The sequence below is a fragment of the Muntiacus reevesi genome, chromosome 17 (genome assembly GCF_963930625.1).
Source record: "Muntiacus reevesi chromosome 17, mMunRee1.1, whole genome shotgun sequence".
NCBI lineage: Eukaryota > Metazoa > Chordata > Mammalia > Artiodactyla > Cervidae > Muntiacus > Muntiacus reevesi.
In genome coordinates, this window is record NC_089265.1 from 45,979,306 (window position 1) to 46,267,663 (window position 288,358).

The 288,358-nt window shown below is 37.5% G+C and overlaps 1 protein-coding gene and 1 pseudogene across 2 annotated transcripts; both read left to right on the forward strand.

Annotated features, from left to right (window-relative positions):
* The first annotated feature begins 83,634 nt into the window (after positions 1-83,634).
* On the forward strand, positions 83,635-219,827 carry ANXA1 (annexin A1). Of its 2 annotated transcripts, none has more exons than XM_065907690.1 (13): positions 83,635-83,641; positions 207,418-207,496; positions 207,593-207,701; positions 208,412-208,506; positions 209,571-209,684; positions 210,130-210,220; positions 212,212-212,291; positions 212,484-212,540; positions 214,365-214,458; positions 215,771-215,866; positions 216,953-217,011; positions 218,362-218,484; positions 219,478-219,827. In XM_065907690.1, the coding sequence occupies exons 2-13, from the start codon at positions 207,431-207,433 to the stop codon at positions 219,532-219,534; spliced, it is 1,041 nt and encodes a 346-aa protein (XP_065763762.1). In that variant the 5' UTR covers positions 83,635-83,641; positions 207,418-207,430; the 3' UTR covers positions 219,535-219,827. The 2 variants fall into 2 exon arrangements, with proteins under 2 accessions (XP_065763762.1, XP_065763761.1); XM_065907689.1 differs by lacking the exon at positions 83,635-83,641 and adding an exon at positions 200,402-200,623 and having other exon boundaries at positions 207,420-207,496.
* LOC136148250 (cytochrome P450 1A1-like) lies at positions 86,349-101,599 on the forward strand (annotated as a pseudogene).
* Positions 219,828-288,358: the final 68,531 nt, after the last annotated feature.

Sequence of the window (288,358 nt, forward strand, 5' to 3'; positions counted from 1 at the left end):
GAGGAGATCACTTCCCTCCTTTACAAAGAGAAAATGGCTTTGGTGGGGACCGGGAAGCCCCACTTCAAGACTGGATCAAAGCTTGTGTATTTTTATATATAATATATATTGTGTATTTTAACAGTGTTATGCAGCAGAGGATGGGCTGGAAATTAAACTTGGGAGCCATAGATGAAGGATGTTTAATCATCCTTTCCTTCCTAGGGACAAGTTAAATTACACACACACCCACACACATACCCACACACACACCCGTGAAGGGGTGGGAAGAGAAGCATGTTTAATTTTCTTTTAAATCTGACTTTTTCTAGTCCTTGGGACTTCCCTGGTGGCTCAAATGATAAAGTGTCTGCCTACAATGTGGGAGACCTGGCTTTAATCCCTGGGTCGGGAAGATCTGGAGAAGGAAATGGCAACCCACTTCAGTATTCTTGCCTGGAAAATCCCATGGACGGAGGAGCCTGGTAGGCTGCGCTCTCCATGGGGTCTCAAAGAGTTGGACACAACTGAGCAACTTCACTTTCTTCTAGTCCTTGGTGAAAACTGTCACTATTCCAAGAACCATACAGACTAGGTCTTCAGCTATGGCTGAAACTGCTATCTCATGGTATAAGGAATCTCTCTAAAACTCTAAAACTCAAGCCTTAGTCACTGAAAAGCTATTGGAGCTTAAGCTTCTCCTACTCACGTGAGTAACTGAAATAAAAAACATGCACATTTAACACATATAACTGTATGGTGAAATAAAAAATTGCTGATCTTCACATTTTCTGATTTCAAAATCCAGGATCGATCTGTTGGAGTTGAATTTGCTTTGCTTAGTGACATTTCGGTCCCTGACTCTTCATTGTCGGCTTCAGCATCACAGGGTGAGTCTGCTGGGGGGTTAACCCAGTGATGGATATGTCTCTTTGCTTTTGATCACTGCGGTTTCAACAGACACCACATGGGTTCATGTGCCTGTTTGGCTTTTAATAATTTGGGAAAAATGGATCTTGTTATGTGATCGAATCTGTGCTCGATTGGCAAGTTGGCATTAAAATGGGAGGGGGAAGAAGCATTAGAGTGTGTGAACATATTTTTTTGTGGGCTAATTTCTGTTCATCTGACATCCTTTGCCCATTAGCAGTGTTTTTTTATTTTCTAACCTTTGATTTCCCCTGCTCCTCACATATCCTATCAATTGTTTTCTCTTTGTCTTGTGTTACTAAGATGGCAGATGTACCTTTTACCTTACAGTCAGGATACTAATTAGATGGATAACTAAAACAAACATATTAAAGCCTCTATAAGACTATTTTAAATAGATTTTTTGCTGAACTTCATGGGCCAAATCCATTTCTTAGAACTGGGTCTGCTGCTCGAGCTTGAAATAACCTTGCATAAATAGTGTTCACATTGTTTTTGTTTCCTCAAAATGCAGAAAGATGTTTAAAGCCATTAAAGACATCTTTGAGGCAATCTGAATGCAGACTACTTTGAGAGCTTTATACATTTTCTAGTTTTTTGTTAATAATTGTCTTATGTATAGATTGTTATTATGCCAGTGTGTTTCATATTTTGACAAGATTGAGTGTTTGCCTAACACTCAGTTTTGTTTTCATGGAAATCACTTGCCCTTTCCTCCTAATAAATCAGCAACTTAAATAGCATTTAATTCAACCCTGCTGTTGAAATACTAGGTTCACATGAATGAGAAGAATTTGGAGCAAAGAGATTTGACTCCTGGTACGCAGAGAAGATATATAAATAACCTCAGTTATGCAGATGACACCACCCTTATGGCAGAAAGTGAAGAGGAACTAAAAAAGGCTCTTGATGAAAGTGAAAGAGGAGAATGAAAAAGTTGGCTTAAAGCTCAACATTCAGAAAACTAAGATCATGGCATCTGGTCCCATCACTTCATGGGAAATAGATGGGGAAACAGTGGAAACAGTGTCAGACTTTATTTTGGGGGGCTCCAAAATCACTGCAGATGGTGATTTCCCCCATGAAATTAAAAGACGCTTACTCTTTGGAAGGAAAGTTATGACCAACCTGAATAGCATATTCAAAAGCAGAGATATTACTTTGTCAACAAAAGTCCGTCTAGTCAAGACTATGGTTTTTCTAGTGGTCATGTATGGATGTGAGAGTTGGACTGTGAAGAAAGCTGAGTGACAAAGAATTGATGCTTTTGAACTGTGGTGTTGGAGAAAACTCTTGAGAGTCCCTTGGACTGCAAGGATATCCAACCAGTCCATCCTAAAGGAGATCAGTCCTGGGTGTTCATTGGAACGACTGATGCTGAAGCTGAAACTCCAATACTTTGGCCACCTGATGCGAAAAATTGACTCATTGGAAAAGACCCTGATTTGGGGAGGGGTTGGGGGCAGGAGGAGAAGGGGACGACAGAAGATGAGATGGCTGGATAGCATCACTGACTCGATGGACATGAGTTTGAGTAAACTCCGGGAGTTGGTGATGGACATAGAGGCCTGGCGTGCTGCGATTCATGGGGTCACACAGAGTCAGACACAACTGAGTGACTGAACTGAAGCAGAGAAGATTGTATCCAAAACAGTGTATGCAGACATGAGTATCAGTACTATTTTTTTCTCTTTTAATTTATTTTTATTAAAAATTTTTTAGAGTCAAATATGCCATATATGTGTACATGCATGCTAACTCACTTCAGTTGTGTCCGACTCTTTGAGACCCTATGGACCGTAGCCCACCAGGCTCCTCTGTCCATTGGATTCTCCAGGCAAGAATCCTGGAGTGGGTTGCCGTGCCCTCCTCCACGTGATCTTCCTGACTCTGGAAGCAAACTCTTGCCGCTTACATCTCCAGCATTGGCATGTCAGTTCTTAAACACTAGTGCCACCTGGGAAGCCCACAACATGTATAGAAAGCTGCAAAAATCATGACTTTTTTGTAGTAACATCTCAACAAAAATGAAAGAAACAAAACGAAATAATCACCACTGGAGTCAAATAACAATATTAGAACCTCAGAGCCCACTTTGTACATCCTTTCTGTCTTCTTCCTCACCCCAGATGACCAGTAACTTAACTTCTAATGCCGCATGTTCTTTTCTCCCTGGTTTTGAATTTGTAATCAAATTATACAGTCAGAATGTTTTTATAATAGGTGCAAGCTAATCTGGGAAGTGAGTTAAATCATGGTTGTAGGTAAAGAGAGTTTCTCAGGGCATACTCTCCACTCAAATGTCCTCCAATAAATATAAATTATCAGTGCAAAATGCACAGCAACAAGTTAGCATTTTTAAGTCAAAGGTATTTTTTTTTACTTCCAATCCTGGCACATGGAAGGGTGCAGAGAAGTGACACTTTTCCTATAGAGTTCCTCAGAGCTTAATAATGGCAAACTGCACTAAAATTATAAAAATATTCAGCCCTTATTCTACATCTAGAAATTTATTTTAAGGAAACAATCAAATGAATAAGTATCTTTAAAATAATATAAAATTTAAAATACCAAATGGTTTAGATAAATCATGGCTTATTGAAAAAAGTAAACAAATACTTGGGGAATTTTTGTGTTATGCTATAAATTATTTTTTAAAAAACAGGTTAACAGGTTATAAACCTGTGTACTATCTGTGTGTATGCTGAGAAGTTGTGCTTTACTTTTAGTATTTGGCTGATATCTGCAATTTGCCTTTGACCTCTGCCTCAGTGTTTGGAAAGCTAAATAGCTCAATTTTGACTTCACTGTTATTTCTGCCATTCTGAATTTATGCATGATAAAAAGAATCATGTGATTTCTTTTTGTTATATTTTATATAATTTTCCCAGGCAGAATAATGACTCCTAAAGATATCCCTGGAAGCTGTGAAAGTCACTTTATACGGCAGAAGAAATGCCCCAGTTGTAATTTAATTAAGGATCTTGAGCAATTATTTATTTTGGATTGTCAGTGTGAGTCTTAGATGCAATCCCAAGTATCCTTAGAAGAAAGAGGCAAAAGTGATTTGACCACAGAAACAGGAGGTGGCGTGGTCACTGAAGCTGCTAGCTTTGACAAGTAAGGGGCCAGGAGCCAGGGAATGCAAGGAATGCAGTTTTTAGAAACTGGAAAATACAGGGAAGTAGATTCTTCCCCAGAATCTCAAGGGTGCTGGCTCAGCCCATCCCTCTGACCTTGACCAGTGAAACTGATTTCAGTACTCTGACCTCTAGAGTTTTAAGAGACTAAATGTGTGCTGTGTTAAACCACTAAGTTTATGGTAATTTGTTACATCAGTCATGGGAACCCGATATATAATCAATGTAAGCACGAGTTCAGGATTGCTAAATAGTACAAGCTGTTACTGATCACATGCTCTGCATGTTTTTCTTGTTTATTGTTAAAATCTAAATATTCATATTCAAATAAAGGAAAGCCTCCCTCCCATCTGACCTTGGAATAGAAACTTCTCCGGTGCTTGACATCTTGAAAAGTTTTTAGTTTCAGTTGTAGTATAAATGGATGTTCATTCGATTGCAAAAGTAAGATGCAATAGATAATGCTGTTTATGAAAGTCATTAATTGTTTTTAATGATTATTTTAGCTGGACGATATCAAACCTGATTTGCATTTGCTTGCTTGAATTTGTTTCCACATTTTAAAGTTCTACATATGTACCCAGATCTATAACCAAAATCCCAACTTAACTTTCAGGCTTTACATTCCAGCTGCTTGTTGGTTACCTGAGCTACATGTCACATCTAGTCAGGTAGCTCGGTTTGAAATTGAGAGCTTGCATATTTGTTTTATGTAGACCATGCAGTATGATTAAAAAAAAATTATGTAAAAACCCAAATTTTAACTTGCACATTGGAAGACTCGAAGAGTATTTTAGCCTGCCTGCCCATTGAAATCAACTAGGGAATTCAAAACAAAACAAATGAGATTCTGATTCAATAGCAGGGGTTTGAGCCCAGCTATTGGTATCCATTTAAAGTTCCTCAGGTAGTTGTAATGTGTGGTCAGCTGTCAGAACCACTGAAGCAGCTCTGACTCTATTTCCTCATGTTGTTCAGAGTTGGAGCAACCTGCACATCACCTGGATAACTTTTAGAAATGCAAATTCTCAGGTTCCATCTCAGACCAACTGAATCAGAATCTTTGGCGACAGGGCCCAATAATCTGTGCTTTAAGGAACCCATCAGGTGATTCAGAGTTAAAGTCAAGTTTGAGCACCACAGCACTTAACATAGACCCAACCTATCTCTAATATTTAGTTCAACCTATTTTCACTAAGTTAACTACCTAGTCTCATAGTTCATAATTTTAAGACCCCCTGATTGAATTCACTGGCTCAGTGGGTAAAGAATCTGCTTACCGGTGCAGGAGACACAGGACACTCAGTTCAATCCCTGGGTCAGGGAGATCTCCTGGAGGAGGAGATGACAACCCACTCCAGTATTCTTGCCTGGATCTGGATAATCCCATGGGCAGAGGAGCCTGGCAGAATACAGTGCAGGGGGTTGGAAAGAGGTGGGCCCAACTGAGTGGCAGAACATGCTCACGCACACAATTGAACTCACTCTCATTTCTCAAAATCAAACTTTTTTCTTGAATTTTCCCCTTCTGATTATGACAAAACAACACTGGCCAAATTTCAGGCATCTGTGTTTCCTTGCCTTTTTCCTGTAAAACTGTTAATTTTATTTATTGAAGTAAGTATCACCTTCAACTGTCTAGTGTCCTGACATTGTAGGTCTGGATTTTAAAGAGCAAATCACTGTCATCTTTTTAATCCAATCTAAGTTTCTGATTAGAAGAGTCTTTGTTAAACACATACATTTAGTCCATTTCTACTTCTATTGTGATTACTCATGTACTTTATGCTTTCTGTTTGTTTGTCCTTATATCAGTTAGGATTAGGTTTGGTGCCCAACATGAAAAATCCAGAATAAATACCCAAAATGGAAATGGATTTCTCTTTCACATAAACAGATAGTATAAATTGCTCATCCAGGGGAGGCGTGGTAGCAGAGTTGAGAGATACAGAGGCTCCTTTCAGCTCACTGCCCCAGCATCCCTGAACTATGACTCTTGGCCTCCTGATAAGAGAAGGCTGCCAGAATTCCAACCATTACATTCATAATACAGGATTCAAATGGAGAAAGGGGAGGAACAATGACAAAAGACTAGAGGACACTCAGTGATCAGAGTTTAGTCACATAAACACATTTAACTATAAGGAAAAATGGAGATTGTACACTTCTTTCTGGGTAACAAGGCTCATAGGTAAAAATCAGTTATTGTAATATTAAGAAGGGAGGACTATTGCAGAGGTAACTGCATACTCTTTTTTTCTTCTTCTCTTTCTTCTCCGGTATGGAGTACGATTTCTTTATTCCTCCATTTTCACTTCTTTTCTTGTTAAGAAGAAATATTTTTTTGTTTTTATTTGTCAATCTATAAATTTTAATGCACTTCATTTAAGGATATAAACTTCCCTCTAAGCATGTCTTTAGCAACATATACAAGTTTGGATAGGGCTTCCCTGGGTGCTTAGCAGTAAAGAATCCACCTGCCAAGGCAGGAGATGCAAGAGATGCCAGTTCAATCCCTGGGTCCGAAAAATCCCCTAGAGAAGGAAATGGTAACTCCATTTTTGCCTGGAAAATCCCATGGATAGAGGAGCCTGACAGTCTACTGTCCATTGGGCTGCAAAGAGTTGGACATGATTTAGTGACTGAACAAATTTGAATACAGTAGTTTCATTTTTTCAATTAAAAATAGTTTCTAATTTCCATTGTGATATCTTCCTTGACTTATAGTTTATTTGGTGTGCATTTTTAAATTTTTCTATTGGTTGGCAATAAACAATGCCCAGATTTTTGTATCTAACGTTACTAAGGCTGTTATGTACTTGCAAATTTAGCATTGCTTTGCTTACTTGTGAATTGAACTTGTTATCACTGTAAGACATCCCTATTCATGTCTATTCTTTTTGCCTTCATCTGATAAATTATAGCCACAGTAGCTTTTCTTTGTGTTGGAATTTGTATAATATATATTCTTCCATCTTCTTACTTACAATCTCTGTGTCTGTATGTATTACATGTCTCTTTGGCCTTTCCTGGTAGCTCAGATGATAAAGAATCCACCTACAATGCAGAAGACCTGGGTTTGATCCCTGAATTGGGAAGATCCCTTGGGGGAGGGTATGGCAACCCACTCCAATATTCTTGCTTGGAGAATCCTCATGGACAGAGGAGCCTGGCAGACTACAGTCCATGGTGTTGCAAAGAGTCGGACATGACTGAGCGACTAAGCACATTAAATGATCCACTATTGGGTTTTATTTACTTATGCAGCTTAACAGATTTTCTCTAATTAGGTCACTTATTTTATTGACATGTAATATAATGTATTTATAAATTTATATTTAAAATCTATCATCTTACTAAATACTTTTAGGTTACTTGCTCTATTTTTCTTTTCTCTTTTAAAAATTGATTTAAAATTTTTAGTTTTAAAATTAAAGTAAACTAAATGTTAATTTCACATTTAATATACATTCATGTAAATAAGCTCAAAATTAATTATTTATTCTCTAATTTGGGGAATTTTATACTATTTTTATTATTTTAATAGTTTTTCAAATATTATGTATATTTTTTCACTTATTAAAGTCTAAAATTAATTTGTACCTTTACTCTTTTCCTTGGCTAATCTTACTTAGAACATTTTAAACTCCTTTACACCTCTTCCCATAACATATCCTTGTTGGTGGATGTTTATTTGAATATTTCTGTGGGAACTTCCCTGGTGGTCCAGTGGCTAACAATCTGCCTTGTAATGCAGGGAACGTGGGTTCGATCCCTGGTCAAAAAACTAAGATCCCACATGCTGCAGAACAGCCAAGCCCTCTCACGATGGCACAGGAACTCCTGATCCCACATGTTCCAGGGCCTGAGTGCCACATGGAAGATCCAATACAGCCAAATAAATTAAAAAAAACAAAATACAACTTTTGTATGCATGTTAATGTTATTAGATAATCTATTTTCCACTCCAGGTTCATTTAATCTCTCTGTCTATGGCATGGCTCTTTTTGCCCTCTGGCTTCTGGTTTGGCTCAACCAGAAAGAAAGGGAGGGAGATGCGGCCGGAGAGTGGAGTGCAGCAAGAGGGGAAGGCCAGGCCGCCTCCTCCCTTGCTTCTCTCCTGACCGAGTGGCACTCTTGCAGGCTTCTCACAGGGCTGAGTCTTCCTGTGTAACTGCCGGCCTTGTTGAGTGTTCCTCACTGTAGAGTGCTGGCTTTCTTCACTGGGCTCTGAAAACACCGCTTCCTCTTCTGTCTCCTCAGTCTTTCAGGAGTGGTCACTGCTTTTCACCTGGGCAAGCTCTGGGTTATCCAGTACCTTTGTGGATTGTCCACCTTTCTGGAAGAAATTCCTTCGTTGCATCATTTTCAAAACTCCTGCCAGGGGTGCCTTCTGTTTTTCCTGTGACCCAGGTATTATCACTTTAGAATTTTAGATACATCCTTTTGTTTTGTTTAATTGTATAATTTGTTTGTATAATTGGTTGTGTATAATAACATAATAAGCGCTAGCAAACCTCTACACAAAACAAAATACTTTGAAGATAACCTACATGTATACTTGTAGGTCCTACAGTCCATTGGTCTGTCCCTTCTTTCCTACTTGGACGAGAAAATTAGGAAACCTGTGTTCATTATCCTCTTGATTGACTTCCATTGTATCTCTATGTATTTCAGAAAATGGTATGTATATGCTTGTGTGTGTGTAGTGTATACATGTTAATTATTTCTAACTTTATAAAAATGGACTGTTTTTCTTTTTCTTACTTGCATGTTATATTGATAGAATTCATCCATAGTAATGTACCTCACTGTAGTTTTTTATTTTGACTGCTGGGTATTAAACTTTTCTGATAATAGTTTATTCATCCAGAATTTATAATGTGTTTTGGGGGGCTTTGCTATTATGAATAGTGCTTGTATGAACATATTTGTATATATTTCTACTGGCTATATATTTAGAATCAAATCTGATATTTTTTAAGGAAAAGGAATGTTAAGCTTTGGTATATAATGCCACAGTGATTATATCAATTTGTACTGCTGTCTTCAATGGAAAAATGACCCTGTGGATCCATATTCTTCAGCATTTGAGTCTCAGGCTTTTTAATTTTTAATAAAGTGATACAAGATGGTTTCTCATTGGGATCTTTATTTGCTCTTCCTTGGTTACTAAGTATCTTGAATACCTCATCATATGTTTATTAGTCAGTTTCATTTTTGTAAAACTGTGTTTACATGATTTGCATTATTTTATTAGAATGCATATTTTAAATAATTTTGTAATATTTTAAAAAATACACTTCATTCTGATCATTAATCACATTATTAATGTCTTCTCTCAGTTATAAATCTCTAAACTTTATATACAGTATATTTTTAATGATCAAACTGTTCTTAATTTTAATACAATTAAATTTATCAATCTTTTATTTTTACAATCAATATTTTTTGTGATTTCTAAAAGAAAACTATCCAAATATCACAGACTAAAGATATGCTGATATCTTTTCCTACTAAGAACATTAAAATTCTATTTTTCCCTTTGAAGCTTATATGGTAATGATTTTTGTGAATGGTGTGAAGTGGGTTTCCCTGGTAGCTCGAATGGTAAAAAATTTGCCTGTAATGTGGGAGAGGAAGATCCACTGGAGAAGGGAATGTCAACCAACTCCAGTATTCTTGCCTGGACAACTCCATGGACAGAGGATCCTGGTGAGCTACAGTCCATGGGGTCGCAAAAATTTGAACACAACTGAGCGACTAGCACTTTCAGTTTTCATGGTATGAAGGAAAGTCAGTGGTGTGCTACAGCTGACTCATACTAGCTCAGGAAACCTGATTGTTAACCTTTCAGGAGTTTGATAGTCAAGATGTAAAGATGTAAAGATGACTTTACTTTGGTGGTTATTGTTCTTCAGTCACTCAGTCATGTCCGTCTTTGCAATGCAATGGACTGCAGCACGCCAGGCTTCCCTGTCCTTCACCATCTCCTAGAGCCTACTCAAACGCATGTCCATTGAGTTGGTGAGACCATCCACCTGTCTCATCCTCTGTCATCCCCCTCTCTTCCCACCTTCAATCTTTCCCAGCCTCAGGGTCTTTTCTAAGGAGTCAACTCTTTACATCAGGTGGCCAAGGTATTGGAGCTTCAGCTTCAGCATCAGTCCTTCCAATGAATATTCAGGGTTGATTTCCTTTAGGATTGACTGGTTTGATCTCCTTGCAGTCCAAGGGACTCTCAAGAGTCTTCTTCAACACCGCAGTTCAAAAGCATCAATTCTTTGGCACTCATCTTACTTTATGGCCCAACTCTGACATCCATCGATGACTACTGGAAAAAAACCATTAAACTCAATCATGGGTGGAGTATTTGCATGGTGGGAATTGTGAAATGCTACAAACCAGTGCAAATCAGGGCTTTTTCATTTTGTTTTGTTTTAGACAATTGATTTACCAGCACAGCATTGATAATCTTCTTTATGTGGATAAGCATTTTTTTCAAGTTCCTTTCATTGAACATCTTGCTTTCTTCAATAACTTGACATGTTACCTTGTCATAGAATAACATTTCATATAAATATGTGTCTTGGAGCAGGGTGTTTTTATTTTATATCTCTGGTCATTTTGTCCATCCAACTACCAACATCATATTGTCTTAATTAACATATATTAGTATATATAGTATAGTAATATTAGAATATGAAAATTACTAAATTTGGAATACTAAAATTAGTCTATATTAGTACATATAATATAATTTTATAGCTTTATAATAGCTATTATAATAAGTTATTATTAAATATTAAATACCCTGTAATGTTGTAGTGGAGTCAAATGGTAAGGAATGAATAACTTGCAATTCTATGGAGAATGTGGAATATGTGTATATAGGTATTTCTAAAAATCCAAAGAACTAAAGAACCTCTTGATGAAAGTGAAAGAGGAGAGTGAAAAAGTTGGCTTAAAGCTCAACATTCAGAAAACTAAGATCATGGCATCCAGTTCCATCACTTCATGGCAAATAGATGGGGAAACAGTAGAAACAGTGGCTGACTTTATTTTGGGGGGCTCCACAATCACTGCAGATGGTGATTGCAGCCATGAAATTAAAAGACGCTTACTCTTTGGAAGAAAGTTATGACCAACCTAGACAGCATATTACAAAGCCAGAGACATTACTTTGTCAACAAAGGTCCATCTAGTCAAGGCTATGGTTTTTCCTGTTGTCATGTATGGATGTGAGAGTTGGACTATAAAGAAAGCTGAGTGCTTTTGAACCTTGGTATTGGAGACGACTCTTTATAGAGTCCCTTGGACAGCAAGGAGATCCAACCAGTCCATCCTAAAGGAGATCAATCCTGGGTGTTCATTGGGAGGACTGATGCTGAAGCTGAAACTCCAATACTTTGACCACCTGATGCGAAGAGCTGACTCATTGGAAAAGACCCTGATGCTGGAAAAGATTGAGGGCAGGAGAAGGGGATCACAGAGAATGAGATGGTTGGATGGCATCACCAACTCAATGGACATGAGTTTGGGTAAACTCCAGGGATTGGTGATGGAAAGGGAGGCCTGGCGTGCTGTGGTTCATGGGGTTGCAAAGAGTCGGACACGACTGAGCAACTGAGCTTAACTAGGTTGGTCATAACTTTTCTTCCAAGGAGCAAGTGTCTTTTAATTTCGTAGCTGCAGTCACCATCTGCAGTGATTTTCGAGCCCAAAAAAGTAAAGCCTCTCACTGTTTCCATTGTTTCCTTATCTATCTGCCATGACGTGATGGGACCAGATGCCATGATCTTAGTTTTCTGAATGTTGAGTTTTAAGCCAACTTTTTCACTGATTAGTTTCATCTTTTAAATATAGATCTTTTAAAGTTTGTGTCTGATAATTCAAATATCCTGTCTCTGCCTTGAGAAAATGCAGTTCCTTCTGGCTTTTGTTCATGCTGTCTTTTCTTCTTCTGACTAGCTTAGACATGTATTAGGCATTGACTTAAAAATTTTGAAGGCTTATGATGATCTTATCTTCTTCTAAAGAATATGTATATTTGCTATTGCATTTATTTCTATTAGACATATATTGGACCTTCTCTTCTATCTGTGTTCTTGATCAATCTGTTTCATGATCCCCATACCTTGTCCCTGTGATACATCATAACATAATTTCCTCAAATCCATAGTCTGTTTTACTTATTCTCTATGCAATTATTTTTAACCTGTTGTTAGAGCATTAATTGAACTTTTCATTTTAATGACTATGTTTTTCCTTTCTAGAGTTTTATCTGATTCTTTAAAAATTGTTATTTTTTTGTACTATGTTGTGTTGATTTAAATAAGATGAATAGTCTCAAATCTCTATTTAACCAAAGAATTCAACAGAATCACAGATATATTGTGTCTTTACAAATAAATGGTAAAAAATGATTTAAAGTTCTTCTGAACTAACAATGAAACCTCAAATAATTTGTCAATTCAAATAGTATTACTTGGGAAAAAACACAGAAGTTCACTGAGGTTGCATTTCACAAACATAGCAGAGCAACCTCCAGGATCTGAATGTCTTAAAAGGCTCAGTTGTATAAATAACACTTCCAAGAATGTGTTATGAAATAGAGCAGGATTATTCATTTTTATTCAAATCTACATACTGGGAAAGAGAATCATTTTGAGATGTTTTAAAAAATGTTCTCAATTTACCACTTTATCAGAACTAAATTTAAGACATGAAATTGTATCTGTTCCTCTGTATTATACAGGAAGAAGAAACATTTTATTATTATCTTTCTGATATTCCTTTCATTAGCATTTGGGAGGGACTACAGTTTCAAGTCTAAGTGTTGTAACACGGAGGAAGAGATTATGAAATCTCAAGGAAGGAAGATTGATTTTATACCCACAGCCTAGACTAAGGAACTGCTGGTAATGCTGTTGCCTCCCCATCCAGTGATTCAAAGGGCATATTTTTATATTATTCTTTAGTGAATGTCAGCCATTCAGTGATGTGAGGTCTTAGTCCTATCTCCTTTTCATGCAACTTTGACTGCTCTCCTTACTGGGTTATTAAGCCCTTTGACTATCAGTGCAGCATATTATCAAGGGCAGGAATAGTTGTTTATTTCTCAATTATAAGTTTCCTCTTTGTTCTTTTGGCTCCTGGATTTTTTTTTTCCTGTTGAGCCAAGTGTGCATTTAACTCTTACTTATTATATTTTTATCTCACATTTTCAGTTGTATTTTAAGAAAATTTCCACATGATCTGGCCTGCTATAATGAGTGAAATGGAAATGATTTTTCTAAAAAGAACACAGTCATTTAAAAAAAATAGTTGTTTCATAAGACTATCATATTTTTATGTTTGTTCATTTTTTGTACATATTTTTGAGAAATTTTTTTAATAAATGGCAATCAGTATCAAAATAGTCACATTCTATCATAATATATGTCATATATTATATATTATCACTCACATGCATAATGGTGTATGTGTATAGAAACCTAGAAACCTCTTGACCTGGAGCTCTATTATTATATTTTTTGGAGGCCCCCCCCTTTTTAAAAATGTTTCCCTTTTATAGAAATTTATTGTCAATTTATATTAAAGTTATAAAATCATACATGTTTGTTATTGCTCCAGTACTAAGTTTAATACTTGTACTTAGAGTTCCAGGTTGAACCTCAACTCCAGGTTTAGAATTTACCAGAGTTCAGATATTCTAAATTTGTCCATAGTACTGATCATGTTGGTCCACTGGGAGCACTTTTTAAAGGAAGAACTAGGATCTTCCTGGGAATAACTCTAAGTGAAGACAGCACCAGAGAAAACAAACTGAGGGCTTCCCTGGTGGCTCAGACGGTAAAGAATCTGCCTGGAATGCAGGCGACCTGCGTTCAATCCCTGGGTTGGGAAGATCCCCTGGTGAAGGGCATAGCAACCCACTCCAGTATTCTTGTCCGGAGAATCCCCATGGACAGAGGAAACTGGTGGGCTACAGCCCATGGGGTCTCGAAGAGTTGGACGTGACTAAGCATACACACACACACAACTGAGGTCTATAGTAATGCTGCAGTTGTCAGAGATGGTTGAATCTAATCACAGTTTGCCATTTGCTACTGAGATTTACTCCTAAATCAGCACCCCTTTTCCCAAACATGGGTTTTCATCATAATGTAAGGTGAGAGTAGGCTGAAAACAATTAATAAAAAAACTCTTAATTGATGAAGAGTCATTCTCCCACTGACACAAAGAAATTCCAGTAGTATTTGGTTTCTATCCATTACTCACATGATATGAAATACAAGAGTGAAGAGTGATAGATTCTCTCCACAGTGGCTTTGGTACATTAAGGAACCCAGAAGATACATTATCACTGGTAACTTTGAAGACTCCATTGTGTCAGTCATGGCAGCAGAGATGTAGCACTCATGAAATGCTCAGGAGGTAGGGTAGCCAAGGAGAGAGGAGAGCATTCAGGCAGCAGTAGGTTGTTATTGGCAGTTAAAGACCAAGAGTGATTGTGTCCCTGGCTCTAGATCAGCTTTCTTTAGCTGTAAATGGCTGCAGCCAGGTGCTCTCAGATGACTCTATGGCCAGCAAAAGCCTGGTGAGAACCTTCACTAAAAGGAATGGATCACAAAAGGGGAAACAGATGAGACAGAATGTGAACTGGTGTTTGCCAGGGCCTGGGGAGAAATTGATCAATGGGGAAGGAGTTTTACTTTGGAGTGATGGAAATGTTTGGGAACTAGAAAAGGGTGGTGGCTGCACCATATGTGAATGGACTAAATTTCACTGAATTTTTCCCTTTAAAATGGTTAATTTCATGTTGCAAAAATTTCACCTCAATGAATTATTTTAAAAATATAAAAAGGATGCAGATAAAAGATTACTGACCACATGTGACCACCAAAGGACTACATCAGATAATGGATGATTCCTTGATGAGGCTGCAGACCTTGCAATATGATAAATATTAAAAGCCTGAGAAACTTTTTCTTACTTTCAAACTGACCCAGAAATGGCTGCCCTCAGGAAATATGAGGTTCATGCCATTTAAAATATTTTGCTCCCGTGTTCTATTGTTTTAGTCTCAATTCTTACGTATTGTGACAACATAAATAATGATTAGCATGTATTGGATAACACTTCAAGACTATGCTAAAAGGATAAATTTGTGTATTTTTTGTGTGTTTTCTGATGGATGAAGAATGATTTGTCCAAGTTCCCCCTCCTTCAAAGAATAAAACAAAAGTAAGTATTCATCCAAGATCTTTTCAAAGTTGCTGTGGTTAGTTTTGAAATGGGTTGTACAACAACCTGAGAGTCCAGAATTATTTTCTCTCTGAAGTCAGACTACTATGACTTTAAAGCACTGAATAACAATTTAGAACATGGAATTTAAACATTTAAAAACAAATGATATGTGAACATAAGAAATGGTTTCCCTCAGGCAATAGTATCATTTGTCCTGAGCCCATACTTCAAAGCCTCCCTCTAAATCATTGGGGAGTGTTTCTCCCAGAATACAACTTTCCTAAACAAACAAAAAAAAAGCAATGATACTTTTCTCTTCCTTATGTTTCTATATGAAGACTAGTTTTTTAAATGAGGGCCATGAACTCCACAATTATAATCTCGTAAATTATCTGTGGGTGATCCAAACTGTTTTTCAAAATTAAAAAGAAAAAATGAACTTCAAAAGTCCAAAGTCCTGGAAGAATGCTGTAAGTTTATTGTGCATTAACTAGTTGATTTTCTAAGAGATTTTGCCTCCCAAATATGAAATTAGGTTTCCAATGCAGTCTGCAAACTCCAAAATTTCAAGAAGCACACAGCTAATGCCAAAAATTGTTTCTTGGATTTTTCAGTTCAGTTCAGTTCAGTCGCTCAGTCATGTCCGACTCTTTGCGACCCCTTGGACTGCAGCACGCCAGGCCTCTCTGTCCATCACCTGAAGTTTACCTAAACTCATGTCCATTGAGTTAGTGATGCCATCCAACCATTTCATCCTCTGTCGTCCCCTCCTCCTCCCACCTTCAGTCTTTCCCAGCATCAGGGTCTAAATGAGTCAGCTCTTCGCATCGGGTAGGCAAAGTATTGGAGTTTCAGCATAATCAACAGTCCTTCCAATGAGCCCTCAGGACTGATCTCCATTAGGATGGACTGGTGTGATCTCCTTGTAGTCCAAGGGACTCTCTAAAGTCTTCTCCAACACCACACTTCAAAAGCATCAGTTCTTCAGCACTCAGCTTTCTTTATAGTTCATCTCTCACATCCATACAGGACTACTGGAAAAACCATAGCCTTGACTAGATGGACCTTTGTTGACAAAGTAATGCCTCTGGCTTTGTAATATGCTGTCTAGGTTGGTCATAACTTTCCTTCCAAGGGGTAAGTGACTTTTAATTTCATGGCTATAGTCACCATCTGCAGTGATTTTGGAGCCTCCAAAAATAAAGTCAACCACTGTTTCTGTTGTTTACCCGTCTATTTGCCATGAAGTGATGGAACTGGATGCCATGATCTTAGTTTGCTGAATGTTGAGTTTTAAGCCAACTTTTTCACTCTCCTCTTTCACTTTCATCAAGAGGCTCTTTAGTTCTTTGGATTTTTAGAAATACCTATATGCACATATTCCACACCGCTCCATAGAATTGCAAGTTACTCATTCCTTACCACTTGACTCCACTACAACATTACAGAGTATCAGAATCAACATTATGTCACTCTTCTTATTTCAACTACCATTTGAGTGTGGACTGACCTTAGAGATACTTTTTATGTGCGTCCGAATCTGGGCTGTCACTGATATGTGCATGGATAAGTTCTTTTACCCCAGTAAACATACAGAAAAAGACTAGTGGCATTCTCCTCCAAGAGTGTAAAATAAGAAATTCATAAAACTGCATAAATTAAGTCCTTCGTTATAAATATAGACTCAAGGACTCCAAAACCTTGGTGCTTCAAAGACTGCTTTAGGCATCTGGCTTAGAAAGGCATTTTGCTTAGTAAATCCATACTAAATCCTGTTACATTCTGGATTCATACCAATGAAGTATCCAGTAGCTGATTCCATTGCATCTGCTTGGGATTCTACATGCAAGCATTTTAAACTATTGGAGTTCTGTTCATGATTCAATTCAAACTTTCAAAAACCTACATTAGCCAATATATAAAGAGTAACAATGACAGCTGAAGTTATTATGAATCTAATGCTATTCTAAGTGCTTTATAAATCTAGATTGAAAATACAACTATTTCCCCCATTGTACAGATGGAACAACCATGGTTTGGTGAGGTCAGAAGTATCCCCAGAGTCCTGCTGTCTTCCTAATCCTTCCCAACCTACTATCCAAATCAATTTAGTCCCAACCTCCTATGACTTGCCACCTCCTATAGAAATGTGTTAACACCTTGATATACCTTTTGATGTTGCTCCTATATATACCCTTGCTCATTTTCCAGCAGCTTATACATTGAGAAAATGACCTATTTCACTCTGCTTCATACCAAATTGGGCTCCGAGGGGAGTATATTGCACATGTGCGTGCTAAGTTGCTTCAGTTGTGTCTGACTCTTTGAAACCCTATGGACTGTAGCCTGCCAGGCTCCCCCCGTCCATGGGATTATCCAGGCAAGAATACTGGAGTGTGTTGCCATGACCTCCTCCAGGGGATCTTCCCAACCCAGGGGTCGAACCCTTATCTCTTATGTCTCCTGCATTGGCAGGCAGGTTCTTTACCACTAGGACCACCTGGGAAGCTTGCCTTGAACATAATAGAATATTTCATAATCATTGTAAAGTTTTGTAAATTATTGATATTGATGTTAGAGAAGTACTTAGATTTGGGTATCCATCTTCTGAACAGCTAACGGTTTTTGCTTCCAGGTTACCCAAGCAATGGTTCAACTTGAGTTGCCACAGGTAAAATATACATATTATAGTTAAAAACCAGAGTCCCCAACCAGCACACTTGGACAGTAAGACAGTTTTTAATCTGAATTTTTGGAAATAATTTATGATTGTTTAGTCTTACCTTGACAAATACATCAATGAGTGGATACCTCCATTGTAAACTATTGTCATACCTGCAGGAGTCATAAAAAGCAATTGAATACCCAGGCAATCTAGAAGCAAAACTCAATCTCTCACCATTTATTTTTTGATCATTTTAATTGGGTCAGTTATACCCATAGCTGTATTTGACCTTCTATTCCAGATTTTCCGTTATGCTTGCATGCTCAGTCATGTCTGACTCTTTGCAACCCCATGAACTGTAGCCCTCCAGCCTCCTCTGTCCATGGGATTTTCCAGGCAAGAATACTGGAGTGGGTTGCCATTTCCTTCTCCAGGGGAGCTTCTCAACCCAGGGATCAAACCCACGTCTCCTGCAATGGCAGGCAGGTTCTTTACCACTGTCATGTGGGATTCCCTCCACTGTGCTTACTAGAGATCAAAACGTCTGCTAGATTTAGTTTCAGTTGGATATCAGATTGGCAACCACTGGCATGAACTTTGAACCTTGTTATCTTTCAGTTTAGCTTTGACTTTATATATGTAAATCTTGTAATTCTCTTCAATGATAGAAATCAAGAATATTTTCATTGTTTCACTAAAATATATTTTAAAAGTTTTACCAAGCACTCTAATTCTTTTTTTTTTTTTTTAACTTTCCCTAAATATCTTGGTCCAGGGTCAGCAAAATGTTTCTGTAAGGATGAGATAGTAAATATTTTAGGCTTAAGAGGTCATAGATTTCTGCACAGCTATTCATCTTCACTGTTGTAGAGCAAAGTAGCTGATAGAGTATACAGAAATGAAAGGATATGACTGTGTTGTAATACAATTTTATTTACAAAATAGGTCGTTGGGCTGGATTTGGTCCATAGGTCATAGTGCACTGGTGTACCCTTAGTCTGTATACTAACACGGATAGCCTGGATAATGATTTCAGCTTCACCTTTACCTGAGCTCTCCTGGGCTTTAACCCCATCTATCTTGATGGGGTTTTTTTATCCTGTCTTGATCGGCTTTCCTCACTTCTGTCTACAGATCTCGGGGGTGGGGAATGTATGCTTATTGGAGCCATTCCACAGTTTTATTTTTAATATCTGCTTACTTCTCTGTTTGTCACTAGTTAACACTCTTTCCCATTCCTCCTCTAAACCTGCCATTAATCATCCTGGATAATGACAAGCTGTTCTTCAAAGGGGTTGAACCAATTTACATGGCAGTAAGCTGTGACTGAGATTCTCATTGTTCCACATCCTTGCTGATGTGGCAGACTTTTGATTCTCTGCCAGTTTAGTGGTTGTGAAACAGAGCCAGTGCATTCCACAGGTTCAAGGGGTGACACTTGGGATTTAAGTGCGTAAGAATGATTCTTCCTGGAATTGAGCAGTGGGTGATCCCTGAAGGGCTTGTATATATATAACAACCCCAGAATGAAGCCTATCTCAGTGTGATTGTCATGTAAAATTGCTTAATTATTAATGAGTTTGTTTAATGGCTAGTCACACTTCTTTATTTGTGAAACATATATTCATGACTTTCACCCAATTTTTAAATCTTGTACTCTGTATACTTTGTGGATATATGTGTTTTGTGGGTTATATGTGTTACATATATCTCCTCTCAATTTGTAGCTTGTAGTTTTGAGGGTGTCTTTGGATGAACAGAAGTGTCTTATTTTCATGAGTTCAATTGTATCATTTTTATGGTAAATGCTTTTCCTGTATGCTTTAAGGAGTTATTCCTTGTCCTGAAGCCAGAAAAAATTCTCCTAGACTATCTTCTAAAAGTTTGACAATTTTATGTTTCACACTAACATTTCTAACTACCTGGAATTGATTTTGTCTGTGTCATTCAGCACTATTTATCGAGTAGTTCCTTTTTTGTCTTTCTTTTAATCTCAGTCATAAATTAAGTTTCAATATATGCATTACTTTCTGTTTTCTTTGAGTCAACTTAGTCTTTATCCAAATGTACACTTTTTGTTCATATAGTATATGTTCAGTTTTCTATACTGCTTTATTTGAAGTTATTTTCCATATTTCCACACTGTTTTATAACATTGTGCCTGTATACCTTTTGGCAGCATTTTTGGTTATCTACTCCCGATTATTGGTAAGTTAAACTTTTCCAATATATTTGATATTATAGAGAATGCTATAATGCACATTTTATGCACAATTCTTTTTCTTCTGCTGAATAATATCCTCAGGATATAATCTTAGAAGTAGGAATATTGAGAAAGAGTAATGATATTTTATGGCTTTTAAATACCATAAGTTAAATATTGACACCCTCAATTCCAAAAGGACAATTTCACTTTAACATTTTAATTTCCTGCCTCCTCATTATTAGCAATGCAATGGTACTTTGGCTTAGCTTCAGTAGTATGTATTTGATTGCCCATGAGGCTAAATAGGTTTCCTAGATTCTGTGTATTGTGCATGTCTCTTCATGAGCAGGCCTCCTGCTCATTCCCTTTATATTGAAATCTTGGGGCTTTACACAAAAATTTGAATGTGCTCTTTATAGGTTACAGATTTAGACATATAATTTGACTTCTTTTTTAAAGTACTAACATATATTTATTTTAAGCACCTGCTCAGTCTCTCTCTTTTTTTTTTTTTCATTCCATCATATTGGACAAATCACACAAGATCCTTTTCCAGCTGCATTCTGGCACAGATGTGGCATCGTCTCTCTGATACAACTATCGTGTGTACCTCTGGGACCTGGAGATTGAATTACGGCTCTACTCAAGAGTTACCCGCAAAGACGAGCTTCAAAGATGAGGGTTTAAGTTTCTATCCCATATAAAGCAGTGGCAAGCATAGAAGCAGAGCACAGTGAGTCATCCTCATCCTTTCCAGCACTCAGCTTAGCTGGCAGGTCACATCTGACAGTGCCTAGCTTTTAGATGAAGGAAAATCAACTGCGATGTTGTGTAATTACACTAAGCTTAGAACTTGACTACTGGAGTATCGAAGAGGAGATGCATCAAATAGCCTCTGTTTCTTCACGTTGGCTATTCACCAGGGTGCAATAAACTATATATGTTTCCTAAGGAAAACTAAAGCATATCCTGCTTCTTCAATCATTCAGTTTAGTGAAGAATGGGACCTTTCACTTGCCTAGAAGTTATGGTGTGGAGAGTGTTTCATGGATAACATCTGTCACTCTTCATTTTTCCTCTCCTCTTCCTCCCTCACACATCTAAGTCATTGAAGTGTACCCATTTAGGATTCATATATTTGGATATAGCCCCTCTTTAGCTCCATTGTCTTACTTCAGACCCTTATCATCACTCATGTAGATTACTTTAATTCCCATCTCTCTTCTTCCACTCTTATCTGACTTTTATTCTCTATGTTAGTGAGAACACTTTCAGCTACAAATCCAGAAACCAAATTCAAATTATGCTTATGAAATAAACAAAAAAGATTTTATTAAATAAAAAATACTAAAGAAGAGAGTTGGCTTCAAGTATGGTTAGAGACAGGTATCCAAATATGCTGTCAGAATTCTGTTTCTCTTTCTATCTCTCAGCTCTACTGTTTTCACTGATGGCCTCCATGGTCAGGTTCTATTCACACAGTGGTGACAAAGATAGCCGAGGAACAACAGGCTCACACGAATGAACCTTTTGGATAGAAAATGCAGAGAAAAAGCATTATGACCACTAGTATAATTGTGGTCATACCTACCCCCAAAGATTTATATTAAGCTGTCTTGGGCCAGGGTCCACTCCTAGGCCAGTCTGATTAGCAAGCTTGTGCCGTGTGCCCAGCCTCATGGTAGAGAGATAGAGACCCTTGTTTGGTGGCAAGGTGGAGACCTTTGTTTGCTATCCCACCAGAATCACAAGGAGTAAGAAAGTTACAGTATTTGAAACCAAGAGTGGTGGAGTCAACTGGAAATTGATAGATGTTCATTAAATATGGCCACCAGAATTATCTTGTTAAAATAAAGTTATAATTATGTCTCTAGTTCCCTGCTCAAAAAATTCTTCAAAGGCTTCCAGTTTCTCATGAGACGAAGTGCAGCCTTTTGGTCTGGCATCTAGATACACCAGACTAAAGATTCATCCTACCTTCTTTGGCATCTTCCATATGCTCCTAACATATTTCGAGTGTTAAATCATCCATGCCTTATAAATTGTCACTGCCTTAATATTCTTAACAGATTTTAATCTTTTAAGTTTCTGTCATTTATAATGTTGTACTCTCTACCATGAAAGTCTTAATTTCTCTTCTCTGAATGGCTTAAATGTTACCTATAATTTCCAGCTTCAGTTTCACCTGTTCAAGTCTTTCTAGGCTCCATCAGTCTGTTACTAACCCTGCTATTATTATAACACCTTGCACTGATCTTAACCATATTGCCTTATGGTTGTGACTATGTATCTGTTTTCTATCCTAGTCTTTGAGCAGCTGGAGGACAAGACCCGTTTCTTAATTGTCTTTACTCTCTTCATTACATCCAGTCCTGTGGCTCCTAGCAAATGTCCAAATAAACACAAGCAATGAGGTCCCAGATTTTTGTGTTAAAGATTATTGAAAGTTTGATGTTTCCAACCATGTGAATCTAGTCCCTCAAATAATAATTTGTGCTCAGGGAACTCATCTGACAATGTAGGTCAAAAGAGTGGCAGAAGCGTGTTGGCACAGTAACTTATTTGCAATTCTGAAGACTTTCTGTGGTTTGGAAACATTTCCAAAGAGTGGAGTGAAATGTTATATAACAATCCAAGAGATTATAGGCCTGAATAATTTCAGTATATTAAAGCTTTTTCCTTCTGCACTTGGATCTCCTGGTTACTAACCCAATACTCTATATTTTGAGCTGCTGATAAGGGGAATGTTGTTTTAAGACTCACACCTTTTAGACAGAGTAGGATATTATACGTTCATGAAATAGTATGCTTTAAATAACATTCTGATTTCTCAATTTTTTTTTTTTTTTTTGGCCATGCCACACATTATGTGGGATCTTAGGTCCTTGATTAGCAGATTGAACCCAGTCTCCTTGCAGGGTAAGTGTGGAGTCTTAACCTCTGGACCACCAGGGAAGTCCAACATTCTGATTTCTTTCAAGATGTTTTTCTATCATGAATAGTGACAAATTAATTGTTAGAGAACAGAAATCAACCGTTTTAGCAAGACTTGAGCTACTAACATCAAGCACATTCAGAAATTTTTTACAATGTGGCCTCTTTCTCAGAGCAAGCTCCCCAACTTCCTGTTTCCAAAGGGGTGAATACCTCCATTAAGAGTATAAAAGTCTTCAAATTCTAGGAGGTGCTGTTTACATACAAAATAATGTGCTGTTGTTCAGTCGCTAACATGTGTTACTCAGCACATGACCAGTTCTGCAACCCCACGGACTACAGCACACCAGGCCTCCCTGTCCCTCACCATCTCCTGGAGTTCACCCAAGTTCATGTCCATTGAATTGGTGGTGTTATCCAACCATCTCATCCTCTGCCACCCTCTTCTCCTTTTGCCAGGATCAGGGTCTTTTCCAATGAGTGACTGTTCGCATATGGTGTTTGCATACAAAGCAATGTAGTCCCATGGAATTCACTGTGTTTACCAGGTTCTGGAGTATAGAAGTTAAGTGTGAATTTGAGTTCTGATCCAAACAGCAACACCTACCACAAAAATGCCCTTGAGGTTACCACAACAGCAACCAAATATAAACAAGACGTTAGGTGTACACACAGGGTGTGTGCTTTTTCACAAAAGACTGTATACAAGATTATGAGAATGCCAAGAGGGAAGATAAAGCTACAGGTTACATAACAGCAAGTGTGGAAATTAGTTTACCCTCCTAAGCTGCACCGAATAATGCTGACTCATTGTGCAAGAAATTAAAGGTCAAACTTTAACACATAGATTAAATCCAGGGAAAATTGCATTTTCATCAGGTTAAAGACGTGGTCTTTGTCAACAGATGTTATATAAGTCATGTGTCCAGTTGGGGCTTTTATTTAGCATATTAACTTATCCATCAAGGTAAATAAATTTAGAAACCTAAAGACCCACTTCATGGTGCCATCTATCAGAAATGTCACTGTTAAGATGTGTTCTCTACGACAGAATCTTTCTTTTATTTTATGTATCTAATCAGAAATGGTATGGACCTAACAGAAGCAGAAGATATTAAGAAGAGGTGGAAAGAATACACGGAAGAACTGTACAAAAAAGATCTTCACGACCCAGATAATCACGATGGTGTGATCACTCACCTAGAGCCAGACATCCTGGAATGTGAAGTCAAGTGGGCCTTAGGAAGCATCATTACGAACCAAGCTAGTGGAGGTGATGGAATTCCAGTGGAGCTATTTCAAATCCTGAAAGATGATGCTGTCAAAGTGCTGCACTCAATATGCCAGCAAATTTGGAAAACTCAGCAGTGGCCACAGGACTGGGAAAGGTCAGTTTTCATTCCAATCCCAAAGAAAGGCAATGCCAAACAATGCTCAAACTAACCGCACAATTGCACTCATCTCACATGCTAGTAAAGTAACGCTCAAAATTCTCCAAGCCAGGCTTCAGCAATACGTGAACCATGAACTTCCAGATGTTCAAGCTGGTTTTAGAAAAGGCAGAGGAACCAGAGATCAAATTGCCTACATCCGCTGGATCATTGAAAAAGCAAGAGAGTTCCAGAAAAACATCTACTTCAGGTATATTGACTATGCCAAAGCCTTTGACTGTGTGTATCACAATAAACTGTGGAAAATTCTGAAAGAGATGGGAATACCAGACCACCTGACCTGCCTCTTGAGAAACCTATATGCAGGTCAGGAAGCAACAGTTAGAACTGGACATGGAACAACAGACAGGTTCCAAATGGAAAAGGAGTACGTCAAGGCTGATATTGTCACCCTGCTTGTTTAATTTATATGCAGCATAAGTCATGAGAAATGCTCAGCTGGAAGAAGCACAGTTGGAATCAAGATTGCTGGGAGAAATATCAATAACCTCAGATATGCAGATGACACCACCCTTATGGCAGAAAGTGAAGAGGAACTAAAAAGGCTCTTGATGAAAGTGAATGAAGAGAGTGAAAAAGTTGGCTTAAAGTTCAACATTCAGAAAACTAAGATCATGGCATCTGGTCCCATCACGTCATGGGAAATAGGTGGGGAAACCGTGGAAACAGTGTCAAACTTTATTTTTTTGGGTTCCAAAATCACTGCAGATAGTGATTGCAGTCATATAATTAAAAGATGCTTACTCCTTGGAAGGAAAGTTATGACCAACCTGGATAGCATATTAAAAAGCAGAGACATTACTTTGTCAACAAAGGTCCGTCTAGTCAAGGCTATGGTTTTTCCAGTGGTTATGTATGGATGTGAGAGTTGGACCGTGAAGAAAGCTGAGCGCAGAAGAATTGATGTATTTGAACTGCGGTGTTGGAGAAGACTCTTGAGAGTCCCTTGGACTGCAAGGATATCCAACCAGTCCATCCTAAAGGAGATCAATCATGGGTGTTCATTGGAAGGACTGATACTGAAGCTGAATCTCCAATACTTTGTCCACCTCATGCGAAGAGTTGACTCATTGGAAAAGAGCCTGATGCTGGGAGGGATTGGGGACAGGAGGAGAAGGGGACGACAGAGGATGAGATGGCTGGATGGCATCACCGACTCGATGGACATGAGCTTGGGTAAACTCTGGAAGCTGGTGATGGACAAGGAGGCCTGGCATGCTGTGTGCGATTCATGGGGTTGCAAAGAGTCAGACACGACTGAGCGACTGAACTGAATTGAACTGAATGAAGTGGGTGTATCCTTCCAAAAGCTTTGAATATATAAGGCCTTAAGGCAGGAAAGTGCCTTAGAAAGCATTTTATTTTGCCAGTTAGTGTAGTAAAGAACTGTTTAGTATGTACCATCAGCTACTTGTGAAAATACTGAGTATCAGTTATTTGGGCCAAGTGGGATCCCAAGAACGGTTTGCTGTTGAACCTAGTCCCCCTGCAGTGAGAACTACCAGGATTATTGAGCAGTTTTCAGAGTTTTCTTGTTTCTCAATTACAACTTTAAGTTTTCCACAGTGTTTTTATAATTTTCAGGAATGTGGGACAAATAACAACTTGGTGGGGGAGGAGATAGCCTGCAGGGACCCAAAATGGATACAGTATTTGATTTCCATACTTTAGGGGTCTACTCTGAACTATAGATTACTGCTTTCTTTTCTTTTACTTTTTCTTCCTCACTTCATTGGAAAGATATTTTGCCCATTTTCTTCTGCTTCATATCCTCAGTTAAGCTGAAAGAAGATTCTGATCTCCATTTTTGGCTGTTTAATGACTAGATTTCTTGATATTGTCTCAAATGATAGTTCTGTGATCTTCCACTGAAGCCTGCTACTCACAGAGGGAGTTATTGTGTGTGCTGGAGTTCGGGGGAAAGTGTGCTTTGAATAACTCTACCTCTGTTCTGTGTACTGCTCAGATCTTTATCTCATGTCGCTTAGCATTCTGTAAGCCTGTTTCAGCTGTTGCCAGCATTACTTGCTGAGAGCTTAAACACATTTAGAGAGATGTGTTGATGAATAATGGAGAGTGTCATTCATTCATCTTTCAGTTCTTTGTGATAAACAATTGATTTCCCTAATAGTTAACATGTTTTGAAAAGGCTTATACTAAGATTATAATGTAGGATTAAGGGAGTGTCATGTCTCTAAAACAGAATCCAGAGCCTCAAAAGATTTTTTTTTTTTTAACAGGAAGCAAAGCCTTCATAGAGACGTTCATTTTGAACCAAGTGACTCCAGATTTGTTCTCTCAAGTTTCCACTTTCCGGTCATGCTCGTTTTTCCTGATAATATAGGTTCCTTTGGGCACAACAAAGCCAGGCTAGATCTTCAGAGTTTTACTAAGCACATAGAAAGAGCAAAGTGAAAGTGACGTCTCTCAGTCGTGTCTGACTCCTTGCGACCCCACGGACTGTAGCCCACCAGGCTCCTCCGTCCATGGGATTTTCTAGGCAAGAGTACTGGAGTGAGTTGCCATTTCCTTCTCCAGGGGATCTTCCCGACCCAGGGATCAAACCCGGGTCTCCCACATTGCAGGCAGACGCTTTACCATCTGAGCCACCAGGGAATCCCAGAAAGAGCAAAAGAGAAATAAATACAGAAAGCCTAAGATTTGTTTTCTTCAGGGGAAAGATATGTGGATCTCTCTTAAGACCAGGAATTTGCCTTATTTCTTTAAATTCCTGACACTTAATCCAGGGTTGCTGCGTAGTAATTGTTTTATACATCTTAAATGAACGAGTACATGAGTGATTAAGATACTAGCTAATCTGGATAACAACGTACACAAGGCTATCATTCAAGCAGATTCTGTAGTTTGAAGTTTCTAAACCCAGCTCCAGCCGACTAGACTGATTTCATAATCCCCTTGCTTTAGTTCCTTATTTCTTTGGTCTGACCACTGCTCACGTGGAAATCAGCATCCTAAAACTCTAGCTTTCCAAATGTTCCTTGGTCAGCTGGGCCAAGTCATGCCCAGGAGAGGCCACAGATTCCCCTTCTGCTCCTCATTGAAGGTCCAGGCTCTGGAACAGATGGTTGGCACCTGGAATGCCTCCATTCCCTCCAAGTCACGTTCCATGGCACAGGCAGAATTTTCTTTCTTAAAGAACGTATTGTTTACTTATTTTTAGTTAATTGATCAACTAACTAATTTTTATTTGGGGCTGTGCTGGGTCTTTGTTGCTGTGACTGGCTTTCTCTAGTTGTGTCAAGTGGGGGCTCCTCTCTAGTTGGGGTACTTGGACTTCTCTTGTTGCGGAGCACCGGCTCTAGGGCACTTAGGCGTCAGTAGTTGTGGTGCATGGGTTTAGTTGCCTGAGGCATGTGGGGTTTTCCCAAACCAGGGATAGAACTGGTGTCCCCTGCATTGCAGTGGGGGATTCTTAATCACGGGACCACCAGGGAAGCCCAGAATTTTCTCCTAAAATACCAAAAAGAGAAAGAGAGACTAGAATGATTTACCAGGGGGTGGTGGGGTGGTGGTGGGAGATGTTTGTCAAAGAGTACAAACTTCTGTTATGTAGATGAATAATTTCTGGGAACCTAATGTACAGCATAATGACTACAGTTAAGAATATTGTATACTTTAAAGTTGCTAAAAGAGTTGATCTTAAATGCTCTCACCACAAAAAAGAAATGGCCATTATATGATGTGATGGAAGTGTTAGCCAACACTGCAGTAGTCATTTTGCAGTATATTCATGTATCAAACGAATGTCATATAACTTAAATTTGCACAATGTTATATGTTAATTATATTTTAATAAAGCTGGAAAAAATGGAGGGATGTTTCTATTCATAGGTACAGTAATTTGAGGTCACTGCTTTTGTGTGGAGAAATATTTAGATCAGATTTAACAACAATTTTCATCAGACTATTTATAGTGAGAAAATTAATTTAAATACCATCAAATTATTATTTGTTACCCTTAATTAAATGTTAATTGAGCACAAAGTAAAATAAGATAGAAAGGGATAACTCTATTTCTTTGCTAAAAACTTTTATAGGGTTTCAAAATCCCAAAATTATGTACAGGGCTTACAAATCATTTTTAAATGGCTTAAAAATTTTAATACAGTTTAAAACAGTATTTTTCAAATGACAAATCAAATGATAAGTCAAATTAATTGTCCAACTGAAATGTAAAGGACATCAATTTAGTGGGTTTAAAATGAACATTTTTATTACTGGGTCCAAGCTCATATAGCCTCGCAATAGGCTAGTAAATCACGAAATGAGGTGTTGGGGCAAGGAACAGAGACTTTATTCAGAAAGCCAGCAGACTGAAAAGATGATGGATTAGTGTCCCAAAGAACCATCAGAACTGAGTTAAAATTCGTGCTTCTTCTATGCTAAAAGTGGAGGGGATGTGGCTGGTTGTAGCAAACTACTCGGTGCTGGCCAGACCCCCTTGGGACTAATTGAATCCTTTGTTCTTATAGCTGTCCACTTAGGTCCAGTTATGATGTTCCTCTAAACTTGTAACAAGACAAATGTTATTCTCTGTTCTGCGATTTTTTAAATCTTTGTATGAATGAAAAGTGTCATACCTTTAAAGGTCAAGCTGCGGAGGCAGGGCCTTGAGACTGGACTATCATGTTTATTTCAGGCAATAGTCAACATTCTTTTATAAAGGTGCAGAGCCAGCATGACTAAGCACAGTCAATAGAGCCCAAAGGTTAGAACTAAAAGAATAGATCCAATATGGTGTCAGATTTGTTCTCTGTGACATTTTTAAAAATAGAATTCAGTAGGAAATAATATATTAGAGTGTACTTCATGTGATAAGGGTCAGTATTATTTCAAGAGTTTTTTTCACTTGTCCTTATATGATATAAAATATTGTATTCCATACTGTATTAAATATAATGTATAAAAATATCATATCACATCATAATTAGCTTAATAAGTATTTGCTGAGAAAAAAATGAAAGTTTCTAAAAGAAATCATCCCGGCGAATAACTGTCATGGGGATAGGTATCCTAATAGTAGACTCTTGAAGCAGAAAAACTAAGTCAAAGACCTACTTTAAAGGGAATTCCAGGGCTCTGTTGTCACTAGCAGGGTGCTCTTCTCAGATATCTTTCCGAAAGTGGCTGTCATGGCATGGCTGGATAATTAATGCTTTGAGTCCATCAGTCTCACAGAGTGTTTAATAGAGTCCTCATTAAAATTATGATTTCTTAGGAATAGTCTCAAGTTCAGACCCAAGTTCAGAATCACAAGTCCTTTTCAATATTTTACTCCTATGTGCTTCATAGTGATGCAATAGAGGAGATACTGTTATGCATCTTTTCCCCAGGCTCCTATATGATGTAAGAAGATTCATCAGCCTAATTTTTGCTCTATATTTTAGAAGACTGTGAACCATAAACTGTACTGCCTGAGCCTGTTCTGAACCGAGTCATTCTAGTAAGAGAAAAAGGTCTTGAGAGAAAAAATAATTCGGCACTAATTTAGATATCTTGTGCAGGAAAGGAAATGGCAGAATAGACTACCTGGTTAATATATCATAGGAGTTACCAAGTAATCAAACAATCTGTGAAAACTAGTCAATGATTACTTTAAGAATTACTCTCAAAATCTTTCCAGAAAAGGATTAATTTGAATATATGTACCTTCTGGAGTCCATAGGGTTGCAAAGAGTCAGACATGACTGAAGCAACTTAGCACACATGAGGCGCAGTGGTAAAGATCCCCCCCTTCCAATGCAGGAGTCACGGGTTAGATCCCTGGGTCAGAAAGATCCCCTGGAGTAGGAAATGGCAACCCACTCTAGTATTTTTGCTTGGAAAATTCCACGGACAGAGGAGTCTGGGGGCTTATAATCCATGGAGTCATAAAGAGTCAAACACAACCAAGTGACTGACCACACATGCACCTGCTGGGAAAAACAAAGTATATATCAAATTCCCATGCATTTGTGAAATTTTAGCTAATTATTGACAGTGGGAAGCAAAAAAAAAAAAAAGAAAGAAAGAAACAGGTTAATAAGCTAAAATATCCTCCACAGAAGTCAATGACTATCACAGGTAATCCAGTTAACTTTTAAATTTTTCTTCAGAAGCTCACAGTGTATTGAAATTGAAATATTAATTGCTCAGTCGTGTCTGACTCTTTGAGACCGCAGAGACTGTAGCCCACCAATCTCCTCTGTCTGTGGACTTCTCCAGGCAAGAATACTGGAGTGGGTTGCCATTTCCTCCTCCAGGGGATCTTCCCGACCCAGGGAGTGAACCTGGGTCTCCTGCACTGCAGGTGGATTCTTTACCATCTGAGCCACTAGGGAAGCCGACAATGTATTAATCACTCCAACTTGGAAAATCCTAAAGCAGAATTGAGATACAGTTCACAATCTAGTAATTGCTCCAATTGAGGAAATCTTTGCAAAAAAACTGAGATGCTGGATTAAGTGAAGAGAACCTTGATTTGTCTTGGGAGTCCAGGGTCCCTGTGCAGCCCTCCCAGAATCATCAGTGAGAGCCTGAACAGGAGCAGGCCTCTGGGCTCTCAAGTCCTCTGTGTCTCCAGCTGGGAAACAGTGCTTTGGACTAGATAGGCCTGCATTTCAGTCTTCATAATGCATAGTTCTCTGTGCACTTTATACTCCAAAGCTGCTCACGAAGGTACTTACTTGCTATGGATGATAATAATCTGACCCATATGACATGTCTAAAGAGAAGAAATTAAACATTAACTTGAGTTTTCCCTGCTGATAAAAAGTATTTTGTATGCAAGTGTTTAAGGAATGACTGACCTAAGTTTTCTCTATTAGATATAATGTGAATAGCTAAATAGATCCTCAGCCTCCTACCAGATTCCAGATTGCCGAAGTCCTTAATCTTCATCTTGTTTTACTGAAAACAATGGGTGTTAAGCAACTTTCATCTTTCCCTGAAGCAATCTTGGTTTCAGTCAAGATTCAGATAGCCTCTTGATTTTCACACAATTGATATGTACGTAGTAAATATGTAGATATATATTTTTGCAATTAAGTGTCACATTAAAGACATTGTGTTTTAAGGCAGGGAAGAGGAGGACCAATTCCATAAATGTGGTAAAATATGGTAATAAAGAATAATTGCTTAATGGTGAAACACTTTCTCTTGTATAACACTGGGAAAGGCCATGTCCAAAGTGCTTGGTCATTATATGATGATTGGGGTTAAACTAGTTTGAAGCTAAAGTTCATAGTTTAGATAAAAGTTACTCTTTAAAAGACTTCCTCCCCCACACCCCAACATCCTGGGGTTGAATGCTCAGAGATGGGATATCACTGGTGTGATTGAAAGAAAGCTTTCCACTCTTAAGAGAAAGCCAAAGATATGTGCAGACATTTTCTAGAAAAAAGATTTGATTGTTTTCCTCTATTTAGACTACATGATACAAGGGGACATTATTTTAAATAGCACTTCATCAGATAGTTATTGAGGATCTACAATATTCCAGAGACTATGCTTATTTATAAAGGCAAAAACTGCAGGAAAATGTCCACTCAGGGAACTGGCAAAATACTTGACAAATAATGGCTAGTAAATGTTCTTGACTTTTAAGGCACTGGTTTGTTTGGAAGGAAGCAATTAGACCTAATGAACTTAGTGATTTGTGGCATATAATTATGGAATTGTTCTCTAAGTTTTGTTTCCATAATAATCTCTCCTCCACTTCTCTATTTGATTAACTACTACTTCAGGTCTTGGTATTACTATGACTATATTCTGGGAAACCTTCCCCCATCCTTAAGACTAACTGGGCTCTTACACACACAATGCCTTTTAACCACAGAATTTACCACATTAGGGTGTCTATGACTCTCTCAGATCCACTTGGATGTGACATGGCTGTGTTTTGCTAGCACTATGCCCCAGACACTAGTGCAACACATGGCTTAAAGTTGGTACATTCAATGAATAATGATTAATTACATAAATAAATATTTATCTTGATCCTGGGAAGAGGGGCAGCGATGTAAGGAACCATTCCTTTTGTATACTAGGCACATAATAGATTTAAAAAAAATTATTATGAAGACAGAACACACTAAATTCAGAAGCCTAAAGTTTGCCAAGAGACCTGTGGGCAGCAAACTATCGAATGATTTAGAATTTCCCAGGTAGCATCAGAAGTGTGGGGAGATTGGTCCCCATGAGGAACAGGACTATTAAAAAGTAATTGCTTCCATTTTTAGATACCTCGCTTGAGACCAGCATATTGCCAGGTACATGCTGCCTCTTGCTTTACAGCCTGCGATAGAATTACACCCTCTGCATTGCATTTCATTCCCTTGATTATTTACATAATCCCTCTGGCTGTGCCTATCAATTTACAGACCAGAAGGAATTCCATCATAAGCACACTAAGTCATACACTTGGCTGCATCTTACAAATGTGTTTTACCTGGATTACGTTTGGCAGTGCAAGCCCCCGAGTGATGATAATTTCATTGTATATAACACAAACTCTCCCTTGAGAGGGTGGGTGGGAATATCTGAGGTGTAGGGGAACCAAACCTGTTAATAATCACCCCTGATAACTTGTCTTCTTTCCACAACTCCTAATTTTACCACACAGTGTATTTAAAGCTGTATTGCAATGAAAACAAAACAGAGCCCTGTTTGAAAACCTCAGGCTCAAAGGAAAAAAGGAAAAAAAAAAAAGAAAACCTCATGCTCATACCAATTGTGATCATTTGTGAAAGATTAACTTTGAGAGGAAAGGTGATTCATTTTTCTCCAAAATAATGGAGTTTGTTAGATTCCTAAGTATTTTGAAGGGTAAGATAGACCACAATGTTAACACTTTAAAATATGTAAAATGCAAATACATAGATATTATCAGAAGTAAATTGAAAAAAAAAGCTGTTTTGTGAGTGGAGGAATGCAGAGTAAATCTTAGCTGCAAACAGTAAAATAATTATGATGATGCCTATAGTTCATTTATGTGTTTACAAATAGTTCTAAGGCATAGAATGTCTGAAAGTGCCAAGAGAACTGAATACCATTTCCCTGGTGTGTTTTAGTGGATTTTCTGATACCAAGATGATGAAAAGAAAGGTGTTTGAGCACATCAATGTGGTTTAATATATCAGTGTCCTGCAAGAGATTCATTTCTCAAACAGATGCATTGAAGCAGACTTCACAAAGATTTTGTTAAGCACTTTCAAATATTCAGTTTTCCCATTATATGAGCATTTTTCTAGAAACAGTTGAATTTGATCAGAGAGCCATTATCTCCAGTAGGATTGTCAAAGTCGAGTAATATTTAATAAAAGTGGTCATTGTTCATTATATTTTCACTTATGTTTGCAGTATTAAAATATAAAAACCTGTGCTGTAATTAATTCCTACAATTAAAGTCCTGGAATACTTCTGTTTCAAAAATATCCAAATCATCCTTAAATACCAGTACAAGAAGAACCTGTTGTTTATACCTGCATAGAGTCTTGGGTAAGTGGATCTGAGCTTGGGTAGGAGCACAGGCTTTCTCGGCTCTTGGTTCTTCTACCACTAGCTATGTGACTTTGGACTATTGTGTATTGCCTTTCACTATTCCAATGGTCCTCAAAATTCAGAATCCCATGGAGGATTTGTCAAAACACAAGTTGGTGCATCTGACCCCCTGAGCTTCTAATTTAGTAGGTTGGGGTGAGGCCCAAGAATGTGCATTTCCTACCCGCCCAAGTATTTCTTACTCTCCTAGCAGGGGACAGGCTGTGAGGACCACTGCAGTATGCACATCTCCTAATCTGTTTCTCTTTACTTAGGAGGGAAGAATGGGTGAACAGTGAAATGCAGCGTGGCAGAACATGGGTTGCTCTTTAGATGACACTGCAAGAATGGTGTGCTTTAATGGGCATTGAGGCAGGAAAGGTAGGAGAAAGAAGCCCACATTTGTATCCAACTCCCAGTAGTTTCTGTCTCGGTTTCATCAACAAAGAGACAAGCCTAGCATTTGTAAGCAAAGAACCCAAAGTAGTTTAGCGGAAAAATAAAGAATGTTTCACAAAATTTCAAGTATTGCTATGTTCTCCAGCTTTCCATCTTTGCCCTTGCCGGTACTATACCCTAAGGCTCAAAAATCCAAAATGATACATAAATATAAATGGGTGAAACTGACCAGCAGCCATTCTGCTGGTAGAAATAGGCGGATCTTTCCTTACATACAAAGTGACAACCTTCAACAGCTTTATGTTCAGAAAAGAACAAGGTTGGATGTATTTCTTAAGACTATGAAGAAATATTATGCTTTAACTAGAGTATTCTTTTACACTTCAACAGGAGTGGACACATTCTTTGTGATGCATATGAATAAATATTGACATTTATATGGCTAAATATGGCATTATGCTTTGATGAAAAACATTTTCCAGTAGGAACACTAAAATACAAAAAAGATGTAGTTAATTCATAAATTTGCAAAGACTATCAAGATGTAGTTTCCTTTTATATGCTGGAACTCAAATTCCACTGTAACTATTTATATTAAAATGAAAATATGTAAAACAGTATGGTTTTCTATACCCTAACTGTTGTATTACTTATCACAACCTGCATTATACACAATACAGTGTCAGTGTAAAAACTGTCAGGTGTATTAACAGACTCTCTGCAATGAGATTTGTCTTGTAAAAGCTATTTTACTTTAAAGAGATGAGGCTGCATGCTTTTCTTATTTATGCATCATTCTCTGCATAGAACACTGGTTTATCACTGCAATTCATTGCCTCTTCATGGAGTTACTAGAAGATTCAGCATATTTATAGTAGCATGAATTACATTGCTGAAATAAATCTTACAATGCTTCCCTATTCAGAGGACTTCATGAAGAGGAACATAACAAGACAATTGCTTTCTCTGAGAGAAATTCCATGAGCACTCTTTTTAATTTTCAGTAGAAGGAAGAACAATTTGTGAACCTAGAACCAGTTTGTGTCATTTACCAGTAAAAGTCATCTGAGTTCATATCAAGTCCAGATACAAAGTTGTTTATACAACTGAATAGATGTTGCAAACTGAACAGATTCAGGAAAGGATAAAATTTTAATGATTAATTGCTCCCAATATTTTGGACACTTTCTCACTGACTGGTTTTGGGTGGTATATCCATATAAAACAAAGAAGGGTTGCTTTGTGATTTTTTTTCAGTATGTAATTATAAGACACTGTAACCATTTTTGAGGAAAATGATTTTATGCAATGGTCTATTATAAAATTTCCATCATTTTCATCATATCAAAATGTCATACACAAGAAAATTAATTCAAGATGTTTTTAGAAAACTGAGATATAGACATTTTCCATAAATAGAATTATGGAAAATGAAAATATTTAATTTCTGAAATGTTTATCAAGTGTTCACATATATTACACATATATACTTTACAATGTACATAATGAAAACTTCCAAGGTCAGTTAAGCAGAAACATATAAAAAGTCTGAATGATATTTAATCATTTACTTGGAGAGGGGAAGGTTATTACATTCAAATTTGCTTTCCTGTAGAGAACATCTATTCAGAATTTTCATCTCATTACTTGATGGTGACTAGTTCCAAAGAATAGCAAGGAGAAATAAGAAAGCCTTCCTCAGCTATCAGTGTAAAGAAATAGAGGAAAACAATAGAATGGGAAAGACTAGAGATCTCTTCAAGAAAATTAGAGATACCAAGGGAACATTTTATGCAAAGATGGGTTCAATAAAGGACAGATATGGTAGGGACCTAACAGAAGCAGAAGATATTAAGAAGAGGTGGAAAGAATACACAGAAGAACTGTACAAAAAAGATCTTCACAACCCAGATACTCACAATGGTGTGATCACTCACCTAGAGCCAGACATCATAGAGTGGGAAGTCAAGTGGGTCTTAAGAAGCATCACTATGAACAAAGCTAGTGGAGGTTATGGAATTCCAGTTGAGCTATTTCAAATCCTGAAAGATGATGCTGTCAAAGTGCTGCACTCAATATGCCAGCAAATTAGGAAAACTCAGCAGTGGCCACAGGACTGGAAAAGGTCGGTTTTCATTCCAATCCCAAAGAAAGGCAATGTCAAACATTGCTCAAACTACTGCACAATTGCTCTCATCTCACACGCAAGTAAAGTAATGCTTAAAATTCTCCAAGCCAGGCTTCAGCAATACGTGAACCGTGAGCTTTCAGAGGTTCAAGCTGGTTTTAGAAAAGGCAGAGGAACCAGAGATCAAATTGCCTACATCCGCTGGATCATCAAAAAAGCAAGAGAGTTCCAGAAAAACATCTATTTTTGCTTTATTGACTATGCCAAAGCCTTTGACTGTGTGTATCACAATAAACTGTGGAAAATTCTGAAAGAGATGGGAATACCAGACCACCTGACCTGCCTCCTGAGAAATCTATATGCAGGTCAGGAAGCAACAGTTAGAACTGGACATGGAACAACAGACTGGTTCCAAATAGCAAAAGGAGTACATCAAGGCTGTATAATGTCTCCCTACTTATTTAACTTATATGCAGAGTACATCATGAGAAACACTGGGCTGGAGGAAGCACAAGCTGGAATCAAGATTGCCGGGAGAAATATCAATAACCTCAGATATGCAGATGACACCACCCTTATGGCAGAAAGTGAAGAGGAACTAAAGACCCTCTTGATGAAAATGAAAGAAGAGAGTAAAAAAGTTGGCTTAAAGCTCAACATTCAGAAAACTAAGATCATGGCATCCAGTCCCATCACTTCATAGCAAATAGATGGGGAAACAGTGGAAACAGTGTCAGACTTTATTTTTCCGGACTCCAAAATCACTGCAGATGGTGATTGCAGCCATGAAATTAAAAGACGCTTACTCCTTGGAAAGAAAGTTAAGATCAACCTAGACAGCATATTAAAAAGTGGAGACATTACTTTGCCAACAAAGGTTCATCTAGTCAAGGCTATGGTTTCTCCAGTAGTCATGTATGGATGTGAGAGTTGGACTATAAAGAAAGCTGAGTGCAGAAGAATAGATGCTTTTGAACTGTGGTGTTGGAGAAGACTCTTGAGAGTCCCTTGGACTGCAAGGATATCCAAGTCCATCCTAAAGGAGATCAGTCCTGGGTGTTCATTGGAAGGACTGATGCTGAAGCTGATACTCCAATACTTTGGCTACCTGATGTGAAGAACTGACTCATTTGAAAAGACCCTGATGCTGGGAAAGATTGAAGGCAGCAGGAGAAGAGGACGATAGGGAGTGAGATGGTTGTATGGCATCACCGACTCAATGGACATTGGTTTGGGTGGATGCCGGGAGTTGGTGATGGAAAGGGAGGCCTGGTGTGCTGCGGTTCATGGGGTCTCAAAGAGTCTGACATGACTGAGCGACTGAACTGAACTGAAGTTGGTAGAGAATAATAGAATAGTATAAATCCTCAAGAATCTTTTCTCCATTAAATCAAAGTAATAAATAATATTATTTATTTATTATTCAAAATAATAAAGCTTACCTCAAAAAGTGGACATTCTCTAGTACATATAAGAAGTATATAAAAGTAGAAAAAATTGTGCAATAAAACTTTCAGTAAGCATTAGTTTTTTAATGTCTGGTAGATTTTTACAATTCTTGCATCATCCCAGGTACTAGGGTTGTGAGTAGTTGAGTGTGAGAACTGAGAATTTTGTTCATAATTTCATTTATCAAGTTGCAACTTAAAAAAATAGTAATATAAAGCATCAAACACTTTCTCCAACTCCTTCTGTATTGAGTGGTTATTCTTACTAACAAAGAAATAAATTGAGTTTTCCTCTTCCTTCCTTGAAAATAAATAATACAAAGTTCAATCAAGTTATAAGATCATAGGAGGAGATACTAGTTTTTATGAGGTATCATTTGAGTTAATTTTTAAACGAAATTATGAATAAGACTATTAAAAGTCATTTTATGAAGAGAGATGACAATCAACAGCATTAGTTAATAAACAAGTATAGGAAATTAATATTTCAATGAAGTAGACATTTATTACTCTGCAAAATCTTTTATATAAACCTATATATTTTGTTAAAATATTACTTTTTGGAATTTGGTTAATAGTTTATGTCTTTGAACATCATTTTAAAAAAAATTGTTACATTTGTTGGTGCCATATATTAAAAAAATTTCAAAGCATGTGTGATTATTAATCATACAATGTGAAAAATAAAGGAGAAAAACAAAGATAAATTTTCTATTTTTTACATATTAGATTAATAATATCTTGGATATATTGGGTTTATAAAATATAATACTGAAAATTTCTAGATTTACTTGTTTTAGTATTTTTAATGTGACTTCTAGGCAATTGTAAGTGACAAATACAGCTTGAATGTACTTTCAGTCTAACAGCAATAGAAGTTAAAGCTTAAGTTTTGCACTTCAGGAAATTTGTGGCCATTATTACTACACCTATTTTAGAGCATGTTCATCCCATATAGCCACAGTTAATCTAACCACATGGGACATAAGTCTTTCCTTGGTTGTGAGACCATGTCAGTTGTTAGCATATTCAATTGATATTTTAGTGAAAACCTGAGTTTTTAATTAAAGCGTATTTGCTGAGTCACAGTGAGTAGTTATAAAGGTTGTATACAACACAAGTGTGCCTGAGTTAACCCAACCTGTACTCCGGTTACCGGTCATTGCCCTGACAAGGGTGTTCTTTTGTCTGGAGGATGCGGTTCTTTTTTTCTAATTGGCACAAAAACTGCATACAGGCTAGCAAATTCTGCATATTTGTATCAAGGTATAATATTGCAATATTATAAAAAGCATGCTTGGAACATTATTTTCTGCTCAAATCATCCAGATACACTGCATTGATCTTTCTACATGATAGGTGGTAAAAATTCTGGTATCACTTTTCATTTTCCAAAGATTTTATTAGTCTTCCAACTTTCACATATATTTTATCAGTATTCTCACAATAATACTAGGAGATAAGTAAAGCAAGTATTGTCCTCATTTGATGATCAAAAAAATGGGATTGAATTTCCTCTTTGGACTGGAATAGAGCATAGAATTACCATATTTTTGCTTTGCAAGTAAAATTATAACTCATAATTTGTGAAGCAACCCAATAGACATAAACATTGCAACTGAAAGTTAATGTAACATGTACCAGCTAAAAAAACAGATTATAATAAAAGGAAATAATTTGACCATGTTTTCAGCTTCTAAAAACCAATCCAAATTTTGGTTTCTAATAAAAATATTTAATAGTATTTTGTTATTTAATTTATATGTTTTAAAAGGATATAAAAACTAGTGGTTATGTAGTGTTTCCAACATCTAATATAATTATTAGGATTTTGGTTCTGTACAATTTACCTAAATGGTCCTATGGAAAAAATTCTCCTTTGAAAATATTCCTGAAAATAACAGCTTCCTTTGAGAAACAACTTTACATTATAATCAATTAAAATCTATTTTTAGTTAATAATAAACATTGTTTTCACTCTATATATTTTGTTTAAACATAAGGAAAAAAACAACTTAGCTAGTGCTTTTATGAATCTAGAGGGCTCTGAGGAGAATATCTTTAAGATAATTCCTTAATATCCCTTTTGGAAGAGTATTAGTAGTTTCTTATTCAATGTAGATTTCTTAAGTAGCTGACATTTATTTTGTTTCCTACCACCTGATCTTGGTACCTTAAAATCTGTTTTTCATTTGTTTTACATTTATTCATGTTCTAATGGCTCTTGGTGATTTTCAACTAGAATTTTCTTAAGGAGTGAAATTTAAGATCTTTCTACATTTACAATGAATATTGTTTGTACCTATGTATTTTAAAAATAAAACCTTTATTTGTTAAACATTAATGAATCATTCATATTGATTATATTCTTCATACTAATTTTCCATCATTGGATTGGAGGCTTATAGGTTACTTGATTACAGTAACTGGCATGTATATTTAATTATATCAAATAGTATGCCTTTCTTTTGATGTTTTTGAAAATAGCATGTTTGTTCGTTGACATTCAGATCAGATTTAAGCCACATAGATTTTGAAGAACTGGGTGTCTAACCTTTATAATAAAAGTTGGCTTCATAAGCTATACTCAAAAGGTAAGTTTTATTTTGGGGTATCAAGCCACACCACAACTGTCAGATTATATAGGAATTGGAGGTAATGGATTCACAAAGTTTAATATTCATTTCAATCTCATATTTATCAACCATTATGGTCATCAAAAGAGTTTATTTAGACACATACTTCATCCATATTGATTTGAAAGGAAGATTTAACAAAACATGACAAAAATGGGAATTTATTTTAAAAGTCAAAACATGAATTCACCCCAGACTATCACACATATTACTCATTCTGTAAATCATGTAATGGACATTGTCATTTTGACATGTAGAACATTTCTCTTCTTCCATCACCTTTGAATTAATTGGATTGAAAAGGGTAGGGCGAGGGGAAAAAGGATGGAATTCGGAAAGTGCAATGGCTCCCATTGCTATTTGTATCATTGGAACATTTTGAAGTCAGGTAGATATTAACCTAATAAGAGAAGCCCCACTGGCTTTCTGTCTCCTCTAGACAATAAAACAACATAATTGTGTCTGTGCCTCTCTTTTCAATTGTTCTAGTATAACACAGATTGAGAAGTAGCTACAGATTCTAATTAACTCAAATTAGACTAATGAGAGAGATGATGAGTACCACAACATGAAAGTTAAGAAATTAATCCTAATTTTAAACCTCAAAGATGTTGGGTACAAAGGAAATAAATGCTCAAAGGAAAGACTGGGCACCAACTTCTTCACAGATATTGGAAGCTAGTGCTAATCAGTCAGTCGCTTTAGCCTGTTTGAATGCAAGTTCCTGGCTTCCTACAAAAAAGAATGTTAACACCTAAAGGAGAATAGCCCATTTCAAAGTGACATTAAGCCTTTTCTTGCACTTCCTCCACTTAATTCTGCGTTTGTCATTAGCTTGTGGCAATAGGAAAGTATTTTATCAATTTCAAAATAATTTATTGATTTAAAAACTTGCTTAGCAACTTTTCCCAGTTTAGAAAATTTATAAAGACTGAGTATTACACCATGCTATTAAAGACATTTAAAAAGATGTATAATGAGAATTTTATTCTAATTCTGTTTGAAAAAGCCATTTATTATAGGTGCACTTAATAAAATTTCTTATTGAAAATGTGCACAGCATTCTATTTTCCCATAATTTACAGCTCATTAAAAGTTTGATTTTTATACTGTTGCTTCTTGTGTTCACTAATTTCTCTATTCTCAATTATTTACTATGAAAATAAGCTTGTAGAGAACAGGTAGTCTTTTTACTGTTTCGAGATTTTCCTACAGTAGTCCATAATTACTTTCCTATAGTAGTCCATAATTGCATAATGAACTATGGATTTATAATATCATAAATTCATATTATATGATGCATTTATTTGTAAGTATGCTCATAGTTCTAATCCTTTTTACATATAGGACTTCAGATAACAAAAATAAAATAAAAATCCATTAGAATAATAAAATATAGAGCAATTTGACCAAAATTCAAAAAATCAAAACTACATAAAGGAACAAAACAAAAATAAAGGCTGTTTGGATCAGCCCAGAGGACACACAATCAAATATCAAACCTATCTTAGAGTTTTCTTCAAACTAAAGGAAACAAGGAGATAAAGTAGGCTGCATGATTCTCTTATTAAAATAGAAGGAATCACATTAATTCTTCAGAGGAAGCAATGTTTTCAAAAACTAAGTTCTTTTGAATCTTTCGAATAGGAACTCATAGTTCTTCAAGTAATCTCCTCAACAAGTTTGCAATCTGCCCAGTGGTACATTGCAACAAAATCAAGTCACAGACACAGGCAGCATAAATGGATGTATTAACAAAAAGGTACAAAGGCATTCAAACAACGTTTTCTTTAGGTAAAATTTTAGCTCTATCTTCTCCTGTCACTGGCTTCCCAGGTGGCTCAGTGATAAAGAATCTGCCTGCACTGCAGGAGCTGCAGGAGACTAGAGTTTGATCCCTGGGTCAGAAAGATCCCCTGGAGGAGGAAGTGGCAACCCACTCCACTATTCTTGCCTGGAAAATCCCATGGACAGAGGAGCCTGGAGGGCTCCAGTCCATGGGGTTGCAGAGTCAGACACGACTGAGTGACAGAGCACCTTCAGTCGCTGGCTTTGCATGAAAAGTTCTTTGGAGGCAATGTGACAGTAGTTTTGCGGATCAGTTAGTTATCTGGTTGAAATTGAGACCTTGATTTTGCTGTTGGGCCCTGGGAAAGAATAGAAGTCCTAGGACTAGGGCACTGCTTTGAAGGATAGATAGCAGGGGCTGGCTTACCAAGTTCTCAAATCACCTTTCCAATGGGGAAAAATATTGTAAATATCTCTTCTTTTCTATTGCAGCTGTGGATATTATCATTAGGTCATTGATATGGAAAGACATACAATACTGATTAGGGTCTTTCAAAAGCTACCTAATTATCCTAATTAGAAAACTTTAAATGTTAATAATCCATTCTAATGTGTAGATTATAGTTAAATTATAGCCTCTCTATCATACTATCTATGCTGAGATTTAAAATAAACTGTAAGCAACAACATGAGAGTTGTTAACAATCTACTCATGAGAGGACTTACGATTTTCCTGATGTCTATTTAACTTTTTCCCTTGAAGACCTGTTAATTCAAACCTTCTTCTTAATACACACAAAATATTTAACTTATAATAACAAATACAATCATTCTTCTTTTCAGTACTTTATGTATAGTGTTTTATGTTTCAAATTATTAAATGATATATGTATCATTTATAATGATACATATGATGTATAATGTATATATATATAATACATAGATACAAATGATATATGTATCATTTATAATGTATTATATAAATGAGATATGTACATATATAATGATATACATATTTGTGTATATCGCTTAATTTATGCACTGGAACCTTATAAATTGGAATAAAAATAGGAGCATTGTCTCCATTACACAAAAGAAAGCAAAAGGGTTAACCTTGGTAAAGTGATGTACTCAGAACCACACAGCGAACTTTGGTAGAGCTGGCATTTCTTGTCTAGTGGTTTTCCATTGTGTATTCTTAGTGAACTTTTGTAAAGTTCCTCCTGCTGTTTTGCCAGAAAAGTCTATAAGAGGAATGCACTTATATTCTTTTACCTGATCTCACTTCCTCTAATTATTCAGGAAAGTGATTTTAAACATTCTCTTTGACTGAGTAAGAGCATGCTTTTGAGTTCTCTGATGATTCTTAAAAAAAAAGAAAAAAGCTTCTTCAATGTGGAATTAAACTGTAACTCGAACTCTATTCTTATTTAGCAAAGTTTCAATGGTAATCTGTGCTTCATAAAAAATACGAAATACCACATAATAAGCCTAATTTAAAATATAAATGGAAATTTTTGTCCACTTATTTGGTACAGAGGAGTTAGAAAATTGGAGTATTTCAGACAAAATTCTTTAACTTATTTTGGCTCTCTGGCTTATAATTAGATTAAAGTGATCTCATAATTCACTTCTTATTCACTATCAATAGTTTCTTCAAAATAGAATTAGCTCCTCCAAGGAAATAACATTGCTTCATGAAAAGAGCACTAAATGGGAATCAGACAGAATGAGTTTGTTTTGTCCCATTTCTGCCAATTATTTGCTAAGTGACTTTGCCTAGTTCCCATAACTACATTAAGTCTGGATTAAAACATCTGAAGAGAGGCAAATAATATGAATATGAACCTCAGAGGAGTTCATGAAATTACAAAATAGGAGCAAAATATGTCAGGATTTTTTGTTTTCTTGGCAAACTCATACTTCTCTTCATGTTTCACCTTAGGCATCACTTCCTTGGTGCCTCCAGCCCTTGTATATAGCCTCTTAGCTCACCTCATTGGATATACTCTCCTTGTATATAGCCTCTTAGCTCACCTCATTGGATATACTCTCCTTGTATATAGCCTCTTACCTCACCTCATTGGATATACTCTCCTTGTATATAGCCTCTTAGCTCACCTCATTGGATATACTCTCCTTGTATATAGCCTCTTAGCTCACCTCATTGGAAATACTCTCCTTGTATATAGCCTCTTAGCTCACCTCATTGGATATACCGTCCTTTGCTTACCTCTGTCACTGCATTTACTCTATGTAGTGTGTGTCTATTTCTGTGTCTCTCCTGAAAGACGGGTAGTCTTTTTAGAGTAAGGACAATATTTCATCAGTCTTTTTAGAGCAGTACCAGATAAGAGTAGATTCTTAAAAAAAAAAAAAGAATTTGTTAAGTGAATGAATTGATGAATAAATGAATGGAATTCAATGCAATGGAAGAAATAGTTACCTACCTATCTTGCAAGGTTGTTGTAAAGATCTAAACTAGTATTGAGTGATAAGTTTTTAAACCTTAAGTACCATGTATAGTTTCCCTCAGCTTATATAATTTTAATAGATAATTGGGGAGTTGAATTAAACTAAACTAAGACTTTAGAAAAATTTACCATGAATTTGTGTCTAACCCTATGCAGTTTGTAAATGGTGACTTTGTGCAGATTAAATCTAAAAGCCCTCGAGTGGAGTCATCTATCCTATGTTCACCCTCCTTGGCATGGCCCCGGCTGAGTTTGAGAACTACATGTGTCTCAGATTGCCAAAACATAAGGAAATATGACAGGTAACCAAACGGGAGACTGCTGGCTGCCTTGGGCTCACTGAGATTTATGTCTAACAAGGCAGACTTGTCAGTGGGCCCTTTGGAAGGTAAATGAAGCGATGAACTAATGCTGGGCTTAGAAGGCGCCAGGTCCTGACAGGCTAAGGTGTGACCTGCTGAATCCTAACCATCCCAGACATCTTTAGAAGAACAAGTGAGCTGGGAGATGGCCAGGGGCAGGCAAGGTTGCAGGGGAAAGGAGGTATGTACAGAGCCCACAGAGAGCAGAAAAAGAAAGGGCAAGTGAGATTACTGGTCATCTGGTGTCTTTGATCCCACGTAAAGCAAACTTCAAGCACAGCAGCAAACACAACCTTTGAGCATTACTGTCTTCAAAGAGTATTTACCAAGTGCTGTCTGGCTTGATCTCCCAGACTTGGTTAAATATGCATTTTCTAAATGTTGTGTTTCTGACTTTCTTTTCTTTCTGTTTTGTTGTTGTTGTTATTATATCTATTTTTTTAAATTTAATACTTCACTTGCTTTAACACTATGACTCTTGACATTGAGGAGGGAAAGAAAGGAGTGAGGAAAAAGGAGAAAACTCCACAGACAGCATTTTTTAAAAAGTCTTTCCAATAGAAAACAATGTAATTTGACATTTATAATTATATTAAGTATAATATATTATTATATATGATATATACAATTCCTTGATCATATTATTAAATATAATATGTCCATATGATCCTATAGATGCTATTCTTCCTTTAAAAAACTACTTATTTTAAAATTAACAGGCAGTTCATTCAACTCATGCCATTTTTATAAGCTACCTTTCCTTTAAATGGGAAGCAGGATCAATAGAGATATTAAAATATATTGCATTTGATGGATAAAGGCATATTAACATATCAGAGCATTTAAATATATCATTATACTTTATTGTATTAAGGGGAAATGGGGAAAATTGGAAGTTATAAATAAAGTGAAAGTTTTATGCCTTTATTGTGGCCATTTCATTACATTTTATCACAGTTATTTGTTTATATGACAGAGTACCAACCACATCTAGGAAACAGGGAAATGGTAACTATATTTTGTTCATCATTGAATTTTCAGCACCTAGCAAAATGCTTGGGGCATAATTAATTAAAGATATTTAATAAGTAAAAAATGAAAGAACTAAGACCTCATATATATCACATTTGTTTTAAAAAATTAATTTTGAAATAATAGAAATTAATTTTTTAACACACAACATGCTCCTCATTTTCACACACTGAAACATGTCATGGAAGTGTAAAATATATGAAAAGATAAATTTTCTAATGAGTTCATCACTGGCAATGAATATTTAACTGATTACATTATATTTTCAACTCTATGAAAATTAGAAAGTAACCAAAGAAGACATTTATTATGTGAGCATCCTCCACTAATTGAAGAGCAGAGAGCACCCAATTTGAAATACATAATGAACTTATGTCTTATTTGGTATTTAGAATATATGGAGCAATAAGAAGACACATTTTTCCTTTTTGAAATGCACAGTGTTCTAGATCCTTTTGATTCTTAACACAAGTGGTTTAGTTTGACTTAAAATGTCCCAGAATGTAATTTATGTAACAAAATTTTTCACTCCTTCTGTTTTCTGCTTTTTATTCATACATTGAAAAATCTCAAAAATAGTTAGATCGACAAATACAACACATATCCAGAAAATCCAGTTCATCCCTTTGGAAGGAGAGACATAGTTTTCACCACAAAGATAAAGAAATGATGGCAAGTAAAGGATTCACTTATTTCCAGGTGGTACCTGCTCAGCCTCAACATCCTTACCTGCAAATAATATAGAAAGAAAAGCTATTTCCCCTCCCTTCCCCAGACTTTGTGAAACCACTGCAACCAGTGCATAGCAGGAGCAGCAAATCAGTCTTGGGCATCGGTCACCAAAGCAGCAATAGATCCTTGGAGATAAGTTGTTTTCCACAGTTTGAGGGTGTGGCAGCAAGGCCAAAGAAATGCAGCAGAGATTTAAAACAATCGTGGCTGAATATGACATGGTATTCCATGTGATTTTAATTCTTCCAGACTTGAGGGACTTTTAAAAATACAGACTTCTACCATGCTCTTTCTTTATGCACACAATCTCCCTGGTAAAGGATGGTGTTTTAGTGTGTGGATTAAAAATATATATGTGTGTATATGTGTGTGTGCGTTCAGTCTCTCAATCGTGTCTGACCCTGCAGCCTCATGGACTGTAGCCCACCAGGCTCCTCTATCCACGGAATTTTCAAGGCAAGAATATTGGAACAGGTTGCTATTTCCTCTTCCAGAGGATCTTCCCGAGCCAGGGATCGAACCAATGTCTCTTGTGTTTCCTGCATTGGCAAGTGGATTCTTTACCACTAGTGCTATCTAAACTTCTAACCTCCAGCATCAGAGATTCAGATTCATTATGCTTGGTACGGGCCTCATGATAGGGGAGTCTGTTGATCATCAGGTTGGATAACATTTAATCTAGTCTGGGCCACTTAACAGATTTGAAACTCCGGGCCCAGAAATGAGAAGGCTCTGAGACCACGTAAGACATGAATGTTAGAGCAAGGAACACATAGTGGATTTCAGCGGCCCCATTTTCATAATGCCTCACCCTCGACTTGGGGAGGGGAACTAGGGTTAGAGATTTTGAAAACCATTGTCTATTAATTACACACATCTCTTCCTCATGTAAGATTTATGATATTGATGAGCTGGATATTTTATTTCCAGTCTAGCAAAGGTGATCTTCAATTTCACCTTTTCTCCAAAGTATTTTAATTTCTGAATCTACAAATTAACAGAGATATTACAAGTTCAATGACTTTAAAAATAACAATAGCAAGATATTGCTTATGTTATCTATTTTCCCCATCAAAAACAGCCCTATAAAATTTTCCGATTGTGTAAATAGCTCTAACCTTTGTAAAACTTTAAAGAATACCATAAATTTATAGAGACGAATGAAAATATCCTCTGAAATCTTGCTACTTTCACATATCCATTTGTAGCATGTTGGTTAAATTCATTTATGCAGCTTCATGCACTCACATATATTTATACTGTATATAAAATGACATAAATGGGGCAATATAATACATGCTAGCTCAGTTGTTTTTATGAACTGACATCTCCTCTCCCTCTATTTCACATTCCCCTCCCCATCTCATCCCATAGCCATATAGTTAAAAATTACCTATCTGGTGTAGGTAATTTCTCCACCTTTCTATACCTTTCCCACATATATGGAACCACGGGCACATACATACAGAAACACAGGGCACATATAAGACACATTTTGCAACATTGTTTTACATAAATAGCATGGTGCAAAATTTCTCTGAATTTTGTTTTTGTTTAGCTATATATCAAGAACATATTTCCAGGGAAATATATATAGACCAGGGATATATAAATATATATATATAATTCATTTTTTGAGGGTAAGTAATATTATATGAAACTATTGCAACATATTAAATTAGTACCCAATTGTTTCTGAAGTTGTAAAATACATCTTTGTTACTATTTCTTATGTACTAGTACTTTCATTTCTATAGATTAGAATACAAGGCATGCTGAATAAAAGGATATGTGGATTATTCATTATAATATATGAATGCTAGATTGCTTTCCTGAATGGCCATCACCGTTTCTATTTCCACCAGTAATGTACAAGAGTTCTCCTCCTCACTTGTTACCACTCCAGTGTTTGCCAGTCTGATGGTGTGAGGTGATAGCTTCCTGTTAAATTCATTTGCATTTTCTAGGTGAAGTTGAGCATCTCTTTTTATAGTATTAGCCATCATACTTCCTTTTCTGTGAAAGCTCTCCTTATTTATCTATTTTTAACTTTTTATTTTATATGGAATATAGCTGATTAACAATGATGTGATCATTTCAGGTGTCCTGTTCCCTTTTTTTAGTCCAGGATCACAAATACTTTGCAAAGTCTCAGAAATCAACATGGCAACACCATGAACAATTAAAGACCTCTCTTTGTGAGAGCCTTTCATGGAAAATGCACCAACACCTCCCACCACCCCTGCATACACACACATGCAAAACAGCTGTTTACACACAAAATGCCATTCTCTGAAAACATTTTAGGTGGATTAGCAAAAATAAAGTAATTACTTTCCTGGAGTAAATACTAATGAAGCTATTCATCCCCTTGTTTTATTATTTGGTTTTAATTACAATTTTTGGAACAGTTTTCTTGAGATGAAATTTACATGCCATAAAATCTATGCATACTTTTCAAGTGTACAGTTCAGTGCTTTGGGGTACATTCATCACCACTATCTAATATTGGAAAATTTTCATCATTCCAAAAGAAATCCCATACTCACTAGCAATCACTCCTAATTCCATCTCTCCACAGTCCCCGGGCAAGCACTAGCCCATTTTCTGTCTCTACAGATTTGTCTATTGGAGACATTTTGTATAAATGGATTCATAAAACAGGTTGTCCTTTTGGCTTGACTTCTTTCACATAATGATTTTGAAAGTTCATTCATGTTGGTACTGTGTATAAATACTTCATTCCTTTTTATTGCTAAGTAATATTCCATTGTATGGTCATACAAAATTATATTTATTTGTTCATCAGTTGGTCAATATTTGGGTTAGTCTGATCTGGGTTCATATCCGAGTTTTGACAGTCGTTTCCTTTGGGACTATGGAAAGAGAAGCAAAGCTTAAATTAAGCTTATAGTTTTCCTTAGCCCCAATACACTGAATTCTAGTATAATCTGGACAGTTCATTGTTGTTCAGTCACTAGGTTCTGTCCAACTCTTTGTTACCCCATGGACTGTAGAACTTCAGGTTTCCCTGTATAATACCCGGTGACTATCTGCATTAGCATTTCTGAGATTGTTGATGCTTCTCACATCTATCTTGATTCCAGCTTGTAACTCATCCAGCCTGGCATGTCTCATGATGTGCTCAGTATACAGGTTAAACAAACAGGGTGACAGCAGACAGCCATGTCATATTCCTTTCTCAGTCTTGAACCAGTCAGCTGTTCCATGCAGGGTTCTAACTGTTACTTCTTGATCCGCTTACAGATTTCTCAGGAGAAAGGTAAGATGGTCTGGTATTCTCATCTAAGAACTTTCCACAGTTTGTCATGATCGACACAGTCAAAGGCTTTACTGTGGTTGGTGCAATAGTGATAGAGGCTTTTCTGAAATTCCCTCCCTTTTTCTATAATCCAGCGAATGTTGGCAATTTGATCCCTAGTTCCTCTTCCTTTTCTAAACCTAGCTTAGACATCTGGAAGTTCTTGGTTCCTATAATGCTGAAGCCTAGCATGCAAGATTTTAAGCATGACCTTACTAGCATGGGAGATGAATGCAATTGTCTGATGATTAGCACATTCTTTAGTACTACCCTTCTTGGGGATTGGAATAAGGATTGACCTTTTCCAGTCCTGTGGCCACTGCTGGGTCTTCTAGATTTGCTGACATAATAAATGCAAAACCTTGATGGCATCATCCTTTAAGGATTTGAATAGCTCTTTGGGAATTTCATTGCATCCACTATCTTTATTAATAACAGTGCTTCTTAAGGCCCACTTGACTTTGCACTCTAGAATGTCAGGCTCTGGGTGACTAACCACACCATCATAGTAATCTTGTTCATTAAGGTCTTTTTTATACGGTTCTTTCATGTATTCTTTCCATCTCTTCTTGAGCTCTTCAGCACCTGCCAGGTCTCTAACATTTTTATCCTTTATTGTGTCCATCTTTGGGTGGAGTGCTCCCTTGATGTTTCCAGCTTTCCTGAAAGATCTTTAGTCTTTCCCCCTTTGCTGTTTTCTTACATTATTAGGCACTGTTCATTGAAGAAGGCCTTCTTGTCTCTTCTGGCTATCTTTTGGAACTCTGTTTAACTGGGTGTACTTTTCCCTCTCTCCCTGGCTTTTCACTTCTCTTCATTCTTCTGTTTGTAAAGTCTCCTCAGATAACCATAGGGCAGGAGAAAACGGGAAGGAGTTGGGGTGAGTTATCCAAACTGTGGGAGCAGGATCTGCAGAGCTGAGACTCAGCCTGCTGGGGAAAGAATTCAGCTTGTCATGTGCTCTAAAGGGGCTGTTCCTGTTCTACCTGGGAAAAAACCTATTGGTAGGGAAATGTTAAAGGAAGAGTAAGGAAATAGCATGAGCTTGTTTTTCCTCCGTTATGCCTTTCCTTCTCCGTCTAGTGCTTCCTATTGCTGGTCTAGAAAGACACAATCAAGTCAAGGGGAATTGTGATTGCAGTCTCACCTCTGAGTACAGAGTAAAGAGTCTGGAGGTGAAAGGAAATAGCTTAATGAACTGGCATAATTCACTCCTTGATTCTGCATTACTCTGCATTATACCCAGATGTCTATTCATTTTTCTCCTGCCCCAAATCAAACACTGTTCTTTTGCCTAGAAAGACAATCCATTGCTCTCCTCTCTTTCTGGAAAGAGGGAGACAAAATCCTAACAGCAGTAATCATTTCTGGAGTCTTTGTATCCATCGCTGGGTGGTGTTACTACCTGCTCAAATTCTGTTACAGTCTCACCTGGAGACTCATCTGTACTCTAAATTGTAATAGATCTACCACCTAATAAATCTTATGTAAAATAACAAGAAAAAGTGAAAAGATAAAAATGGATGAATACATAATAATACAAATTAAATACATATAATAAGCAAGGGAGAAAGCATGACTACCCTCTCTAGTCCTTATACAAATCATGAGATGGTTAATATTTGTAGCTTTCTTTTGTGTCTGTCCCATTAGAACTCAGCTAACCGTGTTTCTTTGCTAGGGGACTCATCTCAATTTCTGTTTCTGAAGGATCTGAGTCCTCAATAACCTGCCTTTTATGGTTTCCATACTTTTTTATTAACTTTTATTATTGGATGTGAAAATATTAATAGGTGCTCAGAGGATCCAGTCAGTGTGCCCCCCACCCTCATGCCTGCCTAGAAGCAACTCAAGTCTTCTTTGATAACCAACACTAACTTCCCCAGCCTGGGCAACCACCTCCTTTTTTGAGTGTTAGTTCAATCCCATAAGGAGCCTGAAGTGGCCAGGCAAATAGTTTTAATTTTCAGTTTATTGAAACTTTTGGTGTCCATTGAAGTCTAAATTGTGTGAGAGACACCTTCCTTAGGATCTATCCATCTGTAAACAGCTCAAGCTGTTTTCCTCTTTCCTAAGAAAATTCCTTGGATCAGAGAAGAAGAGACACCGAAGTAGGATGGGTATCAAAGAAGGACATTGAAATACAAGGGAAGGCTGCAGCTACCCTGAGCGCTTAAAAACATATCCACTTGATGATTAATTACTCGCCCAAACTCTTGGTTTGCTGGACCATGTAATACCCCGTTCTTGAGGGGTACTACAGGTTGGATGGTCATTTTCATGTCTTGTGAGTGAAAAAATGTTGCCTGCCATATCAGTGAACAAAGAACGTTGCAGTCATCCAGCCATCAGCTGCTACAGCCAACCTCAATGGTGCACCCTAAGGATGCCACTTTAAGGACTCTCAGGACTGAAAAGCGAAGGATGCTGCCCTCAGATAGCTGAGGTTCATATCAAGGGGATGATTTCAGTGAACCCAGACTTTTGCACCTTCCCATACATAGAAAAGCACCAAACTCATTAACTTGAGATGTCTACTTTTCTGATTAATTACAGGTAGTCTTTGGAAGTTCTGACTACCTGGTCTTCGTTGGCAAAAACTCCTGTTTATCCTGGCTCTTCCCTTACCTCTTCAGAGCAATCTGAGAGGCTACATCCTGGGCTGAAGTCCTGAGTTTGTCTGCCAAATAAAGCTTAACTCTCAGTTTTAAGGTTGTGCTTTTTACTTTTTTTTCCTCAGTCAACAGTCCCATGGTCAGGAGTTCAGTCTCTTAAGGATCAAAAGCACTCCAGGAACTGTTTCTCAGAAGAAGAAAAGAATGTATCCAGGAGAGCATCCATTTGCTCCTGTATCCTGGAGGTCTGCATGGTGGTCCTCCTCTTGGGGTTTTCCAGAGGCTCCCTGCAGCGGCCTTGTTTACCCAGATGCTTAGGCTCTTAGAATCTGCCACTGTGAGGCTGCAAGTGGCCAGGCAGGACCACTGGACTTGCTGCAGAAACCTCTTCTTTTTTTTTAATTAATCATTTCTGTTTCTTTTCTTTTTTCTCTCTCTCTGTCTCTTTTTTCTTGGTCATAGCTCATTCTTATTTTATTTCTCAACTCTTAAAAACCTTCCCACATTACACAGGTAAATTTCACAGTTCATCAATGCAAAATTTTATTTCTCCTTTGTTTTCCCTTCCCCCTACTTTATAGTCAATCCAGTCAATCCTAAAGATCAAACCAGTCAATCCTAAAGGAAATCAGCTCTAAATATTCATTGGAAGGACTTGATGCTGAAGTGGAAGCTTCAATACCTGATGTGAAGAACTGACCCATTGGAAAAGACCCTAATGCTGGGAAAGATTGAGGGCAGGAAGAGAAGGGGGTGACAGTGTATGAGATGATTGGATAGCATCATCGATTCAATGGACATGAGTTTGAGCAAATTCTAGAAGACAGTAAAGGACAGGGAAGCCTGGTGTGCTGCAACCCATGGAATCACAGAGTTGGACACAACTGAGCTACTCAGCAAAAACTACTTTACAAGATCTGAAATTTTACTTAATCCGCAGCATTCTTTTTATCATCTGTAATCACTCATATAAAAATGTGAGAGGAAAAAAAAATTAGTTTAAAATCTCAACTTTTACCCCACTGTTATAGCAAATTTATAATAAGTCTATGCTGCTGTTAACTACTGCTGCTGCTAAGTCGCTTCAGTCGTGTCCGACTCTTTGCGACCCCACGGACTGCAGCCTACCAGGCTCCTCCATCCATGGGATTTTCCAGGCAAGAGTCCTGGAGTGGGCTGCCATTGCCTTCTCTGATAATAAGTCTATAGCATTCACTTATTTTAACTGGTTCATATCCCCATGCATACTTTTTTATTTGAGAATCAACGCATAAAGATTTCACTAATTGTACAACTTTGCATTATCACTGTAAGTGTCCCAGAAGATGTAAGAAGTCTAAAAGCGGCTGCCAGGTCTTGTACAACTTCCAGGACTGTGTATGGTCTTTATGGAAACAAACAGAATAGTTCAGGCTCACTGTGGCCAGAGGAATGTGAATGTCCTTATTGCTCCCTGACTTCAGTTCTGTTGCATGGGATAGTAGTGATTCCCTCTGGGACATCATGACCTTTTGTCTTGCCTGGCCAACACAAAAGGCCAGTGTACTCAGTTGTGGAACTCCTGGCCCCGGCCTGTGACTCCCCAGCTGGCAGATTCAGGTGACAAAATCAAGTGAATCTCTTCAATTCAGGTGACAGAATCGAGGCAGAGCTCAAATAGGATCTGTTCCAACAGGCCATGGGTGAGGTCCCGACCTTTGTCCTCAGTTACTATACGTTTCTACTCCTGGACTTGAACTCTGCTGTACCTTAACAGTTTTTAAAGAGAATTGCTGAATAAGATGATTTAGTGCCCTGCCCATCAGACGGGCCTGCCACCCACCCCGTGCTTCTGGCACCTGCCCCACCATTGGGGTACACACTGCCCACTCAGGGTGCAGCCGAGTGTGTGAGCTCAGCGTTGATATGTGGGAGGGAAGCCTTCTCTTGCTTTGCTTCCCCTCACACCTGATTAGTTTTAGGGGTGACTGAGTTCGGGGGTTAGTAGTTGGGAGAGGACACTGCCTGTTTCATGCTAGTCCTACCAAGGCGGGTACAGTGAGCCTGGGAGAGCTGACATAAGCTGCCGGGTGAAACAAATCATGATGTGAGAGGCCAGGGCTGGGATGACACCCGCAGAAATAAGCAAGTGGGAAGAGTGTTTCCCTTTTCTCTGCGTTTGCCTTTCAGTCTCTGTCGTGCCCCCATTGGTCGAATCTAACAGGAAACTTGCTGGAGAGGAGGCAGATTATTTGCAAAGTTGAAACCTAGGTCTCACAGAGCAGAGCATAGAAGGATGGATTTGGAGAGGATATACATTATGTTGATATTCAGCTCAGCACAAAACTGATCGTTACTTTAGTCTACCGCACAACATGTATAAAAGCAACTTGAATTGGCTTACTTTCCATATTATGAAAGCAGTACATACTTATTGAGTAAAACTTGGTAAAATAATATGTCTCTTATAATCCTACAATTTAAAAAATTGGTATATCTTGCCCTTATTACACACACACAAATACACACACATGTTTTTTAATGAAATATAGTTGATTTATAATATTGTGTTATTGGGAGTACAGCAAAGTTATTTAGTTATACATATATATTATTTTTTCGATTCTTCTCAAGATATTAAATATAGTTACCTGTGTTATATGTAAGTCCTTGTCGTTTATCTATTTTATACATCTGTTGATTCCATGCTCATAATTTATCTCTCCCTCACCCCTTCCCGTTTGGTAACCATGTTTGATTTCTATGTCCACATACACATCTTATTTTTGCAGAAACTAGAATCATATTCTGCATGAAAGTTTTGAAACCTACTCTTATATTCTATGACTTCCCTGGTGGCTCAGATGGTAAAGCGTCTGCCTGCAATGCAGGAGACCAGAGTTCGATTCCTGGTGGGGGAAGATCCCCTGGAGAAGGAAGTGGCAACCCACTCCAGTATTCTTGCCTGGAAAATCCCATAGACAGAGGAGGCTGGTAGGCTACATTCCATGGGGTCACAAAGAGTCGGACACAACTAAGCAACTTCAATTAAGGTTAATAATCTAATATACTGTTAGCATTTTTACTTATTGTTAAATAGTCCACAGTCACAATGTTGTTGTCCACATAGAGTATTACCATATCTCCATAGAAAGAATGTGAAGTTGCTCAGTTGTGTCTGACTCTTTGCAACCCCATGAACTATTGCCTACCAGGCTCCTCTGTCCGTGGGATTTTCCAGGCAAGAGTACTGGAGTGGGTTGCCATTTTCTTCTCCAGGGGATCTTCCCGACCCAAGGATCAAACCCAGGTCTCCCACATTGTAGGCAGACGTGTTTACCATCTGAGCCACCAGGGAAGTCCATAGTGCATAGATATGCTAATATATCATAAATCATCATTCCCTCATTTTTGGATGTGTTAAATAATTTGTATTAAATTATGCTGTGATGAGTATCTGTGTTTCAGAGTCATTACAAACATTTGTTGATATGCTAAATTTTGAAGAAATGTCCGTTCTGTTCTTATTACATTGTTTGAATCTTAATGATAATTACTGTGTATATAAGTCCCTTTGAAAATAGTTTGTCACATATAGAAAAGTAATTTTTTGAATGGCAATTCATATGTAAATTCCCTTTCTTTTCCTTCCATCCTCCTTCCTCTGTCCCTCTTTCTTTTTTTTCCTTCTCCTCCCCTCCCCCAACTCATCCTCCTCCCACTTCTTTCTCCTTCTGTTTCTTCCTCAACCTCTTCATGCTCTCTTTTGCCAATTATGTTTGATGATAGACTGAGGCATTATTTGAATTACTGCACATTCCTTTCTAGAGCAGACAGTATGACTAAAAATGTATAAGGATAGATTTTTTTTTTTTTTTTGACTGTGGATAGTGATGGGAACAGCTGGGATGGAAATTGAAGGGAATGGCAGGGACATTTAAATAGATATAAATGGAGTTGTTTAACACAAAACTTAGAATTTCTTCTGGTAGGCGAATACATTAGAAGAGTATATTTTTTCCTTATAAATATAAAATGCTAAATCTTAAAACCATCTGTGCTCTTTCTGAAAGTTTAAAATTTGAATTTAGGTAAGTCAAAGTGAAAATGTTCATGTGTTGCCAAGCAACATGGCTAAATCTAAGATCTCACAATCAAGTGCCATAAAAAATGTTGACTACAATAAGTGTGTCCCCAAAGCCAGTGAGTCAGCATGAGCTATTTCAGGAGGAGTTTGCAGGGAGCCCAGAAAAAGTCCCCAATGAGGGTAAAATTGTCTTCAAGTCATTTTGCCTTTCTTTTGCAATGCAAATCCTTGTACCTCAACTCACTGTTTCTTAAATCAGATACAGGCAAGGAGATAAAACGTACCCTGTTCCATTCCATGAAGTTGCTCTCAGTGAAGTGAGAGGATCACCTAAATATACAGACACTAGGAGCCCATACCCTTACTCAGAGGGCAGAAGCCCATGGCTAGAGTCAATGAACTGGTAAGTCGAAGTTCCATCTGGATCTCCACACCAGAATGAAGATTAAGAAGAGGATGAGAATGCATGCCTGTGTTCTTGTTCCTGGAAATGTTCCATCTAAATTCAGATAGCTCTTTTTTTTTGACCCACTCAAACATTTATTCTACCTGTAGTTTTTTTGTTTGTTGGTTTCTCCCAAAATCCTGCTTTGAAATGGAGTTTGTTGAAGACGAGTATTTGTCACTTTTTTTTAAAATGTGTCTGGCTACATGGAACTTCTGGGAATTTTAAGAAAATGGTTTAAAATTGTTAGCTGGACATCTTCCCCATCTCTGAAGATCTACATTTACTTAAAAGTTGAAGAAATTTAAGCCTTTATTTTGTATGGGGTAAAGAAGGAAGATTGGTGGAAATAAGTGACTCAGAAGAAAGTTTTCTTCTCTGACATAAGACTCAGGCAAGACTGAGAAGCTTAGTATGCATGGGTAATGACATAATGATATTCACATCTACATATTGAGTTATAATCTTTTTTTTTCCAGAATGTATGTACCTTTTCTAGCTGTTTTTGAATGAAGGTGACAGAATCTGTTGGCCTGAAAATTTGAGATATGATTTCGACCCAGCAGTGAAGTTCTGTTACCTCTGAAAATTTTTAGTGAAAGTGGAAAATACTTTGGGGTTTTAGTCTTGCAGAAGTTAGCTTCCTCTAATTTTAATTATTCTTGTTAAAGTGTCTGCAATTTTTTCTAAAGATATTTGTAATTGTTTATGTCAATAAGTTAAGTTATTTGGTCTGAATGTTATTATGAGCCTGTGCATTGTTTACATAGATTAGGTAAATTTTATTAACATGTTATTATTTGTCATTGTTACATCAAATATATAAATGGTACAATACTCCCGTGATTCATTAGTATATCATTTGAAACATCATTTGATACATTTTTTGAATTTGATAGAAATATTTCACTAAAGGCTCTGCAACTTTATTATTTATGATACTAAGATGCTAAAATGACTAATGTCATTTTAATGCTAAACTGATTACTAAACTTGAAATTACAAAGGTTATGATTTTTAGATCATACAAGAGTTATATTTCCTATTTTTACCTGTGACTCCTGTCAAATAATTACTTGCCTTTTTTTGTGGCAGAATTTTTTAAGATTTACAAGTAATACCCAGCTGAATCTAGAAAATATGGAAACACGGGAAACACTTAAGAGGAAAAATTCTTTCTGCATTTTTAGCATTCAAAAATGTAAATAGTTGATTTCCCTCCAAGTTTTAGCTCTTTCTGCCATGATGAAATATTCTTTGTTTCTGGTAACAATTTTTATATTCTATTTTATACTCTATGATTACTATATGTTTCCATGCAGGGTGTATATATGTATATATATATAGTATATTTCTATGCTATGCAGAAATTCAAATATACATATACATATATACACACACAATATGTCTTGTATATAAAAACTATAAATATTTATTTATATGTGACTGCCCAATCAATGGAATATTACAGAAGTGATGCTATGTGACATTTAAGGCTAGTTCACAAAAGGTTTCCACTTGGCCCTTTCTCTCTCAGATTGCTTGCCTTTAGTATCCTGACTAATCTTTTCTTAAATTTAAAGACACAGTGATTCAGGTCTTTGTGTGATTCCAGTGCCTTATTAATACTTCTGCTTGTGATGATTCAGTAAGTTTTAAACAATGAAGTATGTATTCTCATAGTTATTAAGTATTTTTGTCTCATGGATGGAAAAAAAGGATCTAAAATAGCTCTTAGTGCTGCATGTACTTATGTGAGGCAAGAAAAGTTTGCCATTGTGGTTATTACTTTTAAACTCTCATTTATTTTCCTTTGGAAAATATTATTTTTGTTTCATGATACAGTTGTAGTCAGGATTATAGCCAAAGTTTCAAGTTTTGCATTTGAAATTTGCAGTTAATCATCCCTTATTTTCTTTTATTCTGAAATATCAAATTAATACCCTGTAGGAAATAAAACCTATGAATTCTTTACCAGCTGAGCCATGAGGAAAGCCCAGGAAATAAAACAAAAGTATATGGTTTAAAAAATAACATGTCTGAGGAAGAATCATCATAATTTTTGATAAGTAGTCATTCCTGGTTTGGGAAGTTTATTTTTGCAACCATACTTTAAAAATATTAAGGCTTCTTAATTCACAATTGGTATGTCATGTTATCTAATTCACTTTAACAAGGGTCGGGAAACCAGAGCAACCAGGGTTGCCAGTGAGTGAGAGGAGATGCCAGAAAAGCATAGAAATAGCCCATGGTTGGAAATCAGAAATCCGAGTTTATCAGCTATGCTTGCCACAAAATATTCAGTGTAAATGTCATTACATTTTTAAACTCAATAATGCTTTGTTTTCTTAAATGATGTAAAGGTTTCCAAAGTAAAAACACAAAGCAAAACATACAAGTTTTGAACTAAAGATAAATTATGACTTGAATCTATCGAACAAATGAAATGCCTTACTTGAAATTAAAAGTGGTTAAAAAATATTAGAGCATGTTTTTTAGGTTTATCAATTCTTTGAGAATAAAATATACTGTACTGCTTAATTATAGAGACCTGCTTTGCTAACTAAGATTTTACTAGACAGTAAAGGATGTCACAACACAGTTGTTAACTTAGATTTTCTTTAAAGAAGTGAAACTCTAAAGGCAGAAGAACACAGCATGGCAGCTTAATAGATCATGTAAATAAAGCCAATGTTGGAGTTCTGGGTTTTTTTGGCAAAATACAGCTTTCTACCTCAAGGATAGAGTGTTGATGAAAGCTTAATCTTAGAAAAAAGATTTCCTTAAACATCAAATGTCTCTTACAAAGCAATTTGGATAGTAAATTGTACATTAATCTGATACCCTAAAATTGGATTTCCATTTTGAAAATTTATGTGACTTGAAAAATGAAGATCTTGAGCTCAATAGTTTAAAAGAAAAAAAGAGAACATTGCAGGTTTGTATTGTATTGTACTGTGTTATATTGTATTATGGTGTATTGTCTTATTCTATTTTATTTTACTCTGTTCTATTCTATCCTAACCCCCTGAGGAACATGGCATCTTATGGACTATCAGGATATTGATGACTCGCACTGAGAACTCCGCTTATGCTGGGAAGCAGCTCAGGTCTCACTTCTCCTGTCAGTCCCCTGCATATATGCAGAGTCCAGGGGTCACCCAGAGACTTGGGCAAAATTTATACGTAGAATTCAGGGTTCTGCTGCTCTGACTGCTTTTATGGCATTTCCCTCTCATGGTCCCCATGACACCTTATAACATCAAGTTAAGTTTCAATTCTAACTTTTTCAGAGGAGTCTTCCAATACTTCAGTGAGAAAAGAATACACTGGGTTTCCCAAAAGTTTGACTCACCAGTTTTCTTTGTGTCGTGATGTATAATGATACATACACAGAGCAGGCTGATGTCAGTCAGTCTGAGAGGGAACCTGTGACTGCCCAATCAATGGAATATTACAGAAGTGATGCTATGTGGCATTTAAGGCTAGATCACAAAAGGTTTCCACTTGGCTGTCTCTCTCTCAGGATGCTTGCCTTCAGAGCCCAGAAGCCCTATTGTGAAGAAGCCCAGACCACATGGAGAGGCCTCACATAAGTGCTCCAGTCCACAGCCTTGGCTTAAGTCCCAGTTTGCAGCATCATCGACCTGTGCATGAACAAGATCTCAGATGAGTCCAGTCCCCAGCCTTTGAGTTTTCCAGATTTTATGGATTATTTTTCCCTCAGGACCCACATTTCCAATATTCTCTTTTACAGATAATCACACATGTGCCAATCTACATTTGTAGATTATTAAATGATAAATAATGTGATACTAATATGAATTTATCATATGTGTGTGGTTTGTAAAATTTTCAAACTTATTTCAAATTCAACACCACCTCCCCCAGCCAAGAAGTTACATGTTTAACCAATAACTTAGTGTTTTGCTTCTGTTCAGCCTTGATAACTGCTTTTGCATAGCCTCAGATTTAATCAAAGCTCTTCTCCCAGAAATAAGTACAGAACAGAGACTTCCAGAAACTTTCATAATTTGTGTCTGACTGATCTCAAAAGGATTTGGGTGAATCAGGTGTTTTCTACTCTGATCAGCCAATGCAAACTTATGTAACTCTTATCTCACTGAACCATCTAATATTAATATGAAACCTCAAACTCTATATTCAGGATGCAGACTGTTCCTTATCACAGTCCCCAGGCTACACCTTATGCTTGGCTTCTTTTCATAAATCCTTTTCTCATGTCATACCGAGGTTCAATGGCTACGGCCAATAATTAATGCTAGTGAATTGGTTGTTTTCTAAAATTCAGTTGTCTTCTTAGTTGACATCATATGGAGAGTCTCTGCAAAATTACTCAAGAGATTTTTAGAAAATGATGTATTGGGGGGAGATTACTGAGAACTGTTGTGCTTTCAAATTCTTATCTGTGATTATAACAGTGAACACAGGCCAAAGGATTCCACACATTTTTCATTAACTGAGGAATTTTATTTATCTAACTTAATGTGACTCTTCAACTAGGACACAGTATAAAGTGATAAACAAAAGTATTTACTCTTGAACTTCTACTCCTTGCTAGCCAAGGTCAGCCTTCTGGGCAGATTACCAGGCGCAGAACAAGGCACAGAGAGCCTTGCTGTGTGTGGACACCCTTCGTGTATATTCACTCCTCTCTCAGAGGACTCACTCTGAGAGAAAGATCAGCAGTTTCCAAAAGCTGGGAGCTCCCTGGCACTCTAGAAGTCCTTGTGCTACTAGGAGCTGGCCTGCCACACTCATAGCTAGGCTATGTCATTCTCCTATTAAACAGAAATAATTTCAAAGGTGCCCAAACCAGGCAAGGCCACACTGACTTTGTTGGATCAAGACAGAGACAAGAACCTCCTGTAGTCATATGTTGTCAGACAAAAACAAGGACCTTACCCAAATGGCAGAAAAAACCAGATGTTGCTCTAATCTGGCTAATGAGAGTAACTACTGCCTTTTGATCAGTTACAGGCTTAGCTGTATGCATTCCTCTTTACCTCCTAGAAAATAATTATTAAGTTGCCCAAAGAATTCAAAAAATTATCCTCAATTCCTGATAGCAGCAGTTATTCCAGAGCAAAACTCTGCTTCCTTGAACTCTCCCTAAAATCACCAAATCTATTGTCCAAATCTTCTAAGTTCCTCCTCACACCCTTACACTGAGATGCCCCTAAGGGTTCTCATCATGCATGTTCTCTCTCATTATAACAAGTGAATAAAAGCAACTGTGTCATACTACAAATGTATTCTGGGAGATTTTTGGCTGCAGAGATTTAACAAGTCTGTGGCATGAATATTTGAGGGCCAAAGAAAAGCTAGAAGAACACTCACCAAAGAAGACAGATCTATGCAAAGGGCAGAAAGGTAAAAACAATAGCAATAAAAATTCTTTTAAGCATGAAGAAAAATGGGAGATATGTAAAGAGAGACAGAGGAACACTGCTAGACACAATTTATGAAGAAAGAACTTGAGAAAATAGACATGGGTCACTGTGGGATGTTGGAGGCTGATGAGGGTGAGCGTAGGAATAATTCATCCATGTCTTCATTTACTCGGTCAGCCAACAAGAATTTCCTGAGTGCCGGTTATGTGCTGAGCACCAGGGCCAGGAGATGCAGGGAGAGAAAGATACTATCCTTATCTTTCTGGATCTCACACTTGGGTGGTAAGGAGTAGAGGTTATCTGAGGTTTAGATAGCAGACATTACTCAGATAATTGCGGAGATAAGAACAGCCCACAACAAGTCTCTGGAGGAAGGATCTAGGTGGCTCTGAGAGACTGTAGAAAGATGGGGAGGGAGGTGGGAGGGGGATCGGGATGGGGAATACATGTAACTATATGGCTGATTCATGTCAATGTATGACAAAACCCACTGAAATGTTGTAAAGTGATTGGCCTCCAACTAATAAAATAATATTTAAAAAAAAAAAAAGAAAGATGGGGAGGCCACAGATGGCTTTGGGTCAAAATCGGAAGAACAAGAACTAACCAGGAGAAGAGATAACAGAAGAAAAAACCAGGCGGAGAGGACATTTGTGAGGGCCTTGTGGTGGACTAAGTATAAACGCATGAAGCAAGTACTGGAATAACAATGGCAGGAGGCTATTCTGTAAGAGAGCAGAGAGATGCATGGGGTGCCATACGCAGAGTATTTTAGGACAGGCGTTGGCAAAGTAGAGCGTGTGAGTCAAGTCCAGCCTGTTGTTTGCTTATAATGTGAAGTCCTACCGGACCACAGAGTTCTGTTTGTTTGCATATTGTTTGTGGCTGCTTTTTTATTTTAATAACAGTGTTGAAAAGTTCCAACAGAGACTGCCTGGCTTGGAAAACCTAAAATATTTATTATCTAGCCCCTTAGAGGAAAAAAATTTGCTGACCCCTATTATAGTTTATCCCTGGAGAAGGGAAAGGCTTCCCACTCCAGTATTCTGGCCTGGAGAATTCCATGGACTGTATAGTCCATGGGGTCACAAAGAGTCCAACAGGACTGAGTGACTTTCACTTTCACATTATACATTATGCTGAGAGTTTTTTTGTCTTTATTGAAAGCAAAATAGAATGCCATCAACGGCATGGAAAACAATGCCTCAGGCTCTAATTTGGTGAGCTCATGAACGGAGTCCAGGGGATAAGTGGGTAGACCAATTATAACGCAATGGCAGTAGTTCAGTTGTTCAGGTTAGAGATGAGGTTGTTTAAGAATAAGGAAGAAGAGGTAGAGATGGAGAGAAATGTGATGAATTGGATATGTGAAACATATGAAATGGAGAAGAGAAACCAGGGAAGACTTCTGACTTGTACAACTGGAGAGAAGATAATGGCATTTGCTGAGCTATAGGATACTCAAAAAAAAGACCAACAAAAATAAATTTTGTTAATTTATTTTTACGTAAGGAAGATTATGAGCTAAGTTTAGCTGTGTCAATTTTGAGGTCAGTTTGACATGCCCAAGAGAAGATACACTTGGATATATAGTTCTAGAACTCAGAGAAGAATACAGCTTGCCTGCAAATCTTCCCCTAGATTTATAAACAATTTGGAACTAACCCAAGGTGATAAGTGGGGGTCAAAGTACAGAGTCAGATTCTGAAAAAAGTGGATTTGAATATATTGTAGGACTTCCTCTGCTTGGGATTCGACCTCCTCAATCTAGAGAGTGCAGACATGCCCTACAGGAAGGTACCAAAGGGATACAAAAGAGGCAGAGGAGGAAAGTCTGTGCTACCTGAGAACAGAACACTCCAAGAGGAAAACAACAGTAGAGAAGAGGTGGGATCATTCATGGACAAGGCCTCAAATATCAACTATCTCAGCCAATAGAGAAACGTGGCACAGATGAAATTCAGATTTGCAGTGAACTCATCACTTTAATTAGCTGCTTCTTCATCCAAAAGAGAAATGGCCAGGTAGAGAGAAGAACTAGGAGTGTTTGTTCTAACATGAGTACCATTTCCTTTACGCAATGTTGAAGAGGGGGGAGGGCTGTGGATACATGTTTCCTTTTAATAAAAGATTCCAAAATCATATAAAGGCAAGAAACACATAAAAGACTCAAAATTTATGTTGTTCAATTTTAGGAAAGAGAAACCATGGAACTAAATTTAAATAGAAGAAACTCATGAACATAATTGTGTTTTAGTAAGCAAAGCTGATAGGGGATTAGTGAACCTAAGGAGACACTAGTCAGAAGTCTATAGAGGGCTACCTGGAAGTAGCTCTCCAGGGCTTGGCCATTCTCAAGGGCCAAGCATTAGCGGAGGGTGAAAAACATCTGACTGTGAACTTTGAGCAATAATAAAGCCTAGATGTCTTTGTTGCTTCAAGATATTCACTGTGGTGCATAGTAGACTTAATGTAGTTAATGTACTAGGAAGCATCCCGTAAGAATTTTTTAATCACTCCTGCAAAACAAGTCCATTCTTTGTTAGTTGTAACTCAGTATGGAGTCGCCATCAAGACTGAATTTTGAGCTCTTATTATTATGCTGGCTAATCACTGACTATGTTTCCAGTGAGAAAATAAAGGAAGTCTTTGTTTTTTTTTTAAATCAAATTCAATGGCCTTTCATAAAAGTGACATTTTCTTCTTATAATAATGTGTTTCCTTTTATACTTTTAATTTTTGCCTTTTAAGTGCTCATAAACTCAGAAGTTATGCATGTTTGTTGCAGAATCTCTTAATTTTATGGAAATAAATGCAGTGCAAAATGAAAGCCTCCCTGGAAGCCATTTACCTGCTCCCTTCTCTCTTTCTCCCTAGAGTAAGTGTCAAGGTTAACAATTTTGACTGTATATACTTACAGAACTTTATTGATGCATTTACATATATAGTTTTATCTATATAAATAGAAATCATACTATATAGTATTATTTTGCTATAATTCCTATTGTTGTTATTATTTATCATGCTTCTTTCACTCAAGCAGAGACTCAATCTGGTACAAATAGATCTACTTGAATAATTTTAACAACTGCAAGGTAACATTTGGACTATGCATGTATGTAAGGTATTGTGTAGTATTCAGAACCCAAAGCAAGATCTTTATAATGATCCTTAGCACAATATTGTCAAATTTGTAAAAGAACTATTTCTTTTCTGTGTTTAAACTATAGGCCAGATTTAATGTAAAATCATACTATATAATATTATTATAGATATAATTTCTTTGTTATTATTATTTATCATACTTCTTTCAGTCAATCTGAGCCTCAAGCCAGTACAAAAGAGAGACAATAGAGCTTCATGGAAAAAGCCTTGGACCTGAATGAGCCCTTGAACTAGTTCAGCCCATTATCTGATTTTCCTGTGATTCAAAGTCCTTATTTATAATGGGACTTGGGTCCAGAATTTCTAAGATTCCTGCTAACTCTAGAACTGTATATATGTAGAGTGCTGAAACATCCAGTTTTAAGATGCTTTAAGAGCTTTTCCTATTTGGCAGGTATTAAATACCTATTTACACTCCCTACTTCAGGTAAACTGAGGGACAAAAATATATGCTACTTGTTGTCCACATCAAATAGCAATTGAAAGATAATTTCTCATTTGCCCTTGAATTGTTCCCAACAATAATTATTTTCCAGAAGTGTTGAAGAGTTCTATAACAATAAGGAATTAAGAATCTGAATGGAAATTAAACTATAATGGCTAGAGAAATGGAAGCTTAAATAAAATTTTTAAGGTGAAGAAGTTTCCTTTCACTTGTGGAAAATACATGCAGGAGAAAAAGCAAAAGTAGAAAATTTTATGGGACCACGTATGGGGAAGAGCAGAATATTGGGGTGGAAACTGTAGAAGAATGAGAAGTGTGGAGTCATTCTGGTTCCTGAAAAAGAACTGCTGCTCCCCCTTGTGGCAAGTGTAGAAAGCTAACACCTGATGAAGCAAAGCATTTCACCCTGAAACAAAAGGAGGTAAGCTCTATATGGATTACAGAGACATACTGCTTTTAAGGGAAAAATAAAAGGCATATTCAAATGGAAAATTCACGTGATGATTCTGTCTCAGGTATAGGCGTAATGTCACCAAGAGAAGAGAGCAAATTATGCAAGGGTGTGTCCCCTTGGAGCCAAGAGGCTGCCTGTGGTCAATTCATGTAGCTGGTTGGTCAACACTTAACAAATATGTGTTTGTATGCCAACCACTTTATAAAGTACAAAGTAGAGGATAAAATCATATGAGACAATTATCTTTCAAAAATACACCATTCACCTGGGGATATAAAATGTAACCACAGAGAGTTCATTACGAGGTGGTGGATTCTATGTCACACCGGGTGACCTAGAGCAGGAAGAAGGGACAGGGTAGGCTGCTTCAGAAAGGCTTAAGATAGTAATAAGCCAATTAAATAACACAGTTTAAGGCCAAAAAATTAATCAAGTTTTGTGTTTATTCAGTAAAGGCAAGAAAGGATATCTGGGCCCAGACTAGGTAAGCCTGAGCTAACCACTTTGGACTCTATTCCACTTGTTTTATGGATGAGTATCTGTTAAATGTGTTTCAATAGAGAAGAGACATTATGTGACATGTTTCAGGAAAGTTAATCTGGGAAACTGTATGTAATGTGTTCTTGAATTGCATATGAATTTAAATGTTGAAAGAATTATTATTATTTATTCAAAATTCATAGCCCTCTAATCCATTATTGGTGGTGGTGTTTAGTAGCTAAGTCGTGTCCAACTCTTCGCAACCCCATAGATTATAGCCCTCCAGGCTCCCCTGTCCATGGGATTTCTGAGGCAAGGATACTGGAGTGGGTTGCCACTTCCTTCTCCAGGGAATTTTCCTAACTCAGAGATGGAACTTGAGTCTCCTGTACTGGCAGAAGGACTCTTTACCGCTGAGCCAACAGGGAAGCCCAACCCATTATAGCCTAGCCCCATATAATTTATTTTTTCATGTAATGTATTACTATGTGACAGTATATAATTATTCACTTGTGTGTTTGCTGTATCCCTCACTTGTTACAAATCCTTGAAAGCAAGGACTCTGTCACTTTTGGTCACTGCCATATCCCTAATTTCTAAGATGGCAGTGGACACTGGCTAAATATTTGTTGGTATTAGAGATAAACAAACCTAGGCAGAGTATTAAAAAGCAGAGACATTACTTTGCCAGCAAAGATCTGTATAGTATGATTTTTCCAGTAGTCATGTATGGATGTGAGAGTTGGACCATAAAGAAGGCTGAGCACTGTAGTGTTGGAGAAGACTCTCTTGAGAGTCCCTTGGACTTGCAAGGGAGATTAAACCAGTCAATCCTAAAAGAAATCAGTCCTGAATATTCATTGGAAGGACTAAGGCTGAAGTTCCAATACTTTGGCCACCTGATGCAAAGAGCCGACTCATTAGTAAAGACCCTGATGCTTGGGAAGATTGAAGGCAGGAGGAGAAGGGGACGACAGAGGACGAGATGGTTGGATGGCATCACTGACTCAATGGAAATGAGTTGCACAAGCTCCGGCAGATGGTGATGGACAGGGAAGCCTGGTGTGCTGCAGTCCATGGGATCACAAAGAGTCTGATACAGCTGAGTGACTAAACAACAACAAAACAGATACATTTATATTGAAAGACAAAAAGGCTAGAGGCAAGGAGAGCAATTAAGTGTTTATCAAAAAGTAAAAGCCAACCTTGAACAGAGGAAGGAAAAGACAGAAAAAGACATTCACTATTGTAAAGAATGAATAAACTAGACTTGATAACTCACTGAATGGGGCTGGGCAGAGCAGAAAAGGAATCTAAAATTGCTGAGGTTTCAAGGTTATGTGCATGGGAGGATAATGGTAACTGTAAAAGAAAATTAGGGTCATCCGTTAGAAAGTATGTGTTGGCTAGATAACAGAGTAAGCTTGTGACTAGTTGAAGCTGTTGAGGGGCAGTTCATGATTTCTGATTAGAACTCAGGAAGCAGGCTTGCAAATTTCGCCTTATGGCAGAGAGGATAGCTGAAACATGAGCTTAGATAAAATTTCTGTGGGATGAACACTAGAGGTAGTGAGGAAGAGAAGAGAGAACTGAACTTAAAGTTACATAAGTTGTCTTCAAATTTGACCTTCAGCACTGTGACCCATTCATAATTTACCCCTCATCCTACTTATGTCTGGTAGTGGTGGTGATGGTTTAGTTGGTAAGCTGTGTCTGACTTTTGTGACACCGTGGAAGCCTTTGTCCATGGGATTTCCCAGGCAAGAATACTGGAGTCAGTTGCCATTTCCTTCTCTAGGGAATCTTCCCGACCCAGACATTGAACCTGCGTCTTCTGCATTGCAGCAGATTCTTTACCCCTGAAACATCAGGGAAGCCCTATGTCTGTTGAGCTCAACTAAAAAACACATGATAGGAGGATTCTGGGGGAACTCACAGCCAAGTAAGGGAGACAAACCTGAAGAAAAGATTTATACGCATGGCTCATTGAAATGAATTAGCTACCCCAATTCCAGACAAACATAGACCTGGCGTTGCCAGATCTTACGATCTTTCAAGACAGGCTGAGTTTTTATGTGAGAATTTCTCATATCTAAATATAGGACATTAATTAAAATGTGTGGGCCAAACAAAACATTTTTAATGGATGTATTTAAAAAAAATTACTTTATTGAAGTATAGTTGTCTTATAATGTGTTAATTTTTGCTGTAGAACAAAGTAATTCAGTTATACATATATATATTCTTTTCCATTATAGTTTATCACAGCAAACTGAATCTAGTTCCCTGGGCTATACAGTAAGATCTTGTTAATCTATACTATATATATATAGTATATATATATACTATATATATATTTATATATATATATATATATATACACTTTTAATTAAAAACTTTTTATTTCATATTGGAGTATTAGTTTTTGTTGGACTCAGCCATACATATACATATATCCATTCTCCCCCAATCTCCCCTCCCATCCAGGTTGTCACATAACATTAAGCGGAGTTCCCTTGTTCTTTATCCATTCCGTATAAGTTTACATCTGCTAATTCCAAAATCCCAAACTGGTTGGATTTAATTTGCAGCCAGCCCTATTGTAATCTCAATCAAGAAGAGTCCTCTTTCTCCCTTACTCCCTAAATTGTACAATCTCAGGGAAAATGCTTTAGTCCCATAAGAATCAAATTAAACAGTTTAGTATGAAGGAGTGTTTTAGAAAGGTCATTGTGTACTGTAGACAGGATCTCTTTTGTACATAGGTCTGTACTCAGTCAATTATTTATTTAATAAACATGTCCATATGATGGGGCAGGAACTCAATATACAAGGGTAAGCAAATTAGACAAACTGACATTTTGTTTGGGTAAATTTCATCAGGAAGAAGAGACTAAAGATTATTACCAACAGGAAGAAGAGAACAACTACAATAAATATCTATCAGATGTGCTGGCTGAAACTGCTTTAATTTTTACAAGAAAGCTAGAGTGGAAGAGAAGTATTTCTAGATGACAAGTTTATCTCTGTGAATTTTTGAGGGAGGGTGGGGAGAGGCTGTGAAAAGTCCCTAGAAATATCTAGTGTAGGCAGGAGAAAAGAAAATTAATAAAGAGATGTCCCACTTGTTACCCATAGGAAAAAATGGCAAAGAATAAGTTTGAGTTGAATTCTGATTAAACCAGTGACTTTCAAGCCTTCTTTGATTGTGTCACAGTAAGTAAACTATTTCTCCTTTCCACACATTATACAAAAGACACACACATACATGCATACTAAAACAAGTGTTTCACATATTAATATTTACATTTACTGTATGACACCTTGAGATGTTTTCTATTGTTATTTCCAGAGTCAAATACACCATGTTTATTTTCAGAGACTTTTTAGTTTAACTAGAAATCAAGCTAATTATGATTTTGAAAGTCTACACACTGAAATTTTAAAATAAAGGGTATCCAGGAAATTTTTATTTGTAGAACTTAAGTTTGCTCTTAAAGACACTCATGATTAAAATATTAGTGATAATTGAGAATAATTGAGTATTGCTTAAAAGTACAACATAGTAATGACATTAGAAAAAATACCCCGAGATGCTAAAGTTTCAGAAATATGGAAGTTTATTTATTAATATTGACTCATGCTACTATTTTTTTCATTGACTTTGCTAATTTGATGGATATTGAAATTAAAAGAGCAGAATAGGACACACACAGAAATCACTATGTGTGTATAAAGTTTCTAGGAGTTGAATTTCTGGAATGGGGTATAATTTAATTATAATGTTATATTATGTTCTTTAGAAAATGATTAGTGTAAATGAAGTGCTATAGAATTACACTGAAACTTTTCTATCAGGTAACAATTTTTAGGGCAAGAAGAGAAGACAGATGCCAAAAAATAAAGAAAAGTACATGCAAGTGTGTGCTAAGTTGCTTCAATTGTGTCTGACTCTTTGAAACACTATGGACTGTAGCCCACTAGGCTCCTCTGTCCATGGGCTTTTCCAGGCAAGAATACTGGAGTGAGCTGCCATTTCCTCTTCCAGGCGATTTTATCAATGCAAGGATCAAACCCTAGTCTTCTGAGACTCCTGTATTGCAGGTGAATTCTTTACCATTGAGTCACTGGGGAAGCCCTAAGTAAGTAAAGTAAGGAAACAAAGAAGTGATAAACCAAGATACACCAATACAGTAAAGTTTTACATTAATCCAAATTTTTGGACTACATTTCCCAAGTAATAGATAATAAACATGTATAAATACAGGAATGGTATCAGGTCAATTCCATGATACCATTTGATTTTCCTGCCTTAATATTTTATAATGTGACAGATGCAAGAGGAAATCTTTGTGATATTTGCAGAAGTCATTATCCTTTGTTGAGAGATTATATGAGAAATACTATAATTATTCATGACATAATGAATGGAGGTTGATAATGTAGTGCATGGATTTTCAATCAAATTCAAATCTTGACCTCAAATTTTAGTTCTGCTACAACGACCATTGGACCCTTCAGGCAAAAATGCATAACTTGAACAAAACCATAAAGAAACATGAGACAAACTTACATTTAACAATATTCTAGCAAAGACCTAGACTGTACTCTTTTAAAGTGTTAAAGTTGTGAAAGAGAAAGGAAAACTGTGGAACGATTCTGTATTGAAGGAGCCTGTAACAACATGGCAACTACAGGCAATATGTTTTCTTCTGCTATGAAGAACATTATCAGGCAATTTGAATATGATAATATTAGTGTACCAATGCTAATTTCCTGGTTTGAGTCATATTGTAGTTATTATAAGCAGAGACAAAGAGAATGATAAAGGTAATGTGATAAATGTTATCATTTTGGGAGATTGTTTGAAGAGGATATGGGAATTTTTTGTACTATTCTTGAAAAAAATACCATTGAACCACAGTTAAATGCACACAATTATACCAAACTCAAAAAGCTCTTATTAAGGATTAAATAAGACAATTTGTATAAAACTCCCAATAATCCTCAAAAAATGATAGGAGTTAGATGTTTCTGCTACAACACCATGTATCTGTTCCAGAAATACCTCGATTTCTGCAAAAAGGTACCCCTAGAGGACTTATTGGAAAAACAGAGTTTAAAGTGGATCATCAAAAATTATTACTATTTGTAACCAGAGCACAAACATAAATAATTAAAATCCTAGTAAAATTTCGACAGTTGAATATCCATTGACAGTTCTACCCTTTGCAACCTTTAGTCTCAGGTGAAGACTTCTTCCCAGGCAAGTGGATTGAAGAGGGTCTTGATTTTTTAAAGAAATCAGTTTCATCAGAATTTTTTTAAAATGGTCTAGGATATAGATTTCTTAATCACTTTTTGGTTTTTAAACCACAAAGAGAATATTTTTGGAGATTCTTTATCTGTACTCTTAGTTTCACCAAATAGATAAATATGTAGAAATCATAGCCACAAAACCAGCCATTGAGAAGACTCTTTCAGGATCTAAGGCCCCCCCAGTTCAGCTTAAGTCTTCAAATATTGATAATGATTCTCTTTAACTGAGAGATAGTTTGCCACTGCTTAAGTGAAACATTAACATGCTGGGAGAAATCACAAATTAAATAACTGGACTTCCTTTTTGAGTCTCTGGTGGCTCTGACACTAAAGACTTTGTCAGCAATGTGGGAGACCTGGGTTCAATCCCTGGGTCAGGAAGATCCCCTGGAAATGGAAATGACTTCCCACTCCAGTACTCTTGCCTGGAGAATCCCATGGACAGAGGAGCCTAGAGGGCTACAGTCCATGGGGTCGCATAGAGTCAGACACAACTGAATGACTAACACTTTCACTTTTTATTCCTCTTTAAAACAACACTATTTTCCTAACAGATATGAGCACATTTCTTTACTAGAAACTTGCATTATAAGAATAGACTTATTATCTTATTATTTCCTAAATAGGAAGAATAAGAGGGAATGAATTTTATAAAGAGCATAAGTATTATTTGATTCAGAAATCGAATATGTTGCTAAGTTTTTTTGCCCAACTCTTTTTTTTTTTTTTTTTTTTTTCCTCCTGGAAACATGCAAATAGATGGGGAAAAAGTGGAAAGAGAGGCAGACCATGAAAATAAAATCTGCCTCTCTTTCCACTTTTTCCCCATCCATTTGCCATGAAATGATGGAACCAGATTCCAAGATCTTAGTTTTTTAAACGTTGGATTTTTTTTTTTTTTTTTTTTAAATTATTTTATTAGTTGGAGGCCAATCACTTTACAACATTTCAGTGGGTTTTGACATACATTGACATGAATCAGCCATATAGTTACACGTATTCCCCATCCCGATCCCCCCTCCCACCTCCCTCCCCACCCGACTCCTTAGGGTCCTCCCAGTGCACCAGGCCTGAGCACCTGACTCATGTATCCCACCTGGGCTGGTGGTCCATTTCACCATAGATAATATACATGCTGTTCTTTCAAAACATCCCACCCTCCCCTTCTCCCACAGAGTTCAAAAGTCTGTTCTGTACTTCTGTGTCTCTTTTTCTGTTTTGCATATAGGGTTATCGCCACCATCTATCTAAATTCCGTATATATGTGTTAGTATACTGTAATGTTCTTTATCTTTCTGGCTTACTTCACTCTGTATAATGGGCTCCAGTTTCATCCATCTCATTAGAACTGATTCAAATGAATTCTTTTTAACGGCTGAGTAATATTCCATGGTGTATAGGTACCACAGCTTCCTTATCCATTCATCTGCTGATGGGCATCTGGGTTGCTTCCATGTCCTGGCTATTATAAACAGTGCTGCGATGAACATTGGTAAGGTGAAAAGACAGCCCTCAGATTGGGAGAAAATAATAACAAATGAGGAAACAGACAAAGGATTAATCTCAAAAATATACAAGCAACTCCTGAAGCTCAATTCCAGAAAAATAAACGACCCAATCAAAAAATGGGCCAAAGAACTAAACAGACATTTCTCCAAAGAAGACATACAGATGGCTAACAAACACATGAAAAGATGCTCAACATCACTCATCATCAGAGAAATGCAAATCAAAACCACAATGAGGTACCATTACACGCCAGTCAGGATGGCTGCTATCCAAAAGTCTACAAGCAATAAATGCTGGAGAGGGTGTGGAGAAAAGGGAACCCTCTTACACTGTTGGTGGGAATGCAAACTAGTACAGCCACTATGGAAAACAGTGTGGAGATTTCTTAAAAAACTGGAAATAGAACTGCCATATGACCCAGCAATACCACTTCTGGGCATACACACTGAAGAATCCAAATCTGAAAGAGACACGTGCACCCCAATGTTCATTGCCCAACTCTTTTGCGACCCTATAGACTGTAGCCCGCCAGGCTCCTCTGTCCATGGGATTCTCTAGGCAAGAATACCAGACTAGTTTGCCATTTCCTTCTCAGTATCTTCTCGACCCAGGGATCGAACCATGGTCTCTTGCATCTCCTGCACTGGGAGGTGAATTCTTTACCACTGAGCCACCTGGGAAGCCCAAACAGACTCTTTCTAATGACAGTTATAGAAAAGTGAATAAAATAATAAAAGGCCATTTTCCTGGAGTGGCTGAGTCCTTAGAACTGATGAACTGGTTATCTTCTTGCATGTACTTCCAGCCCTCTAGATGGATTCTCTGTATTCTCAAGTCAAATCCAAACCTATTAATGCAATCATAATAATTATTCCTGGAAGTCAAGCCCTCTTTAGAATTATTTTTATCAAGAAGGAGTGGCTTTTACATTTAAGAAAATGTCAAATATTCAAACAGTACAATTTTAAAATAAAACTAAAAAAAAGTCCCAGCTTATTCAGCTCAGAAATTTTTAGTAGTGATAGATGAATGAAGGGTTAAACATTAATCACATTGATTAATTAAAATTAATTAATTAAAGTTATTTAAAAATTTAAAACTCAACAGGAGGAAATGTTTGGAAGAAAATTTTGATCACGTATTCTTTTTTTTTAAAGTTATACCATGACATTAGCTGAATGAGGAGCATATAATAAGTTGGAACCCCAGGAACTGCAGTTCGCCAGTCCTCTCTGTCCATCACCAACTCCCAGAGTCCACCCAAACCCATGTTCATTATGTTGGTGATGCCATCCAACCATCTCATCCTCTCTTGTCCCCTTCTCCTCCTGCTCTCAATCTTTCCCAGCATCAGGGTCTTTTCAATTGAGTCAGCTCTCTGCATGAGGTGGCCAAAGTACTGGGGTTTCAGCTTCAACAACGGTCCCTCCAATGAACACCCAGGACTGATCTCCTTTAGGATGGACTGGTTGGATCTCTTTGCAGTCTGAGGGATGATCAAGAGTCTCCTCCAACACCACAGTTCAAATGCAACAATTCTTCTGCGCTCAGCTTTCTTTATGGTCCAGCTCTCATATCCATTCATGACTGCTGGAAAAACCATAGCCTTGACTAGATGGACCTTTGTTGGCAAAGTACTGTCTCTACTTTTTGATATATGCTGTTTAAGTTAGTCATAATTTTCCTTCCAAGGAGTAAGCATCTTTTATTTCATGGCTGCAGTCACCATCTGCAGTGATTTTAGAGCCCCCCAAAATAAAGTCTGACACTGTTTCCACTGTTTCTGCATCTATTTTCCATGAAGTGATGGGACCAGATGCCATGATCTTAGTTTTCTGAATGTTGAGCTTTAAGCCAACGTTTTCACTCTCTTCTTTCACCTTCATCAAGAGGTTCTTTAGTTCTTCTTCACCTTCTGCCATAAGGGTGGTATCAACTGCATATCTAAGGTTATTGATATTCCTCCCAGCAGTCTTGATTCCAGCTTGTGCTTCTTCCAGCCCAGCATTTCGCATGATGTACTCTGCATGTAAGTTAAATAAGCAGGGTGACAGTATATAGCCTTGACGTATTCCTTTCCCAATTTGGAAGCAGTCTGTTTTTCCATGTCCAGTTCTAACTGTTCCTTCTTGACCTGCATACAGATTTCTGAGGAGGCAGATAAGGTGGTTTGGTATTCCCATCTCTTCAAGAATTTTCCATAGTTTGTTGTGATCCACACAGTCAAAGGCTTTGGCATAGTCAATAAAGCAGAAATAGATGTTTTTCTGGAACTCATACTTTTTCAATCCAATGGATGTAGGCAATTTGATCTCTGGTTCCTCTGTCTTTTCTAAATCCAGCTTGAACATTTGGAAGTTCATGGTTCATGTACTGTTGAAGTCTGACTTGGAGGATTTTGAGCATTACTTTGCTAGCGTGTGAGATGAGTACAATTGTGCAGTAGTTTGAACATTCTTTGGCATCGCCTTTCTTTGGGATTGGAATGTAAACTAACCTTTTCCAATCCTGTGGCCACTGCTGAGTTTTCCAAATTTGCTGGCATATTGAGTGCAGCACTTTCACAGCATCATCTTTTAGAATTTGAAATAGTTCTACTGGGATTCCATCATCTCCACTAGCCTCATTTGTAGTGATGCTTCCTAAGGCTCACTTGACTTTATATTCCTGTATATCTGGCTCTAGGTGAGTGGTTATAACCATCGTGGTTATTTGGGTCATGAGATCCTTTTTGTATAGTTCTTCTGTGTATATGTAATAAAACTTTATCCATTTATAAGCATACAGTTCAGTGGTATTAAGTACATTTACATGATTATCCAATTATCACCACCAGTCTTGTCCATAACTCTTTCATTTTCTACAGCCGGAACTCTGTACCCACTAAGCAATGCCTGCTGCATTCCTTCCTTACCCCAGCCCCTGTCAAATACCAATCTTACTTTTAGACTCTGTGAATTTGATTACTCTAGGTGCCTCATATGAGTGAAATCACACAGTACTTATCCTCTTGTGGCTGTTGTTGTTTTTTTTTTCCCACTTTGCATACTATCTTCAAAGTTCATCCATATTGTAACATGTGTTAGAATTTTTTTCTGTTTAAGGCTGAATAATGTTTCATTGTATGTACATACCATATTTTGTTTGTCCATTTTTCCATCAGGGGACAACTGAGTACTTCCAAATTTTAGTAATAGTGAATAATGCTGCATTAAACATGAGTGTACAGATATCTATTTGAATTCCCAGTTTTGGTTATTTTTAGTATATACCCAGATGTGAATTTCTGGATCATGATAAAGGAAAATTATTCTCATACATATTAAGCCAGTTAGGGAGACTTTATTCAGAACTATGGTGATAGTTGTCAAGACCATTACCACAGGGGAGAGAGATTGGCTCAACTCTGAATACAGTGAGGAAAGCTAGGGATTTGTAACCAATGAGCAGATTGAGAAGACCAGTGGCTGGAAAATAAATAGCAGAAAACATCACAAGTAAGGGCATTCATGCTAAACTGACTTAATAGTATTCTTGCTAAAGGCTGGCTGACCAGGAGAATCAGTTATTGTGGATGCAGAAGAGGAATTTGAACAAGGGTGAGAAATTTCCTCTAAACTGACTTAGGATTCTTGCTACAATTGGACTGCAGACCCCAGGATAATGCCTAGTCAAAAAGAGGACTCAGAGAAGCCTAGTTAAATTTTTGTCAAAGATAGAATCTTTTCTAATAATGTGATAATTAAATGTTAATTTTAGCAGAGGGGCACTGTACTGTTTTCCACTAGCACTATTTTGTTCCCATCAGAAATGCATAAAGGTTCCAATTTTCCATAACCTTGATCACACTTATTATTTCTTGAGGCTTAATGTTTCACTTCATTTTGTTTCTATAATAGCCATTCTAACGGGTGGGAAGTAGTATCTCATTGTGATCTGGCTTTCATTTCCCTATTATTAGTGTTGAGTATTTTCATGTGTGATTTTTTTTTTTTTTACCATTGCATAGCTTCTCTTAAGAAATGTCTATGCAAGTCCTTTGTCCATGTTTTTCTCTTGGGTTGTCATTGTTGAATTGTAAGAGTTCTTTATATTGTCTAGATGTTAATCCTTTTTCAGATATATGATTTGCAAATATTTTCTCTCATTTTATACACTGCCTTTTCACGATGTTAATGGTGACTTTTAATGCATAAAAGTTTTAATTTTGATTAAGTACAAATGATCTATTTTGTTGTTGTTTTCCTCATGATGTTTTAGTATTGTGTCCAAAAAATTATTGCAAAATCCAATGTCATGGACATTTTCCCCAAGTTTTCTTCTGATAGGTTCATAGTTTTATTATAAAACTAATTTTTACTGTGATATATTTAATATTTTGAGTTAATTTTGTATATGGTATAATGAAAGGGTCCAACTCCGTTCTTTTGCATGTGGAAATCCAGTTTTCACACCATTTGCTGAAAAGACTGTCCTTTCATCATTAATGATCTTGGGACTTGTAGAAAAACATTTGACCATATATGTAAATATTTTTCTGGGCTTCCCCAGTAGCACAGATGGTAAAGAATCCGCCTGCAATGCAGGAGACTCAGGTTCAATTCCTGGGTTGGGAAGATCCTCTGGAGAAGGGAATGGCAACCCACTCCAGTATTCTTGCCTAGAAAATTCTGTGGACAGAGGAGCCTGGTGGGCTACAGTCCATGGGGTCGCAAAGAGTCAACACGACTGAGCAACTAACAGATTTCATTTTCATATATGTAAGGGTTTATTTCTGGGTTCTTTACGCAGTTCCATTGATCAATGTGTCTGTGTTTATGGCAGTACCAAACTCTTTTGATTACTATTGCTTAATAGCAAGTTTTGAAATCAGAAAATATGAGACCTCCAACTTTGTTCTTATTTTTCAAGATTGTTTTTGGTGTTTAGAGTCTGTTGAGATTCCATGTGTGAAACTTATAAGAATGAAAAACATTAAACAGTATTTGAAAGAAAATACTTGTGATTTATAAAAATTGAGAATGTGTAAGACTTTAGCACAGTGCAGAATATGCCATAGACCAAGTGTTGTCTATTTCACCAACATGATAGCAGACCAATGAAATGATTCACTCCTGAGTTTCTGATCCCAGACTTAGACAGCTATGTTGGAATACCTTCCAGAGGTCATCTGCATGACTAATATCCAATCACATCTCTCTAAGAGGGCTCTTGATTGAGCCCTAAATTTAATGACAAGCGCCTTAATAAATGTCACACAGAAGAGAGACCGGGAGAGGACTGAGACAGAGATTGGAGTGATACATCTACAACCCAGGAACACCTGGAGCCCCCAGAAGCTGAAAGAGACCAGGCAAAATTACCCCGATAGTCCTTAGAAAGAGAAGGGGCCTAATAACACCCTGATTTCAGACTTCTGACCTCCAGATTGTAAGTTAATATATTTCTGTTGTTGCAACCCACCGAGTTTGTGATGATTTGTTACAACATTCCTTGGAAATTAGTATTCCATCCCCGACCATTTGGTACATGGGTGGAAGCCACACCTGACAACCTAATACACCTCCTGTATTGTGAGATTGCGCTTGTAAGCAGCAGCAGTTTCAAAGTTTAAACCCCTGATTTCTCCAGTAGAAGGCGGTATAATCGGAGGCTAAGAGCGCAGCTGTTGTTTAGTCAGTCAGTCGTGTCTGACTGTGACCCCACGAACAGCACGCCAGGTTTCCCTGTCCTTCACTGTCTCCCGGAGTTTGCTCAAATTCATGTCCGTTGTTAGCCTATTTTCCAATTTCTCTTTGGCTCAAAATTTATCTGCCAGAGAAAAAAATAGCAGCTGTTTTAGAAGTTGGGTATAAGAAATAATTGATATAATATGTAAAGTACTTTCAATGCTTATTCCTTGTAAGCGCACAATAAACATTAGCTGCCACAATTATTATTATGGAAAGGATTTTCCTCTTAATCAATGGGAATGCAGGGCAATTCTCATTATCTTCTACTAACAAAGCTTTCAAATGACACATTGCCAAGCAATTATTACCAGTTGTCTGTAACATGAGTACTCGAAGGAGGAATTTTATATAACTATGTAATGTCTATACATTAATCCAATGTGGGGTTAATTGTACTAAGAAGGTAATACTTAAAGGAAAACTTTAGTACTAAAAAAAAGTGGGGTTTTTTGGTAACTAAGTAGGACATGACTAAATGCTGGTTAGGAAAAGTTCTGCCTCTGCTTCAGAAAGTCCCTATGGTTTTAAGCCTTTGTCAGATTTCTTTTTGGATCATATTATTTTGAGAATTTCAATATTTAGAAATATATGATGTTTTGTGAATAGGATACCATAGCTCAGGGCCTGAAGGTTACTCTTTGAGTTTAGCACTCTCTTTGTGGGCTTGCTTTCTTCATCACGTGAGAAAGTACTTGCTATCAATCATCCTTCTTGGACAATGTCATTAAAAGCTGACTTGAAACCGCAAATAATTATGGGGTCAAAAATGCCAAAACTTTAAAGAGAAGTCTATTATGTAATAACTTATAGACATCTTGACAGGAAAATATCAACAAGCCACACACCATTTCCCTAATAACACGTAGAAAAACTAGACTCTACATGCTGGAGAGGTAGAAAAATTGATGTTTATCCTGGCCAAACAGAAACTTGATGGGGATAATTTTTTCTCAAATCAAAGCTATAAATGTCACACTCAGAAGTTAACTGTTCTAGTTGTGGAAAAACGAATCTGTCTACTTGATGAAGACTCTGGAGATGCTACCAAACATGCCAGCAAAAGGGAACCTGATTTCCCTAGTTTTTTCATTTCGTCCATCTTCCTGCTCCTGCTCTTGGTTGCCCAGAGCGCTGAGAGCATGCCGCAGGTTTCCTGAAATTCGCAGTAAAGCAGTACGTCTGCACTGTTGTCTTTTTCCTTCCTGCTCTTTGCTTCCTTGCTACATACCTTTCCACTGTAATTCTGCTTATCAGCAGCAGTTGAAAAACAGTTGTTTTTCCATCCTCCCTTCCAAGATCAGTTTCCATCCTACGCCCTTCTTGAGACGCCTTGCTCCAGGTGTAGTCCCTCTCCCTCCACTCACGCTGGAATTTCCCAATTTCCAGGATCTAATTCCGGTTGCAGAGACCTCTCCTCTCTTCTCTCTAGCTCTCAGATGCCCTAATCCAGCTCCAGACTCCTCCCCACACGGGTCCAAGGTCCACCCCTCACTTTCTAGAACCAGAATGTTCTCTCCCAGCCTTTCCCCAGGCCTGCTGCTTCTGTAAACACACTGTTCCTGTTTCCTAGGATAACCTCAGCTCTCTTCAAAACCTTGTCTATCGTTCAATCCTTCCGCCAGATTCCTCATGTTTGACTGCAAGATCTCTGGGCACAGGTGAGCCTTCCAAGCTTCCTTGTAACTTAACTGAATGGGTTTGTTGATCTCACAGCCAGTTGTTTTCTCCCCAGAAAGGACAGCAACTTGGAATGCCCCTTAGTCATATTGAGGAACTTTTTAACATGCCTCCGTCCCTAGAGATTTGGATTTAATTGATCCATTTGGGATGTGGACCCTGTAAAGTTTTCACAGCTTCCGGAGGAGGCCTGATGTGTGTGTGTGTTTAGTTTTGAGAATCTGTGCAAAAGCCTTCAACTTCCTCGTGCTCTTTTCACCTGGTTCTTCTCTTAAAGGGTTAGAGTTCACCTTAATTCCATGCAAATGGAAAGCGAAAGGGTTAGAATTCACCTTGAATTTTTGACGATGCAGCAGCCCACCCTTAGTGAGATGAACACCCTCTGTTCTCAGCCCCAGTTCACCCCAAAACGACAGGAACAGAATGTGCCTTCAGAGCTTTCCGAGAAAGTTGCTGGGAAAGTTGGCAGTGTGTCTGGGTCTGGTAAACTGCCAAGGAGGATTTCTTACAGACTAGAAGGGCCCAAGTTGAAAAAGAATCCAAGGCAGTCACACAGTTACTTACATTTGTTGATGAACCATTGACTGCTCTGGGAACTCTGGCAATTAACCCTGGACATCACACTCAGGCTTCTGTCCAGTGTTTCCTTCTAACTTTGATTACCAAAGGCTGGAGCTGGCCTTCAAAGTCTTCTAGACTGAAGGGACCATCTTACAGATGAGAAAACTGAGATCAAAAAGACCATAATTTAACGGAGTTCCCACAGCTAAATAGCAGGAGAGGTAGGTGGGGCAGCCCAGTCATCTTTGTGGGAGTCAAATCACACTTACTCCTAGCCATATCCATTCTCATCTACTTCGTTGTCTGCTTTGAAAACACCGATAATAGGACTACTGTCAATATACAAATTAGCAGTTTGGTGAATGCCTAATAGAAATGGACTTTTTTTGACTTTTGTGAAAAAGCAAGTGCTCCAAGTAATTGGTGATTTGATATTAAGCTTGAAAAACATGGGAAATAGGGACTTCCCTGGTGATCCAGTGGCCAAGACTCTACGTCCTCAGTTGGGGAACTAGATCCCACATGCCGCAACTGAGTTTGGACTCTTCAACTGAAAACAATAATGGAAAAGAAAGATCACCAGGCCACAATTAAAGGTTTCCCATCACCATTAAGACCTGGCACAGCCAAATAAATAAGTAAATATATCTTTTAATGGGAAATAAATGAGGAAAGTGATTTTTTAATCTTGTGAAGCCTTTCTGTAACAGGATGATACATTACCTCACAGAGGTAAGAGTTTTGAAAGACAGTATGGATTAGTGCTTAGTTCTGGTTCTGGCACCTTGTAAGGGGATAAATGGTCATAGAAGCAGGAGAGGTTTCACAAAATCAGCGTGCTGCAAAGCCGCAGCACAGTGACATTCTCACTGTTTTCTTCCTGAACTGAGAGAAAAAGAGAGTTTTGCAAATTGCCACTGTTGCATTGATTAGGGACTCAAGTTTTTCCTGTTAGTTTAACTGCTTTTATTCCCCCCATAAAAAGAAGTTGATCTTTAATTTTCAACTCCAAAGTTTATTCTTAGGAAACAATGCCAACCAAGTGAGTGTATAATTACATTTTATCTGTGAACTTGGAAAGGTGGAACAATCAAATAAGATAGGTAACAAGGTTTTTCTTGCATATTCAGGGTGGGAGAGTTAGGTTATACATTTCTTTGGTCCTTGGTGCTTCTTTTTAAGTAGAATATAAGTGTAGTGCTTTTTACCACTCTGTCATTTTCTTCTGAACTGGAAAACAAGTTCATTGTTGCTAGCAAGGATGCCTCTCAGTATGTATATGTATCTATGTATTTCATATATATATGAAATCAAGTGCTGGCCTACTCAAAAACCCAAAAAGAACTGGATATTTACACTGGCCAGTGAGTATATGGCCCACCAATGTTATTTGTCTCAAGAACTAATTTGCCAAGTGTGAAATTCAGTTATATTCTTTCAAGGGAGAGACAGTTTTGTATTCTCTCTGTAGTTACTGTAAAATACAATAGCTGGTCTTCCCTTGTGCCACAGTGGATAGAAATCTGCCTGCCAATGCAGAGGACATGGGTTCCGTTCGAACCTTACCTGGGAAGATTCTGTGTGCCGTGAAGCAACAAAGCCCATGTGCCGTAAATAGAGGCACGCACACCCCAGAGCCACTCACTGCAACGAGTGAGCCTGCGCGCGGCAGCGCCCAGAGCCCAGGGGCCTAGAGTCTGCGCTCTGCAGCAAGAGAAGCCGCCGCAGTGAGAAGCCTGCGCACAGAAGGGAAGAGCAGCCCCCACTTGCCGCAGCTAGAGAAAGCTGGGTCCTGCAATGCGGACCCAGTGCAGGCAGATAAACAGATAAAATCTTAAAAATGCAATAACGAACAAAAATATTCTTTATGTCTATTAAACTTTATTTTGCAGGGGAGAGAGGTACGACCCTCTTGGTAACAGAAACCAGTTTTAGCTAGTTTAAACAGAAAAGAATTCAGCCTGAGGACAAAATCTCATGCAGACACTAGAAACTGCATACAAGGTCATGAGACCACCCTCCCATCTTTTCTTTCTTTTCCTTTTTACTTCATTTATTTTTCAGGCCTTTTCTCACAGTTTCTCAGGTCCTCCTGGCAGGTGAAATGTCCCCACATTTTATGTTCAGATTTGTGTCTTATAGACCTAGTTGCCCAATGAGAAGATGAACCTTCATAGTCCCGGTTCCATATTCCTAAGGTTCATCTTGGACTGAAGGCTTATCCCTTGGATCAACCATCTGTGACTATACAGACAGGTTTCAAACCAGTAGAATTGCTTCAGAAAGTCACTTTTACAAGCAGGCTGAGAAGTTTAAGAACAGACTAGGCAGACAGCCAATTAGATTTATACTAAGTAGCTTATAATTCACCAAGTACTTTAAAAAGAAATAATTTTATTTGTTTATTTATTTTTGGCTATGCTGGGTCTTTGTTGCTGCATGGGCTTTTCTCTAGCTGCAGAGTGAGGGCTACTCTTCCTTGCAGTCCTCTGGCTGCTCACGGCGGGAGCTTCTTTCGTTGCGGAGCATGGACTCTAGGGCACCCAGGCTTCAGGAGTTTTGGCATGTGGGCTGAGTTGTGGCTCCCCGGCTCTAGAGTCCAGGCTCAATAGTTGTAGCATTTGGATTTAGCTGCTTTGCTGCATGTGGGATCTTCCCAGATCAGAGATCGAACCCATGTCTCCTGCAGTGGCCAAAAGACTCTTACACCTGAGCCAGTTGGGAAGCCCTAACCAAGTATTTTTTTTTTTTTTTAAATATTATTTTATTAGTTGGAGGCCAATCACTTCACAACATTTCAGTGGGTTTTGTCATACATTGACATGAATCAGCCATAGAGTTACACGTATTCCCCATCCCGATCCCCCCTCCCACCTCCCTCTCCACCCGACTCCTCAGGGTCCTCCCAATGCACCAGGCCCGAGCACTTGACTCATGCATTCCACCTGGGCTGGTGGTCTGTTTCACCATAGATAATATACATACTGTTCTTTCAAAACATCCCACCCTCACGTTCTCCCCCAGAGTTAAAAAGTCTGTTCTGTACTTCTGTGTCTCTTTTTCTGTTTTGCATATAGGGTTATTGCTACCATCTATCTAAATTCCATATATATGTGTTAGTATACTGTAATGTTCTTTATCTTTCTGGCTTACTTCACTCTGTATAATGGGCTCCAGTTTCATCCATCTCATTAGAACTGATTCAAACGAATTCTTTTTAACGGCTGAGTAATATTCCATGGTGTATATGTACCACAGCTTCCTTATCCATTCATCTGCTGATGGGCATCTAGGTTGCTTCCATGTCCTGGCTATTATAAACAGTGCTGCGATGAACATTGGGGTGCACGTGTCTCTTTCAGATCTGGATTCCTCAGTGTGTATGCCCAGAAGTGGTATTGCTGGGTCATATGACAGTTCTATTAATAACCAAGTACTTTTTAATGATGATTGCATTTCATCCTCACACAATGACAGATGACACTATACACAGTTTTTTTATAGCACTTATTACTTTGTAATCTTATTTTTGTTCTTCTAGTTTCCTCATTGATCTGTGAAATTTTGTTTTGTATTTTTCAGTGCCTGACATTGGGGTGTTCAATAAATATTTGTTGAGAAAATGTATGACTAAGTTTTGTTAAGTAGGACACAGATGAGACAACTTAGATTAAGTGACAGGATGAAGAGTCCCCCAGCTGAGTATGAAATCAGGTTCTATAGCTTCAATCCGTTTGCCACCCACCAGGCTGCTTCCTACATTAAGTTATCCTCTCCTTCTGTCTATGATGTCAACAACTGACATGAAAGGATTTGGTCTGATGATTAGAATCATGAAAATAATAGAATTGAGATAGACATACAGTGAATTTTGCAAGAATTTCATTTTACCTTCTTGGTGCACTCTTTAATAATAGTTTCCATCTAAATATAAAGAGTCTGTACTTTTCTCCTAAATGTTTACATGGAGAAAGACTACTTAGTCTATGCTTAGAATAGCAAAAATGGTGGTTAAATTTTTCTATTCTAGGTGTTTTATACCTGAAAATGATATTCGGCATGGCAGTCACTTCTGGAGAGGTGACCACTTCTCTCATAATTTTGGTGATGGTTTTGTTTTGTAAGAGCACTAGGAAACAAAGAGAGAAAGGAGGTGTTTCCTCCTGGCCCATGGTCCCTCCCCATCATGGGAAATCTTCTTCAGCTTGGAGACCATCCTTACCTTACATTCATGGAAATGAGGAGAAATATGGAGATGTCTTTCTCATCAAACTTGGTATGGTGCCTGTCCTGGTGGTGAATGGGATGGAGATGGTGAAAGAAGTGCTACTCAAAAATGGAGAGCATTTTGCAGCCTGACCTAACATGTATACGTTTTCTTTCCTGGCACAATGAAGGAGTCTTACGTTTTCAGTCAATTATGGGGAGAGTTGGAAACTTCATAAGAAAATTGCTTCCAAAGCTTTATGAACATTTTTTAAAGCAGAAACAAAATCCTCGACCTGCTCTTGTTTACTTGAGGAACATGTCATCGAGGAGGTCTCTGAGCTGGTAAAAGTCTTTACAGAATTGACTTCCAAGAGTGGCAGCTTTGAACCTAGAGGTGCTATCACCTGTGCTATGGCCAGTGTTGTCTGTGCCCTTTGCTCTGGCAAGAGATATGACCACAGTGATGAGGAGTTTCTTAGAATTGTTAAAACGGATGATGACTTGCTCAAGGCCTCCGGTGCTGCAAATCCTGCTGATTTCATACCATGTTTCTGATACCTTCCTTTGCAAATTATAAATGCTCCCTGGGAGTTTTATCATGCCCTGGATCAGGCATTTATTCTCTACTATTTATTACTATTCTATTTATTCTCTATCAGGCATGTTTACTGCTCTACGTGTACAAGATCATCTTACAACATGATAAGGTAAGGGTTTAAATGCATGACGGGACAAGGGATTCGGTGAGAAGGAAAAAAAAAAAAGTGGTAAAATTCATTGAGAACTCAGACAGTTGTATGCACTACCCTGGTTCTTTTACTGTAGTTTTTCCATAATGAACCTCATCCAAACCATTAATAAATGTGAAGTCCAGTCAGAGAGATTATATGGCAATATTACTTAGTTCTCATGTAGGGACCCAAAATAGAACTTTGAATTTTTTGAAATCTCAGAGTTTCCCTACTGTGTAGATAAGACGCATACTTGAAGTATGAATCTGTCCTTGGCTGATAAATGATGATCAACATATAAGTGGGTTTCCTGAAGAAATGACCCAATAATTTTGTTTCTCTAATTTTATCTCTGAAACTATGAGGTCTTAAAAGTATCAGAATAGTTTTTTCAGAAAGTTCTTTGAATAATTATAAGGAATGTTCTATAAGAAGCTTTCAGCTTAATCTCATATCCTTCTTAAGTTTCTTTCCTATGGAAAAATGAACTTTGAGATCATAACACATGTAGAAACGTTCTCCAGATGACAGAAGCAAACCTTTTTGTGAGGCCATTGAAATGTTTTTGGCCCAATTTGATGGTCCACAGAAAAGAAAATTTCTCTCTCAAATTATGTAAATACTAGAAAAAAATCCTAGTTGTTAGGGAACTATTTCCTGAGAGTAAAGCATTGGAAAAAACATGAAAAAGTGGATAATTGAATAAAGGAAGAGAGTGAGGACTTAAGTCCCATCTGATTAAAAGGAATGGGCAGAAAACAATCTGTATCAAGGTACCAGCCTGGAATTCTAGATCAGATACTGTAAATAAAACAGTTTGTGAAATTCATAAAATTTTTTTCCTACTCCCTAATCTGTCCCAATCCCATCTCCTTCTGCATGGTGATTATAGTAAAATTCTTACAGTAGGTTTGAAAACCTCTTATATTTATTGCTTAGCATATTCTCTATAAGTTAACCTCTAATTTTTCTAAGTGCACTTCCAGACATCGGCATACTCTTTATTGATTGAAAAAAAAACTTTTAAGAAGAAACCTGAATTTGGTAACTTGGTTTTCTTTACTACAGTCTTTTATGATTGAGCATTACCACTGATAAGCAAAATTATTTGCAAGATTTAAAACGATCTACTTATATTCTTTACATTCCTAAGTTAATTGGGTTCATTTCAAGTTACATGGTAATCTGGCTTTTCCTGCATGAGAGTCATATGTTCTGTAAAATGTAGGAAGGGATGAATAATCATGTTAAGGTTTATGTCCTCAGGACCACATCCAAGCTATCACTGATGCTCTGATTAATGCATGCCACAACAAATATGCTGTCACCAAAACGACCACATTAAATGATGATGAAATTATAAGCACTGTGAGTGACCTCTTTGGAGCTGGTATGTACAACTGTTTATCAGTATTTAAAGTGAATGGCGATTAATCACAATTTTCTGTTTTCTGCTATAAAGTATTTCCCTCTTTTGATATTGGCCATTTACTACTTTTAAGTCTACATCCCACTCTCAATCCTTTTCCCAACCTGTTGACATTTATTCTTAATCTGTTTGAGAATACATTTTGTCTCATGTATTCTTTTAAAATGGGCTTAATATTTTCATGTACTAGTGTGTATTCTTATATTTATCATGAGCTTTAATATATGTAAATTATCATTGCTATTTGCATCTCATTTATAAATTTTTTCATGAAACCCTATATATTTAAGATCCAATCATGGTTGTCAGGTGTATTTCTAATTTGCTGCTTCTAACAACTGCACAGTACTCCATGGTCTATACCCTCCCCACATTTTACTAGTCGGTGTCTCAGTAATGCAGATATTGAATATCTTGCCAATGCTAAGATGACCATCTTTGTGCATCAATTTTGTCTCCTTTTTCATTGTACTCTTATGTTATGAAGCAGAATTTCTGGGTCACATAATAAAAGGATTCTTGAGCTTTTCGTACAGATTATCAATATCCTTTTCAGGAAGATAATTTATATCTCCATCACAGATTATCAATATCCTTTTCAGGAAGATAATTTATATCTCCATCACACCACTATCATTCTTAACACTTCATAGTTTTTTTCTTCTTAAACCATTCTTACCTATTGATGAGAGCAATTTTCAGGTATTGAGGTCTGGGGAAGTTATCATGGTGGGCACATGATTTGGCTTCAGCTTTGCACTCAAGTTCACTCAGTGGTAAACAGTCCACCTGTGAATGCAGGAGACCTAAGAGATGCAGGTTCCATCCCTGGGTTGGGAAGAGCCCCTGGAGGAGGGCAGAGCGACCCATTCCATTATTTTCTCCTGGGGAATCCCATGACAAAGGAGCCTGGTGGGCTACATACAGTCCATAGAGTTGCAAAGATTTGGACATGATTGAAAGACTTATTCACTTTGAAGATAGGGATAATATTTCACCCCCCTTCCTATGATACCAACTCTAGGAATCCTTCAAAGATGAAATTTCCTTCTCAGACACCATGTCATGCTGACTCACTGAAAGCTCGAAGGATGGACCCCTGTCATGTTTGATGTTTGTTCTTTGTTCTGACAAAATATAAAACTGCGGTTCAGGAATCTGTAATGGAGCTGGATGGTCATTGTGGACATGGTTTCAGACATGTTCCTGCATCACTGAGAACTTGAATTTTCTGTGCTATGTCAAACTCAAGGACAACACCAGCCGTTTTCAAAACAATATCTGCTAGTAGCTGCCAGCTGCAAACTTATGGTTTGAAGTTTTCTCCTTGTAACTAAGCAACTATTTTGAACCCTAGGCAATCCTTGCTTAACAACCACACTTACTTCTTGCCAATTCCAACCGTAATTCTTGACAGACACCTTATGTAACTTTGCAGTTTTTTCCTATACAAACTTTCCCCATTTTAATTCTGGGGAAACACAATTCAAGTGCTTCTTGAATCTGTCTCCTGGGCTACAGTCCTCAGTTTAGCGCAAATGAAACTCTGTTCTAGGGACTTCCCTGGCAGTCCAGTTGTCTGGTTGGAGAGCTAAGATCCCACATGCCTTGTGATGTAACAATGTAACAAATTCAGTAAAGGCTTTAAAATGGTCCACATCAAAAAATCTTTTTTAAAAAAAGTTCTCTATTCCTATTATAGATTATTTATTATTTGTGCTGACACTATGAAATTTCTTACAGCTCTTGTAAGATATTAGACTGTAGAAAGCAAATTCCCTTAGTATAACAGCAACAACAGCAAAATTCTAAAGATGTTTTAACAGTTTCATCTTAGGTGGAATATTCTTCAGACTTGTCTTCTCCTTTCTTCTTTATGCCATCGTTATTGGCAATTGGGTTCACTTTTTCCTAGGGTCTACATATTTGTGTTCCTGAATTTCCTTTGCAAACAGAGGCATTTGTTTGTTTGTATTATTTTTCCTCATGCTGAAATAAATAATAGGTTGCTTAAACCTTGTTATAAAAAGAAAAGTTCATAATGATCAAAATATGAATCCTGATATTTATTCAAATAGTCCTAGGTCTTGGATATAAAGTTCATGGCTCTACAATATGCAAAATCAGTGTCTTTTATGCAGCATTCATGACTTGTTTTGTTTTCTTTTATTAGCAAATTGAGACAGTGTATTTTGAATAGAATTCCATATTCTTGTACCATGCTGTATGATACTATAGACACCATTGTTGGCAAATCCATTTGGGCAACTCATTTTCAGGATAATTCCTTGCACTGTGAAGTCATGTTAGAAATTTTATGTCAAAAGAACTGTTGAATCTACTGGCTCTCTAAAGAGATTGCCCTGTTCAAAAAATGTAAAACCAAGTCTTGAGAAGAGATATTTGGGAAGGGGTTCTGATTGCTCTGAAGCTAAATTTGGGTATATTTCTTGCACATGTTGTCCTGCAAGGTTGTTTAGAGAACAAACAAATTCTGAAGTCCCAGTGCAGTGAAACCACAGATTTGAATCAGAGACTCACCTTGTCTCTTGTGTGGTCCTGGTAGAATATTCAGCCACCTCTGTGCTGCATGTTTCTCGTCTCTAGAGTGAGGCTAATCACAGCCCCCATTTCAAATGACAGGGCAATCAAGTGATCAGTGTTTGGAATTATCACTGTTATTGTTGTCATCATCATCATGAAGACCTTAAATGTTATATTGATTTAACCATTCATTTTTGCTACTAGATTTTAGAAGATTTAGTAGAAAACACAAATAACATTTTTAATGTTGGCAATAGTGTTAGTCACTCAGTCATGTCTGACTCTGTGACCCCATGAACTGTAGCCTGCCAGGCCCCTCTGTCCATGGAATTTTCCAGGCAAGCATACTGGAGTAGATAGCCATTTCCTTCTCCAGGGGATCTTCCCAATCCAGGGATCGAACACTTGTCTTGTACACTGCAGGCAAAGTTTTTGCCATCTGAACAATTAGGTCATCACTGAATTGAATTTACAATTGGAACAGGCTAGAAAAACTGTTTAATGTGATATTTCTGACTGTAGGTTTTCAAGAAAACTGATTGCATTCTTTGATGTAGTGTAAAGTCATCCTTGAGAAAAGATGAAGTTTTATATAGACTTTTTAGCTTTAATTTTCATAATAAATGAAAAACATCTTACCAATGTATAGATGATACCAAAGGTGAAGACACCATGTTTAAAGAATGAATTTTTAAAATAAAATAACTATATTAAAAGTTAATATTTCAAAAAATTGAATGTATTCAACCTTCCATTATGCACTTATACAAACTTATGGCCTTGAAGCCAGGTAAGTCCAAGTTTACATCCCTCCTGTCTCTTCTGAGTTGAGTCCCCTTAAGCAAGGTCCATAAGGTCCTCAAGGCACAGCTCTTTCCTCAGTTAAATGGGCATAGAATAGAATAAGCATTCAATAACTATTTAGGATTTAAGATATTATTATTATATATAGATCATAGCCATTATAACAATGGTTTATTTTGTAGTGAGCTATTTCCAATGTTTTAATTTGCCTTATAGTAATATCTATACATTAAAAATTTTAAATTTTATTTTCTATTGTGGTTGCAAGCCCCTCATATTAAATTTACTATCCTAAATTTTTATGTGTACAATGCAGTAGTGTCATATATATTCATATTGTTGTGCAACAGATTTTTAGAACTTTTTCATCTTTTAAAACTATAATTCTATGCCCATTAAACCCCAATTTGTGCTCCCCTCTCCTGCCAACCCTAGGCAACTACCTTTCTGATCTGTTTTTACAATTTTGATGACAATACCTCATATTAGTGGAATCACACAGTGTTTTTCTTTTGTGACCAAATTGTTTCATTTAGCATAATGTCCTTGATGTTCATCCATATCATAGCAAGTGGCACCATCTCCTTTTTAAGGCTGCAAAATGTTCTATTGCATGTATATACCACATTTTATTTATCCATTCGTCTATCAATGAATGTGTGGATTGTTTCCATCTCTTGACTATTGTGAATAATGCTACCATGAACATAGTTTTACAGATATTTTCAAGTCTATATTTTCAACTGTGTTGAGTACATTTTGAGAAGGTAGGTTGATCAGTCACATGGTAATTCTTTTTTTAAATATTTTGAGAGCTCTTCATGTTTTTTTCCATAGTGACTTCATCATTTTACATTTCTACCATCAATACACTAGAGTTCCATTTTTTTCTACATTCTCACCAACATTTGCTGTTTTCTGTTTTATTGATAGTGGCTATTCTAATGGGCAAGATATTAAGCCTGTGTTTTGAAATAAACCTTAATGTATAATAATTGTATTTGCAAATACAACTTATAATTACATTTATAAATACAAATTACAAATACAATTGTATTTGTAAATAATAATTATAAAAATGTATAGTAATTGTTAATGAGGAATCATATGTAGATTATTTTCCTTGAATTCTTACTGTCCAAATAACAAAGTAAATTGAAGATCTGAGTTTGCTAATACCTTTTTCCAAGATACACTTTCTCTTTATTTTCAGGGTTTGAAATAATATCAGCATGTCTATATTGGAGCTTTCTTTATTTGATATACTATCCAGAAAATTCAAGTCAAAATTCAAGAAGAAATTGGTAACATGCTTTCAGTTGAAAAATATAATTATTATGAGTATATTTTCATTTTAAATTAAAATTTTAAAAATCTTTTTTTTTTTTTTTCCCTCAGATGGAAACATTGGGATGAAATCACCCAGGTTTGAAGACAGGAAACTTTTACTCTACACAGAAGCTTTTATAAATGAAATATTCAGGCATGCCTCCTTCCTTCCTTTAACTATTCCTCATTGGTAAGAATATGCTTCTCCTTTGGGACAACAACTGTTCCAAAAGTGGTGTGGGAGGAGTGTGGAATCTAAAGCATTAGAATGAATGAAGGAAGTTCTTTAAAATCTATATTATGTTAATATTATTTAATGTTTTATTTTATTTTTGAAACTCTTTAATGAAATTTAAGCTAGAGCAAGGGAAATTACGTGAATGTTTTCCATAACTAAATTATGATGCCATTAACTTTCATCTTATATTTACTAATTAAGGGGAGGGAAGAATATTGAAATTTGGAGCAATGGATAATCTAACCATAATTTATATTTGGTTATTAAGTGTCGTACAGACTCACTTAACTTACCCCCATGAGCAGCCTTGCTGCTGCTGCTGCTAAGTCACTTCAGCAACCTTAGCCACCTGCTAATGTGATGTGGCTTCATTTCCAATAGCTAAGAGTTTTGTCAGACAATAGATGGAGGGAGCTAGTGTTGCCACAAATAGACTGAACAGAGTATACATTTATCGGTATTTGAAAGTTTACTGAACTTTATGCCAGACTCTCCAGCTCCCAAAGGCATGCCAGTAGAGGTTAAGTAGACAGCCTTTATTAAATATGTACGTAAACAACTTAAGTTCTAGTAGTTCAAACTGTTTCCATTCCATATAGTTAAGATAAAAAAATTAAACTCTCAGTGCTTCTCTCTTCCCATCTTTAAATAGTGAAAGTGTGGGAATGTCTCTCTCCTCGTGGTAATCGGCACAGCAGAATGCAGTGGCCTCAGCCCAGGGATCTCAAAGGGGAAGACCACTAGCTGAGCAGTCAGACCCAGACAGTGAGCCACTCAGGCCCCTGGATTTTGCCTGTCTAGTTTGCTCTCCATATTTCACATGTGATGCTACCTATTCACAGTGATCTCTTTCCTTCAGATCCCCTCTCTGGTTGAAGCAGATTTCATCTTTAACTTAATAAAAAAGTGAAGTGTTAGCTGCTGAGCCATGTCTGACTCTTTGCGACCCTATGGACTATCGCCCTCCAGGCTCCTCTGTTCATGGAATTCTTCAGGCAAGAATACAGGTGTGGGTTGCCATTTCCTTCTCCAGGAAATCTTCCTGATCAAGGGATCAAACCCAAGTCTCCTGCATTACAGGCAGATTCTTCACCATCTGAGCCATCAGGAAAGCCCCCCCCAAAAAGGTCCTACATTTAAAGATGCAGCTCTTCTGTCCCAAAGGCTTCAGTAGGGTGACTTTGGGTGCTACAAAAAAGAATAAAATCTACAAGTTATACTAAGAAATAAGGAACAGAGAACAAATTTACTGGAGGCATTTGGGGTGAAATGAAAGTGATCATATACTTTGGGATCCTGAAAACACATCTGAGGACCTAATAGGTAGAAACATATTTTAGAAAATAGGTATTCATTATATTATTAAAAGTGAAGAAATGAAGTAATATATAAACTAAAAAAATCAGATGCATTGACCAATGAGAGTAGTGTGATATGACCCAATAATTTTAGCACAAACATATTAATAAAAGGCATCTTATATATATCATTAGGGACTAATCCATTCTATACTTGGATATTTACTATTTTCCATCTTAAAGGACAAGGGATCAAAAAGCAGAAAATAAGTTAAAATGAAATAGATTGAAGCAAGATAAATAGAACAATCTTAGGTAAAGGGGACAAAATTTTTGCTATTACTTGTACCATATGTACATACACATGAAGGTTAAACAGTACCCTAATAAGTATTTATTGGATATACACTCTTTAAAAGTTGTGTAGAAAGGCACTTTCATATGGGAAGTTTTGGAAACATATATGTATATAGAAAGAGAAATCCTACAATGAATGCATTAATGTATTGAATCCTTCTTTAGAATATATAATCACTCATATTTTCATATTAGTGAAGTCAAATTTTACATGCTAGGTTTCCAAAGAGTAGGAACATGTGCTTTTTTATACAGATTAGAATTTGAGCAGCTGAATCCACAGAGGGAGTGACAGGAATGTACTGAGAAAGGCAAGTGGCTACACATAGGAACAGGTAATCCTTCCAACAAATAGGTCCATCCCTTTTTTGGTCTTATCCTTTGTTGGGTTTTGAGGACACCCAATGAGTAATATCCATATTATTTGCCAAAGTTCAGTACCAACTGCAAGATGAAAGGTCAGAGAGAGTTTCAAATATTAACTTTCTAAATTAACAGAACTAGTTTGCACAGTTTGGCTGAGAGCTAGACTAAGGAGGCTGAGTCATAGTTTCCACCTGAATTAGACATACTTCTCCACTCATGCTCTGGTGAAGCTGGATGACTGCAGTCTCCCTGGGAAGTATGAAACTGGCTTCTCCGCTTAGTCCATTAATAACTATAGATGAGATTTGCCTTCTATACAGAGATTTACCTTCTCTCTTCTCGGAAGAGAGAACCCAGAAGTGGCTAAGACAATTGTGTCCAGTGACTATTCTCAAACTTATCACATTGAAATGTCACTGAGAGTGAGGGCCATTTTGGAAGTTAGGGAGTACCGTATGGAAACATAACATGCATAATCCATGCATAAGCCATGCATAATCACAGAAGTATAAAGGGGAAAGGTGTACAGTATGCATAAAGTAGTCTGAGTATGGGACTAGAAAAATAAAATACTTGTTCTAGAAGCAACTTCGATCCTCCAGGTACAACTAATATCATTTCACAGCTAGAAAATGAAATCGCAGAGTAGATATGAGATTTGCCCAACATCTCACTTAGAACACTATCTAGAATTCAGATCTCCTAGTTCCAATTCCATTCCAATTCCTAGATATGTCTATCAAGTACTAACTGATGTGTATTTTTTTAATCTATTAGTAAAAGACAAAAACATGCTGTATACAAAGAAAATTCTTTATAATTTCCTTAAAAGTTTCTGGTTGTAATTGCATATGTCTCCTTATGACCAACTCTGTCATAGAAATATTGTGATGATTTTCTGGAAATTTTAGCTCATAGCAATGCCCTCAATGTAGTAAATGCTCAATATGTCTAACAAATACAAAATAAAGAATAATTAGTAATTTGACAATAGGTAGAAGATACATCAATTAATGAATGGAGATTTATAGAGATGTCATTATCATTATTACAGTAAAAAATAACTTTAATGGCTCAGTGGTAAAGAATCCACCTGCAATGCTGGAGACACAGGAGACACGGGTTCAGTCCCTAGCTTGGGAAGATCCCCTGGGAAAGGAAATGGCAACCCACCCCAGTAATCCTGCCTGGGAAATACCACGGACAAGAGGAGCCTTGTGAGCTATAGTCCAAAGGGTCTCAAAGAGTCAGACACAATTGCGTGACTAAGCATGGAGCTCAGAAAAGATATATCAATTAATGAATGAATAGAGATTTACAAAGATGTCATCCCACTCCAGTACTCTTGCCTGGAAAATCCCATGGATGGAGGAGCCTGGTAGGCTGTGGTCCATGGGGTTGCTAAGAGTCAGACACGACTGAGCGACTTCACTTTCACTTTTCACTTTCATGCATTGGAGAAGGAATTGGCAACCCACTCCAGTGTTCTTGCCTGGAGAATCCCAGGGATGGGGGAGCCTGATGGGCTGCCGTCTATGGGGTCACACAGAGTTGGACACGACTGTAGCGACTTAGCAGCAGCAGTAGCAGCATATCATTATTACAGTAAAAAATAGCATTAATAAAAATAGTCCATGCATTGTGGGAAGCAGCTTAGCGATGGGTTATTTGAGTTTGCAGGATGCATTATAATGCTGTATTTCTCTTTCTTATAGTACTACAGCAGACACTACTCTGAATGGCTATTTCATTCCCAGGAAAACATGCAGCTTTATTAATATGTATCAAGTAAATCATGATGAGTAAGTCACCATTTGCTTTTGAACTGTGGTGTTGGAGAAGACTCTTGAGAGTCCCTTGGACTGCAAGGAGTTCCAGCCAGTCCATCCTAAAGGATCAGTCCTGGGTGTTCATTGGAAGGACTGATGTTGAAGCTGAAACTCCAATACTTTGGCCACCTGATGTGAAGAGCTGACTCATTGAAAAAGACCCTGATGCTGAGAAAGATTGAGGGCAGGAGGAGAAGGGGACAACAGAGGATGAAATGGTTGGATGGCATCACTGACTCAATGGACATGGGTTTGGGTGAACTCCAGGAGCTGGTGATGGACAGGGAGGCCTGGCGTGCTGCGGTTCATGGGGTCGCATAGAGTCAGACACGACTGAGCGACTGAACTGAACTGAACTGAAGTCACCATTTATTTCTTGAGATAAAATTTGCTTAGTTCTTTGTTTGCTCTTTATTAATTTGGGAAAAGTTTTCATTCTTCTTAACCAAAATTCTTCCCGTCTGTTTCTCTTTAAAGAAGTTGGAGAGAAATTCAGTTTTCTTGCCTCACAGGTAATGAGAAGGATGAAATCTTAATACAAATTCATTCAGAGTAAACTGAATTTCAAACATGGGCTCACAGGGAGAGATGTGCGCCAAGGGCTTCATGGGCTCACCCTCTACATGGGTAGGAGCAGCCCATATTTGAAAAGCAGCCTGAAATTCCCCACTGGAGTATAAGCCACTAAGCAGAGGGTTGTTTTTTCTCTCTCTCTGTCTCTCTCTCTGTTTATTTGCTTTTTCCTCAACCCAAGCACCTAGGTCAGTGCCTGGCACATAGTAGGCACTCTCTAACTATTTGTGAAGAAAACGCAGCTAGAGGCTTGTTCATATCAATCGCAGAAGGGCAGGCTGAGCTGAAAGTACCTCAGGAGTGAAAAGTGAGACTGATGGGTGGTGACGGCAGTGGTGGGAATAATGAAGAGTATAACTAATGTTTAGAGACCCTACTGTGTTCTGAGGGCTTCCCTGGTGGCTCAGTGGTAAAGAATCACCCTGCCAACCTGGGAGACAGGGGTTTTATCCCCGGGTCAGGAAGATCCCCTGGAGAAAGAAATGGCAGCCATCCCACTCCAGTGTTCTTGCCTGAGAACCTCATGGGCAGAGGAGCCTGGCGGGCTACAGTCCATCGGGTTGCAGGGAGTCAGACATGACTTAGCAGCTGAAACAACAACTGTGTGCTGGGTACAAAATGCTCAGATATATCCACTCTGACCTCAACAGTAATCCTATATCGTGGTGCTATCATAATCCCAGTTTTCCTGATGAAGAAACTTTCAGCCCAATTGAGCAAATTACTTATGACTACATTTTCAGCAGGTAACAGAAGCGGGATTCACATCCAGTGCAAATCCTATTTAATATGCAAATCTGGTTTGATGGAAATAATATGCCTCATGTAGTGAGGGCTTGATGTTTCCAGCAAACTGATAAAGACTGTATTCTTTTCTTTCTTTTCTTTTTTTTTTTGGTTTCCTTTGGCTACACCACATGGCTTGCCAGATCTTAGTTCCCCTACTGAGGGTCGAACCTGGGCCCCAGCAGCAAAAGCACCTAGTCCTAACCACTGGACCAACAGGGAATTCCCAAGATTGCTTTCTTATACACTCAGCTAGCCATATGTACAGTACTCTGTAGAGCTTCTCCCTCTTTACCCAAGACCTCATCTGACTGATGGCTTAGATGCTAGGCTAGTAGGGAGGGAAGTTATTATGCTATGCTGCTAACAGCACCTTCACGATCTCTGTAACCAGCAAAATGGTGGAATATACTGCATAGTCTGTCCCACTGGAAAGCTTATTGTCAGAGAGATTGATACATTTCTTCTCCACCTAGTGACTATGCTGGATAAACCTAAACATTTTTAAACCCACTATAAGAAGAAATACAGTCAGTGTAAATGGAATGGCATTTATTTTCTGTTAGTACAACCCCAAGTAACTCAAGTGTTCTAGCATCCTAAGAACTTGTGATTATAACGCCTATTGAGTAATGAGCAAATAAGCTCAGTTAACACAGGTGCTAATAAAGAAATACTCTTTGTAAGAAGGCACTTGTTTAAGTTAAATGAGTATGTAATTCAAGACTTGATACTATGGGGAAGTTATTCATGTTTAATCTAAAAGGTCACAAGTTCAAGCACACTGAGCAATGGAAAATATGAAAAGTGACTTGTACATTGAAGCAGTGGGGAGAGGTCACCTGCTGTGTCTATCCAACCCAGTAAACTATTGGTGAGCAGGACATTGTCGCAGTGTGGTCAGCTCTTTTAGTTATAAACAGGAACTTGGAAATGGAGATTTTCTTGTGGAATCTTCTGATTTTTAAATGTTAGCAACAATGAATTACTTTTAAAAGATTATGAGAGCAAAACGAAGTTTGTTGGAGGACTGAATATCATTTGTAAATCTCCAGGTCTGTGACCTCCGGTGCAGAGAAAACCAATTTTTCTCCTAGGAAGAGGGTGACATCTATAGACAAAGAGACCCAGTTCTTTATGAAGTCAGGTGAGTCTCTGATGTATGGCCTAGGGTGTAGATAACACACTCTCATTAGTTGTAGATGAGCCTGACGCAGTGCTTGTGACAAAAGGTGGAAGGAGAAGAGAGAACCAAATGTGGGCAACCCCCTCAATCAGAGTTGCTTTCAGGAGACCTGGCTCCTCTCTGTGATGATGTGTGAAGATTATTTCCAAAACAGTGAAAGAGCAACAGGGTGAAAGGTGTGGCCTCGATAGTCTAATCCTTCCTGTTCCTTTTGTTTAAAACCAAGGAGATTAAAATATTTATTACCTTTTATTTAACCACAATTTTGGAATATTCTAATGAGACTTTTGTGGAATTATTCATTTAAAATAATAAAAAATTAAAATACGTTTTTTGTATTTTATTCACTATTTAATGAACCAGAAACCATTTTTGTGAAAAATAGGTATAATTGTACTAAGTTTTATGATAACTAAATCTGTCAACATATTAAAGGGAATAATGACATATATATCCACAATAATTATCTAATTATATACCTCCATGACTATACACATATACGTTTGCATACTCAGTCATGTCTAACTCATTTCAACCCCTGGACTGTAGCTTGCCAGCTTCCTCTGTCCATGGAATTTTCCAGGCAAGAATATTGGAGTGGGTTGCCATTTTCTTTTCCAGGGGGATCTTCCAGCCCCAAGGGTTGAATCCACATCTCCTGCATCGGCAGGCAGATTCTTTACTGCTGCTCCACCTGGGAAGCACCACACACATGTACACACACACACACAGATATATGTGTATGTAACTTTATATACATTGTTCTGAACTTGTACGAAAGACTTTATCCAAAGCAAAATTATTATGGAGAAGTTGGCAACAAAAGTAAAAGTGATAAAACGAATTCTTTAAAAATTTTTATTTTTGTCTATTTTATACAGAACTATTTGGGATAATCCCAATTTACTTAGACCTGAGAGACTTCTGAATGAAATCAGGGAAATGAATAAGTCTTGTTGAGAAACTGTTCATTTTTGGAAGGGGAATCCGGAAGTGTCTCGGAGAAGAGGTTGCACGAAATGAAGTATTCGTTTTCATCACCACAGTTCTGCAACAGCTCACACTGAAGAAAAGCTCCGGGGTCGCGCTTGACCTGAAACTCATGTATGGATTAGTCATGAAGCCAAAACCAGACCAACTTCAAGCAGAGTCCCGTTCCATGGGTAGTTCCTGTTTTTAGATTCTCAGATCAGATGGAAGTTTTCTTGTTTAATTTAGAAAAATTTGGGGCTTCAAATTCACTTAGCAAGCAGTTTATTAATAAAATTCATCCCTCTAAGCTCAGTTCAGTTCGTTGTATGTCATCCTAGTGTAGTGGTTTTTAGGTGTATGGTATAGCCTGCCTCATATGAGAGCGCTTATCTTACGAGGATATTTTAAGATAACGAAGTGTAATGTGATTCAAGGGTTCTAAACACATGTCTCATGTGCTGGTGACCCAGGTGTCACTGTGAGCAATGGAGAAGGGAATGAATGAGCACTGGTAGATGGAGCAAGCAGGCAAGGGGCTTCTGTCTTCCTTCCCTCTGGGCCAGCTTCAATAGACAAATATACTGATACTAGTCTTCAACATTGGGGTCAGCACAAAAACAAAGTTCTGGTGTTGAATATATTCCTTTCCACTGGACTAGGAACTAGGTACTCAAGAGGTCCAGAGAAGGGAGTTAAAGTTGCCCAGAGCAGCAGAGAACATTTCATGGGATAATCGCTGAGCTGTGCTAGATTTGGAGAGACAGGGGAGAACATGTAAAGAGGGGATGTCTTCAAAATCCACTTTTATATTGGCTCTATGTTTTCTGGATTATGAATTTAACTTCAGGGCAAATTGGTATTTTCACAAGGTTATCAGTTCCTTTCGATAACCTATAAAAATACATGTGTGTTAGTTTGCAAGGGCTACTGGCAAAACAAAATATTAACATCACAGTCTGAATGGCTTTAACAACAAACATTTGTTTTCTCACGGTTCTGGAGGCTGGAGGTTTAAGAACAAGGCGCCGGCAGGGTTGGCTCCTCCTGAAGGCTGTTTCTTGAGTCTGTAGACGGGCTGTCCTCAACGTGGCCTTTGGTCTATACCCACACATCCCTGTGTCTCTCCTTTTTCTTGTTAAGGACAACAGTTATCTTCGATTAAAGCCTCATCCTAATAGCCTCATTTTAGCTTAACTATACCCTTAAAGACCTTAACTCCAAATGCAGTTACATTCTGAGGTACTGGGTGTTGAGACTTCAACATAAGAATTTAGGGAGATACAATTCAAACCTTAATAAAATGTTAGGAGGTAAAAAAGATAGCAACTAAAACTTTTTCAGTATAGTACCCAGCACTGTGTGCTTCTTTAATTGAACTTGTTAATGAGTTAAGGCATATGAGGGACATAAAATAGACAGTAAAAAGCTATTTTATTTATTTATTTATAAAGAAAGGCTATTTTAGATTGAAGGTTTAAGGGGAGCTGCATTATAAAGGGCTTGAAATACAAGCAGGAAATGAGAGCATTATCTGGGGTCTAATTCAAATGCAGAGAGCACTTAGGGATAACAACCTAAGGCCATCTAGATAATGACCATCTTGATCAGGATGTCACAATGGAAATAGAGAAAGTAAACAACTGACAGACATGGAGGGTTAAAATTAGGACTTCATCTTTCTTTTCCAAGTACACACAAATTCAGCCTTATTCTTCAGAATAAACAAATTGGATGGCCTGTCCTTTTTTGTAAAAGCTTTTGAAATTGTTTGTATTATCCACGTGACAGTATGTCAAATTGAAACTATTCTTACATTTTTTTTCTGTAAGAAACTATCAAATCTTCTGTGTATGCAATAACAGTGGGGGTGACAGGAACACAGTAAGAATCTTGCTGTTTATCTGGTATTTTCCTTAAGGAATTATGTTTATCGAACCTCTTGTTTTTGTTGTTTTTTCAACAGTTAGCAAATGATTTATTTATTTTAACACACTGTATTGTAAAATGCTAATTTCCACTTTGACTCTGCTCCTAAGGCATAATTAGTGTGCTATTGCACTTTTGGAAAATTTGTGTGTGCAGTTTATGCAATTTTAGAAACATGGATAAGACTAAAACAGGGAAAAGGAAGTTTAAAAGCAAAATGGAAATAGCTTTTCTTTGTCATTTAATATGTAACAATGAGCTATTTTTAATTATATGTATTTATCTGGAAACAGTCATTTATCTTATAAAAATATAATTAGAAGCAACACTGTACCACACTTTTATATTGAAATAAGTTAATTGAATAACTTAAATTTATACTTTCAAATTTTGGTGCTGGAGAAGACTCTTGAGAGTCTCTTGAACTTCAAGGAAATCAAACCAGACAATCCTAAAGAAAATCAACCCTGATATTCATTGGAAGGACTGACACTGAAGCTGAAGCTCCAATACTTTGGCTACTAGATGCAAAGAGCAGACTTATTGAAAGAGATCCTGAAGGGGATGGCAGAGGATGAGACGGTTAGATAGCATCACTGACTCAGTGGACATGAATTTGAGCAAACTCTGGGAGATAGTGAAGGACAGAGGAGCCTGGGGTGCTTCAGTCCATGGGGTTGTAAAGAATTGGACATGACATAGCGACTGAACAGCAACAAAATTAACATAAACCTCTTTAATCATCTGGAAACCTACATGCAGAATTCATTATGAGAGAGAGCAATTGATAACAAATGGATATCAGTAGCAATCCAAGATGAGTAAGGTCTTTAAAGCCATTATATATGAAGTAAAAAGAGTAATAGAAATTAGATATCCTGCTACATGCATGTGCATGCTCTCAGTCACTCATGTGTGCCCAATTCTTTGCAACCCCATGGACTATAGCCTGCCAGGCTCCTCTGTCCATGGAATTTTCCCAGGAAAGAATACTAGAGTGGGTTGCCATCTCCTGCTCCTGGGGACCTTCCCAACCCAGGGATTGAACCTGTGTCTCCTGCATTGGCAGGCAAATTCTTTGCCACTGCACAGAAGTACATATGAATACTTATAACTCTGTGCCCTCCTTGTATTAATAGCTACAGCCCCTTGGGACTTTTGGTAACACCATGAATATGAAGGTCAGACTAGAAACTATCCACTGCATGATGCAAGTGAAAGAGAATGTGCCTGGTCCCAAGTGTTTTTCAAGGAAGAAAACTTGCACCAAAATTTATAAAAACATTTATATATTCCTACATTGAAATTCTCTAATTTCTTCCCAGCTAAACCTATAATTCAGATATGATATCAACCTACATGACAGGGTAAGAAATCAGAACCATTTCTGAGAGGCAGCAGGGGTCTTTGAGGATTTTACTATCTAAATAATTATTAATTAGGCTCTCAAATCTACAGATACTTCCAGGTCTCTAGATAGGTGGATACATAATTTTATGTTTCAGAGTCACGCAGGACATCCCCATAAAATCCAAGTTTCATATGCTAAACAAACAAAAAGGCACCTTAAATCAGAAATAGCTAAAGAGTGTTGTTTTACAGCTTAACAGGCTATAAAAATAAATGCCCTGCGAGAGCATCATTGACTTCCACTTCAGATAAGGATAAAAAGCAGGGTGTAGACAACTGATTCTTTATGATACACATGTTTAATAGTGGGAAAGTCAAAACAAAAATCATGAGGTTTATAGGTCTTTTTGTATCCTTCAGGTTATTTACAGAGAATAGTTTGCCTTAATCCAACATTATATCAAGCCCCATCAACCATAAGCTGCACATTACACACAATACTGTTGCCTTTATCTCTGCCCCTGTGGATGGAAGCATGTCGCATGAATGAATTTTCCAGCTAGGTGTGATGACCAAGTTCTAAAATGCTCATTTTACTTAAAGTCTTTCTGATGTTTTAAAATGCATTTAAATAAATAAATATATTTTTATCTTTTCCAGACTTGATATTGACATTTCTAAGGGTCCTGCACTGGTCTATATTCATTTGATACACACTTGATCAGTCCTCCATCCCTGCCTCAGTACCAGTTTTATTCATTATCTTATCAGTGATCTTCCCAACTCTGTGCAAGCTCTACAAACGCAGGACCAAAAGTCTGCTTGGCTTCCATCATACCCCCAGTGTCCAGCACTGTTTGAGGCACATAGCAGACAATCGATAAATGGATTGTAGGAGTGAATTAATGATTAAATGAATGAATCTAGTAGAGGAGCCAGAAATGCTTTAGCAAAGGAAGTATCTGAAATTTTCTAGTATGGATAGTATTTCTCACATCTCTGCTCCTGTTGTAATTTCTATCTTGTTGCCTGCATCTCAGTCTGAAAATCTGTTCAGTTCTCTCACTCTTCTTTAAGCTATAATATTCAGATTTCATCAGATGCCATCAAATATACCCTTAGATCTTTTTATTTTAAACTCACATTTTTATGGCATCAGACCCCAGCTGGATATTATTAGCCACCCCTCCCATCTCTCTGCAGGACCACTGTCAAAGTGCATCCAAGCACTTAAGAAACTTTCAAAAGCAACATCTCAAATGTGATCCAAAATCTCAGCGTTTCTCCTGCTCTGACCTCTTCATCTTGCCAACACACATATACAAACATAGGCAGCTGACCATGTCTTTAACTTCACCATGAAACTGTGTACAAGGCCCTATGTCCTTGTCTTTTAAAGTAAAATGCTGATTCAAGAGTTAATGATTGGGAAATATGAAGGTGTAGAAACAAAGAATAGCTGTTGGGCCCGGGAACTTGTAACAATTTAGACTATGATTCTGCAACAAAGCAGAATCTCGAAACTCCTAGTTCCCTGAAAGATAGAGATAAAGACTTGACACACATTCCTTCAATGTTTTTACAGGAAGCAGACCCCTCCACCAGATGAAAACTGCTGACTATGAGAATATAGACCCTAGACTGGTTGAAGTCAGAAAGTTGATGATGTTTGAAACCTCACCTTGGTGCCAACAAATCCAAGAGCTGTCGGTGAGCTTTTCACACCCTGCTCCTTGAACACTATAAAAAATGATGTCCTATCCTCTACTGCTTCAACCTAAAACTAGATTGTCCCCAGGACCTCATGTTGAACCAATTCCTTGCTCTCTTTTCTTCCTGTGGACAAGAGCAATTTTCTGATTCTCTATCTACCCCCTACCCCCAACCACAATTCCTATAGGCTCTGTAACTTGTGCTTTCTCTCTTTCTTTTTTCAAGTTAACCTAGCTAGAGATTTATCATTTTTATTGATCTTTTCAATAAAAATGATTTTTGTGCCATTTATTTTCTCTCTAGTAAAGTCTTTTATTTGATCCCATTGGTTTCTGCTCTAATTTTTATTTCTTTTCTTTTGCTTACTTTGGATTTACCTTCAGTTCAGTTCATTCACCCAGTTGTGTCTGACTCTTTGCGACCCCAAGGACTGCAGCACACCAGGCTTCCCTGTCTATCATCAACTCTCAGAGCTTACTCAAACTTATGTCCATTGAGTCGGTGATGCCATGCAACCGTCTCATCTTCTGTCTTCTCCTTCTCCAGACTTCAATCTTTCCCAGCATCAGGGTCTTTTCAAATGAGTCAGTTCTTTGCATCAGGTGACCAAATTATTGGAGCTTCAGCTTCTGCCTCAGTACTTCCAATGAATATTCAGGACTGATTTCCTTTAGGGTGGACTGGTTTGATCTCCTTGCAGTCCAAGAGACTCTCAAGCATCCTCTCCAACACCACAGTTTGAAAGCATCAATTCTTTGGCTCTCAGCTTTCTTTATAGTCCAACTCTCACATCCATACATGACTACTGCAAAAACCATAGCTTTGACTAGACGGACCTTTGCTGGCAAAGTAATATCTCTGCTTTTTAATATGCTGTCTATATTGGTCATAGCTTTTCTTCCAAGGAGCATGAGTCTTTTAATTTCATGGCTGCAGTCACCATCTGTGGTGATTTTGGAGCCCCCCCAAAATAAAGTCTCACACTGTTTCCATTGTTTCCCCATCTATTTGCCATGAAGTGATGGGACTGGATGCCATGATCTTAGTTTTCTGAATGTTGAGCTTAAAGCCAGCTTTTTCACTCTCCTCTTTCACTTTCATCAATAGTCTAGTTCCTTGCTTTCTGCCATAAGGATGTTTTCTGCCATAAGGGTGGTGTCATCTACATATCTGAGGTTATTGATATTTCTCCCGGCAATCTTGATTCCAGCTCGTGCTTTATCCAGCCCGTCATTTCACAGGATGTACTCTGCATATAACTTAAATAAGCAGGGTGAAAATACACTGCCTTGACGCACTCCTTTCCCTATTTGGAACCAGTCCATTGTTCCATGTCCAGTTCTAACTGTTGCTTCCTGACCTGCATACAGATTTCTAAGGAAGCAGGTCAGGTGGTCTGGTATTCCCGTCTCTTTAAGAATTTTCCATAGTTTGTTGTGATCCACACAGTCAAAGCCTTTGGCATAGTCAATAAAGCAGAAGTAAATGTTTTTCTGGAACTCTTGTGCTTTTCAGTCATTCAGTGGGTTTTGGCAATTTGCTCTCCAATTTCTCTGCCTTTTCTAAATCCAGCTTTAACATCTGGAAGTTCATGGTTGATGTACTGTTGAAGCCTCGCTTGGAGGGTTTTGAGCATTATTTTGCTAGTGTGTGAGATGAGTGCAATTGTGTGGTAGTTTGAACATTCTTTGGCATTGCCTTTCTTTGGGATTGAAATGAAAACTGACCTTTTCCAGTCCTGTGGCCTCTGCTGAGTTTTCCAAATTTGCCAACTTATTGAGTGCAGCACTTTCACAGCTTTATTTTTTAGGATTTGAAATAGCTCAACTAGAATTCCATCACCTCCACTAGCTTTGTTCATAGTGATGCTTCCTAAGGCCCACTTGACTTCACATTCCAGAATGTCTGGCTCTAGGTGAGTGATCACAGCATCGTGGTTATCTGGGTCATGAAGATCTTTTTGATATAGTTCTTCTGCGTATTCTTGCCATCTCTTCTTAATATCTTCTGCTTCTGTTAGGTCCATATCATTTCTGTCCTTTATTGTGCCCCATCATTGTATGAAATGTTTTCTTGGTATCTCTAATTTTCTTGAAGAGATCTCTAGTCTTTCCTATTCTATTGTTTCCCTCTATTTCTTTGCATTGATCACTGAGAAAGGCTTTCTTATCTCTCTTTGGTATTCTTTGGAACTCTGCATTCAAATGGGTATATCTTTCCTTTTCTCTTTTGTCTTTCGCTTCTCTTCTTTTCTCAGCGATTCGTAAGGCCTCCTCAGACAACCATTCTGCCTTTTTGCATTTCTTTTTCTTGGGGATGGTCTTGATCACTGCTTCCTGTACAATGTCACAAACTTCCGTCCATGGTTCTTCAGGCACCCTGTTATCAGATCTAATCCCTTGAATCTTTTTGTCAGTTTCACTATATAGTTGTAAGGGATTTTATTTAGGTCATACCTGAATGGTCTAGTGGTTTTCCCTACTTTCTTCAATTTCAGTCTGAATTTGGCAATAAGGAGTTCATGATCTGAGCCACAGTCAGCTCCCGGTCTTGTTTTTGCTGACTGTATAGAGCTTTTCCAACTTTGGCTGAAAAGAATATAATCAGTCTGATTTCAGTACTGACCATGGTGATGTCCACATGTAGAGTCTTCTTTTGTGTTGATGGAAGAGGATGTTAGCTATGATCAGTGTGTTCTCTTGGCAAAACTCTGTTACTTTTTGACCTGCTTCATTTTTTACTCCAAGGCCAAATTTGCCTGTTACTCCAGGTAGCTCTTGACTTTCTATTTTTGTATTCCAGTCTCCTATAATGAAAGGACATCTTTTTTGGGTGTTAGTTCTAGAAGTTCTTGCAGGTCTTCATAGAACCATTCAACTTCAGCTTCTTCAGCATTACTAGTTGGGGCATAGACTTGGATTACTGTGATACTGAATGATTTGCCTTGGAAATGAACAGAGATCACCCTGTTGTTTTTGACACTGGACCCAAGTACTACATTTCAGAGTCTTTTGTTAACTATGAGGACTAATCCATTTCTTCTAAAGGATTCTTGCCCACAGTAGTAGATATAATGGTCATCTGAGTTAAATTCACCCATTCTAGTCCATTTGAGTTCACTGTTTCCTAAAATGTCTATGTTCACTCTTGCCATCACTGTTGACCACTTCCAATTTACCTTGATTCATGGACCTAATGTTCCAGGTTCCTAGGCAATATTGCTCTTTACAGCATCAGACATTTCTTCCATCACCAGTCACATCCACAACTGGGTGTTGTTTTTGCTTTGGCTCCATCTTGTCATTCTTTCTGGAGTTATTTCTCCACTGATCTCCAGGAGCATATTGGGCGCTTACTGACCTGGGGAGTTCATCTTTCAGTGTCCTATCTTTTTGCCTTTCCATACTGTTCATGGGGTTCTGAAGGCAAGAATACCGAAGTGGTATTTACCTTAGAAAACTAGAAAAATAGGAGCAAAGTAAAGACTGCACGGGAGGATGAAATGCTGAGGGGCTCTGGAATGCTGGTTGTGTGCAGTTTGTAAAAGTTCACCCAGTTCTAAAATCCAGCACCTTGGGAAGTGAGTGTAACACTACTGGAGGGCAAAACTTCACCTGTCCTCTTAGCAGTACTTGCTTAGCTTCGTGTCTGGAACGTTTTCAAAAGCCTTCAACACATACTCAGAGGAGTCACTCCCATCCAAGTATTTATTGGCAAGGCGCTTCATTGAGCCTCTGTGGGCCAGGGAATAGCATCATGTGAAAAGGCTTTCCAAAGTTAAAATTGCTGCAGGCAGTGAAGTGATTTACAAGATGATATCTCTTTGGTTAGCAATATTCTTACTCTACATATTTCTGAAAATCGGAAAATGAAGCCAAGTGACATGAAAACTGCTCTTTGCAGTAGAAGCAATAATTGCTTTGGGTTTTGAAATAAGAATCAAAGGGGGTATTTTCCCCAGACTAATGGACAAGATAGATATGAACCCAAATGAGTCTATGCATGGAAAGTTGTTGCTTGTTTTTTAGTTAAGATTTGAAAAACTATTTACTCTAACTTAAATAAAGTGAAGTTACTCACTTCTTTTCCCCATAGCTTCTTGATCTATACAACAAATGTGAATCTAATGAGGAGTTTTTATTAAGATGTAACATTCTTACAGAAAAGTGCATAAAATATGTAACACGGTGAATTTTTCCAAACTGAACACTGCCAGCATTCCAGAGTCCGTCAGCCTTTCATGCCCCCTTACAATCTCCAATCTCTATGTCCCAAGAGCAGCCTTTATCCTGACTTCCCGTGCCATCATTTGCTTTGTCTGTTTTGGGCTTGTACATAACGGAATCAAACAAGATGTGTCCTTTTGTGCTTGACTTCTTTTGTAGCATATCATGCTCTCAAGACTTATCCATGTTCTATTTGAAAGAATAATCAAGTTGTGTGTAGTTGTATTTCATTCATCCTCATTGTTCATTGCTATAGTGTCCCAATAGGTGACTCTACCAAATTTATGAATGTATTCTGTAGATAGAAGTTACTTGGGTAATTTCTAGCTTGGATCATTATGAAAAGTGCTGCTATGAACATTATTGGGCACATTTTTTGGTGAATATATGTACACTTTTTTTTGGCCCATGTAAATGTAGGACCGGAATTGCTGAGTCATAAACATTTGTTTGTTTAACTAAGAACTTCCCACTTAATTTTTCCACATGATTTTGTACCAATTCATCCTCCCACCAGCAAGGTAAAAGAGTTCTCTGGTTTTTCACATCTTTTTTAACTGTTGATAATTTCTGTCTTATTTTCTGTATTTTTGTTTTAGCCACAGTGATGGAAAACATATCCTTATTAAAGAGACAGATGGTCAGAAAAATCCCTGGGCCTGTTACCTTACATGAACTTCATTTTGGCACTGTTAACTAGTTCATTCTCTCTTAATGAAATGAATCTAGGGCAGATTGAGTGCATTCAGCCTCTGAAGTCCTTCAAAAGTGAATGATCACCCAACCCTCTGCCACCTTCCTCCATACACAAATGATCTTAGCTCACAGTTACCAGGGCTCTTGAGAAAGCAGTTTTTGCCAAGATTGTCTTTTTCTAGTTTTCTTAGGAAGAGATTCTACAGGATTTCACTCATTAATCAAAACAATCTCTGCCTTTAAAATGTATCTCAGTTATTCTAACATCTATGTTTTATTTATAATTTCAGAATAGTCTAGAAGTGGTTCTTTATATGTTTTTGTTGTGGCATATGCCTTTTATATTTTTCAGATTTCTACTTTTCGCTGAAACAGGTGGGAAAAAATATCATGCTCTCTCCCTCAACTCACATTTCTAGAATTCTATTTCGGTCAACAGTGTAAATCTGCTGACCTTTCCAAATTTTGTCCTTCTGACAAGAAAAGAAAATCTAGAATAGAATATTTTGAGATCTTATTCATTATTTTCCATTGCCTTTGTGCTTGTTTTGCTCTGTTTCACACTATTATCCAATTAATACTCTCCTGCCTATTATTTACTTTAAAATAAGGACTTGGAATAATTTTTCATATTTTTTGAGAAGACTCCCTTAATGAGGAAGGTATTTCTGGGCAATAAAAATTTTAACTGTGAAATTCTGTCAATAATCTGAGAAAATTTGAAATATCTTTCTGTTGTATATAGAGTTAGGTGATCCCATGAATTCTACATGAATTTTATACACAATGACCTTTCAGTAACTAGTCTCTAAGAAGAATAGAGCCTTTTCCATACTTAATTTACAAACCTATCTTTATATTTGCCTCTTCATTTTGTTTATGGTAACTTTTGCCATGAAAACATAAGTGATTTTAAAATAGCCAAATATATCTAATTTTTTCTTTTTGGTTTTTGAGATGTCTGTCATACTTAACAAAAGTTTCTCCATCTCAGATTTATACAAATAGCCTCCTACAGTTCCTTCCAATATTTTTCTTTTAAAAAGAAAAAGATCAATGTCCAGTTCTGTTTTCTTCTGAATATAATGTATCTTTCCTTCTGATACAGTGTTTCAGCACCATTTGTTAAATTAAACACTCTTTCTCACTAAGTTAGATAAAAACCACATATATACTTATCTCTCTGTGGATGCTCCACCATGTCTGACTAATATATTTATATATAAATATTATATACTTTTGATTACAGTGACTTTATAATTATCTTAGTATCTGAAATTCTGTCACTTTTTACTAATTGTTCTTATTCAGTATTCAGAAATTTCTTGGCTTCTTTTAGAGACTTATTCTTGCAGCACACATTCCAGGATTATTTTATATAGTTCCATAGAAAAGTTCATTGAGATGGTAATTTTAAATGGATAAACATTTATGTGTTAATTTTAGAAGTGTCAACATTTCTATATTAGTTATTATTCCAGTTGTTTTATGTCCTTCATTTGGACTTCAAATTTTGATTTTTCTGTCTTAAACCATTCTTACTAGATTTAGGACTAAGAATTCTATTGTTTTGTCCCTATTATAAATCTATATTTTTTATACTTTAATTTCAAACATTATTGTTAGGACAGAGAAAAAGTTATAGAGTCTCATAAAACATTCAATCAGAATTAATTTTGGGACTCTTTCAGGAGCTACTGGGAGGAGATACTCAAAATGAAAAACATCTTGTCATGAGGAACTTGGCAATCAACTCAACAGGAAGGAAAATAAGAGTCTAGAGATGGAGACATAGTAGGTTCTAAAGCTATCATTTGAATGTATGGAACAAATAATATCTGAAACCATTATCACTTGCCTTTTTCAATTTCTCAAGTCAGTTATCTTCCCCCATTTCCATTTGATTTTAACAAATTTCAGTCAGTTCAGTTCAGTCCCTCAGTTGTGTCCAACTCTTTGCAACCCCATGGACTGCAGCACGCCAAGCCCCTCTGTCCATCACCAACTCCCAGAGTTTACTCAAACTCATGTCCATTGAGTAGGTGATGCCATCCAACTATCTCATCCTCTGTCATTCCCTTCTCCTCCCACTTTCAATCTTTCCCAGCATCAGGGCCTTTTCCAATCAGTCAGTTCTTCACATCAGGTGACCAGAGGATTGGAGTTTCAGCTTCAACATCAGTCCTTCCAATGAATATTCCGGACTGGTTTCCTTTAGGATGGACTGGCTGGATCTCCTTGCAGCCCAAGGGACTCTCAAGAGTCTTCTACAACACCACAGTTCAAAAGCTGTTTAAGTGGGTCTTATTTTTCTTTCCTAACAAATAAGACAGGTATAGACATCATATTAAAAAGCAGAGACATTACTTTGCCAACAAAGGCCCGTCTAGTGAAAATTATGGTTTTTCCAGTAACATGTATGGATGTGAGAGTTGGACCATAAAGAAAGCTGAGCACTGAATAATTGATGCTTTTGAATTATGGCATTGGAGGAGACTCTTGAGAGACCCTTGGACTACAAGGAGATCCAACCAGTCCATCCTAAAGAAAATCAGTCCTGAATATTCATTGGAAGGACTGATGTTGAAGTTGAAACTCCAGTACTTTGGTCATCTGATGCAAAGAAATGACTCATTGGAAAAATCGCTGATGCTGGGAAAGATTGAAGGTTGGAGGAGAAGAGGACGACAGAGGATGAGATGGTTGGATGGCATCACCAACTCGATGGACATGAGTTTGAGCAAGGTCTGGGAGTTGGTGAAGGACAGAGAAGCCTGCATGCTGCAGAACATGGGGTCACAAAGAGTTGGACATGACTGAGTGACTGAACTGAACTGATAGACATTTGAACTGGACTCTCCCAGATGATTTTGATGCTGGGAATCTTCAGAAAAATGCCAACTTACACTGTACTACTATCATGGAAAAAATAATTTAATGGGAGTAGAGGTGAACTTGAGAGTTGTTGAAATGTTATCAAAAATGTGATAAAACCAAGATTGCTTCATTAAAGAGCCCAGTTTTAAGAGATACTGATACAACAAAAAGTAGGGGGGAGGGTTCCAAATGCAAAACTGTAAAAAAATAAAGCAAGTCAGTTGTGTGAAAGGATGATGAAGGGCACTTATGTTCTACTGCCTGTAAAATATAAATTGATATTTTAATATTTCTTTTCTAATAGAGAGTTTAGAAATTCATTTGACAATCATTATTTTATTCAAGGTGCTTTTATTAATTGAAAACAAACATTAATTATATGAGTGAGTTTGTTTCCTGGAATGTGTGGTTACAACAGTTTTAGAAGGTTGCTCTGTTTGTGTTTGAGAATAGAATATAGAAGAGAAACTATAAGCTATTAATATTATATACCTGTAAGATCATTACTAAGAAATGACATTAAATTCTTCAGTGTGGAGGTCGTTAATGACTTCAACAAGATCAGTGTAGAAAAAATAAATTTTGTGTCTCAAAAGGTAGTTATACATTTTCTATAGCACGCTCTTCTGGGCTTTCAGAAGGCAGTGGTTTCTGAGGCAAAATCACTACTATTGCAGTAATACGGAAGAGAGAGATGATGGTGCTTGGACACGGAAGTGTTTGTGAGACGTGGTCAAATGATACATTTTGAAAATTGAAAAGGAGAATTTGGTGGATGTGAAACAGAGGGCTTGCATCAGTGTTCTATCAGAAAAGATATGGTACATTAAAGTATGATAATCAGCAATGTGTTAACAAAGGAATTATTTAGAAAGATGCAAGGAGGGTATAGAGGAACCCAAGGCATAGTGCAACGCCCTGGAGAATGAATATAAAAGCTTGTGTTAAGTGGAATTTTAACAGAGCAGTCTTAAGGAGGGCACCCAGCTCAAAACTGCCCATGAGAATGTTGATGAAGGAATCAGTACTTTGACTTCCCTCACCATCCCCACTCCAAACTTCAGCAAAGGCTCCGCACTCACTGAAACCAATTACAAAACAAAGGTCAATCTTTATTTAGTTCCCATAAGTCCGTTTTCATTGTCACGAATTAGGGTGTGGAAGGATGGAGAATGAGTCTCCTGAGACAAATGGAAGATACCTAGGATAACTCTATACTTGAGTAACTTGAACTTGAGTAACTAGAAGTGCAAGAGGACCAGTGGGGTGTATACGTGTGTATGTGTTAAAAAAGGATTGATTGAAAGAAATCGAAGTAGAATTTTGTGTAACACAGTTTTAAGATGGCAATGTGACAGTAAATGTGAATTTTTAAAATACATGTCAGGAGTTCCCAGAAGAAATTAAAATTGAAGATATAATATTAGGAATTGTAAGCATATAGTTGGCATTTAAACCCCCAGAACTGGATTAAATCACCTGGGCAATGTGTATCCTTGGAGAAGAGCTTATGAAAACAACCAACAGGAACCAGCAAAGGAGACAGCAAAAACATTTTTTTTCAAAAAGGAGGAAGTTGTTAGTTATATCAAAAGCTGTTAATAGCTAGTGCGAGATAATTACTGAGAAACGATATCAGATTTTTCAATGTAAAGGTTATTGTTGACCTTGACAAGATTAGTGTAGATAAAAACTTTCTGTCTTAATAGAAACCCTTCTGGGTTACCAGATTCTCGCCCAGTTCATTGTCTGTGAGCCATTTTGCAACTCTTTGTAAATGAAGATAATTGTTAGGTAAATTCTGACTTGTCTGATAGTATTAATTAGCATTTTCTATCCAGTTTGGTAGTAACTTGAATGACTTGGAAAAACCACAGTTTTGTCTCCATTTGCAATTCACATCAACATTCCTTTACTCCGAATAAATTTGGGCTGTTTTGATTTTCCTCTGAACTGATTATAAGATTAGTCTGGTTCTATCATAAGAATAAAATAAATCCTTTAACATGTATTCATTTTTTTTATCTGTATGAAAATTGTGATTTTTACCTTTTTCTGAAAACTATCTTTTAAAATTAGTTTGGTGTAGTGATGTGGGCAAAAAATTGACTCAATTGTATTTAATGGAAAATGGGGTTAAGATAGTTGATTTTCTATCCAGAAAAACCTATTTTGGTAAAACACATTAAAAAATCCCAATGCTATGTAACAATCACTTTTTAAAAGCTTGGTGGGAAGCAGAGGGCTTTCTTATGAAGTGACGAAGATGCAGGGTGTGTCAGTACTAGATGTGCCCTTGGAACAGGAAATGAAGCTTGGGAGCAACGCTGAGTAAGGGGATGCCAGTAAGGACCCTGGCATAATGCTGGGATTCTTCAAAAGGCAAAATCTCAAGGGAAAAAGCTGCCAATTTCACGGACAGGAGAGCCTGGCAGGCTACATCCATGGGGTCCCCAAGAGTCAGACACGACTGAGCATGCATGCACATTCACCATTAAAGCGGAGATGGTGAAAGTACTTGCCTGCTTTGGCCGTAGCTTTAGTGGAGGTAGGATGAAAGAGGAAAAACTACCCCCTGAGAATTCTAACCACAAGCTAGCACACACCTTGTTTGTTTGAAGAACTGAAAGAAGGCAGATTCAAAGAGAATGGAATGAACTAAATGAACAGTAGTGTGACCCAAGGTGTGGCCTTGTGTGGTTTGATGTCCGTCACCTCCTTGTTCCCCTAATGTAGAATGTTGCCAAGCATAACTTCTCTATTTCAGTGGATAACTCAGCCATGAAGGTGTCTCTTGATTCACGTTAAGAAAACCCAAACATGATTGTTTTGTTGCAGTACACACATATAGGTAACAAGGTTATTAAAATCTACAGATTCCATCCCTCTGATCCCCATTTCACAAGAACTGATTTGTTATGAAATAATATTTACTGGAGTTTTTATTTTATTATTTGATCTTCCAACTAAAATGGTTATCCAAGCAAGAATATTAAAATAAAAGAAAAAGAACTGTTCTCATATAATTTCCTCTTCTCTCCTCACATTTTTTATTTTCTTTGAAACCAACACTATTTTCCTTGGCTGAGATGGACAGTTAGTTAATGTGATAATTCCTAGGGGAAAAAAAAAAATCTCAGAATGAGAACATAAGCTTGAACTAAATTATACATGTGGTCTTAGTCCAAAATCTCAGAAGGAGCATTTATTTGAAGAATAACCTTAGACCTTTCTCTGGGCTCCAACCTCATGATGATTCAATTTGAATCTTCTTAGGTGCTCTCTCGTTCATATCTATCTGATGAAACATGAAGCATGTGTTTCAGAGGCGGAAGTGTTTTGGTCTTTGTACCCATTTTGTTACCTCTAGATGCCTTGTCTTAGCTCGTATAGGTTACCAAAATCTTAAGAGTCTTGGGTTTCTCTGTTCTATCTGGAAGCCCAGCAAATTTAGGAGAACTTCAGTTTCCTAAATATACCATGAAGCCATCCATTCCTACCCAACCAAAAACTTTTCTCACCTCCTGGGATGCTGTGAGGAAGCCAGCTGCAGGCTTTAACTGGGAACTTCGGGCTCTCCCTTGGTATCCTCAACTTCAGGAGGACACCTCCCTTTCCCCCTCCTCTTTTCCAGGAGGTACTTTTCTCCCTTTGTTCTCTGGGCATAATCCCTTCAAGTATTGGGAAGACAATTATTCTTTGTGTTGTACAGAAAAACCTACTATGAGATAAGAGAGCATGAAGGGACTGATCACCTTCCCAAAGTGGATGGAAGTGGGATAGAGTGCGTCGAGAACAAAGCACAAATTAACATCTCAATCACTTACACTGCCTCACACTTTGTGGGAGTCCCCTCCCCTCATAACCCGAAGTACCTGGAAAAGAAGGTAAGGACTGTCACTAATCATGCCATCCAATTCTTGGGTGACCAAAGGTGTGCCCTAAACCTCCACCAGTGACCTAGCCTTTATAATCTGATTACAATCATCATTTTCTTTATTCCTCAAATTTGAAATCAAAAGAAAGAAGGAAACTTAAATTGCAAATGTCACCACCCATTTATTTAAAAGTCATGTCATTCTGCATATGCAAATGCATTGTATTCTCTTGCAATCTACCTAACCCCTTTTACACTAGCTACACCCTTCAGGACATCAAAGAGGTGGAATAATCTCTTGATCCCCATGGGCAGGTGAGGCTGAAGTGAGAAGATTTTGCCAGGAATAACAGATGAATGTTGACTTTAGTAGGATTTCTCAGGTGGTTCAGTGGGTAAAGAATCCTCTACCTGCAATGCAGGAGATGCGGGTTTGATCTCTGGGTTGGGAACATTCCCCTGGAGGAGGGCATGGCGACCCACTCCGTTACTCTTGCCTGGAGAATCCTATGGACACAGCAGCCTGGCGGGCTACAGTCAATCAGGTCACAAAGAGTCAGACAGGACTGAAGCAGCTTAGCCCGCAAGAGTTTAGTAAGAGACCAATGGAGATTATGTTTACTTTTTATAAATGGCTTGTCAAACATTCATTCATAATTAAATGAAAAGGAAAGATAAACCCATTTGAATGCAGAGTTCCAAAGAATAGCTAGGAGAGATAAGAAAGCCTTCCTCAGTGATCACTGCAAAGAAATAGAGGAAAACAATAGAATGGGAAAGAAACAATAGAATGGAAAAGACTAGAGATCTCTTCTGCAGAAGAAAATGGCAACCCTCTCCAGTATTCTTGTCTGGAGAATCCCAGGGATGGAGGAGCTAGTGGGCTGCCATCTATGGGGTTGCACAGAGTTGGACAAGACTGAAGCGATGCAGCAGCAGAAGCAGCAGCAGAAATCTCTTCAAGAAAACTAGAGACACCAAGGGAACATTCCATGCGAAGATGGGCTCAAAGGACAGAAATGGGAGGGACCCAACAGAAGCAGAAGACATTAAGAAGAGGTGGCAAGAATGCACAGAAGAACTGTACAAAAAAGATCTTCACAACCCAGATAATCACGATGGTGTGATCACTCATCTAGAGTCAGACATCCTGGAATGTGAAGTCAAGTGGGCCTTAGGAAGCATCACTACGAACAAAGCTAGTGGAGGTGATGGAATTCAAGTTGAACTATTTCAAATCCTGAAAGATGATGCTGTCAAAGTGCTGCACTCAATATGCCAGCAAACTAGGAAAACTCAGCAGTGGCCACAGGACTGGAAAAGGTCAGTTTTCATTGCAATCCCAAAGAAAGGCGATGCCAAAGAATGCTCAAACTACCCCACAATTGCACTCATCTCACACTGCAAGTAAAGTAATGCTCAAAATTCTCCAAGCCAGGCTTCAGCAATACATGAACCATGAACTTCCAGATGTTCAAGCTGGTTTTAGAAAAGGCAGAAGAACCAGAGATCAAATTGCTTACATCTGCTGGATCATCAAAAAATCAAGAGAGTTCCAGAAAAACGTCTATTTTTGCTTTATTGACTATGCCAAAGCCTTTTGTGTGGATCATCATGAACTGTGGAAAATTCTTAAGGAGATGGGAATACCAGATCACCTAACCTGCCTCTTGAGAAATCTGTATGCAGGTCAGGCAGCAATAGTTAGAACTGGACATGGAACAATGGACTGGTTCCAAAGAAGAAAAGGAGTATATCAAGGCTGTATATTATCACCCTGCTTATTTAACTGATATGCAGAGTATATCATGAGAAACACTGGGCTGGATGAAGCACAAGCTGGAATCAAGATTGCTGGGTGAAATATCAATAATCTCAGATATGCACACTACCCTTATGGCAGAAAGTGAACTAAAGAGCCTCTTGATGAAAGTGAAAGAGGAGAGTGAAAAAGCTGACTTTAAGCTCAACATTCAGAAAACTAAGTTCATGGCATCCGGTCCCATCACTTCTTGGCAAATAGACGGGGAAACAGTGGAAACACTGGCAGACTTAATTTTGGGGGGCTCCAAAATCACTGCAGATGGTGACTGCAGCCATGAAATTAACAGATGCTTGCTTCTTGGAAGGAAATGTATGACCAACCTAGATGGCATATTAAAAAGCAGAGACATTACTGACAAAGGTCCATCTAGTCAAGGCTATGATTTTTCCAGTAGTCATGTATGGATGTGAGAGTTGGACTGTAAAAAAAGCTGAGTGCAAAGAATTGATGCTTTTGAACTGTGGTGTTGGAGAAGAGTCTTGAGAGTCCCTTGGACTGCAAGGAGATCCAACCAGTCCATCCTAAGGGAGATCAGTCCTGAGTGTTCATTGGAAGACCTGATGTTGAAGCTGAAACTCCAATACTTTGCCCATTGATGTGAAGAACTGACTCATTTGAAAAGATCCTGATGCTTGGAAAGATTGAAGATGGGAGGAGAAGGGGATGACAGAGGATGAGATGGTTGGATGGCATCACTGACTCAATGGACATGAGTTTGGGTAAACTGTGGGAGTTGGTGATGGACAGGGAGGCCTGGCGTGCTGCAGTCCATGGGGTCACAGAGAGTCGGACACGACTGAGCTACTGAACTGAACTGGTTGTTGTATTAAAAATGATGAGTGACCATTTGTCAACATACTGGAAAGTCTATCTTGGAGCATCAGGGCTCAGTGAACATGTGTTTGTAGGAGGCTGACCTGGGTGAGGAATGAAATAGCTGTTAGCTCTGTCAGGTCTGTAGTTTCCTGAGAATGTATAACTGTGATAACTGATTGAGAAATATGACTTTTTTTTTTAACATGTTAGTGTGTTCTTAACTAAATTCATATTATGTGTGCATTTTATTTTTCTCTTTATTTCAGTGTGAGAAACAGGTCAGGGAAGCGAGCAACTGTAAGTGTCCTTTTACATTGCATTTACTGTGTGGAACTGGGAATCTCCAAAGATCCAGCGACTCTGTACTTATGAAGTGGCCACAGAAAACATCTGTGAAAAGTGAAAGAAAACTGCAGAGGGAAGGTGCTGAATAAAGGATTGTGATGTATGTTTTTAGCATTCCAGCACTTCCTCACAACAGCACCACATAAAACGATCTCTCTTTTCCTTATATGGCTGAAAACATAATTTAAAGCTGGCTTCACTAATAATCAAGTCTCAACTCCCAGTGTCTGATTGACTGTGGGTTTTTCCGTTTTATTTGTTTCCGTGTGTGGGAGGAAAGGGACCCGGCCGGCCTCTGTGAATGTTGGAATAGATGTACTGTACCCCCACCTACTGGCATTAGTTTGTAGTGCCCTAAATTACAAGGCAAAACAAAATCAGATTCTTTTCCCAAACTTCCACTTGTTATCTTGCTCTGTTTTCTCCTTCCTGCATCTTTTTGATTCCTGTTGTTCTCTATTCAGTGTTATTTATCTCCTTCTACCTATTCAGTTCAGTTCAATCGCTCAGTCGTATCCGACTCTTTGTGACCCGGTGGACTGCAGCACACCAGGCTTCCCTGTCCATCACCAATTCAAACTCTTGTCCATTGAGTCAGTGATGCCATCCAACCGTCTCATCCTCTGTCGTCCCCTTCTCCTCCTGCCTTCGATCTTTCTCAGTATCAGGGTCTTTTCCAGTGAGTCAGTTCTTTGCATCAGGTGGCCAAAGTATTGGAGTTTCAGCTTCAGCATCAGTCCTTCCAATGAACACTCAGGACTGATCTCCCTTAGGATGGACTGGTTGGATCTCCTTGCAGTCCAAGGGACTCTCAAGAGTCTTCTCCAACACCACAGTTCAAAAGTATCAATTCTTCAGTGCTCAGCTTTCTTTATAGTCCAATTCTCACATCCATACATGACTACTGGAAAAACCATAGCCTTGAATAGACAGACCTTTGTTGGTAAAGTAATGTCTCTGCTTTTTAATATGCCATCTAGGTTGGTCATAATTTTCCTTCCAGGTAGCAAGCGTCTTTTAATTTCATGGCTACAGTCACCATCTGCAGTGATTTTGGAGCCCCCCAAAATTAAGTCTGCCAGTGTTTCCACTGTTTCCCCGTCTATTTGCCAAGAAGTGATGGGACCGGATGCCATGAACTTAGTTTTCTGAATGTTGAGCTTTAAGCAACTTTTTCACTCTCCTCTTTCACTTTCATCAAGAGGCTCTTTAGTTCTTCTTCACTTTCTGCCATAAAGGTGGTGTAATCTGCATATCTGAGGTTATTGATATTTTTCTTGATTCCAGCTTGTGCTTCATCCAGCCCAGTATTTCTCATGATGTACTCTGCATATAAGTTAAATAAGCAAGGTGAAAATATACAGCTTTAACGTACTCCTTTTACTATTTGGAACCAGTCCATTGTTCCATGTCCAGTTTTAACTGTTGCTTCCTAACCTGCGTACATATTTCTCAAGGGGCAGGTCAAGTGATCTGGTATTCCCATCTCCTTAAGAATTTTCCACAGTTCGTGATGATCCACACAGTCAAAGGTTTTGGCATAGTCAATAAAGCAGAAGTAGATGTTTTTCTGGAACTCTCTTTATTTTTGATAATCCAATGGATGTAGGCAATTTGATCTCTGGTTCTTCTGCCTTTTCTAAAACCAGCTTGAACATCTGGAAGTTCATGGTTCATGTATTGCTGAAGCCTGGCTTGGAGAATTTTGAGCATTACCTTACTAGTGTGTGAGATGAGTGCAATTTGCTCTTTTTCAATATAATTCTCATATGCAATGTCTCAAACAAGTATTTTTACAATTTGCGCACAGGTTGAAGATGAGGAAAGAAGAGATCCACACCCGGTCTTCATCTTAAAATGGTGACTCACGGCTAATTAAATTCGGAAAGGCATTGTTATGTATAATAAATGTTAATATTAATACACATATTAATATTCTACACACAAATGTCTTTGAATCCCAACTTTTCCAATAATTAGCACCAAGTGCTCCAAATCTCTATCTTCTCACTTGGAAAAAAAGCAATGCTAATAGTACATAACTTGTAGCAATACTGTGAGAACTGAGTGATATATATGCACACAAACGCTTTGGCACAGAACCTTTTCATGTGGTAAATGTGCAAAAAATGTTTTCTATTCTTTCTGAAGATGAAATTTGGATTTTCAGTCATTTCATCACCTTAGAGTGCATGAGGGGGTTATACATGGTAAGAACTCAACAAATGCCTTTTTAATTAACTATTTGGAAAACATGAAATTATTTGCAAATAAATAGTGATATTATTCTCATCCTTGAAATGTTTTTCTTCTAATGTTTTTCTTAGAAAGCTATCGAAAACATTTACTATTTTCTGTCTGAATACATAGCAGAATATCTATTGTGTATGGTAAAGTAGAAAAAAAACATTATTACCATGGTTATGAGCTAGCCACTCTACTAATCCTTTTGTAAATATTATTAACTGGACAGAAGGTCCAGAATCTTGATTTTACTCTTGGTTTTATTGTTAACTTTCTAAGTAAAAACTGTGCACTGAAGCTTAGTTTCCTTGAGAGAAGTGTAGGCTATCCAATGTCTGAAGTGTTCTTCAGCCCTAATATCCTTACTATTATTCTGCCAGCCTTATAGATTATGGCTGAAATAAAATGTTATTGTTTAGTAGTAATTCAGCATCAATACTGGCTGTCATTCTGCTAGCCTCTATTCTAAAATGAAAGGAGCAAGTGAGATGGAATTATAGATAAGTAAAGCCAAGAGATTATTAATTGTCTATAATTAAAGTCAAGAGAAGGCCTTCCCTGATAGCTCAGCTGGTAAAACCTGCGATGCAAGAGACCTGGGTTCAGTACCTGCATTGGGAAGATCCCCTGGAGAAGGGAAAGGCTACCCACTCCAGTATTCTGGCCTGCAGAGTTCCATGGACCATATAGTCCATGAGGTCGCAAAGAGTTGGACACGACTGAGCGACTTTCACTCCACAAAGTCAAGAGATCAAAAGTCTTATAGCCAATGTGTGTGCTAAAATTGCTTCTGACTCTTTGTGACCCTATGGACTGTAGCCCACCAGGCTCCTCTGTTCATGGGATTTTCCAGGCAAGAATACTAGAGTGGGTTGCCATGCCCTCTTCCAGGGGGATTGACTCCTGCATTGCAGGCAGATTCTTTGCCACTGGGCCAGCCCATGTTAATTAAACACACAAACACACACAGAGAAAGAGAGAGAAGTGAAATATTCCGCCCAAGATCATAACAATAGATGAAACACTATGAAGAGTTTATTCCCAAAGATTTGGTAGAAACAGCAGAAGATTTTTGTATACTTTAGCTTCTCCATGATAGGAACCAAAGAAAATGTAGAGTGCGATCAAAGGTTTATAAGGTAGCCTGAAATGTAGTTGTGATATTTTTAGACGGCCACTTGTGAAATGTATACCTCAGCAAATCTAAAAACACGGAGACCACCTAATTTATGATATATATCTTCAGAAAGATTCTGAGATGCATTTGAAATAAGAAATCCTTTCTTTAAATTACATTGTAGAGAGTTTGAAAGGAATAAAGTCACTCATATTTACATGACTCCAAATAATCACTTACATAGTTTCAAATATTTTTTCCTCAGCATATATATTATATATTGTTATAATCAGAGTGTTCATGAAAAGGTTCTGTTATTTGATGGTAATTTTTGCCATAATGTTACTTAGTCTCTTAGGTATCAAATGCTTGCAGTTATGTAGCAAATGACACAATTTACGCTAACATTCCTCTGTATTTCTGATAATTTAACTATTTGCCTTTCTTTCTCTCTTTTCTTTTCTCTTCTTTTCCCTCTTTCCTCACTTCTGCCCTCTCCTCCTTTCTAGGACTTTAAATAATGTATTGCATCCATGGCTTTCTCTACATTTTCTGATTTTTCCATTAAAAACCTACCAGAGTGGTAGTCAAATTGCCAAATTTCCTTCTACCAAAGTGCACCACATTTAACAATGCCACCAGTAATATAAAAGTCACACAAGTTTTGCTCCACTTCATATACAATGGGAATGATTATAACCATTTCAGTCTATATGCATGGATTATCATTACTAATACATTTGGATTTATTATAATAATTTTATTCTGTATGTGTCCTGATTTCTCTGTTTTGTTTGCTCTTTCCCTTATCCTTTTTTCTTTTAAATAAATAATTACTGTAGTTCTCTACAGGTTTGGAAATTATGCACTGTTTGTTTGTTACTTGAGCTTAAAATTAATTTACCATACATAACTTTAAAAGTATAAACTAATTAATGCCTCAACAACCTTACAAAACAACATCAAAACCAAGACATATTAACTTTAATCAGTTGCCTCATGATTTATACTTTAATATCTCCCAGTATGACCCCTGACATACCTGGTCCTTAGTGTACATGTCTTGTATAATCTCCTACCCTTGAGTGTGGACGGGTCTGTGAGTATGATGAGGTATTATTCCCATGATTATGTTACATCTTTTTGACAAAAGGAATTTTTCAGGAATAATTAAGGTCCCTAATCAGTTGACTTTGAGTTAAGCAAAGAGGAGATTATCTTAGTTGGGTCTGGCTTAATCAGGGGATCCCTTTAAAGGAAGGATCAGGTCTCCCTGAAGTCAGAGAGGTTCTCAAACCGGCTTCCAGGAAGTGAGCTCTGTCTTGTGAGAGGTCTGAGAGAGGGCCGTGTGGCAGTGAACCGTGAGCAGCCTCAAGCAGTTGAGCTCAGCTGCTGGCGAACAACCAGCAAAAAGGATGGGGCCTTCAGTTCTGTCACCACAAGCAACTAATTCCTGCCAACAGCCACAGGAACTTGGAGGGGGACTCCAAGCTCTAAAAGAACCACAGCCTGACCAACATCTTAACTACAACTTTATGGGATCCTGAACAGATGACCAAGCTAAGTTGTACCTAGACTTGTGACTCATAGAAACTGACTATTATAGTATGTAGTTTTAATCAACTGAACTTGTGGTAACTTGTTATAAAGCACTAGAAAATTAATATAACTTGTATATCAATTCAGTTTTAAAACATCAAAACAGCATGATCTTTTATGTAAATCCAATTAAGTCTGCATGTAAGTCTGACGAGAGAAGAAATCTTGACTATTTTTTTTCACCACTACTGAATATTTGGAGTTTTTGGAAGTTAAACACAAGTTTTTGTCATATGACTCAGCAATTCTATTTGTATGTATTTACTCAAAAGAAATAAAAACATATGTCCACATAAAGATATAGTCATGAATATTCATAACACTTGGTTCATAATAACCTAAAACTGGAAACAGGCAAAATAGGCTAATGACAGGTAACTAGAGAAGCAAATTCTGGCCTATTCTTATAGTATTCCTACTATATGGATACTCAGCAACAGGAAGGAATCCACTACTGAAATACACAAATATGAGTGATTCTCAAAAACATTATGCTGAATAAAAATTAAAAATCCAGATATAAAATAGTACCTACTGAATAATTCTACTTATATAAAATTCTAAAATAGGCAAGACTAATGTACGGTAGAAAGATCAATGGCTGCCTAGATGAGGAAATGTGGGTAAGGAACATTTTAGAGTGATGAAGTATCTATATCATATCATGATCATGGTATAGATTACACAAGTATATTATTTGTTAAAACATCGAACTATAACACTTATTGGTTCATTTTAGTGAATTCATTTCAGCAAAATTATACCATAATAAAACTGACTAATGAAAATAGCATCTGGTTATAGTAAAACATTAATATATAGTTGTGAATGGATAAAATTTTACTGAAAGTCAATTTTATTCTTAAAATAATTTGCAAATTTAGGAAAAAAATATTTTCTATAATAGACTATATGAACCAGTGTGTAAGTAGACATATAACACACAGTATGGATTTTGAAAGTGTACAAGGCATGTCAGTAATGATTAATCTCATGTGTCTGTGATGGTGGGTTATCTGTAATAAATAATTTGAAGAGTTTGCCATTTCAATGCAATCCAATTTTGTTTTCTTTAGATCTTGAGGATTCACACGAGTTTTTAGTCATTCTAAAATTTCTGAAAATGTTTGTCACAAAGTGATCAATTACAGTTTAGAAAGTCACAAAGACATTGAGAATTCTAACAGTATATTTTGATATTAGAATGAGTGCAGTCTGAGTAACAACAGAAGGCATATTGTGTTAAGTAAAATAGCTTTACAAATGAGCGATCCCATTGTTTCTTAGGAAATAATACTTCTCATGTCTTTAGAGATATTAAGGTAGGGCCAGATTTTTTTTTTTTTTTTGGTGGCTCTGGGTCCTCATTGCAGTGCAGAAACTTCTATCTCTCTCTTTTTAAAAAAATTTAAGAAATCTGTGTAATCTCCTCTCCTTGGCTGTGTATAGAACTGTGAATATGATGAGGTATTATTCCTATGATTATGTTACATTTTATGCAGCATTTTTTGGTAACATAATAAATATGGTAAATAAGCATTTTTAAAATTTTATTTATTTTAGTTTTGGCTGCACAGGGTTTTCATTGCTGTGTGGGCTTTTCTCTAGTTATAGCAGCAGGGCCACTCTCCAGTTGCCGTGTGTGGGCTTCTCATTGCAGTGGCTTCACTTGCAGAGAACTGGCCCCAGAGTGAGCCAGTCCAGCAGGTGCCGGACTTGCACACTGGAACACAGGCTCAACAGTCATATCACATGGGGCTTAGTTTCTCCTCAGCATGTGGGATCTTCCTGGACCAGGGCTCAAAACCATTCCTCCTGCAGTGGCAAGTGGATTCCTCACCACTGCACCACCAGGGAAGCCGTAAATCGCCAGATTAAAAAAAAAAATCCCCTTTTGTTTATATTTGTTTTTATTTCCAATATTCTGGGAGGTGGGTCATAGAGGATCCTGCTGTGATTTATGTCAGAGAGTGTTTTGCCTATATTCTCCAGGAGTTTTATAGTTTCTGGTCTTACATTTAGATCTTTAATCCATTTTGAGTTTATTTTTGTGTATGGTGTTAGAAAGTCTTCTAGTTTCATTCTTTTACAAGCGGTTGACCAGTTTTCCCAGCACCACTTGTTAAAGAGGTTGTCTTTTTTCCATTGTATATCCTTGCCTCCTTTGTCGGAGATAAGGTGGCCATAGGTATGTGGATTTATCTCTGGACTTTGTATTCTGTTCCATTTATCTATATTTCTGTCTTTGTGCCAGTACCATACTGTCTTGATGACTGTGGCTTTGTAGTAGAGCCTGAAGTCAGGCAGGATGATTCCTCCAGTTCCATTTTTCTTTCTCAAGATCACTTTGGCTATTCGAGTTTTTTTGTATTTCCATACAAATTGTGAAATTATTTGTTCTAGTTCTGTGAAAATTACTGTTGGTAGCTTGATAGGGAGTGCATTGAATCTATAGATTGCTTTGGGTAGTATAGTCATTTTGACAATATTGATTCTTCCAATCCATGAACACGGTACATTTCTCCATCTATTTGTGTCCTCTTTGATTTCTTTCATCAGTGTTTTATAGTTTTCTCTATATAGATCTTTTGTTTCTTTAGGTAGATATGCTCCTAAGTATTTTATTCTTTTTGTTGCAATGGTGAATAGTATTGTTTCCTTAATTTCTCTTTCTGTTTTCTCATTGTTAGTATATCGGAATGCAAGGGATTTCTGTGTGTTAATTTTATACCCTACAACTTTACTATAGTCACTGATTAGCTCTAGTAATTTTCGGGTAGAGTCTTTAGGGTTTTCTATGTAGAGGATCATGTCATCTGCAAACAGTGAGAGTTTTACTTCTTTTCCTATCTGGATTCCTTTTATTTCTTTTTCTGCTCTGATTGCTGTGACCAACACTTCCAAAACTATGTTGAATAGTAGTGGTGAGAGTAGGCACCCTTGTTTTGTTCCTGACTTTAAGGGAAAAGCTTTTGCACAACAAAGGAAACTATACACAAGGTGAAAAAGCCTTCAGAATGGGAGAAAATAATAGCAAATGAAGAAACAAATGATTAATCTCAAAAATATACAAGCAACTCCTGCAGCTCAATTCCAGAAAAATAAATGACCGAATCAAAAAACGGACCCAAGAACTAAACAGACATTTCTCCAAAGAACATACAGATGGCTAACAAACACATGAAAAGATGCTCAACATCACTCATTATTAGAGAAATGCAAATCAAAACCACAAAGAGGTACCATTACATGCCAGTCAGGATGGCTGCTATCCAAATAATATTGCTGCTATCCAGCAATAAATGCTGGAGAGGGTGTGGAGAAAAGGGAACCCTCTTACACTGTTGGTGGGAATGCAAACTAGTACAGCCACAATGGAGAACAGTATGGAGATTCCTTAAAAAACTGGAAATAGAACTGCCATATGACCCAGCAATCCCACTTCTGGGCATACACACCGAGGAAACCAGATCTGAAAGAGACACGTGTACCCCAATGTTCATCACGGCACTGTTTATAATTGCCAGGACATGGAAACAACCTAGATGCCCATCAGCAGACGAATGGATAAGGAAGCTGTGGTACATATACACCATGGAATATTACTCAGCCATTAAAAAGAATTCATTTGTATCAGTTCTAATGAGATGGATGAAACTGGAGCCCATTATACAGAGTGAAGTAAGCCAGAAAGATAAAGACCAATACAGTATACTAACACATATATATGGAATTTAAAAAGATGGTAATAATAACCCTATATGCAAAACAGAAAAAGAGACACAGATGTACAGAACAGAATTTTGGACTCTGTGGGAGAAGGCGAGGGTGGGATGTTCTGAGAGAATAGCATTGAAACAAGTATACTATCAAGGGTGAAGCAGATCACCAGCCCAGGTTGGATGCATGAGACAAGTGCTCAGGGCTGGTGCACTGGGAAGACCCAGAGGGATGGGATGGGGAGGGAGGTGGGAGGGGGGATCGGGATGGGGAACACATGTAGATCCATGGCTGATTCATGTCAATGTATGGCAAAAACCACTACAATATTGTAAAGTAATTAGCCTTCAACTAATAAAAATAAATGGAAAAAAAAAGATCCCAACATTGAGAAAGTAAATATTCACATAGAATAAAAATAAATATATTAAGATATTTTGTAGGAAATTTGGTAATGCATATCAAAAGGCAGAGGAATGTAACTGAGGACTCAAACTAGTTTTCCTTTCCCTGTGTTGCTTTCTGGTATTTCCTCAGATTATCTTCTTTATCCAAATAACGAATAAGATAAGATTGGTTAAAAGCTATGACTCCACACTGAAAGCAGTGATTTTATTAATGAATGATTGATATAAAAATAAAGTCCAAGAATATATCTCATAAATTAACAAGGCCTCAAAATACCTTTCAAGATCCTCTAGTATCTCCTTACAAAATGCTTTATGGGATCAGATTTTCCTTGCCCATAGGCAATTATCTCTTTTCCTGTGTTCAAACATCTCAGGAACATTGTGTGTGTGTGTGTGTGTGTGTGTGAGAGAGAGAGAGAGAGAGAGAGAGAGAGCGAGAGCAGGTAGTGGATTCTTTGCTATGCAGCTGGAATATCACAGTTTATAACATGGACCTGATAAAAATAGATACGATCATTTTTTTTTTTTCCACAGAGACTTTGAACTTTCTCCTTAGCACTATTCAGCTATTTTCTTCCATCATAAGAGACATGCGGACAAAATTTAAATGGCCAATAGGCTGGGAAGTTATGAGAAGGATTCAGTAATAAAGAAGGTCAATGGATTAGATGTCATTTGAAGTTCATTATGATACAGATTCTATGATTCTGTGATTTTTCTGAAGGCATATTTATCCTGTGCCCCTTCCCTAAATTCAAACAAGTGAGCTGGGACTGTGTTTTTTTTCATGCAAAATCCTGGTTTTTGCATCTCTCTGTGTTACAGAAATACCATATTTTTTTGTAACTCACCCCAAATAACTGGAGGAAGCTATGGTATTCTGTTTTGATATAGTTATGCACTGTCGTAGCACAATATTTATTATTACTTTTTTAAGCAAAATATTGTTCACATTTCGTAAATAGTGAAAATCTTTTCTCCAATGTTATGTTTCTTTTTTCAAGGCTGCGAAAGTTTGTATTGTGTGCTAAAATTTCCTAATTTCTCTATTATAGTGGATAAGTTTTGAAAATGCATATAGATGTATTATGCTTTAAAAATGATTCAGTTGTTTTATTTAAAGATATGCCCTACTGTTGAGATTTTTCCCTTAAATGTCATTTTGTCCAAGGATGTTCTCTAAGCTTCAACCATTTAAATTATTCAGGCTCTAGACTTAACTACTCCTATACTTAGGTACTTAGTTATAAATATTAACTCTGAGAACAAACTTTATCATTAAGCTGGCATTAACCCATCCAACTTTACTGATAAGAGAAAACAAAACAAAACAGGCATAAAATTTGAAACACCATTGTGACATTTAAATGTTTATTAAGACATTCATATTAATGATAGGGTACTTTATAAATATATATAAACTTGATAGTGGCCATCATAACTCCAGCATCTGTTTTTAGTAGGCTTTCAAGGTTTAAGATACCAATCAAACATCTTGTCTTTAGTATTTGAAAGATAATTAGTAGCTTCAATTAAAGGCCAATGAGGAACTTATACCATGCAACCCACACAGAAATCAAACCTATGATTATTCCAGTGTTATAATCAACTGTACTACAGACACAAAAGACGTCTTAATGAAGTAAAAATCACAAGCAAAATCTACATTAAAATGTCACCATGTCACCTTTTACCATGTTACGAGGCATCCTTTCAAATAAATTATTAGCAGACAGTACTATGTCACCATGTTGTAAAAAACAGCAATAAAATTACTTATAAAAAACAAAGAATCCTGTATGAAATACCATATACTTTAAATTTTGAGATGTGCATTTTGAAAATATTTTTTAAAGTTCCAGAAATTTGTGGGAAATGGCTTAACACTGTAAAAATTGAGGGGTTCATTGCTATTGTAGTTAAATCTTTTCAAGTAACTGGGTGCTCATTTGAAGGGAGAGAAACAGCTGTAAGAATAACTTTATAAAACACAATACCAGACTTTTAAAGACTATTTTGAAATAAGTTTCACAGAAAGTTTCCAACTGTACTCAAACAGGTAACAAGCAGAAAGGGTAAATATAAAAAGAATGTTTTATTAACTAAAGTATCCCTAGAGGGTAACCAATATTAACTTAATAGATAAGTGTGGAATGAACGGATATGCAATCAGGTGTAGTGTTTTAAGTCTTAAAAATATCTTGAAAAATTTTGTATTTTCAATCATATTTCTAAGACACTTTTCCACTATATTCATTCCCTGAACCTTGGCTATCAACAAGAATCATGAAAGAAAAATATACACCATATTTATGGTTGAGCTATCCATTTGTCTTCTAGAGACAAAGTCATTCTTCCATAAAGAACACATAATTATTTTAAATAATGGTCTAAATATTAGGGGTGTATCACCATAAAATTTAGTTGTATAAACTAAAAATTCTACAGTATATAAAAGTTTTGCAGTGACAAGATTTTAAGCAATTAATGTTACAACCAGTAGGAGTCATATTTTTATATTTCCTCTAAATCACAATGTATAATGATACTGATATTTTATTAACATAAGTCATTTGTTCAAATGACTTCAGCCAGCCATCATCTTGTTTAATTTGCTCTGATGCTATCAAACATCAGTGCTTTAAAGAAGTGTGGAATGACAGTATGGATTTGAGGTGATAAAAATAAGTCAAATGAAAACTCATGTTTATAACTGCATTCTATTTTAATTTTTTTTGTCATAAAATTAATTCTCTTCCAAGACTTTCAAATTCAAAAGTTAAGTGTTTCTGATAACATTTCATGGGTTTCTTGAGCTTTGAACCCAGCTTACTAACTCATTAACTTTCAGGTCATCTTGAAATATTTCTTATGGAATCCATGTTGATTTATCAGGTGCAATAAAGTTTTAAAAAACAGATAAATATTTTAGGGATACTATGTACATTTATGGAAGCACTATTAAATAATAATGAGATTACTTTCATAAAACTTCTACCTCTTTTAAAGTTCTTTTTACGTTATATCTTGTAACATAAATAAATATGTACAGTTGCAAGATGGAAAACATTCATAACAGTTAAGGTTATAACTAGGATGCTACTTACAGATGAGAATATTTCAAAGAAGTAAATCTGAAAAGGCTGTGATAAGAAGAATAAAATAAATATTCATTATACTGGAAAGAATTTTAAAAATTAAATATAGCAAGGAAACTAATGGCAATAGGAAACTAAGACAACTAATGATTAAGTTTCACCCCTGAAAATCAATAATAACATTAGTAATTGAAGATCAGTTATAATACCAATCATGGTAGGGGGCTGTGGGAAGAAGAGAATACAAATGAAATGTCCTCCCAGTCTTTCTGTAGTCTTAAGGGATAATCCTGATTAAGAAGTTTACTGTTTTTGACTTGGATGCTCCATCATTCTGATTTTGTCCAGTCCCACTGGAAATAAACATAATTGTGTGTTTGTTTGTTTTTTTCTTTCTTAGACCTAATGCAGACAAGTCATCATATTAAGATAAAAGGGGTTATTGTTTCCCTTTTAATCAAAAGAAAGTCTGGTTAAGATATATGCTTCTTACATATAATTGTTATCAAATATTTTTCTAAATAAAAAGAGTGAAAAGAAAATGTCTCTCATGTAAAGTTAGGTTTAGGAAGCATTTTGTTTTACCTGAAAAATAAATTTAGATGCTGGATTGTGAACCCAGAGGGACATTATGATTGAGTCTTCATCGAGTGTGTCTTATATACCTGCTGCGTGTATGATTCTAAGCTACCAGATGCTGGAAAGAATGGAAAATAAAAACTCTAGTCTTAGGCAACTAACTCCTTTTTTCCAGCCTAAGAAAACATGTGTGTGAGTATGTGTGTGTGTGTGTGTGTGTCTTAGTTATTAATATGACCAGTGATTTGGTAGAACTCTAAATTAAAAGATACACATCTGACTGTTTTCTACAAAAATCAGAGAGAATAGATTTTCACTTTCAAAGATATAGTTTTGAAGATTCTCAAGCTGTGGTACAGTATGAATTTAGTTACTTATCCAGATAATGTGCTTTACCTAACAGCCGGAACCTACCTCTCAACATGACATTGTGAAGTGATTTTTCAAAAGTCCTTTGAGAGAAAAAAAAGTAGATCTATGAAAGAAAACAGCATATATATATTTGGGTAGCCATGAAATAAATGCTTTCAAATGTATTGCTTATGGAGTCAAGCAATGTGACGGTTTCAATTTTTTTAATACACTGTTCTGCATTACAAAATCAAATATCAGAAAGATATTTACTTAAAGGCCAAAAATTAATGCTGTTAAAAATTAATTTGGTTACTCTAAAGTCATGAGAAAGGATGACATTTCCAAGCTTGACTATTCTCTCTTGTCCAAATTCCAGGAAATCATCTTCTGTGGGGACACCGCTGCATTGGGATGACCATGTGCAAGTTCCACATTTTTCTGGGTTTATTCCAGTTCCACTCTGATTTCTTGCAGTTCATGGGCAGCTGAAATACAAGGAAGAATAAGGTTGAACCTTACCAGAAAGTATCATTAAAATCACTGCAGATACTTCATTAATGAAAAACTTTAGGAAAATGCACTGATGAGAGAGTACCTGGTAGAATTTAGATTATAGTGAGGGGAGAAAAGAAGCGAAACGTTGAACATATGAATTAACATAATTAAAGATTGTTATAAATACCACTAAAGAAGTAAGCAGGGCGCTATGGTAATGAGGTTTGATTATGTAAAGCTGGTTAGAGATGATATCCTAGAGGGGATGGGTTGTGAGGTGTATCTTGAAGAATGGAGAGAAGCTGACCACGGGGACAAGGAGAGGCTTGGAACTCCTGGTACACTAGGGGCTTCTTCACATTCCCCTTCATGGTGTTCCATGAGCATAGAACATGTGTTCCACTTCTACCCATACATTCTTATGCTTTAGTACTCAGCTCAGGCATTTATCTGCTCAGAAGTTATTCCTGAATCTGTCTTTGCTATTCTCCAGGATGTGTTAGATACAATTTCTTATTGCTCCCCTAGCAATCCACAAATATCTGTCTTACCACACTTCCCTTACTGCACTGAAATTTTATGTCCTTATGCCATCACCCTTATTCCATTTTCTAATCCTGGAATCTAGCACTTTGCCTTGTAAATTGTGATAGAAAAAAATGAGGGGTTATTATTCACAAAAATTGCAAATAAAACTTTGAACCAAGACAGAGTAATGAATGATACCATAAAAACTTCTGAGACTCTACCAGGCCCAAACTTTGAATTATAAAGTACACTTTCCAACCTACATTTTCTCTCTCCCATTTTTCTTTTTATTTGTTTGCTTGTTGAAGGAAATGTTCTTTCCTTCCATAAACCTATCATTTTTCTTCATCAGAGCCTATATACATTGGAAGAAGCTAAAGCGAGAAGGGCAGAACAGTAGATTTTCCATTATTAAACATTGTTATCTTTATATATGCTTATTTGTGAGACAAAAAAAGAAACAAAAATCAATTATAGTCTCAAAAAATTTTAAGTAAATTTCTAGGGAATATTATTAAAAGCATGTCTGCATGCTATTTAAAATGAGCTATTAAATCATCCCATAATCTGGAAGTGAAGTTGAAAATTTTAATTCAAGTTTTGCTAAGTGGATTTATCAACTGACTTTACATTGTCAAATTTACTTAAGTACTTCTCACCTACTGTCTCTCCAGTGGGCAAAATAGTGGCATCTGAAAGACATTCTCTCATTGGATGTCCTAATGCGCCCAAACCTGTGAATTAGGTTACATGACAAAGGGGGAACTGAAGTTGCAGGAAAATTAAGGTTGCTAATCAGCTGCTTAAATTAGGAGATTTTCCTAGACTATCTGGGTGGCTCTAATGTCATCACAAAGGTTCCTAAAAGTGGAAGAAGAGGAGAGTCAGAGGCAGAGATGTGATAACAGATGCACTGTCAGATACCATGTTGCTGGTTTCGAAGTGGGAGGAAAAAGCACAAACCAAAGAACACAGGCAGCTTTAGAGGCCGGAAAAAGCAGGAAATGAATTTTCCCCTAGAGGTTGCTCACATCTTGATTTTGGCCCAGTGAGAACTGTGTTGGCCTTGTGACCTGCAGAATAAGATAATAAATTAAGACTACGCTATTGATACTATATATAAAATAGATAACTAATATGAATCTGCTGCATAGCACAGAGAACTCTATTCAATACTCTGTGATGATCTAAATGGGAAAGAAATCCAAGGAAGAGGGTATATATGTACACATGTGGCTGACTCTCCTTACTGTATAGTAACTAACACAACATTGTAAAGCAACTATACTCCAATAATTTTTTTTAAAAGATTACAATTAAGGAGAATAACTTCTTGTACTGACCCAGGTGAGAATACAAGGAAGTAGTCAAGCTGATACCCCAAGGTCCAAACTTCTAATTTTTCCCTCTGTCTCTCTTCGTGAGTTCTAAGTCTCAGAGTGTGAAGAAGCTTCCAAACTGAGTTGTCGGGGCTATGAAAGCTCTCTGTTTCCTCCTCCAGAAGACCAACTATCAACACGGACACTTAAAAAGATACAGAATTCTACAAATTGTCTACAAGACAGACTTTCACAAATGTAAATATATGATTAAATACATGAGTGCAGTAGCTTTCTGCAGATAAGAAAAAAATGTGGAGTAACTGCATGGCAATTATATTAAGCATTATTCTTGAGCACTAAGCCTCTTGAAGGCTGAGAAAGAACTTGCTTTTATCTATTGAATTTTACCTTACTTAAAGATGGTAACCGGAGAAGCGAATGGCAGCCCACTCCAGTATTCTTAGTTGGAGAATCCCATGGACAGAGGAGCTTGGCAGGCCATGGTCCATAGGGTCGCAGAGTCAGACACGACTGAAGCCACTAAATAAGCAAGCAAGAGAGCAAAGAAGGTGGCTGCAAATAGTTTTGAATCATTTCCCTTCTACTGGCCAAGAATACTAACAGCAGAGGGAAGAAGAAAAGAAATGTGTGGATAATAGCAGGGAGGGTATTTAACATCAAAAATGAGCTGCCATACACCAACATGGATCAGTCATAGGTATACACATGTTCACTCCCTCTGAGCCTCCCTTCCCACCTCCGACCCCATCCGACCCCTCTAGGTTGTCACAGAGCCTGGGTTTGAGTTCCCTGATTCACACAACAAATTCCTGCCGGCTATCTATTTTACATATGTTGGTGGATGTATTTCCATGCTTCTCTCTCCATTTATCCCACTCTCTCCATTCATCCCGCCCTCTCCCTCCTATTCCCGACTCCTGCCCCCATGTACCTAAGGCTGTTCTCTATGTCTGCCCCTCCACTGTTGCCCTGCAAATAGATACATCAGGGCTATCCTTCTAGATACCATTTTTTTTGTATGTATGCGAGTCACTTCGGTCGTGTCTGACTCTTTGTGACGCTATGGACTGTAGCAGGCCAGGCTCCTCTGTCCGTGGAATTCTCCAGGCAAATTCTTTCTTTCTTTCTTCAGGTTGCTATTTCTTTCTCCAGGGGATCTTCCTGACCCAGGGGTCCAACCCGCATCTCTAGCATCTCCTGAACTGGAAGGCGCATTCTTTACCATTGCGCTACCTGAGTAGCCCAGGGAAGAGTTTACATTCCAACTACCTTCACTGGACCTTACCAGTGTTTGTCCTTCTGTACTACTTGGTCAAAACCTGGTTCAAATATTCTCTTTGGCAGTTTCATTTTCCTCTCAAGGTCATTTTTATAGAGACATGAGAGAGAATCCTTAAAAGTGTATTAGCTAAATGCAATCTCTGCTCCTTACTATTTGGACACATTCTATAGGGTAAAACCTCAACAAACCCCTATTATAAGGAGAGATCGTAATGGTTAAGGCCACTCATTTCTTATTGTGCTGGTATTAGTAACATGAAGAGTAGCTGAGACTCTGGATCACATGTGTTCTCTGCACTTGGGCATGGGTAGCATCACTTTTCAGCCCAGCGTAATCAATGCAGCCTGGAGATAAATGGTAAAGCAGCTGCCTTCCTTGGTCAAATTTTGACTTAGAAACATGCTCACATATCACTCTTGAAAACGCTATGTTTTGGCTTCAAAAATTTAATCTGAGTAACTTAAAAACAGAGTTTTAACAAAAGGTAACCTTAAACATGAACCCCACTTAGGTCTGTATACAGGTATTTTTGTTTTGATGATCTTTTTTGCTTTTTTAAAGCTTATGAGGATTTTTCAAAGCATGCTTTATTTAGTGTTTCTCTGTAACTCCCTGCAAATGAGGAGAATGGTAAATTTAGTGATAGAGATGGATTATATTTTGGGAGACTGGAAAAAGATCAAAGTCTTAAAGAAATAGCAATAAGTTCTCCTACACACACACACACACATTTCCCACTAAGTTACATATCGTGAGCACCACTAATTTCACATTTCACAACATCTGATATTCATAAGGTATCTATTAGCATTTTTCAACCCTTTAAAAATATCAACCAGAAACTAAAATAGAGCCACATGCTTACTAAAAGCAGGTCTGCTATAGTGTCTAGGCAATCATAAGAGAATAAAAACTCACATTTCCAAACTTCATTAAAGAAATGATGAATGCTCACTTTTACTTATCTGAAATATTCAGAGTCTGGGTGTGACTTCACGGGAACATTCATATCTCCCCACTAGAGTGTAATCTCCATGAAGGAAGAGATTTTGTTGGCTGACTCATTGCTGCATAGCTGGCACTTAGCATTATTGCCTGGCCCAGAGTAGACATCTAATGAACATCAACTGAATAGTTCAATGAATTAAGGAGTCTGACACAGAACGAATAATACACTATGAAACAATCGTTAAACTCAGTGCAGGCATTACTGATTCCTGAGTGCCTCGTAACGATGAAATTAAAATACTGTCTGGATCTGCTGATATATAGTGCCTTTGCTACAATGAATCAAAATCAAGAAAATGGTGTAGATAAACTTTATTACGTAAGTAGAAAATTACTTAATTTCATACTAGAAATGGGTGAATGCTGCAAGTTGAAAAGATCTGCCCATTGACGTTCCTAATGTAGCAGAAGGGGAAAAAATGGTGTCTTAAGTGCTTCGTGTTTGATAGTTTTGTAAAACTCTACAGAGTAGAAAGGTTTTGATATGAACCTGTGCATTGTACATAGTTCTAATGCATTGTATTGACCTCTAGTACTTCTATAATGGCAGATTGTGCATTCAAAATTTTAAGCATTAAACATAAATAACTTATAAATAAATAAATACTGTCTTGGTGCCTGGCATGGAGATTAATGTAGCTATTATTAAAGACCTGCATTAGTCCACCTAGATTGTACTCCTGCTGTATATAAAAAGAGGATATTGTTCAGTTGCATCAACTGGTTCTCCGTATACTCAGCATTTGTCAAGCCTATGCATGTGGGGCAGGAGTGAAAGTGAGAACTTTCTAGCATGTGCATACATGCAGATAGCAGTTTTGTGTGTGTACTTGCATTTATGTGTTTATCTGTCTAGATGTCTTCCCACCCATAGGCCCAAAAGATAAGTTCTTCGGAGCTTTTAGAGGTGTGACCAGATGTGCATGTTTTCCTCTACACTATTGGTCAGTAGGGGGCGCTATCACCTACCACTGAAGCAGGACGGTACAAATGCAAATTGATTTTCTGTGAGGACCTGTACATCAGTGGTATCTTTTCTCAAAATAAAAACTATGGATTTTGATTGCCAAGTACGTGATGGTGTATAATTTTTAACAAGATAATAAATTAGGTCAATGGTAGATTTACTACTTATGTACCATAGCATAGGGCTTCCCAGGTGGTGCTAGTGGTAAAGAACCCACCTACCAGTCAGGAGACAAAAGAGATGCAGATTTGATCCCTGGGTTGGGAAGATCCCTTGGAGGAAGAAACGGCAACCCTCTCCAATATTCTTGCCTGGAGAATCCCATGGACAGAAGAGCTTGGGCTGCTACAGTCCCTAGGGTCGCAAGGAGTTGGATACAACTGAGATCTCACGCAATTCACGCAGTAAGACACGGTGTGTATTCTTTACCTTTTCGTCTTTTCCCATAAAACCCGTTTGCTTGATTATTTGTCTTTACCTTGCATTTGGTGCATGTCCTTTGTCATCTGCAGATATTCAGAAAAAAATGGAAAAATTAAAAAGGACAATAAAAGTCCATATGACATGTAAGCCACTTTTAAAAATTTAACATGATGCTTTCAGGATTTATCTCAAAATTTTTATCATCTACTATGTATAAGCCCTATATTAAACACTTATCAGACATATTCTTATTTAATTCTCAAAAATTATCTTCACAATTGGTTTTATTAGTCAAATTTTACTGGTGAAGGAATCGCTGCTTAGAGAAGATGGGAGACTTCTTCAGGCTCAAAGCACTAAAAAAGTGGTTAATTAGACATTTGAACCCTAGTTTTTGACTCTAATTCCCATGTAACTTTCTCTTCTAAATTACTCCTCTGATCAGCTATTTGCCCAGCCGCTGGTACATGTCTAGTGTATGAGGTTATTCTCTCTTCAGAGATAAGCTTCCTCTTCCTCATTCTCATGGTCTGCACTTGAGAAAAACATCTTGCTCAATTTTATCGTGAGCTAAAGGTGCTGTTCCGTAAGTAAGTGTTAGTTGCTCAGTCATGCCTGACTCTTTGTGACCCCATGGACTGCAGCCCACCAGGCTCCTCTGTCCATGAGATTTTCCAGGCAAGTGTACTGGAGTGGGTTGCCATTTCCTTCTCCAGGGCATCTTCCCAACCCAGGGATCAAACCCAGGTCTCCTGTACTGCAGGCAGATTCTTTACCGACTGAACTACAAGGGAAGCCCAGGGTGCTAATGTCATTCAAAGAATCTGTTATTTTTATGTTATGAAGAGTCTGCCATTCTGCCTTGTTCTAGCTGGGCCTGGCCTACAGCAGAATGTTCTGGAAAACTTAGGCAGTCAGTAGCCTTGTCACCTGTCCAGAATGGCAGGAAAACCACAGAGGCTGAGAGGTTGAATCATTAAGAAGCTGATTAGAGGATAAGTGGAATCTGTCCACATAGCCCCACTGTGGCTTTGTTAATGATATTGATTCTGTATTTACTACAATGTCTGATACAATTATAGTGCCTTATAATTGCATTTGGGGATATAAGGAAAGATGTCTTAAATCTAAACTTTTTAAAATTAAGATACCAGCAGTATATGTTATTCAAAAGCTAATCTGGGTTTTATTTGTTGACACCTTGTTATCAAAAAGGAAGGTGAGTTATTGAGTAATTTCATTTAATTCTTGGAAATTGCATGCAAAATACATTATAATAAGAAACATGTAGGGGCTTCCCTGGTGGCCCCCTGGCCCATGCTCAGCAATAAGAGAAGTCACTTCAATGAGAAGCTCATGCAGACAAATAAAGAGTTGACACAAGCCCTGCTTGTACAGGGCTTCCCTAATGGCGCAGTTGGTAAAGAATCCACCTGCAATGCAGGAGACCATGGTTTAATTCCTGGGTTGGGAAGATCCTCTGGAGAAGGGATAGTCTACCCACTCCAGTATTCTGGCCTGAAGAATTCCATGGACAAAGAGTCGGACACGACTGGGCAGCTTTCACTTTCACCTTTTCACTTTCCTACTCATACACAACTGGGAAAGTCCTCGCAGCAAGGAAGATCCAGCACACCCTAAAAATAAATAAATTATGAAAAAAAGAAACATGTAACAGAAGCATAAGCTCTGTTTAAATGGAGTCATTATTCATTAATTTGTGTGTGTGTATTGATATAATTGTTTGTTTATTTAAGGATATGTTGGTAATTCCTGAACTTTGATTTTGTTTATTATAGGTGGGATCTTGTGCTAATTTTAACATGTAATCTCCAAATTAATACTATTTTGATTCTGTTCAACAACTCTTGTTTAACCTGAGTCTATGCCAAGAAGATTGAATGGCTTTTTAAAGAATAGTTAAATATAAATTGTATTATTTATTTGAAACTACAAAACATCTAACCTTTAAATACTACCACCACCACCCATTTCCTTTGATTGGATTGTTGATCTCTCCTTTGACGTAGTGGACAGAAATGTGAGTCTGGATTGAAAGAGCGAAGACGTAATCTAACAAATTGTGTAAATAATCCTTGAGATCTCCTGGGAGGTTTGATTTAGATTAGATAATCCCTAAATCCTACAGAAACAGTAGAGTGCACTGTTTAAGAGTACAGAGCTCAGAGACAGCATTCTGTGCCTGCTAATTCACTTCAGTTGTGTCCAACTCTTTGTGACCCTATGTAGCCTGCCAAGCTCCTTTGTCCATGGGATTCTCCAAGCAAGAATACTCGAGTGAATTGCCATGTCCTCCTCCAGGCGATCAACCTGACGTGGGGATCAAACCTCATCTCCTGTGCCTCCTGCATTGGCAAGCAGGTTCTTTACCACTAGTGTCACGTGGGAAGCTGATTTGAGTTCAGATCCCCAGTTTTAATACTTACTAGCTTTGTGACCTTGGGCAGGTTGCTTAAATCCTCTGTTTCTTCACCTAACAAGTGGGAATAAAAACAGCACCTACTTTATAAGTTTAACAAGTATGAATGAGTTCATATGAGAAGAGCACCTAGAACTTGGCCCTGTACAAAAAATATATATATATATATATGTCCTGTTTTGGGGCTTCCAAGGTGGCTCAGATGGTAAAACATCTGTCTGCAATTTGGGAGACCTGGCTTCAATCCCTGGGTCGGGAAGATCCCCTGGAGAAGGAAATGGCAACCCACCCCAGTACTCTTGCCTGGAAAAATCCATGCACAGAGGAGCCTGGTAGGCTCCAGTCCATGGGGTTGCGGAGAGTCAGACATAACTGAGTGACTTCACTTTCACTTTTCAGGTGGCAATAGTGGTAAAGACCCCACGTGCCATTGCAGGAGACAGAAGAGATTGGGCTTGGTCTCTGGGTGGGGAAGTTCCCCTGGAGGAGGGCATGGCAACCTACTCCAGCATTCTGGAGAATCCCATGGACAGAGGAGCCTGGTGGGCTACGGCCCGTAGGGTTGCAAAGAGTCAGACACGACTGAAGCCACTTAGCACACATGCATGCACCTGTTGCTATTATCTAATTTGAGTTAAATAGTCATAAATTTGTAAAATTCTAAGCAGCTCAGATACTCAACATTTACTCTTTGAGCCTCTAACTGCATGCCAACTGCTACACTATATTATTCTTACCACTTTTAGATTATATCAAATGTTGCCACCTTTTAATTCTATCTATATAGCATCAAAATCTGTGTTTTTTTTCCTTTTTACAATCTGTAACAATAAGGAAATTGAAACAACTCTATATGGTTGTAGAATCAGTAGGAAGAATAGGCTATTTATATGCTATCTATCTTAGTCTGGGCTGTGTTTTATCAAACTTGTTCTACAAGTCAGTACAAATGTTTGCATATTGTGTAACAGAATACTTTTCTCCACAGTTGTATTCTTTTCTTTCTTTGAGCCACCTGAAAAAACTCAGCTTTTTGTTGATGCAAAATCTATCCAGCCAGGGCACTCCCAGTTCTTCAACTTCAAGAGACAAGTTAACTCAGATGAAAAGCACATATGGGAGGGTATCTAGAAGTGATCAAGGTCTAATCTCATACCAACGCTAAATGAGAGATGTGGTAATAGATTCCACAGTAAGGGACAACAACAACAACAAAAATATTCCTAATGAATACTTCCTCGTTATTTCCCAGGGCTGTTATGTCTCAGATCAAAGATGTTCATGTTCATTGAACAGGGACTGACCAGAGCCACTCCAGCCACCCAAACAAAACATACAGGAAGGTGGTGCTGCACAAGATCACGGCTGCTGCAAGCTGTACTCCATTGCATTATTTTAACATGCTTCAAGGCACATATAAGTAGGTGGCTTAGGCTATGTTGACTTTGTTCTGGTGGAAATCTCTTGAGTTTTCAAATCTGCATCATCCAGATGGAAATACAAAAGTTTTGAGTCAGGACCCACACTAAACTCAATCTTTTCCCTATAGAACGTCATTTCCTTTATGTTGCTAGAGATTTTAAGATTATAAAATATGCCAGTTACTTCATATCACTAAAAAAGCCCTTCACAGTATAACTTTCCCCTCTATTGCTACCCAAAAGACAGCTCAATTTCAGAATTAAAATGCCTGATTGTTCTGATAAAAATATATGCCAAATTGCTTATATTAACCCTGCTTTGTGAAAAGATGTTTACTTCAGGAAGAAGTTGGATAGAAGGAATAATTTATGCTTCAGGGCCCAGATACATCCTTACTTCCTGACTCTAGTTTCAACCTGCTATTCACCAGGCTAATTGGAAATATGTGAATAGTGAGGATAGTCACAGGAAAGTCATAAAAACCAAAAATATTGCTTTCTGTGGGACATCCCTAGAAATCAAATGAAGTAGATATTATTGAACTACCCAAAGACTTTCTGCAGTCTTCCCTAAGCCTCCTTCTTGAGGCCACTCTACTTCCTATGCTGTTCTCCTTCATGAGCTAGAAGGATCAAACCAGTTTCTCTCTCATTTCAAGGATTTGCTACTGTAAAGTGGCAGACACATTTCAGTTACAAGAGGCAAAGAAGTTAACAGAGGTGTTAGGTCTGCCATTACTGAACTGCTGAACAAATGCCAACACAGCCTTATGTTCAGATGTCTTGTGATATAAGAAAAGTGTCCCTTCATTGTTAAACTTCTATTAGACCTTTTTCTGTTACTTCTAAGTAGAAGCATTCCTCGCTGAAATATAAGTCCTGAGTCCAGTCTGTTATTTTGAGAATTTTCATTCAGTGATTAACCAAATTGATCAATCATTATTTGTTGTTTTCTTGTTAGCTTGGTATAACAAAATGATGTCTGATGAACTATTTTTTTTTTTGAGATAATTAAAATATCTTGTTAAAAGTCAAGACAACTTATGAAACTGGTTACTCTTTGGCCCATTTCAGCATTTTATTGAGAAAAACCATCTCTAATTGAGAGAGGGGTTCTTTAATTTTTACTGAATCCTCTGGAAGGGAAGGCTTCCATTCATAACACATAATCCAACAAAGAAATCCTTTTCATCTCTCTTTCAATTACCCCAAAGACATACTCATCACAGAATGGCAACTTAGTCCCAATCTTTTCCCTCAATTTCTTTTCTTTTCTTCTTAATTTCTACTTTAAAATAATTTTAGAGTCTTTATTGAATGTGTTACAATACTGCTTCTGTTTTCTGCTTTGGTTTTTGGCTCTGAGGCATGTAGGTTCTTAGCTCCCCAAGCAGGGATTGAACCTTCAGCCTCCGCATTGGAAGCAAAGTCCTAACAACTGGACCACAACACAAGTTGCTCTCCCTCAATTTCTAGCATCTTCCTTAAACCCAGCCTCTTGCATCTCCTGGCCTTGCTGCTCACTCTTTTTCTTTACTGTGAATATTTTTTCATTGATTTTAAGCAATGAAAATCAGTCAGATGGATTACTTCACTCACTATTCCAGGCTGCACAACCAAGCCCCAAATTATGGGGACAAGGGAAAAAGTCTCCCGGTATGTGAGAGATACAAGAGATTCTAAATATTCTCTTGTAATTTTTTTCCTGTACCATAACAAATGGTAGCATGTTTAAAAGAATAATGTATATAAAACCAATTATTAGAGAAATATAAACAAAAGGAGAAAGATTTTCTTATTATCATGACTTCATAATAAGACTGATTTCCCATTTTTTTCTGTGAGAGATATCTTTAAGACTTCTCTTTTATGTTGTTCTGTGTGGTAAAACAATTCCTAGGTCTGTAATAGTTCTATAAATTGTTTAGTGCTTCGACATTTTGTTTCCTGCTATTGTCTTAAAAAGAGAGTATTTGACAGTTTAGCAATTCTCTTGCTTTTAATCCATGTTAAGCCCTAGCTAACTGCCCGTTGCCAATGATTCATTGCATGAGACGGAAGAAGTGGCTTTCTTAGTCATAAACCTGACTTCCTATATCTTGACTGAAACCAGAGGATTTGAAACTTAAAGCAAAATTTAAGATATACTTTTGTCGTTTCTTTGACTGTATGTTTCCCAGTCATGAAGTCTGGCTCTTCCAGAAGCAAAGATGTCTGTCTCCCATTAAGTAATTTCAAACTATGCATAATTTATGTTTAAACTAAAATCTGTGGAGTTAGTAACAGTAGTTTTCTGGCTTGTTTTCCTTGGATCATCTAACATCAATTGTTTCCAATTTTGAGAGAGTCAGGCCCTTTCTTCTTCCAAATATATTACAAAAAAAACTGAAGCCAACACATTTAAAATATTAATAGTATCTTTTATGCAGAAAGTGAAACTATGAGTCTACAGTTTATGTAATTTATATCATGCTCAATTAAAAATACCTGAATTTATTTTTGATATGAGAAAAGTTAATTGGGAAGATTTCTTTTAATAAAAGAACTGGATGCATGCATCACTTAAAAACAACTTTTATCAGACTGTTTTATATGCTGAAAACAAAGAGTGAAAAACATTGTTGGAGTAGGATAAAATCTTTCTTGGAAAAATTAGCTGCTATATTTAAAATGTATCAGTGCTTCTAAACTGCACAGACACATTTCTTGCCACATAGCCTTACCCTTGTTCATATAATGCTGTTAACTAGAACATTTAGGTATGACCTAAATAAAATCCATTATGATTATACAGTGGAGGGGGCAAATAGATTCAATGAATTAGATCTGATAGACAGAGTCCTGAAGTACTATGGACAGAAGGGGTAACACTCCACAGGAGGCAGTGCCCAGAACCATCCCCCAAGAAACAGAAATTCAAGAAAGCAAAGTGGTTCTCTGAGAAAGCCTTACATATAGCTGAGAAAACAAGAGAAGCAAAAGGCAAAGGAGAAAGGGAAAGATATACCCAACTGAATGCAGAGTTCCAGAAAACAGCAAGGAGAGATAAGAAAGACTTAAGTGAACAATGCAAAGAAATAGAGGGAAACAATAGAATGGGAAAGACTAGAGATCTCGTCAAGAATATTGGAGATACTGAGGGAACATTTCATGCAAAGATGGGCACAATAAAGGAAAGAAATGGCAAAGGCCTAACAGAAAGTGAAAGTGGCTCAGTCCTGTCTGACTCTTTGTGACCCCATGGGCTTTAGCCTTCCAGGCTCCTCTGTCCACAGAATTCCCCAGGCCATAATATTGGAGTGGGTAGCTGTTCCCTTCTCCAGAAGATCTTCCCAACCCAGGGATCGAATCCAGCTCTCCCACATTGCAGGGATATTGTTTATTGTCAGAGCCACCAGGGAAGCCCAAGAATACTGGAGTGGGGAGCCTATCTCTTCTCCAGCGGATCTGACCCAGGAATCAGACCTGGGTCTCCTGCACTGCAGATGGATTCTTAACAACTGAGTTACTAGGGAAGCCCCAGACCTAACAGAAGCAGAAATTAAGAAAAGGTGGCAAGAATGCACAGAAAAACTACACAAAAAAGGTCTTAATGACGCAGATAACCATGACAGTGTGATCACTCACTTAGAGCCAGACATCTGGAATGTGAAGTCAGGTGTGCCTTAGGAAGCATTATTACAAACAAAGCGAGTGGAGGTGATGGAATTCCAGTTGAGCTATTTCGAATCCTAAAAGATGATGCTGTTTAAGTGCTGTACTCAATATACCAGCAAATTTGGAAAACTCAGCAGTGGCCACAGGACTGGGAAAGGTCAGTTTTCATTCCAATTCCAAAGAAGGGTAATGCCAAAGAAAGTTGAAACTATCATACAGTTGTGCTCATTTCACATGCTAGCAAGGTGATACTCAAAATCCTTCAAGCTAGGCTTCAGCAGCATGTGAATCCAGAACTTCCAGAGATACAAGCTGGGTTTAGAAAAGGCAGAGGAACCAGAGATCAAATTGCCAACATCTGCTGGATCATAGAGAAAACAAGAGAATTCCAGAAAAACATCTTCTGCTTTATTGTCTACACTAAAGCCTTTGACTGTGTGGAGCATAATAAACTGTGGAAAATTCTTAAAGAGAGTGGAATATCAGACCACCTACCTGCCTCCTGAGAAACCTGTATGCAGGTCAAGAAACAACAGTTAAAAACTGACATGGAACAATGAACTGGTTCAAAATTGGGAAAAGAGTATGTCAACCTGTATGTTGTCACCCTGCTTATTTAACTTATATGCAGAGTACATTATGCAAAATGCTGGGTTGGATGAATCACAAGCTGGAATCAAGATTGTCAGGAGATATATCAATAATCTCAGATATGCAGATGATACCACTCTAATAACAGAAAGTGAAAATGAACTAAAGAGCATCTTGATGAGGGTGAAAGAGGAGTGAAAAAGCTGGCTTGAAACAACATTCAAAAAACAAAGATCATGGCATCTGGTCCAGTCATTTCATGTCTAATACAAAGCTGTGGTTTTTCCAGAAGTTATGTGTGGATGTGAGAGTTGGACCTTAAAGAAGGTTGGGTGCTGAAGAATTGGTGTTTTCAAATTGTGGTATTGGAGAAGAATCTTGAGAGTCATTTAGACTGCAAGGAGATCAAACCAGTCAATCTAAAAGGAAATCAACCTTAAGTATTCATTGGAAGGACTGATGCTGAAGCTGAAAGTCCAACACGTTGGCCATCTGATGTAAAGAGCTGACTCATTGGAAAACCTCTGATGCTGGGAAAGATTGACGGCAAGAGGAGAGTGGGGATGACAGAGGTTGAGAGGGTTGGATGGCATCACTAAATCAATGGACATGAGTTTAAGCAAACTCAGGGAGATAGTGAAGGAGAGGTAAGCCTGCTGCAATCCATGGGGTCACAGAGTCTGACATGACGTAAAGACTGAACAACAGCAACATTCATCTTTCAGCAGTAGTAGGATTCTCGGAAACCAAGGTCATTATAACTTTCTCCATTGGAGGGCTTAGTGAAGCACTCGTCTTCACTGCTGTATCAGTAAAGATAGGTTTGGTTATTTTCTGAAAACAAATTCCAAATCTTAAGGCCTAGCAGGTACAACTTTACTCCTCTCTTGCCCACACAAAGACATATGTGGGTCCAGTAGCTCTCTAGAGCAGCTCCCTTCTAAACATTGACTTAGGAAACAGGTTCTTTTTTTCTTTACAATCTTGTAGATCTATCATTTGGAACTTCAGTCATATGACGGGGAGAAAAAGCTTGATGAAATCACACTAACTCTTAAATGTCTCATTCCAGAGATGACACACCATTGCCACTCAGCCTATTGGCCGGAAGTAACCTTAATTGCCCTGATCTAATTACATAGGGACTAAAAGATGGAGGAAAGCACATGGGTTATTTGATGAGTTCTATGGTCTGTGCCTTAGATTCTAAGGCTTAGAACACGTATCAATGTTAAGTCTCAGCAGTGAGAAGTCCTGACAATTCTCAGCTCTCTTTTCCCTCAGTGTAGCTACCCTGGAAAATAAGAGCTTCTGATGGTGGCCCTGGAAGATACAAAGAGCCTAGGTATCTATGGTACTACTTGAAAAGGCCCTGCTGTATAGAGCTACCAAACTCTAAATGACTTTGGGCAAACAAGACATACACTTGTATATATTAAGTTGGTGAGATTTCAAGGGTCATTTTCCTACTACAATGTACCTTATCCCTTCCTGAATAATGCAACTGGATTGAAAAATGTCTTCTGTCTTGCTTTGCTAGTCCAGATCATCAATTTTGCTACAAATTCCAGCAGTTTTATCTTCAAATCACTCCTCAGTTTTGTCAGAAACTATCGCTACAACCTTGGCTCTGTACTGAATCTCAGCTTTGCCCTAATACTTCTTGGTTCAATGCTCTCTGCTGTTGGATCTATATATGAACTGTCCCCTACTGCGAAAAATAAAAAAAGACAAAAACCAACCCCTCAACCCCGAAAAACAAAACAAACAGAAACAAGCGTGTTGTCTCATTTGCTGAAGAGAATCAAGAAAATATTTTAACCTATCAACCTAAATTCATCTCTAAAGAAACAACAGCATAACTAGCCTCATCAAAACTGTTCATGCTAAATATATATGACAACTTGGGAAAGTGTATACCTGATTAATGTAGATTATTTACTTTCTTTAGAATTAATGCTGCTATTGAGCTGAAAGCTCATGAGTGGAGATTTTTGTGAAGGTAAAATAATGTATGTGAATCAATGGTTTTGAAGGTGTGTTAAGACATCAGAGACCTCTTTTATAATGAGCATGAAATATTAGAATTCATGTACATTTTGGATTAGTTTCACAGCACTAAGCAACTCTTACCCTGTCCATATTTTTCATCACTCTTAATACCTTTAGTCACAGGTGGGTAGCTTGTATTTCATCAGAAAGAATCCTCAGTCAGGGCATCAGGCATCACGTCTCCTTGTGTCATCTGCTGACAAGCCTTGGATCTGCTGACAAGCCTTTTTAGGTAATCTTCAGCGCCTTGAAAGAGTCATGGGTTTGTTTGTTTTTTGTGTGTGTGTTGCCAAGTTTCTGTAAGCAGATTAATTTTTCATTATGTGTTAAAAAACAAAACAAAACAAATGCTTACGTTTGGAACTTCTCTCATAAATAGACAATGCGATTCTAACTTTATTTCAAATATTTGCATTAAATTCAATAAACAGGTCTTGAGGTCATTATATGTCCAAATCATTATGTTCAAACTTTGACAGTTGGAGTGAATAAAGTAATAATTTAGGCCTTTTTTCTCTCCATGTATACATATTGTCATTTTATATACAGTATATACATTTAAAAAAATCTTTTTCTTCTTATTTGGGTTTATTCACCATTTTTATCACATTGTTTTAGAACTAAATTTAAATGTTGAATTACAAGATCACATTTTCATAGCCACTAGGTAAGTTAATAGGAAATATAAGGAGAGGAAATTTTAACAGAACTCTTATTCAGTTGAATACAGTTTGTACAAACTATGCAGTCACTGGGTTATAATAAAATGACCCAATATTTCCTTCCCACGCTCTAACAAAGTCCCAGTCATGTCACATGACCTTTCTCCTAGTTGCAGGTCAAAGTGAGAGTGCCCTCTTTCTCACTCTTGAGATTGCATTAGTATTGGAGCAATATTTTAGCTAGATGACTAACTCAGGATGGCCTGAAGCATAGAAGGTTAGAGAGCTTGAAATGTTTCCTGATTAATTCCTGATGGTTTTCTGAGAATAAATGAGTAGGGAAATATTTTTCCAGAAACTCTTCAACAAAATAATGTGAAACTCAAGATCTGGCTAACACGAGAGTAGATTTTCTAACACCACTCTGCTTTAAACCAAATTATAGCACCAGATAGTCACCATAATGTAACTGAACCCAGAAAGAGTGTTCATGAAACGGAACCTATTTGCTTTAATTCATCCCATATATTTAATATACTGATAACATTATTGTATTTTTCTTATACCAATATGTGCCAGGAATATTTTTACGTATATTTTGAGAGCCGGTGTCCTCAATATTCCTTCATTATCCTTATTTTTCTCTTTGATTATGTCTCTTTCTCACTGTTTATGTCCAGTGTAATTATTCAGAAAAAAATTACTAAACTCTGGCAAGATTTCATAAAATGATAGGTGAGGTGGATGTACAATAATTAAGATGATATAAACAGCTATTTTTGGCAGAACTATTCTTAGGTTTTTTGTTTTTCCATAGTTGAAACAACATGAGTATATGATTTATTAATATTGCCAACTAGAAATGCTTTTAGTGAGAAGAATATTAAATTTCATGGACTATGACTTAGTTTAAATGGCATATCAGCCAAGATCCCAGTGGAATAAGGAATAACCTACTCAAACAGGATAACTGATGAGATTTTAATAGAAAGCATTTCCTTTTAAGGTACAGGGTGAGGTTTTAGGAAAACAATAAGGGATGGTGTTGTATCCTGACACTAGCAACAGCAGGGAGTTGTTTCTGAGCCTGGAACAGAGGGACACAGCAAAGAACATTTATGAGAACCCAGTGAGAGCAGCTAGAGAGAAGATCATCCAATCTTCATATCTCCCGCTGAGGTCTTTTCCAATCTTCAGATCTCCTGCTGAGGTCTTCCTTTGGCCAAACTCAACAGGAGGTTAGGAGGAAAGAGAACTGTTAAGCTAGCCCCTATGTGTTAATTTCCCAGAACAAAGGGCAGAGTGAAAAGGAGTGAAGAGTTAAATCTGGGAAATGGGGCAAAAGAGATGTAGACAGAGCACAATGAATGCATAACTTTAAATAATAAATTTAAATGGCTTGCTTACTTTTTGACTCCATCTGCCCCTCCTGTTCGGAGAAGGCAATGGCAACCCACTGCAGTACACTTGCCTGGAAAATCCCATGGACAGAGGAGCCTTGTAGGCTGCAGACCATGGGGTCGCTAAGAGTTGGACATGACTGAGCGACTTCATTTTCACTTTTCCCTTTCATGCATCGGAGAAGGAAATGGCAACCCACTCCAGTGTTCTTGCCTGGAGAATCCCAGGGACGGGGGAACCTGGTGGGCTGCCATCTATGGGGTCGCACAGAGTCGGACACGACTGAAGCGACTTAGCAGCAGAAGCAGCAACCCTCCTGTTATCAGACAACATTTCTTCTCTCTCTTTTCCCATACTCTCACATATGCGCACATGCGTGTGCACACACACACACACACACACACACACACACACATGCTATCAGGGAAGGAGAACCACACATTTTGGTAGTTGGCAGGAGGTTCTTAAGGAATAAAACAAATCACTGAAGAGTCGTAATACCATCTATCTCCTACACTGTTTGTTGAATTCATTTTGAGACACCACAAAGTTAACAAAAATAGACAGAGAAACCATGGGAATGGAAATAGTGAGGCTTTTCCAAAAGGCTTCATAAGCACTGGAATCAAACCACAAACTAGAGGTGGTGGAAAGGAAGGCCAGGGCAAACTTAATGGTGTGTAGGTAATATTTGACAGCCAGCACTCCAGGGAGCATGAAAAAACTAGTTTTTAGTGTTTTCCACCATAGCCAATTTAAAGCTATCAACATAAATTCATTGGACATGGGTTTGCAATAAATGTGCACAGCTGACTCTTGTGGGCTCATGGGCGCCCTATTCAGCACAGCAGTGACCATAGACTCTGTATCCTGATGGTGGCTAAAAATTGACTTGAAAAACATGTGAGACACCTTAGGTGAAATTATGCTTTCATGGTCATTACTTTCTACCAATCAAGTGGGATGACTCTTGCCATCATGATTTAGGAATAAAAAGGAAACACCAATTAATTATTTTCCCTGAGTCTTAGGTCAGTGAATTCTGAAATATCTGGGCATCGTGAATAATACGTCATAATTACAAAAATTCCAGAAGGCCTGCTAAAGACATTTATGTACGGAATAAACAAGAATACGAGTGGGATGGAACAATGTCTAACACAAAGTCATGTGGGTACTATTCATACATTCCTTTGCTGCTCTGCAACCACTAATATTTCTTCTGGTTTGACATGGATTGTGTCCCTTTTCAGCCTGCTTTAGTGACTCTCTCTTCCTGATTTAACATATAGTAAGTCCTTTACATAGGAACGAGTTCTGTTCTGAGAGCAGTTGTTAAGTCCAACAAAGTTGGCCTAGGTACCAAACTAACACAATCAGCTATATAGTACTGTACTGTAATAGGTTTATATTACTTTTCACACTAATAATACATAAAAAAACAAACACAAAAATAAGCATTTTTGATCTTACAGTACAGTACTTGAAATGTACAGTAGTACAGTACAACAGCTGGTGTACAGGGGTTGGCATTGTGTGAACAGATAAGAAGAGTTACTGGCTGGAGGGAGGAAGAAGAGGTGGGAGATGGCAGAACTGAAGCATTGTCAGAGTTAGGAGACAGAGGGCAAGCTGCAATTTCACTCCAGCTGCTTGCTGGATTCAATTCTATCTATCCTCTTGAAAAAATGATCCAGAATGTAGCTTATTTTTTCTTGTCATAGATGACACAGTAGCACTGGACCGCATTCTGAACGGCTGCTGCAACCTTCCTGCTCCTTTCTACTTTTGGGTCCTGTACCTCAAAAAACTAACAGTGCCTCCTAAAATAAAGAAAATCCCCTTGTCATTTTCCACACCGTGCAAGTCTTTGGTTCTTCAATCACTTCTTTCTCTATCTCTCTTCATCCTTTCTCTGGGTCTCCAATTCCAAGGTCTTCAGTATTAAGTTCCTTGTGTTGCACAGAAAGGAGTTCAATAAAGTCATCCTTTTTCAGATCTAGCTTAAAATATACTGTACTACTGTATTCTATACTGTATAGTAAAGTGCATAAAAGCACAATCACTTACAGATTTGCACACACATAACAATGTATGCCAGACATGTGAACTAACTTTCAGGATTGGACATGTGAACACATGTTCATATCTTTGAAAGCTTGAAACTTGAAGGTTCATATGTAAAGGACTTACAGTAATTGCTTCCCTGGTTTTTCTGGATTTTCCCAGAGTATCTTGTGACTGCTTACACCTGACTTGACTCAGCACTGCTTTCTGAATTTGCATGGGTGAGGCAATATGTGTTGCTTGAGTCCCATCTCCTATTTCCTGGCCTGGCCATTCCCCACCTGAAATAGACTCTTGCTTGCTTTTGTACTCCCTCAACTTATGTATAGGTTGGGATATGCCTTCTGACTCTGCTTCTACTTATGTTGGGTAAATTATGATATATTCTACTGAAAAAAATTAAGTTGCTGCCAGATACTAAAACAAGATCATCTATTTAAAAAGCTCCATGCAGGCAGTACATCCTCTGCACCATTTGGCCTCCATCTTCAGTGCCATTTTACCCTTCTTGTCTCTTCATGTTCTGTAACCTAACAGGCAAACTTATTTATTATTTATTTATTAATAGTAAGTGCATGTCTCTTGAAACCTACACGGGCCTAAAACAGTTAAGAGGACTAAGAAAATTACTCCTATTGGCTTTCATCATGGGAATCATTCATGACTAATCACTTCACGGTAAATTGATGAGGAAAAAGTGGAAACAGTGGCAGATTTTTTTCAGTGGCAGAATTTTTCTTGGGCTCCAAAATCACTGTGGATGGTGATTGCAGCCACAAAATCAAAGGATACTTGCTACTAGTAAGGAGAGCTATGACAAACACAGGCAATATATTTTAAAAGAGAGAGAGAGAGACATCTCTTTGCCACAAAGGCAAAGTTATAGGTTTTCCAGTAGTCATGTATGAATGTATGAGTTGAATCATAAAGAAGGCTGAGCACTGAAGAATTGATGTCTTTAAACTGTGGTGTTGGAGAAGACTCTTGAGAGTCCCTTGGACAGCAAGGAGATCAGATCAGTCAATCCTAAAGGAAATCAACTCTGAATATTCATTGGAAGGACTGAGGCTGAAGTTGAAGCTCCAAAACTTTCACCACCTGATGTGAACAGTCAACTCACTGGAAAAGACCCTGATGCTGGGAAAGATTGAAGGCAGGAGGAGAAGGGGATGACAGAGAATGAGATGGTTGAATGGCATCACTAACTCAATGGACATGAGTTTGAATGAACTCCTGAAGATAGTGAAGGACAGAGAAACCTGACATGCTGCCATTCAGCGGGGTCACAAAGGGCTGAACATGACTTAGTAACTGAACAACAACAACACTGGCTTTCTACTGGCAGCATATTGGAAGTTATTTTGGGACAGGGTGATCTCTTTTGTTCTACAGACATCATATGGTGAATTAAATCAGTACCTCTCTGGTTAGATAAGCAGTCTTACAGTAAAATATTTGATGTTTAACCTTCTCACTTTTCTGGATTCAATGCCCCAACCCAAGAAATTGATTAACAAGTTTCTTTGCTCACTGGATCATCCATAATTTATATTTTTCTCTCTATTCCATCGTGTCAACAAAGGCAATTTATATGAACTTGATTTCTGTCTACATAAGAATCCTTGCTCAATCTGATTGGGATTTATAATTCTCTGTTCATGAAAGCTAATTTTATCTTAAGGAAGATAAATATATATGTATATATACATTCTTTTCTATGTATGTTTGTATATGTTGTTGTTGTTAAGTTGCTGAGTTATATACAATTTTTGTGACTCCATGGATTGTAGACTTCCAAGCCCCTCTGTCCATGGGATTTCCCAGGCAAAAATACTGGAGTGGGTTGCCATTTCCTTCTCCAGGTGATTTTCTCAACCCAAGGATCAAACTCATCTCTTCCTGTATTGCAGGCAGACTACCAGTGAACCACCTGGGAAGCCCCCGATGTGTATGTCTATATACACACAGGAATCCCTTAGAAGAAATGGAGTAGCCAGCATAGTCAACAAAAGAGTCCGAAATGCAGTACTTGGACACAATCTCAAAAATGACAGAATGATCTCTGTTCATTTCCAAGGCAAACCATTCGATATCATGGTAATCCAAGTTTATGCCCCGACCCAGTAATGCTGAAGAAGCTGAAGTTGAACAGTTCTATGAAGACCTACAAGACCTTCTAGAATTAATACCTCCCAAAAATGTCCATTTCATTAGAGGGTACTGGAATGCAAAAGTAGGAAGTCAAGAAACACCTGGAGTAACAGACAAATTTGGCCTTGGAGTACAAAATGAAGCAGGGCAAAGGCTAATAGAGTTCTGCCAAGAGAACTCACTGGTCACAGCAAACACCCTATTCCAACAACACAAGAGAAGACTTTACACATGGACATCACCAGACAGTTGACACCGAGGTCAGATTGATTATATTCTTTGTAGCCAAAGATGGAAAAGCTATATACAGTCACCAAAAACAAGACTGGGAGCTGACTGTGGCTCAGATCATGAACTCCTTATTGCCAAATTCAGACTGAAATTGAAGCAAGTGGAGAAAACCACTAGACCATTCAGGTATGACCTAAATCAAATCCTTTATGACTATACAGTGGAAGTGAGAAATAGATTTAAAGGACTAGATCTGATAGACAGAGTGCCTGGTGAACTATGGATGGAGGTTCGTGACATTGTACAGGAGACAGGGATCAAGACCATCTGTCTGAGGAGACCTTACAAATAGCTGTGAAAACAAGGGAAGCGAAAAGCAAAGGAGAAAAGGAAAGATATACCCATTTGAATGCAGAGTTCCAAGGAACAGCAAGGAGAGATAGAAAGCCTTCCTCAGTGATCAATGCAAAGAAATAGAGCAGAACAATAGAATGGGAAAGACTAGAGATCTCTTCAAGAAAATTAGAGATACCAAGGGAACATTTCATGCAAAGATGGGCTCAATAAAGGACAGAAATGGGAGGGACCCAAGAGAAGCAGAAGATATTAAGAAGAGAAGATATTAAGAATACACAGAAGAACTGTACAAAAAAGATCTCCATGACCCAGATAATCACGATGGTGTGATCTCTCTCCTAGAGTCAGACATCCTAGAATGTGAAGTCAAGTGGGCCTTAGGAAGCATCACTATGAACAAAGCTAGTGGAGGTGATGGAATTCCAGTTGAGCTATTTCAAATCCTGAAAGATGATGCTGTGAAAGTGCTGCACTCAATACGCCAGCAAATTAGGAAAACTCAGCAGAGGCCACAGGACTGGAAAAGTCAGTTTTCATTCCAATCCCAAAGAAAGGCAATGCCGAAGAATGCTCAAACTACCACACAATTGCACTCATTTCACATGCTAGTAAAGTGATGCTCAAAATTCTCCAAGCCAGGCTTCAGCAATACGTGAACTGTGAACTTCCAGATGTTCAAACTGTTTTCAGAAAAGGCAGAGGAACCAGAGATCAAATTGCCAACATCTGCTGGATCATTGGAAAAGCAAGAGAGTTCCAGAAAAACATGTATTTCTGCTTTATTGACCATGCCAAAGCCTTTGACTGTGTGGATCACAACGAACTGTGGAAAATTCTGAAAGAGATAGGAATGCCAAACCACCTGATCTGCCTCTTGAGAAACCTGTATGCATCAGGAAGTAACAGTTAGAAATGGACATGGAACAACAAACTGGTTCCAAATTGGAAAAGGAGTACATCAAGGCTGTATATTGTCACCCTGCTTATTTAACTTATATGCAGAGTACATCATGAGAAACGCTGGGCTGGAGGAAGCACAAGCTGGAATCCAGATTGCCGGGAGAAATATCAATAACCTCAGATATGCAGATGACACCACCCTTATGGCAGAAAGTGAAGAAGAACTAAAGAGTCTCTTGATGGAAGTGAAAGAGGAGAATGAAAAAGTTGGTTAAAGCTCAACATTTAGAAAACTAAGATCATGGCATCCGGTCCCATTACTTCAAGGCAAATAGACGGGGAAACAATGGAAACAGTGTGAGACTTTATTTTGGGGGACTCCAAAATCACTGTAGATGGTGATTGCCACCATGAAATTAAAAGACGCTTACTCCTTGGAAGGAAAGTTATGACCAACCTAGACAGCATATTAAAAAGTGGAGATATTACTTTGCTGACAAAGGTCCATCTAGTCAAGGCTATGGTTTTTCCAGCAGTCTGGTGTGGATGTGAGAGTTGGATTGTAAAGAAAGCTGAGTGCTGAAGAATTGATGCTTTTGAACTGTGGTGTTGGAAAAGACTCTCAAGAGTCCCTTGGACTGCAAGGAGGTCAAACCGGTTCATCCTAGAGGAGATCAGTCCTGGATGTTCATTGGAGGGACTGATATTAAAGCTGAAACTCCAATACTTCACTAATGTGAAGAATGGACTCATTTGAAAAGATCCTGATGCTGGGAAAGATTGAGGGCAGGAGGAGAAGGGGATGACAGAGGATAAGATGGTTGGATGGCATCACCAACTCAATGGACATGGGTTTGGGTGGACTCCAGGAGTTGGTGATAGACAGGGAGGCCTGGTGTGCTGCGGTTCATGGGGTCGCAAAGAGTCAGACACGACTGAGCGACTGAACTGAACTGAACTGATATACACACAGCCACTAATAATATTATCACGCCCATTTTTATAGGTTAAAAAATGTCTGAGTTTCATAGGTTAAATAACTTACTTAAGGTTGCATTGTAAGATAGTAAGATTCAAGATTTAAGATCATTATTTAGTTATGTTTAATGTATTATTGTCTATCACTTGAGTGAAATTATAACCTTGAAGAAGACAGGTATGTGGACTTCTGTTCATTCCTGTATCTTCAGTACCTAAAATATTGCCTGACTTGATTGATATTGGTTGAGATGAGAAGGCAGGTAGTATGTCCTCCAAGAAGCTCTTCTCAGTTACTGGCCAAGGGATGATAAATAAGGAAAAAGTTCTGCAGGTTAAAGAAAACAAGGAGGATGGTAGAGACATGAGTAAGAGTAGGTTTAATTGAGATACTATTAGAATGTGAACTGATTTGTGTTTTCACAAAATGTTTCCACCATCAGCTCCTAACTAATTATACAAGAATTAAACAATTTTTGTTCAGTTTTTCATCAAGAGCTAATGAACTGTAACCATGGAGCTATTCAATTTTAATAATTTTGTTTAATTTACATTTTCATGCATGCTTAACTAGAGGTTGCCTGAGTTGGAAGGTTAATATTTTTATCTATATTCTGTTTCTAGGCTCTGAATACTGACTTAGTTTGGCTCCCTGGGAAGAAAATTGTCTCTTTATTTATATTACAACATGAGATTCTGCTGTTTTAATTAACAGATTTGAAAGTTAATTAACACTGGGTGTGAAAATATTTGTGAAACTAACATCAAAATAATTATTCCTATAGAATTTAATGCAAAATTTATTTAGATGTTTATTTTAGCTCTGAGAAAAGTGTTGAAGACTATTGTATCATAGGTTAAATTATTTTGGGAATATTTTCCATTCTATGACTATAAATAATACCTCTAAATGGATTCATCCCTGCAGTTAACTAATAATTTTCTTATATCACTCATAGAGTCACATGCAAAAGTTTTAATTTATGTTATTAAAAATTCAGCTAAGTGATTTCACATTAATTATTATGCTCATCAGAATGAAGACTATAGTAACCTGGTTTTTGTATATACTTACACAAAATATTCCTAATTGAAAAAAAATGATAATATCATGTCCATCATTTTGCTCTTTTTTCTAAAATAAAAACCTGCATCTTTACATTCTATTTTAAATGTTTGATAGTTAAATTATCATTATTGTGATATTTTTCTAAGTGTGTATTAAGAAAAATATTTGAAATACTAATTGAGTTACAGATCCGCAGAAAATTATTTCTGTAGGAAATAAATATATAAACTATAACTCCAACTAAAGATAAAAATTATGCAAACAATACAATTATGATTAGGAATGACTAAAGTAAGATCAGCTTTAATATTGCATTATATAGTAGAATGTCATTTCAATGAGACATTATACTGATTAGATATGAAAACATAAAAGCATATAAAAACAGGTTTAACTTAATGGGGAATAATGTGAGTCTTAGAAATTGTCCTTTAGAGAGGCAAACAGGTTCTGCTATTTGTGTGTTTGTTTCATGTATTTCCGCAACTACATATAACAATTCCTCAAACTTGGCTACAAATTGTATTTTCTAGGACTGTGAGATAAGTCCCTTGTGTGTGCAAATATGAAAACAGAATATAAGATATATCGAATGAAGCAGAGTTTTCAACAGCAACCATCAACTAAGGGCCCTTCTTACTCCTCTACAACTATTCAAGATTTCCCCATCCTTGGTTAAAATTGTGTGTGGTCTAGGTTGATCACTCTGTGGAGTGATCCATTTCTTCAACCTTGAAGCACCCATGCTCTGTTGGTACTTTGCCCTCATCCTACTCCTGTACTGGATTAACCCACTCATTGTTATCACCATATGTAGAAATATCAAGATGCATCTAAAGGAATCTCCTAGGTCCATATATAAACTTGTTTCTGTCTTCATCATATAAAAACAAACCTGGGTAATTTTTCAGAGCTGACACCGACAAAGTATGTGTTCCAGGTTTCAGTAGGACACTTATTATGTCTTTCCGGAGTGTCCTCACACGGTCATTGTCCCTCTATCTGTGTGTCATCTGCATACTAATCTCTTTTTATAAGGACGTTGGTCATATTGGATTAGGGTCTACCCACATGACCTCATTTTAACTTAATTACCTCCTTAAAGGCCCTATCTTCAAATACAGTTACATTCTGCATCACTTGGAATTAAGACTTCAACATATGAGTTTGGGGAGGGGGGGCATAAATCATTACATAACAGCTATCTTCTTGCCATCATAACACTTTTCCTGTTACAAGCAGGAATAAATATACCTGGGAATTTATGTTCCTCCAGCTATAGCTTTGAACCAATGACTGATGAGTACACAAGAGAGAATCATCTTTGTCTCTGCTGACACTTGAGTTGTGACTTATGCCATCCCCAGGACTCCATGACTAGAATGAGCAAGTTACCCTCAGTTGGTGCTGCTTGATACCACATCTTGTACTGTATTTTCTTGGTAATATATCCTAAAAAATCACTTACACACAAATTCTCACCACAGGATTTGTCTTTATTTGTCCTTGGGACTGTTAAGGGTTTAACTGTGTCTCCCCAAAAGATATGTTGAAATCCTGATGCGTAAATGTGACCTTATTCAGAAATAGGATCTTTGTATATGCGCTCAAGTTAAGACAAACTCATACTGAGCAATATTGATCTTAAGTCCAATATGACTGGTGTCCTTATAAGAAGAGGGAAACTTGAACACAAAGAGACAGAGATACACAGGGAGAATGTTATGTGACCACAGAAATAAAAGGAGAGAACAACATGTGAAGATAGATGAGGAGGTTGGAGTAAAGTATCCATACCCCAAGGAATGCCAAATATTTCTAGTTAACCACCAGAAGCCAGGAGACTGGCCTGGAACAGATTCTTCCTAGGAGTGCCTGAAGACACCAACCGCACCAACACTTTGATTTTCAGATATCTAGCCTCTTGAAAATGACAACAAGTTTCTCTTGCTTTATGCCACAAATTTTGTGAGCCTTTGTTATGGTGATCCTAGGAATCTAACGCTGAAACCCTACTGGAAATATGTAGTTTCAGAAGTGGTCCCAGGTAGCATACTCTTAGGACGCAATTTTGGAATTAGATCACTTGCCAGCTAGATAGTAATAGAAATCCCATTGTTGGAGATACACCATGTTTATAACCTGCTCACTCTGGCGTTATAATTGCTATAATTTTCACCACTGTTGAGTCTGAATGGGAATAGATGATAGGAGACGCACTGCCGCACAGTTCTAAGCATTTCCAAGATAAGGAGGGCTCAGTAATGACAAGGACTGTGTTCGTTGTTGCTCAGTGCTACTGTTGGTTTGAAGAAGAAAACTGACAGGTTCAGATTGGTCAATTACCAACCTGGGCACTGTGAAAAAGAAGTTAGAACGTCTGTGTGGGAGCATTTAAAGAGATCCTCAGTTTCTGTAGCTAGAAGGCAGATTGAAATGGAGATTGGATGAGGCATTGTATGGGGGAAAGAAGCTCACTCTTCTCTCCTCTCCTCTGTGTTCTCTCTTTTTTTTCCACACTTTTTTCTTCTCTTTTTCCTTTTAAGAGAGGAAAAGTACTTTATTCAGAAAAGCTGGCAATCTGGGGAGATGGTGGAAGATGGTGGACTTACGTCCAGAGACCACCTCCCAAGGTCCTGCTCAGCCATGACAAGTTTTTTTTCTTACTGTATTTTTTTTCCATTTATTTTTATTAGTTGGAGGCTAATTACTTTACAATATTTTTGTGTACAATAGTTACGACACTTGCAACACCAGGTGTGTGGGTTTTTTCTCCCACACCAAGCAGTTCTCTCTGACACCAGCTGCATGTGCTACAATTTATCTCAGTTACGAGATGACTGTTTACCTGGAGAGAGCACCAGGTCCTACAAGGTAAGTGTTCAGTCCCACAAGACTTCTCCCCACTTAAGATGACAATCGCATTTAGTAGTTGCTCAGGATGCCCCCAACGTTCATTCAACTGGGCTATAAATCTGAAGTTCCCATGGTCTCCTCCCCCTTGGATTTGATTATTTGCTCAAAACACAACTACAAGAACTCAGGGAAACACTTATTTATGTTTGATCATTTACTATATAACAAAGACTATGATAAAGGATACAATAAACATCTAGATGGAAATGTGTATGGGAAAAGTACACGGGGAGGAGTGCAGAGCTTCCATGCCTTCTCTGGGTATATCATGTCACTCTCTCAGCAACTCCCCATGTTCACCAGCTGGGAAGCTCTCCAAACCTCATAATATTGGGATCTTTATAGAGGCTTCTTCATATAGGTAAGATTGATCATTAACTCTATTTCCAGTCCTTCTTCCCACTCCAGAGAATGGGTGCATGCTTAGTTGCCCAGTCATTTCAGACTCTTTGAGACCCCATGGGCTGTAATCTGCCAGGCTCCTCTGTCCCTGGGATTCTCCAGGCAAGAACACTGGAGTGGGTTGCCATTTCCTTCCCCAGGGTATCTTCCCAACCCAAGGATCGAACCCAGTCTCCTGCATGCAGGCAGATTCTTTGCTGACTGAGCTACCAGAGAAGCCCCCAGAGAAGGGGGCTAGTGGGGCTAAAAGAATTCCAAGCCTCTAATCATGGTTTGCTCTTTCTGGTGACCAATCCTCATCCAAGAGCCCACCAAGAGTCACCTCATTAGAACACAAGACACTGCTATCACCCAGGGATAAATTCCAAGGGATTTAGGATCTCATGTCAGCACAAAGGTCAAATATTAGAACCAAAGATGCTCCTAGTACTTTTATCACTTAGGAATTACAAGTCTCTAGAGCTCTATGTGAAGAACTGGAAGCAGAAGCAATATATAAATTTTCTATTATTTCAGACACACTTTTTTATTGTAAAAATAGTAGAACTAATGAAAACTGAATCCACAGCTTTGGCAAGTCTTTATGCTAAAATAAAAACCTTGATAGGGAAGAAGGGAGTCTGTAAGACATTGAATGGAGATATATAGATAGATGTGCTCAGAATAAGGGCCCCCGGATTCCTCTGAACCCCTGGACCTGCAAGCATAGTCTACTTTGTATTCCTGAAGAACAGCAGCTTTCTCTTGCCTGAAGTAAAGTCGCTCAGTCGTGTCCGACTCTTTGCAACCTCATGGACTGTAGCCTACTAGGATCCTCTGTCCATGGGATTTTCCAGGCAAGAGTTCTGGAGTGGATTGCCATTTCCTTCTCCAGGGGATCTTCCTGACCCAGGGATCAAACCCGGGTCTCCAGTGTTGCAGACAGATGCTTTAGCATCTGAGCCACCAGGGAAGCCCTCTCTTGCCTGAAGACCATACCAAAAGCTCAACTGAGATGAATGCCTTGGAGAATAACAGTTGTTCTCTTCAGGATCTGATCCCATTTCCTCCCCTTGTCATCTAGTCCTATAACAAGTCTCAACATGGACCAACTAAGGAAGTATTTTCCTGGTAGAGGCAAAAAGGAATTATTTACCAAAGAAACCTTAGGACATGATTAATTGTAGCAAAATAAATCAGAAGTGGGGTGGGAGAGAGTATTCCAGGAAGTTGATCTTGATAGCACTGGACTTGCTTGGGGGTTAGGGATGATGAAAGATAAGCTCCATAAAGGAGAATTGTCCAGTAGGGAGAATTCTCCCATGACTGAAAACTCCCTGGCAAGAGCACCTAGAAATGGTCCTAAAACACTGTTGGGATGGATGGTTACTGGAGGCTTGTGGGGACAAAAGGCTCACATTAAATTAAGTGCAAATGACAGAACTCCCTTGGCAGAGCTTTGAGGAAGGGATCAAAAGGCTCAGAGAAGTAAGCATGCTACAAAGGCTCTATTGTGTAACAGTTGAGTACCCACCAGATGGCTAAGTTCTTTGGAAGGGCCAGAGAATGCTCTCATCACCCAGCTTATGAGGAACATGCTAGTGAAGGAGGTACTGGCATGTCAGGAAGTTCAGTGGCGACTGCACCAGGATTGAGGACAGACAATAATTATTAGAGAACTGGGCTCCCTGTAGTCAGTGGGAATGATAGGATTCCTGAAGAGGAGAGGTGAAGAGGCCATAATCAACTACTAAGTCATCACTATGGTGACGACTAATATTCCAAGATGTTGCTTAAGGAAAAATAGATGGACAGCTGACAAGAGCATGGCTTGATACACATAATTAAAAATTATTAAATTTGGATGAACAGAAGCCTGATTTCAACAGTCTTCATGGAATGCCACTTCCTCATCTGGGTTACTGTAGAGATTTCTGCCATATCATTTTACATATTTTGTATATAATTCACTATAATTTGAAATTTATATAATTTGAAATTAGCTAGCCTACTATGCACATTTCTAGTTTCTTTATACAGGCTAATGATTCTTACCATTACTCTTTTGCAACTTCTTTGTGTGAGTACTATCCTCTTAACGCTTTAATAAAGCCTTTCCCAATGACCTCCATCTCTTGGTAGTCACTCCCTCCTCTATACAGCTGTATTGTTCATTTAACTTTTACTATATTTGATCTTGACTGGTTGTGGAAATTTTTATATATAAAGAAAAATCCATTTTTCAACCCAATGCTTAGACCCTTGCAAACAGGATTACTCTTAAACACCAGAACTTATTACAATGCTCTGTGTTTAACACAATCTTAATTAGGGCTTTCCAGGTGGTGCAGTGGTAAGGAATCCACCTGCCTGTGGAGGAGACTCAAGAGATGTGTTTGACTGTGGGTAAGGAAGATCCCCTGGAGTAGGAAATGGCAACACACTCCAGTATTCTTGCCTGGAAAATTCTATGAACAGAGGAGCCTGGCAGGCTACAGTCAATGGAATTGCAAAGAGTCAGACATGACTGAGTATACACACACACACATGTTTAACAAAACTTATTTGTTTGTTCAGTCACTCAGTCGTGTCCAACTCTTAGCATTTTCCATTTAGCATTTTATTTGTTTCATATTTTGAACTAGAAATGGAGCTGTTTATCACTGCTTATAAGAATGAAAATATTACTACACTCATACATTTATTTTAGTTTCTTAACTGGCAGAATTACTTGAGATCCTGAAGATAAACTTAAATAGGAGTATTAGTGATGGAATGATTAACTTGGGTATACAGGTAGATTACATTCAGGTGTTTTTTTCTCCAAGCTGGAATTACGAATTTTCAACATCAGATGAGTCAAAGGAAATGAATAGCCACTGCAGAACCAGTATGTGGTCTTAGAACTTAGACCCTTTAGTAAACTCTGTCATCTACTATTTCGTAATGATCAAAAAGCCATAATTGCTATCACAGTATCCTTCCATAAACTATCATGCCAAAATGGGAAATGTGACTAAGTGCTTAAAATTATCAAAATGTCTTGGCCCAGAGAAACTTGAAGAAGATGCTGCGATTGCTCTATTGAATATCAAGAAATTTAAAAAAATCAGTTTTAAAAATCAAGATACTATAATACTGGTTAAAAGAAAGATCAAAAGATAGAACGGGATAGAAATAATATCTATCTACCTATATACATACACACACAAATGTACATATATACACACATATATTTATATCTTATAATATCTCCTTTATATATGATAAATCTAACAGGGGAAATTAAAATGAAAGAAAGAATCAAAGTTAATATGGTGATAGCAAAAAAATAGCTTGGGTTTTTTTGAATATCTTTTTCAAGGTAGTGATATCCTGGCATATAACTACAAACCTAAAAAGAGATCACTTACAGGATGATATAATCCTTTCAAAGATATACTTATCCTCAGTTTCTTGATTTAAATCAAACATTCTCCTACTTGACAAGAACCCTTGGTTTCTATTTTTGTTAGCATTTGCTGATCACTCTAAAGGCTTCACTGAATAGCCCTCACTTAACTGTTTTGTGCTGAAATGAAATACTTCGTTAAACTATGAAACCTATATTTCTTAATTTTCAATTCAAATAATGATGCTTTTTGTCTTCAATTTTATCTTTTTCACCCTAAGGATATTAGAGTAAACACACAAAGATGACAGCGTTTCTTCTTTGACATCCATCTGCTTTGAATTCTCAACGTCCTGTACTATAATTATTTCTATAGCAACCAGCAAAGGAAGTGCCTTGACAGCTAGACTCCAAAGAAAGACATGCTGTGACAGGCTTAGCACTTTCAGCCACTGGGCTTTGCATCTCCTTGAGTTTCTAGTATTAAACATTACAGCTTCAGAAACCCTTGTCTTTCTCTCCTCCTTGGTTTCCAGTATCAGTAATATTTCTGCTTCTAAAGCATCACTGGCAACATTTTCTAACCTGCTGCTTCTTTTTCTTCAGAGTTTTTCATTAGATCATTTATAAAAAAAACTTCCCTTATTCCTTTTTTATGACAAAAAGTCTTCTGATAATAAAATGATAAACATTGTGCTTGTTCTGAATGGCAGCTCACAAACACAATCAGGAGAAACACAATCATAAATAATTCACTTGTTTTCTTTCAGCTTCTTAAGATCCCTTCTAATCTGTTTTCCTTAAGGAATAAATTCTTGGGAAAATTGAATCATGTGTCTCAAAACACAGAAAGAAGTTCAGAGAACATCAAAGCAGTACTAAAAATGAATTCATTCTCTAAAATAACTTCCTTTTTATTCTGAAAAAAAATGCAAACTGGCAAAACAACCATTTCCAAAAGAAAACCTAAACTTGTCTTATTTTAAAAGTCACTTTTATCTTGGAAAATCATCTTCCTTAATGTGGTCTAGAGGCCATCTTCTTATTTTTATGGTCTAGTCTTTTGTTCGGTTGTTGTGACAAAGAAAATAAATCTTTTTCTAAGAAACGTCTATCTACCAGATATTTTGCTAAACTTTCTACACAGATTTTTCTCATATAATCAAGTAGCAGCTATATGGAATGCTAGTTGTTATGTATATTTTACAGATGGAAAATTGAGGCACAGAAAGATTAAGAAACTTGGTAAAATTTATATAGCTAGTAAATAGCAATTCAAATTTGTTCTGCAGTAATTAGATTCCAGAATCTCTGGTGTGAATTCTTATAAAGATGAACTCTCTTCATCTTATCATTCTAAATATATCATCTTCACACCATATCCATGGATACAAAAAGTAAATGACATTGATATCATCTCTCTTTTAAAGACGAGAGAAATGACATAAAGTCAGTCCCCCCAAAACTTCTTTATGAATGGTTAAAAAAAAAAAATCAACTATACACCAGTTAAAATGGAAAGTTAAAAAAATTTTTAAAAAGTAAAGAGGCATGGTAAAAAAAAAAATAAACAAACACCAACAAAAAAGTGTGTGTGTGAAATAAAGCTTTACTCCTCTGGCTTATTTCATTTTCTCATAATTTTTGAAGTACACTTAACACTAAACTATATTAAAATGAAAGTTCTATAAAGAAGAGGCTTGCACTTGGCTTGCTTATGGCATAGCTTTTCAGAGAATGGTGTTTAGGAAATAATTGACCCCAGTTTAAGTTCATGTTCTTTCACATACAGACTGTGGACAAGTTCTTTAACCAATGGAAGGCCTCTTGTAATGGAAGGAAAATACTGGCATCCGGTTTGCAGATGGTTTTAAGAATTATCTCTGGTAATACACAGTACAGAGTTTTTGTATAATGTTCTACAGTGTGAATGTGAGCAATAAATGTTACCTTTTATCTTTGTTACTGAAGATGGGCTAAAGCAAAATGGGAAGGCATAAAAAATATGAAAGCTAATTTTGTATGGAAAAGAGTCTTTCTTTGGAAAATGTTCATGTTCTACATATAAGACCTATAGAAAATACAGAGTGAGAAATATATGGGTATGATTCAAAGTAGTTTAATTATATCTAGCTTTAAATCTTCATCTAATGCCACTGTTTTACTCTGTAACCTGTAGATTTACTTTGTAATGACTGATTCTCTAAAACTTAATTATAATCTTTATTTTTGTGAAAAATTCATTTTGTTTCTCTATTTCCAGTTTTAATCTAATGTTTTAAATTATAACTTGAATAAAATAGTTTAATTAAAAGACCTTCATAACTCAATGTTTCATCACACTAGAGTTCAGGTGAAGTTATTTACTGGATATGTAAAGTTTTCTGTACATCCAATCCCATAAAGAAAACAGTAAAAAATAGAATAACCTCTATACTTGGAACTCCATCAATAATAAATGACCCACAAAGTGCCAATCCAAATTAGCTAACCTAGTGAGTATTTATGATTCACATTGTATACTCTGTGGTGAGCCAAGGTATTTATTTCTTAGTACTCTTATTAAGGACTCTGTCAGGACTCTGGCCAACAATTGGCTCGATGTTTGCATTTTATGTATGATGTAGTTTTTTCCTTGGTTGACTCTTATGACCCCACCCTGATGAACCAGTTGTAGCAAGCCTCCCTATTTGTACTCAGGATATGTTTCGCCTCTTGCTCATCAAAGCAGCTTTCTGTGTCCCTGACAGCTGAGGTAACTGTCCATAATCCAAATACTTTCAAGAGGTACCTTTCAGTCGATACTCCCTGTTTCCTCATAGGTCTTGTCATATTCTCAGAAAGAAGTAATGTCATCCTAGCATTAACTAAGTATCATGTGAAATAGCACAGAATATTTCCTAGAACATGTCTTAATTGCGTTGCTCCTCTACCCAAAATTGTGCTGAAATATTAGCCAATCATCACGGTTTAGCAGGAAAACATTTACTGATGACCCATCAAAAGTTTCTGAATCTCCTCTCATTTGAAAGTGATAAATTCTTGGTAGATTAGTTGATCATTTTTCTTTCACAAATTTATTTCTGTAAGAAGAAATATAGGGTTTCCTAAACTTTGTTTCTTCAAAATCATTGCTATATTTTAAGCTCAAATCTGTAGAAAGTGTAAGGATTTTTTTTTTTTTCTTGGTGCGGGTTAGTCATCATCTTGATGATACTTCAAAAAAAATCTAAGATGGGTACTTTGAGAATGATGAAAATCAAATCATTTATTTTTTGCTCTTCAACAATCAGGAAAGTCTTTTGTTGGAATTTTTAATATTTCCCCCAATCATTCACATCATCAATGGAAGCAAAATGCTTTACATCATAAAGCTTTCTACTCTAATTGCTATAGCTAGGACTTCCAAAACTATGTTGAATAATAGTGGTGAAAGTGGACACCCTTGTCTTCTTCTTGATCTTAGGGGGAATGCTTTCAGTTTTTCATCATTGAGAATAATGTTTGCTGTAGGTTTATTATATATAGCCTTTACCATGTTGAGGTAGGTTCCTTCTATGCCCATTTTCTGAAGGGTTTTAATCATAAATGGGTGCTGAATTTTGTCAAAGGCTTTTTCTGCATCTATTGAGATTATCATATAGTTTTTATCATTCAATTTTTTTAATATGGTGTACCACATCAATTGATTTGCATATATTGAAGAGTCCTTGCATTCCTGGAATAAACCCAATTCGATCATGGTGTATGAGCTTTTTGATGTGTTGTTGAATTCTGTTTGCTAAAATTTTGTTGAGGATTTTTGCATCTATGTTCATTAGTGATACTGGCATGTAGTTTTCTTTTTTCGTGTTGTCTTCATCTGGTTTTGGTATCAGGGTGATGGTGGCCTCATAGAATGAGTTTGGAAGTGTTCCTTCCTCTGCAATTTTTGAAAGAGTTTTAGAAGGATAGGCATTAGCTCTTCTCTTAATGTTTGATAGAATTCTTCTCTGAAGCCATCTGGTCCTGGGCTTTTGTTTTTCAGGAGATTTTTGATCACAGCTTCAATTTCAGTGCTTGTGATTGGGTTGTTCATAATTTCTGTCTCTTTCTGATTCAGTCTTGGAAGATTGAACTTCTCTAAGAATCTATCCATTTTATCCAGGTTATCCATTTTATTGTCATATAGTTGTTCATAATAGTCTCTTATAATCTTTTGTATTTCTGCATTGTCTGTTGTCACCTCTCCTTTTTCATTTCTAATTTTGTTGATTTGATTCTTCTCTCTTTTTTTCTTGATGAGTCTTGCTAAAGGCTTGTCAGTTTTGTTTATCTTCTCAAAGAACCAGCTTTTAGTTTTATTAATCTTTACTATTTATTGTTTCTTTTCTTTTTCACTTATTTCTGCTCAGATCTTTGTGATTTCATTTCTTCTCCTATTTCTTTCCCCTTCTTTTTCCAGATGTTTTAGGTGTAAAGATAGGTTGTCTATTTGATATCTTTTTTGTTTCTTGAGGTAGGATTGTATTGCTATAAATTTCCCTCTTAGAGCTGCTTTTGCTGCATCCCATAGGTTTTGAGTTGTCATGTTTTCATTGTCATTTGTTTCTAGAAATGTTTTTATTTCCCTTTTGATTTCTTCAGCAACCTGTTGATTATTTAGAAATGTGATGTTTAATCTCCATGTGTTTGTGTTTCTTACAGTTTTTTCCTTATAATTGATATCTAGTCTCATAGCATTGTGGTCAGAGAAGATGTTTGATATTATTTCAGTTTTCTTACATTTGCTGAGGTTTGATTTGTGACCCAAGATGTGGTCTATCCTGAAGAATGTTCCATGTGCACTTAAGAAGAAGGTCTACTCTTCTGCATTTGGATAGAATGTCCTGAAGATATCAATAAAATCCATCTCATCTAATGTATCATTCAAGACGTGTTTCTTTATTAATTTCCTGTTTTGATGATCTGTCCACTGGTGTGAGTGGGGTGTTAAAGTTTACTACTATTATTGTCTTACTTTCAATTTCTCCTTTTATGTACATTAGTGTTTGTCTTATGTATTGACGTGTTCCTATGTTGGATATTTGCAATTGCTATGTCTTCCTCTTGGATTGATCCCTTGATCATTATGTAGTGTCTTTCCTTATCTCTTGTAATATTCTTTATCTTAAGGTCTATTTTGTCTGATATGAGAATCCAGATCGGAAAAGAAGTAAAGCTTTCACTGTTTGCAGATGACAAGATACTGTACATTGAAAAGCCTAAAGACAGTATCAGAAAATTACTAGAGCTAATCAGTGAATTTAGCAAGTTGCAGGATACAAAATCAATACACAGAAATCACTTGCATTTCTATATGTTAACAATGAAAAATCAGAAAGAGAAATTAAGGAATCAATCCTATTCACCATTGCAACAAAAAGAATTAAATATCTAGGAATAAACTTATCCAGGAGATGAAAGAACTGTGCACAGAAAATTATAAGACATGAAGGAAAAAAAAAAATCAAAGATGACATAAACAAATGGAGAGATATTCCATGTTCCTAGGTAGGAAGAATCAATATTGTGAAAATGGCTATACTACCAAATGCAATCTACAGATTCAATGTGATCCCTATCAAATTACCCAAGGCATTTTTCACAGAACTAGAACAAAAAATTTCACAATTCATATGGAAACACAAAAGATCCCGAATAGCCAAAGCAGTCTTGAGAAAGAATGGAACTAGAGGAATCAACCTTCCTGACTTCAGATTATATTACAAAGCTATAGTCATAAAGACAGTATGGTACTGGTACAAAAGCAGAAATATAGTCCAATGGAACAAGATAGAAAGCCATGAAATAAGCACATGCACCTATGGGTACCTTATTTTTGACAAAGGAGGCAAAAATATACAATGTGGCAAAGACAGCCTCTTCAATAAATGATGCTGGGAAAACTGGACAGCTGCATGTAAAAAATGAAATTAGAACACTTCCTAACACTATACACAAAGATAAACTCAAAATGGATTAAAGACCTAAATGTAAGACCAGAAACTATAAAAATCTTAGAGGAAAACATAGGCAGAACACTTGATGACCTAAATTAAAGCAAGATCCTCTATGACCCACCTCCTACAGTAATGGAAATAAAATCAAAAGTAAGCAAATGGGACCTGATTAAACTTAAAAGCTTTTGCACAGAAAAGGAAACTATAAGCAAGGTGAAAAGACAACACTCAGGATGGGAGAAAATAACAGCAAATGAAACAACTGATGAAGGATTAATTTCCAAAATATACAAGCAACTCATACAACTCAATGCCAGAAAAACAAGCAACCCAATCAAAAAGTGGAAAAAATACCTAAACAGACATTTCTCCAAAGAAGACATATAGATGGCTAACAATCATGAAATATGCTCAACATAGCTCATTATTAGAGAAATGCAAATCAAAATTGCAATGAGATATCATCTCACACAAATCAGAATGCCCATCAGCAAAAAGTCTACAAACAATAAATGCTGGAGAGGTTGTGGAGAAAAGGAAACACTTTTGCACTATTGGTGGGAATGCAAATTGATACAGCCACTATGGAAGATGGTATGGAGATTCCTTAAAAAACTAGGAATAAAACTACAATATGACCCAGCAATCCCACTCCTAGGCATATACCCTGAGGAAACCAAAATTGAAAAAAACATATGTATCCCATTGTTCATTGAAGCACTATTTACAATAGCTAGAACATGGAAGCAACCTAGATATCCATCAACAGATAAATGGATAAAGAAGTTGTGGTACATATACACAATGGAATATTACTCATCCAAAGGATGGAATGCATTTGTGTCAGTTCTGATGAGGTGGATGAACCTAGAACCTATTATACAGTGTGAAGTGACTCAGAAAGAGAAAGATAAATAGTATATTCTAACACATATATACAGAATCTAGAAGAATGGTATTGAAGAACTTATTTACAGGGCAGCAGTGGAGAAACAGACATAGAGAACAGACTTATGGACATGGGGAGAGGGGAGGAGAGGCTGAGATGTATGAAAAGAGTAATATGGAAGCTAACATTACCATATGTAAAATAGATAACCAACAGGAATTTGCTGTATGGCTCAAGAAACTCAAACAAGCGCTCTGTATCAACCTAGAGGGGTGGGGTGGGAAGGGAGATGGGAGGGAGGTTCAAAAGGGAGGAGATATATGTATACCTATGACTGATTCATGTTGAGGTTTGACAGAAAGCAACAAAATTCTGTAAAGCAATTATCCTTCAATAAAAAAATAAAGTAAAAAGAAAAAAATGAAAAGAAATACCCTCCAAAAAAGAAACTTTATAAATTACTAGAAAGCTGAATGAAACATAAATTCCAATCCAAAATATCATCAGTTATTTAAATATATTGCACATACAAAGTGGCAGAGTATTTTGAAGTTTATTTTAGTTGGATTATTCTCCAATACCTGTGAAATCAAAGTAAATCATGATATCTATGCTTTTGATTTATATTATGCTTCTGTAGTTTTCTGGTTGGTTTGTTTTGAAAATGGAATAATGACATTTTGTATTACATTTGTTGTAATCAATAAAACATATTCTTGACAGTTTTGTGGGGATTATAACTTATTTGAAATAAAAAATCAAAGAAAATTGTTTGGAGAGTCAGCTTATATATTTATTTCTAAAGAACTCTAAGAAAATTGGAACCCAAGTATTTCACTGATTTCATGACATAGGATCCAAGATATAACGAAAGAAAATTCCAACCTAAAAACTGAAAGGTAAGATATAATTCAAGGATAAAAGAACTTCAGAGACAAAGTCAAAGAAAATCAAGAAAAACAGTGAAGTTCAAGAGCAATCAATGCAGAGAAAAGATTTTTAGTGGACAAAAACTAGGCATGCATGGTGCCTTTGCACTACATTCTTTTCATTATAAAGACAAAGAATGAATCAAACCATCTCATTATTTCATCACTCAGCTTTGTCTCAAATGTCAAGTATGAAAAATTACTGAGAAGAACAAAAGTTTCAAAAAGGAAAAAAAAAACTTTGAAGAGTATGAACATGCCATGAGTGCTAACTCCAGAAGAGCTGGTTTTTCAAGAATCATACAGGAAATTGAATAATGATGTAGTAGTTAGAAACATGAGTGTCCTTTTGAGGTTCCCCACCCTCCTAAAGAAGGGAAACAAAGTGGATGCCTGTGGGTCTATCAGTATTACATGGTAGGTGTATGTGTAGGTTTGTGGTCACTACAGCCCTCACATTCCAGTCTTATGTTTTTATTTTATTGTCATTCAAAAATTGTCTTTCTAAATTTTTGTCAGTCTTTAATTTAGGATTGTAGATAATTTTATGCCTCCAAATAGCTAAGTCAAATTGGGCCTTGTGGTCTGCACTATAAATCTAGATTCAAGTCCTGACTCCTCTATTAATTATTCGCTTCAACTTAATCTCAATTTCAGTGCATTTCAGTTTTGAAATATGTGCAATATTACCTGCCCAATCTTTCTCACAATATAATTATGTGGATGAAATAAATATATGTGAAAAAAGTTTTGCAAGCCCTGAAGTGTAAAACCAACAGAAAATTTCACCCTTGATAGATGTAGCAGATGGGATTTCACTTCCACTTCTCTCACTTAAAAGACTTTATAGTTACATTATTGAAAAGAAAGCTCTAGGCACTTTTTAATATCCCTGCCCACATGATGGCTTTGTCAAGAATCAAGAACAGCCAGAAGATAAGATTCTAGATGTTCAATCATATATTTCATTTGAACAGTAACATGATTCTTGGCATGAAGACAACTTTAAAATACATACTCAAAAATAAGCAATATAATATATATGTCTAGCTATAAGAATTTTAAATATTCCACTCAAACCAACAAAGTGGTTTGAAGCACCTTATCTGAGCTGTCTTATAAATATGGTGAATTATTTATGTTTCTGGTTTTAGTAAGTACCATTCTAATGTATTTTCTAGGTAAAATGAATAATTTAAACTGAATAATGACCAAAAGTAAATGTACCTTTCTGAATCAACATTTGCCTTATTAGTCTTGGTGAAAACTAAGTATCTACGCAAGAATGAGGGCAAGATGAATTTAACATGATAACTGCAGTTCCCTCTGAGCCAGATCCTATAGCAGAGTCCACTATTCCAATGTGTTCAAACTTTTTCCAAAGGAAATGCTGTCCATTATCATTGTCAAAAATACTGAGAAAATTGAAGTTACTGCTATCTAGGAACCCAGACATTGAGTAAGTGTTAAACACACACACACAGACACAGATGCCCACACATGCACACACACTTATACATTTGTGTTACAGCAGAATGGAACCAATTCAGTGTTGTAAAACTTAAATGATAAAGCATTGTGATAGGGATGTAAAGCATTTCTACTGGGGCTATGAAACACCTCTCCACTCTCCTTGGTTTCCATTTGAGGCAAATGGAAAATTCAAGCTTGTCTCAGGAATATCAGTAGTGCCTGAGAGTGTCCTATAGATTGGTTTCTGTTGAGCCTCAGTCTTAAATCACTAGGATTCAGCTAGTCAACCATAAATAAACACAGTGGCACCTTTACTCTGCCACCTGCCCACCTAGGGACAAAGCCATGTAAAGTTTTACGTTTCAAAGTTCAGAATCATGGGTAGATAAATTCTGTTGATTGGTCAGAGATGTACTTTATATCAGCAATAGCCAGAGTATTAAAGAAATGAGTCTTAATTTAGGTTTACCGTGATGGACTGAATTCCCCCATTACTTATTCAGTTTCAGACAACTCTACGCTGGTACTATGTAAAGGATTTATTTACTCAGGAACTTAAAGTCAGGGGAGTATTAACAGTGCTCCTTTCATCCTTAATCCTCTCAGAGAGCTTCACCCTTACAATGTTCCTCTCCATCCTCCTTTACCTTCCAGTTCTGCTTTTAAAAATTATACACAAATAATATTTTTTTCCTTACTTAGATATCCTTCTAAATCCCATTCTGTTTGCTCCAAATTTTGTTAATGATGGGTCTACAATGGGTTATTGGGGAAGAAAGCCATTCTCATTACTATCATCAGGTCCTTAACAGTTATTAAAAAAAAAAAAATTATTTTAAAATGAAGAGAGAAAAAAGAATGCTAGAAAATAAAAACTGAAACTAGAATTGACCTCAGAGATAAAAACTGTCCATATCTGTTACTCAGCCACAGCACCTGTGTTGTATTATTTAACAGTAAGTATTGGTTCACCTTCATTCTGTTCAAGCAGGGCTAGTAGATTTCCTTTGAGCTCAAAAGAATATTAACAGCTTTCCAATCATGGAAAGTCAACCAGATTGTTCTGTTTGATACCTTATTATTAAAGAATTCCTCAGACAAATGAGCTCATTCTAATGTAGAGATATCTTATCATTCATTATTCCTTTAGCAAGAACTTATTAAGTGCGTGTTGTAGTCCAGGCACTGTGCTGAGGAGTGGAACTAATAAGAAATAAATCAGGGGACTTACAGTCTATTAGGGAAGATAGATATCAACTACACAATTACACTAGAAAACCACACAAGTAATTGTATATTCATACCAAATTCTTTAAAAAGGAATTCAGTTCCATCTTCCTCTTAAGTCATAGTTTGATTTTTCTCATTTTTCCTTCTAATTCTGAATGGGACCATGTGAATAACAACTGGAACAACTACTGCAAACTATGCTCTTTGTGGTAGGCAGGAATGTCATTTGTAGTCTTTTAAAGTTCAAATATTGTCACAATTCACTTTTCTTTTAGAAGAAAAAAAAAATGAAATCCTGTGAGCCTCACCTCACTTTTATCAACAGAAAAATAATTTCTAACTGGATCTTTTTAAGGCTTAAATTAAAGAAGCTTTGAAAAGTCTGTCAGTTCTCTAAAGAAGTTTCTAAGACTAAGGAACTATTAAGTATCAATATAAACAAGATTATGATTGTTTACTCAAAGGAATGAACTAGAAAGTTAAGGAGTACACAGTACAGGTTTCAGCTGCACTTTAAAGAATGCAAAGATTTATGGGGGAAAAGGGGAGTGTCTTTACTGGAAACAGAATGAGCAATTGTGCAGGAGCAAGAGCAGAGATTATTTGTTAAATGGTAGAGAAATTGGTCTGGTGTGGCCAAGGATACATGTGAAGCTGAGGACAGAATGGGAGAGGAAGAGGCAACTTTCAGGGTTTAATTCTTGACTGAAGAATAGAAGGGAAAAATAAAATAAAACAAGCAAAAATAATATTTAACCATTGCATTATCTTCACTTTTTTAGGTCTTTTAGACATTAAATCAAGAGATGAAGCTTAAATTTTCACTTTATAAAACACGTTCTGCCTTTTCCCCCGGGAAAGATACTGAAGGAAAGAGTTTCTTCCTGAGACTGCAAAATAAGATTTTATCTGAAGGACAGGTACAGAACCGAGGCAACAATAGGCTCTTAATGAACATGGCAGTTGCTTCAATGGGTCAATTAAAAATAGAAATTGTTCTATTATTTTACTTCACATATATATGTATATATACACACACATATAAATATATTCTCAGCACTGACAGAATACATATAATATATACACACATATACATTTTTTCCCACAGAGTTCTACCTGAAATCCTAATTTTCCTTTATAATAGTACAATTATAATCTATGAATATATATAAAAGTGGTTCATTACCTTTGGGCATCAAAAAAGTAAAATGAAAAGATCAACCATTAGGAGAAAAATAAGACTAAAAATGACAGATGTTGGTTAATGCTCTCAATAATAAATAAAATAATATTATATCATTTTTATATCATATATATAATATATATAAAATAATAAAGAAAAGGTAGCAATCTTTATAAAATGATTGCTTTTTTCTTTAAAGGAAAAACATCTTTATTTTTTGAAACAAAACAAATGCTTTTATTTTAGATTTTGCTTTTCTTTTAAAGGAAATTTAAATATTATAACCCAGATTAGTGGCTCAGTGGTAAAGAATCCACCTCCCAAGCAGGAGACTTGGGTTCAATCCACGGGTCGGCAAGGTTCCCTGAGAAGGAAATGGCAACCTACTCCAGTATTCTTGCCTGAAAAAATGCCATGGACAGAGGAGCCTGGTGGGCTACAGTCCCTAGGGTTGCAAAGAGGTGAACATGACTGAATGAGTGAGCGCACATATACGAGAAAGTATATGGCAGTCAACCATGATTAAAACGAGAGAATTACATAATGAACTCTGCAAATAGTGATGTACTATATAAAGGCTTGTGACCAGAGTAACAAAAATGAAAGAACAACAAAAAGGTCATGTTGGCAGCTGTATATTGAAATGGGCTATATTTTCCTCACATTCACAATATTTCACTACAATAAAGAATAAATGAAATGAGGTTTTATGACAATTGTAAAAAGAAAATAGGCCTTATTTTTTTGTGGCACTGATCACAAACTTATAACATATTTGTAGAAATATCAAATGCTTAAAGAATTAAACAAATAACTTTAATGCTATTTATACTGAAAGTAGGATTTGATTTTTTTGTACAAAAATGTACAAAACTTTTACTTACATTTAAAAGCTCCTATTATCCATAAATCACTATATAGACTACAGAAGACGTTTATCCAGCTATACCAAGGGGAAAAATAAAGGCAATACATTTTAGGCTGAAAGTTAAGTATTTTAAAACTTTCCAGACAATAAAAGTGGAGACACTGAGGAAAACAGTGGATTTCCTCCCTGAAAGAATGCTGTGGACATTTATTGCTTTGTCTGAGAAACATTCTTACTGATGCTAAGATTAACCCTACCTCCTTTTGGGTAAAATCAACCAATTGGTTCTAGGTAGGTCTTTCAGCCACAGTAAATTAACTCTCTGACCACTGTAGATGGCTTCAGAAATAAGTGACTGATCCAAAATATGCCAATAGCCACCCTTCCAGTAATTTTCCCCAACACTGAGACAGAAGCAATGCTTCTTTGATAGACAAGTGATGAGAAGTGTGAAGGACAAGAATGTTGTCTGTCAAGTTTCCCACCATTAGGAGAAAAGCTGGTCTGATTAATGCAGAGATAAGAGAGAAAAAAAGAAACTTCAAACAACTTGCAAATTTCTAGTTCTGAGTCTGAGGGCTAGATCTGTTCTTGAGAAACCTAATACTCTTCTCTCCGATTTTCCCCATTCTGACTGTTGTAGTTTAGTGTTTGCACTAGCAAACCTGACTTATCCAGGGGACTTATATGTAACAGCACAAATCAACAATACCACAGATACTATTTATATGAAAGAGACATTAACTTACTTATAAAAAGACAACAAACTAGTTGAAAAGCTTTCTTTACTTCTAATGCTATTTTCCCCTGGCGAGTTGCTGAGGTTTCCACAGTGCTTACCTTGTCAAGATCTTCCCTCTGTGTCTTGAACCTACCTCTCCCCTCTTCTTCAGTAAAGTCTCCTCACTTTACCCAGAGAGCTTCCCAGGTGGTGCTAGTGGTAAAGAACCTGCTTGCAATGCAGGAGACGCAAGAGATGTGGGTTTGATCCTTGGGTCTTGAACCTACCTCTCCCCTCTTCTTCAGTAAAGTCTCCTCACTTTACCCAGAGAGCTTCCCAGGTGGTGCTAGTGGTAAAGAACCTGCTTGCAATGCAGGAGACGCAAGAGATATGGGTTTGATCCTTGGGTCAGGAAGATGCCCTGGAGAAGCAAACGACAACCCACTCCAGTACTCTTGCCTGGGAAATCCTATGGACAGAGGAGCCTGGTGGGCTACAGTCCATGGGGTTGCAAAGAGTCGGAAATGACTGAGGCGACTTAGCACTCTTACCTGCAAGAGCTCAGTAAGTATTAATAATTCCTTAATACCATCCGTGGGGCTTCCCTGGTGGCTCAGAAGGTAAAGCGTCTGCCTGCAATGTGGGAGACCTGGGTTCAATCCCTGGGTCGGGAAGATCCCCTGGAGAAGGAAATGGCAACCCACTCCAGTATTCTTGCCTGAAAAATCCCATGGACAGAGGAGTTAGGTAGGCCACAGCCCATGGGGTTGCAAAGAGTCGGACACAACTGAGCGACTTTGCTTGCTTGCTTAATACCATTCATCGTGTTCTGGCCCTTTACACAGACTTGGAAGAGTCTGGCCTTTTGCTTCTCTACTGTTAAGAGCTACCATGATTAGCTTTAGTTGGTTTGTCTTCTAATCCTCCTCTCTGTGCTTATGCTTCTATTGGCCCATGTGGGACAAGCACTTCCTCTTGACTTTGACTTTCACCCTTGGACACGGTGCTGATCCTGCCTTTTTCAAAGTTCTCTTTTCTCATAACCCTTTCTGATCCATTCTATGGACGGGTAGATGTGATTTCTTCACAGTGTGTCCACAGAGGGCAGAGAATTGAATTTAGATGCTTTCAAAGCTTTAATTTTCATTGCCTTATGTGATCAATGTACTTTAGCTTTTTTAAAAAAATCAAAGATATTGGCTATGCTTATAAGAGACCAACCTAAACTATCAGACAACCTTCCATACATGATCTGTTGCCTGCAGTTACCTCATAAGGCAAAAGTGCAGTTTCAAAGTCTCCACTATTAATGAGTAGACTAAAAATTCTATAGAGACAGAAAGTGTAAGTTTTCTTTTTGGAGTAGGTTCTCTGACATAATACAACGAGTGTCATTAAAATGTCAGTTCTGTAAGGATGGTAGATTTTGGCTTGTGTTTCACCAAGCCCCAGTGCTTGGAAGAGGACCTAGTACAAGAGATTGCTAACATCTGTTGGAAGGCTCACACATAGTGACTATAGGGCTGACTCATTCTGCTAAGTAATTGAATAAATGTTTGATTGTTAGTGTGTGTGCCCCTGCAATGTGGAAAACCCTGTGGACAATTTGAGGTTGAATAAGAATGCATCCTGAAGAAACTTGATCTAGTAGGTGAGAGAAACAATACAAAAATAGGTACACTAGGGACTCCCCTGGTGGCTCCGAGGTAAAGAATCTGCCAGACAATGCAGGAGAAATGGGTTCAATCCTGGTGTAGGCGGATCCCACGTGCCACAAAGCAACTAAGTCCGTGTACCACAACCACTGAGCTTGTGCTCCAGAGCCAGGCTCCACAACAAGAGAAGCCCATGCTCTGAAACTAGAGAGTCATCTCTGCTGACCACGATGGAGAAAAGCCCAGGAAGCAATGAAGACCCTGCACAGCCAAAAATCTGTAAATAAATAAATAAAATTATTTTTTAAAATAGGTATACTAAACATTCAATTAAAATGATTCTCTATTCAAGACCCAACAAATGTGCTGTTTGCCTTCCTGAGAAGCAGCACTCCTCTCTGTAGAGATTTGAACTTATGCTGTAGAGGATTAGCTTTTGAGCTGTGTCTAAAAATATGAATAGAATTTCCACAGAGAGAAGCTCAAAGGCAGAGACTGCCTTGCGTTAGAAATCAGTCTTACAGTCTTTCCTGAGCTTTCAGGAGACCAACAGAAATAAAGAATGGTATGTTTCAGTAGCTGAAATAACTTTACGTAAATTATTAAGCACTGCAGCATCTTCAAGACAGAAGTATTTTAACCACATCCGAGTGCCCTCCCACGGGCCCAGGGTGGGGGCGGGGAGGAGGTGGGAGGGGGAGAGTGACTTTTCTGCCATTTTCCCTTAAAGTGAAATGAGTAACTTGAAAAAAAAAATAGCTTCTGTGTTTATTTTTAAGAGCTTATGTTTCAGCTTCCAGCATGTGTCACATTAAGCTCAAACTGCCTATGAAAGAAAAACACTGGTATTTCAAGAAAAGGCATGGTATTATCTTTTTCTTACTTAAGTTCTGACAGGACCACGCCATTCCCTGCAAATCTCCCTCCCCCTCTTCCCCACCCTAGAGCAAATTTTAAAGCCATGATTCATCAAACCGCAGTTAGACATTCTGAACTTTGGTGACTCCTTCTGCAAAACCGGTTTGTTCACAAAATGGATTCTGCCTTACTTTTTCTCAAAAAGTCTCCTGTATGGTAGTGACAGTCGTGATACAATAGTTCACTTCTATGCAGTACTAGTTTTCACAAAAGTCCATTATAGAGTTTTAAAAGAATATCTCATAGTGATATTAAACTTAGTATACTCAAGCTGCATAGAAATGTAACTTAGATGTTTTCGTTTAAAGGAAGTTTAGGAGACTACATTTTAAGAAGTCCGAGAGGCAGTTCGTCTGATCTGCATTTCATTTCCATATTGCAAATATCAAATGCTACAAAGAAGATTTGCCTAACCCATCATTTCTAATCCCAGTGAGTTTTTTGTACTCTCTCTTTACTCAACTAAGCCTTTATTCTCTTTACACTTAGGGGAGTTTAAGCAAATTTACCTGTGTCCACAGTAAATATGCCTCAGCTCCAGGCAGCTGACTTCTTGTTCACGCAGATGGAAATTAGACTGAAATGTGCATATTGCAAGCACCAGCCACTGCCTCTTAAAAATGCAAAACCTTAACCAGGCAACGGGATATGGTTTCAAATAGAAAGAAGAGCTGTTGTTCAAGCCTAAGGATCTTTAATTCTCTGGATTGCTCACTATAAACTCATTAGCTGAATTTAAATTTCTTGGGGTTCTTCTGAACCTGGCTAACACACATGGAATTTAGAATTGTTTCCTTTTCACACTTTGCTTATTTTTAGTCTCTCCAAAAGACTCCTGGTTATGTAGCAGATTTAGGGAAAATGTTAGAATTTGCATGTTTGGCTTTGAGCTTAAAGATGATCTTGGTTATAAAAAGTGTGCAACTTCTCTCCTCTTTTTGGTCTTGTATTTTGATACTTATTTTATGACAGTTTTCATGACCTTCCATAATATGAATGTACAAAAACTATAAAATATATAAAAATTAAAAGAATAATTTTTATATACTAGCTAGCTATACAGGAGTCATATCAACATTTTTGTACAATTATGGCATTGAAAGACATTTTGAATCATTCAGTTATTAAAATCAGTCTGAAATCCCATGCCATTCTTTTGCATGTTGAAAAAATATGGTATGTTGTTGCAAAACTCTTTACCCTGAAGTTACAGTAACATATGTTTTGCAATAAGAAAGTAAAGTTGCTTCAGGACCTTGTCAAAGTCAGATAAGCAGATAACCACATACTTTAGACAAAATAGCTTTTAAATTCTTTGTAATAATCAATATTTAGGGTACCAGGAGACAATGATCAGTCAAAAGCTTATTCTAATGTCCACCACTTTCTTATCCGAAATGGTGCAAACAAAATTTGTTTTTTACTCTCTGTTGGTGAAATAAATTTCTTTTTCAACTGCTAGTAGTTCAGGACTTGCACTTTCTTGAGGGTGCACGCTAGGCGCTTGTTGTAATTTTTAGCTACAGTTCTACAGGGATGAAAAGGCATCCCTCATCTTCAGGGGGAGGCATTGGGACCCATCCACTGCCTCGCCAACAACCATAGGAACATCTACTCCCAACTCTGCTACATCATTTAGATCAGGTCAACAGAGAGGAGTAAGCAGGAGGAAAGTAGGAATACCTTTTGGACAAGGAGAAATTTCTCACACAAATCCATGGTTTGGCCATTTGAATTTGCATCTCTGAATATTCACATTTCCCCCTCATTTCTATTGTGTTTAGGTTGCTTGAATTTTTTTTTTCTCAACAGTTTATAAAAGCTCCTGCTATAGTATGCATACATATCAGCCTTTTCTTAATATATGAAAATAAGATTTGAACTTTTAGTGAGAATCTGATTTTATTTATATTTTTCCACATGTACTTTTATTTGTGTGTATTAAAGTCTCTCTCTCTCTCTTAATCATACTAGACTTCCATGCATGGATAAGTGTTTCCTAGCCCAAAGATTATGTATGGTATTTACATATTTGTGCATGCATTCTCAGTCACTCAGTCGTGTCTAACTCTGTGATCCCATGGACTGTAGCCTGCCAGACTCCTCTGCCCGTGGGTTTCTCCCAGCAAGAAAACTGAAGTGAGTTGCCATTTTCTCCTCCAGGGGATCTTCCTGACCCAGGGATTGAACCTGCATCTCCTATGTCTCCTGCATTGCAGGTATATTCTTTACCAATGAGACATCAGGGAAGCCCCATTTATATACTTGCTTCCATTTAAATCTTAGGTCTATCTGAAAATATTTTTAATATGATATAAAATGGGGATCCAGTTTTCTAATTGTTCCTATTTAAAGAATTGTTTTAAATTATTTATTTAATTCATTGAATTCAAATAGAAGTTGAAAATAGCATTATTATTTAATTAAAAGATGTGAATCTATTGTTATATAGTCAGCTGGGTTTTTTTTAATTAATGAATTAAGTTTTTATGGTAGTTTAAGAGTTACTGAAAAATGGAATAGAAAATATAGAGAGTTCCCATAAAGCCCTCTTCCCCTGACCTCAGTTTCCTCTATTATTAAATCTTGCATTGGTGTGGTACATTTGTTATAACTGGAGAACCTCTATTGATATATTATTAGTAGTTAATACAAGAATTTACATTAGGGTTCACTCTTTATGTTGTACAGTTCTACGGATTTTGCCAAATACAAAATATACATATAACATTATGATAGTATAGAAAAATGTCCCTGTCCTAAAAATCCCCTGTCCTCCACCTTCTCATTCTCCTACCCTTCTCCCAGACTTGTGGCAACCATTGATATTTTTGTAGTCCCTGGAGGTCACTTTTTCCAGAATGTCATATAGTTAATATCATACAGTATAAAACCTTTTCCTACTGCCTTGTTTCACTTAGCAATACACTGTTAAGATTCTTCCATGACATTTCCTAGTTTGATAGCATATTTCTTTTTATTGTTGAGTAAAATTCCATTGTGTGGATGTGTGTGTGTGTGTGTGTGTGTGTGTGTTTGTGTATGCTCAGTCGCTCAGTCATGTCTGACTCTTTGAGGCCCCATGAACTGTGGCTCATGAACTATAGCCTGCCAGGCTCCTCTGCCCATGGAATATTTCAGGCAAGAATAATGGAGTGGGGTGCCATTCCCCATTCCAGGGGACCTTCCCAACCCAGGGATGGAAGCTGCATCTCTTGCGTCTCCCGCATTGGAAGGTGGATTCTTTACCAGTAGCATGACCTGAGAAGCCCTGTATGGATATATAATGGTTCATTCACTCACTGATTAAAGGATATCTTCGTTGCCACCAAATTTTGGCAATAATGAATAAAGTTGCTATAATCACTTGTGTGCAGATTTTTGTGATAAAATAATTTTCTTAACTCATTAAAGTAAGTATCTAGGCATACAATCACTGGACTGTATCCTAAGACCATGTTTAACTTTTTAAGAAACTGTCAGGCTATCTTCCAAAGGGTAGTCCCATTTTGTATTCCTTACCAGCAATTAACAAGTGTTCTTGCCAATTGGAGTTTTGAATAAATATTTATTACTCAAACTAATTATCATCATGAAATTAGTTTATATATATATCTATTTTTCTCATCACAAAGTTTTGCTGCAAGTTGGTTGACATAAAGGAAGAAATCATTACGATAGCACAAATTACTAAAGGTTATAAAAGAATTTGTGTACAAAATGTATGGTAATTAAGCTAGCATTAGGAAATCTGAAATTTCACAACAATGGATTTAAATAGATGCTTTGCTCTCCTTGAACCTGGAAAGCAGGTTTTGACCTCTTGACCTTAACACAGATCATAATTTTTCTCCATACAAATTTCTTGATAATTTATTGAAATAAAATTAGTTACAGTAGCCAATGTGACCATTTTATTCTCTTCTTTTTAAAATAATATAGAGAGGAATGGTGATACCATATTCAAGGATAAAAAAGACTTGTGAAACATTTTCTAATCCTAGCAAGATCCTGTTAGTAGGAGTGTAAGAACTGATGCACTGAATTATTCACTGACTTTTCCTAAGTCACATTATAATAGATATTAAGCCTCCATTGAATTTGAATTTCTGTTTTATCTATGACTTATCACCCACAAAGGAAAACATAGAGGAGCAGAGATATAAGATCTTAGCACAATTATGTTATTACCTCTTTTTGTTTGACAGCTATTGGAATTACAATGTGAACACAGGAGAGAGAAAATATTTCTTAGAGTTATAATTGGATTCACTTTTACCTCAAAATTCACACTCTGAGACTAGCAGTAAATTTAACCTGAGTGTGTGTTCAGCACTTTCTCTCTTATCCCTGCATCACACAAGAATACAAGGTTTTGGAAAACCTAGTGAAATGAGAAAAGGCACAACATTGTTCTTAATTTCAATGATCTCATTTGCTGATGACCATTTCAGTAATGGGCACCTTCAGTAAGGCCCTGAGATCATGGCAACTGGTGCTGACTTCTTTCATGTCCCATGGAGTCAGCCCCTTCTGTGACCATAGAGGCATCTGAGAGGATTCAAGCACACTCTATGATCTAGAAAACCCAAAGCTCTTGTGTTCCTTCCAGGACTGATAATTGCAACCACCTCCTTAGGTCAGACCAACTACTTTGTGCATGTGGTATGTGTAAGTGTGTGCGTGTGTATATAAGTAAATTTATTTCAATTTAAAGTATTTTTCAAAAAATTAAAATAGATAAACCCGTTTGTGAACATTGTATAAAGAATTTGAATATATAAGTAACTCCTACAAATCAGTAAGAAATAGGCAGATGACACTTTAAAAAAAATGGACCAAAAACTAGAACTAGAATCTAAGAAAGAATACATCCAATAATCAGCAGATATATAGAAGGGTGTTAAACTTCATTAGTCACTGAAGAAAGCTAAATTAAAAACCTAAGGTAATACCACTCACAACACCAGAATTGTTAAAATGGAAAAGACAATAGCAAATATTGACAAGGATAAGGAAAGACTGGATCTCTCATTACTGCTGTTTGCAAGTGTAACTTGGTGCAACTTTGGAAAAATATGTGGCTGTATTGACTAAAGCAGAATGCATGCAAACACCATGACCTAGCGAAAGAACCAGAAAGTGTGTATAAGGATGTTTGTTGTAGCACAGTTTGTAATACCCAGAAATTAGAAACATTCCAATATTTGACTAGAGAAAAAATGGATAAATAAATAGTGAAATGTTTTTATAAAGGAATACCATACTCTCTTAAGTCTCCTGCATTGGTAAAGAACCCACCTGTCAATGCAGAAGACTTAAGAAAGAAGTTGCTGAAGAACTCAACCTTGACAATTCTACAGTCATTTGGCACTTGTAGCAAAATGGAAAGATAAAAAATCTCAATAGGTGGGTGCCTCATGAGCTGACTGCAAATCAAAAAAATTGTCATTTTGATGTGTTGTCTTATCTTCAGTTCAGTTCAGTCACTCAGTCATGTCTGACTCTTTGCGACCCCATGGACTGAAGCACACACCAGGCTTCCCTGTTCATCATCAACTGCCAGAGCTTACCCAAACTCATGTCCAACAAGTTGATGGTGCCATCCAACCATCTCATCCTCTGTCGTCCCTTTCTCCTCTTGCTTTCAGTCTTTCCCAGCATCAGGGTCTTTTCAAATGAGTCAATTCTATAGCATCAGGTGGCCAAAGTATTGGAGTTTTAGCTTCAGCATCAGTCCTGCCAATGAATATTCAGGACTAATTTCCTTTAGGATGGACTGGTTGGATCTCCTTGCAGTCCAAGGGACTCTCAAGAGTCTTCTCCAACACCACAGTTCAAAAGCATCAATTCTTCGGCATTCAGCTTTCTTTAGAGTCCAACTCTCACATCCATACATGACTACTGGAAAAACCATAGCCTTGACTAGACAGACCTTTGTTGGCAAAGTAATGTCTCTACTTTTAAATGTGCTGTCTAGGTTGATCATAACTTTCCTTCCAAGGAGTAAGCGTCTTTTAATTTCATGGCTACAATCACCATCTGCAGTGATTTTGGAGCCCCAAAAAAGAGTCTGTCACTGTTTGTATTGTTTCCCCATCTATTTACCATGAAGTTATGGGACCGGATGTCTTCTCTTATTCTTATGCAATAATAAGAAACCATTTCTTGATCAGACTGTGACGTGCAATGAAAAATGGATTGTATATGACAACCAGCAACAACCAGCTCAATGGCTGGACTGAGAAGCAGCTCCAAAGCCCTCCCCAAAGCCAAATTTGCACCAAGAAAAGGTCATGGCCACTGTTTGGTGGTCTGCTGCCGATCTGATTCACTTCAGTTTTCTGAATCCAAGTGAAACCATTACATCTGATAACTATGCTCTGCAAATCTTTGTGATGCACTGAAAACTTCAATACCTGCAGCTGTCACCAGAAAGGGCCCAATTCTCCTTCATGACAATTCTGACAGCACATTGCACAACCAGTTGTTCAAAAGTTGAATGAATTGGGCTACAAAGTTTTGCTTCATCTGCCATACTTACATGACCTCTCACCAAACAACTACCACTTCTTCAAGCATCTTGACAACTTTTTTCAGGCAAAACATTTCCACAACCAGCAGGATGCAGAAAATGCTTTCCAAGAGAGTCAAATTCCAAAGCATGGATTTATGCTGCAGGAATAAGCAAACTTATTTCTCATTGGCAAAAATGTGTTGATTTTAGTGGTTTCTATTTTGATTAATACAGATGTGTTGAGCCTAGTTATAATGATTTGAAATTCATGGTGTGAAACCTTAATTATGTTTCCACCAACCTATTACATTTTTACACCATTCATACAAACATGCACACACATAGCACTATAAGCTAAAGTTTCACAAAATAATACTTACCTTATAATAAGCGACTCATGATAATACTTTCCACGTTGTGCCGTTTCATTCTATTCTACTCCTTTCTTTCTTTTTAGTGTTGATCAGTACATAATAAATTGATTTCATAATTCACTAATGATTTTGATTTAGCAGTTGAAACATTGCTTTAGATGTGTCTGGACCTTCAAAACAAACAAAATATTGTCTTACTTTGGCTTGACCCTAATGAGAAACTTAGGAAACTATTTTCCTTCCAAAGTCCATGAGGATAAGGAGATTCCAAATCCCTGGGAATCCTAGTCATGGTTAATTCTTTGGCAGACAGGGTGATAACTTTCATTCTTCTCTGTTAAATCCATATCAAGAAAGCAAGATAATGTATCTAAATGTTATTCCTTCACATTCTCAATTAACCACCTTCCTATACTGATGTGTTAAGAGCAGAGGTCCTCAACTTTCTTGGCACCAGGGACTGATTTCTTGGAAAACAATTTTTCCATGGAGGGGAGGTGCAGGGGGGATGGTTTCAGGATGATTCAAGTGCTATTACATTTCTAATGTAATAGCTGATCTGATCACCACTGACACTGTAAAGCAAATGTTGAGGAGTGACTGTAAATATAGATGAAGCTTCACTGGCTTGCTTGCTGCTCACCTCCAGCTGTGCTCCCTGGTTCCTGGGATGCCTAGTTAACAAGATGAAGTTCCTTTCTCCAACGTGTTACATATAGATGCTTTTGTCTATTCTTACTTCAGTGTGATGATGCACTCCAGTGAAGATTCACTCCATTGGCCTTCAGTATTTTCATTTGACTATTTCATTGAATGGGAGGGAGGGTAAAATTAAAAAAAAATTATTTCTCTATTTCACATGATGTTGGAAATAATGGAGAAATAATAATAATAACAATCAATAATTTAGTCATGTGTGTGATGATTATTTGAGTATCTGACATTTCCAGAGATAAAGGGGAAACCATTTAAACACTTTTTCTCAAAATTCTTTAACCTATGCACACATTAGAAATACAAACTAAAGCAGTATTTTCATTGACTGTGGATACTGGATGTGAGAAAGCTGTGGGGAAAATTTGAGATTTCAGAGAATTGCTGTCTTTGATGATTCTGAATATACCTCTTTCTCCACATGAAAAGTAATACTTAGATAGAACCTAAAACAAAGGGGTGGAGGAAACCTCTTACTTAAATCAGATGTTTTGCCAGATTTTTCCAAATACTTTTGCTCTGTTAAGTATGATATGTATGATAGACTCTATACTTTGTATCCTTGTTTTATTTCCTTTTCACAATCAGGTTTGTATTACAGGAGTAGAAATAAATATACTGTGAAAACAGAAAACATAATAGTTACTTTTAAGTCTCTCTTTTCCTCCCTTTTCTTCATTTTCTGTTCTCTCTGTAAAATAAATGGAACTAATGAGTCATCTTCTAGAAACAGCAAGAGTGGTGACTCATTCCTCCGGACTTGTACTATGTGGCTTTTCACTTACATGAAGCATTTAACCAGTGATTATCCCTTAGTTGCTAGTGGTAACACATGATATGTTTTATTTCCAGATTCCACTTGACAGCATTATTGGGGGAACAGAGTTTCCAATAGATTACTCACAGAAATATTCCTATATGATTAGTGACTTTCTTTTTATATTTGGGAGTTTCATTGCCTTTAGAGTTACAGCTAAAAGTTAATTTTGGAAAAAATTGCTTTTCTAACTTTTTGTCCTTAATTCTGCCACAGGTACCACATCTATTGTTGCTATCATACATTTGCCAGTGTATTACAAATCCAAATATACAACACAATTCCTCCACATTAATGCTACTGGTATCCACAAAAACAGGATAAAATGGGTCCATATGTTTCTTTTAGGTAGTCTTCTAAAAGCTACATGGACTTTTTCCTTCATTTCACAGGAGTGTCATTGTGCATGTTCCAATGTTTCCATTGTCAAAATCAAGAATGAAAATACAAATATAAGATAATTTTGTGTAATTATCTTTTCCTTTTTCACCTAACAAAAATAAATGTAGTATTAAAAAGCTGCTCTACATCTGTCCAAGATGCAATAATACCAATTTGTAATAATACCAATTGATTAATTAGTTGGCACCTAATTAAATAGTTCAAAGCATACTTGTTATGGTAGGTGACTATATATATATATATATACACTCAAATATTTAGATTAGATGATCACCCCTCTTCAGGATATGCAGACTTCATTAACATTAGCATTGAGAATTTAGAATATGTTTTAAAAATTGACAATCATAAGAAACTATCTGAGGAGGAGCTAAGATGGTGGAGGAATAGGATGGGGAGACCACTTTCTCCCCTACAAATTCATCGAAAGAACATTTGAACGCTGAGCAAACTTCACAAAACAACTTCTGATCACTAGCAGAGGACATCAGGCACCCAGAAAAGCAGCCCATCATCTTCAAAAACAGGAAGGACAAAATATAAAAGATAAAAAGAGAGACAAAAGAGCTAGGGACGGAGATCCATCCCAGGTAGGGAGTCGTAATAGAGGAAGTTTCCAAACACCAGGAAACCCTCTCACTAGCGGGCCTGGGGAGGTTTCAAACCTCGGAGGGCAACCTAACTGGGAGGAAAAAGAAATAAAACCCACAGATTACACGCCTAAAAGCAACTGCCAGCAGAAAAGTACCCCAGACGCCCGCATCCGCCACCAGCAAGTGGGGGCTGAACGGAGAGGAGCGGGCGGCATTGCTTAGGGTAAGGACCGGGCCTAAGTGCCCTGAGGGCAATCGGAGGGAGCTAGCAAGAGATAGCAACTTAAACTGTGGGATAGTGAAAGAGAGAGAGAGAAAATTAACCAGCCTGAACACCCTGCTGGCCAGTTCACAGAACAGAGGAAGAACTGAGCAATCCCAGAGAAGAGCTAGCTGGAGGCGGACTGGCCCATCCCCCGCCGGAGGCAGGAGGCAGGGGGGAGGGGAAAGGGGCCAACTCGGCCCCAGAGATGGCACCCCTACCAAACTGCAAACAGGCCTCCAGTTTATAACCAAAGACTCCCTGAGATTCTGGATGGTTGACATCCGCTGGGAGGGTCACGGCTAGAGACCAGCTCCCCAAAACAGACACAAGGAGCACCCGACTGGCGCGTGCAGAAACTGAGGCTGGGATGCGGAGGGGAGAAGGTGCACTGCACCCGGGGAGAGTGTGCCCATCAAGCCCTGGCTGCCTGAGCTGCTCGGGCGGGGAAGGCACAAAACGCAGGCCCAACCGAGTCTGCGCTTTTGTGGAGGACCCAAAAACTGGAACCGCACACAACTCAGGGCCCACTCCCTGGAGAGCAGCCTGGAGCCTGAGCAGTGTAGACGGGAAAAGCACACATCCGTGAGCGGGAGCAAACCCAGTGTGGCCGGAACACTGCAAGTGCTCCCCACACAGGCCAGTGACATTTGTCTGCAGCGCCCCTGCCTCCCCGCAGCACAAGCGACCACCTCCACTCGCCTGTGTCAGGGCGGAAATTAGACACTGAAGAGACCGGCAAACAGAAGCCAAATAAACAAAGGGAACTGCTTTAAAAGTCACAGGTGCAACAGATTAAAATACCTGTAGGTAACACCAACTACACTGGAAGGAGCCTATAAATATAGAGAAGTGTAAGCTGGAACAAGGAGATATCTGAAACTGAACCAAACCCACACTGCCCACAACAGCTCTAGAGAAATTCCTAGATATATTTTTACTTTTTCTTTTTAATTACAAAAAATTTTTTTTCTTTTTTTTTTTTTTTACTTTTTCTCTTCTTTTTTCTTTTAAAATTCCCTATTATGCCTCTATTACTCCTTAACTTTCATTTTCATTTTCATATATTTTTTCTATTTTTTTAATTAAAAATTTTTTTCTTAAAAATTTTTTTTCTCTTATTTTCTTTTAAAGTCCTCTAATACTCCTCTATTACTCCTTAATTTTCATTTTCATTTCACTATAACCTTGCAAAAAAAAAAAGCCCTATTTTTAAACTAAACTTTATATATATTTATTTCTTAAATTTTTTGTGGTTTTGTTTCTGTTTTTAATATTATATCTTTAAGAGTCTAACTCTACTCTAGATTTTTAATCTTTGTTTTTCAGTATTTGATATAAATTTTGGACATTTAAGAAGCCAATATTCAGTACCGGTTTTTACTCAGGAGTGTGTTGATTACTCTCTCCCCCTTTTGACTATCCTTTTTCTCCCCCAGATCACCTCTACTTCCTCCCTACCCCTTCTCTTCCCAATCCAATTCTGTGAATCTCTGTGGGTGTCTGGGCTATGGAGAACACTTAGGGAACAGAGTACTGCTTAGATCTGTCTCTCTCCTCTTGAGTCCCCCCTTTTCTCCTCCTGCTCATCTCTATCTCCCTCCTCCCTCTCCTTTTCTTCATGTAACTCTGTGAACCTCTCTGGGTGTCCCTCATGGTGGAGAATCTTTTCACCATTAACCGAAAAGTTTTATTATCAGTGCTGTGTAGTTGGAGAAGTCTCGAGGCTACTGGAAGAATAAGACTGAAATCCAGAGGCAGGAGATGTAAGCCCAAAACCCGAGAACACCAGAAAACTCCTGACTACAGGGAACATTAAGTAATAAGAGATCATCCAAAAGCCTCCATACCTACACTGAAACCAACCACCACTCAGGAGTCAATAAGTTCCAGAGCAAGACATACCACTCAAATTCTCCAGCAACACAGGAACATAGCCCTGAGCATCAACATACAGGCTGCCCAAAGTCAAACCTAACACATAGACCCATCTCAAAACTCACTACTGGACACTCCATTGCACTCCAGAGAGAAGAAATCCAGTTCCATGCACCAGAACACCGACGCAAGCTTCCCTAACCAGGAAACCTTGACGAGCCAATCGTCCAGCCCCACCCACTGGGAGAAACCTCCACAATAAAAAGGAACCACAGACCAACAGAATACAGAAAGACCACTCCAAACACAGCAATCTAAACAAGATGAAAAGGCAGAGAAATACCCAGCAGGTAAAGGAACATGAAAAATGCCCACCAAGTCAAACAAAAGAGGAGGAGATAGGGAATCTACCTGAAAAAGAATTTAGAATAATGATAATAAAAATGATCCAAAATCTTGAAAACAAAATGGAGTTACAGATAAATAGCTTGGAGACAAGGATTGAGAAGATGCAAGAAATGTTTAATAAGGATCTAGAAGAAATAAAAAAGAGTCAATTAAAAATGAATAATGCAGTAAATGAGATTAAAAACACTCTGGAAGGAACCAACAGTAGAATAACTGTTGAATAAGTAGAATAGAAGATAGGATAAGTGAGGTAGAAGATAAAATGGTGGAAATAAATGGAGCAGAGAAGAAAAAAGAAAAAAGAATCAAAAGAAATGAGGACAACCTCAGGGACTTTTGGGACAATGTGAAACACCCCAACATTCGAATCATAGGAGTCCCAGAAGAAGACAAAACGAAAGGCCATGAGAAAGTACTCGAGGAGATAATAGCTGAAAATTTCCCTAAAATGGGGAAGGAAATAGTCACAAAGGTCCAAGAAACCCAGAGTCCCAAACAGGATAAATCAAGGGGAAACACCCCAAGACACATATTAATCAAATTAACAAAGATCAAACACAAAGAACAAATATTAAAAACAGCAAGGGAGAAACAACAAATAACACACAAAAGGATTCCCATAAGGATAACAGCTGATCTATTGATAGAAACCCTTCAGGCCAGAAGGGGATGGCAGGACATACAGTAATGAAAGAGAATAACCTACAACCTAGATTACTGTACCCAGCAAGGATCTCATTCAGATATGAAGGAGAATTTAAAAACTTTACAGACAAGCAAAAGCTGAGAGAATTCAGCACCACCAAACCAACTCTTCAACAAATGCTAAAGGATCATCTCTAGACAGGAAACACAGAAAGGTTGCAATAACGCGAACCGAAAACAACAACGTAAACAGCAACGGGACTGTACCTATCAATAATTACCTTAAATGTAAATGGGTTGAATGCCCCAACCAAAAGACAAAGACTGGCTGAATGGATACAAAAATAAGACCCCTATATATGCTGTCTACAGGAGACCCACCTCAAAACAAGGGACACATACAGACTGAAAGTGAATTGCTGGAAAAATATATTTCATGCAAACAGAGACCAAAAGAAAGCAGGAGTCGTAATACTCATAGCAGATAAAATAGACTTTAAAATAAAGGCTGTGAAAAGAGACAAAGAAGGACACTACATAATGATCAAAGGATCAATTCAAGAAGAAGATATAACAATTATAAATATATATGCACCCAACATAGGAGCACCACAATATGTAAGGCAATTGCTAACAAGTATGAAAGGGGAAATTAACAGTATCACAATAATAGTGGGAGACTTCAATACCCCACTCACAACTATGGATTGATCAACTAAATAGAAAATTAACAAGGAAACACAAACCTTAAATGACACAATGGACCTGCTAGACCTAATTGATATCTATAGGACATTTCACCCCAAAACAATCAATTTCACCTTTTTCTCAAGTGCACAAGGAACCTTCTCCAGAATAGGTCACATCCTGGGCCATAAATCTAGCCTTAGGAAATTCAAAAAAATTGAAATCATTCCAGTCATCTTTTCTGACCACAGTGCAGTAAGATTAGATCTCAATTACAGGAAAAAATTATTAAAAATTCAAACATATGGAGGCTAAATAACACGCTTAGGAATAACCAACAAATCATAAAAGAAATCAAAAAAGAAATCAAAATATGCATAGAAACGAAGAAGATGAAAATACAACAACCCAAAACCTATGGGACACTGTAAAAGCAGTGCTAAGGGGAAAGTTCATAGCATTACAGGCTTACCTCAAGAAACAAGAAAAAAGTCAAATAAATAACCTAACTCTACACCTAAAGCAACTAGAGGAGGAAGAAATAAAGAACCCCAGGGTTAGTAGAAGGAAAGAAATCTTAAAAATTAGGGCAGAAATAAATGCAAAAGAAACAAAAGAGACCATAGCAAAAATCAACAAAGCTAAAGCTGGTTTTTTGAAAAAATAGACAAAATTGACAAACCGTTAGTAAGACTCATTAAGAAACAAAGGGAAAAGAACCAAATTAACAAAATTTGAAATGAAAATGGAGAGATCACAACAGACAACACTGAAATACAAAGGATCATAAGAGACTACTACCAGCAGCTCTATGGCAATAAAATGGACAGCTTGGAAGAAATGGACAAATTCTTAGAAAAGTATAACTTTCCAAAACCGAACCAGGAAGAAACAGAAGATCTTAACAGACCCATCACAAGCAAGGAAATCGAAACTGTAATCAGAAATCTTCCAGCAAACAAAAGCCCAGGACCAGATGGCTTCACAGCTGAATTCTACCAAAAATTTAGAGAAGAGCTAACACCTATCTTACTCAAACTCTTCCAGAAAATTGCAGAAGAAGGTAAACTTCCAAACTCATTCTATGAGGCCACCATCACCCTAACTCCAAAACCAGACAAAGATGCCACAGGCCAATATCACTGATGAACATAGATGCAAAAATCCTTAACAAAATTCTAGCAAACAGAATCCAACAACATATTAAAAAAATCATACATGATGACCAAGTGGGCTTTATCCCAGGAATGCAAGGATTCTTTAATACCTGCAAATCAATCAATGTTACACACCACATTAATAAATTGAAAGATAAAAACCATATGATTATCTCAATAGATGCAGAAAAAGCCTTTGACAAAATTCAGCATGCATTTATGATTAAAACTCTCCAGAAAGCAGGAATAGAAGGAGCATACCTCAACATAATAAAAGCTATATATGACAAACCCACAGCAAGCATTACCCTCCATGGTGAAAAATTGAAATCATTATCCCTAAAATCAGGAACGAGACAAGGGTGCCCACTCTCACCACTATTATTCAACATAGTTTTGGAAGTTTTGGCCACAGCAATCAGAGCAGAAAAAGAAAGAAAAGAAATCCTGATAGGAAAAGAAGAAGTGAAACTCTCACTGTTTGCAGATGACATGATCGCCTACATAGAAAACCCTAAAGATTCTACCAGAAAATTACTAGAGCTAATCAATGCATATAGTAAAGTTGCAGGATATAAAATTAACACACAGAAATCCCTTGCATTCCTATACACTAACAATGAGAAAACAGAAAGAGAAATTAAGGAAACAATACCATTCACCATTGCCACAAAAAGAATAAAATACTTAGGAGTATATCTACCTAAAGAAACAAAAGACCTATACATAGAAAACTATAAAACACTGATGAAAGAAATCAAAGAGGACACAAACAGATCGAGAAATAGTCTGTGTTCATGGATTGGAAGAATCAATATTGTCAAAATGACTATACTACCCAAAGCAATCTATAGATTCAATGCAATCCCTATCAAGCTACCAATGGTATTCTTCACAGAACTAGAACAAATAATTTCATAATCTGTATGGAAATACAAAAAACCTCGAATAGCCAAAGGAATCTTGAGAAAGAAGAATGGAACTGGAGGAATCAACCTGCCTGACTTCAGGCTCTACTACAAAGCCACAGTCATCAAGACAGTATGGTACTGGCACAGAGACAGAAATATAGATCAACGGAAGAAAATAGAAAGCCCAGAGATAAATCCATGTACTTATGGACAACTTATCTTAGACAAAGGAGGCAAGGATATACAATGGAAAAAAGACAACCTCTTTAACAAGTGGTGCTGGGAAAACTGGTCAACCACTTGTAAAAGAATGAAACTAGAACACTTTCTAACACCATACACAAAAATAAACTCAAAATGGATTAAGATCTAAATGTAAGACCAGAAACTATAAAACTCTTAGAGGAGAACATAGGCAAAACACTCTCCGACATAAATCATAGCAGGATCCTCTATGACTCACCTCCCAGAATATTGGAAATAAAAGCAAAAATAAACAAATGGGACCTAATGAAACTTAAAAGCTTCTGCACAACAAGGGAAACTATAAGCAAGGTGAAAAGACACCCTTCAGAATGGGAGAAAATAATAGCAAATGAAGGAACAGAAAAGGATTAATCTCAAAAATATACAAGCAGCTCCTGCAGCTCAATTCCAGAAAAATAAATGACCCAATCAAAAAATGGGCCAAAGAACTAAACAGACATTTCTCCAAAGAAGACATACAGATGGCTAACAAACACATGGAAAGATGCTCAACATCACTCATTATCAGAGAAATGCAAATCAAAACCACAAAGAGGTACCATTACATGCCAGTCAGGATGGCTGCTATCCAAAAGTCTACAAGCAATAAATGCTGGAGAGGGTGTGGAGAAAAGGGAACCCTCTTGCACTGTTGGTGGGAATACAAACTAGTACAGCCACTATGGAAAACAGATTCCTTAAAAAACTGGAAATAGAACTTCCATATGACCCAGCAATCCCACTTCTGGGCATACATACCGAGGAAACCAGATCTGAAAGAGGCACGTGCACCCCAATGTTCATTGCAGCACTCTTTATAATAGCCAGGACATGGAAGCAACCTAGATGCCCATCAGCAGACAAATGGTTAAGGAAGCTGTGGTACATATACACTATGGAATATTACTCAGCCATTAAAAAGAATTCATTTGTATCAGTTCTAATGAGATGGATGAAACTGGAGCCCATTATACAGAGTGAAGTAAACCAGAAAGATAAAGACCAATACAGTATACTAGCCCATATATATGGAATTTAGAAAGATGGTAACGATAACACTATATGTAAAACAGAAAAGGAGATACAGACGTACAGAACAGACTTTTGGACTCTGTGGGAGATGGTGAGGGTGGGATGTTTTGAGAGAACAGCATCGAAACATGTATATTATCAAGGGTCAAACAGATCACCAGCCCAGGTTGGATGCATGAGACAAGTGCTCGGGGCTGGAGCACTGGGAAGACCCAGAGGGATGGGATGGAGAGGGAGGCGGGAGGAGGGATCAGGATGGGGAACACATGTAAATCCATGGCTGATTCATGTCAATGTATGGCAAAAACCACTACAATATTGTAAAGTAATTAGCCTCCAACTAGTTAAAATAAATGGAAAATAAAAAAAAGAAACTATCTCCCCTGATTTTTCCAAACCTGATATATACATACATAATAACCTTCGATATCTAAGAGAAAAAAGAGCTACTAAAATGTATCATAAACTGAATTATAATACTATGACAGAGTTCATACTTGTGCATAGTTTAATGGAAACATCATATATAACTTTGTAAGGTTTCATGAAGAATAAAAGTGAATCATCATTGAGACTACCAAACAAATTTCCTTTCCTTGCATCAAGTGGGAAATTTCTTGTGATACTTGTTCCTTCTGGAACAGGTGCTACTCCACTAATCCTTTCATTTTGTAGTTCTGGTTTATTGTTCAAATTCTCTAGAATACCAAGGATCTATTTGTATGAAAGTTTATATATAATTTAATCTATAAAAAGAATTAATGTATTAAGCCTTCCTCTAATGTCAATATTTTCTTAGAATGTCATAATGGTTATATTTCTAGGATTAACTTTGAGATTTTGAGACAATTTGGAACTTTATGTCTTTTCCATTTCTTACATATATCAACAAGGTGTATGCAAGCATAGAACATCTTTTGTTTTGAAGGCAGGAAAAATGTAGTGAAATAGAAATAGAAAACTATCCAAGCTGATTCACATTATCATATAGCAGAAACTAACACAATATTGTAAAGCAATTATAACTCCAATTAAAAAAATAAAGAATAAAATAACAAAAAGGAAAATTACCCAGTATTTCATAACACTAAATTTTGCAGGTATATATATATTATTTCTTAATTCTCACAAGAATTCTAGTAAGTTGGCAGCCTAGAAAATATTATCCCTATTTCACAAAAGTTGAAACAAATTCAGGGAAGTTAAATATGCCCTCCAAATCACATAACTAGTGTTGAAGCTGAGACTTAACCAATGAGAGTTTTATTTTGTTTTAAAGTTTATGATTTTTCATTCCACAATTCGTTTAACTAAAAAAAGTATGTCAGTCATTGGTATCAGGATTGAGGCAGATAGTACTGCATACTTGACCTCCTCTTGTATGCGGCTCCCCTGAAAAAAAAAGCAGTGCAAACTAAAGAGGCGGAAAAAAAAAATCTGTACTTCCGTTTCTCTTCCTTTTTGCTGTCAGCTCTGAGTTGGCTTAGTGAATAGTTTTGCAAGGCTTGTTTCACTTTGGGGCAAGGCTGAGCCCTGTATTTCAAACAAAAGACAGCCTGTTACTAACTTCTGGTTGCTAGGTGTGGCCTCCTTTGAAATTCTATAAAACCAGAAGCTCAAGGTTCCACTTCCAGCACAAACCGTTCAGAGAAGAATCTCTCTTTAGTTCTTGTACGGAGGTGAAAAAAAACCAAAAAGGTAAGTCTTGGTTTTCCTTTAAGTTTTGGCTGTTTTGATAACTTTTACCATCAGTGTTTAATGTTACAGCTGTGGAATTTATGGCTAACTGCACTTATATCTTTGACAAACATTTCTGTAAGATTACATTGGGAATTTATATTTTGGGAATCACAAATTGTAACGTTTTATTTTTACTTAGTTAAGAAATACAATTTTAAAAACAAGAAAACTTTGCTTAATACTGGCTTTCTGTACTGTTGGTGAGTTACCATGGAAAAGAAGAGATGAATGTGTTTGTTCCTACAAGTTACGAGCTTCCAAGATCTATGTGAACTTTATGTAGAAATCATGAAGGATGGTGGGTATTTGTGGGGAGCCAGGCCTGAAGAACGCAGAGGTGGGTTTCAGGGACTTAAATAATTTATTTTTTTCCTTAAAAAAAAAAAAAAAAAGATTCAAATCTCATAGTGGAAATTATGCCCTTTGTAATTAACATTTTAAATTAATGTTATGCTCACTCAGGCAGTATAAATAAATAAGAGGATCCACTTATTTCATTTAAAGAGGGTGTGGCCACATTCTTTCCCCTGGAGCCTCTGTGTCATAGACTGGCTTTTCAAGTGCAGATTTGAAAACCTAAGGGAAAGGAAACATTTCCTGGGTGGTGTCAGATAATTTATCTCTTGGGAATGTCATTAGAGTCCTCTAAAAATTATTCCACTTAGTAGCAACGTGATAGTGGAATGAGCTAATGGCTATAAAACTCCTTAGGAAAGCAAAAAGCATTTCTAAAGTAGAGATCTTACTGGTGTTGGATGTATGTGCAAAAGTGAGGGATTTTTGAATCCTAACCATATATCTGGCTCTTGTTTATTACACATGTTCCTTCAAGAATTTTTTCTTAGCTCATTCTCAGTGTTAAGTTAAATGATCTGATATCTAATTTTTAGTGCTAGTTAATCAAAAATGATGTGCTTTTCTTGCCTAGTTTGTGTCTAAAATTATGTTTGGACTTTGAAAAAGCAATATTCTCCTCTGCCCACAGGAACGTATTTTGGTAGGCACATTGCAGAACAACTCAAATGTGGTAAAATGCCAGTTTCATAATTCCAAAATTCCTAGCCTCTTCTCCAGAAACTGGGTTACCACCCTAGCCCCAGGCTCAACCACACCTGGCAGATAGCCATCATTTGACAGATGTTGACAGAATAGTTAATAATAATATTATTAAGAAACCAGCTAGAGTGTTTCGTGGTTATTAAACACTTTTTCAATCAAAAGATCTGCAAAGATTGGTTTCTATTGATGTTAGCTTGTTCAGCTGCTGCTTAATCTCTAGACCCATTAAGTGATGACATATTTGAAACCAACAGATATATTATTTTTCAGCGATAAACCAAAAGCTGTCTTTTGAGTAAATGATTTCCTCTTTCCTTAAAATGGGAGAGATTTTTATCAGAAAGATAAGAACAGGTACAATTTATGTAACACCTTCCTTCACTATGGGCTTCCCCGGTGGCTCAGACCCTAAAGAGCCTTCCTACAATGCAGGAGACCCAAGTTCAATCCCAGGATCAGGAAGATCCCCTAGAAAAGGGAATGGCTATCCACTTCAGTATTCTTGCCTGGAAAATTCCTTGGATAGAAGAGCCTGGTGCGCTGCAGTCCGTGGGATTGCAAAGAGTCAGACACGACTGAGCGACTAACATCACTCCACTTTTCTTTCACTATGCTTATTTTTTCCACTTCCTGGTACTTGGGGTGAAATTTAAGACTAGCATTTCAGAGCTGTAAGAAATCTCAGCTACTATTCATTTCAACTCTTCTTTTTGTAATTGGAGAGCCCTCCTCACCCCAAAAGTTAAATGTTTTCTTCAGGTCGTATGGCCAGCTAAAGAGAGTCAAGATATGGCTCAGAACTCCTCAGTTCTTATTTTCACATCCTATAGTTGTGGATAGAAAACATTAGTTAAATCAGTATAGATATTTTCCCTAAATAATCAGCACTGATACACTATTTGTTCACTCAATAATACTTTCCAGCATAGTAAGTACCAGGCATTCTGCCAGGCATGGTAGATTATCACTGCCCCCATGGAATGCCACTAAAAATATAGATGAGTAAATAGAAAGTGATAATGCAGAACAAATAGGGTCAAGTGTAGGGGTGAAGGCAGGATGTTTTGGGAGAACACATGGTTGGTCGCTTACCCCAGTGTTAAACTAAGGTAGGCCCATTTGGAGGATGTGATGAGGTCTAGGCTAAGTCCTCTCTAAGAAGCATCATTTAGGCAGAGAGAATTGGATATGGAGAATGAAATAGCATGCCAGGCAAACAGAACACCCTACTCAAAGGCCTGGTAGCGAAACATTCATGAAACTACCTTTCATAAAGTGTTTCTTCATAAATCATGCCTTTGTACAGTCTAATTGCCTTTTCTCACATTAGTAGGTGTAGGAAAGACTTGTGAAATATATAATTGAGGAAAAAACTACACAGGCCAAAGCACTGAAAAATAAACTCCCTCAGGCTGGGGTAAAACCTGCCGCAGTCTCCATGGGCTTACTGTGAATGAATTTGATTCTTAGCTAAAAGTTATTAAAAATATCATTGATCATTAAAAGCATATACACTCTTTTGGAATCAGAAAGCATGGATTTATGTATGCCTTGATACTTGCCACTAGTATCTAGAAAACTGCCAGAAAAAATTGCATTTTTCCCCCAGGTAGAAAATGGGAATAATGATGGTGTTCTCTGCAAAGATCAGTTTCTGCTGCTGTCTTTGCAGAACTCTGATCTTTCTTACTTATCATCAGGAAGGCATGATAGACCACAAAACTCAGTTTCCTCTGTCAAAAATTCTGGAAGTAGGGTTTCATGAAGCTGACAGAAATAGAAAATGTTGTTTTTAAAGTTATTAAAAGCTGTCTTGTAATAATTTCAAACAGTCAGAAAAGTTGCAAGAATATTGCACAAAATTGCATATACTTTTTACCCAAATTCCCCAAGTGTTACTATTTTACCACATTTGCTTTATCATTAATTCTTCCTTTTTCTTCTTCTACCCTCTCTATACAGTTATTTTTACTGTATCATTTAAGAGAGCACTGAAGATATGATGTCCCTCTGTCTCTAAATACTTCAACCACAGTGCAGTTTTAAAAAAAGTCATGAAATTAACTTTCATACAATGTCTTAAGTTTTCTCAAACTGTACAGTTGGTATAATTGCTAATGTACCATTTCTAGAATACCTTTCTCTTATATTTAGCAAGCATCATTTAATGCATATTTACCTTCTTTTAATTTCTTGCTGAGTGAGAGGAAGAAAGCTCTCTTATGACATAAAAATGTTAATTTCTAGAAAGTTATACACTTTCTCATAGATAAATGAGATAGGTAGGCAGTGTATCTTCATAGATTATTAATTAGAAGACACTGGAATTTTATTAATTTTCCTGTAAGTCAGTCTATTTATAGATGTTCAATTTAATCTTCAAATTAGATGATGCTAAGGACTTAGATAAACTTGGTTTCAAAGCTCATTTGTAGCCAGATTAAATACATATAGAGCCAAGGAATATTAAGAAAATAGGCCTTAAATACCTAGTACATATTCTAATTGTTGCAACTAAAAAGAAAGATGGAAAAAAAGCCTCTTGTGAACTCATGGGATTATTAATTTTTTATTTTTATTTTTATTTTTTTAATTTTTTTTTTAAATTTTTTGTTTTTAATGTACAATTCTAATTTCCAGACTGGATCATTCTCTGAATAGTAAAAATATGTGACAGACATTTATATAGCATGTGGCAGTCTATAAAATGTGTTTGCATGCATTATTTGTTGATAGGAAAGAAATCTTACCTTAAAATTATTAAGTGGGTTTTATCAACACATTGGTTCTCATGCAGAGGTTAGGTATTGAAAAGACAGAATGGTTTAGCAATACAATTTGAGCAAAATATTTTTGCTGTTTGTGGTATTTGTAAGGTATGTTGCAACTATTCAAGGTTCTGTTAAAACATGGAGTTGCATTTGGGCACTTAACTATCAGTATATGATCAAATCTATTTCCTGTAGGGAGTGTTTTTTTTTTTTTTTTAACATCCTGTCACATTCTTTGTATCTTTAAGCTTTGCTGAGAGCTAGTGGCTCTTATCTGGCTGAATTGAGATTCCATTTTCCTCTAATTGCTTTCCTGAAGAAAGTTCTATTCAGGCTGCTTCTCTTTTTCAGACCATATTCCAGATCACACTTTTTCAGGTCACCCAAATAGCTTCCGACCAAGATCTAGGAACACAGAAGATATGTCACAAAGCTGTGTTCTCTATGGACATGTGTGAAACAAATTATTTGACCCTTTTATTTTTGTTATTTTGTATAATATAATTTATTTTCTAGTCTTTCTCAAGTTTATTCTTTTAAGAAATTAATGCATTATATAAGCATTTTTAAGTGAAAAAATTGTGATGTACAGTAAAGTTTTCATAAAATTTATTATGAAATTGTGAGGCTCATTTTAAAAATTATATTTGACAATATTCTTAATCTCCTCTTTGATCGCTTTTGGTTTTTCGCTTCTAACTGAAAAAAGTGGAACTATTGGAACATCTGTTTCTATTACTGAAGAAAAGTCACTCCACTAAGTGATCGATTGTATCACTCATTTTGAGAATTCTACTTTCTAAAGGGCATGGATGAGATAAAAAATGGATATTTTAAATACCTGCAACCTTGCCAGAAATTGCAAGAAGTTTTGTATATGCCAATTAAGCAAGAGGAAAATGAAACTCTATGTGCCAACAAAAATTGCAGCAGATTATGGTGAAATAGGAACTAAAACCTTGTGTAAAATTGTACTCCATGACTTTAGCTCAGGAAATAACTTTAAATTGATCAGTTGCTGGGGGGAAGAGATTAAATAAGTGCACAATATATTGGTTCTCCTCACAGATGACAGAACAGTAATTTGAACAATTCCCATGATAATTAGGTAGAGATAGTTTCTGCTTTGGATATTATTTCCCTCATGTATTTAATCTCATTACTTAGAATTTCTGCCACTTTTCAGCAGGTGGGGATTGAAATACTTTGTCTGAACATACCAGTAAAGAATCAGGCTATGGGTTTTACTCCTCATGAGTCATTTAGCTTCACAGGCAGAATTTAAAACTGCTAAGATCATCCTTCCAATCTCTTTCAGATGTACTCATAATAGTAGTCTCCAGAGAAATAAAAGGGTGTGGAAAGATCGATCAGCATAGACCTGGAGCTTAGGGTCCTTAAAAAAAAAAAAAAATCCTAGACAAAAAGGATTCTTGGGGGCTTCTTTTGTAGATAATGCAGGAAATGCATTAATATTTTAACGTACTTCAAGTTTTAAACATATACATAGCTTACTAAATAAGAATATTGCTGAATGATGATAGTAAGTCAAGCAATTTTCTTTAACATACAGTTTTCCAAAGGAGGGCATGCATGATGCAGTTTCACTCTAAAGAATCTGGTTAAAGCAAAGCAGCTGGTATAAAATAATTCTTTTCCAGGATTATTTTGTATTGGGTAGAAAAAAAAACAACAACACATGTAGGATGAGAATTCAGACAGCTCAAACAGAAGAAATGTGAGTGTAGTGATTATTCCAGGTGCTGAAATAATTTTATACCAAGAAATGGAAAAGAAAACTGAATTATTTCAAGGAGAAATCTCACAAGAATATCTTTTTTTTTTTTTTTTAGGTAGAGTTTTGAGTCTGAATCCACTCCTGTAGATTGTCATAGATTATCTTACCTTATAAATGCCAGTATAATGTTCTTTCTCTACCCAATAGCTTTGTTCAAGTCCTCATTAACCCCTACATGGATTCTCCCACACCTTACTAAGTGGTCTATAATCTTCCATCTTGCCCATCTCCTAGGTATTCTCTATGACACAGGATAAGTCATATTTCTGAAATATAACTTTCATTTTAAGAAACCCATCAATGTCCATTAATGTTTATCCAAAACTTTGGAAACACATTTGAACTTTTAAATTTGGACTTCTTGAGCTAGTAAACTCTTTTCAGGTTCCCAAGTATGACAAACTTCTCTTTTCTGTTCTCTTTAACTTTTTAGCCAATTTAATATCAAACCTTCCCCCAAAAAGAGTCTCATATCACCCAGAACTTCCTCTAAGAATTGTTCTTAAACGTTTGAGTTTTCTTAGGAAGAGCACATACTGGCTTCAAGTTCTTTGAGGCAAAGGATATTTCAATGTTTTTGCGCTCTCAGGGCTTGTATACAGTGGTTGGTCTGTAAATTTAGGACAGTGAAATGAAACGCCAACCTCGCTCTTTACAGCCTATATGCTTACTTATAGACGTCATCTGAGCCCTAAGGTTAGGCTTGAATATACTGAGAAAGAGCTACATTTCTGAGGCTTTGGGTTTCTGTTCAAGGGTAGTAGAGTCTCTTTAAAATAAACTCAGATCTAGGGACTTCCCAGGCAGTCTAGTGGTTAGGACTCCTGCTTCCACTGCAGTGGGTGAAGGTTCGATCCCTGGTTGGGGAACTAATATCCTACATCTTTTAGCATGCAGCATGGCCAAAATAAATAAATAAAATTAAAAAAAAAAAGAGACACCTACATTTAAAAATAAACAAACAAACAAAAAACACACTAAATCTAGCATTTTATGATGCTCCTAAGAGTAATCCTGCAAAGTAAAAGCAAGGCTGCTCTATGTCTTATGTATGTAAGGGGATGGAGTGGTATGTATATGTGGTGTGTTTGTGGTTTATAAAAGCATCAACCTGTTTTCTTTTCAGATCCTTCAAAAATGGCAATGGTATCTGAATTCCTCAAGCAGGCCTGGTTTATTGAAAACGAAGAGCAGGAATACATTGTAAGTCAAGTGACAATAAAATAACTTATTTAAATAGCAGTATTAAAATAGAAGCAAATGTAAGTTAATGGACAATAATTTATTTTTCATTCACAGAAAACTGTGAAAGCATACAAAGGTGGTCCTGGGTCAGCAGTGAGCCCTTATCCTACCTTCAATCCATCCTCGGATGTTGAGGCCTTGCATAAAGCAATCACAGTTAAAGGTAATTCTGTCTTCCCCAAATAGTCCCCTCCTAGACATTTGAGAATGGCTACTAAAAAACAAACACGTGCAATGGAAAGAGTCTGCTTCATTTTGAAGATAAGAGTTCTTTATCAATGAAGTTACACTTCCTTTCTGAGCACTTAGGAGATTTTGATTAAATCGGTAGACTCTACTGCTACAATAGATACCCTTACAAAGCTCATTTCTAACAGACTGAATGCTGAAGTCAGCACCTCTGCTCACACTTAAGGTGTGAATTAGGAACACACACTGCAACAATGAGGGCTGGGGAGAATTTCTTCTTCCTTTGGTGTCTCAGACGGTAAAGAATCTGCCTGCAATGCAGAAGATCCGGGTTCAATCCCTGGGTTGGGAAGATCTCCTGGAGAAGGGAATGGCAACCCACTCTAGTATTCTTGCCTGGAGAATCCCATGGACAGAGAAGCCTGGCAGGCTACAGTCCATGGGATCACAAAGAGTAGGACACAAATGAGCCGTTTTCACTTTCTCATTCAAGTGAAGGGAATGTCATCCCAAGGGCTTCCATCTGATATACAGAGTCGCATCCATGTCCCAGCCTGTTACAATTTATACTTCTTTGTTTTGTTAAGAACTTCATTTGAAGCATCTTGGTAATGAATCATTTTATGTCCGTTATTGATGATAAAGAAAATTGATTTTTGAAGTCTAGAGGCCCTTTATTTCCAGGTGTGGATGAAGCAACCATCATTGAAATTCTGACTAAGAGAAACAATGCGCAGCGTCAGCAGATCAAAGCAGCCTATCTGCAGGAGAAAGGAAAGGTGGGTTGCGGTGGCTGATTTAGATAATTAATTTCAGTCATATTTATGTTTAAATATAGCGTTTGATGGGCTTCTCAGGTAGCGGTGGTAAAGAATTTGCCTGCTAATGCAGGAGACACAAGAGACACGGGTTTGATCCCTGGGTGAGGAAGATCCCCTGGAGTAGGAAACGGTAAACCACTCCAGTGCTGTTGCCTGGAAAATTGCAGGGACAGAGGAGCCTGGTGAGCCACAGTCAATGGGACCCCAGAGAGTCGACTACAACCGAGTATGCGCGCATCGAATTTGAAATACAGTTGCTAATTCTTCCCATCCCTAGCCACTGTTTTCCATTACAACTAAGTCTGGGATTACTGTATTTATCCTCTTGGTTGCAATGTAATCAATTCTATCGAATTTGCTGGTTTTATGCATTGTTTTGATTCTTTGCACATGTGGTGTTCTATATTGGAGATAAGCCTTTAACTTGAACATAACAGACGTCAAGATTACTGTTGGCAGTAAGAAATATGTTCTGATTGAAATGTGACTTCTGTTAAATTTTAAACTGAGCTGTTTAGTGTCTGAATGTAAAGTTTATGTATAATTCTACTTTAAAAGTAAGGTTTCTATTTTATACAAAATATGAGTAATTTTTTTAAGTAGTATAGTTAGAAAACCACATAATGTCTGAGTATAATGCTTATTTGAAAAGTGCAAATCTCAATGGTTGGAAAAGTTACTAATACATTACTAATACTTATTTTTAAAGTATTCTTATTACTATTTCTGTTAATACACAACCCCTATCTTTTGAGCTTTATCATTTATTCCCTCTATAAAAGATTGAGAATGCTATCCTTTAAGGAGTTATCAATGAATTCAGTAAATTTCATTCTAATCACTCTAGAACCAAAAAGATTAAGATATTAAATATTGTGTACCATTTTCCATGTAAAGGGAAGGAGCTATGAAAAATGGTTGGGTTTAGGACTCAGTAATATTAGGTAAACATCAGGTGACACTGCTTTACTATATCACCTAATATGTTATTTACTAAAAGGTTATATATCTTCTTGTTATAGCCCCTGGATGAAGTTCTGAAGAAAGCCCTCGTCGGTCACCTTGAAGAAGTTGTTTTGGCTCTGTTGAAAACTCCAGCCCAGTTTGATGCTGAAGAGCTCCGTGCCGCCATGAAGGTAAATCGCCTGATTTAAGCAAAGCTCCTTTCCTCAAAGCGTGTCCAAGCCATTTATGCCTCCCAGTATGTTCTCAACAACAAGCACAGGGCCACCAGTCAGTGGTAATAAAATGAATAAGTGAATGAATAAAGAAATGAAAAAATAGATGCTGGTGTTAATAACTATGTTATTTCCACTATCTTCATGATGTTACCATATTTAATAGATCTCACTTTGTATTTATTTGCCCAAAATATTGGCATTAAACGCATTTTGTGTTTTAAGCAATATAATACATACCTTATTGCAATTAATAAATATTGTGGATATTTATTAAATGTTGCGAGAAATTTACTAAATGTCAGATTCAGACAAATTTTGGAACATAATAACTAGTTGATACTTTCGAATGAAGATTTTTCTACATTTCTCTCTTTTTTTTTTTTAATCTTTTTCAATTTAGGGCCTTGGGACTGATGAAGACACTCTGAATGAAATTCTGGCATCAAGAACTAACAAAGAAATCAGAGAAATTAACAGAGTCTATAGAGAAGGTAAGTTTTAATGCCTAACAGTCCAAGTGTCTTAGTTGAAAAGGCATTCTGATATACTTTTTGAAAAATTTAGTGTGGGAAAAGTACATATTAAAATATTTCTTTCACTGTCTGTCACAGGACTATCACAAGTACACATGGTTACCAGACACATTAGAGTTCAGTTCAGTTCAGTTTAGTCGCTCAGTCATGTCCGACTCTTTGCGACCCCATGAATCGCAGCACGCCAGGCCTCCCTGTCCATCACCAACTCCCGGAGTTTACTCAAACTCATGCCCATCGAGTCGGTGATGCCATCCAGCCATCTCATTCTCTGTCATCCCCTTCTCCTCCTGTCCTCAATCCCTCCCAGCATCAGGGTCTTTTCCAATGAGTCAACTCTTCGCATGAGGTGGCCAAAGTATTGGAGTTTCAGCTTCAGCATCAGTCCTTCCAGTGAACACCCAGGACTGATCTCCTTTAGGATGGACTGGTTGGATCTCCTTGCAGTCCAAGGGACTCTCAAGAGTCTTCTCCAACACCATAGGTCAAAAGCATCAATTTTTCGGCAATTTAGTGAGGTACAAATAAGGGACACGATTGTTTCAGTCCTCATCAACTTTGCACTTAAAAAAAATTGTGTGTCTGAGACAAATGGCCACATAGTATTTCAATGAAAAACTCAATTCAAAGCACTGAATTTAAATAATTTTCTAAAAACCTTTCCAATTTTTCCGAGATCTATTTCATAAAAATGTCCCATTGTCTTTCATTTTGAAAAGATAATAACAACAAAAACAAACAAACAAAAACCCTCCAAACATTTGTCCTTGAAAAGGTAAACAGCTTGGTGCTTATAATTCTCTGATGGAAGCTAACTTTACCATTATGAACATAAATGACATACTCACTGTTAACATCCAGTTTGCTTCATGGGGATGAACACTAGCCATGGCTCATTTTATCTGTTCAGTGAAACATCTCATTTCAATGGGATGCTTACCACTGTAAAGAGAGTATCTGCAAATGGGCCCTGGGCAGTGCTGGGTCATCACTGTTTTCTTTTTTCTAGTTTCCCAAGCCCCCTGTTTTTTTTTTGTTTTATTTTCCCAACCCAATATGTAGCACCATAGAGGATCACTCTGTGTGATTTTAAAACCAAGCACAGAGAATACGATAGTCCTCGTGTATTATTTTCACAGCAATCTAATAAAGGAATCAGAATAAGGAAGCTTTTAACCTCATTTTCTGCAATTCTTGCCTCATTATCAATATTTATCTTAAATCCATTTATCAATGACAGTCATCAAGAGGGGCATTATTACTACTTTTTAAAAAATTTTATAAAACATTGTTTACAAAAGCAGATAGCCATTTATTATTAATTCCCAAGGTACAGTTCAATGACTGTTTATTAAAATTTTCTGCCTTCTAGTCAACTATAAATTCAGTTAAATTTTTGCTGAAATAACAGCATTATTTTTTAATGTCAATAAAGGGTGTTTAACAAAGAAACATTTTAAATCTATATCTATTGTAGATGTTTATACATACACATATGCATACATAACTAAATGTATTCCATGTAAGATATTTATCATTTCAAAGTAAATAAATACTCTATGTTCAAGCAAACACTTTGGTTTATCCTTTTAAATAACTGTTCTGTTCACCCCATTGCTTAAATTCTGGTATGATTTATTTTAGAAATAGTTATCTGATAATGTATACCTGTGCAATTTATTCTTGTTAGCAAAAGCTTTAGGGCTGTAGAGTTTCATTCACAGTATTATCTAAATTGTTTTAATTGCTTTATAGAAAATAAATTTGATGATGAAAAATTTTACTTGCTCTGATTTCGCTTAATTAAAAAATGAAACTATTTGGAATGTGTTCCATAAGTCATTGAACATTTGGCATTGCAAGTTATGAGCCAGTATAGAGATTTTAAACTTTATAATCATCACCATTATCACTAGTTTACTACAAAATATACTTTTCCTGTTTCTCAGAACTGAAGAGAGATCTGGCTAAAGACATCGCCTCAGACACATCTGGAGATTATGAGAAGGCTTTGCTTTCTCTTGCTAAGGTATAACTAAAATAGATCTGGAAATGTCTCTTCTTTGATGAAAAGTAAAATCTTAGCTTTCATCTCTCTCTAGAAATGAGCAGTTCACTCCTTTTTCTGCAAAGAATATTACTCATCTGATTTTAAGAGAATAAATAAGCCATGTGATTATATGCTAGAAAACTACTTACACGAAAATGGGATATTTTCCAGGGTGACCGATCTGAGGAGCTTGCTGTAAATGACGACTTGGCTGATTCCGATGCCAGGGTAAGCAAGTGCTTATAAATACTCTTAGAATCCACTTTGCTACTTCAATTAGGTCCGACCTGAGGTGAGGTACCACTTGAGGGCCTCCACGTGAAAGCAGATATGGGATTCTCCAAAAGGATAATGGCACGTAATGTCCATTTCCTGAGTGATGCCCACCAGCCAGGATTCAAGCAATCCTGGAAGGAATTGTGGTCTTTATGTTTTCAACAAGTTGCACTGTTCATGAAGCTGGAAAGGATTGAGAAAGAACAGTAAGAACTTGATCTGTTATTGAGAAAACTCTGAATTTTTATTTTACCAGATATAAGAAAGTAAAAGTGAAAAGAATAAACACATCTAACAGTTCTTTAAACAGTGAACATTGGTTTAGAGGTGTAAGTTTATATTGTAAAAATATTATGGTAATGATATTAAAATTATAAAAGTTATAGCATTTATATACTTTGAAGTATATTATTATATATTGTTTCAGTGAAGTTGCTTGTTTTTTAATACATCAGTCCATTGGCAACATTAGAAAAACTGTGCCATTTTGGGGACTTGGAATTTTTGTTTAAAAAATGGCATCTAGTATTTACATATGCTTTTCTTATGGTATAGTTAGTATTCTCCACAAATTCATCACAGTGAGTTAGTAAAAATAGAAACTTATTTGACTACTCCACTCTCTTCACTATATCAGTGCATTATCTTGCACATAATAGGCATTTATTGACTTTTGTTGAATAAATGCACCTACGTCAGTTGTTTGCTCAGAAAGTCCCGAATAACTTTTTATGCCCATTGGAAATTTTATCATTTTAATATAAATGCACAATCACATCAAGGAACAAAAGTAAGCATTTGAGTAACTGCCCATAGTGAGAAATTACTCTTATTTGCTTGTGACACTTCTGAATTTGCTTTCCATTCTAAGACTATCAGGGAGCCTCCCTAGTAGTTCAGTGGTCAGGAATCCGCCTTGCAATGCAGAGGACACCAGTTCAATCCCTTGTCCAGGAATATCCCACATGCCTCGGGGCAACTAAGCCCATGTGCCTGGAGCCGGTGCTCTGCAACAAGAGAAACCACTGCACACTACAACTAGAGAATAGCCCCTGCTCTCGACAACTAGAGAAAGCCCACATGCAGCCACAAACACCCAGTGCAGGCAAAAAAAAAAAAAAAAGATTATCAGGGCTCTTAGATGTATATTTATTGCCACTACATGGATTAGCATGACCCAGGAGGAGGGTCACTTCAAAGGTAACAGAGCATGTTGGTAACAATAAGGCAGAGATTATCTTTTCCATTTACAAAAAAGGAAAGCCTTTAGCTTAACAATGTGAAACTACATAAGATTATTAAGATATCTTAGTACTTTAATCTAGGAACGATTAAGTTGCAGAGTCAGAATTTGAATTCAGAAATTCTTACATCAAAATTCAACATCTAGGTAATGGTTGAATTATTGATTTATTAGTACCATTTGCTGAAAATTACTTTGAACAATTAAAAGCAAAATTAAAAATTAGAGAGTGCCCCTTGAAGTTTTCTTGATACAGAATGTAATCTTAAAGCAAGTTAACTCAATAAATATTTATTTTGCACGCATAGATTCAGTCTCTAGTGTTTGCAAGGCAACTTAAGAGATATTATGCAAGATACTTGACAAAACAAGGTTTCCATCTCTAAGGAACTTGTAAATCTTAGCATTGCCACCTGCTCTGATTGTATTGGAGACAAAGCAGCTGCCTCCAAAATCTTTGAAGAGATCTAACATTCTTATGCAGATATCAAATCCGCAGATGGTCACGTGTTTGTTTTTGTGTTTCTTAACAGGCCTTATATGAAGCAGGAGAAAGAAGGAAAGGGACAGATGTGAATGTGTTCACTACCATTCTTACCACCAGGAGCTATCCCCATCTTCGCAGAGGTAAGAAGGAAACAAATGTTCCCTGGAACTGTTTGCAGAAGTCACTTGTTTTTTTTTAAATGAGGACAAGGAAGAGAAAGGAAATGGCTTCCCTAGTGCCTCAGATGGTAAAGAATCTGCCTGCACTGCAGGAGACCTGGGTTCGATCCCTGGGTCAGGAAGATCCCCCGGAGAAGGGCATGAATGGCAAATACACTCCAGTATTCTTGCCTGAAGAATCCCATGGTGGCAGGAGCCTGGCAGGCTATAGTCTATGGGGTCGCAAAGAGTTGGACACGACTGAGTGACTAACACTTTCAAGAGAACGCAAGAAAGAAATCTTAATCAGTGACACTCCGAAACCAAGTGGATGCAGTGCTCCTGATCTCTCATTGCCACTGTGCATTTGTCCAGCTTTGTACAGACACCACTTGATTGTATTTGAAACACATTTTATGACTTTGGCATGTAGAACATTAGTTCATTATTTTTACTATTTTTTTCCCTCAAAATATTTGGAATAGATCTAACAATATATACACATAAAACAGAACACATGAAATTACAATGAAAAAAAAACACCTAAGGCTAAGTGAAGAAAAGAGTATCTAGATACTCCAGAAACAAAAGCCAGAGTTTTTTGCCTCAAGACTTAGCCCTGAGTATTTTGGAAGTCAAGACAAAGGGCAGGTTGTGATGATTACTTCAAGTTTATGATTTGGTAACAGCACTCTGATTTTTGAGATTAGAATTAAGAGGAATCTACAACACAGATGTTTATATAAGGAAAGAGCCATTTGCTGTGGCACTTGGCTCTGGTGTAGTTACGGCCATCAATCAAATGTCACTTCTAATAAATGTCAACATTTGCAAAAATTTTCCCAAAATACACAGAAGCACAAAAATAGCCATGTGAACTACATCCCTCAGAGAAGATGATGTATCCAAAACATGCTTAGATGAAGAGTTAGATTTACATTGTGTTTTTTGAAGTTCAGAACTCCTAAGGAATGTTTTGGGCTTCCCAGGTGGCGCTAGTGGTAAAGAACCTGCCTGCCAATGCAGGATACATAAGAGACGCGGGTTTGATCCCTGGGTTGGGAAGATCCCCTGGAGGAGGGCATGGCAACCCATTCCAATATTTGCCTGGAGAATCCCATGGCCAAAGGCACCTGGCAGTTGACAGTCCCTGGGGTCACCAAAAGTCAGACACAACTGCAGTGACTTAGCACACGCACAAGGAATGCTTTGACTTCGTGGCCATGCCTGATTTTGCTAGTTTGCTAAAAAACAGGATGTTCTGTACATCTCTAAATTTAAATTTAATATTCAGTGTTTCAGAAATACGCCAAGTATAGTAAGCATGACATGAACAAAGTTCTGGACCTGGAGTTGAAAGGTGACATCGAGAAATGCCTCACAGTTATTGGTATGTAGTCCTGGAGGGGGAAGGGTTTTCTAACTTGAAATTGCATTGTCAATGTTGTCCAATAATTTACAAAATATAATAATGAGACAAAAACTCAGATATAATTTATGTTGCAAATAAAAGTAGCATGTAAGATAATGGCAATAAATAGTTAGCTAAAGTGATGCAACAGTCTTGTTAGTAATTACAGGTATTATTTCCTTGATTAAAAAGATGAGCAGGTGGATGATACTGAACATCTATTTATACCACGCAATATACCAGGCTGGGCATGGCACAAAGGAAAGTCAAAATGGCCATTAAGAGCATGGGGTTTGGAATTAGATAAATGAAGGTCCACATCCTGGTCTGTCACTTGCTAAGTAATCTTGGGAAATCTTAAAGGATTTAGACCTTCAGAAGAAAAGAATTTTAAAGTTTTCCCATTTTATTCAGATGACCAGTCGAGGTTTGGAAACCTACATGATAAAGTAGTGCTTCTCAAACATTAACGTGCACATGAACCCTTCGGGAATCTTGATAAAAGGCAGATTCTAATTCAGTAGGTCTGGGTGGAGACTGGAAGTCTGCATTCCTAAAAAATTCTCAGTTGACTCCAGTTCTTTTGGTCCATAGATCACACTTGGAGTAAGAAGGTAGAGAATCTTCTTAATACTGATTGATACACCTGTTAGTATTTTATTGGCAGTTGCCTTATATTTTATGACTGTCCTGTCGCACTTGGATTTTTTTTTTCTTATTACAACAGGAAAAAAGTATTTCTTGCCTGCCAACATGGCCTTTAACATCTACTGGTTTCCTTGTTTCCATGAAGAGTATCCTCAGGATAGCATGAACTATTGAAGTTGCTATCGGTGGATTTAGGATAATAGGAGATAAATGATATTATCAGAAGACAGAATATTCAAAATCACCATCTAAAAAATAGCTTCTTTTAAGCCAAATATCCCTTACTGGGGGTGGATGGTGAGGAACAGAGATGGAGAACAGACTCTTACTTGCAAACCTCTGTATTTCCTATTTCTTTCATATCTACCTTTCTTCTTTTGTGGTAAAGATGTCAGCTAAAACATGCCTCTCTTACAGTGAAGTGTGCTACAAACCAGCCAATGTTCTTTGCTGAGAAGCTCCATCAGGCCATGAAGGTAACATATGATTTGCTTTGGGGAAAAAATTATTGTATGGAGAGGACAGAAAATCCTATATTGTTTAAAAATTACATTTATTTTTTAATATCTTTTCATTAAAAAGAATTATTTTTCTATCCAATGCAGGAGGTAATACATTTACTTCTTAGAATAAAATTCTGTTAGACCTGTTATATTCTTTTATAGGTAAGATGGTAAGGTGAGCTTGAAAGCAATTTGTATATTACTTATGATTTGCATAAAATCTGAGTCAGCAGAGGAAGGGCGATATACTTCCTCTTTTAGTGTATGATTTTAGCAACCTGCTTCTGCTAAGGTTGTAAGTTTTATGATCTCTTCTAAATTTCATTTATCTTTTTTATTATTTTGCCTTCCATGGCATTGCTTAATATGCCTTTCTGAGATTTTAAAATGTCATTCTAAGTTCATCAAAGTGTAAGGTGTTATTAAGATGTATTTGAGATGTCACTTTAAGTATTTCACTTTATTGTCTAGCTTGTATTTTATTATATAGGATGGTACCTATATACTTGTAAAAAGTTGTGAAGTTTTCTATTTTTTTCCTTTGCAACTCCAAAATAAGGAAGTCTTAGGAGAGAGTGAGCTAACTAATAAGAAAGAGTCCCTGTGATGCGATAGGCGTTGTTCCACTAGGTAGTTGGCAGTACAGTTCCTGACCCCATGCCTGCCATTATCTAGTGCGGTTATTAGATGGGTAATGAGAACACCTAGTATTGTAAATGAGAAGAGGGACCTGTGTCCCAGACTTCGGAAAGCAGTGTAGGTGTCAGCTAAATTACAACATGCTATTTGAACAGGAAATAGCCAGATGAGAGCAAGAGTGTAAGGAATGAAGGGGTAAAGCAAGTCTGGTCCTGGAAGAGAACATAGCATGTCGCTTTCAGGATAATAAATATAATGAGAGTGATGGTGCATGGTGGAAGAAGTTGTAGAATCAGGCAGGACATTGTAAGCCCAGGTGAAATGATTTATTTTCATCCTAATATCAACAGAAGGTCACTAATGGGTTTTAAGTAGATGAATCAGATGATCAGATTTACAACTTAGAAAGTTTACTTTGCAATTCTTGAATAGCTTAGACAAAATAAAGACTGGATAGTGGAAGATCAGTTAGGAAGTTTTAAAAGCTCTATATATGATTCTCTTATCACAGTTGAGTTCGTGTCATTTTATTACCACTTGTGTTTGTGTGTATTTTAATGTGGAAATAGTTTCTCCATAAAAACTATATAGGTTAGCAAAAGAGCTTCACATTCAAACGCACATCCTGCCTCAAGAGGAGGCTAGGAATATAAGGGACACTTAACTATCATTTGTTTTTGACAGGGTATTGGAACTCGTCATAAGACACTGATCAGGATTATGGTTTCCCGCTCTGAAATTGACATGAATGACATCAAAGCTTGCTATCAGAAGTTGTATGGCATCTCTCTCTGTCAAGCCATCCTGGTATGTTGTAATTCTCATTATGTTACCCCCACAAATGATCATTTTTTTGCAACTTCTTCAAAAAGAAGGGCTGACTTACTGTATTCATAAATTACATATATAAGATAAACTTGTTATATTAAGATACAGAGACTTTTCTTGTGATCTAGTGGTTAAGACTGTACTTTATCTGCAAGGGACATGAGTTTGATCCCTGGTTGCCGAACTAAGATCCCACTTGCCACACAGTATAACCAAAAAACAAAAATTTTTAAAAAGATACATAATTTAAAGTAAATTGAACTTTCACTGGTAAAATCTGCTAGTAAGTTCTATACAGAAAGACTGCAGATTTTTCAATAGTCATGGAAACAGTTTGCTGTATATCCATTTAGCAATCAAAATACTTCAGTAGAGATGTATAATGATTTATATTGCAATGAATATTGACTGAGGATTAGAAATTTTTTATTCTAAATTTTTCCTTAACTTTGTCATATGTAGAAAATATAAAATGCATGTTCAAGTTAGAGAGTAAAAAAGAAAGACAAGTCAAGGAGATTTGAACTTAATGAAAGAGAGATGACTATTTAAATTCAATTTGGCATTTATATTGGATAACAAAAATCTAACATGAAAAGTGAGACTATCATGGACTTATAACCTTCAGTCTGGTTGAGCAAGTCAGAGGTGATATGAAATTATATTTTGCTGTATTTATTCTGTGTTATATTTCATTCTTGGAAAATAATGACTTTAATACAGAATAATCAAGAGAAGTTTGCAATCTGAATTTTGAAAGCTATTGCTTTTCATATAATCAATTAAAAATGCCAGTTATCTGCTATATAAATTTTATTAATTAAATAAGTGATATTCTTATCCAAGATCCTAAAAAATTGATATACTGTGATGTATGCTAAGCCTAATACAATAATTATTCTACAATTTAAAAATACTTTCTGTTGATTGTGGTCTCAGGTAGCATTAAGTATACTTTATTTTTGTCAACAGGATGAAACCAAAGGAGATTATGAAAAAATCCTGGTGGCTCTCTGTGGAGGAAACTAAACATTCCTTTGATGATCTCAAGCTTTTTGATCAGAAGACTTTTTAATCATCTTTTCATTCCATATCATAGATTTAAATAGGAAAATTTCTTCAGTAGGAATATAGTCTAGTAACTTCTTCCTGAAAAATATAGCCTATAAATCATTTTTTGTATTACAACTCTATAAAATAAAGACAATTTAAAAAAAAAAAATATAGTTATTCCAAACTATAAAACCCTATAAAGAGGTTGTTCTAGTAGCAGTGCCTAAGAAAAATGTTTACCTTGCAGAAAATAAAATGATTTTACAGGACAGTGGATGTGTCATTGATTTTTTTATTCTGATTTTCTTTTGTGTGTAGTGCAGTTGCTTGATTTGATATCAAGGGATAGGAATCTGAATTTTATATTATAACCACTTGTTGAAATTGATTTTGCATATTAAATAAAATATTCACAGAGTTAGAAAATGAACTTTTTACATTTTACCATCTCTGTGTGTGCTCAGTTGTGTCTGACTCTTAGTGACCATGGACTGTGGCCTGCCAGCCTCCTCTGTCCATGAAATTCTGAGCAACTAACACTTTTACTTTGCATTGCATGTATTGTAGCTCATATAGTAAAGACTATCTGCAATGCAGGAGACCTGGGCTTAATCCCTGGGTTGGGAAGTTCCTCTGGAGAAGGGAATGGCTACCCACTCCAGTCTTCTTGCCTGGAGAATTCCATGGACCAAGGGGACTGGCAGACTCCAGTCCATGGGGTCACAAAGAGTGGAACACAACTGAACAATTAACCCTTTCACCATCTGAATACAGATTATTGAGATAGTATCTCTGTATAATAGTGGAATTTATTGCATCAGCATTGTAACAATTGAACATTCTGCTGTATTTCATGAACCAGTATAAAGATGAAATGGCATCAGCAATAAAAATTCCTCACTTTAAAAAAAAATGGTAGTTGCATGTATAGATTTCTAAGAAACTATCAAGCTGTTTTCCAGGATGGTGTACCATTTTACTTTCCCACAATAAATGTATAAGGAATCTAGTTTCTCTCTAACCTCATCAGCACTTGACATTGTCACTATTTTGTATTTTGACATTGTCTATTTTTTTTATTGTTGAATTTTGACAACTTTTTATATATTCTAGATATTAGTCCTTTGTCAAATATGTGGTTTGCAAATATTTTCTTTGAGTCTGTGACTTTTTATCATCTTAATAGATGATAAACTTTCTCAGAGGAAACATTTAAAATTTTAATGAGGTTCAGTTTTTCCTTTTAATGATTTTGCTTTTGGTGTCACATCTACAGACTCTTTACCTAACCCTAGGTCCTGGAAATTTTCTCCTCTGTTTTTCCTCTGAGTTTTATAGTTTTTCATTTTCTATTTCAGTTTGTGATTCATTTTGAACTAATTTTTGTGTAACATGTGCGATGAGACTTGGTCAGAATTCTTTTGTTTGCTTATGAATATCCAATTGCTCTCACACCATTTGTATAAAAGGTTATTTTTATTTTACTGAATTGCTTTTGCACTTTTGTAAAAAAAAAAAAAATCAAAATTTTCCTATGACAGTATTCTTACCACAAAGGTGATAATTTATACATTCCCAAAATAATTCAGCTGGGTATTTAAATTTCTGACTATATCTTAGCTTTATTCACTTGGTTGTAGTTTTATTTGCCTTAATTACCATTCCTTCACTTTCCTCCACGTACATCTTATGGTACAACCATGACGACTTGGCCCATAACATATTAGTCAAACTGAGGCTAGTGAAAAGTGGAAGTGAAGTCACTCAGTTGTGTCAACTCTGCAACCCCATGGACTAGAGCCTACCAGGCTCCTCCGTCCACAGGATTTTCCAGGCAAGAGTTCTGGAGTGGGTTGCCATTTAGACATGCTGCCTATTGCGTTGCTGACTTTTCTAGTTCTTTTGTTACTATATGTGATACCTCCCTTGTGTGATGGATTGAGAAGTACCTGAGTGGGAAACTAGAAGGAACCTGGGGTTGGTTCATTGAGACAGGATGGATTTATCCAGGTGTTTTTGTTATCACTGTTCTAAACATAAGGTCAAGGTGGATCAAATAATATTTCTGCCAGTTGATACTGTGGGGCTTCCCTGGCATCCAGTGGTTAAGAATCTGTGTTTACATTGCAGGGGCATAGGGAAACTAAGATCCGACATGCCACTCGGCATGGCCAAAAAAATTTCTGCTGGGGAATTCTCTGGCAGTCCAGTGGCTAGGACTCTGTATTTCCACTTTAGAACTGCAGGAGGCATGGGTTAGATCCCTCATTGGGGAAATAAGATTTTACAAATGCCCTGCTGGGCAGTCAAAAAAAAAAAGAAAAAGATTGAGTCCATACTTCCTCCTCTTCTAAATTATCTTTAAAGAAACTGCCTAACCTTGTTATTCTTCTTTGCCTGTCTTAACCATCCCCATCCATTTTCTACTCTTTTTTGCTCCCCTCTGGAAATTGACTTCTGAAGACTTCACCCTACAGACTCACTTATCTTCCTACTTATGGGTGAATTCAGCCCTTGGGAGGACCTGGTAGAAAAAGGGAGATCAGGAGGAAGGATTCCTTCTATAGAGATTTTATACGGATTTATAAATCTGATTCTATACAAGTTTATTAACATGTATGTTCTACAAGTATAACATCTTGTGGATGGCCCAAGTTCTCAACACTCTTTTTTTTTTAGAACTTTCCTTTCTTGTTACTTGGCTCCTGGAATTCATGCTGATACTGGTCCTTGGGTGCTGCAACATTCAATGTTGTTTCCTTTAACCTGCTCCCACCTCTAAATAGTCCCTTATTTAACATTAACAGATAGCTCCCAGCTTGGTGTGCCAGTCTTTTCCTGCTAGGACTCTGTATAATGATACTTTGCAGAGATATTAACCTACATATTTTATCAAAAACTACTTGAGAGGCTCCTGACTAAATTCCAGAACCTAGGTTATGTAAGTGGATACATAGTTGAATGGGAGAGTATGAAGTAAGTAAGTAGAGATATAAAGAAACATTTCAGAAGATAAAAATACATAGCTCTCTATGATCCATGAAAGAAAAACATTGATTAGACTTCATTAAAATGAAAAACTTCTGTTCTGTAAAAGATACTGTTAAGAGAATGAGAAAACAAGTCATAGACCTGGAGAAAACCTTTGCAAAACATCTGATAAAACACTGGTATCCAAAGTATATATAAAGAAAACAATTGCTTAATTTAAAAAGGGCTTCCCAGGTGGCGCTATTGGTAAAGAACCTGCCTGCCAATGCAAGAGACATGAAGACATTAGAGACACGGGTTCCATCCCTATGTCGGGAAATTCTTGCCTGGAAAATCCCCTAGACAGAGGAGCCTGGCAGCCTACAGTCCATAGGTTCACGAAGAGTTGGACATGACTGAAGCGATTAGCATGCATGCACCTAAATTAAAAAATAACAAAATATCTGAATAGATATTTCACCAGAGAAGATACACAGATGGCAAATAAGCATATGAAAAGGTACTCTACATCATATGTCAGTAGTGAATGGAAAATTAAAGTGAATGAAACACCACTATACATTTATTTGAATGGCCAAAATCTATTCCAAGTGGAGTAATAGAAAAGTCGTATTCATTGTTCATAGGAAACAAAAATAATACAGCCATTTTGGAAGACAGTTTGATAGCTTCTTACAAGTTAAAAACAGTCACATAAGATTTAGTAGTCACACTATTAGGTCTTTACCCAAATGAGTTGAAAAGTTATGTCCACACAAAAACCTGTATGCAAATGATTTTAGCAGCTTTATATATACTTTCCAAAACTTGGATGCAACCAAGACGTCTCTCAAAAGATTAACGTATAAACTAGTATATTCACACAATGGACTATTACTGAGCCATAAAAAGAAATGAGCTATCAAGACATTGGGGAAAAGACATATATTAATATTATACATTGCTGGGTGAAAGAAGTCAATCTAAAAATTGGTTGTATGCTTTCAACTATGTGACATTCTGGAAAAGGCAAAACTATCGAGACACAAAGATAAGTGGTTGCCAAAGGTTAGGGAGAAGGAGGGAGAGATAAATAGGTGAAGCACAGGACATTTTTAGGTTAATTAAAATACTGAGTACAATATCATAATGGTGAATACATGTACTATGCATTTGTCAAACCCTATAGAGTTATGGAAAAGATTGTTTTCATTCCAATCCCAAAGAAAGGCAATCCCAAAGAATGCTCCAATTACCCCACAATTGCACTCATCTTACACGCTAGTAAACTAATGCTCAAAATTCTCCAAGCCAGGTTTCAGCAATATGTGAACCGAGAACTTCCAGATGTTCAAGCTGGTTTTAGAAAAGGTAGAGGAACCAGAGATCAAATTGCCAACATATGCTGGATCATCAAAAAAGCAAGAGAGTTCCAGAAAACATCTATTTCTGCTTTATTGACTATGCCAAAGCCTTTGACTGTGTAGATCACAATAAACTGTGGAAAATTCTGAAAGAAATGGGAATACCAGACCACCTGACCTGCCTCTTGAGAAACCTATATGCAGGTCAGGAAGCAACAGTTAGAACTGGACATGGACCAACAGACTGGTTCCAATTAGGAAAAGGAGTACATCAAGGCTGTATATTGTCACCCTGCTTATTTAACTTATACACAGAGTACATCATGAGAAACGTTGGGCTGGAGGAAGCACAAGCTGGAATCAAGATTGCCGGGAAAAATATCAATAACCTCAGATATGCAGATGACACCACCCTTATGGCAGAAAGTGAAGAAGAACTAAAGAGTCTCTTGATGAAAGTGAGAGAGTGAAAAAGTTGGCTTAAAGCTCAACATTCAGAAAACTAAGATCATGGCATCCGGCCCCTTCAATTCATGGCAAATATGGGGAAACAGTGTCAGACTTTACTTTTTTGGGCTCCAAAATCACTTCAGATGGTGATTGCAGCCATGAAATTAAAAGACGCTTACTCCTTGGAAGGAAAGTTATGACCTAGACAGCATATTAAAAAGCAGAGACATTACTTTGTCAACAAAGGTCTGTCTAGTCAAGGGTAAGGTTTTTCTAGTGGTCATGTATGGATGTGAGAGCTGGACTATAAAGAAAGCTGAGCGCTGAAGAATTGATGCTTTTGAACTGTGGTGCTGGAGAAGACTCTTGAGAGTCTCTTGGACTGCAAGGAGATCCAACCAGTCCATCCTAAAGGAGATCAGTTCTGGGTGTTCATTGGAAGGACTGATGCTGAAGCTGAAACTCCAATATTTTGGTCACCTAATGTGAAGACCTGAGTTATTTAAAAAGACCCTGATGGTGAGAAAGATTGAAGGCAGGAGGAGAAAGGGACGACAGAGGATGAGATGGTTGGATGGCATCACTGACTCAATGGACGTGAGTTTGGGTGGACTCTGGGAATTGTTGATGGACAGGGAGGCCTGGCGTGCTACGGTTCATGGGGTTGCAAAAAGTCAGGTACGACTGAGCGACTGAACTGAACTGAAATGATAGAGTTATATGGGATTCCCTAGTGGCTCAGATGGTAATTAATCTACCTGCAATGCAGCAAATCTTGGTTCGATCCCTGGGTCCAGAAGATCCTCTGGAGAAGAGAATGGCTACCCACTCCAGAATTCTTACCTTTAGAATTCCAGGGACAGATGATAAAATAAAGAGTGAAACCCAAGTATAGAGTTTAGATAATTATAATGCATCAATATTGGTTCATCAATTTTAAATTGTACCTGCTAATCTAAGATGTTAATAATAGGGAAAATTGTGAGATATAGAGAAACACTAAATGGAAATCTATACAATTTTGCTGCAAACTTAATTTTTTTTTTTTTATATTTTTTTAAATTTATTTTTTTATTTTTCAGTGGGTTTTGTCATACATTGATATGAATCAGCCATAGAGCTACACGAATTCCCCATCCCGGTCTCCCATCCCACCTCCCTCTCCACCTGATTCCTCTGGATCCCCCCAGCCCAACAGGCCCGAGCACTTGACTCATGCCTCCCACCTGGGCTGGTGGTCTGTTTCACCACAGATAATATACATACTGTTCTTTGGAAACATCCCACCCTCCCCTTCTCCCACAGAGTTCAAAAGTCTGTTCCGTACTTCTGCGTCTCTTCTTCTGCCCTGCATATAGGGCCATTGTTACCATCTTTCTAAATTCCGCATATATGCGTTAGTATACTGTAATGTTCTTTATCTTTCTGGCTCACCTCACTCTGTATAATGGGCTCCAGTTTCATCCATCTCATTAGAACCGATTCAAATGAATTCTTTTTAACGGCTGAGTAATATTCCATGGTGTAAATGTACCACAGTTTCCTTATCCATTCATCTGCTGATGGGCATCTGGGTTGCTTCCATGTCCTGGCTATTATAAACAGTGCTGCAATGAACATTGGGGTGCACGTGTCTCTTTCAGATCTGGATTCCTCAGTGTGTATGCCCAGAAGTGGTATTGCTGGGTCATATGGCAGTTCTATTTCCAGTTTTTTAAGAAATCTCCACACTGTTTTCCATAGTGGCTGTACTAGTTTGCATTCCCACCAGCAGTGTAAGAGGGTTCCCTTTTCTCCACACCCTCTCCAGCATTTATTGCTTGTAGACTTTTGGATAGCAGCCATTCTGACTGGCGTGTAATGGTACCTCATTGTGGTTTTGATTTGCATTTCTCTGATAATGAGTGATGTGGAGCATCTTTTCATGTGTTTGTTAGCCATCTGTATGTCTTCTTTGGAGAAATGTCTGTTTAGTTCTTTGGCCCATTTTTTGATTGGGTCATTTATTTTTCTGGAATTGAGCTTCAGGAGTTGCTTGTATATTTTTGAGATTAATCCTTTGTCTGTTTCCTCATTTGCTATTATTTTCTCCCAATCCGAGGGCTGTCTTTTCACCATACTTATAGTTTCCTTTGTTGTGCAAAAGCTTTTAATTTTCATTAGGTCCCATTTGTTTATTTTTGCTTTTATTTCCAATATTCTGGGAGGTGGGTCATAGAAGATCTTGCTGTGATTTATGTCAGAGAGTGTTTTGCCTATGTTCTCCTCTAGGAGTTTTATAGTTTCAGGTCTTACATTTAGATCTTTAATCCATTTTGAGTTTATTTTTGTGTATGGTGTTAGAAAGTGTTCTAGTTTCATTCTTTTACAAGTGGTTGACCAGTTTTCCCAGCATCAATGTATGACAAAACCCACTGAAATGTTGTGAAGTGATTGGCCTCCAACTAATAAAATAAAATTAAAAAAAAAAAAAAAATTTTTCCTTAAAAAAAAAAGCATATTAAGAAAGAAAGTGGTAATCAGCTTTTGAATCCAGAAAGAATCATGCAAAAGTTGACAATATAATGTAATAATAATTATATACAGATATATGTGAAATACTTTAGTGAAATAAGAGAGTAACAGAATTGGGAAAAGCTATGTAATGAAGAATATGTGAAGGATCAGTAAAACTTCATCCTATTGAATTATTGAATGAATAAATTTATTGAGAATTTCTTATTCTTAAGAACTTAAGAACTTATTCTTAAGAACTTAAGCTGTTATATATATATTTAATTTAGTCTTCAAACAAATCTGGTAGGGAAGTGTCATGTGTTTTTTACATATGAGGAATCTAAAGTTCCTAAGATCACGTGACTTGCCCAAGGTCCCACAATATGTGAATGGTGAATGAATTTTGAACATAAATTTGAATATAGGTCTCTGACGCCAAGGAAAAATTAAGAAAGAAATGAGACTAAATTAGAACCTGCTTCAGAAGACACCATGTCTTTTGACAAAGATGCTATTTTTATTAATAGGTAAAAGTCAAATGTCCTGTTTTGCTTAGAGATTCAGTGATTCAGTGATTTTATTCATTCTTTTGGTGATTCTAATAAACAAGGCCATAAAGGTGGTTTTATTTTCTTTTTTTATGGCAAATTTTCTTTTAATGCCCAAGTTTAAAGGAAAAATAACAGAGATGTAAATATCAAATATTAGAGAAATGTATTTATTGTCAAAACTCAGGGGAAAAAGAATAAAAAACTGTCGACTCAATTTCCATGACAAGATATGAAATTAAGTATAATGCTAATAAGAAAGCTTTTCCCCTTCTTATTAGGGAATAAATGAACAAACACACAAAGCAGGTAGCTAGTGTTTTGCATTTGCTGAAAACAAGTTTTCACTTATCCTTCCTTGCTTGATTACATGAGTTTTTGTAAACTTACAGTGATTTTGTTAAAATATGCACACACACAGACTACTTGTAGATTCTGGTGTGGAGGAGTACAAACTATATACCTTAAACCATCTAAGAGAAAGTGAAAAAAATCCAGTGCTTTCAGATACTAAGATAATTGGTAATGATAGGTGAAACAGTCAATATGATTGAATGGTGTTTATATTTCATCCATTTCTTTTGCTATGGATGATATAGATCTTATAGTGATTAAACTAGGATTAAACTAGTGTTGGGGCTTCCCAGTTGATGCTAGTGGCAAAGAACCTGCCTTCCAAAGCAGGAGACATAAGTGACATGGGTTCAATCCCTGGGTCGGGAAGATCCCCTGGAGGAGGGCATGACAACCCATTCCAGTATTCTTGGCTAGAGAATCCCATGGTCAGAGGAGCATGGCAGACTACATTCCATAGTTTCACAAAGAGTCGGACATGACTGAAGCGACTTAGCAGCAGCAGTAGCAAACTAGTTTTCAGCTCCAAACTAAAATGACTTTAAAAAATTGAAAGTGCTGAAAAGAAATCCTTGTTCTGGAGTTTGTGTACCTGCTTCAGGCTGAGCCAGAAATGCAGGAAAAGAAAAGTCTTTTCGTTTCTGGATACCTAAGGTGCAGTCATGTGGAAATGATCCTTTCTTTAGTTTCAGTGGTAGAAACCTGGGATATTGACTCAATAGCCAAAGTGACCCACCTTCCAAATCTTTTCTTTAGCCATGATGTGTAAACAATGCATCGTCTTACAATTACTACCACTGTTTGCTTTTCTGGCTCTGAAGACTGATTCATAGGCGATCAGCATCTTCCTAATCATAATTGAGAATTAGTCAGGTTTCATGATTCAAATCATGAATTGAATGAAACCACTCACTGGTTGTGAGGCTTGCCTAAGCTTCCTCCTTTCTCTGTGCCACAGTTTGCTCGTCTGTAAAATGAGGACATTGATGGTTGTGATGAAAACTATTAATAAATGAGATAATCAGCATTGAACCCACATAAAGAACTCAGTAAAAATTAAAACACAGTAGCTTCTGCTGTGATGAGGAGTTTGTCATGCATTTTTTCCAAAGAAAGCTTCCTTTGATATGAGAATACATTATGAAATGTTCAATAATATCAGAAACATCAGATCATTTTTAGCTGCTGCAAGGAGGAATGAAATGAGAGCTCTTGCATGTAGTAAACTAAGTTATGGATTATCTTCTTTATACTCTCACCTCACTGGAGATTATTAAATTCAGTAGTGCTAACCTTTCAAGCAGTGAAAAGCTTATTTATTGACTCAGTTTTTCTGCGAATGTGTGTACTCAGTCATGTTGGACTCTTTGTGGGTCCCATGGACTGTAGCCTGCCAGGCTCCTCTTGTCCATGGAACTTTCTGGAGTGGGTTGCCACTTCCTTCTCCAGGGAATCTTCCTGACCCAGGGATTAAACCTGCACTTCCTACATTAGCAGGTGGATTCTTTACTGCTGAACAATCATGGAAGCCCAACAGAAGTAAAGGGACTTCTTACTGATTAGTTAGAACTTGAATGGGGCTTTCAGGAAAAAAAAAAACAAAAAACACAACACTGCACTATTCTAATACATCATCCTTCTGGTTCTCATGTGATAAAAGCTTTAATGCCTACCATTATCTTTTTAAAAACTTCTGTTTTTTACCTAAGAATAAAAATATTTTTTAAATTAACCACCAGTTATTTTTTTGTTTGGGATCTCTGAACTAGGCTATACGCAATGCTCTCTGGTTATCTGTATCTATTGATCTTGCTATTTGAAATATCCAGCCGCCTGGGAAGCCCATGGAACTACAAATGGGTCCAAAGTAAAAGTAGGAAAAGTACCTACAAAAAAGGAGCAGAAGTAGAATGCAAAAACAGTATGAGAGAAAGAAAAGGAAAAGAAAATGGCTTGAATTTCACAATGTATGTGGGTTTTTTGTTTTTGTTTTTTTTTTCTACCTTTTTTCACCCCACCACAGGAATCCATAGAAATTCAGGCTTAGTCCCAAGCTGAGTCATCCACCAAACCACCCATCTAAAAAGTAGTCTGTTTTGTTTTGGCCAGTCTAATGGAAATAAACTTCAAGTCTCTTGCTTCTAGCTGGAAACAATTATTGTTTTATTTTCATGAAGATCGTGATCACTGGAAATGTTGTGTTGCCAGCATGCAAACCAACTATTCAAGTGTCTCAACTTTTATACTTTAAATATTGTCCTCATTTATCTAGCATGTGTGCTTTCTCTCTTAAATTCTCCACATTCAGAAGTCTACTTTAGTCTTTCTAAATCTATCAGAGAAAATATAGCCCAGGATGGGTACATGGCAAAATGTGAGGGTCCTTGCCCAAAAATTATTAAGACGTTCAAGACAGATAGAGAAGACCATTGAACCAAATAGTGGGGACCTCTGAATGGGGCCCCATGTGTAGAGGTTGTGTACTCATGAAGCCAACCCTGAATGCAGCTCTTCTTTGTTGTCTAAATATAATCTATTATTCTTCAAAAACTTCATACTCAGTTTAAAAGGAGGGAAAAAAATGAACTTTTAGTGCCATCTGGTGTGAATCCCAGGGATGGTGCAGCCTGGTGGGCTGCCGTCTAGGGGGTCGCACAGAGTCGGACACGACCGAAGCGCCTTAGCAGCAGCAGCAGCTGTGAATTTTCATCTGGTTTAATTATCTGTTTTTAGATCCGTCTCTATCTGTCTAGAAAAAACAGCTCAGTTTCTTAGTTTCTCTCCCATTTCTTCTTCCCTTGGCTACTCTCTAAGAATTTTTGGAGTATACCAGGCGACGTGGGTCACTGTCGAGGGAAAGACTGAGGTCTCTGGCTCATTGTCCCCTGGCCATTCTGTTTGCTGGTTCACATTTCTCGTCTACTCAAGGGGAAAACTTGACATTAGAGGTTAACTTGGGCTGTGAGATACTGGCCATTTCATTTGTTCCCTAGAGGCAGTGACACTATTGGATTTTAAACAAGATAGGGCTAAGAATTATTTTTTCTTCCAGTGTTTGGGAGCATGGGAGAAAGACCCAACTAAGTAAAGACAAAATAAGAGGTTCGTACATTGCTCTACGTCCAAGCTAGACATATGGAATTTATGACCTAGTCACGTATAATAGTTTTTCTAACATTTTCTCTTAAAACTTGCAAGCAAATATTAGTTTCTGCTTTGATGATTTTTTTTGGTCTTTTTAAAAAATAATTTTAAGAAGTCAAACCAAAAAGTTCCACTTTTATATAAAATCACAAAGTTGACTCCCTACAAAAAGAACTTGCAGTAAAATCATTTGTTAATTTTTTTTTTTTTAAAGTGGATACAACCGTTGTTTCCTCTTGCTTCTCTGTGTTTGGATGGATTACACAGAAAACAAATATACATGCATCAAATAGGCAAATATTTACACTTCATGGGGCTGATTATTAACTACTTGTGTTTTAAATCTTCCCCTTGACTGGTTCTTTCCTATCTTCACTCAAAAGAGTCAAGAAGTTTTTTATCTTAAAAACAAAACAAAAAGAAAAGTAGTGTCTGGTCCAGTATAAGCCCCTGGCACCTGATGCCACCAATAAGCTTAAGCTCGTGCTTGTGATTAGTCACTCAGTCAAGTTCAACTCTCTGCAACTCTTTCTCCAATTAAGTAATGGGTAATTCATTGCAAGGACTGTTTAGCGAAAAGTGACACCAAAACAGAACTGAGAGGAAGACCTTCTGATCCATTGAGCAATTCACTAAGCCATCCTACTTTTTTGATCTTTCTTGGAGGTAAATATGTCCGTGTAGGTGTTAAGGTTCCCTTATCTCTGATCAAAGGACAAAATGGTTTTGTTTAGAGGGCAAAGTCTATACAACAAAAACGTTTTATCATAACTCTTCACATTAAGCAAATAAACAAAATGAGAAACATGCTCCAAGATAGGCCCCACGTGGCTCAGACGGTCAAGAATCTGCCTATAATGCAGGTCACCTGGATTCCTTCCCTAGGTTGGGAAGATCCCCTGGAGAAGGGAACAGCAAGCCACTCCAGTATTCTTGCCTGGAGAATTCCACGGACAGAGGAGCCTGGCAGGTTACAGACCATGTACCTGAGAAGAATTGGACATGACTGAGCGACTAACATTGGAGAAGGAAATGGCAACCCCCTCCAGTGTTCTTGCCTGGAGAATCCCAGGGATGGGGGAGCCTGGTGGGCTGCCGTCTATGGGGTCGCACAGAGTCAGACACGACCGAAGCGACTTTGCAGCAGCAGCAGAGCGACTAACAAGCACTATACTTTTTCTAAAATAAAACACTGGCAAAAAAATTAGAAACTGAAATTATTAAATTTTTTTTTTTTAATGCAGTTTCTATCTCTTAATCAGGAAGATCCCCTGGAGAAGGAAATGGCAACTCACTCCAGTATTCTTACCTGGGAAATCCTTTAGACTGAGGAGCCTGGCAAGGTACAGTCCGTGGTTGCAAAAGAGTCAGACAGGACTGAATGACTAAACAGCAATAGCAAAGTGTCATTAAGTATCATGAGAATTATTGTGCTTCATTCTAATACTTTTTTATGTTTTGCATTATCCAATTGTTCTTAAAAAATGTAGAAAATATACTAGAATGAAGAATGTTAAAATGCTAAATGAAGAAATTACTCGTTGGGCAATCATTTTTTTTGACAGAAGGCACAGAATTGTACTTTAATATTTTAGGCAAGATTCTCACATAATGTAAAATGCTTGTAAGTTTGTCTCTCGGGAGTTGTTTGTATGCATAATTATCATACAAACAGGCATGTCATTATTGGTTGTGATTAACAATTTGATTTCAATATTTCCATTGTTTTCCCCAGAATAATCCACCTTTTAAGCACAAACAGTAGCCAGCATGGTTTTCAGATATGCATAAGTTCTCGTATTTGATCATAAAACTTTTATATTGATTTCTATTATGCAAATTAAAATTTTATTTCAGAATTCTTACTCGGAAGTTTTTTGGTTTCATTCAGTTTTTGATCTTTACTGCCATCTAGTGATAAACTCTGTGAATGTCCTCTTAAATGTATGTACAAAGTATTGTATTAAAAAATGTAATAAAATTAAAAAACAAGTTCTATTTCTTCATAGGATTTACAATCTAGTCAAGGATGCATAATCTGTAGGCACGAAAAATATGGAAAATCATTTTTCAAAGAATATAAAAACAACAATTATCAACAATGAGGGAAAACTATGTGTTTTATGGAAGCAGTAATGATTTTATACAGCATTAGATTTTTATTCTTCATCCATATTTTGATGGACTTCAGATATAATGTGTAAGAATTGATTTCCAAGAGCTCTAGCCTTGAATATCTGGTGACCTGTTGAACATCTGGATGTCCCCTGGGGAAGTAAAGCTCACCATGTCTCCACTTTCAATCTGAAAGTAAATTTTAGTTCTGAGGAAGTGAGTGAGGTCTGTGAGAGCAGGGATAAGGCACAGCAACCTCTTACAAGAATCATCTGGGCTGGTAGGAACAGAAACATAGTGAGGGCACTGATTGCTGCCAATGGTTATCACTGGGGTGGAAACAGACACAAAGGAAAACAGTAATGTTTGCTCACAGAAGCACTTTGCTGGCTATTAACATCGTCAACTGTCAGTTAGAATGAATGGCTCCATTTAGAACTCAGTAATCTGAAAATAGAACTCTGGCAGAAAGCATCCCTCTTCTTGGATGAATGACCTTGCTTTTAAATACTCTTACTTCTTGTCCTTGGTGCTGTGCCAATGGACTCTCGGATTTATTGGAGATTGCCTAAAGATTTTCAGATGTTTAAGACTATTAGCATCAAATGGAGGGTGTGTACCTAACACAATGAGAAGAAATGAAAAGAGAGGACTGAAAATGGAAATATAAGGGGGAAAAAAAAGCACCCATTGACAGTGTATGAAATCAGATAATCATTCAATTACTTCTTTCCAAGGATCTTTAAAATCTATTCTCAAAGACTAAGTAAATTGGTTTCTTTTCACTGTGAATATTTGATTCTTATGCCCATTTTTGAGGAAAAAAACTGCACAACAGACACATGGGAAATACCTTCAATCATTGTTTATAGTTATATTTTAAAATGTGTACTATAAATATTCACATGTTGCTAAATTAAGAAAATAAGAACTTCTCTGGTGGTCCAGTGAACCTGCCTGCTAATGCAGGGCTCACAGGTTTGATCTCTGGGCTGGGAAGATTGCACAGGCCATGGAGCAACCAAGCCCAAGCATCCACAAGTACTGAGGCCTGCAAGCCCTGGAGCTTGTGCTTTGCAACGAGAGAAGCCACTGCAATAAGAAGCCCTGGCATCACAAGAGAGGAGCCCCTACCTGCCGCAACTGGAGGAAAGTCTGAGCAGCAGCAAAGACCCAGCACAGCCAAAAATAAATACATAAACTGCAAACAATAAAGAAAAAAATCATCTTACATGATATCTTCCTTCATCTTCTCTCATCTCATCTCATAATTTTGGTTGCTTTAATCTGTAATCATGGCATTTGAATCAAGTCTTTTCTCCTAATTTGTTCTTCTGCTGTCTGAGAATGCACTTCTATCTATAAATAAGCCCATTTGAAAGTTTATATTTTAATATGTCTCAACTCAATAATTATTACTATTAACCTGTACATCTATTTCTTAATTTATCTTTCCTGCAAAAGAGGAAGGTATCTTTCTTACTTGGTCTCCCCAGCCCCACCTACTCCTATACATTTTTGTTAATAGCAAATATTATTATTGTGAGTTTTTCTAATGATTGCGTTTTCACATTTAAATGTTGGATCAATATCAGAATGTTTTTGGCTCCAGATAGAAAAAAGCCTGAGGAATTATGACTTAAACAATTAAGAATTTATTCTCTGCTCATAATAAAAAGCCTAGAAGTATATGGCTCCATGGTTGGCCAAGAGGCTAACTGGCAACAATTCTGCAATCTCTCGGCCTTCTACACTATGGCTGACATCTGCACTCATTTGGACACAAGAGAGAGCTGGGGAAGAGTGTACCCACAAGATTACTTCCTCCTTCTGTGCCATTGTTTGGGAGTTTATAATATGACCTTACAGAGGCTCAGCCACTCTATACTCAACTTTTTATTAATACTGAGTACTCTGACAACTTCTGCCCCCGTACATTCTCCATTTTTTATAATATTGAGCTTGGCCATTTGCGATTCATTAGAAGGAAATTGTTCTCATCATTTTTAGGGTTCTCCTGAAGAGGTTTCTTTTTCTTCCCTCTATTCGAATATATCCATATATCAATATTTTCTATATTACAGAAATGCAACATTTATGTGGCTGCTTGATGACATCTTTATTTTTTTTTTAGCCTCTGTAATTTATTCTACTTGTGCATATTTACTATTATTTCAGGGAGATCATATAAAGGAAGGAAAGAAAAATCTTGTCATCATTTCAGCTTTTTAAACTGTTTCTATCATTTTAAAGTATATCCTCTAATTTAAACATAACACTGGAGAAGGCAATGGCAACCCACTCCAGTACTCTTGTCTGGAAAATCCCATGGACGGAGGAGCCTGGTAGGCTGCGGTTCATGGGGTTGCTAAGAGTCGGACACAGACTGAAGCGACTTCACTTTCACTTTTCACTTTCATGCATTGGAGAAGGAAATGGCAACCCACTCCAGTGTTCTTGCCTGGAGAATCCCAGGGACAGCAGAGCCTGGTGGACTGCCATCTATGGGGTTGCACAGAGTCAGACACGACTGTAGCAACTTAGCAGCAGCAGCAGCTAAACGTAACACACAGGTATTTTATTTTCCACTCTGTGAATTATTAAACATTGAATGGCAGGGACATATTACTTTAGTTCATGATGAAAAAAGGAAGTGTTAGTCATTCAGTCATGTCTGACTCTTTGCAACACTATGAACGGTAACTCACCAGGCTCTTCCGTCCATAGAATTCTCCAGACAAGAATACTGGAGTGGGTTGTCATTCCCTTCTCCAGGGGATCTTCCCAACTCAGGGATCAAACTCAGGGATCTCCCGTATTGCAGGCAGATTCCTTACTCTCTAAGTCACTAGGGAAGCTCCTTAGTTTATCATGAAGAAGAAAGAAGTGAAAGGCGCTCAATCGTGTCCAACTCTTAGTGACCCCATGGACTATACAGTCCATGGAATTCTCCAGGCCAGAATACTGAAGAGGGTAGCCTTTCCTTTCTCCAGGGGATCTTCCGAACCCAGGGATTAAACCCAGGTCTCCTGCATTGCAGGTGGATTCTTTACCTGCTGAGCCACCAGGGAATCCCAAGAATACTCGAGTGGGTAGCCTATCCCTTCTCCAGGGGATCTTCCCAGCCCAGGAATCGAACCTAGGTCTCCTGCACTGCAGACAGATTGATTCTTTACCTGCTGAATCACCAGGGAAGCCCATACCACGTGATTAATTTACAAGGTTCTGTGGGAATCATGAATTCCAAGCTTCATATTTATGAAGATTATATGTGCCAGGAACGGTGTTGGTATTACTTTTCTAGACACTAAATTCCTAAATTTTATTTTGAAAAAAAGTCAGACTTGTAGAAAAGTTGTAAGAATAATGCAAATAATGTTCATATAACTTTTACTCAGACCCTTGCATTGTAGCATTTTACTCATTTCTATTCTTCTCTTTTTCTACACACAACATGGACACACATTTTTCTGATTCATTTGAAAGCAACTTTTAGCCTTTACCACTAAATATCTCAGCATGCACTTCCTGAAAACAGGAATATTTTCACCACAAAACCATAGCATAATAATCAAAATCAAGAAATGAACGATATACAATACTCTTATCTAATCTTCAGACCCACTTTATGTTTTTCAGTTGTTTCAATAATGTCTTTTTATAGCCATCCTCCTTCCAACAGACAATATCTGGTTCAAGGTCCAATCCAGACTCACATGTTGTATTCAGTTGTCCTATCTCTTTAGCTTTCTTTGCTTTAGAAGAGTTTCTCAGTTATCTTTTACAATCATAACCCTGATTTCTTATAATCTATTGATATTATAGTTTACTTTGATGTACATATTGTCTGAAGTTGACCATGGGAACCTCTTTGGTCTGGACTCTTTGCTATTTTGACAGATCTCCATCATTATCTGAGAACTTCCATATTTTCTGGCTAAAAAATGTTTGAGGCTCAACTTGCACTTCCCTCAATGAGTCCTGAAATCACTCATTTCTCTGTTTCTCATTTCTTTTTAAGGAGAATGATTTTAGGAACCAAATCTGGTCACTAGCTTTGCATAACTACTGGAATGTGATTGTTCTTATGGCTGCTCAGCACATAGAACTGGAAAATAGATATGTATGTGCCCATGTATTTGTATTTATTTTCATAACTGTCTGTTTCTGATCTCTATGTATTCTGACATTATAGCTTCAGGAAAGGAATATCCTCAATTTTACACAAATCATTTGGCATTCTGACTTGAAATATCTGACTTCTGCACTGGGTTATCCTGCTCAGTCCTTTTAGAGAGACCAAATTCCTACAAAAGTGAAAGTGTTAGTCGCTCAGTTGTGTGACTTTGCGTTCCTATGGACTGCAGCCTACCAGGTTCCTCTGTTCATGGTGTTCTCCAGGCAACAATACTGGACTGGGTTGCCATTCCCTTCTCCAATGGATCTTCCTGACCCAGGGATTGAACCCAGGTCTCCTGCATTGCAGGCAGATTCTTTATCATCTGAGCCACGACAGAAGCCCAAAATGTTATGCATGGGCACGCCAAAATTGGGAATTTGGGTCCAAGGACCAGGATCTGGAATGTGTCCACAAAAGTGCTGCCACCTGGTGGAAATCTGCTGCAAGCTCAGTGGCTGTCTTCACTATCTTGGTTCTCTGATGACTGACTACCTATACTTACGGAAACAAATTTGTTGCTAAAACTGTATAACTTAATAAGAGTTGGAAGATTTATTAAAAACAATCCTGAGTTTGCAAATACAAATAGCAATAATCGAGAACATTTGTAAAAGACAGCCTTAAATTATTGACTTTATATTACAAGAACTTTTAAATTAAGGTTGCAATAACTTACAGAATGGGACAATCTTAACATTCTACTTTGGCATCTATACTTTCAAGAAAACAATGTAGTTTACTTGCTTAGGTGTGTATAATATATGCTAATTCACTGGAGTCTATATACTATGAAATTAATATGAGTTTTATAGGGAGACGAGAAATTTGTTGGATAACTTATTAGACCAAGTACAAGAATCCATATGATAGTAAATCAACTTGTTATTAGTATTTCTTTACACTTTGCCTCCCTTACAACACCTTGTAAAAAATCACGAAAAAGATTATTGACAACTTGTATACCTGGCTATTGAAAGTCATTCTGGAGGCCAAACTTCCCCTGAAGTAAATGGAATTATTTTTCCCTTGCAAAGACTGCAGGAAGAAGCTTAGTTTGGCTCAGTGACTATGTATTCTTAAGAAAAATTTTATATTCTAAAGTGAAAGTGTTAGTCGCTCAGTTTTGTCCGACTCTTTGCAACCTCATGGACCCACCAGTCTCTTCTGTCCATGGAATTCTCCGGGCAAGAATACTGGAGTGGGCTGCCATTCCCTTCTCCAGAGGATCTTCCCAATGCAGCGGTCAAACCTGGGTCTCCTGCATTACAAGCAGATTCTTTACTATCTCAGCCACCAGGGATCCCTTTGCATTCTAAAGGTAAAATATAATTTAGGCTCCGAGGCAAATTTGCCTCTTTCCTCATCTGAGAGCCTAGATAATACCACGGTTAAGTTCATTTTCACCACTAGATGGAGATATTGTCATTTATAGGAGAAAGTAAAGGCTGGGTTACACATTTTTCTGCCTTCAAAATTAGAGAAATTTTATGTCCTTTGCGACCCACACCATGCATTTTCCATCACCCATGTCCCACCCCCTCCACCACCACTAAAACACACAATAGTAAGCTAGTATTGAAAGGCACAGAACAAAACTAAAAGAAAACACACCATCTAGTGAGTTAATAATGGATTGGCCACAATGCAGCTACAAAATCAACTTAGGGAGAAATATCTAGGAACGAGTCTGACATTGTAATTACGGGAGTGGAGTGCAGGTTTCTCTTGAAGCATCAGTGCATTTTCCATGGGTAGGATATAGCTGTAATCCGATCAGCTGCAACTTGCCGCAGTAACAGAAGGACCCTAAAAATAGAACCCCCATAGTAATCTGTCTGGATTACTAAATTCAGTGACAGCTTGGCAACAAATCAGGAAAATGTTTGCGGAAAAGGATTTAAATATATCATGAAGTTTTATCTGCATTATGGAGAAATCCACAAGGCCCCCAGTTCAGAGCTACTGCCTCAGGGGCCGCTTCCAAACAACCGGGCTCATTTTGTCAAAACATCACCTTTCTGCCTTCATTTTGCAATTCAATGATTCTAAACCCATTAATGAAGGCACACACACACACAAAAACCACACAGAAGCTTTCAAAAGGGGCCAATCTACACCACTCTCTTTTTACATCACTCAAATTTCACATCATGAAGTCTTTATAAGTACAACTTTTTTCCCTTAATGATAGTGGAGGAGTTTATCAGGAAACAGTGTGGATTCTTGTGAAAACATCATTTGAAACAAAGGTAAGGGTTTTTATTTTGTTTTTGAAACTATGCACAGATGTGTAACCCATTTATAGCTATATAAACAGGAAGGAGTTAAGTATGTTAGCTGCGTGCTATTACTGGCTGAGCAGAAAGATACTCATTGAAGAAAGCAAAGGCAAGTCCTCTGGTATACCTGTTTCTCAGCATTCAGGATTAATTGTTTTGTGGGCTCTTATTGCAGTTTTTCTCCATGTCAGGAAATTATATTCAGCCTTTGCTTCTCAGCCTCTGTTCCTTTTTCAGGTCCAGAAAAGCTCCCCAAGGTTTCCTTTGCTTGGGCCTCTGGGATTCAGAATGTTTTTATATTATTTTCATAGTTGGGTCTAATAACTCTCTTCCCATCTCTTCAGAATCCTTTCCCCCATTCTCAAGAGGCCGCAGCTCCCCTATCCTCTCATCCTGGTCACTCCCCAAACAATCTTCTGCTCTTCTCTTTTAATTCTGTCACTGAAAAGCTATTAAAGGAACCAGGGAGTGACTAAATCACAAACAGAGGAAAATTTCATCCAGTGCAGGCAAGATTTCTCTTCTAAATCCTCAATATGCCCTTGAAATTATTGTATTCAAATTCTACAACCATTAAAAATCTTCACCTCTCTTTTATTTGCTTTACTATTTCCTAAAACATCCAGGTGACATATGCCAATGTTAGTTTCACTTGGATAATATTCTTTAGAGATTTACAAAATACAGGGAACTCTGGACACATTCAAATCAACATTCTTTTTATTTTTTAATGTGTGTACTTGTTTTGAAGGCTTAGTTTTTTGTTTTTTGCTTTTATTTTGTTCTGAATGGGAGAAATGAGGTTTCTTTAAATTAATAGCCAGGTACTCTGAGATTAGCATTACTTTTGCCTTAGCCAGCTTACCAAATTTCAGAATCTTACCAATATTGGAAGTTTTGATACAACTCAATAGGAGCAGATTCATCAACATGAAATTACACAATTGTGAAGCAAGATAATGAAAGACTGTCAAGTGGGACAAATTATAATCATTAAGCAGCAAAATTTTTAAACCCTATGATTTTTAATGCATAAACAAGGTATCTATAGCCTTTGATGCCTTTGTAAGTAATTGTATTAAAGAAAACTGATGAGTTTATATAGCTTAGAAATTTTACGGACAGTAACAGCAAAGCATTTGAGAAAAATTTATTTTTGTTGCAAATAATAGCTTTATTTGTATGGCTACTATGTTTTTGAAAAAAGTGAAAATGTTACTCAGTCATGTCCAACTCTTTGCAACCCCAAGGATTGTAGCCTGCCAGGTGCCTCTGTCCATGGAATTCTCCAGGCAAGAATACTGGAGTGGGTAGCCATTCCCTTCTCCAGGGAATCTTCCTGACCCAGGAATCAAACCTGGGTCTCCTAGGTGGCAGGCAGTCTTTGCCATCTGAGCCATAATATATTCAATATAACTGGTCTATTGCACAAATTACCTTAAATGAGAAATAAAACCAATTTAAAATAACCCTAGAAATTTTCTGTGTTGCAACAGCATCCCTTCCATGTTGAAAAAATTTATTATTCTGACTTTTATAGTAAATCATTTATTTGTTTTTCTTTATGATTTTATTATGCATATAAATAATAAAATTTTGCTTGCTTGTTATTTTGTCCTTTTTGAGTAGAGTAATACTATATATACCATTTTGTGACTTGATTTATCCAGTATTACTCATAAATTTGCATATAGCTTTAGCTCTTTCACTTTCTTGCAATAGACAATTACACTGCATTTTACTCACACATTATGTATGAACATTTTAGTCATTTTCACATTTTTGTTATTATGAACTATGTTGCTATAAGTTTCTAAAACCTGTTGTGAGACATTTAGAAATTTAAAAACTAAATAAATGGAAGGGTACATCACTAAAACCTGTTAAGAGACATTTAGAAATTTAAAAACTAAATAAATGGAAGAGTACATCATGTTCATGATCAGAATACCTTTTAAAAATGTGAATTCTCCCAGATCAACTTATAAATTTAGTACAATCTCAAAAGAACTACTCATTTTCCCCCTGACTTTCCTAAACACTGCTGCTAAATTAATCTGCCTAAGATATATTTTTTATCTTGTCTTTCCCTGCTTAAAACCTACAGTGATTCCCTACTCTCTAGAGCTGTGCTGCTTAACACTGACACCACTAGCCTCATGTGGCCACTTAAATTTAAATTTTAATTAATTAAAATTAAATAAAATTAAGATTCCATTTCTCAGTTATACTAGCCACATTTAAAGGGCTCCATAGCCACATAAGCCTACAACATTGGACAGCAACAGCATAAAGCATTTCCCTCATCACAGACAGTTCTGTTGGACATGAACATGATGTCCTTCTCAGCGTGACAATCAAGAAGTCCACAGTCTAGAACCCAATGCTTCGGTCCAGTCTGTTTACTCAAAATCCCCGTGAAAGAAAGTGATCATTCCTACCTACACCTGCTTTTACTTCACATCTTGTGTGTGCATCTCCCCTTTCTCACTTTAAAATTCATACAAATGGATGGATACCAAGAGGAAAACAGGGGGTAGGTAGGAGGAACTGGGAGACCGGCGTTGACACATATACACTGTATTGACTCTGTATGTAAAATATGTAACTAATGAGAACACATTATATAGCACAGGAAACTCTACTTCGGGCACTGTGGTGACCTGAATAGGAAGTCCAAAAGGGAAGGGGTATAAGTCTATGTGTGGCTGATTCATTTTGCCGTATAGTAGAAACTAACATGACATTTTAAAAATTAAAAAAATAAAAATTTAAAAACTAAAATATCAATAAAATAGAATTGCAAAAAGAATTCCAATTAGCCCACTTTTATTGTAATTCCTCTACGAGCCTTAACTCTTCTCTTATTAATGCTAAACTTTTCTGAACAATAATGATACTTTTCTCCAGGACCTTTTTTGGTAACTATATTTTATGCATATTGCTATGCATTCTTTTGGGCTTCCTAGGTGGTGGCACTAGTGGTAAAGAACCTGCCTGCCAATGCAGGAGACATAAGAGACACAGGTTCAATCCTTGGGTTGGGAAGATCCCCTGGAGGAGGGCATGACAACCCACTCCAGTATTCTTGCCTGGAGAATCCCAATAGCAGAGGAGCCTGGCGGTCTATAGCAGAGGAGCCTGCTATAGCCTGGCGGTCTATAGCAGAGGAGTTCATGGGGTCACAAAAGAGTTGGACACGACTGAAGAGACTTAGCATGCACTCTTTTAGCCTCCTTTAGTTTGTGAGTATCTCAATTCGAATACAAGTTTCTTGATGGAAGGACTATAATCGTGACTTCTATCATACCCTCTATGTTACCCAGTGCTGGGCATTGCCCACAGATAATGACTGGTTTTGGAACCTGACAACATTACTACTCTTTAAACAATATTATTCATCCACTGTTGACTTCTCTTCCTAATGCAAATATATCTCTCAACAGTAATAAAGCTCTGACTCTTCCCTGCTACCAGCCTTCTCATTCCTATGTAATCTTGACAATATGCAAGACGGCTCCTTTCACTATCAAATCTCTTGGAAAACTTCCCCCCAAACATCCCCAATAACTCAAAAGGTACACCTCCATCGCCCCTCACTGGAAATTCCTGCATTGCACCCCTGATAGCTCCAGTGGTCAAAACTGTCCTCTGACCCTCTGACTGTGTCACGCTTAATTACTTGTGCATTGTCTCCAGAGTTGAATAACACACGTTATTAATGAGTTTGTATGCCTTTCATATCTAATTTCCCATGTTGAATTTATATCTGTTGTTATTGGTCACATGTCATAGGTTGATACATGCCATATGTAATATTTTCAGAAAGCTTTGTTAGATGTTGGTTTTAAAAGAACTGGTAGACTTAGTCCACTTCGCCACAATTGAAGTCCCCATGTCCCCAGCAATTTTATCAACATTGACATTAATGAAGCCTGACTCTCCTTTACCATCCTAGCAGAGACGCCAAGGACTAACCACACTCAAAATATACTCTCTTCAGATTCTCTCCATTTTAGTAAAAGACCCGTCTTGTTGGGCGGCTGATGACTGTAATCTGGTTTGTGCCAGGACACTTAATTGTTGATGATTCTGTGACACTGATGAAAAAAAATAAAAACAGGGAAACATGAACTGCTATTGTCTGTCCGCTATTGTTCTATCTCTGAACCGAAGAAACACCCACTCTGCTAAGTTCTTTAAGAGATACAATCAGGACCGCTTATTTGAGCTGAAACCGGGTTTCTAAGTATCTATGAGATAGAGCAAATCATTTCACGAACTCTTGCATCTTTGGTGTTTATTTGGAGGCTGCATAAAATCCTCTGAAATTTCACTGAACGCAGAAAAGAATCAGTGGAGAAAATTTCAGTTATTTTTTTAGGATAAAAATAATTCACATTTTCTTTATTGATAACTGACAGAGATTGGCTCAAATTGAAACAAAGAACCATATATTTTTGTGTGACTTTGAAAATTATCTTTCTTTATAGTATTGGTGGAAAGTTATCCCGAATCAGTCCAGGATCAGTGTTTGCTTTCTGTGCCTGCCAAGGAAAACTTTTCATTACACATCTAAAATGCATTGTTTTGTTTTGTTTTGACTATAGACACTGCTGTCTCCCACATTTAAAAAATCACACTACTCTTGAATACAAATATCGGGGAAAGGGCAAATATCAGACCCTTATTTCTTGGCATTTGCCTGCTGTCTGGGCTCCTAGTTCGATCAGTAGCATTGTGTTTTTAAAGATGCTCTTTTAATTGTCTTCTAATACACCTCTTCATCAACATTTGCCCATAACTATCATTGCAACAGTTTTTTATTTATTTCTTTGATCTCTGATATCATGATTTTTACATCTTTAAAAAGTGTATTTTAAATTATTATTCTCTAGGAGATAAAAATATTATTTTTGTTATTTATCTTTGTTTTGTTTCCAGAGGGGCCATTTATTAGTTATTATCATATTAATTTTTTTTTAGGTGTTGTACTTTTCACCCTTTATGATATTCTTTTAGATCCTAGATAGCAAGAGAAAAAAATATATATGAGGTTTTTATTTCTTCTGTGCTAAATATCAACAAAGGTTGTATGTGTGTGTATCTGTATATGGCAAATTGCCAATGCTGCTTTTCCTTGTCTAGTATAAGTAAAAGGGATGTAGTAGCAAGACTGTAGATGTGTGGTGTTTATTTTGAAATGATATATTTTTATTGGGCTTGCTGTGTAAATGTCTTAACAACTTTTGGGCTATTAGTTCTCTAGTTATAAGAGTCCATGGCTTGATTTTATCACATAAACTAGTTTGTTAGGGTCGTCTTCAATTCATTAATGTAAATAGTACTTCAGAATATTTCTTAAAACAATCAATACACTACAAATTGTGACTTACTCTTATTTACATTCTTATTTAGTAAAGTAGTTTCGCTAATGACTGCTTCTAGGCAACATTTTATTAGCCTAGTGTGAGGCACTGAATATACTCGGGAGGGAAAGAGATACCACTGAATTCAACATAGTCATTAATTCAGGATGTTCCCTTTTAGTTAGTCTAAAATAGGGGAGTTTTGCTAAATGTATTATTTATTCTCCCTGCTTCAGCACACCCACTTAAAATCCCCCAAATTAATTATACAAACACATAAAACCTGAAGTTTCTTTCCTTTTAGAAGTACTGCAGAAGATGCTGCAAAATGTAAGATGTGTAGTGTTACTGAGTTTGTGATATTGATTCTAGCAGAAAGGTGAAAGGAGCAGTTACTTTACTACTATTTTCTAAAAGGTCACTACAAATAATTACAGGAAAAAAGTGTATTTTTCTAAATGATTTCTGTCCCTTTGTTCTTGGAAGTGATGCATAATTGTTGAATATGATGCAATACGCATTTCATCTCCACTAGTTAATTCCTGGTATTTAACCAGTGACTGGCTTTGAAAATTGTCAGGGACATAGGTACTATGTGTGACTTTGTATAGGTGTTTAAAATGTTCTTGTCTTTGTGTGTGTGTGTCTGTGTCTATATAAAAGTATGCACGGATGCAGAGATATAAATTTTCTTGCTGTCCGAAACTGAAGGAGATGGTAGGGCCATGAAAAGCTTCTTGTTTTCCTTGTATCTTGTTTAGACATGGCAGGCATAGCAACATAGCGCCCATAACCATATAAACACAATATCTGCTTATTAACAATTCATTCGGGGAATGCTCTAGTTTAGTTTCAGGTTTCCTTTCCTTCAATGCTTAATTCCAAGGACACAAATTGTAGGCTATATCAGACCAATAGAATATTAAATTGTTCAAGGGAAATATGACCTTCTTTTCAAGTCCTCATTGTGGCAGCTGCTTTGTTGTCTTTTACCAACTCCTGATATTTGATGTCTTCGTATTGTGACCACTAATTGAGATCATGGTAACTTTATAACTTGCCTTATGATATTGTATGCAATAGCATATATATTTTCCTTCTACTCCCCTAACAAGACCTCTCTAGACCTTTGATGAAAGTGTTGCGCAGTCATGTCCAAATCTTTGTGACCCCATGGACTGTAGCCTGCCAGGCTCCTCTATCTATAGAATTCTCCAGGCAAGAATACTAGAGTAGGTTGCCATTTCCTGCTTCAGGATATCTTCCCAAACCAGGGATCAAACCTGGGTCTTCTCCACTGAAGACAGTTCTTTACCAGCAGAGCCACCAGGGAGACCTAGGCCTTTGGCGAAAATATAGCTAAATTGAAAATAACTCCTAGTTATTTGAAAGTCATTTTATCTTTGTTGTAGATGGTGGGCAAAGAATTAAGGATAATTAATACAATTAATTATTGCATCCTTCAATATATATCTTTATGTTTAGCTAGCTAGCTAGCTACCTGTTTAATTTAATCCTACTTGAGGAGTCATGGGTAATCTGGCAAAGCACTGCTCAACTTAATGTTTATGGACTAGGTAGCACTTTTCTGATCCCTAATCAGTGAAGATGACTTTCCCAAGGGACCTTTACTATTAACAAGATAAGTTGTGAAAGTGGGAAAGTGACTGTTTTTATGAATCAACCTCCTTTACTAATCCCACCATGAGTGGTAATTTTAAACTATTTCTTTAGCAGTGGTGATGGATTGGTGTTAATTCTTTCATGCCCTCTTTTCCGTATGTCTGTCCAAGGTGAGATTTATAATTTCTGGCTCACAATGCATTATTCTAAACAAATGGGTCAAATAGACCCTACATTCACTGCAGAAACAACAAAGAGGGGTTTTCCTAACGTGATTTATGACCTGTATTCACTGCTTTTGCTCTTTTCTGACAATGCTGTATGAAGTGACAAAGGAGAAGACAACAAAAATAAAAAGAAAGAAAGAAAATTATGGGGACGAGAAGGATGTCTATTTTTCTTCAAGTACTCAGGAACTATTTATTGAGAGTTTTCAAGCATTTACTTAATAGTCATCAATTCGTAAGTATTTCTTCTCTGGGGACTATAAAATTTTGAAGGCAGAAATTGTATGTTCTATTTATATTTATTTATATTGGTATTTCCAGCACCAAGCACAGTATATAAAATATGGGTGCTTGATGTATTGCAGTTGAGTGAATAGTAGTGTGGTTAGGCACCGTGAGAATATAATGATTAACTGTGCCTGTCATATACATAACACTTTGCGTTAGCATCTTAGATAAAAGGAAAAAGAAAGAAGTGAGAAATTTTACAAGGAAAGAATTGCTAGCATGTGGCACAAGGCTGATGAATCATTAATTCCTCTTAATTTGATTTCCTTCAGAACAAGATCCTCAGACAAGGGTTCGAGTACAAAGGTTATTGATTGGATGGTAATTGGAGGAAATGCTAGAAGGGGAGTAAGAAAATTAAACAGAAGGAAAAACAGCCAATAAAGTGGTGCATTATCATGCAGAATTCTACTGTAGGTAACTGAAGCTTAATGCCATAAGGGAACTCAGGGAGACAGACTAGAACAATCTCAGTTCCACCCTTTCATGGCTAAGGGAGCTGGAGTATTTATACATCAACTCTTATCACTAGTTGGTTAGGAAATGCTCTTGGGGGACTTTGATTCCCGGTACTTCTCACTTGACATCACAGGTAAGAAACACGGGCTTCAAAGCTAAAGATTATTCTTAGTTGAAGGAAAGCAAAAGTTAGAATTTGCAGATAGCGTTAGCATGAAGTGTCTAGCAGAAAGCAGATTGCATTATAAGATTTACTTAAGAAATAAACAGAAATATTATTTTTTACTTAAATGTGTTTTTTTTTTTTTAATGATTACTACATTGATAGAACCATAAATACTTTTTCAATTGATTGGAGCTAACTACTTAATAAATGGAACTGTGGAGTATTAATTCTGGTCTCAGTGCCATAAAAATACTACCGATCCACATACTATATTTCTGTGTAAAGGGCAAATATATCATATGCTGATGTGTTCTGTCGGTAATAGAACACGATTTTTAGGGAAAATGTGGCTGATTTTTGCCTTGTGTTGTCTTTGGATCTTGAAACACCCAGGCCTCTTGACTTCAGAAGATATTCTCAATCTTTGCTCAGATTTAACAAGAAGCTAGTTCTGGCTTGCCATTTTGCTAATCTTGCCTTTTAAACAACCTTAGAGAAATATCTAGATGTTGATGTATAATGTATCTGTCATGACAAATGTGTAGGTCACTGTGATATGTGTTTTCAGTTCCACTCATTGCTTCTTTCTCTATTTCCAATTGTATCTATTTTCTACATTTTAATAATTTACTATAATCATGTCAATAAAATAACTTCTGTAACTGGCAAGGAATACAGAAAAGGAAGAGATGAATGATAACTGTGGAAATGAAAATGAAGAAACAACAAATTGATAAAATACTCTATCATCATAGTCATAATTATCATAGGCATAGCATGCCTATTGAGTACTTATCACACACAGACCTTAGTGGCTTATACACATGTATCCACTTTATCCTAACAGCACCCTGACATGTGTGCTCCGTTATTGTCCTGTTTGGGTTATATCTATCCTGAAGCAAATGCTGCTGGTGTCTGGTGATATTCCTTAGGACATTAACCAGTAATGCATCCAGTTCTGACTTCTAAATGCCATACTCTGTTTGTCTTTGAAAAACAGCTGACTTCTAAATGCCACACTCTGTTTGTCTTTGACCAGTGGCTTTTTTTTTTTAATAGTTGGAGTCAGGTCTGCCCTCTTGCAAAGTGTAAAAAAAATTAACACAACCTATGACTGCCCCCCTTCACCAATATTTCCTGGGATAAAGTCCCAAACCAACTATTTTTATTGAGTCCTGATTTCAAGGTTCTGGAGGAACCCAACCTAAAACCATGCCTGCATATTCACTTGTATATCCATGCACACATAAATATAGAACTGTCTTAAATTGGGGAACTAGATAAGACATATATTTCTGGGATTGAGGAAGTATTGTCTCAGCCATGCCTGGAAATCTTTGGAAGGAAGGGCAAGAGTAGAATAACCTCACCTTCAAGAAGCAATTAGGACAAATAGCCAAATGGATTTTAGTCCAAGTAGAGAAATCAGGAGAAAAAGAGGTGAGAGCATCATACAGAATCATGTCTGTACCATACTGCAGTCACACAGAACAGATAGGAATAATAAAATTTATCAGCACTTACTGACTGGGTTTTCCCCTATCAGTTGACAAATCGATGTGGGGAGAACATGAGTAAATGATTTAAATTCAATGTGCTCAGATCTGAAATGCTGACAACTGTGTTATTCTGAAGGAATGGGTGGCAGGATCTAGACTGAGTACTCTATTCACATTCGTGTAAAATACACCCATACTCCAGCTGAGCCATATGGAGAGGTGAGAAGTTGTATTGGTCTAGAAAAAGTGTTAAGAGGATTGTCCTATGCTTACTATCACTACAGCATTTTTTATTGATGTTATGTCTCTCAGGTTCTGGCATTTCTAAGAATCGTAACTGACAGTAAGCTAGGCTGAGAAGGAGGTTTCCATCAGATTCCCTAATATATTCTGCTTTGTTTAACCTTTAAAAATGCTTAATTTGGGGGTCATTTCACAATTTCTTCTAAAGATTCCTTTTCCTCTCTGATTATATTTCTATTTTATTGTAATTCAGAATATTATTTTATTGTGGTGGTGTTGGTGGTGACGGTGGTAGGGTGTGTGTGTGTGTGTGTGTGTGTATCTTAAAGTAAGCTACTGATATTATTTAATCTGTGATTGCTTGAAACCAGGTAGGATTTCATCTGGCAGCCTGTTCACAGCGAATGGAAGCTGCGTGCTTCTCCACTTGGAGTCATTACAGCACCCGCTGTGAGTGTGAATGTTCATTAGCATATTACGGATCTATAATTTCTGCTTAAAAAAAAAAAGACCCTATGGAAAGCAATTACCCAGCACAATAAAAACTCTGTTTTCAGCTTCAGCATCTTCTTCACTTTCTTCCCTTTTAGTCTACCCTTTCCATGTGTTGGGCTTCCCTGGTGGATCAGATGGTAAAGGTGGCTCTGCCTGCGATGCAAGAGACCTGGGTTCCACCCCTGGGTTGGAAGATTCTTTGGAGAAGGGAATGGCTCCATACCTCTGGATATTCGCTTTTTACTGAATATAAAGACAGTTGAAAGTCTCTGACAGTGGGTCATTTGTACAGAGTTGGTTCACTGTCAGAGGCAAGATGAGTTAGGTGAAACTGATGCTACTGCAAGTTATCTGATACATCTCTTCAAGCAGTTAGAAAAAATGCATGTTGTAAAAAAATGGCATTTGTGAAATAGGAAGTGACCTCTCACATTTGCTGTGAGATACTCAGTTAGCCTCTCAGAGCTTTCTCTTATTGCCTTTCAATAGTATTAGTAAGGTTTATCTTGCAGAATAGTTGTAAACAAAAAAGAGGATAATGTACAATAAAGAGCTTTAGAATGTTCAGAGGTGTCCATATAAAAATTAGTGTTTTTATTAGTTGTTTAGCAGATGGCAAACTACAAATTGTTGCAATGCATATTGTTGAATTTGGCTTTCAGAATTGTTCTGTGGAAGAGAAAGAAATAACCCCTATCACATAGATGTGAATACTGAGGCTCTGTGAAGGCAGGTAGCACCAGGCATGATCACTTTTACAACTGAAGAAACAGAAATGGCTGGCTGTTGAATTTGGGATTCAAGTTTAAATTCTCAAGGTTAATTATTTGTTCAGTTCAGTTCAGTCACTCAGTGGTGTCCGCCTCTTTGCGATCCCGTGGACTGCAGCACGCCAGGCTTCCCTGTCTGCCACCAACTCCCGGAGTTGACTCAAACTCATGTCCATAGAGTCGCTGATGCCATCCAACCATCTCATCCTCTTCTCTTCCTGCTTTTAATCTTTCCCAGCATCAGGGTCTTCTCAAATGAGTCAGTCCTTTGCATCAGGTGCCCAAAGTATTAGAGTTTCAGCTTCAGCATCAGTCCTTCCAATGAATATTCAGGACTGATTTCCTTTAGAATGGACTGGTTGGATCTCCTTGCTGTCTAAGGGACTCTTGAGAGTCTTCTCTAATACCACAGTTCAAAAGCATCAATTCTTTGATGCTCAGTTTTCTTTATGTGAGAGTCCTACTCTCACATCCATACATGACAATTGGAAAAACCATAGCTTTGACTAGACAGACATTTGCTGGCAAAGTAATATCTCTGCTTTTGAATATGCTCTCTAGGTTGGTCATAGTTTTTCTTTCAAGGAGCAAGGTTCTTTTAATTTCATGGCTGCAGTCACCATCTGCAGTGATTTTGGAGCCCCCAAAATAAAGTCTGTCACTATTTGCATTGTTTCCCCATCTATTTGCCATGAAGTGATGGGACCAGATGCCATGATCTTAGTTTTCTGAATGTTGAGTTTTAAGCCAACTGTTTCACTTCCCTCTTTCACTTTCATCAAGAGGTTCTTTAGTTCTTCACTTTCTACCATAAGGGTGGTGTCTTCTCCATATCTGAGGTTATTGATATTTCTCCCGGCAATCTTGATTCTAACTTGTGCTTCATCCAGCCTGGCATTTCTCATGATGTACTCTGCATATAAGTTAAATAAGCAGGTGACAATATACAGTCTTGACCTACTCCTTTCCCGAATTGTAACCCATCTGTTCCATGTCCAGTTCTAACTGTTGCTTCTTGACCTGAAATTATTTGTATATAATAAATAAATACACACAGGTATGTACACACACACACACACACACACAAACACAGAGTGGAAGAGATTTCTTTAGTGGATTTCATTTGGGGCCCCACAGCACCTTAAGATGAGCTCAGATTTTCATCTCGCATTTAGACCTATCCGAGTCCCCTAACTTAACCTGTGTGTAATGTTTACTAGACATCTCTGCTCCAGTTTCTAGCTTCTTCTGAATGCCAGTTCTCTTTGTATGGTGATAGTTCCAGGAGTGTAGAGGATTCTTCTTGTTGTTCACAGGTAATGACAAAATACTTGCTCAACAGATATTTTAAAGCTGGATATTAGACAATTTGATTTTTCAGTGTTTCTCAAGCATTTTCACTACCTCAGGTTTAAGCTTTTGCCTTATTCTTATCCCTCTCTTTTCTCTAAATCCTTACCTTCTACTTGATTTTGTGCTTTCCCTGTCCCTAAGTTACTGCTCCTTTCCTATCCTGAGTACATTACAAGGCTTTCTTATTTTTCTTCACCCCAGCTCCCCAAACCTCACCTTAAACCCCAGTGATTTTTCTCAGATGCGTTCAGACTAGAGAATCTGCCTGCCAATGCAGGAGATTCAGGAGACTTGAGTTCAAGCCCCAGGTTGGGAAGATCCTCTGGAGAAGGAAATGGCAACCCACTCAAGAATTCTTGCTTGGGAAATCCCATGACTGTCCTGTAGCGCTGCTAGGCTCCTCTGTCCATGGGGTCGCAAAGAGTCAGATATGACTGAGCACCCATGCATGCAGACTGGAGTGTAGACTGCACATGGGGAGTAGGTGTCTGTCATTTCACACCCACCTCCTCAGTGTCTGAGGAGGGTAGTTGGGGGATGAGTGGATGACATGGAGAAGATAAATAATAAATAAATACATATATATATATATATACACACACACACACACACACACACACACACACACACACACACACAAATAATGCATTGTTTTACTCCCTAAGAGGAATTCTAATACCAATCAGAAAAACAGTATCTATTGTACATATATTTTCCCTCACTCTACAACATATTTAAGCTGGATTTAAAAAAATGATAATAGATCCTTAAGCAGAGAGTAACGTTTTACCAAAGTCTTATTTTAAATGTGCTATATACTCTTTGACACTTATATGACTTCTCTTAAACAGAGCACTCAGTACAGAGTCACTAGTCAATGTTTTCTTTGCTGTTGTTTCATTTTTTTTTTCCTTTGCCCTGGAGATTGCTGTTATGCTGGATGTAGGCCCTTTCTGGAAACTTCATTTAAAAAGTATAAATGTGTTTAATTGGATAATAAGAACTGCTATGTTTTCACAAGCACTGGGCAGATACTTCCTCACCAACCCATATCTCCAGATCCTTTTTCTTGAATTTCACTTTCTGTAGAATTGCTTGATCAACGAAAGCGTGTCTGCTGATGAAAACAGGCTGTTCCTCAAAGAACAAATTAAGGACTTTCAGTCCTAGAGGTAAAACACTGTGAGTTCATCATGTGGTGCTGTAAAACAAATGTGTTATGTGCCTGGTAACTCTGCCACACAATCAACAGGAAGCTTGAAACGCTGAGATGGGCTGATTTGCACATTTTCTTGAGGTACTTGCAAATGTAATCAAAAGAAGCCAATAGGATTTAAGACTTCTTGCTATGACTCAGCCTCTCGAACATTAAAAAAAAAAATCTTTTAACAAATAATTGGGCTTCCTTGATAGCTTAGTTGGTAAAGAATTCGCCTGCAATGAGGGAGGCCTGAGTTCAATCCCTGGATTGGGAAGATCCCCTGGAGAAGAGAAAGGCTATCCAATTCAGTATTCTGAACTGGAGAATTCCATGGACTGTATAGTCCAAGAGGTTGCAAAGAGTCAGACACGACTGAGCAACTCTCACTTCACTCAAACAAATAATTTATCTTACACTAAATTAATGTTATGTTTTCAAAGGCCATTTCAAATTCCAAGTTCTGTTTGAAAGTACCAGGGTACTTTAGTAAGAATGACCTCTGAAAGGGCCGTGTAGTGTAGCACTCACAACAGGAATTATGATCTTTTAATCTCTGATGCCCTTTATCACTCTCTCCTTTCCTTTGCATTTTTCTTCACCATTCTGTCTTCAGCCTTTTCTCTCCTTTATTCCCATTTGTCTTAGTCTCCAGTTCAAATGTTGTCCATGATGAATGAATGGTTATGGAAAAAATTTAAAATAGGATAAGTACTGATTTCTTGGTAAGTCATTTTTATTCATTCAACAAATACTTTGTTCAGCACCAGCTGTGTGCTAAGCATTGTTAGGAATAGACATAATCTTCAGTAAACCATAGTCTTTTCAGGGAACTATTTAAGTGACTGTCTCCCAAATAAACCTGTGTTTCTATGGGTAAATGTACACCTGAAATCTATCGTCTTGCTTTCACTAAATTCCCTAGGTCGATGTGAATGGTGAGGACCCATCCCTGTAAGCTCAAAGAATTTAGAGTGGCTAGATGTAAAGATGGACCTCTATATCAGGTTCACTCTTTTATGAAATAAGAATCAAATGATTTAACAATTGTTTAATTTATCTGAATTGGAGCTAACATATTCACAATTTTACACCTCAGTGTAGGTGTGAATTACATTCATGAAGTGGTCTATCTAGACTTTTTATACAGTACAAATGTGCTGTCCTGTTGTGAATCCATGTCATATGTGAGAATCCTCCATGCTTTGCTGTGTGTGTGCTGGGATTGCTAGGGACCTGGGCCACAGCCCTGAAAAGATAACTGCTATTTCTCCTTACACAGTCAGCTCACAGTCAACAAGTATCGTCCCTGTGTTCTTCCAGGTGTCTCTGTCACTCAACATCTTGAGTGAAATCCCTGGGAGCCCTATGCTGTAAATTCATCTACCAGAGATCAATCTGAAAAATAAGCTCTTATTATAGACTAGGTCTTAGAATGCAGTAATTAATTCATAAATGACTTTATGTGTTCAGTTGTGTTTTGGGTTGACTTGTGACTTTGTTTGAATATGAGCCTTGTGGATGTAGTTAAGAGGAGGTCATACCAGGGTAGGGGTGGAGGCCTTTAATACGATAGGACCTTATCCTTATTTAAAGGGGAAATCTGGACATAGGGAGGGCTTCCTAGGTGATGCAGTTGGTAAAGAATCCACCTGCCAATGTAAGAGATACAAGAGATGTGGGTTTGATCCCTGGGTCGGAAAGATCCCATGGAGAAGACACGGCAACCCAATCCAGAATTCTTGCCTGAGAAATCCCATGGACAGAGGAGTCTGGTGGCCCACAGTCCATGAGATCGCAAAGAGTTGGATATCACTGAGTAAACACACACACACACACACACACACACACACACGACACTCAAATGGAGAGAAAGTCAGATGAAGACAGGAGTCATGCTGTCACAAGACAGGGAACTGTCAGAAGTTAGAAGAGAGACCTGGAGCAGATCCTGCCTAGAGCTTTCCATGGGAGCATGGCTCTGTGAACCCGGGGATCTTGGACTTCTGTCTCCAGAATTACAATACTTTGTTGTTGTTTAAACCACTTACTTTGTGATACTTAGTTGTGGCTTTAGGAAACTAATACAGTTAGTATCTGAGCTGCCTATTTGCTAAATGAAAAAGACAAAATAATATAGTAAAAAGTTTGCAGTCCCCTTCATCAACTGTCAAATCAGGAAACACTATGTTTCTATATTCTCCCAAAAGCACTGCTAGAAACAGCAGTGAGATAAGGATTTGAACCTGCAAATTGAGGAGTAAATCGGGTGCTAACATCGGATGTCTTAAGGGAAAGAGATGGATAATCTATTTCCAGTAGATGAAAAACAATAAAAAATATTCACCGTGGGTCCATTAAGTCAGAAACCAAAATCTCTCGGCAAAGTTTATGAATACCCCCAGAATTCTTAAGTGTTCTAATCTCCCTTTATGCTCCAGAGGTAGCTATAAGATAAGTAAAATCTCAAACAGGCAGGTCCTTATTGATTATGCATCAGCAGAGGCTGGAAGATTTTATTTGTTCTCCCAAGTGGATTGTGAGTGTCTCGCTCTAACGGCATGCCTGGGCACAGCTAAATGAATCAAGCTTTTTAAAAAGTTGACAATACAAAAAAGAGATGCAGCGCCACATTTAAGGGGCTGAGAACACATCTCTAAAAATGAAATACAACAAAAACCTGGGTTGCCAATATCCTCCACTGTGCAGGGAAACGATGCAAGCAACTACAAGTTCTTAAAAGAAGACAATAGAGAGTGAAATAGAGCAAGCAGGGAGGGAAATGTAGAAACTTAATGAACAACATTAATAAAAGTGTAGCTATGAACAAAAATCTGACATTTCCAAATTTTAACTACAGTATCAAGTTGACCTTGAAACTTGTATGTACAAAATCAATGAAAAAATAATGCCTTTAATTTTGAATATGCCAGTTGATTTCCTATGCACTTAATATATCATTTAATATTACATATACTTCTTAAATTTCATATTCTTATGACTTTATTTTGCATAGGTAGCCTTACAGAAGCCTTACAGAAGTGTAATATCATTCCTAGAGCCAAACAGTTAATTAACTGGCAGTTAAATGTGACCCCCAAATCAGTGCTCTATACTATAGTTCTGAAGCAACAGAATGTCCCTTTCAAGATTTACCATTTTTCAATGAAAAAAAAAATTAGTATCTGTTATAATTCCCATAACCCTACCAAACTGATTAGTCACTATAAATTGATGTATTTAAGAATTTACATTTTCCCACCTAAAGTCACCTAAGGGTTAAAGGCTTGATTTTTTTTTTTCTCCCAACATAGGAAAACATCTGTATTATCATTGTTATTCATTACCATTAAAGAAATAGGACAATTCTCTAGTGTATAACAGTTAGTGACCAGGAAGAGTGCTTTGAAAACGTCTTCCTGTGATGCAGTTTTTAGAGGTAAGAGCTGTGGCTTTTTTGTCTCCATGAGAGGAAGGAAAGTAAAGTCTGGAGACTAGATGCTGTGAATCATCTCTCATGTATATCTGATGAAGCTTTATTTTTTGTTGCCAAAAACTAAATGGTCTTTCTGGAGGAAGGACTGCCAAGTTGGACACCCATCATAGTTTTGCTTTCCGTGATATTATTAGACATGGTGTTATAACCAATCTGTTTCAACAGGGCCTACAACAGACCATTTCTGCTAAGGCTCCTGGTCTTGATGAACTGTGCTTAGCCCTACCTTTCCTTGTTCTGAGAGGGAGGAAATCCCCCTTTAAACAAATAGGAAGATGGGAGGCTGCTGTTAGCATTTTAAATTGATTATTTAAAAATATGTCTTCTCAAATGCCCTCAAAAAAAAAAAAAAAAAAAAGTAGAAATGAAAGCTTGCATGAAATCCAAACATATGCACAGACAGGAAATTAGAAAGTCAAGTGTTACCCCACACTTTGCCCATTCATGGGTCACCTTTAAGATGTTTGCTATGTCTGTACATCACAAGGATTATTATTTATTGCCCATTTTCTTCAGATTAATTACTTATTTCCCTTTGATATCCTAAACAGCAGTATCTTTAAAATTCACAGGTTTTTATATATGAGTTATGGGTTGTTAAATATATTTATATTAAAATAGAACAGTATTCAACTCTGAGGCACTTCATGTCATTTGTACTCACCAGGAAGTGTGGAGGTTTAAATCTACCAACAAAATAATTGCTAATTTCCTCCTCCTACCTAGTCCCTCACCCTACATCACAACCTCAGTTAGAAAACAAGTTAAAATAAGAGTTATTCCAGAACTCAGGTCCTAGGCTGTGAGTCAGTCCACCCACCCTCACTCCTGTTGGTGTTTATACAGAGATGTTATGGGTCAAGCCTGAATAACTTTTTCTTCCATTAGGATCAATATTTCTCTACAAGCTTCTTCAATCATTCTTTCAAGTAGAATTATGGTGGGCAGGTTCTGTTCAACTATTGCATTATTGGTTATCTCTGGTCAGAGGACAGCAGAATATAATTGTCTACTATTATTATTTCTCCATAAAGATACATCCGTACTGATCCTTTCCTTGGTAGTATCTTACATGGGTTTTATTTTTTACATTTTCCCTCTTTTAGTTCACATAGTTTCCTTAGAATTGTTCTAGTTTTTAAGAACTAATAACTAACAAGAGGTTGCAAGTAATGGGCATACTTTATGTAGTTGGTATAATTTATTTAGTTGGTATTATCATGGCTTGATGCTTAAACAAACACACACATGGATTATTTGGTGAGGATTTTTGTATTTATCCCATGGTATTAGGGAGAAATTAGAGGGGTTTTAGAATAAAAGGAAATTCTAGTAACGTTTAGCCAAGTTTCTAACCTCTTTTACAGATGACTAAATCCAGAGAGATGCAGGAATGTGTCCATTTTACATGAACATTTGTCAGTGACTGGGCAAGAATCCTGAGTGAACTGACTTACAGACTAAGATTCTCTCCATCATGTGGAGATGTCTGTCCGGATCTTTGAGATGAGCACAGAGCTCATTATCATAATAAGTGTTTAAATCACATGCATATAAGGAAAACCTTCTCAAACTTAGTTCTCTTATGATTGAGAAGCCACACGGGAAGCACACAGAACCTTGCCCTAATGCAGAATCCCCGAAATATCTTCTCAATGTAACCAGAAAGAAAATATGAGTGGTAAGAAGTTACAGAATAGAGAAAGGAGGGAGACCTTTCAGTTCATGTTAAAACATTCAACTTTTCGCCTCTTTTTCCCTCTCTTCCCTTTTCCCAGCAAATCAGAGTCCCAGCTACAATGCATTAAGCCATGGCCTAATCAACAGTGAGAGATGGTCTGAGGTCTGCTTCAGTGAGTGAGAAGCTGGCACTAAAGGCATTTAAGCATCTTCCAGCCATTTCACCCGGTTGATTGTAATGATTGTTGATTGTAATGATTTTTGAGCCATTCTATATTATGGGAAATGTCAAAATCTGTATTGTCCAAGAACTCACACATTTGAGAAAAAAAAAAAAAACACACAGTGTACGGGATATAGAAGTGGAGAAGAAACCACTAGTTGTGGACAGTAGCTAATCTAATAGCTGATTTTTTTTTTCCTCTGATAGATTGAAGTGGCTCTTTATCACTGTCAACCACTCCCCATCGCTCCACTCCCCACTCCTTTTCTTTCCACACTTCATCATTTCATGTTGATTATTTCAACTGTAGGGTTTTATTTGTGAAGAGCTTTGTCATTTGAACAGAAAGGTCACCACTTACAATACTTTCAAAGTAGAACATTGCCTTATTGGTGTCATGCAAATTATTTTTCACTAATTCTGTAAAAGGTAGGAGCTGTCAAAACATACAGTAGGTAGTCACAATAAAAACAATACCTAAACCAAAAGCACCGTATATCTGTCTCCTTGAAATAAAGTATCTTGGAATAGCACCCTTGCCTTGGATAATACACAGACGTTATCTTTTCTATCGCATGTTTCTATTCTTTTCTATTTTGTTTGTTGTTGATAAGTCTCTCAGTCGTGTCTGACCCCATGGACTGCAGCATGCCAAGATTCCCTGTCTTTCTCTGTCTCCCGGAGTTTGCTCAAACTCATGTCCATTGAGTCAGTGATGCAATCTAACCATCTCAACTTCTGCTGTCCCCTTCTCCTCTTGCCCTCAATCTTTTCCAGCATCAGGGTTTTTTCCAATGAGTTGGCTCTTTGCATCAGGTGGCCAAAGTATTGGAGCTTCAACTTCAGCATCAGTCCTTCCAATGAATATGCAGGTTTCTATTCTATTCCCTTCAAAAGGTTTCTAATACATTATTGATTTCATGACTCAGTGAGTACCTTAACTCATACTTTCCGAAGCACTGATGTAGACATGCATACCTAACTCCCTCTGTCTGCGTGTTTTGTATGCTTATCCTCAGTCATGTCTGACTCTTTGTGACCCTTTGGATTATAGCCCACCAGGCTCCTCTGTCCATGGGATTTTTCAGGCAAGAATACTGGAGTGAGTTGCCATTTCCTTCTCCAAGGGATCTTCCCAACCCAGGGATTGAACCTGTATCTCCTGTGTCTCCTGCATTGCAGGCAGATTCTTTTCCTGGTGGGCCATAGGGCAAGCCCTCTCACTGCCTGCTAGACACCACCATAAACTTAATGTGCTTGACCGACACATTTGGATTGGAGTTGGAGTTCCATGAGTTCTCCTTGTACTTGCGTATTTTAAAATATTATAATAAATTTACTTCTGGATTTGATAAACATCACTGTTTCTGGAACTGGGCCTTATATCTTTCATTTTCCTTCATTCTCACATCTTCTCATATACACTTAATTCCTAAAAATGTTTTAAAAAAATTTTTTCATATGATGTGAAATCATTTTAGTTGTGTTACATAGTACAATTTTAAGCACCTAGAAATTGTTGATAATACTGATAAACATTTAGCAAAAGCTATTTTGGCTTTGTTATACAAGCCTTTGCTAAGTTAACATACTCTATTTTCTGTATTCTTCTAAAATATTTAAAATTTTTTTATCTATGTACACATGCACACACAGATTGTGTTTGTATATATATATGTGTTTTTTATACATTTCACAATAAAATTTAACAAATTTTATTTAACAAATAATTTGATAAAATTAACAAAATAACTTAGTTTTTAAAAACACATGCAATATTAAAAATGAGATCATCCTAGGAGAGAAAATAAACCCAGGAAACGGTTTAAGGTGCACAACGTGTATGATGTACATCTGTATACTTGTTTCAGGGAAGCAACAAAAGTGGATCTAAAGCCCTTTTACAGCCAATGGAAAGTTAGAGACATGGCTAACTTGCTTGTTTTTCTTATAAATCTTTAGGGCTCATGGTTGAGGTTTACTTTTCTGTTATAGTAAGCTCTTGCTTTCTTATATTAGTGCTCTACCTTTATTCCTTTGATGGATCATAACTATTTTCATGTGATAAGTCCCCTGGAGGTAATAAAGGAACTGGGGAGGTGGGAGGTAAAGTTTTGCTCTGCTTTCTTAGTGAAAGACATGGGGGGATAAGAAAATCACTGTGGTTCTAGGTAAGTAGATGGTTCTATGCCATCACCATCACATAATTTGTGTCCAAGGGGAGATCTGTTGGAGAAAGGAATGGCCACCCACTCCAGCATTCTTGCCTGGAGAATCCCATGGACAGAGAAGCCTGGCAGGCTACAGTCCATGGGGTTGCAAAGAGTGGTACACGACTGAGTGACTAACACTTTCACTTTTTTTTCCTCTCTGGAGAGAAGAGGATTCAGATGGAAATAGGAGGAATAAGCTAACCCCAGAAAGGGAAGACCTTGAAAGTATAAGGAGTGTGTTTTTAGTCAGAGAGGACAAAATGCATTGCAGGAAGGGACAGAGTAGTAACTTCTTTTCTGGATGAAATACGTGTGACTCCACACACTCAGGGTTGTGGGAGATGGGATGCTATCCCATTGAGGTAAGTCCTCAGTGGTTAACTTCTGAGAGAATCCCACATTCTCACAAGTAGGGGTGATGGCTGACTCCTGATGGCTTCAGAAACAGTTGATATGAAGGAGGGGAGCAGCCAGGGCAGAAAAACTCCACTGCATAATTAGTGAGGATGCAAAAAGAAATTTGGGAAAGTGAACTTAGATGGGCTGGAGGTCTATCATCTGCCAAGAAGGCCTATAATTTTTTGGTCAATATGAACCCTTAGGATCTACAAGCTGTGGAGAGCTGGGCAAACTTTGGACAAAAGTTAAAGACAGGCCATGGGTAATTGGCTGCTGAGAGGAGACAGGAACGATTATGAATGTGTCCTCTGACCAGCTGTACACAGTCTGGTGATCACTCAGAATATGAGGGTTTGGAGAATGCAAACTCTTCCCCAGTAGAAATCGTACATGGAGCAAGAAATAGCAGAGCCACTTAGTTGAGTCTTGTCTACCAGATGCTTCCTCACCTTCTACAGGAATCGCTGACTTTAGTCTCCAACTAAAGAGTCACAGAACTCTCCAAGATGTGGGAAACTCAGACTTCAAACTAAAACTGCGGATTCCTTCAGCTGAAAGAAAGAAACTTGAGACGCATGGGGGCAACATAAGCCCAAACTACACATATAGGTAGTCACAGAAATGGGCCATCCAATATTTACCCATTAAGTAGTTTCTGGTACTGATTCCAATTGTGAGGGGAGAAGAGGATTTCCTACACCACCAAAAAGCACTTCCTGGACCCCAGCACAAAGCCCCAAGAATTTAAGTAAATTCAGACACTCTCCACCCAGAGACAGCATGAGATTCCGCAGGTTAAGGAATTAGTCCTGCAAGATTCTCCTCTCTGCTTCACATACACTCTTCATACACCAGTCAGAAGCATAGTTGTTAACTGAGCCTCACCCTCTGATGGGTGAGGTTCCCATCACCTCCTCTTTGGCTTCAATGAATTCACTAGAATGGCTCACAGAACTCAGAGAGCTATTTTACTTAAAGATCATAGGTTTATTATAAAAGGATATAATTTAGTAACATCCAGATGGAAGAGAAGGATAAGCTGAGGTGTGAGGAAAGGGCACAGAGTTCCCTCATACTACTCTCCCTCAATCTCAGCCTGTTCACCCACCTGGAAGCTCTCTGAACTCAGTCTTTTTATAGGCTCTTCATTACATAGACATAGTTGATTAAATCATTGGCCACTGGCAATTCATCCAATCTGCAGCCCCTTTCCCCTCCCTGGAGGTCCGGGGTGAGACGAAAAGTTCTAGTCCTCTAATCACATGGTTGGCTTGACTGGCAGCCAACCCCTATCTTTAGGTGGTGTCCAAAAGTTACCCCATTAACATAACAAATCCTCCCCCCATCATGTAGGAAATTCCAAGGAGTTCTGCCAGGAATGGGGATGAAACCAAATATATATATATATATATTTCTTATCAGAAATCATGTCAGACTTGTTATGCAGAATGAAGAGAAAATAGTATATATAATTTCTGTTCTGCTTTCTGCCGTTCATGTCGTCTGTGATTAAATTCCTACTGATCCTACATTTCACATGTAACTGTCAAAAGAATATGAAAAATATTAAATGTGACCAGAGAGAACAAAGCCTAGGACAGAAGGCTTTATTAGACAACGACTGCATGTTTTATCCTTTCTGGGATCAATGCCAGGAGGTGACCGCAGGTAAAGGCGCAGAGCAGAGGCACAGAAGAGGAAGGGGAAGGGAGGAGCAACCTCTGAGCCCTGGTTCCTGCTGTTACTCCTGGGCTCATCAGAGTCTCTACCCAGAAGCATTGTTCTCCTCCAGGGCATCAAGCCTATTTTGCTCTTCCCTTTTTTTCCCTTTCCATTCTCTTTACCTGTCCAACCTCTTTCCTATTTCCTCTCACTCCCCAGCCTCTTTGATCTCTCTCTCCCCTTTCCATCTATGATTTTCCTGCACCTCTCTCTTGACTTGTTTATCTTGTCTTCCTTTTTGTCATTGCCAAACGGCTGTTCCCAAATCGTATACTAATTTATATTCACACCAACATTTATAAGCATATACCTGTTTCCTTATATTCTCATAAAAACTAGGCATTATCACAAAATGTTTACTTTTCCCCACTATGCGAGGATAAATAATCTCTTGTGTATTAAAATGTATTCAGTGTATTCAAATTTTTTAGAAGGGCCATCACATGCTAAAGACAGATAAGTATTTAGAAGAACAGTCACTCCTGCATACTAGGTGCTTTTCATTATTATCACTTCATAACAATACCAGAAAGATTCTGTCTTCTATATAAAGGAGAAGCGAGGCTCTAAGACATTAAACAATTTCCTACAAAATGCACCACTGGTAAAGTGTAAGTCTGTGATCGAATGGCACCGATTTATTTTATGAGAACTAGGTGCAAGATGTTTTGTTAGGAACAGATCATACAAATGAGCCCCAGGACAGCCTTCAAGGAATGCAGAGGGATACATCTTTATATAATTATCCAACAGAGTGATTTATTCCACATACATTAAAATGCTCCTTCCAATGCACAAGGCATTGCTGATAAATAGAAAACCAATGTTCCTTTTTTCCTCTCAATCTGCAATATATTATAGGAGACAATTAAAAAGTACAAGTAATTATAACCCAAGTTAGTGTGTCATAAAACAAAATGAGAGGGTTGGAAGGATGACAACTGCTCAGGAAAGGGTTTCTGGGTTTGAGGTCTTGTAGGTGGATTCAATCCAAAACATGCAGGAGGTGGATGTAGTCACATCTAGATGTAGAAAGGAGGAGTGTAAATGTTTTCTTAACATCAAGGAACTGTGCAGCTAGGGTGTTCCAGGTTTATACATTTGTATTTTTCAAGTATCTCAGACACTGAGGATGATTGGAAGTGTAAAGACAAAAGACATGTGTGGTGGGTCAACTCTTTGCAGTATGGGAGAAAGTCCTGGAGGTTGGTAGACACAGAGATGAGGTTAAAGAAAAAAGGAGAAGAAATAGAGACGTTTCTGTTTCTCTACTTTATGCTAACAGTTTTGAGCACAGTGAATACTAAAGTGTTTTATGGCATGTATACAATATCTGAATTAATTCATGCGTAAGTTCGAAAGTGAAGTGTGTGCTCTCTGGCAAGTCGATGTATGTGAACTGATTTGAAAAAGGGAATGTAGAAGAGAAGAAATTATTAAGAGGACACCGAGGTGTCATTCAATAGCACTTGCAAAGAGATATGGCTCCATGGAAGCAGGCGAATGAGACAGTGAAATTTATGCTACAGTTATTGTTGTTTTTAATGTGCCCCACTTATGTAATTGTGAACCTTGGGTGCCATGAGCAAAAGTTGATTAAATAAAAGATCAGATCTTACATATTGAGAATGTACAGATAAAAAGGAGTAAATTCACCTAGCCTGAGTAAAAAAGAGTGGCTGATATTATAATCACTGCTAGCACTAACATGTACTAGGCACATACTATGTGGTAGACGCTGTTCTAAGTGCTTTGTATGTATTAACTCATTTCATCCTCATAGCAGTTGTAGGAGGTTTTCAGATAAGGAAACCAAAGTAAGACCACATAATACAGATTGGCACCAGGGTCCATACTCTTAGTCACAATGAAAACTGAAATGATTAATTAGTTTACCTTTCTAGGGTCCTCTGGCTGATCTAAGAATTAAATTGACATGAGAAAAATTCACAGGAGAAAATCAAATATAATTGCATGTATATGGGAATCTCACATACATGAGTGTGTCAGAGACCACACACACATGAGAGGTCCAAAGACAAAGGTAAAATGAAGTTTACATGTCATCCTGAGCTAAGGACTGGAATAGGGGCCTGGGGCTTGTAAGGAAAAGAAGGTCATTCACAGGACAATAAGAAGAACAGATATATTAGATGTTTGTCCTACCATATAGATGGAGCCACTTAGATAAAATTTCTCTCTGGAAATAACTCTTTTTCTGGGAAAAATTCTCAATCTAAATTTTTCTAGACAGTTAAGGAAAAGGCAATAGCTAATTTCTTGAGTTCACAGGGTCTCCATTGTCTTTAGCTCAAAATAACCCATCTTGGGGAGGCCTGTTGTGAACCCCACAGCATCATAATGGCAGAAGTAAAGACATTTCCTGAAATGAGTGAGGGAAAAATCAATGGGCAGTTATTAATACTGAGGTACATTTGATTCATACTCTGGTTAAAGTCAGAACAAAATAAAATATAAAATGGTAACAAAAGACATCAGGTCAAAGTGAAAAAAACATAATTAAAGAAAAACGATTTCATACTGACACAGCCACAAGCCAATAAGTGCACCAGGCAGAGAAGAATGTAAAGGACGAATCCCAAAATATTATTTCTGTAATTATCTTTGCCAGGGATAGCAAAAACGTTTTTGATTTCCCAGGTAACTCTGATTGACTGTGGTACTGGAGAGGAGCTGTGCTGAGAAGGATTCTGAGACTCAGTAGGAATGCAAGCAGTAATTGACCAGCATACATACCAAGTATTTGTCAGTCCTGATTTGGGGAAATATATAGAATAGAAGAAGTTCCAGGCACAACTTCTTTTAAAAAGTAGTTGGCATACATGTGCATAATACTGCACATAAAAAAAGACTACTTTTGTGGAAACTGTTATATATAATGCATGTGTGCTAAGTTGCTTTAATCGTGTCCAACTCTGTGACCCCACAGACCATAGCTCGCCAGGCTGTTCTGTCGATGGGATTCTCCAGGTAAGAATACTGGAGTGGGTTGCCAGTTCCTTCTCCAGGGTATCTTCCTGACCCAGGGATTGAACCCAAATTTCCTGTCTCCTGCATTTGCAGGCGGGCTCTTTACCACTAGCACCACCTGGAAATAATAGGACCAGAAAAGAATATCACAGTCAATGTTCAAAATGGAAGATATATTAAACTGTAACAATCTCATTGTCTCTATGAATTTACAAATTGATGTGTCATCAAGTTGGACAGTCTCAACCATATTAACTTCCTATTTTCATGAGTGTTTAGAATGGGCACTAAACTCTTCTTTTGGGTGATAAAGGAAACCAGGTACTGGTAAGATTCTAGCTTGCATGGTATGTAACTGGCCCAACAGATATAGTGAGTCTTTGATATGGTTCCTTTGTTCCCATTTATACCCATATCTTTTTCATGCCATTAATGAATATTTTATTTAGGAGGTTGAAGGAACAATGAGGCAAAGCAAAAGGCACTCAGCTTCTTGACTTCGTTCAGCCCTCATAGAAGATTCAGGCCTTGAAAGGCCCTTTACTGACCATGCACACACAACCCTCCTCTTTTTAGCATCAGCTGACAGTACTTAAGGAGCACCTTTTGGCAGAGTGCAGGAAAGTGTCATTCTACTCAATAGTAAAGATAACTCAGTAGAGGTAATAAAACTCGATTCGATTTTGTTTGTTCTTCTATGCTGGCTGTGAAAAGTGTAATGCTTGAAGAGGTAAAATTATTACTGGAAGAGTAATGTGCCTCTCTCTCTCTTCTAGGACATGTGTGGGAGGATCCTTTTGGACTCTCATGTGGCATCAGTACCTTCTTCAGAATTGTTCTGTAGTATGACTCATCACGGATATGAGTTTTTGGATCAGTTATTAACATTTTGCTGTTGAGAAATCAGCTGACATAGGCTTGACTTGTACTAAACACTCCACATATATTTGCTGAATTGACCTGAATTTATCTTTTATACTTTCAAACGTGTGTTACAAATACCAAGCTCTTATTGCGTATAAAATTGGAGAAGGAAATGACAACCCACTCAAGTGTTCTTGACTGGAGAATCCCAAGGACGTGGGAGCCTGGTGGGCTGCCGTCTCTGGGGTTGCATGCAGTCGGACACGACTGAAGCGACTAGCAGAAGCAGCAGCATCATTGCCTTATAGAATGTGACTGCTGTTACACAGAAAATGTCCTGACACAGCTATAATGGAAGATCTGTTTTTGGTTTTGTTGGTTGTTGTGGTGATGGTGGTGGTTGTTTTGGCCATGCCATGTGGCTTGTGAGATCTTGGTGTCCCCACCAGGGCTAGAATCTGTGCTCCATGAGGTGGTGGAAGTTCGGAGCCCTAACCACTGGACCACCAGCCAATCCCTACTTCAGATTTCAAACAGTAAGAGTTTTGTTGCCTCCAAAGATCATGATGACCCCTCTCATACACAAAGTAAAACTGAAATAACACAAGTCACTGCAGAGAAGATAGGTTTTGCATCCCTACATAGACATCCCTAATGTTAACAAAAATTGGCTCAAAATTAAAGGTTGTCCTTTCAGAAAGTTTTTAAGTGAAAACTAGGACTGAGCAAGAGTCCTGCAGCAGGAATCATACATACAGACACAAAGAGAGGATCCCAGAACAGCTGTTAGGGAAGATGGAGACAAAGATCACCTATGTCAGGCCAGAAACCATAAAATTCCTAGAGGAAAACATAGGCTGAACCTTGTTTGACAAATTGTGGCAGTAGTTTGGGGGTCTATCTCCTAAAGTGAAGGAAATGAAAGCAAAAATAAACAAATGGGACTTAATTAAACTTAAAAGCCTTTTACACAGTGAAGAAAGCCATCAACAAAACAAAGGGACCACACACAGAATGGAGGAAAGTATTTGCAAATTATATAACTGATTAGGGTTAATATCCAAAATATATAAACAGCCCATACAACTCAACATAACACAAGCAAACAACCCGATTTAAAAATGAGGAGGAGAACTGGATAGACATTTTCCCAAATAGGAAATGCAGATGGCTAACAAGCACATGAGAAGGTGCTCAATATCACTAAGGATCAGGGAAATGTAAGTTAAAACTACATGAGATATCACCTTGCACCTGTCAGAACGGCTAGCATCAAAAAGAATACGAAAAATAAATGTTGGTGAGGATGTGCAGAAAAGAGAATCTTTGCACACGGTTGGTGGGAACTGGTGCTGCCACTGTAGAAAACAGTATGGGGGTTCTTCTAAAAACTAAAAATAGAACTACCATATGACCCCGCAATTTCACTCCTGGATATATATCCAAAAGATGCAAAAACACTAAATTTGAAAAGATATATGCACCCCAGTGTTCATAGCAGCATTATTTACAATTGCCAAGATACACAAGCAACCTAAATATTCATCAATAGATGAATGAATAAAGCAGCTGTGACATATATATATATATATAATGGAATACTTCTCAGCCGTAAAAGAGAATGAAATTTTGCCATTTCCAACAGTGTGGATGGACTTGGAGGATATTATACCAGGTGAAATAAGAGAAAGACAAATATTGTACAATAACACTTATATGTGAAATCTAAAAAAATACAACAAACATGAATATTAAAAAAAAAAGAGAGACTAGCAGGTATAGAAGACAAATGAATGATTACTAGTGGAGAGATGGAAGAGGGAGGGGTAATTTAGGGGGAGGGGATTAAGAGGTACAAACTATTCCATATAAAATAAGCTACAAGAATATGTTATACCATATATATAGCTAATATTTTTCAACACCTGAGCCAACAGGGAAGCCATAATAACCATAAATAGAGTATAACTTTTAAAAATTGTGAATCACTATTTATATACCTGTGACTTATATCATATTGTACCTCAACTATACTTCAAAAAATTTTAAAAAGGCAAAGGTCATCTAACCATTCTACTTAAGGATTACCATCAATTCCTCCAGAGGAGGTGTACAATGATTACACACAAAACACAACTTCTAAAGTATAGGCTTTAGATATATAAAGTATATAGAATTTACAAAAAAACAAGAAAACAAATGGAGTCCTAGCTCGGGGGTCTATATAGCTCATGCAAATTTAAATTAAGCTGGTCTTTAATAGTTCAGAATGTTGTGAACAGAGTTTTTTTTCTGATTCTGCTCTGAGGCTTTGCATTTTTAAAAGAATTATGAAAAAATTCATAAGGCTAAGTGATATGCCACTATAAAGACACAAATCACAAGCACATAAATACACACACACACAAATTTCCAGTAGGTTTCAGGGAATATCACACAATGGAATGCCTACCATTAATTCTTCAGTAAGGTCAAGGCAGTGCTGTTATCAGCAGTAAAGGAAAGCAAACAGAGATTCTTGACACAGTCAGAATTAAGCATTAATAATGTCTCCTTTTTATGTCTTAATTGGGTGTGATCTGCCTCTGATAGCACCTTTCATTATCAGTACAGCAGGGCATCTATGTATTCCCTTTGAGGTGTCCATTGTTCTAATTATTCCTGCATGCTGGCCACCCTCAATGTATGTTAAATAATACCCGTAATGCATATTGAAAAAAGCAATATGCTTAGATATATTATAGATATACTATGTCAGCCTGGGATTGCTTTTTACTCTCCAGCCTGAGGGAAGCTGCGTGGCTATTTTACATTGACAGGCATTTATATTGATTGGAGGGAAAATTAAGTCCTCATTACAGAGCTGCTAGCAATGTAACTCAGAGTGGCACCCTTGCCGGGTGTATTAGGAGCCACGCTCCTCTTTAAAACTATGGAGCGTTCAGTATCAGTAACTCAGCAGAATACTCTCTTTGTACTGGTAATTGCTCACAATTAGGCCAAGGAAGTAGGATCTTTTCCTTTCTACCCATCAGAAGTCAGATGTTGGAATGTTGGGCATTGGATTTACCTGCAATCCTTGAAATTATTTAATTGTAGAAATCCATATGTAAGAACTTGCTTCTTTTTAGACTTTGACTAATGTTTAAAAGCCTAACTTTGAATCCATGTTCTGCCACTTACTGGCTCTTTGAACTCAGGAAAATTCCTTTGTCTCTCCAAGCCTCAGTATTTTTAGCTGAAAAGTGGGATTAATAATAGCAACCCCCTGAAGATTTATTAAAAGAATGAACTCTAGATGCAGAGTAATAAGTATGTGAAAAATAGTAGCTGAAATGATGTCGTCATGATTATGATATGTGAATCAATCATCCAGAATCCAAATTATTTTTCATTTTAATATGTTATCTTCTAACTGATGACTTAATTTTCTACTAATATATTTTCTTCAGTATTAATGGAAATCAGCAAGTACGTTTATGTTTCCTTTTCTTAAAGACGTTTAACAGTTCTCTTGTCTGAGTTCAACCTCTTGCCTATTCTTGAAACCCTGTCCAAGCAGTTGAATTTCCTTTCTCTGTGATAAGTTTCGTAGTCATTTTTAGTCATTGCCTAGTCATTTGTCAAGTTGCTGGAATTTCAGGCTGCCAAAAACAAATTCGGGTAATTTGCTGAAAGCAAAAACAGAGCCAGTACAGAATGAGAATCTTGACTGGTCAACATCTGACCTGACCTGCTCAGAGCCTTCCTCTATGGAAATACAGAAAGTAGAAGAGTCACTTCCCAAACACTGCTGCATCTTGGGAGCATAGGACTCAGATAAAGTTCAACACTGTTGGTATGTTATGTGAATTTATGCTTATATATATGTATGTTTATATAAGTAATTGGATATATACACACAAGTATACACAATAAGATTAAAGGTGAGTACTCTAGGAGTTCAATGGCATCACCGATTCAATGGACATGAGTTTGAGCAGGCTCCAGGAGTTGGTGATAGACAGGGAAGCAGGGCGTGTTGCAGTCCATGGGATTGCAAACAGTCAGACATGACTGAGCAACTGAACTGAACTGAACTCTAGGAGTTCAAGCAGAGAAATCAAGCAAAAAGGGAAAACTTTATTTGCTGCTTAAAACATTTTTGATAGGATCACATTGCATGTGTGCTAAGTTGCTTCAGTTGTGTCCAACTCTTTGTGACCCTATGAACTGTAGTTTGCCAGGTTCCTTTGTCCATTCGATTCTTTAGCCAAGAATACTGGAGTGGGTTGCTATGCCCTCTTCCAGGGAATCTTCCCAAGCCAGGGGTCAAACCCACATCTCTTATGTCTCCTGTATTGGCAGGAGAGTTCTTTACTACTAGCCCCCCTGGGAAGCCCTAGGATCATATTATTCACTTGTATATAGTACATAGATGTAATATATGTATGAATATCTGTAAAAAAAACATGAGTAATATTAATACAAATACTGTTGCTCTGCTGTGCTCAGTTGTATCAACTCTTTGTGACCCCGTGGGCCATAGCCTGCCAAGCTCCTCTGTCTAAGGCATATTTTAGGCAAGAGTACTGGAGTGGGTTGCCATTTCCTCCTCCAGGGGATTTTCTTGACCGAAGGATCAAATCCAAATCTCCCGACTCTCTCTCTAGATTTTTATTTTTCCCCCACCACTGAGCTACCTGGGAAGCCCACAGATAACATTAAATTAGGTTAAATAATGTGTATTTTTCTGAGCATAAAGTAATACCCCAAAATTAGTTCTCAAAGCATATATAGATTTAGCTCTCTTTCTAGATCAGTTTTACAAGGATTAGTTCAGTTCAGTTGCCCAGTCGTGTCTGACTCTGCAACACCACGGACTTGCAGTTTGCCAGGCCTCCCTGTCCATCACCAACTCCCAGAGCTTGCTAAAACTCATGTCCATCGAGTCAGTGATGCCATCCAACCATCTCACCCTCTGTTATCCCCTTCTCCTCCTACCTTTACAAAGATAGACATGCTTATTTTTCAATTATGACTCTAAACTTACAATTAAAATACTCATTTTCATGAATAAAATGTGTTCTATTTAAAGGAAAAAATTTTCTTTTTTTTTTAGTTTGGCATTATAAAAGTTCCATAAGCATAGAATAAATAGGGTAAAATATGCATGTAACACTTTGTCAAGTATTCATACGTTAAGTAGCCTTTGTCTTCCTGAACATGTGTGCCTTTATTACTTTCAAAAGACTGTTTTGAGATCTCAGTAATTACAATAAAGGCATGCTTGTATGATATAGAGGTGTGATAATAAAGATCTAAGCTGGGAGCAACCTCTTCTCCAGATCTCTATCATTAACATATGCCACTACATTTTTTTTAAACCGTAACTAAATGAGGTTGAAAATATAGTGATCCAAGCTTTAAAGTCCTAAACCTTACCAGGTCAGTAAATGAGAAATTTTCAAGTAAATGAAGTACTGCCTCCCCAAGTGGATTAATTTGTTTTGTGTCTTCTTAATTTATTCATCATCTCCACACCATTTTCCTACCTTATTCAAGTGTCCTACCTTATTCAAGAGTCTCGCCTACAGACAGGGCTTCTTTGGGAACTGACTCAATTCCTTTCTTAGATCAGAAGAGGAACAAGAAGCAAAAAAATAAGAAAAAGTCCTGTGAATGTATCTTCCAAAAGGTATTGGCACAAAAGACAGATTTTTAAAAGGATAGTCCACAATGTAAAATCCCTCTTGATGTAGTTGAGATTTGGGAGGCAGAATTTATTTTCAACAAAAATTAAAGTTTTAAACTAAGAAATATAGAGAATCTAAGATAGTAACAAAAAAATTATTTATGATGTTTAGAGCATGCCATTCACCAAAATAGCAGCTTTCTCTTTTCTTTCAAGTAGAATTTCTCTCCCAAAATTTAGTCTTCTGGTACTCTGTTTCTTCAACACAAAGGTACCTAATACTGTGGCATTTTGCTTTTCTGCCTTTTCTTCATAATGTCAGAATAAAACCATTTTTCTACAACAGTGGATTTACCTGCAATCCTGGTTTAATTTGAGTCTTTGCAAAAATAGAACAAAGAGAACAAACCAATAAAATGATAACTTGGAGAGAAGTTCTCAGCCTCAAAATGGAATTAACCTAGGAAGAAAACTAGAATTCTTTGACTTCCTAGAAAACAAAGCTAGTTTTCTCCCTGCCTTCTCCTCTTGCCTCTTCCTCTCTTATTTACAGTACAGTGGAACTTTTGAGTGAAGGAATGGCAAACAGTTAATAAAACCTTTGATGGGTATTAATTACTTTCCACTTAATTACCTGCCATGTGGATCTTGTTGAGCTATTGATTACTGGCAAACATACATCCCACTGGGGATAAGTGTGATTTAACTTCATCCAAAGAGTCAATTAGCCCAAGTAACATAGGGAGAGCTGGTGCTTCGCCTTGATAGCTGGGGTTTCTTGCCAAGAAGGGTAGATAAGCCATTTATTTGTTCATTAAAACACAACACTACTATCAACAGGAGGCACTTACCAGGTGTTATTGAGATTGGTAAGATGTCACTCTGTGCCATCAACGATTAGCTGCACGGTGTAGAAGCAATATGGGTTGAGGTTTACTCTCACTTGAAAATCCTAGAAAAACTGGTCAGGTTCTCTATTTTGTAAAAATGAAAACCAAACAAATTTGTCTAAACCACCTAAGCACAGCTATAGTTTGTCAAGATAATGCTGCCTTCTGCTGGGTGACTTCTGGGGTTCCAGATTCTTCTCTTTGATATGTTAGATTGAAGGAGGAATCAGACAGAACAGGCTCCATCTTGAAAGCAGGACTCCATCTTGGGCCGGACTGTGGACTTTGAGCTATATGCCCAGTATCTATGGAAATGACATACCAACTGAAAACCAGACCCCCCAGATGGTAGAGCCCCAGGGCTCATACCTAGACTCTATGTCACCTAAAAGAATACCCTAATTATCTGTGTAACCCAATAGATTAATAAATTCTATTATGCTTATTGGGGTATGACCACAGGCTTATTGATAATTGCCCACTGTTAACTACCTAGGCTTAAGGCATACAAATCATGGGTTTAAGGCATATGAATCACGGGTTAACTTTGATTGTATTTTTCTTTTCCTTTGTTCAGACTACTTTCAGAGAATTTGGGGAGGTGGGTTTGAGCACGTACACTTAGGGCACATAAGGTTTTCACAAAAACTGGTTGGGGTCCTTGGCTAAGAGGAGATTCTTCCTTGGGCCCACTGGTGTAATAAACTGCACTCCACTATCTGCATTGTCCTGAGTGAATTTGTTTCCCAGAACACGTGACTACAACATTTGGTGCATGAGCCAGGAAACTCCTCACTTTGAGGAGAGAAGTCCCATTTGGGATTACTCTGAGGTCTTGCGGCTTGAATCTTCTAGAAAGGGAAGGCACCTCGCCCTTCTGGAAGGATTCTGCTTCTCAATGCCTGGACCTTTCACTTTAGCAGGTAGTGGTCGGCAGCAGGGGAACTGAGCGCTCAGGTGAGGAGGAACCCACCTGGCAGAGTGGAAAAGGGGGCCTGATCACCCCCCTGGGAGGGACTAGAAGGGGCATGAACCCACAGGAGCCTGGAATAGGCAGGTGGGAGCGATTGCTTGGTACACAGGTTGACGAGCGTGTTAGGGCTTAGAAAGGAAATTTGCGAATGTCATTTAGGAGGTGGTGTCCACGCTGTCTTGGGGAAAATTATTACCAAGCAACTGCCAGGGGATTGTTAGGAGAAGAAACTTGGTCTTTGTGTGCTTGTATTCTGCACTCCCCAAGAGGTGTCCCATCTGCTGTGAAATTCTTGACCCCCTCGGAATTGTCAGGCTAGAAGGAGGGGGATACATAAGTGAGTATGAATTGGCTTTTCCAGAGACGGCCTGGGATGTGGGATATTTAACCCATCTGTGTTTTCATCTGCACCTGATCAAGCCCACCAAGACAGAATGGACTTTAAAAGTTAAGGGAGAAACAGTCTTGGACCACGTGGTATTCTGGTTCAGTCGTGCTGACGGGCAGGTGAAGACAAGCGGATCCCCCTTAGCCTTCTGGAATCTGGCAGGTAATGCTCTTCTTACCCCAATTAGGATGGAGGCAGAATGGCAATATAAGTGCTTCATTGAGTGGAAATATCAGAAGTACATAAGGTACCAAGAACTTTGTAGACAGAAGGAAAAGGAAAAGTAGAAGACGGTCTGAGAAGGGAAGTAAGATGGGAGGAAATGAATATAAGGCAACTGTATTGGAGTGCATGATTAAAATTGTAAAGAAGGGATTTGGAGGAGACTATGGGGTGAAGACGACGCCTAACCGCCTCCACATACTCTGTGAGGTCAAATGGCCCCCTATGGGAGTAGGATGGCCACCAGGGGACACCATGAACTTAAAAATAGTGGAAGAAGTCTATACAGTAGTCACAGGAGAGCTGGGATACCCACATCAGTATCCATATATTGCCTCAGAGCTAGGGTTAGCTCAAGACCCTGCTCCTTGGATGAGGTTCTGTATCCAAAAGGGAAAAGGAAAAATATTAATGGCACAAAAATTGACTGATGATAAAAAAGAAATTCTACAGGATTTGGATGGGGATGACCTGCCCCCTCCCCCATACTGGATGATGACATGCCGGCACCCAGCGAGTGCTCCACCAGGACCAGAGGCCACCTTAATGCTTGGTCCAGGGCCAGGTGAAGTTCCTGCAGCAGCTGCTGTTCCTCCACCAGCTCTCCGAGAGATCGTAGAGCCGCCATTTTGGTAGGCTCCGATCCCAGCGATGGAGACCTCAGTATTCCACCTCAGCTGGATCTCTTAGATTGTATCCACCTCTCCTGGTGAATACTGATGGGAAGGGGAAAGAAAACAAAGGAATTAGACAGAGGCCGTGCTCGGCCAAGGAGCAGGGGGAAAGAACCCCACTACAGATGCCCCTCAAAGAGCTACAACAGACTCCAGTTCAGGACGCGTGTGGGCACTACCATCTGCTCCGTGTAGCTTATTGTTACCAGCCATTTTCCTCCACAGATATATTAAACTGGCAGAGACACACTCCGCCATACTTGAAGGAGCCACAAGCCAAGATTAGGTTAATGGAGACTATTATTCAAAGCCACTGCACTACATGGGATGACATAATCCAACTACTGGTCTCCCTTTTCGGCACTGAGGAAAAACAGGATCTTAACTGAGGCCAGAAAATGGTTCAGAGGAATGGCACCTAGGGTCCTGCAAACCTGCAGTGGTGGGCAGGACTAGCCACCCCCAATGAGAGGCCCAACTGGGACTGTAACACAGATGAAGGGAGGGTCTACCTGGAGAGATATTGGGTGGCTATTTTACAACCCTTCAAGAGTGGGGCCCAAAAACCTATAAGTATGGCAAAACCCTCCAAAGAGATTCAAAGGGAAAGCGAATCACCCTCTTGAGTTCTACGAAAGACTTTGCCTATAGACTTTATACGCCAATAGATCCAGAGGCTGGTGGGTCTCAGATGGTGATAAATGCAGCCTTTGTGTCTCAAGCCTACCCAGAAAATGCCAGGTGAGGGGACACCAAGTGACTCATGAATTTTTATACATCCCTGAATGCCCAGTACCTTTATTGGGAAGAGGCTTGCTAAATAGGGGGACACCAGTGATCTTTCCCCCCATGGAAGACCCACTCTTCGAGTGAGCTCAACCACCCATTTACTCTTCTTGGTAACCCCTCAAAATGAATGGAGGTTGCATGATCTCCTGGAAGGGAAGACAGCCCCCACAGGCTTGCAAAACAAGTCCCAGTGGTAATAGAACTCAAACTGGATACAATTAAGTCAGCACCCGCCTTGGGCCTGCCAGACCTTGCTAAGCCATTTACTCTTTATGTGACTGAAGAGGACAAGGTGGCTATGGGAGTGTTGTCCCAGACTATGGGGACATGGGACAGACCCGAGGCTTATCTCTCGACATGGCTGGACATTGTTGCCACTGGATAGCTGGGATGCTTATGGGCAGTTGCTGTGGTTGCCTTACTGGTCTGGGAGGCCACCAAGCTGACTTTGGGCCAAGATTTGATCATAAAAGTCCTGCCTGAGGTCAACACTCTCCTGCGAGGGGACCCCCATAAATGGCTGTTGACATCCCGGATTACTCAATACCAGGGACTGTTATGTGAGAACCCCCATGTTACTATTGAGCCTTGTGAGGCCCTGAGTCCAGTCACTCTCCTTCCTGTGGGAGAAGGTGGGCCCTCACACAATTGCAAGGAAATTCTAGAAGAAGTTTATGCCAGCAGACCTGACTTGAGAGACTAGCCAATCCCGGATGCAGATCTGGTCCTGTACACCAATGGCACCAGCCTGATGAAACAAGGACAATGACTGTCGGGATATGCAGCAGTCACAGAAGAACTCATGGTTGAGGCTAGCTCTCTGCCACCACACTAGTCTGCTCAACGGGTCAAACTGTCTGCTCTAATCTGGGCCCTCCAGTTGTCAAAAGGTAAGAAGACAAGCATTTACACAGACTCCAGCTATGCTTTTGATACTTTACATGTACACGGGGCTTTATATAAAGACAGAGGTTTTCTGACAGCCAACAGAAAGGACATTAAAAACAAAGAAGAAATCTTGACTCTATTAGATGCTGTATGGGAACCTGAAAATGTCTCAGTGATGCATTGTTGGGGTCACCAAAAGGAAGACACCCCACAAACATGGGGAAACCAACTAGCAGATAAAGCTGCAAAACAGGTTGAGAAATTGGGGCTGCTGGTGGGGGATCTATCAGAACCTTTGTACTCTCAAAAATGCCTGAATTAACTTTGACTCTCCCACAGTATACCCCGGCCTAAGACCAGCTGACTGATGCAGAAAGGGCCACCAAAAATGAGAAAGGTCAATGATGCCCTTGGACATAAACAAAAACCTCCAGGAATACAGCTAAAAAGTCACTTTAAGTGGACTTTAAACTCTGCCGACACTCATGGTATATACCTTCTTAGGATGGGTGGAGGCCTTCCCCACCCAAGCTGAAAAAGCAAATGAAGTAGCTCGCGGTCTACCTTGAGAAATAATCCCCAGATTAGGGTCCCCAACCAGTATAGGATCAGACAATGGCCCTGACTTTTTAGCCGACTTAATTCAACAAGTATGTAAAGCTCTAAATATCAAGTGGAAATTACATACGACATATAGACCCCAGAGTTCTGGGATGGTGGGACGAACCAACCAGACACTTAAAAGAGACACGCTCCAAGTGGGTCATAGAGACTGGCTGCTCCTGGGTGGACTTGCTTCCAATGGCCCTGCTCAGACTCAGGATGACCCCACGATCCCATGGCTTTTCTCTGTTTGAAATTGTGTATGGAGGCGCCCTCCCATAATAAATCAGGTGTCAACAAATTTGCCTCAGGTGAGGGGAGACGAGATTTCACAGCAGATGGAACACTGGGTAAGGTAATAAATCAGGTAACTAAGTTTGAACAAGAAAGGGTGCCGTTCCCCTTTGGGGACGAAATTCACGAATCTGTGCCCGGGGATCAGGTGTGGGTCAAGGACTGGGAACACGACTCCGTGGCCCCACACTGGAAGGGTCCATATACTGTTGTTCTAACCACCCCTACAGCAGTTAAAGTTGCAGGTGTCACTCCCTGGATTCACACATGAGGGTGAAGAGTGCATACCACGCAAACCTGGAGGACGCCGAGTGGACCACACAAGGGACCCCACTGATCCCCGGGAAAAGAAGATCATCTTACAGAAGAAAAAGAGGTGAAGCTCTACCGTCCACTGCTGCTGCAAGGACTTGCCTGTATCATCTTGAGACTAACCATAGTTTCAGCACAAGGAAGGACCTATGCTATAATTAAAGTTGAATGTTGTGTATACATTGCCGATTTATTGGGCAATGTATCAGCCACCCTAGATGACATGGAAGGTCAGGTAAAAGCTGTGTCTGATGATAATCTTCCTTTTTGGACTTTGGTCCTATCTTGGGTGAAGGGTGATTGGTGGAAAACTATATTTACCATTGTTATAGTTGCCTTGATAGTTCTGCTTTGTGGACCCTGCATTTTACAATATATTATGAACTTTGTAACCCAAAGGTTGCTGTTGCTTTCCCAAATTGGCGGTCGGAGAGCCAGGGTGCAATATGTCCCTATGAGTGACGCTCATACTGTGAGTTAAGAGTATCAAGAGGGGGCAATAAAGGAGGAAACAGACAGAACAGGCTCCATCTTGGGCTGGACTGTGGACTTTGAGCTATATGCCCAGTATCTATGGAAACGACATACCAATTGGAAAACCAGACCCCCTGGATAGAAGAGCCCCAGAGCTCGTACCTAGACCCTCCATCGCCTAAAAAGAATACCCTAGTTATCTGTGTAATCAAATAGAATCATAAATTATGATTTAATTAATTTAATTAAATAAATTAAATCATCTATTATGCTTATTGGGGTATGACCACAGGCCTATTGATAATTGTCCACTGTTAACTACCTAGGCTTAAGGCATATGAATCACGGGTTTAAGGTATACGAATCACAGGTTAACTCTGATTGTATCTTTCTTTTCCTTTGTTCAGATTAGTTTCAGAGAATTTGGGGAGGTAGGTTTGCGCACGTACACTTAGGGCATGTAAGGTTTTCACAAAAACTGGTCGGAATCCTTGGCTAAGAGGAGACTCTGCCTTGGGCACGTCCGTGTAATAAACTGCACTCCACTATCTACATTGTCCTTCTGAGTGAGTTTGTTTCCCGGAACGCGTGGCTACAAGATCAAAAGACTTTTTCTGCAACTTCACATAATGAATTGCTGACCTCCATGTTCATTTTGCCAGAGTCAACAGGAAGAAAACTTGAAAGTAAGACCTTTAGTGGATATAGGGACATCAGAGAAGAGTATGTGTGAGAGAAAGAAATATTGTTCCAGTGATCAGGGTTACTATTAATTTGTACCTTGAAGCCCAGAAAAAAATTTATGAACATCATCATCTTAAAACTTTATTCATTAAGCTTCAAATTAGAATTTTAAAAGCCTTCTGTTATATAGGTCTTCCAGAGCATTCTTATGAGACAAATTAAAGTAATCCTGTAAGACAGAGCCAACTCTAGGAGTTAGAGGGAAAGGGGTAGGAGATTATGTTGAATGGTAGATTAAGGGTGGAACTTTAGTCAATAAATTATGTAAAGCAGATTCATTATTGTGAAAAATCATAATACTAAAAAACTAAAATAATTTATTTAAAAATTATCTATGAACTGGAAATTAAAATTATTTGCTTTGTTGTGGAATTCACTGGGTGCTGAATCTAACAGGGCTACTCTTTAAAGTTGAGAATTGCATACATATAAACAAGTTACTAATATTTGCACTGCTAAAAAGGTTACATTATTGTATAACCATGATCATATTTCATTTTAATGCTTCTTCATAAAATCCATGTGAGATACAATTATCCTTAAATATCCATTTTCAGGAAGTGAGATCTAAGAGTCAGAAGAGAATTAAGTAACTTAGCTGCTGCTGCTGCTGCTGCTAAGTCGCTTCAGTCTTGTCGGACTCTGTGCGACCCCATAGACGGCAGCCCACCAGGCTCCCCTGTCCCTGGGATTCTCCAGGCAAGAACACTGGAGTGAGTTGCCATTTCCTTCTCCAATGCATGAAAGCGAAAAGTGAAAGTGACATCGCTCAGTCATATCTGACTCTTAGCGACCCCATGGACTAAAGCCCACCAGGCTCCTCCCTCCATGGGATTCTCCAGGCAAGAGTACTGGAGTGGGTTGCCATTACCTTCTCCGAGTAATGTAGCTAGGAACACCTAAGTTCCCAAACAAGATCTCAGGTCTCCTGAATTTCAAATCTTCCCTCTGCTGCCTCTTGGTAATCCTTAAGCATGATCTTGCGGTAAGGACCCCAAAAGCAACAAAATAGCAACTCAAAGTGAATGTAATTTCACCTCTGGGTTTAGTTTAATATAAGTGTGATAATTTTGCATTTTGCCTCTGCCAATATCACCCCGCACCCCTGCCACACACACGACACTGCTATGGCTTTGCAGATTTTCTCTCAAGCATATTCGCTTCTTTTCTCTTCAGTCTTTCGTACTAATGCTATACCTTTGCTGGAGTGAACACATTCATTTCTATCATACAATCTGATGATTAAAATATTTTAACCAAGACTTTAACTTCACTATTCTCACATTCATTTTGAAGTATCTCCTTTCCGACTAAAGCAGGGGGTTCTGGCAGAATAGGAGACGATTCTCATGGTTGTCATCATCAGATGTCAGGTATTAAGGGTGTTATTAAATGGCATTCCTGAGGAAAGGCACATCGTGTACCTGTCACCTCCACTCATTAAGTCAGAAGATCTTGACAATGACAGTGACAGTCACACTGATGCCAAGTAGGACTTGCAGTCTCCAAAGGGCATTTTTCTAAAAGGCATTACATTCTGGATTAAACATTTTCTGTTTCAGGATGTTCTGTAACAGTGAGTCAAAACATACTGTAGCTTCCAAAAGGGTCCGTGTTGGCTATGGGCACAGGTTCTGTATAATTCAAGATTTTCACTTGTTTTGTTTTTAAAACAAAAATATGCTGGGCTTATGTTTGTTTGAGAAACCCAGATTTAAGACTCTGGGAAATGGAAATGACAGCTGAAGTTAATTCCCAGAACTTCTCTCTCCTCTGTAAGACCTTGACAAATAGATAACTATACAGAACTTCATTTTTCCTTTCTGCTGGTGTCTGAAAGCTCTATTTTTCTAGAGAAAACTAATAAATCCTCAAAAAATTCCTTAGCAGCTGAAAATAACATTTCTTGTGCATGTTAGAAAATTAAAGGGCCAAACATAAGCAGTCCATGGACCACATTTGGCCCATGATTGGATGCTTTCTGCTCTATATCTTCATTTGGTAGTACTTATATAACTATATATCTTTGTCAAAACACCTACAATTATATGCTTAAAATTATAAATTTCACTGAATGCAAATTATGTTTTAATGAAATAAATGGGAAGAAATCATATAGAGTATGTGCTTTGATAAAAGAAGTAGAAAACCTAAAAAGCCCTATAGTGCATGTATACTCATGTCCAATTCTTTCTGACCCCATGGACTGTAGCCCATCAGCCTCCTCTGTCCATGGGATTCTTCAGGCAAGAATACTGGAGTGGCTTGCCATTTCCTACTCCAGGGGATCTTCCTGACCCAGGGATTGAACCCACATCTCTTGCATCTTCTACATTGGCAGGTGGGTTCTTTTCCACTGCACCACATGGGAAGCCCTAAAAAAAAGCCCTATACCCATTTATTAAATTGAATTTGTGGTTGAGGCAATTCCTACATTCCTTTCATCAAAGTTCCTTATGGAGAATTTATGAAATATTTAATTAAGAATAATGCTGATAGTCTATAAACTCTTCCATATAGTAGTAGGGTGGAGATACTTCCTAAATTATTTCACAAGACCAACCTAACTCTGAAGCCAGATCTAGATAAGAGCACCATAACCAAAGAAAATTGCAGACAGATATCCACTGTGAGCATAGGCATGGCGTGTAGAACAAGTAATATCAAACTGAATCCAACAATACAAAAACACATTAAACTATTATGGCCAAATGGGTTTTATCTCAGCAATGCAAAGTTGATTCAATATATGGAAATCAATTGATGTAATTCATACAACACACTGAAGAAAAATTTATGCTATACAGCATTCCACTGAAGAACAAAGACTACACATTCTTTTCAAGTGATTCTAACTGTACCAAGATAGACAATATCCCATAAAACAAACCTCAATAATTTAAAAGAATTGAATTCATACAGAGTATATTCTCTAATCAAAGAGAAATCAAAGTAGAAATCAATAAATAATAGAAAAATAACAAGGAAATCTCCAAACAGAAACAAAACAATTCCAGATACTTCTAAGCAATACATGAGTAAAATGGAAAGTCTGAAGGGGAAAAAATGCATTGAACTGAATGAAAACAAAAACACAACACATCAAAGTTTCTGGGACACAGGTAAAGTAGTGTTGAATGGCACACATTTATAGAACTAAATGTTTATATTATGCAAGATGAAAAATTTCAAATCAGTAATGTAAGATACTATCTCAAGAACCTAAAAAAGAAGAGTAAAATGATCCCAGAACAAGGGAGATGATGAAAATAATAGAGATAAGAGCAGAAATCAGTGAAATTGAAAAAAAAAAAGAAAACTTGTTCTTTGAAAAGATCAATACAACTGACAAACTTCTAACCTCACATCCATTAGGGTGACTACTACCACAAAACAAATAAACAAAATCCGCAAAAAAAACACCAAAATGACAAATGTTGGTGAGGACATGGATAAATTGGAATATGTGCACAGTTGGTGGGATTGTATTGTAAAGTGAGATAACCACTATGGAAAAAAGTTTAAAATTTCCAGAAAAAAATTAAAAATAGATCTGTTATATATGATCCAGCAATTCCACTTCTGGGTGCATATCCAAAAGAATTGAAACCAGGATCTTTAAGAGATATTCACATACCCATTCTTGTTAGCAGCAGTATTCACAATAGGCCAAAAGGTGATAGTAACAAAAATACCCATTGACAGATGAACGGATTAACAAAACATAATACATCCATGCAACAGAATATTATTCTGCTTTAAAATGGAAGGAATCTTGTCGTATGTCACTACATGGGTGAACCCTGAGGACATTATGCTAAGTAAAATCAATCAGTCACATAAAGACAGATACTGTATGATTATATGAAGTATCTAAAGTAATCAACTCACAGAAACAAAAAGTAGAATGGTGGTTACTGGAAGCTGGAGGGAAGGGGAAAAGGAAAGCTGTTGATTAAATGATATAGAGTTTCAGTTTTTCAAGATGAAGACATTCTGGATATCTGTTTCACAATAATATGAATACAGTTAAGACTACTGAACTGTATAATTAAAAGTGGTTAACATGGGAAACTTTATGTAAAGATCTCATATGTCTTAACAGAAAAAATCTGATTAAAAATGGGCAGAGGATCTCAACAGTTATTTTTCTCAAAGAAGACATACAAATGACCAATAGGTACATGAAAAAAGCACACATCACTAATCATTCAATTCAGTTCAGTTCAGTCGCTTGGTCATGTCCAACTCTTTGCGACCCCATGAATCGCAGCACGCCAGGCCTCCCTGTCCATCACCAACTCCCGGAGTTTACTCAAACTCATGTCCATAGAGTCGGTGATGCCACCCAGCCATCTCATCCTCTGTCGTCCCCTTCTCCTCCTGCCCCCAATCCCTCCCAGCACTAATCATTAGGGAAATGCAAATCAGAACCACAGTTATATATCTCCTTATATCTGTAGAATTGCTATTCTCAAAAAGAGGAGAAATAATAAATGTTGGCAAGGATGTGGGGAAAAGGCAACCCTTGTGTACTATTAGCGAGAATGTAAATTGGTGCAGTTACCCTGGAAAATAGTATAGAGTGAGTTTCCTTTAAAAAGTTGAAAACAGAATTACCATATGATCCGGCAATTCTACTTCTGGATATTTATCCAAAGGAAACAAAATTATTATCTCAAAAATAAATCTGCACTCCCATAGTCATTGCAGTACTTTATTTTATTTTCTTAAAGTAACTAAGATAAAGAAACAACCTAATTGTCCATTGACAGATGACTGGATAAAGAAAATGTGGTGATCTATACAATGGAATATTATGTAGCCAGAAAAAGATGTAAATGCTACCATATGAAACAATATGGATGGACTTTGAGGGTATTATGCAAAGTGAAATGTCAGACGGAGAGGGACAAGTACTGCAAATGCTGTATGGGATTACTTTTTTTATTTTTTTTTGGTTGTGCAGCTAGTCATGAGAAACTTCCTGCCTCCAGGGATCAAACCAGTACCCCCTGCACTGGAAGCATGGGATCTCAACCACTGGGCCACCAGGGAAGTCTTATGGTTTCACTTGCATGTGGAATCTTAAAAATAAAGGCAAAGACATAAACAAAACTAACTCATAGATACAGATAACATACTAGTGAGTTGGGGCTAGGGGCTGGACAAAATTGGTGAAGACGATCACAGTTACAAGATAAATGAGTCTGAGGGGTGTGTGTAGTTACATGGTGACTATAGTTAACAGTACTCATTCTATATTTGAAAGTTGCTAAGAGAGTAAACCTCAAAAAAATTTTTTTTTCATCACAAGAAAAAATATTTTGTAGTTACATGTGATGATGGATATTGACTAACTTACTATGGTAATTATTTCACAAATATACATAATCCAATCATTATGCTGTATACTTAAAACTATACAATGTTATATGTCGATTATATTGAATTTTTAAAAAATTATCTATTCTATGAGTTAGCAGTTACATATATAGGCAATTATTCAAGAAAAAGAATTGACCACAAAAGTCTTAAACAAGAGTATTTCTGCTTTATAAATAATAGTTAAAAGTTAGAAAAACTCAAAGTCTGTTTTTAAGAATATACATAATGTGGTATATTAATATGGTATGTTCATATAATGGAAGACTAGACTATTCTATAAGATTGCTGGGATAAATATCAATAACCTCAGATATGCAGATGACACCACATCTATGGCAGAAAGTGAAGAACTAAAGAGCCTCTTGATGAAAGTGAGAGGAGAGTGAAAAAGCTGGCTTAAAACTCAACATTCAGAAAACTAAGATCATGGTATCTGGTTCCCTCATTTCATGGCAAATAGATGGGGAAACAATGGAAACAGTACAAGACTTTATTTTTTTGGCTCCAAAATCACTGCAGATGGTGATTGCAGCCATGAAATTAAAAGATGCTTGCCCTTGGAAGAAAAGTTATGACCTACCTAGACAGCATATTAAAAAGCAGTGACATTACTTTACCAACAAAGGTCCATTTAGTCAAGGTTATGGTTTTTCCAGTGGTCATGTATGGATGTGAGAGTCAGACTATAAAGAAAGCTGAATGCCGAAGAATTGATGCTTTTGAACTGTGGTGTTGGAGAAGACTCTTGAGAGTCCCTTGGACTGCAAGGAGATCCAAGCAGCTGATCTTAAAGGAAATCAGTCCTGAATATTCACTGGAAGGACTGATGCTAAAGTTGAAAATCCCGTACTTTGGCCATCTGATGCTAAGAAACAACTCATTGGAAAAGACCCTGATGCTGGGAAAGATTGAAAGCAGGAGGAGAAGGGCATGACATGGTTGGATGGCATCACCAACTTGATGGATATGATTTTGAGTCAGATCCAAGAGTTGGTGATGGACAGGGAAGCCTGGTGTTCTGCAGTCCAGGGGGTCACAAAGAGTTGGACACAACTGAGCAACTGAACTGATGAGACTGCTCTGCAATATGAGGGAAGGGACAATTGATATACAAAACAATATGAGCAAATATTAAAAGCATTAAAGTGACTGAAAGAAACTACTAGATACACAGAGTATGTACTTCATAAAGCTTTAGGTATAACCAAAGTTAAGTGGTTGTGATGGGCTTCCCAGTTGGTGCTAGTGGTAAAGAACCTGCTTGCCAATGCAGAAGACATAAGAGACCTAAAATTCCTAGGTCGGGAAGATCCCCTGGAGGAGGTCATGGCAACCCACTTCAGTACTCTTGCCTGGAGAATCCCATGGACAGAGGGGCCGGGCGGGTGACAGTTCATCGTGTTACAAAGAGACATGACTGAAGCAGCTGAGCACGCATGCGTGCAAGTGGTTCTGAGAGAAATCAGTTCAGTTGTGTCTTTGGTCTGGGGTGGCATTTACTGGGAAAATAGCACAGAGGAACTTTTTGTTTTGTAGATATTCTGTGCCTTGAGGGTACAGACTAACCTTATATGCCCAGATAGTGTGATGGTAAGGAATGCACCTGTCAGTACGGGAGAAACAAGAGATGCAGGTTTCAGTCCCTGGGTCAGGAAGATCCCCTGGAGTAGGAAATGGCAATCCATCCCAGTATTCTTGCCTGGAGAACCCCATGGACAGGGGAGCCTTGTGGGCTACAGTCCATGGGGTCACAAAGAGTTGGGCATTACTGTGTATGGGTACAAGCAAGCAAGGCCTATTTCCAAACTTATCAAGCTCAAAAACTTATGAATTAGATATGCACATTTTGCTCTAAGCAATTTATACAATTTAAAAATATTTTTTAAAGAGTGGGAGAAACCATTAATAGCACTTAAGATCTTATCACAGTTCTATTTACCTTATATTTTAAAATTTATATGTAGGTTTTTACCAAGGTCCTCATGGGTGGATGGTGTTGGGTGTTGAAAATAATCATGCTAACTACAAAAAGTGAGCCATACTTAGACTAATGATTAGAATTCATGATGAACAAGGATTATAATGAATCCAATTTTGTGTTCTTGAAACATGCTCTGCCTAAAAAACTTAATAATGCTAAAATGAGGCCTTTTGGTGTTCTGATTTATCTTAAATATACAGCACAGACTAGGCAGAAGAGAGTGGATACATACCACTTATGCTTATTCCTCTTTTTCCCTAACCTTGATTTGCATTGTAACTTTGCCGCCTATCAACTATATGATATTGGACGATTTACCTAAACTCTCTGTTGTCTAAATTTGCTCATCTGTGAGGATAATAATCTTTGTCTCTTAATATCTATCTCAATAGCTCTCCTTGAAAATAAATAATACATTGAAAGATGTCTGGCACACAGTAATTGTTTGGTAACTATTAACTTATTATTGCTAATATTGATAGTATGCTATACTACTGATTAAGAAGAGCAAAACTACTGCTTTTGGAAACAAAGTAAACAAATGGTAAGCTTATGCTGGTGGCTTCCAGGTGGCACAGGGGTAAAATATCTGCCTCCTAGTGCATGAGACACAAGAGACGCAGGTTTGATCCTTGAGTCAGGAAGATCCAATGGAGATGGAAATGGCAACCCATTCCAATATTCTTGCCTGGAAAATTCCATAGACAAAGGAGCCCGGTGGGCTACAGCCCATGGGGTCTCAAAGAGTTGAACATGACTGGGCATGTGTGCATGGAAGATTATTCTACTACTGAAAAGCACTAGAGAAAATGATACCAATTTTGCAAAATAGTCGCTAAAACACCCTCTACAAAATAGAAAAGAAAAAATAAATTGAAAAAATTAAAAACCCTCTACAATATTCTCACAGGTCATGTAGTTATTAAGATAGTGGCCTTTTGAATATATTTATGTCATTGACAAACTTCAAATTATTATTGGCAAAAACAGAATGAAGTACTATGCTGCCTGAAATTAATTAATATAAACCACTTAGATATTGGAGAATTGTTTAGCCCTGATCAAATAATAAGTACTTGTGTCATCATAATTAATGTTAATCTCCTCTTCTTGATAGGTAACTATCAAGTTCATAATTCTTCTAAGATCTGTCATGATTCATGATAATAAAATCATGACCTTATTATAAAGAAGGGTAATTATTTTCCTCTTTGCTCTTGCAAATGGGCAAAGATCCAATTCTTTTTGCAAAGAATATTAAAATATCTAGCTTGAAAGTAAAAAGAAAGTCCAAGACTCATTTTTCTTTTATACATTTAAATTGC

Excerpts from the sequence above, each read along its gene's own strand:
- ANXA1 (XM_065907690.1), top strand. The coding sequence starts at position 207,431 with ATGGCAATGGTATCTGAATTCCTCAAGCAGGCCTGGTTTATTGAAAAC. Across the intron at positions 212,541-214,364 it reads TGGCTGATTCCGATGCCAGG|GCCTTATATGAAGCAGGAGA; the intron begins GTAAGCAAGTGC and ends GTTTCTTAACAG. Across the intron at positions 217,012-218,361 it reads AGCTCCATCAGGCCATGAAG|GGTATTGGAACTCGTCATAA; the intron begins GTAACATATGAT and ends TGTTTTTGACAG.